This window comes from Balaenoptera borealis, assembly GCF_965194805.1.
Source record: "Balaenoptera borealis genome assembly, chromosome: 14".
Lineage (NCBI taxonomy): Eukaryota > Metazoa > Chordata > Mammalia > Artiodactyla > Balaenopteridae > Balaenoptera > Balaenoptera borealis.
In genome coordinates this window covers 44,875,550-45,105,897 of record NC_138875.1, presented here as the reverse complement: position 1 = coordinate 45,105,897, position 230,348 = coordinate 44,875,550, and the positions used below count along the sequence as shown (strand labels likewise).

Sequence of the window (230,348 nt, the reverse complement as noted above, 5' to 3'; positions counted from 1 at the left end):
CCAGTCTCTTCTATTCATTGTCTACACACAGACAAATTCATTCTCAGGGGTTTAAGTACCATCTTTAAGCTAATGAGGCCCAGATATGCACCTACTTGACCTTTCTACTTGGATATTGAGTAGATAGTTAAAACCAAACATATTTAGAACAACTCTTGGTTTCTGACCATATCCCAAACGTGCTCCTCCCATAATTTTTCCATCCATCCAATTTTTCTGGCCAAAAACCTAGGAATTGTCTGAGTTGTCTCTGCTCCCTTTCATTCCACATCTAGTCCATCAGCATGTTCTATGGTGCTTGTAATTCAAAATATATCCAAAATATGAACTGATAGTCTTCCTTCACGGCCACCATCCTAGACTAAGCTACCTTTATCGCTTACCTAGGCTCTTGCAATAACTCCTAAAATGTTCTCCCTGCTCCCATATGGTCAGTTCTCTTTTTTAAAATGTGAATTAAATCTTACTGTCACTTGGCTAAGTCATTTCTTGCAGAATAAAATCCAAGCTTTGCATTATGGACTGGTCTGGCCCATGCCTACCTGTTTGTCCTATTCCACTCAGTCACCCTGACCTTCTGTGCCTTTCATATGCACATATCTTCCCACCTCAGGGCCTTTGCACTCATTCTTTCCTCTGCTTAGAATGCAATTCCCTCCATTTTTGCAGGATCACTCCCTCAATTTATTTGTGCCTATCTATAATGGCAATTCTACTGAAAAAAATATGCTCTTGAATGTTTTGACCACCTTATTTAGAATATTGCCCTCCCAATACACTCTCTATATTAAGCTACTCTATTCTTTTAAAGTACTTTTTCATACTTAGGTTTACATTATATACTGATTTGTTATTTTATTATTGTCTGTCTCCTTATTGTAATACAAGCTCAACAGGGCAGGAGGTTTTCTGTAACTTACTTGCTGGTCTATCTCTAATGTCTGACACTTAGTAGATACTTAATACATATTGATAATTGAAAAATATAAGGAGAAGAATAAATTGCATATAGCAGAGTTATATTGAAGGAATTGTGCACCTAAATGTCTCTGTATTTGTTTAAAGTAAATGAGCATTTTTTCTATTTATGATGCATCCGTATCATTCCTAACAATTAGTAAATTTCTTTATTAATTTTAAAATGACAAAATATGACATGCTAATTGTAAAAAAAACTAAAGATGAATAAATAGAAATCTCAGTGATCTCCATTCCTGAAAGTTTACATATACTTTGTGCATGCACACACATATGTTTACATGTATATATACACACATACTTACATAAATTCCATACATGCATACATATTGAGGTTGTAGAGCCTATATTCTTCCACAGCTTTCTCCAGGCACATATAAACATATATACAGATCTATAGAGCTTTTGTCACTGTTGTCGGTTTGTACAAAATTAGCACCATACAGTGAACATTCTGCATCTGCTCTTTGTCATAAAATAACACATCTTGGACAAGCATCCAACACAAATATACTTAATATAATATTCCTTAATATGTGTATAACCATTTGCTTTTTGATGAATATTCAGATTGTTGCTAGTTTTTTCTGATTAAAAACAATATTGTGACATATAAATGCACTTACATCCTTATATATTGGCCCTGTTATTTCTATAGAATGGATTCTGAAAGTATCATCATAAGTGCTCTCTTCTCTTCTCCTTCTAGGCACACAGTAGCATTGTCCTTTCTGGGTCTCTTTTGGTTAGGCATGGCCACGTGGCATGCTTTAGCCAATAAAATGTGAGCAAAGGTGATGGGTGTCGCTCTGAGAGCCATTTTAAGGTCCAGGGCAGGATTTGTCACATCCTGTTCCCTCTTCATAGTGATTGGAGATGGGTTCCCTCTTAGCCTGGGTCCTTAAGTGACTACCACCAGTCCAGTCCACCTGTACTGCTATTAGCCCAAATAAACCTCTACTGCCTTAAGCTTCTGACATTTCTGCTTGAATATGCATTATAACCTAACCTGTCCTAACAGATACACTTTCAAGGAGTTAGATTTTTGTGTCAAAGGACAGTGTATTTAAAAAATTTTAATAAGTATTGCCAAGATACTTTCCAAAGAGAAGGTAGCATTCCATAAATTATTCACCTTTAGCTGCCAGGACAGGAAATTATTATTCTTTAAAATTTTTGCCCAGCTGATAGGTGAAAAATGACATCTCATTGTTCTTTAATTTTTGTTTCCTTAACTATCATGGAAGTTGAGATATTTTTCATATATTTATTGGTAATTTGTATTTCTTCTTTGATGAATTGTCCATGCATATCTTTCGCCAATTATATTGAGTTATTTTTCCTTGTAAAAAATTAATTGTGGATGAGCTCTTTTTTATTAATTCTGTTAATACTTTATACCTCAGACACATTGCAAATACTTCATTAGGTCTATTATTTGTCCTTTGATTTTGTTTTATCGTTGTAGAGAAGGAAAGCTTTTCGTTTCTTCCCTTCTAGGTTTTTTGGCTGGTGTAATAATTAAATTGACATAAGACGGATTAACAGGAGAAAAACAAATTTAATTTTGTATGCACAGGAGCTCATTAAAATATAAGACTCAAAGAAGTGACCAAAGCAGGCAGCTTTTATACCTTTTAAACAGAGAAACAATAAATTTGTGAAGGGTTGACAAGACAAATAAGTTTGGGCTTGGGGTAGTAAATTAGTGAAGAAGTGACAAGGTTTGTTTACATAGCCTTCTCGGCTCTGAATTCTCTATCTCTGGTGATAAAGGCTGTCTCTCTACCTCTTGGTACAGGGAGAGTAACTTTCACATGGGAGATTTATTTCCTGCTTTCAGGGGAACAAAGCAGGGTCGGAAGGCCTTTTGGTACCAGCTGTTTCTTAAGTCACTTTAATTATGTGACTTTATGCCAGAGTGACACACTTTGGGGTGACATATTCTGCTCCACTTCATCGTATCTTTTGTCACACTTTAGAATTGTTTATTTATTTATTTATTTATTTATTTACTTATTTATGGCTGCATTGGGTCTTCGTTGCTGCGCGCGGGCTTTCTCTAGTTGCGGCGAGTAGGGGACTACTCTTTGCTGCCGTGCGCGGGCTTCTCATTGCGGTGGCTTCTCTTGTTGCGGAACACGGGCTCTAGGCGCATGGGCTTCAGTAATTGTCACTTGCGGGCTCTAGAGTGCAGGCTCAGTAGTTGTGGTGCACAGGCTTAGTTTCTTGTGGCATGTGGGATCTTCCCGGACCAGGGCTGAAACCCGTGTGCCCTGCATTGGCAGGCGGATTCTCAACCATTGTGCCACCAGGGAAGCCCTATAATTCTGTTTTGATTTTGCTTTAGATGCAGGCTGATTTTTTTTTTTTATATAATCTTTTATATTTATTATGTAGTTACTTTTATTTATTTATTTTAAATTTATTTATTATTTATGGCTGTGTTGGGTCTTCGTTTCTGTGCGAGGGTTTTCTCCAGTTGCGGCAAGCGGGGGCCACTCTTCATCGCGGTGCGCGGTCCTCTCACTATCGTGGCCTCTCTTGTTGCGGAGCACAGGCTCCAGACGCGCAGGCTCAGTAGCTGTGGCTCACGGGCCCAGTTGCTCCGTGGCATGTGGGATCTTCCCAGACCAGGGCTCGAACCCGTGTCCCCTGCATTGGCAGGCAGATTCTCAACCACTGCGCCACCAGGGAAGCCCCAGGCTGATTTTTTTAAGAAAAATTTTTTATGAGAAATAATTGTTTTGTGAGTTTAAAAATCTCATTTATTTTAATTTTTAGCTATTGGATTGTGGTTATATAATGTGGGTGGGAATTTTTTAAAGATTTTATTTGTAGCCAAGTTCATGATTGTTTTTTCTAAATGTTCCAGGGGCATGAGAATTGAATGTACATTCTCTGTTTGTATTGGACTACTGGTCTATTGGACTATTAAATTTGCCTGTTGTTCAACTAGTCAGATATTCTACCCTTCATTATTTCTGTTTATTTGTTGTGATGATTCTGAAGTATATGAAAATTTGATTTAGTGCTAACCCCCTTCCATATTTCTGATTTATCATAATCTTCTAATGTCTGCAAATTTTAACCTCTCTGTTATTTGTTATATATGTCTGCCATATTTTTTTCATGCATTGTATTTTTTCTATTATATTTGATGCTTTGAGTTTTGAATTCTCCTTTGCCTATTATTAATATTGCCATGTTTCCTCTTGTATTGCATTTGCCTGGTATATTTTTGGCTATTTTTTATGTTTCTACACTTTTCCACTTTTTGAATGCATGTTTCTTTTGAAGAAAAAATAGTTGATTTTGTTGTTTAATTCATACCTGACTACTTCTGCTCTTTGCTAGTTGAATCCAGTACTTTCACGTTTAGTGAAGTAACTATTCTACTTGATTTTAGTTGTTCAATAAACATGATTACTTATTACACTTTTTGTTGTTTCCTTTTTGTCCTCTTACCCATTTATATTAGGGTAAAGACTAAGCTGCTAAAAAGATCTGAAAAATACAGTAGCTTAAAGACAGAAATATCTCTCTCAGTATCCCACAACAGTCCTGGGAAAAGTGGTCCAGATTCATGGGGGCACCTTGGCTCTATACGGTTTTTGAGAAAACCGGGTTCCTCCCATCTTGTTTTTCTGCCATCCTCTGGTGCACTGTCATCTCCGACATGTTGAAACTGCAGCACGGGCACATTTGTATTCCATCTCATAGGAACAAGGGAAAAAGGACAGGAAATCAAACAATTACTTATTTTTAAACAAGTGAGACAGAAATTATCCCCAGAAATTTTACTCACATGGCATTGGCAAGAACACAGTCACATTACATCATTATTTGCAAGGACTCTGGAAATGTAACCTCGGCCAGGGAATGCATATGTTCAGTTTACACTGTTATTACTACAGAGAAAGGGAGAGTGGGATTTGGTGGACAGTTTGCTGTCTCTGGCTCTAGCCACCCAACTATTTCGATGTAAACTTCTTTCCATAATTAGAACTTGCTCACCTCCTTTCCAAGGAAAAGAATCAATGTCCGATTCAGTTATTTCATCCAACTCAAAGTTCAGGATCTCTGGTTGAAGTACAATCCTCTTCATCAAGTCAACATGTTATCTCCCTTCCATACGCCCCATCCCCTAAAGAAACAGTAGTGGAGCAGGAACAGTGTAACTGCAATAGAATCTCCAATTTGGAAAAGGAAAGCATGAGAACACACTGGAGAGAATGGTCTAGAGCACTTTTCACTCTGATGGAAAAGGAGCTGTTCATCTATCTGTGCTGGTAGTGGAGTAGGTCCTTGGTTGGTCCATCTGGCTGTCCCTCTCTCAGAGAGCAAATCCTTCATCCAATGTCCTTGCTGTTCTCTGGCCTTACCTTCTGTGATCTGTTTCATGTCTCTGATACTCCATGGCAACTCTTAAGTGAATGCTGGAAAGTATGCATTCCTCGAGGACTGCTTCACATCTTGCAATTTGGGTTTTACAGGCTAGGCTGATGGCTTATTTGGTATCACGATCCTTTAAAAACATAGTAATCTGTACGTTTGTTTGCTTATAGTGTATTGCATGCTCCAATAACCACACCCACAGCTTTTTGTTTTTGTTTTTAGTCTCAAGCATTTCTATTTTCTGACTTCTATGCTGTAACCATCATTCTCACTTTATCTTGCCGGAAATTTCCAACTACTTCACCTAGAGGTACAAGCTCAGTGGGAAATTTGTCTTGCAAATCACCACGTGTAATATTTTTGCCAAATGTTTTCAAAGCAAGGGTAACGATCTTTCCAGCCCACTGTACGTGTGACCTTGCTGTATATTCAAACCAATATCACATCTGTTTTTGTAATGTCCGCACCCCACTTTCAGTACTAATTTCTCTAATGTTATGGCAAAGCTAAGCTATAATAATAAAGAGATTCCCAGTGGTTTTATTAAATAAAGCATTCATTTCTTTCATACATAACATAACAGTCCCAAAATATGCGATTCAGGTTTCCGGGGTGACTCCGCTCTATGTAGCTGTCCAGGTAGCCAGGTTCCTTCCATTCTGTTGTTTTTGTCACATCTCAGACTTTATTCTTAACTTTATGGCCAAAGCTGGCATGTGAACATGTTTTGTATTCAGCTTGCAGGAATAGGAAAATCAAGGCAGGCAATTTTTCTTTAATTTATAGCACAAATTTTACATGTCACTTCTACACAATCTACTGGTGACAACATAGTCACATGACTATAAGCAAGCACTCTCTAACTTTGTGTGTGGTGCCCATCTTAAGCTCCAGAAGAAGTAGAGAATGTTCATTCTTTTTTTCCCTGTTTTTTTAATGGGAAAGTCTATGATACTTTTCTCTTATGCCCTATGGTTAGATTTCTATTTTTAAGAGTTATAAATAAATTAATATTTCTCTATTATTAATTTAAAATTTTAAAATTCTTATACTTTCCCCAACAATTTGTCTAACTCCTACACCAAAAAAGAAATCTTTAGAATGCATTTATTTTCCACACTTTCTTCTCTAACTCATTCTACCCATAACTCTGGTGTTTTCCTAAACTAGTTCTAAAAAATTAGTTCCAAGCTATCACTTAGTTTTCTCCTTACACAATGTTTCTTCTGGTGAAAAAATAAACCTAACATTAGGGCAAAAATTGTGCTGTTCCTAGAACATTTCCTGGCATCCTTTATACATGCAATAAATTTTTGCTGATTAAATAAATAAATATTTCTTTTTCCCACTGATTTATCATGTCACATAAATTATATTATATTTATATCTAGCTGTATTTATTTTATATATATTGATATACCACTATATATATATTTATATGTATAAATTATATCCATATAATTCTAATACTATATATAACTGGGAGTGAGACATAACACAGTGAACATATATAGTATTTTATTAATATCATTTAAGAACTTTTAAAAATAATATATGTTATACTAATATAATCACTAATCACTAATATTTTACTAGTATATGGCCAGGTGTTTTTTCCTTTCATTAATTTTCAGTGATACTTTGTATGCTGTTCAAAAAAAGTCTATAAATTGTTTCCTTCCATTTGTTCATTGATTATTGCTTTATTGTGATTATATTTTACTTATGATTAGAGATCACAATAAAACCACAAGGCAGATCATTTTGCACTTGAGGAACAGAAATAAAGGTATCTTGTATGTCAAATATCTAATCAAGTCAACAGTGAGTAGCCAGTTACCTTGTAACTCTGCTGCATTTTATCAGTTTCTTTGCCTTGTTTACAATAGGATCTACCTATTGGTCTGCTTGGCCAGTCACCAAGTGTGAGAAATTTATGATCATTTTATATGCACAAAGAATCCTCTTTCTAACAGTCTCCTGGAACAAGACAAATACTGAAATATCTCCATAGGGCTAGAGAGAAAAGTGAAACTGGAGATGTATAAAAAATAACAATTAACCAAGAAGTATGGAAAAGATATTCTAACTCAAAGTCTCCTAACTGAAATTTACAGTTTGATTGTGAGACAAAACTTCCGTCAAGAGGTAACTCACTTGCCTAACGTTATAAAACACTGTATTGTTTGTGAGAATTAAAATACTCCTGCTGGGGCTTCCCTGGTGGTGCAGTGGTTAAGAATCCACCTGCCAATGCAGGGGACACAGGTTCGAGCCCTGATCTAAGAGGATCCCATAGACCACAGAGCAACTAAGCCCAACTACTGAGGCTGCGCTCTAGAGCCCGTGAGCCACAACTACTGAAGCTCGTGCGCCTAGAGCCCGTGCTCCACAACAAAAGAAGCCACTGCAATGAGAAGCCTGCGCACCGCAACGAAGAGTAGCCCCCGCTCGCCGCAACTAGAGAAAAGTCCACGCACAGCAACGAAGACCCAACACAGCACCAAAAATAAATAAATAAAATAAATAAATTTAAAAAAATACTCCTACAGTTTAGTTTATGATGAATAATAATGCATTGCCTAAAATATCATACACATTTTTTGATCATAGTGAAATTATTTCCCACTTTATTATTTATTTATTTTTACATTTTTGATTGCATAATGACCCCATGCTGTAACTCCTAGATATGACTCAGAGGTATGAATGCACAGTAAAAAATAGCAGAATAGTCATCCAGGTAGCCACGTATTTCAACTAAAAAGGATTAACAATGCTCTGTTTAAACAAGCCTTGTTTTCAATAATGAAAGATAGTCTTTTTGTTCATGAGTCATACCTAACCAAAGACATGCCACAATGATGCAATGAATGTATGGGAATAATACATGCTTTGTCTGACTTCTCTGAGAAAGGAAAAGGTGACCTGTGTTTGTTAGTTAAGTAAGGTTTGGATTAAGTGAGACATTTAACTGCCAAATGAATGCAAAATGCTTCAAAATAAATTTAGTAGTTTATTTTCTAACCTCATATATGGTCTTATTGTGGTGAGTCCAATTTGATAGAATGGCAAATTGAGAGTGATTCATAGATTTATAGTTCTTATGAAATGTCAGATTATAAGTAAAGTTGTTTTAAAAATCAGGGGAAATAACATACTCTTTTCTACTTCTTTCCCAAAAGATTCAATTTTAAAAGCTTTCCCTATATTTTTATTTAATAATTTTTCTATCAGAATCTTTACTTAACAAGAATTGGCAAGAAGATCAATAAGGAAGTTGTTGACTGGATGGATGTCATAAAATCAATAGACTTAAAAAACATGCGGGCTTCCCTGGTGGCGCAGTGGTTGAGAATCTGCCTGCCAATGCAGGGGACACGGGTTCAAGCCCTGGTCTGGGAAGATCCCACATGCCGCAGAGCAACTGGGCCCGGGAGCCACAATTACTGAGCCTGCGCGTCTGGAGCCTGTGCTCCGTAACAAGAGAGGCCGCGACAGTGAGAGGCCTGCGCACCGTGATGAAGAGTGGCCCCCGCTTGCCACAACTAGAGAAAGCCCTCACATAGAAACGAAGACCCAACACAGCCATAAATAAATAAATTTAAAAAAACCAAAAAAACCCCAAAAACATGCACTCTATGCATTGAAGATTCCTTTGAATATTCCATCAGAAACTGTCTACTTTTACTTTGAACACTTTTAGATAAGCTTTATTAATTTGATTTCAAATCCAGTAATGATTAGAAGCAGCCAAGCAAGAGAGTTAAATACATATAAAGGACAATGATTGTCCATAATGTTGATCCTGAATTATTAACAAAAAAGGAGAAATAATGTTAAAAAGAGAGGGAGAGTGCAATGTACCTTTTCCAAGACTTTCATACATCTTAAATTTGAATTTCTGATTTCTGTACAAAAATTGAACCTGCTTAAAACCTGCTCCTTTCATATACTGTATCTTCTCATATTAAATAATTCTCTCTTGCAAATAAATTGTCAAAATTATATGAATAAAAAACAAAACATAAAATGCTTTCCCAGTATATTCATGCAAAAAACTGAAACCTAGAATGTTAGCCTAAGGACCTAAGGTTGTACAATTAAGATATTATCATATAGAATAGAAATAAATGTACAACTAGTAAAGTGTTTAACAAAGGATGTTAGAAGTATATTTTTAAAACAAAGCATACTTCACTGTTGTTTTCACAAGGTGTTGTTAGTCAATTTATCTCCATTTCTCCTAGGAAAAAAAGCATTGGAGATTAAAGAGAGAACAAAGGTCCTCTGCAAACCACCTGCTTCCCAACCTCCTAATCCCTTAGGCTGAATTATGAGAGCAAAGAATGAGAATGAGAAAAAAGCCACATAAACAAAACAGAGTTTAAGCCAAAAATGGTAGCAAGAGAAAAAGGATAATATATAATGATGAAGGGATTAATTCATAGAGAAGATATAACAGTAGTAAATACATATGCACCCAACACTGGAGCACCTACACATATTAAGCAGTTACTAACAAATCTGAAGGGAAAACTAGACAATGATATGATAATAATAGGGGGCTTTGAAGCTCCCACTTTTAGCAATGGATACATTATCCAGACAGAAAATCAGTGAGGAAATATTGGACTTAAACCATATATTAGACCAAATGGACCTAACAGACATTTATAGAACATACCATCTAACAGAAGCAGAACATATTTTTTCTCAAGTACACACAGATCATTCTCCAGAATAGACTATATGATAAAACACAAAACAAATGTTAACAAATTTAAGAAGATTGAAATCATAACAGGTATCTTTTTCTGACCACAATGATTAGAAATTAGAAATCAACAAGAAGAAACCTGGAAAATCCACAAATATGTGGAAATTAAACAACACACTCCTGGCCAACCCATGGGTTAAAAAAGTAATCAAAAGAAAAATCAAAAAATATTTTGAAAGAAATGAAAATAGGAGGACAACATAACAAAACCTATAGGGTTCTGCAAAAGCAATTCTGATAGGAAAGTTTATAATGATAAGTGTATAATTAAGAAAATAGAAAGATTTCAAATAAACAATCTAACTTTACACCTCAAGAAACTACAAAAATAACTAAGCCTAAAGTTAGCAGAAGGAAGGAAGTAACAAAGATCAGAGCAAAGAAATAAATGAAATAGAGCCAGAAAAAAATCTACTCTAGAAGCTGGGATTTTGGAGAAGAAAACAAAATTGACTAAGAGTGGTGAGAATGGGCACCCTTGTCTTGTTCCTGTTCCTAGAGGAAAAGCTATCAATTTTTCACCATTGAGTATAATGTTAGCTGTGGATTTGTCATTTATGGCCTTTGCTAGGTTGAGTTATGTTCCTTCTATACCCAATTTGTTGAAAGTTTTTATCATGAAATGATGTTGTATTTTGTCAAATACTTTTTCTGCATCTATTAAAATGATCATATGATTTTTATCTTTCATTGCATTAATGTGGTGCATCACATTTATTATTTGCATATGTTTATCATCCTTGTATCCCGGGGATAAATCCCCTTGATCGTGGTGTATAGTCCTTTTAATGTGTTGTTGAATTCAGTTTGCTAGTATTTTCTTTTTAAAACAACATACATATAGAAATCAGTTCCATTTCTGTACAATAACATCACAACATCTGAAAAAGAAATAATGAAAACTATCCCATTCACAACAGCAACAAAAACAACAAATACTTAGGAACAAATTTACCCGAGGAAGTGAAGGAGTGACAACAATGACAACTACATGAGTTTGGTAAAATTATCGCCCCGTGTTGCAGGTGAGGTACTTGAGGCTTGGATACATTTAGCAACTTGTTTGAAGTCATACAACCAGTAAGCATAGAGCCTTAGTTGAACCCAGGAAGGCTCTTCTTCCAGGGTTCTTAACCACTGGTGTTTGTAACATTTGATGGAATGCCTTCAAGTACATCCATTTTCTGGGCACATTAACACTTTGGAGACTCTAATAGAAGAAAGAGACTAGTGAGTGTAGGAAAGGAATCTAATTTTTTAACATTTGGCATATATATTTAGTTCCTATGTTATGATTTGTTCTGAAGAAACAGAACAGAACTTACTGAGTAATGAGTGGCTCTTATTACTTCTTCATAAACAGATGTGCACAAAAGAGATCTCGATGTTATATTATGCCCCATAGGCCTGCTGAATGAGTGAGTGAGCCTGCCTTTCTCATTTCTAAAACACAAGTTACTGAAGTTGAAGAGGTGGAACTACAGCTTGCCCCTGGTTCCATGCAGAGAAAATTCCAGTCCTTTGTTCCAAACCTGACATTTTCTTTCCACTTATATTCTTCTTCTTTTTTTTTGGCTGTGCTGCACAGCATGTGGGTTCTTAGCTCCCCATCAAGGATCAAACCCACACCCCCTGCAGTAGAGGCATGGAGTCTTAACCACTGGACTGCCAGGAAAGTCCCTATATTCTTCTTAATCATCATTTACTTCCTCATGTAATCTCTAACTAAAGAAAGGGCAGATGAAATGAGTTTTAGAGAAGCAAAGATATACTTGTTTAAGATAACCAATATAAATTAGGAATAATTTCCCAAATAAGGATGCCTTTAGCATCACTTCCCTATTTAAAGATGTGCTGTTCTGTTTCCTACTATTAAAACCAAATATGGCAAAATTCTAAAAGAATGTCTTTACCATCCTTTCTCCCCTCAGTGTTTCCTTTCTTACCCACAAGATGCCCTCCTTAACCTCAGTAGAAGCACAAACACATCAAGCACCTTGAAACCTCATGCTCTGTTTACAAAGCATCACCAAGGTACCCTGGATTTCTATAAAATAAAAATTAGATGGCAAAAAAATATGTCACATATGAAGGAGCAAGGTAAAAACCTACAAGACCAAACAAATGAAGAGGAAATAGGCAGTCTACCTGAAAAAGAATTCAGAGTAATGATAGTAAAGATGATCCAAAATCTTGGAAATAGAACGGAGAAAATACAGGAAACGTTTAGCAAGGACCTAGAAGAACTAAAGAGCAAACAAACACTGATGAACAACACAATAAATGAAATTAAAAATTCTCTAGAAAGAATCAATAGCAGAATAACTGAGGCAGAAGAATGGATAGGTGAGCTGAAAGATAAAAGAGTGGACATAACTACTACAGAGCAGAATAAAGAAAGAATGAAAAGAATTGAGGACAGTCTCAGAGACCTCTGGGACAATATTAAATGCACCAACTGTCAAATTATAGGAGTACCAGAAGAAGAAGAGAAGAAAGGGTCTGAGAAAATATTTGAAGAGACTATAGTTGAAACCTTCCTTAACATGGGAAAGGAAATAGTCAGTCAAGTCCAGGAAGCACAAAGAGTCCCATACAGGATAAATCCAAGGAGAAACACGCCAAGACACATATTAACCAAACTATCAAAAATTAAATACAAAGAAAAAATATTAAAAGCAGCAAGGGAAAAGCAACAAATAGTATACAAGGGAATCCCCATAAGGTTAACAGCTGATCTTTCAGCAGAAACTCTGCAAACCAGAAAGGAGTGGCAGGACATATTTGAAGGGATGAAAGGGAAAAACCTACAACCAAGATTACTCTTCCCAGCAAGGATCTCATTCAGATTTGACGGAGAAATTAAAATATTTACAGACAAGCAAAAGTTAAGAGAAATCAGCACCACCAAACCAGCTTTACAACAAATGCTAAAGGAACTTCTCTAGGCAGGAAACACAAGACAAGGAAAAGACCTACAAAAACAAGCCAAAACAATTAAGAAAATAGTAATAGAAAAATACATATTGATAATTACCTTAAATGTAGATGGATTAAATGCTCCAACCAAAAGACATAGACTGGCTGAATAGATACAAAAAGAAGACCCATATATATGTTGTCTACAAGAGACCCACTTCAGACCTGGGGACACATACAAACTGAAAGTGAGGGGATGGAAAAAGATATCCCATGTAAATGGAAATCAAAAGAAAGCTGGAGTAGCAATTCTCATATCAGACAAAACAGACTTTAAAATAAAGACTATTACAAGAGAAAAAGAAGGACACTACATAGTGATCAAGGGACCAATCCAAGAAGAAGCTATAACAATTTTAAATATTTATGCACCCAACATAGGAGCACCTCAATACATAAGGCAAATGCTAACAGCCATAAAAGGGGAAATCGACAGTAACACAATAATAGTAGGGGACTTTAACACCCCACTTTCACCAATGGACAGATCATCCAAAATGAAAATAAATAAGGATGCAGAAGCTTTAAATGACATATTAAACAAGATGGACTTAATTGATATTTATAGGACATTCCATCCCAAAACAACAGAATACACTTTCTTCTCAAGTGCTGATGGAACATTCTCCAGGATAGATCATATCTTGGGTCACAAATCAACCCTTGGTAAAGTTAAGAAAATTGAAATCGTATCAAGTATCCTTTGCAAAAACAACAAAATGAGACTAGATATCAATTACAGGAAAAATACTGTAAAAAATACAAACACATGGAGGCTAAAAAATACACTACTAAATAACAAAGAGATCACTGAAGAAATCAAAGAGAAAATCAAAAAATACCTAGACACAAATAATGAAAACACCACAACCCAAAATCTATGGGATGCAACAAGAGCAGTTCTAAGAGGGAAGTTTATAGCACTACAATCTTACCTTAGGAAACAAGAAACATCTCAAACAAAGAACCTAACCTTACACCTAAAGCAATTAGAGAAAGAAGAACAAAAAAAAACCCAAAGTTAGCAGCAGAAGGAAAGAAATATTAAAGATCAAATTGAAATAAATGAAAAAGAAATGAGGGAAACAATAGCAAAGATCAATAAAACTAAAAGGTAGTTCTTTGAGAAGATTTAAAAAATTGATAAACCACTAGCCAGACTCATCAAGAAAAAAAAGGGAGAAGACTGAAATCAACAGAATTAGAAATGAAAAAGGAGAAGTAAAAACTGACACTGCAGAAATACAAAGGATCATGAGAGATTACTACAAGCAACTATAGGCCAATAAAATGGACAACCTGGAAGGAATGGACAAATTCTTAGAAAACCACAAACCTCTGAGACTGAACCAGGAAGAAATAGAAAATATAAACAGACCAATCACAAGCACTGAAATTGAAACTGTGATTAAAAATCTTTCAAAAGACAGTAGCCCAGGACCAGATGGCTTCACAGGTGAATTCTATCAAACATTTAGAGAAGAACTAACACCTATCCTTCTCAAACTCTTCCAAAATATAGCAGAGGGAGGAACATTCCCAAACTCATTCTACGAGGCCACCATCACCCTGATACCAAACCAGACAAAGATGTCACAAAAAAAGAAAACTACAGGTCAATATCAGTGATGAACATAGATGTAAAAATCCTCAACAAAATACTAGCAAACAGAATCCAACAACACATTAAAAGGATCATACACCATGATCAAGTGGGGTTTATCCCAGGAATGCAAGGATTCTTCAATATACGCAAATCAAACAATGTGATACACCATATTAACAAACTGAAGGATTAAAACCATATGATAATCTCAATAGACGCAGAAAAAGCTTTCAACAAAATTCAACACCCATTTATGGTAAAAATTCTCCAGAAAGTATGCATAGAGGGAACTTACCTCAACATAATTTAGGCCATATCTGACAAACCCACAGCCAACATTGTTCTCAATGGTGAAAAACCTGAAACCATTTCCTCTAAAATCAGGAACAAGACAAGGATGCCCACTCTGACTACTATTATTCAACATAGTTTTGGAAGTTTTAGCCACAGCACTCAGTGAAGAAAAAGAAATAAAAGGAATCCAAATCAGAAAAGAAGAAATAAAGCTGTCACTCTTTGCAGATGACATGATACTACACATAGAGAATCCTAAATATGCTACCAGAAAACTACTAGAGCTAATCAATTAATTTGGTAAAGTAGCAGGATACAAAATTAATGCACAGAAATCTCTTGCATTCCTATACACTAATGATGAAAAATCTGAAAGAGAAATTAAGGAAACACTCCCATTTGCCGTTGGAACAAAAAGAATAAAATACCTAGGAATAAACCAACCTAAGGAGACAAAGACCTGTATGCAGAAAACTATAAGACACTGATGAAAGGAATTAAAAATGATACAAACAGATGAAGAGATATACCATGTTCTTGGATTGGAAGAATCAATATTGTGAAAATGACTATACTACCCAAAGCAATGTACAGATTCAATGTAATCCCTATCAAACTACCACTGGCATTTTTCACAGAACTAGAACAAAAAATTTCACAATGTGTATGGAAACACAAAAGACCCCGAATAGCCAAAGCAATCTTGAGAAAGAAAAATGGAGTTGGAGGAATCAGGCTCCCTGACTTCAGACTATACTACAAAGCTACAGTAATCAAGACAGTACGGTACTGGCACAAAAACAGAAATATGGATCAATGGAACAGGATAGAAAGCCCAGAGATAAACCCACACGCATATGGTTACCTTATCTTTGATAAAGGAGGCAAGAATATACAATGGAAAAAAGACGGCCTCTTCAATAAGTGGTGTTGGGAAAACTGGACAACTACCTGTAAAAGAATGAAATTAGAACACTCCCTAACCCCATATACAAAAATAAACTCAAAATGGATTAAAGACCTAAATGTAAGGCCAGACACCATCAAACTCTTAGAGGAAAACATAGGCAGAACACTGTATGACATTAATCACAGCAAGATCCTTTTTGATCCACCTCCTAGAGAAATGGACATAAAAACAAAAATAAACAAATGGGACATAATGAAACTTAAAAGCTTTTGCACAACAAATGAAACCATAAACAAGAGGAAAGACAACCCTCAGAATGGGAGAAAATATTTGCAATTGAAGCAACTGACAAAGGACTAATCTCCAAAATATACAAGCAGGTCATGCAGGTCAGTATTAAGAAAACAAACAACCCAATCCAAAAATGGGCAGAAGATCTAAATAGATTTTTTTTAAAGAAGATATACAGATTGCCAACAAATACATGAAAGGATGCTCAACATCACTAATCATTAGAGAATGCAAATCAAAACTACAATGAGGTATCACCTTACTCTGGTCAGAATGACCATCATCAGAAAATCTACAAACAGTAAATTCTGGAGAGGGTGTGGAGAAAAGGGAACACTCTTGCACTGTTGGTGGGAATGTAAATTGATACAGCCACTATGGAGAACAGTATGGAGGTTCCTTAAAAAGTAAAAATAGAACTACCATATGATCCAGCAATGCCACTACTGGGCATATACCCTGAGAAAACCATAATTCAAAAAGAGTCATGCACCACAATGTTCATTGCAGCTCTATTTACAATAGCCAGGGTATGGAAGCAACCTAAATGTCCATCAACAGATGAATGGATAAAGAAGATGTGGCATATATATACAATGGAATATTAGTCAGCCATAAAAAGAAAGGAAATTGCGTTATTTGTAGTGAGGTGGATGGACCTAGAGTCGTCATACAGAGTGAAGTAAGTCAGAAAGAGAAAAACAAATACCCCATGTTAACACATATATATGGAATCTAAAAAAAAAAAAATGGTTATGAAGAACCTAGGTGGATGACAGGAATAAAGGCACAGACGTAGAGAATGGACTTCAGGACATGGGGAGTGGCAAGGGTAAGATGGGACGAAGTGAGAGAGTGGCATGGACTTACATATATTACCAAATGTAAAATAGATAGCTAGTGGGAAGCAGCTGCATAGCACAGGGAGATCAGCTGGTGCTTTGTGACCACCTAGAGGGATGGGATAGGGAGGGTGGGAGGGAGGGAGATGCAAGAAGGAAGAGACATGGGGACATATGTATACGTATAACTGATTCACTTTGTTATAAAGCAGAAACTGACACACCACTGTAAAGCAATTATACTCTAATAAAGATGTTAAAAAAAAATAAAAATAAAAATAGGGAAATGAATTAACAACAACAACAAAAAAAGTCTCCACCAAACAACCAGCAAACCAGCTCAGCAACTTTTCTGGGTGGATTCTCCTGTGAGTAATTAGCCCTGAGCAATGACAATGTCCAGCAGCAGCACCTCCTCTTGTAATCTTTGATCTGTGTGAGACTGCAGGGTTCACAACAGAGGTGTTTGGCTCATGGTGCATCTAAATATTGACCAGGAAAAGGAAATTCTTCCTTTGCTTTTATGCACCAGACTTAGGCAGCCTGGTGGTGGTCTGAGCAATTACTCTGTGTGGTGGGGAGGGAATCTCTCACTCAGTCCCACCAGGCCTTACCATCTCACCCACTGCCTATCAGAAAAGCCTTCTTTCTGGTTTCTCAAACCCCACCTTCAAAAGCTCAGATTACATGACATTTATTTTGATACCATCAAAGTTTTGCTGACAACATGGAATTTTTGCCTGCCCTATGTTAACAAGTATATTCTTCAGGTAATTAGACAGACAAATTCAGGCCTTGGTTAAGGGCCTAGAAGAGAAAACTTAAGTCACAGTTCATTCCAGTCCCCCCTCTCACCGCTTCCTCAAGGTGGCCATTAGGAGAGCAATGAATTGTGTGACAAAAGATGGTACAGTGTCAGAACCTACAAGAAGTCCCATCCAATAATTCCATGCAAAGAGCCATAGGCTAACCATGTGTCCATAGGGCCTGAAACAATATCTTGCATGATAGACATGCAGGTAGATGAATTTGGTAAAAAGTATTTATACACTGTGCAATATAATTGACTTTTTACCAAAGTGTGTTGAGCCAAGTTGCTGTGTCACTGATGGATTTGCCAAAGATTCAGTGGTTTTATTCACATTGGAGGAGCAATCCATTGGGGGAAGTAGTTTCAGTAGATATGTTTTACTGTTCTGCAAGATAATAAACTCCTTGAGGCAAGAACAGTGTTATTGCACTTTCTGTATAAGGTGACTGACACAGTGACAACTAATAAATACTCTTCGGCTGAATGTATTTGAATAGGTGACCTTTTGAAAGTAACCAACACACAGAAAAGAGGAGATGTAAGAAGACCCAGGTTTTTATCCAGATTCATTCATTGCTAATTTTGAAAATTCTTAAATCACTTAAATGTACTGGGTCTCAATGTTTTAATACATAAAGAGTAGGGTGGATAAAGGTGTTCTCTGAAGTTGTTTTTTATTCATTCAACAATGTTTATTTAGTGCAAAGTAAAAGAATGTTTCTACTCTTGTGGAATATATATGATGGGTGAATAGGTGGGAATAAACATGTAAAAAAATAGATGACTTCTAGCAGTAATAACTGCTATGTAGACAGGACCACAGGGGAAAGGAATAAAGAGTTAAATCCCCTAAGATGTCCTTTTTGTTGGTTTTGTTTTTATTTTTTATTTTTTTTTCCTTTTTTAAAAAAATTATTTATTTATTTATTTATGGCTGAGTTGGGTCTTCGTTTCTGCGCAAGGGCTCTCTCTAGTTGTGGCGAGCGGGGGCCACTCTTCATCGCGGTGCGCGGGCCTCTCACTGTCGCGGCCTCTCTTGTTGCGGAGCACAGGCTCCAGACATGCAGGCTCAGTAATTGTGGCTCACGGACCTAGCTGCTCTGCGGCATGTGGGATCTTCCCAGACCAGGGCTCGAACCCATGTCCCCTGCATTGGCAGGCAGATTCTCAACCACTGCGCCACCAGGGAAGCCCCTGGTTTTGTTTTTAATTTCTCCTTTTTCTCCAAATAGAAATCAACAGACTTCCTTGAAAGGAGGCCATGACTATCTGAATCAACTCTGGAGTGTTTTACAGATGCAGGTTTTCGGCAAACACGAAGGATATAGAACCGCAGCCCTAAAACCTCTAGGGTCTTCATAAAGTCTCTGTAGACATGCTGGTGTCTGCTGGGGGCAGTGGACAATAATGCACATATATATCATTTATATTTCAGCTGTCTCTAAGTGTGAGGCTCTGTAAGTAATGCATTTTGAAAACCACTCAAAGTTTTCCTCACTGTGATTTTCTCACTGTCCTTAGCCAGTACGACTATGGACTGAGTTGACTTCTAAAATACCTGATTACACTGACTTGAATTCATTTGCTAAACCCAAAGTATTAAAACTCATTGATTCAGCTAACTCATTTCCAGTAGAATCTAGCAAACTGGAAACTAGATTTGGTCTGTGATATCAGAGGGGTATGAATACTACATGCTGGTCATTGTGGTTACCTAGGTAAGACTTCCTTATTAAAACTTGGCACACAAAGCATGGGCATGAACAGCAGATAAGATCATTTGTTATCTTTAAAACTGTACACCTGCCCAAGTATGGCGAGACAGGGGAAATCCCACAAAACAGAACCAGTGCTGCAATCACCCAACCACGGGGTAGATATAGTTGAGATCACACTTTCCCTGAGCGGAGAGCTACAGCAACTTTCCTGGCTTGTTCCTTGAGCTCTCTCCCCAAGACATTGGCCATGCAAAGTGATGTTTTCAGCGTATGAAAAACCCCTCCAAGAATGCTTCTAAAAGGTATGGTGAATGTATTTTCAACTTAAATGTGTTTTCATACTATTAGCACTCTAAATTTGCCACTTATCAGAAAAGCTCTTTTCCTCTCTTTCCTACATTTTTCTTGGCCTTTGAGGAATGTGGTAAGTAAAGATATGCTGGAAAATAAAGAAACAAAACAAAAAAGAATTCCACTTGCACTGGAATGGAATCTGAAGATTAAGGTTTGAGATGGCCATTTGCCAGCCCTGAATCTGGCTAACTCCCAGTAACATAGGGTTGTTATCCAACCCATAGAAGTTTTGTGAGGGTTAAACAAGAAATAATTTGGATATGAAAATGCTCTGTAAGGTTCAAAGAACTGCACACTTAGAAGGCTTGAATAGCTACTGGCCTTTTCTTGCGTATGGCATGTGGGACACTTATCAGAGACTGAACACAAGGCTGGGCTAATAATAGTTTATTTGAAGTCAGCATCCAGGTTTTTGAGATATGAGCTTTAGAAAAGAACTGGAAATGAAGGTAGTCTAACCTCCCTGAGAAGGCCATTCTAGTAAAGAAATGCAGTGATATCCCAAGCCTCATGGTCTTGGCTAGCTTTTGGCTAGTCTTGTGGCTGAAGCAATATGGCACAGCTGAGAGCAACAGGAAGTGGAGAAACAAACAGACCCTGGAACCACATTTCTGAAGGCCAGCACTATAGGCAATTTTCCGAGAAGCAGTATAATCTATAAAGGGCTGGGAGGCAATAATACATGAAGAAAAATGATAACAGGAAAGTGAAACATTTAGAGTAATGGTCTATCTCACAGTAGAGTCTTTAACAAGTGACAAAAATGGAGTCTCTCCATCAGGGTTTCTAATGTACATTTAAGTTCTTACATAAATCTCTCATCTCTTTTGCACTCATGATTTGACTTGTCTTTTAGGACGTGGTTTCTTAAACCGGAAAGGAAACTGCTGAATCTCAAATTGCACTTTGTCAAACAATGATAGCCTTCACTGCCAACATCTACAACACTCCCTTCTTTAATTTATTCTACCTGATCAAGCACAGCATTTTCTACAGCCCTGAGTCTTTAAAAGAATGCTGAAACTGCAAACACAAAAAAGAAATGTTTAGAATGAAATGAACTATAAGCTAATTGGTAAGGGGTTGAATGAAGGTCAAAATAGGAACTCATCTAAAGCAAACTTTCAAAAAGAAATCTATGTTAAGAGAGTAAAAAACAAGCAAACAAAACAAACAAAAACTGGCTTCAGTCTTTTATGTTTATTGATAAAATCTCCTAAAAAGTTGCCAGAAAGCACTTAAAAAAATAAACATTATTTTATTTTACACTGAATGTCTGAAGATCCCTTAGAAACTGGCCTAGTTAGGAAAGAGAAAACAGGAAGTAGGAATTAACAGGGCAACCCCAGAGAAAAGATGGCTCAGATTGGGTATATTTTGCTGACAGCTGTGCCTCAGGGAAACATCAGATTAGTCAATCAACTGCTACAATCTGACTAGAGAGTAGCAAGTAAAGAGATCTTGACCACAGTTGTCAGAGGCAAAGGCAGCAAGCATTACAAGAGAGGTGCTTGTTAGCCCAGGAGGTTGGCTAAGATTTTTCTCCGATGCTCAACAAACACATTCAGGAAAGCTGGAAGAGTGCTCACTGGAATGAGCCTTGCCTGACAGCCCCGGGAAGAAATAAAGGATTATGTGAAAGAAATAAGCTTTGTAGACTATATTCTACAGAAATTATGACTCTTGCAATCATAATTACATATAAAATTGGCAGTTCATTAAGATTTTAATATGCCTTTGTGGCCTCCTGCTTGCCCTGTATGCCTTAAGGAGAGGTGAGGATGAGAATTCAGCCACTTGGAAATATTCCATAAAATTAACTTCCTCTGAAAATGCATAGAATATGGAATAGAACGAGGTGCCATCACAGCACTGACAATACGTGTCATCATTCCTGTCTTGGGAGAGAGAGAGAGCTCTATTCTAAATTAATCATTAATTTAGCCACCTTTAAGATGAATCAGCTGAGGAACACTTCTTGGTTTTTCTCTCTTGCTCACGATAGAAAAAAGGTCTAAGAAATTAGCCTGTGTACCAAAAACTAGTTAAGTTTTGAGGAGCCCAGGCTTTTTCCCAAGGTAGGGTCAAGAGTTAGAGCTGCCAACTACCACTTAAGTATTAAAACCACCTCCCTCCCTCTGTGAATTGTTAATGGACTCCGTCCAGCTCCTGGCAGACATCTGGCTGCATCACACATAAAATAAACTTAAATTGGCAGTGTCAGCAGAGAAAAGGGGATTTCATGGGTGTGGAGACAAACCAACCATGCAGGTGAGAAGTGACCTCAGTCCTAGTTAGAGATAGTCTCCTCATGGTGAGTTCTGATAAGCCAAACATTTTAAACGCCTTTCTCACTGTTTCCTGCCCCATAAAGAGCAGATACCACAAATGATGCCCTCAGACTTCCTGTGATAAGAAACACATTAAATTCTACGAGCATGTGTAGCTATTGTGTAATAGCGGGGATTACACACTTACAGGTTTACTTCTACTTCTGTTTTACTAAGTTAAAACTCACTTATTCTCATAAAGGCATGAGGTAAGTGGGAGTGTGTAGGTGTCAACTACTGTTATTATTTTTCCACTTTTTAAATAGAGATATCTAATACTCATCCTTGTTAAAGAAAACATGCAAAATCAAACTGGTAATCTGGTTAGCACTTTGATATATTCTAAACATTCTCTTGCAATATGACCAAGGCATTACAAATGGGCAGCAGCTCCTTAAAACTGTCGACTGAAACCTCCAATGGCATGTAAGTTCCTACAGATGGTCTAAAAGGCTTTATTTCTCTTTCACATCATGTCATCTAAGATAGAAGCACTATAGCTAATACTGATTGTAATAATAATAATAAATACCAGTGTGTCTTTTGTACATTATCCCATTTCAGCTTTCTCTGAGACATTATCACAGTGGTATAGGCTATGCAAATTACCTTTATGAATGATAGCTAATAATTTTCTTAAACAAAACTAATAGATAATATGGTTTTTCATTTTTCACTCTAAGTATAAAATTAATGCAACTATTTGGGGTGTGTGTGTGCATGTGTGTGTATGCTATGGTGTTAGAAATTTATTCTTGTTTACTCAAAATGTATAACGGAAACTAAACCACTGTACTATCGATATCATTAGGGTGATACCACTTCATCAGTGATGAGCCCAGGAATATGTTAAGATGTGTATCAATAACATTTTAGAAACCATCATTCATCACACTGAATAATCTATTGGAGTAAAAATTATTTCAACTTCCATTGGTTATACTATAGACGGTGTTTGATGAGATAAACCTGCTATTTAGTATAAGAAAGGATTTAGATGATGCCAGGAATTTTCGGTCACACGTGCTCTTTGAGTGACACGTACCATCATAGTGTTGAGTTTTGGAGTTGAAATGTGTGGGGTTGGGGCAGGAAAGTGGTTCTAGGAGGAGAGCAAGCAGAAAGATACCAGACAGGTTGCTTTATCTTGGGAACAGAGCAGAAGCCCCATTTTCCTACTTTAGCATAAGATAAACAGCAAAAATTACTTTAAAGCAATTTCTTCAATCTCTTTCAACTGAGGTCAGATATAGTTCTCGTGATTGAAACAGAAATATTCATAGATGAGATTCCGGATATAAATTCAGGAAATTCAAAAATGATGGAACCAAGGCAGTGCCTAAAAAATGTTTTCAAAATCTTAGGAATCAGCTGATTAAAATTAAAATTCTGTATCAATACATATTCCACAATCTACAAATCTCAACTGAAAATGATTCCCTCGCTATCATCAACTGGAAGAAAATCTAAGAAGCTTGTCTTTGAATTCCTTCAAAAATAGAGGAAAAACCATAGTTATCTCTATTCCTATCTATCTTCTCCACAAGTCACAGAGTTTCTTGAAGCCCAGGATAGCTGCTGTCTGCCCTGATCAGTTGCAGTAAGTGGCATAAGGAAATTTGAGGAACTGCAGTTTTAGGAATGAAGGGACCATATCAGTAAAGTAAAACTAAGGTCACCAAAGTCACCAAACATCATTTTACCTTATCTTTCTTAAAGAGATTAAAATACCATTAAAAAGTGAACCATCAAAGAATCACTGTAGGAAAAAAAATCTTTTTTTATCAATCAAGTTATCAATTCCATTCCTTAGACATTAATTAAAATCTCACATACATTATCAAAGAAATTACTTTTTTCACTAGAATTTTGAGATGGCACTTTTACCAACTTTCCCCAAATCTGTACTTTAATATCTTTATTATTAACTTTTCACTAACTTATTATCTTTTCTGAACTGACTTATGATTATCCATCCTATATGCCACTGGGCTCACTAAATACAGACACTAGCTGCATCTCATTAAGTTCTACACGGAATTTGGCTCTAAAGGTGTTGTTATGCTTATTATTGGTAAGATAAAAAAAAATAGCAAGAAACAAGGAAGAAAATCTTAGTTATAGTTTTGTTTTTCTGTCTATTGTGATGATATGCGGTGTTTTACCATTTATTGGGAAAAAAATCATTTCTGGAATAAAAGTCAAAGAAACTATACCACATTTCAGGGGACTTGTAATAAACCCAACAAATGCTAAAGGAACTTCTCTAAACTTTGACAGTGAGATGTGCTGAGTCCAGTGAGCTGAAGCTTTGAAATTAATTGCAGAGGAGTCTTAAAATACTGAGAGATGTGGCCAAAAATGTAAAACAATTGGGTAGTTTTCCAATATGAATACACTGAAGGAACATCACTAATTTTCTATGTATATTTGTGTATTAATCAAATTAGCCATATCAAGGAGAGGAAGAATATTGAGTAGTGAATATTTCTTCTTTTGAATATTTCCTTTAATTATGTTACACTATTAACATTAATTTTTAAATAAATCTTTTTTTAAAGACCATTCCACTTATTCATTTAAATGCTAAAATCCTTTGACAATCTGTGAGCTAGACCAGTAGAAATGTGATCATCTTTTCACACTCTTTAACTTTGCAGCAGTATTATAGTCATAGAGAGTTAGACAATAATTAAGATGGCAATATAAGTAGACGCTTTGAACACTGCCATCCATCACTGCCATGTTCCTAACACATATAAAGTATACTTTTTAAAAAGGAAAGTAAAAATACATGAATGGAGTGGTTAAGAATCCGCCTGCCGGGAGGAGGAACCAAGATGGCGGAGTAGAAGGACGTGCTCTCACTCCCTCTTGCGAGAACACCAGAATCACAACTAGCTGCTGGACAATCATCGACAGGAAGACACCGGAACTCACCAAAAAAGATACCCCACATCCAAAGACAAAGGAGAAGCCACAATGAGAAGGTAGGAGGGGCGCAATCAGAGTAAAATCAAATCCCATAACTGCCGGGTGGGTGATGCACAGACTGGAGAACACTTATACCACAGAAGTCCACCCACTGGAGTGAAGGTTCTGAGCCCCACGTCAGGCTTCCCAACCTGGGGGTCCGGCAACGGGAGGAGGACTTCATAGAGAATCAGACTTTGAAGCCTAGTGGGAATTGATTGCAGGACTTCAACAGGACTGGGGGAAACAGAGACCCCACTCTTGGAGGGCACACACAAAGTAGTGTGCGCATCAGGACCCAGGGGAAGGAGCAGTGACCCTGGGGGAGACTGAACCAGACCTACCTGCTAGTGTTGGAAGGTCTCCTGCAGAGGCGGGGGGTGGCTCTGTTTCACCGTGGGCACAAGGATACTGGCAGCAGAAGTTCTGGGAAGTAGTCCTCGGCTTGAGCCCTCCCAGAGTCTGTCATTAGCCCCACCAAAGAGACCAGGTAGGCTCCAGTGTTGGGTTGCCTCAGGCCAAACAACCAACAGGGAGGGAACCCAGCCCCACCCATCAGCAGTCAAGTGGATTAAAGTTTTACTGAGCTCTGACCGCCACAGCAACAGTCAGCTCTACCCACCACCAGAGCCTCCCATCAAGCCTCTTAGATAGCCTCAACTACCACAGGGCAGACAGCAGAAGCAAGAAAAACTACAGTTCTGCAGCCTGTGGAACAAAAACCACATTTACAGAAAGATAGAGAAGATGAAAAGGCAGAGGGCTATATACCAGATGAAGGAACAAGATAAAACCCCAGAAAAACAACTAAATGAAGCGGAGATAGGCAACCTTCCAGAAAAAGAATTCAGAATAATGATAGTGAAGATGATCCAGGACCTCAGAATAAGAATGGAGGCAAAGATTGAGAAGATGCAAGAAATGATTAACAAAGACCTAGAAGAATTAAAGAACAAATAAACAGAGATAACCAATACAATAACTGAAATGAAAACTACACTAGAAGGAATCAATAGCAAAATAACTGGGGCAGAAGAACGGGTAAGTGACCTGGAAGACAGAATGGTGGAATTCACTGCTGCGGAACAGACTAAAGAAAAAAGAATGAAAAGAAATGAAGACAGCCTAAGACACCTCTGGGACAACATTAAACGCAACAACATTGCCATTATAGGGGTCCCAGAAGGAGAAGAGAGAGAGAAAGGACCAGAGAAAATATTTGAAGAGATTATAGTCGAAAACTTCCCTAACATGGGAAAGGAAATAGCCACCCAAGTCCAGGAAGCGCAGAGAGTCCCATACAGGATAAACCCAAGGAGAAACACACCGAGACACATATTAATCAAATTGGCAAAATTAAACACAAAGAAAAATTATTGAAAGCAGCAAGGGACAAATGACAAATAACATACAAGGGAACTCCCATAAGGTTAACAGCTGATTTCTCAGCAGAAACTCTACAAGCCAGAAGGCAGTGGCATGATATACTTAAAGTGATGAAAGGGAAGAACCAACAACCAAGATTACTCTACCAAGCAAGGTTCTCATTTAGATTTGATGGAGAATTCAAAAACTTTACAGACAAGCAAAAGCTAAGAGAATTCAGCACCACCAAACCAGCTCTACAACAAATGCTAAAGGAACTTCTCTAAGTGGGAAACACAAGAGAAGAAAAGGATCTACAAAAACAAACCCAAAACAATTAAGAAAATGGTCATAGGAACATACATATCGGTAATTACCTTAAACATGAATGAATTAAATGCTCCAACCAAAAGACACAGGCTTGCTGAATGGATACAAAAACAAGACCCATATATATGCTGTCTACAAGAGACCCACTTTAGACCTAGGGACACATACAGACTGAAAGTGAGGGGATGGAAAAAGATATTCCATGCAAATGGAAATCAAAAGAAAGCTGGAGTAGCTATACTCATATCAGATAAAATAGACTTTAAAATAAAGAATGTTACAAGAGACAAGGAAGGACACTACATAATGATCAAGGGATCAATCCAAGAAGAAGATATAACAATTATCAATATATATGCACCCAACATAGGAGCACCACAATACATAAGACAACCGCTAACAGCTATAAAAGAGGAAATCGACAGTAACACAATAATAGTGGGGGATTTTAACACCTCACTTACACTAATGGAAAGATCAGCCAAAATGAAAATAAATAAGGAAACAGAAGCTTTAAATGACACAATAGACCAGATAGATTTAATTGATATTTATAGGACATTCCATCCAAAAACAGCAGATTACACGTTCTTCTCAAGTGCGCACGGAACATTCTCCAAGATAGACCACATCTTGGGTCACAAATCAAGCCTCAGTAAATTTAAGAAAATTGAAATCATATCAAGCATCTTTTATGACCACAACGCTATGAGATTAGAAATGGATTACAGGGAAAAGAACGTAAAATACACAAACAATTGGAGGCTAAACAATACGTTACTAAATAACCAAGAGATCACTGAAGAAATCAAAGAGGAAATCAAAAAATACCTAGAGACAAATGACAATGAAAACACGACGACCCAAAACCTATGGGATGCAGCAAAAGCAGTTCTAAGAGGGAAGTTTATTGCTATACAAGCCTACCTAAAGAAACAAGAAAAATCTCAAGGTAACAATCTAACCTTACACCTAAAGAAACTAGAGAAGGAAGAACAAACAAAACCCAAAGTTAGCAGAAGGAAAGAAATCATAAAGATCAGAGCAGAAATAAATAAAATAGAAACAAAGAAAACAATAGCAAAGATCAATAAAACTAAAAGCTGGTTCTTTGAGAAGATAAACAAAATTGATAAGCCATTAGCCAGACTCATCAAGAAAAAGAGGGAGAGGACTCAAATCAATAAAATCAGAAATGAAAAAGGAGAAGTTGCAACAGACACCGCAGAAATACAAAGCATCCTAAGAGACTACTACATGCAACTCTATGCCAATAAAATGGACAACCTGGAAGAAATGGACAAATTTTTAGAAAGGTATAACCTTCCAAGACTGAATCAGGAAGAAACAGAAAATATGAACAGACCAATCACAAGTAATGAAATTGAAACTGTGATTAAAAATCTTCCAACAAACAAAAGTCCAGGACCAGATGGCTTCACAGGTGAATTCTATCAAACATTTTGAGAAGAGCTAACACCCATCCTTCTCAAACTCTTCCAAAAAAGTGCAGAGGGAGGAACACTCCCAAATTCATTCTATGAGACCACCATCACCCTGATACGAAAACCAGACAAAGACACTACAAAAAAGAAAATTACAGACCAATATCACTGATGCATATAAATGCAAAAATCCTCAACAAAATACTAGCAAACAGAATCCAAAAACACATTAAAAGGATCATACACCACGATCAAGTGGGATTTATCCCAGGGATGCAAGGATTCTTCAATATACGCAAATCAATCAATGTGATACACCATATTAACAAATTGAAGAATAAAAACCATATGATCATCTCAATAGATGCAGAAAAGGCTTTTGACAAAATTCAACACCCATTTATGATAAAAACTCTCCAGAAAGTGGGCATAGAGGGAAACTACCTCAACATAATAAAGGCCATATATGACAAACCCACGGCAAACATCATTCTCAATGGTGAAAAACTGAAAGCATTTCCTCTAAGATCAGGAACGAGAGAAGGATGTCCACTCTCACCACTATTATTCAACATAGTTCTGGAAGTCCTAGCCACGGCAATCAGAGAAGAATAAGAGATAAAAGGAATCCAAACTGGAAGAGAAGAAGTAAAACTGTCACTGTTTGCAGATGACATGACACTATACATAGAGAATCCTAAAACTGCCACCAGAAAACTACTAGAGCTAATCAGTGAATTTGGTAAAGTTGCAGGATACAAAATCAATGCACAGAAATCTCTTGCATTCCTATACACTAATGATGAAAAATCTGGAAGAGAAATTAAGGAAACACTCCCGTTTACCATTGCAACAAAAAGAATAAAATACCTAGGAATAAACCTACCGAGGGGGACAAAAGACCTGTATGCAGAAAACTATAAGACACTGATGAAAGAAATTAAAGATGATACCAACAGATGGAGAGATATACCATGTTCTTGGATTGGAAGAATCAATATTGTGAAAATGACTATACTACCCAAAGCAATCTACAGATTCAATGCAATCCCTATCAAATTACCAATGGCATTTTTTACGGAACTAGAACAAATCATCTTAAAATTTGTATGGAGACACAAAAGATCCCGAATAGCCAAAGCAGTCTTGAGGGAAAAAAACGGAGCTGGAGGAATCAGACTCCCTGACTTCAGACTATACTACAAAGGTACAGTAATCAAGAAAATATGGTACTGGCACAAAAACAGAAACATAGATCAATGGAACAAGATAGAAAGCCCAGAGATAAACCCATGCACCTATGGTCAACTAATCTATGACAAAGGAGGCAAAGATATACAATGGAGAAAAGACAGTCTCTTCAACAAGTGGTGCTGGGAAAACTGGACAGCTACATGTAAAAGAATGAAATTAGAACACTCCCTAACACCATACACAAAAATAAACTCAAAATGGATTTGAGACCTAAATGTATGACTGGACACTATAAAACTCTTAGAGGAAAACATAGGAAGAACAGTCTTTGACATAAATCACAGCAAGATCTTTTTTGATCCACCTCCTAGAGTAATGGAAATAAAAACAAAAATAAACAAATGGAATCTAATGAAACTTCCAAGCTTTTGCACAGCAAGGGAAACCATAAACAAGACAAAAAGACAACCCTCAGAATGGGAGAAAATATTTGCAAATGAATCAATGGAAAAAGGATTAATCTCCAAAATATATAAACAGCTCATTCAGCTCAATATTAAAGAAACAAACACCCCAATCCAAAAATGGGCAGAAGACCTAAATAGACATTTCTCCAAAGAAGACATACAGATGGCCAAGAAGCACATGAAAAGATGCTCAACATCACTAATTATTAGAGAAATGCAAATCAAAACTACAATGAGGTATCACCTCACACCAGTTAGAATGGGTATCATCAGAAAATCTACAAACAACAAATGCTGGAGAGGTTGTGGTGAAAAGGGAACCCTCTTGCACTGTTGGTGGGAATGTAAATTGATACAGCCACTATGGAGAACAGTATGGAGGTTCCTTTAAAAACTAAAAATAGAATTACCATATGACCCAGCAATCCCACTACTGGGCATATACCCTGAGAAAACCATAATTCAAAAAGAGTCATGTACCAAAATGTTCACTGCAGCTCTATTTTCAATAGCCAGGTCATGGAAGCAACCTAAATGCCCATCGACAGACGAATGGATAAAGAAGTCATGGTACATATATACAATGGAATATTACTCAGCCATAAAAAGGAACGAAATTGAGTCATTTGTTGAGACATGGATGGATCTAGAGACTGTCATACAGAGTGAAGTAAGTCAGAAAGAGAAAAACAAATATCATATATTAATGCATGTATGTGGAACCTAGAAAAATGGTACAGATGAGCCAGTTTGCAGGGCAGAAGTTGAGACACAGATGTAGAGAATGGACATATGGACACCAAGGTGGGAAAACTGCGGTGGGGTGGGGATGGTGGTGTGCTGAATTGGGCGATTGGGATTGACATGTATACAGTGATGTGTATAAAATTGATGACTGATTTAAAAAAAATACATGAATGTGCTAAAAAATTAGATAAATGGAACTGTGGACAGAAATAAGGACATTGTCTAATGGAAAGCTGAGGTGCAGTAGAGTTATTGCCTTATTTTGGAAAAGAATAGAAGTACAAAATAATTCTAGACTTTCTTAGAAAAAAGATTTGTGTGTGTGTGTGTGTGTGTTAAAATTTGAAGATAAATACTAAAACTATATATATGTAACTCTTGCTTCTAGAAACCCCATATGAAGTAGAATACTGGAGTCTGGTTAACTGCCTAAGTTTGGATGCTGTAGTGGAAACACCCACCACCTTTAAAATGAGGCTTAAAAATTTCAAATTACTGCCTAGAATGAAGGCTTATACAAAGTCACTAGGGAAGTTGGGAGAACAGACACACTTTTGCAGTCAGTAATGGGCTGAGACATCTCCTAGCTTAGTAGCTAGATCAGCATGTTGCCAAGAACAGCACAAAAGCCATAAACCATGAATATAAGCCCTGATTTGGCCTGAAGCTCTCCAAGTCATCTCAAAACTGCAAAAAAACAAAAAACAAAAAACAAAAAAAAAAAATAAAGGGTCAATAGAGGGAAAGAGAGAGAAGAAATAAGCATTTTAGTGAGTTCACAAATCAAAATTCCAAAACAAACACATGTTTAAGCAAACGTGGCAGTAAGAAAGACAATGAACAAAATCAACAATCAGAAAGGTAACTATTCTGGATAAAATGAAAATGTAAGAGCAATCTCTAAATAACTTTAAAATAAATATGATTAGGATATTCAAAAAGATGAAAGAAGAAATTCCTGATTGAGTAAGAAATCATGAAGCCAAATATGGCAGAAATGAGACAAGAACAGAAGTATATGCAAGTGTAGATTTGAGAGTCCAAATATAAATAGGTATGACAATAAAATAAATAGAGCTTGTCTTGGAAAACCCTTCTCAATTTGACTGTAGTAGTCCCATTGAATCATAGAAAGTAAGTTTATTTTCCTTGTCTTCTTTTACCAAACCTTAACTTACCCTTAAAAAAGAAAAGTTAGAGTCAACTATGTCAATTGATTATATGATGTTTCTAATTGTATAATATATTTACATCATATACGGAGGAGTAATACTTAGAATTTGTAGAATTATAGCACTGAATTATTCCTTTTCAAGTATTTAAATTTTTATTCAACAAAATCCAATTCATGTTGTACATGGAATAACATGCATTACATTGTGAATATAAATGGTAGTTCCAAATAAAAAGTTTAATTATTGTTGAAAAATTAAGCATTAATATTTGTAAATGAATATAATACTTGCTAAATAATATAGTGTTGATTCCTGACTGATTGATTCCTGTTGATTCCTGATTATATAAAATAATATCTCTGATATTATTTTATATAATAAATGTTATGTAATTATACCATGGTCTTATTGTGGATAGTTGCATAAATCATATTAATTTTTTCTGCCCTTGAAGGAGTTGATTTCTTTTCATAACAATCTTTTAGATTAATTGTTAACAGCACAAGCTTTGGAGACTATTTGAATTTTAGGTTTAAATTTTATATTTGAAATGTGAATCCATCAGGATAAAGCCAGGAAACAGAAGCCACTTTAAGTCTCTCAAATAAAGGAAATTAAATAAGGAAGTTGGTTACTCAAATGATGACAGAGCTGAGAAGTCAATCTACAAGGCTATTTAGAGATTAGCAACAATAGGAAGCAGCTCCCTCCCTGATGGCTGGAGAGACTGTGGAGAGGGGATGGTGCTTCCAAGGATTTAGAAGCCTAGTGGGAGCTAGAATCATGGAAGCGACGCCAGGCAGAACTGAGACCTTGGAGAGAAGCCCATGTGGTGGTAGATAGAACCAAGGAGGAGAAGCAGCTGTTTCTGGAGATGCCCCAGGAAGCAGAAAGGGAAGAGGAGAAATATACTAACTTTTCCCCTTCTCCCACCCTCCCATATTCCACAAGTACCTCCCATTGGCCACCTCTTGCAGAAGTCAGAGGACAGGAAGCCTGGGAAATGTAGTTCTCTGTGATGCAGAGCAAGGAAAGGGCAGGAAATATAGATTTGAAGAAAAACAGTATACTTCACATCTTTGAATATTTTCATCTTTTTCACTTATGAAATGAGCATTGTAATCCAGTGTTGTTGTAAACATTAAAGTATGCATTTAAAGCACTGAGCAAAGTGCTTGCCATATTGCAAGCTCTCAATAAATGTAAAGTATTTTTATGATAGACTAGAGTCCCTGTGATAGACCTAAGTCCCTGTGTTGTTTAAAATCTTAATCTAATCTTTATTGTGCTTTGGTTTCTGTTTATGCTCTTCTAAATTATAGCCTCATACTCCAGAAGTAGTCCTCCATCCTGCCTCTTTATAGCAAATATGACCTCCTTCTCTTCAATTCCAAAATCCTTATCAAAGTAATGTTGATGGTTCCATGGGTCAAATGATATTTAGAATTTCTATTTGGATTTGAGAAATAATTTAAAAATTATTTGAGAATAATTTTCTTGAGTGTCTATGATATGTCATATTTGAGACTTTAAATACTGTATCTTATTTAATCCTTATCATGTCTACTTCATATGATGTAGGTATTATTATCACCATTTAAGAGATGAGAAAGCAAAAGATCAGAGGTAAAATTATTTGCTTGGAATCATAATCTAACCAGAGCTGGTGTTGAAATCCAGGTTTGCTCAACTTCAAGACCCATACTTTGACCACCATGACACCTATTGCCTTCCTACTACATTGGCCCATTTTTTTCAATTTTCATACACTAAATTATCATGGGAATGCAGTTGCCATTTAAAATGTTTCATAATCCAATTATTTTCATTCATTCCTTCAACAAATATTTCTTGAACACTATGTGACGGGCACTCTTCTGAATGCTGGAGTTTGCAGTCTAGCTGGGGAGAGACAAGAAATTGGTGTCTTCATTTTCCCTTGCTGTGTAACAAATTACCACTAACTTAGTGACTCAAGACAACACACATTTATTATCTCATAATTTCTTTGGATCAGAAGTCCCAGCGTGGCTTAACTGAGTTCTCTGATTAAGGTCTCACACAGCTGCAATCAAGGTATAGACCGGGCCCGGCTCAGGGCTTTTCCACTTTCATGTGGCTGTTGGCAGCATTTACTTCCTGCAGGTATGGAACTTCAGGGGTTATTGAGCTGCTAGAAGCTGCCTGAAGTTCCTTGCTACATGGCTCTCTCCATGGGGGCCTCTCAAAACATGACAGCTTGCTTCTTCAAAGCCAGAAAAAATAAAGTCTCTAAAGCAAGTCTGCTAAAGAAATGGAATCTTTTATAATGTACCCTAAACCCAGGGATGACATTCCATCCCCTTTGCAATAAACGGTGACCTCCCATCACTTTTGCCATATTCTATTGGTTGGAAGCAAGTCAGAGGTTCTGCCCATACCCAAGGGGAGGAGATTATGCAAAGGCATAAATACTGGGAGACGGGGATGACGGGGGCTTCCTTAAAGTCTGTCTGCCACACCTGTAAATAAATATATGAGGATAACATCAGATGGAAATGAGTACTCTGCAGAGAATCAAAATATGGTGTTATGATTGCAACTTGGTGTCTCGTGATTGAATGGGCAGAGAAGGCCTCCTTGAGGAAGTGGCATCTGAACTGAGATCTTAGTGCCTAGCGGAAGCCGGCTAGTCTGGCTGTGTTAACAGTGAGACCGGCTGGAGAGCAGTGGATGACAGGGAAAATGGTATGAAATGAAGTCAGACAGGTAAGCAGAGGTTAGGCTATGTAAGGATTTACAAATGGACATATTTCTTCTCTATGCTATTATTAGAAGGTTTGAAGTAGTGTGAAGGTGTGATCTAGTTATATATATTTTTTGAAAGGTCACTTCAATTGCTGTAATGAAAATAGATCCTAGGGATTTAATAGTAGGAGTAAGAAGAGCAGCAGAAAGCCATCATGTAGTCTGGGGGTTAAGCAATGAGAGGTTGGACTGGGGTGATAGTGGTGGAGATGGAGAGAGGTAGACGGGTCTGAGAAATGGACCTACTGATATATGAGATGTGGAATATGAGGAACAGAGAAATCCAAGGAAAACTCCTTGTTCTTTATTCTTACTACCTTGATAATCTTGTGCAATCCCGCTTTACTTCAAGAATAAATTTCAGTTTATGTCCAGATAATCACCTTCTTGTGTTAACAGTTGTTGCATATAGTTCTTTCATCCACTTATTGGGATGTTGTCTTATCAAGGAGCAACCTCAGATCCCACTGGTCCACATCCAGTCTGACTGCTTTAGGCAACTCTCAGATAAGTACAGATGTTACCCTCAGTCACATCTAGCGAAACTTTCTTATATGCTTTGCTTATAAAGTTAGAAAATGTGTGAAATACAAATTTCAAATGACAGTATCCAGTGTGGGAGAGTGAATAACTTTTCTTAAGGATGATTTCTTGTTAAACTAATTATTTTGGGTCATTGCCTTAAGATGAGTCAAGAACCACATACAGAAAATGAAGTAACAGAGTTTTTTTGTTTGTGTTGTGGTTTAATAAAATTACAACTTTAATTTTTGGTCTCCCAGCATCCTTTTAAAATATAATCATTGGCTATAATCTTACCCTGCCTCTAGATGAAATTGGGGCAGTTCCCATGAGCCTTTTGTTTATTCTTAGATGAACAGAAATACAGTCCCAATTTAGAAATCAAAATGTCACAGAAAAAAGTACATATAAAACAAATAAGAGAATCAACTCTTCAATATTCACTCAGAGGTAAGTCTTCTCCCCTTTCCCAGCTGAGGCCTCTATAGTTGGCCACCTCTGTGCACAGGGGGTGCTTTGGCTTCTGCTCTGATATCCCTCATCCATCCCTCATTCTCTAGGGGGTGTTTGAACCCCCATCAGGGATGAAGCAGAGGAAGGAAGGAGAGATGAGAACTCGGACTTGGCTGGGTGGACTCACTCTCTTGTCCTGGCAGCGCTTCTCTTATAAGTGCTTTCAAGAACCATGCAGGGGCTCCCTGCAGGTGCCTGGGTGTTGGCTCAGGACACAGGCAAAGGCCCAACTTCACTGGTGGCCCCTCCAACCCAGGCACACATTGCCGGCGTCCTTCCCTCTCCCAGGAGCTCCAGCCAAGCTCCCTCTCCACATGGGCCACACATTGTCCACAGGAAACACGTGGGTATCTTCTGGCAGGACATGACCTGACCTATTCCAGCTCAGCCAGCCTGGCTATCCCACTGAGCAGTTAGCCTTCCCTGCCCTCCCTGTGTCCTGGGCTAAAGTCAGAACCCAAGCGTGGCCTCGAGTAGCGAAACAAGAATCTGCAGTATAAACAAACAAACAAACAAAACAACAAATACTAAACTTAAAAAGAAAAAAAAGAAAAAAAAAAAAAAAAAGAAGTCTAAATCACTCTTGTTATTTATGTGTACCAAAACTTTGTCAATACTATTAGTAATCCAGAGTGGTAAATATTTTGATGTAAATAGGATCTATGCATCTAAATTAGATTAGTTTAGAATATTCAAATTATCTTTGCCTTTCTCTTTCTCTCTCTCTCTTCATATATACGTGTGTGTGTGTGTGTGTGTGTGTGTGTGTGTGTGTGTATGTAAAACTCTTAAATAAACCCAGATTGGAAATCTTTTTTATTTCTGAGCTCATTCTCTCTCATCCACAGCTTATTTGAATCAGAGAGTTGGACTATATCGTTAAGGTTCCCAGAGACAACAGGTAGGATCTTGCCTTCAGCCTACGGGGCAACTACATTCCTTGTTTTGCCAGCACTGCTGATTGAAAGCAGAGCCCCTGGATTAAAGGCAGAACACACCCTCGGCTCTTAAAAACATCAAAATGAGCAATGGAGCACTCTTGCAGTCAGTGTTTTCTTAAATCTCAATGAATTTGGATTCTCTTTATGATTTCTGAAAAAATATTATATAAATATTTTTATCAAGAAGGTCAATGAAAAAATGTTTAGCCAATAGAACTAGAAAACTAACTTAATATGAGACATGTATAGACAGAGAAGTAAGAATGCCACCACCCCTGGCCTCACGTTCACTATTTCACAACTGTTTGTAGTCCCACAGCTTGTCTGTACTTGCTCGTTACACTTTCAGGGGATGGTCCACGTCTTAAAGTATTTACTCTTGTTCATATTGCCTTAAGAAAAATCAGTAGAATTCTAGTTATAGCATTTATAGATAATGTACAATATTATTTCCTCCCTTTGCCAACTTTGTATAAACCATGAATATCTACATATACAGAGAAGAGAGAGAAGAAGCAGAGTACCGGCCATGGACAGAACTCCAAAGGGACTGCAAACTGACATTGACCCTGGCGTGTACTTATCACCTTTTAACCATGTTAGTAATCATGCTAATTTGGATTTGCTCACTCTCTCAGGAGTGAGTGAACATACCACACACAGATCGTCAGAGCTTGCTGCTCAGATTCTGAGATCCCCCATGGGAGGATCTCAGGAGGAAAGAAGGTATTTAATCAGTCATTCTGAGTTCTACTGCACAGTAAATTTTTTCCAGAGAAGAATCTTCTCCCATTTTCCTACCTTGGAGAAATATTGCTGGCAGTCAACATCTCTGAGTTAATGAAGGAGAAGGGTTAGGATGTAATCATTCAGAATGTAGACATTTACTTAACTGCCATTTTCAGCATGGAGGTGACTGCAAGTCCAAAGTCTCTCTAGTTGAACCTCTCCAGAGAGTAAAGGCTAATATTCTTCTTGGGTAAAGGAGGGTTATCCACCAGCTCTGAAGGATTACGAAGATGCAGTATTAACTACTCCAAATATTGACCCTTACCCTTGTTTTCTCTCCATTTGCATCTTTCTCCAATCCTTGAGGCCTTGGGGTTTTGAGGAATGAATTCATCTACTTCTGGTTTCAACTCTCAAAGATCTGCTGATTCAAATACCACTTGTTCATCTGATGTTTTCATTCTAAAACATAGTTGAAATTGTTTGCTTACTCTCTATTTTATCCTTGTACATTGACAGTTGTTTTAATCCTATTAGGTTGTTTAAATCATTTGAGTTTGATTTGGGGTGTATTTAACCTGCAGTATCTAACTAGAAACTCCCTCGAAATGTTTTCCCGACAATTCAATTCCTTTCCACAAAGAATTTCTTATAAATAGAATTTTATTCATCTCATCTCATTTCATCATTGTGCAAAATTAAGTGAAAGTTATAAAAAGAAAAGGCTAATGTGAGAGATAAGAAGCCTACGTTTTATAAACTTCCTATGTTTGAGACAGAGATGGAAATCGCTAGGTCTACCAGAAGCTACATCTCTTTACTTTCAATCTGATGCTGATTGGATTTAAGCCAGTTGAATATACGAACAGTTATAAGGTACAAGAATAAACTTAAAGGATATGGTTTAAATGCTGAAAAGATATGACTAAAAATGGTGTTTCACAAAGTGTAATTAAGGATTTTACAATGGAACTCTTTCTGTAATATATGTCTATTATTAGTCTTTAAAGAATTCGAGTTTTAGAAAGTTCCTGTAACATAGGAACAAAACTATAGAACTGCCCAAACAATTTTTAGGCCTCCATCTTAAATTTAAGAGCCATAAAGAAATAAATAGCTACTCAATTAGAAAGGTTATAAAGTATTCAGTAACGCCAAAGTTCTTCTGATATTTTCTGAAACTCTCTTGATCTACTTACTTTCTTTTTCAGCTGTATTATAACTCTGCTCTATCAAAACTTGTTTTCATTTTTTAAGTTATTATTCATGTTACACCTTACTGAAAGTACAAATCAATGTTTTACCTCTTGCCCTTAAAAAAAAAAAATCAGGCATGCTTGAACAGTTAGAAAATATTTGAGAGAACAATGTGGTGTAATAAAGAGGATTAAATATTGCTGACTGAACACAAATATGTATTCTCTTTGCCAAAATCCCACTAAATAAAATTTTGAACAGCAATCCTGGAAGCCAGAAGATAATGGAGCAATATATTTGAAATTCTAAGGAAAATTAACTTCTAACTTAGAATTCTATATCTAGTCATACAATCAGTTAAGTGTGAGAGTAAAATAAAGACATTTTCATAATGTCAAGTCTCAAAATGATTATTTCCAATGCACCTTTTCTCAGAAGCTGCTCTCTTCAAGGAAAAAATCAAGAAGCAGAAATCATGAGACCTGGGAAACAAGAGATCCAACAAAGGAGAAAGGAGCAGAAAATGCTAAGAGTAAGAAGGAATTGGAGTCCTAAAACTAATCTGATAAGAACAGCCAGATGAAACTGGAGCTGAGAGAGAATACCCCAGGAGGGAAACTAAAAAGACAAAGTCAAACAAATGAACAAATAAACAAAGAAAAAAACCTGAGCGAATGATTATCTAAGTTTTCAGAGTTCTGTGAAAACACTGGGAATTACTTAATGAAAAGCACATAGAAATCTAAGCAGTGAGACAATTGCTAACGAACTCCAAGGGAAATGGAAAATTACACACAAAAAAGGAAACGTGACCATAGTATGCTATGTGGTTTAGCTGTGAACAATACAAACATAGTCAGAATAATGGAAGCACTGAAATTTCTTCTTACCCCAAATTATGGGATAGCTGCATTGGGAGGTTGCATTGAGAGAAGAATGTATTGAAACAGGGTTGTTGTTGGGTTTTTTTTCCATTTGTTGGTTTTAAAGAGAGCTAAATGATCATGCCATCTTCCATAAAAGGAATTTAATGGATTAGGTCTCAATTTTTTAACTGAAGAGTACATTTAAAATTTGAAAGAAATCCCAGAAGAAGCAGAACTGCAAATGGGTTGCTTCTGGTAGGCAGGTCAGGAATGGGTAGGGATTGGGCGTGAGATTGCTAATATTTCCCATAAACACTTTGTCATTTTATTTGACATGTTAAAGAGTATTGGTGATTTTTTTTAAATGAGTAGGGACCACCTAGATTTAAATCTTTGCCCTGGTCTGGTTATTCAGCAGCCTAAACAAGTTTACTGAGTCCTCTGAACTTCACCGCCATAATTCGAGGGCAGTTTTTAAAACAAAATAAGGAGTCTCCAAATAATTCCTTCCTTGGCACTCAGGCATGTTTTAAGCATATTTTCCAAACCCAGAAGCTCCAAATTCTTGACAAGTCACAGCATGACCATATCTTCTTCCCATACCAAGGGTTCTAAAGATTCGTGCTCAATTAGACTTCCACCTCCCCCCACCCCACCGCCCCCAGCCCCCTGTTCAATGGATTCTGCAGAGGCTGAGGAATAGGAAAGCCCCAAGTGAACCCATAACTCTTAAGAGATTTCCCAGACAAGAAGGGGAATTTCCAGGCATCTTGGATTTCCTAGGATTTTAGAGATTCTCAAGTCTCAAGTTTCAACATGAGTCCTTGCAACAATTCTGAATGAGCAGTAGAAGGGATGGCTGTACATGCCCAAGCCTGGGAGGTTGGCAGATTAGCTCACTTATGGCACCGTGTGTCTATTGGGGAAAGAAGAGTGTGATTTCTTCCTAACTCAAATTTATATCTATGTATCTAACAGATGTTTTTACAAGAATGTTTAAACCTTTTATTTCACATTTTAAAAGATTGAATTTTTTTTCCGATTTAATAATTCTTAAACTAGTACTTTTGGAAATTTGTATATGAATAAAGTAGAAATAGAAGATTGTTTGAAGCGAATGATGTTTTAGCACTCATCGCTGTTTTTCTGTCTCATTTGCTATTTACAAAGCAAACTGCACCTCCTTAACAGTTCTCACTCTGAAAAACAGATCCACATTCTTCTCTTATCAGGGGCTGGTCCCTTACACTCAACTTAATGTTCAACTAAAGTGACTCACACTTGTTTTACTTATTTCACATGCTTTTTCACACGCTCTTTCCAGGAAAGAGAATGCACATTGAGCTGTGCTGAGTATTCATTTTATTCGACTGTGTTTGTTTAGATGTTTTATACTTATAAACACACACAATTATAGACTGTTTCCAACCTATTTAAGTTAACACTTATGAATGGATGTAGCAACTGTCTGCTTACCACCCTATGGTTTTAAAGTAAGTAATCTCCCATTAAAACAAATTACCAAAAGAAGTAATTATATATATATCAATTTATATTTGTGTATAATCAGTCCAAAATTTTAAAAGTATTAATTGACTCTTTTATTCTCATTAGCACCTTGATTTTGGGCAAAATTTCAAATTAAGAGGGCTCAACCCCTATTATTCTACTAGAGATGATCATTTCTCCTTCTACCGCTGGTTACTGGGTTTTTAATTATCTAAAATTTTAATGTAAATCTTGAACTATAGCAGCCTACAGGGAGTGTCACGGCTTAGATTTGGGGTTGCTATTCCCAGGCAGTCAAGAATAGAGTCCTGAGCCAAAATGAACTGTGTGGAAAGCTCTGACTTAATCTTTACTATTCCATTATATTCCCTCACCAAAAACAAACAAACAGAAATGTGGTTTTGTTTTTACTGTGATTTACATAGAGTAGAATGCATAAATCTTAATTGCATAGTTCAGTGAATTTTGACATATGTATGTACCCAAGTAACCAACATCCAGATCAAGACATAGAAAAACATGTTTATCATTCTAGAAAATTTCTCCACGCCACTTTCCAATCAATAGCCCTCCCTTTCTCCAGGAGTAACTGCTTTTCTGATTTCTATCACCAAAAATTAGTTTTGCATATTCTTTGCATGAACTTGATACGAATAAAATTATAAAGTCTATACTCTATGGTGTCTGGCTTGTTTTGATCAATACTTTTTGAGATAAATACAAGGCCTGAAGTTTGAAAAAAGAGAAGTAAAAATGGCTTTTCTTCACAGATGGCGTAATTATGTGTGTAAAAATCTTAAGGCATCAGGAAAAAAAGCCTATAAATACTAAGAAAGTTAGTCAAGAGCTACAAAGTCACCATATAAAAATCACTGTATCTCACTACGCCTTTTGAATATCTTTATGGTTGATTAAGAAATTATTTGCTGGAATAGAAGTATTCTTTAACAAATAGACACCCAGGGACACACACAAACATAACTCCAAAACAAACATGATTAACAAGGTGAAAAAAGACCTAAATTATCCCTAAAACCTAGTAAGCAATCAAGATTTTTAAAAAGAAAGTGCCAGGCAATGCATAGAAGAAAGCATTTAACTCTTGTATCCATCCGTTTGTCCTCCTCTTGAGGAACCTTTCACTTATATATACGTATCCTTATTTCTCTGTGAATACAATTTTTAAAAATCAAGTTGCAAAGTATTTGACAGAGTAAGATCAACTGGAAATGGGACCCTGTGCTTCTTTCCTTTGTTTATAAACCAGAAGATTCTCTTATGAGTAAAGAATTAAATGAAAACATTTAAATTGTCTTAAAAACTAAACTACCTCTGCACACTTGGTGTGTGTGTGCACATTTGCACACGTTCTGTCTTTAGAAGGTATTAAGACTCACAAAGGATAACAAATGAAACAAGTGCAATACTTAAATAGATGTAATACAGTTAAGTAAAGTTTAAAGGTTAGTAGTAGACTATGTACAAAACAAGGCTACCAGATAATTTGCTTTTCTACAGCTTAACTGAATACAATGTAGAAGATGACTATAGACATTTGTTTTGAAATTTCCAGTGCTAGACACTCTGCTAAGGACTTCACATTCCTTATCTCATTTAATCTTCACAAAAACTGAAGCAGGTAATAGTTCCCCCATCTTATAGATGAGAAATCAAGGTTTAGGGAATTTAGGTAACTTCCCCAAGGTTTCACAATAATTAAGTAAAGAAACCAAAACTGAAGTCAAGAGCTTCCTTCCATGCCCTGACCCGCTTTGCTATCTTCCTCTATGTAAGTCGATATTCTCCATTTCCGTTTTGAACATCTCCTAAATGAAGGTAAATTTGTTATGTACAAGTAAATTTCCTAAGTGTCTTAATTGAAATGAAACAAATACTTAACCCACATAAGAGCAATGTGATATAGAGACTAAATTCTAATAAAGGAGATCATAATAACTGGAATAAAAATCTGGCATAGTCTAATTAAATAGTTTTGTTTTTACATGTTGAGCAAATAGTGATTCCCTACATGTGATTTTCATGTAAACATCACAGCAACTGCATGGGAAAGATATTTCTACAGTTTTACAAAGCAGCACACTTGGGCTCAGAGGTGAAATGATTGTCACTCAAAATCACAACAGCTGACTAGAACCGGACGGTTACAGAGCTCATTCAAGTGAGGATATGAACAGAGTTCACAGAAAGAAAAATGCAAATGCCAATAAAACTTTAAACCTCAACTTCATCAAAATCAGAGAGATTAACATTTAAACTACAGATAATATAAACCTTTCAGCCATCAAACTGGCGAACATAAGTAATTCAAACCTTCTAATGATGAAAAGGATGTGCAGGTAATGGAATTCTCCCTCATTCCTGGTAGGTATGTGAATTGCTACAACTTTTTAGAAAGTCATCTAATTAATATCCAGTAAATTTTTAAGTTTCTTACATTTTGATTAGGAAATTTCACTTTAGAACCAATCCATCACAAATACAAACTTTGGATATACGTACCAGGATTTTTATTACAGCCTCCTTTGCAATAATATATGAGTACATACATACTTAAATATGCAAATTAAAACTAGATCCACAACAGTGCAAAAGTCATTCATTGGAAAAAAGGTTAGTCTTTTCAACAAATAGTGCTGGAACAATGCGACAGCTATAGGTAAGAAAATGAACTTCAACCTACATGTTATACATTATGCCAAAATTGACTGACAAAGGATCATAGACTTAGGTTTAAATCATAAAACATTCAGAAAAAAAATTTTTTAAATCTTTGTGACCTGGGGTTAGGTAAAGTGTTCCTACAAAGTGAAACATAAAACACAATCCATTCAAGAAAAAAATGATGAACTGAACTTCATCCAAATTAAAAATGCTTGCTTTGTTCAAGACACTGCTAAGAAATCAAAAGGCAAGCTACAAACTGGGAGAAAATGCAAATCACATATGCAATAAATGACCTGTATCAAGACTGTATGACTAACCCTCAAAATTCAACAGTAAGACCACATAAAAACCTATATAAAGATGTGCAAAAGACTTGAACAGACACTTCACCAAAGAGGATCTAGAGATAGCAAACAAGCACTTGAAAAGATATCCAATATCACTAGCCATTAGGTAAACGCAAATTAAAACCAAGGTAAAATACAACTACAAAACCATTAGAACAACTAAAATGAAAAATACTGACAACATCAAGTGCTGCTGATGCTATAGACGTTCAGGTACAGGTCTTTCAGAGTGAAGATAATTTTTATTTCTCTCCAGTAAATGATTAATTTTGAAGAAATTGCCCAACTTTTCCAGAGTGGCTGTACCATTCTGTATTCCCAGGAGCAATGTATGAGTGTTTCAGTTGCTCCACATTGGGTTGTACTTAAATTCTCCCACACTCCACACTCATACAACTCCTGAAAAGGGAACCGGCATTTTCTCAGTAATAGCAGCCATTAATCCTTTGCCATGTCATTCATCAATGGAGTTCCTCTGGTCTAGGAATTTTTTCATGGAAAATGAGATGTGTTTCTCCATTCATAATAATTGGTTGGTTGATTTCCAGTCATTTGTTTGTTACTCCATGTCTAAATTCTACTGTGCTTGTCAGCAATCTCCTATCTAAATTTTAAGGCCTATTCATCACATATAAAGTAGACTGTCATATAATCAAATGTTTCTTAGAAAAAGAATGAAGTCTTTTGTGCCACGGGTACAAAGACAGGATGCATCTTTGCAGATGGTAACATGCAAGCCAGCTAACCCATATATGACCATGTGGTTTAGCAAAGAAAAAGCCCCTGGAAGGCAGTAAATGCAATCTCAGCAATTTTTTTTTTCCTTTAGATTTTCCCCACCCAGAGCTTTCCTCTCTATCCCTATTGCATTCTCATTTTTTCTTCTTTCCACTTCTTCCTCTACTCTTCTTCATATCATTATTCTTCCTCCCATTTGTTTCATTTTTTCCTCTTCTTTTTTTCACCTCTGTCCCTTTTCTTTGCAGTTTCTGACTCTGTGAGTATAGTGGACTTAGGTATTTTCCCGGGGTATTTTCCAAAGGTTTGGGAAAAGCACCAGGCCTGGGACTTGAGGTCACAGAGGCAATAATAGCACCGACTCTGGGTGGTGATGGACAATGGTTAGAGTGATGACTTATCCAGATATCACTGAGTAGAGGAAAAATAGAAAATGGGGAAAAGGAAAGTTCTATGCAGTTTACCTATAAACTGAAAACCAAAAACTTCCAACATAACTCGTCCAACAAATCTGATTTTTTACATAGTTTGGACTAGCAAGTTAAAAATTCTTACAATATTTGGCCTAAACTCCTCAGCTAATACTATAGAGTATACCCAGCAAGCATATTATAGATACAAATGAAGAAGTGGGCTCCTTTTTCTATACTTTGCTAAACAGAGCTTAATGAAGAAAAGATTTAAGAAAAGAAATGAGAAGCCTATTTTAAACAAAATGAGATCACTTAAGCATGTGTGATATAATAGAAGACGTGGCATGATTTTCATGGCATGAAAATAGGCCTGATTCTAGTATGGGGAACTTTAAAGAGAAAAGAGAGAAATGAAAGTTGAAATACAAGAAACAAAGCATTCATATATGTAATTAACAATTGTCTTGGAGGAAATTAAAGGACACAGGCAAGAAAAAAAAAAGATAATCAATATTATAATGTTTGGGAATGACAGAGAGAGAGAGAGAAAGAAAAAGAGAAGTGATCTACAGGCCAGATAAAAAATTCTTGTTGATTGCAGTAATAAGGAGGAAACAAATTAGGAAGATAACATGGAGAAGAAGCAGTAAGATTTTGCCATGAGTGGAAGGAAAGGCTGGTTATATCATCTGCCAAGTGGAGAAGATATAAACATCGGAGCCAGACAGAACAAATATCAGTGACTGTTGTACAGGAAGTCAGTTTTGCCCTAAACCAAGTAGAGTGAAAACACTGGTTCTGCCAAGAAGCTGATTTTTCCATCAAGCATGGAACAGCAACAAATACATAATTTAATTATCATTGAAAGCAGAGATGACACTAATTGTATTTTAAGCTCTTCATAATCTCATGGAATGGGATAGTAAGTGAATTGTGGACAGCATCAAGCTCATTTCTGGTGCTCAACTAAAGGCACACAATAAAAAACTAAGCTAGCAAGAAGGAATTTGTGTTATTATTCTGTATTAGCTACCTGGAAAACCTTAGGTACTTTGCATTTGAGACACATTTTCTTGTTTCCTGATCCTTCTTGTGAAATGAAGGTGTACAGGCAGTTCTTTGCCAAAGTGAACACAGAAAGGAGAGGCAGGGCAGAGTCACCCTAAGCATATACGTCCCTCCACCTTTGCCCACCAGTAGACCAAGCTAGTTACATCAGAGATGAGGCATCCATAACCTCCACCCATTTTCAAATTTCCCACTGGAATACTGACGCCCCTCTATGGACCTCCAGTAAGGAAATGAGAACACAAGAATAGAATATAAACTCTTAGTTTCCGCAATTGGGAGATAACAGTCGGTATTAATTATTCCTTATGCAGCCCAGGACGCTTGACCTCTTTGGATGTGCCTGTGGTGTCAAAGGAATTCCATTTACAAAAAGGCTCCAAGTCTTTAAATGGGTGGGTAAACACTGGAGCTTATTGCCAGATTTTCCTGTGACTGAGTTAGAACACTAAAGATTAGGGAAAGGGCTATTTTTTTTCTTCAAACTCTAGGAAGGTAGCCTTAGAGTTGCACTTCCAGACAGAGAAGCATAAATGTAGACGCCTCTGGACCATGAAAGCAAGAAGTCCTGGGCTTAGGAAAGGGACTACACAATGTATTTTGCTGCCTGCTTTAAAGGGATTCAAATACTTCTTAACAAAAACAAGTTTATAAAAAGCTCTAACCAGTCAGCTCTACCCACCACCAGAGCCTCCCATCAAGCCTCTTAGATAGCCTCAACCACCAGAGGGCAGACAGCAGAAGCAAGAAAAACTACAATCCTGCAGCCTGTGGACCAAAAACCACAGTTACAGAAAGATAGAGAAGATGAAAAGGCAGAGGGCTATGTACCAGATGAAGGAACAAGAAAAAACCCCAGAAAAACAACTAAATGAAGTGGAGATAGGCAACCTTCCAGAAAAAGAATTCAGAATAATGGTAGTGAAGATGATCCAGGACCTCGGAATAAGAATGGAGGCAAAGATTGAGAAGATGCAAGAAATGATTAACAAAGACCTAGAAGAATTAAAGAACAAACAAACAGAGATGACCAATACAATAACTGAAATGAAAACTACACTAGAAGGAATCAATAGCAGAATAACTGAGGCAGAAGAACGGATAAGTGAGCTGGAAGACAGAATGGTGAAATTCACTGCTGCGGAACAGACTAAAGAAAAAAGAATGAAAAGAAATGAAGACAGCCTAAGAGACCTCTGGGACAACATTAAACGCAACAACATTCGCATTATAGGGGTCCCAGAAGGAGAAGAGAGAGAGAAAGGACCAGAGAAAATATTTGAAGAGATTATAGTCGAAAACTTCCCTAACATGGGAAAGGAAATAGCCACCCAAGTCCAGGAAGCGCAGAGAGTCCCATACAGAATAAACCCAAGGAGAAACACGCCGAGACACATAGTAATCAAAGTGGCAAAAATTAAAGACAAAGAAAAATCACTGAAAGCAGCAAGGGAAAAACGACAAATAACATACAAGGGAACTCCCATAAGGTTAACAGCTGATTTCTCAGCAGAAACTCTGCAAGCCAGAAGGGAGTGGCATGATATACTTAAAGTGATGAAAGGGAAGAACCAACAACCAAGATTACTCTACCCAGCAAGATCTCATTTAGATTTGATGGAGAAATCAAAAGCTTTACAGACAAGCAAAAGCTAAGAGAATTCAACACCACCAAACCAGCTCTAAAACAAATGCTAAAGGAACTTCTCTAAGTGGGAAACACAAGAGAAGAAAAGGACCTACAAAAACAAACCCAAAACAATTAAGAAAATGGTCATAGGAACATACATATCGATAATTACCTTAAACGTGAATGGATTAAATGCCCCAACCAAAAGACATAGACTGGCTGAATGGATACAAAAACAAGACCCATATATATGCTGTCTACAAGAGACCCACTTTAGACCTAGGGACACATACAGACTGAAAGTGAGGGGATGGAAAAAGATATTCCATGCAAATGGAAATCAAAAGAAAGCTGGAATAGCTATACTCATATCAGATAAAATAGACTTTAAAATAAAGAATGTTACAAGAGACAAGGAAGGACACTACATAATGATCCAGGGATCAATCCAAGAAGAAGATATAACAATTATCAATATATATGCACCCAACATAGGAGCACCTCAATACATAAGGCAACTGCTAACAGCTATAAAAGAGGAAATCGACAGTAACACAATAATAGTGGGGGACTTTAACACCTCACTTACACCGATGGACAGATCATCCAAAATGAAAATAAATAAGGAAACAGAAGCTTTAAATGACACAATAGACCAGATAGATTTAATTGATATATATAGGACATTCCATCCAAAAACAGCAGATTACATGTTCTTCTCAAGTGCGCACGGAACATTCTCCAGGATAGATCACATCTAGGGTCACAAATCAAGCCTCAGTAAATTTAAGAAAATTGAAATCATATCAAGCATCTTTTATGACCACAACGCTATGAGATTAGAAATGAATTACAGGGAAAAAAACGTAAAATACACAAACAATTGGAGGCTAAACAATACGTTACTAAATAACCAAGAGATCACTGAAGAAATCAAAGAGGAAATCAAAAAATACCTAGAGACAAATGACAATGAAAACACGACGACCCAAAACCTATGGGATGCAGCAAAAGCAGTTCTAAGAGGGAAGTTTATAGCTATACAAGCCTACCTAAAGAAACAAGAAAAATCTCAAGTAAACAATCTAACCTTACACCTAAAGAAACTAGAGAAAGAAGAACAAGCAAAACCCAAAGTTAGCAGAAGGAAAGAAATCATAAAGATCAGAGCAGAAATAAATGAAATAGAAACAAAGAAAACAATAGCAAAGATCAATAAAACTAAAAGTTGGTTCTTTGAGAAGATAAACAAAATTGATAAGCCATTAGCCAGACTCATCAAGAAAAAGAGGGAGAGGACTCAAATCAATAAAATCAGAAATGAAAAAGGAGAAGTTACAACAGACACGGCAGAAATACAAAGCATCCTAAGAGACTACTACAAGCAACTTTATGCCAATAAAATGGACAACCTGGAAGAAATGGACAAATTCTTAGAAAGGTAGAACCTTCCAAGACTGAACCAGGAAGAAACAGAAAATATGAACAGAGCAATCACAAGTAATGAAATTGAAACTGTGATTAAAAATCTTCCAACAAACAAAAGTCCAGGACCAGATGGCTTCACAGGTGAATTCTATCAAATATTTAGAGAAGAGCTAACACCCATCCTTCTCAAACTCTTCCAAAAAATTGCAGAGGAAGGAACACTCCCAAACTCATTCTATGAGACCACCATCACCCTGATACCAAAACCAGACAAAGACACTACAAAAAAAGAAAATTACAGACCAATATCACTGATGAATATAGATGCAAAAATCCTCAACAAAATACTAGCAAACAGAATCCAAAAACACATTAAAAGGATCATACACCACGATCAAGTGGGATTTATCCCAGGGATGCAAGGATTCTTCAATATACGCAAATCAATCAATGTGATACACCATATTAACAAATTGAAGAATAAAAACCATATGATCATCTCAATAGATGCAGAAAAGGCTTTTGACAAAATTCAACACCCATTTCTGATAAAAACTCTCCAGAAAGTGGGCATAGAGGGAACCTACCTCAACATAATAAAGGCCATATATGACAAACCCACGGCAAACATCATTCTCAATGGTGAAAAACTGAAAGCATTTCCTCTAAGATCAGGAACGAGACAAGGATGTCCACTCTCACCACTATTATTCAACATAGTTCTGGAAGTCCTAGCCACGGCAATCAGAGAAGAAAAAGAAATAAAAGGAATACAAATTGGAAAAGAAGAAGTAAAACTGTCACTGTTTGCGGATGACATGATACTATACATAGAGAATCCTAAAACTTCCACCAGAAAACTGCTAGAGCTAATTAATGGATATGGTAAAGTTGCAGGATACAAAATGAATGCACAGAAATCTCTTGCATTCCTATACACTAGTGATGAAAAATCTGAAAGAGAAATTATGGAAACACTCCCATTTACCATTGCAACAAAAAGAATAAAATACCTAGGAATAAACCTACCTAGGGAGACAAAAGACCTGTATGCAGAAAACTATAAGACACTGATGAAAGAAATTAAAGATGATACCAACAGATGGAGAGATATACCATGTTCTTGGATTGGAAGAATCAACATTGTGAAAATGAGTATACTACCCAAAGCAATCTACAGATTCAATGCAATCCCTATCAAATTACCAATGGCATTTTTTACGGAGCTAGAACAAATCATCTTCAAATTTGTATGGAGACACAAAAGACCCCGAATAGGCAAAGCAGTCTTGAGGCAAAAAAATGGAGCTGGAGGAATCAGACTCCCTGACTTCAGACTATACTACCAAGCTACAGTAATCAAGACAATATGGTACTGGCACAAAAACAGAAACATAGATCAATGGAACAGGATAGAAAGCCCAGAGATTAACCCACGCACCTATGGTCAACTAATCTATGACAAAGGAGGCAAAGATATACAATGGAGAAAAGACAGTCTCTTCAATAAGTGGTGCTGGGAAAACTGGACAGCTACATGTAAAAGAATGAAATTAGAATACTTCCTAACACCATACACAAAAATAAACTCAAAATGGATTCGAGACCTAAATATAAGACTGGACACTATAAAACTCTTAGAGGAAAACATAGGAAGAACACTCTTTGACATAAATCACAGCAAGATCTTTTTTGATCCACCTCCTAGAGTAATGGAAATAAAAACAAAAATAAACAAGTGGGACCTAATGAAACTTCCAAGCTTTTGCACAGCAAAGGAAACCATAAACAAGAGGAAAAGACAACCCTCAGAATGGGAGAAAATATTTGCAAACGAATCAACGGACAAAGGATTAATCTCCAAAATATATAAACAGCTCATTCAGCTCAATATTAAAGAAACAAACACCCCAATCCAAAAATGGGCAGAAGACCTAAATAGACATTTCTCCAAAGAAGACATACAGACGGCCACGAAGCACGTGAAAAGCTGCTCAACATCACTAATTATTAGAGAAATGCAAATCAAAAGTACAATGAGGTATCACCTCACTCCTGTTAGAATGGGCATCATCAGAAAATCTACAAACAACAAATGCTGGAGAGGGTGTGGAGAAAAGGGAAACCTCTTGCACTGTTGGTGGGAATGTAAATTGATACAGCCACTATGGAGAACAATATGGAGGTTCCTTAAAAAACTAAAAATAGAATTACCATATGACCCAGCAATCCCACTACTAGGCATATACCCAGAGAAAACCGTAATTCAAAAAGACACATGCACCCGAATGTTCATTGCAGCACTATTTACAATAGCCAGGTCATGGAAGCAACCTAAATGCCCATCAACAGACGAATGGCTAAAGAAGTCATGGTACATATATACAATGGAATATTACTCAGCCATAAAAAGGAACGAAATTGAGTCATTTGTTGAGACGTGGATGGATCTAGAGACTGTCATACACAGTGAAGTAACTCAGAAAGAGAAAAACAAATATCGTATATTAATGCATGTATGTGGAACCTAGAAAAATGGTACAGATGAGCCAGTTTGCAGGGCAGAAGTTGAGACACAGATGTAGAGAATGGACATATGGACACCAAGGGGGGAAAACTGCGGTGGGGTGGGGATGGTGGTGTGCTGAATTGGGCGATTGGGATTGACATGTATACACTGATGTGTATAAAATTGATGCCTAATAAGAACCTGCACTATAAAAAAACAAACAAAACAACTAATACTAAACTTTCATTGGGTTATTTGTATGGAAATATGTTAATATAAATGTTTCAGACATTACATGAAATTTCTAAAAATCTTATATTTGTATTTGTATGGAAATATGTATGGAAATATGTTAATATAAATGTTTCAGACATTACATGAAATTTCTAAAAATCTTAAAAAAAAATAAATAAATAAAATAAAATATATAAAAAAATTTAAAAAAAATTTAAAAAAAATCTCTATCCAGATTCATAGGGAAGATTTAATTACTTTTTAAATTAACATATAATATAAATATGGTATACCTATGGTGCCTCTGAAAACTGCACCTATCACAAGCATATGGCTCAGTGAATTTTTATCAGATAAGTATTACATCTCATGTAACTAGCTCTCTGATCATGATCTAGAACATTAACAGAACGCTTTCCATCACCAACTTCTAATGTAACTACTAGCCTGAATTCTAACAGCATAGTTTTGCCTGTTTTTTGTTATTAAACTTTTGTTTATTTACCTTGAATAAATGAAATAATGCTGTATGTTCTCTTCTTGTGTCTGGCTTCCAACCAACATTATGTTTGTATGACTCATTCATATATTTGGGGGTAGTTATGGATTGGATTGGTTATTCTCATTGCTGTACAGTATTTCATTATATGAACATACTGTAATATATTATCCATTCTACTATTGATGAACATTTGAGCAGTTTTAGGTTGGGGATGTTATGAATAGTACTGTGATAAACATTCTCATATATGTGTCTTTCAGTGCATATATTCATTCATTTGTGATAGGTATATATCAAGGAAGTGGAATTGCTAAGCCATAGGGTAGGCACTTGTTCATTTGTTTTAACAGATAGTACCAAACAATTTTCCAAAGTGTTTCTACCAATTTATGTTGCAACTATAATGTGTGAGAGTTCCAATTGCTCTATATTTTTGACAATATTTTCCATCTTTTTATTTTAGCCTTTCTGATGGGTGACCAGAGGGATTTAGAGATGTACTCTTAACAGTGGTTGAGGAGTCTTGCAACCAGATCTTGATAATTCCAGCTGTAAATGATGTATTTGGGTCTCAGATTCCACTTTGATATGTAGCACATTTTTGGTAAATGAAAATAAATTGATTTTTCAGAAATCTACCCAGCAAGCCAAATTTACCCATCAACAAAGGCTTTGAAAAACAGTTGAGGGATCTATTCTTCAATTCAGTCACATTGAATGAACCTGCAGTTTCAAGGACATATAGTTTTTCAAGTATTGGGCTGGCCCAAAAGTTCGTTCGGGTTTATCATACCATCTTATGGAAAAACCTAAATGAACTTTTTGGCCAACCCAGTAATTTCATTTTTCTTCCTAATACTTTTACTTTTAATCAATCTGATTATCTGTTCCTTTACAGATTTATCCAGAATGCTTTGGTGCTTTCCAAAGCAGATTAAGGACCCCTTAGAAAACTTGTTCTAGATTAAAATGTTATTTATCTAGTTATTACTGCCTGATTTTTACTGTGATAATTATCAGAGATTCAAAGAGCAATAAAATAGAACCCCCTTTTCTAGCAACTCACAAACTAAGGAGAAAGATAACAGCTAACATTCTTTGAGTCTTTCGTGTATGCGCTTCACACACATTATCTCACTTAATCCTCATTAACAACACAGGAGTATGTTCTATTATTGTCCCCTACTGCAGATGAGGAGACCGAGGCACAGAGACGTGAAGAAACTTGCCCAAGGTAACAGTGATGTAGAAATGGCATTCAAAGCCAGGAAGTCTGATCCCAGACTACGCTTTTAACCATTATACCATCTTATGACTATAACAAAAACCAGAATAGGACATGTGCTTTAAAATAGAGCTGAAAACAAAGTTATCCGAGAGATACAAGAGGAAGAGATGAATTTTGACTGAGGAAGTTGGGAACTTTATGGAAATGGCATAGGATGAGCTGGATCTTTAAAATTAGGTAGTACTTCAAAGGAAAAAAATGAGAAGGAATGGAACCTCATGTAGAGAAAACAATACAGATTCAAAATTCCTTGGGGGAAGGAAGTGTAACCTGAGAGACTAGAAAAAGGTCTGTAAGTTAACAAATGTTGAATGGACACAGAAATTTAGGGCATGTCAAGTATTTTATGCATCATGTAGCCCTGTACTGCAGTTCAAGTGGCTGACGGATGAGAGAGTGAATAAATGGGTAAAGCGCACATTCAGGAAAGCAGTACTTTGGGCCTAAGGTTTAAAATTTCTCATTCTGTATAATTTATTTTGTACTATAATGTTGAGATCTTCAATGAAGTAACTCATTTCAAAATTCTGGGAGTGGCTTTGCTAAAGGATCATTAAATTTAATTGTATAGAAACTAGGCCAAATTTCAAGTCACTTTCAAAAGTGTTATCTTCACATAATCACTTTAAAATTTTACTTTAAAATGATTAAAGAAATCACTGACCCAAAATATTATTTTAGCGTTAAAGAGAAGAAATAGACATAAAATATGCTTCAGATAACAAATGTTGAGGCGATGTTAAGTAAGATGAATAAATAAACAAATAATGGCTAAGTAAAGATATTTTTAAATTAGTACCCCAAAAGTACTTGGAAAATATTTATCCTTGCTTATAATCAAAGAGGCATAAATTGTAACAACCTGGAGATGATATACTACACCTATAAGAACGCCAAAAACATGTTCAATGATACTGATGGCTATGTTGTGGTGAAATTGACCCAAGAAAACACTGTTAGTAGCTTTATAAATTATACAATGCTTTTGGGAATGATGTATTCAAGAATCATGAAAAAAATCCATATCATAATTATTCCATTTCTGGAAGTTCATGTATTTATTCAATAGATGTTTATCAAGCACCTATGGTAGGGGCTTAGAATATAAATATCAGCAACATGTATTCCCTTCCTTCAAGAAACTAATATACTAATTGAGGGCGGACTTGAAAAATAAAATAAAATACTACCTCTCAGTTTAACGGCTCTATAAGGTATGGTATGCATGGGGGGAAGAGAAAACTAAGAATAAGTTATCTTAAGGAAACCATTTGAGACAGCAAAAGAAATTCATGAGGATGTTAATGGGGTATCTGCAACATTAAAAACAAAATCAAGGAGGAAAAAAAAGTCAGAAACCCAAAATATATTGACTTAATGAAACAGTTTAAAGCATTCTGATAAGACAAGATAGTGTGGCAATACCTTTAAAAAAGAAAAACCATATTCAATAAAAATATTATCATGTAAAATTGTTTATACAATATAATTATGGCATGTAGAAATATGCAGACATGAGGTAATGAATAAAAATTGATCAGCTCGACTAAAAGATCATTTTAATCAAAAATGGCATTTAAGGTTATATTTTCTTTCCAATAAAAGGTAAACTTTACTCATTTAATAATTCCTGGAAAATTAAAGGGAAAACATTCAGACTGTAAAATTATAGAGATTACGCCTAAGTATTAAGGTAAAAACTCTGCTATATTAAGTTGCAGAATGTTAACAATCTAATGTTTTTATATTTGCACCGTATCTTTCCAGTTCAAAATCTTTCTCAATTATTATCATTATGAACACAATATTCCTGTTAAAGAAGTGGGTGTTGATTGGTGGCTATCTCCATATTTTTCAAGTGACAAAAAGAGAGCTGAGATTATTTCAGTGACGTGTCATTTGCTTGGTTACAAGAGCAGAAACCTCTCTATCTCAAGTCAACAATGATTTCCAATGGGCTCAGTAGCCTCTAATCAGAACATTTTAAAGTAACTTTTTCTTTATCTGCCAAACTTTGAATATAGAACCCTGTGTTTTTTCCACCAGAGATTATTTTATAGCACTATAAAGTCATTCTGGAAGTCTAACTATGACTATGTTTTTATAAAGTAGAGAGATACAAAATTCTGAAAATACATTTGAGCTGGTAGAATTTTTCTCAAGAAGAAAAAAACCTATGAGATTTTGTTTTCAATATATGTGCACACAACATATTTTCATGATCGAAGCAAGTAATTGTTATTACAAGAAAAGAAGCACTCAGAATTATGCTATAATCAGATCAACTTTTCAGCATTAACGTCTGCTATTATCAGTTGGAATAATACACTAAGACTTTAAAGAATTATGGGTGAAACCCTTGTAACTAATTGCACTTGTGAATTAACTAACAATGCTTGGGTTGTGCCTTTTTTTCCCTCCAAAGCTATTTGTAGTTGTACCAACAAGCTTGATGGGTAGAATTTGACCTCTTACTCATAACATTGAAAACAAGTATCCCATGCACATTTTAGGCAACTATCTATAACAATTTATGTTGATCCCATCTTTCAAGCAAATATTGAATAAAATAAAGTTATTACATACTCTAATATTCCCATTAAAATTCTTTAACTGTACAAGTTGAAAAAGAAAGTTATATTCTCTAATAAGTTATTCTTAATCTCTTGAAGAAAACTACCTCATATGCTTATTAACTTGACTTTGCACAGTATAAATAGAAAAGTGAAATAAGTTTCTTTCCTTAGGAAAAAAAGAATTATCTATTCTAAGTATTGAGAATATCTAACTTTCTAGAATTTTATCTATCTATACTTTAACAAAGCCAAACTTGTGAGACAGAAACTATAATGCTAATATTTTTCTCATTCTTTTAAAATAATGATTAATAAGAGAAGTAATAAAGGCTCTAACTAATTATATTTCTTATGAATGTTCATTTTGATCTATCTATCCTAATGATCTCAAAACACTTAAACATCTAGTTGTCCCTGATTCAGTCTTTTTCCTTGTTCACTTGCTTACCCACTCCCAAGTCTACATTTTAAGTAAATTGGATCAGGGCCGATTTAAAAATCCCAGCTTGTTCATGGGAACCAACTGATTCAGAATGAATCTTTCCTAATTATTTTGTGTTCACATGGGTGTTCACTCTGGCTACTCCCTAAGCTTACAGCCAAGAGGGAAAATTACCTTTCCACACCCAACTAAAAACAAAGTCAAAGAATAATTCCTTTGGTGAGCAGCGTCACTGAATAAGCAGTTTTCACTTGGTGTGTGTATATTTTTTAATGAAGACCTGTTTGTAGATTAAGTCAACAAAGTAGTTTTCACATAGAAGAATATGCAATTCTGTTGTTCCTTTTTCTTTAGAAATTAAATTCTGAAATTTACAACCTTTATTGCCAAGTTTTTAAAATCCCAAATGACATGTGCTGTATCCTGTATGAAACAGTTTTCTTAAAGAGCAAATTAGAATTCTTTTCTTAGTCTTTTTTTAAGTCTTTCATCTCTACCCTTCCAAAATAACATCTTCTTTTGATATTATCAAATTTTATGCTGTTCTAAATGAGCATGTCTTTGAGTTAGCTCCTTTTTAGAAGGTAAATACATTCGTGCCATGGTTTTAAAAACAAAAACATAAAAACCCTGACAGTATTAGGGCACAGAACAGTTTCTTACCCTTCTGAATATAAAAGTCCAGGATTAATTACTGTCTGGTTTGACCTGGAAAAGTATCCAAGCCCTCCAGAGACGCCTGGCCCAAGCTTCCTCTATCGGCGATTGCTTTGCTTTAGGAGAACAGCATAGATTGTGTGCTCATAAAAAAGAAAAGAGAAAAATCCCCACGAGCTGAATTGATATTCCAGAGAAAGATGGAGGGGTTTTCACAGAACAATGAGAGCATACTGGTGAGGTTTTAGAGCCTCCAGTTCCTCTCTAAACCCACCTTCAGAAGGACCCCTCCCCACCCCCCGGCCATCCCCCGCGGCCCACACCTCCACGCCACTCTCCGTTTCGAAGGTGATGAATCAGAAAATCCACTCACCTCGGGAGTGGTTTCTGCCCTGGTAACTGGCAAAGTGCTCCACTTGAGGGTTGATAAACACTTTTTGAAAATGGTGGTGATGACGGACTTGGGTGGGCTCTTGCCATATAGCTGATGAGAGTCGAATTTTAGAGGCAGGATTTGGGATGAAGGCCACTGCAAGTGAAAAGAGCTACACAGAATCAGTAATGTGTGTGGATGTAGGAATAAAAACAGAAGTTTGAAAACATTTCTGTCTTCCACATGGTCATAGCCTTTACTTTTGACCCAGAAAATGAATGACTTCCTTACATGTTAAGGTACTTCTGACAAGATAAAACATATAAACATTGCATCACTATGTCATTTGTATTCTTTCTGAGTTTGGAAGAAGGCACAATCGGGCAACACAGATCCTTGTGGTGTTTATTATTCACTAACTAACCTCTGGTTTGGAAAAATTTGAAAAACTTGTCTGACCCCTTATTTTCTGAAAATTCCCCCCATTTCATAACTTTAGCCAGCTAAGAAAACTAGGTTTCTTTAGTCTCCTTTAAGCTATGCCAAGATCTCAATCAAATGAGGTAGGTTCCCGTTTTATTTTTCACAGAATCCAATAAGTGCAAACTTGCATATTGCCTGGTGTCACAGTCCACATCCTGTCTGTAAATGAATCTCAGGGAGCATTTTACAAACAGTAGAGTAGATCTTTCCATTTTCCTGAACCATATTCCCTTTTCTTCCCTTATTTAATGTCCTTTTATAGTAAATTCTTTATTAAAAAGAGAGATACATTAACATTCTATTCTGATACCCCAAATTCAAGGTTGTATAAATGGTGCTACCTAATTGCATTTTTCAACTCAATAAACTCTGTGCCCAAATATCTTTCTCTTTCTTTCTTTCTTTCCTTTTTTTCTTTTTTTTTCATACTGTTATCCTCTATTCGGGAAACAATCCACAAGAATTTACCAAGCGCTTTCCATGTATTTATTCTCCAACATTAATTTCTTCCTTCTCTGAACACTTACTAAATTATAATATAAAAGGCTCTGTGAGACACAAGTAAGCCCTAACCTTTTACTTCTAAGCTTACATTTGAATGTGTGCGTATGCTTGTGTGTGTGTGTGTGTGTGTGCGTGTAAAAGAGAGGGGTGAGTATAGGAGGGGAAAATATGTAAACAATCAATTGCAATTCAAGTCAGAATGAAAACAGCGGTAGAAGTATTTTAGATGCGTTCCTTCTGATTGTAAGACATATCCAAAATGTCAATGGAAGGAGGCAGCCTCTGTGTCTAGAGGTGGAAGCCGGATGGTGACGTGATGGGCAGAGAATGAAGCGGAGGAATTCTCTGCTGAGGCAGCAGCGTAGGGAGAAGCATGACGTGAGCCCTGCGCGGGGAAGCTGAGCTGCCTCTGTAGGTAATTTAGTGCATTCTCATTTGCCTTTGTCTCTAGGGAACCATAGGTCTCCAAGGGATGACTTTGAGGACCACACATCATGTCAAGTTAATCCACGTTCACATTAGTCCTGAACGGGTTGGATTTCATCTCTATCAGAAAGTAGCCTCTCATTCAAGCACTGTTTTCTTTTGTAGTTGGAAGTTTCCCATTTAGTTTAGACCTTGGGAAGATAATGTTTTGGACTGGGTTTGAGCCTTTAATTTTATGTGCTTTGAAATCTTCATTTTTTTAAAAAAGGAAACTCAAAAGCTAACAATATCCAACAATGAATCTAGAAAACTTAAAGTGATTTCCCAAGATTACTTTTCTGGGGGAGACTTCCTTGAACCTCTTTGTGGATTCTCAATATCACTTTCTCCACATCATTCTCCTTACTCTCTGATCACTTTTTTCTTAAACAATTAAAAATTGTTATTTTACTGATTTACTCGCTTACTCAGCTTGTATGATTATATAGTATTTCAAGTACCATGGGAGAACTTGAGGAATTTAAAGGATTTTTTGTTGCTATTGGTTTTGTCTTGTTTTGTTTTTCAGGGGAAAACTAAAAACTAAATAAAGAGGGATAAATGCTGTGTCAGGGAAGTCCAGAGCACTCTGGGCCTTGTTGTTGGAAGAGTTTTTACTGCCTGTCTAGAGAGTGAGGAAAAATTCCACAGCTCAGCCTAAGCTGACTCTGAAGATAATAAGTAATCATGCAGAGGGAGCAGAAAATACAAGCACATAAAGGTGAGAGAGAACGTTAAAAAGTGAGAGAATCTGAGGCTGTAACCAAAGGACTGAGCAAAAAATGAAGTTGGAGTGGCTGGCGATGCCATGGAAATAAGGGCAGGATGACCAGTTTAGAGTTAAACGTGTTGAGTTCATGGTGCCTGGGGCCATCCCCATCTACCTTTCTTTTCCTCCCTGGAGTAACCCCCCTCTTAGGACTCTGTAATAGCACCCTGTATACAGGGCCAAGTCCAAACTCTGTAGAAGACATTCAAGGTCCTGCAGCTGTGTCTCCGGTGTTAACTTTCCACCCTAATCTTACAACACCCCTGATCTCTCTATTCTCAAATACATCAGGAACTCTCAAATTCTGAGTCTTTGCTTCACAAGTCTGTATTTAGCTTTACTCTACCTGGTAAAGTCTGACTCATTCTGCAAGGTCCATTTAAATGTGCCTTGTAGCTAAAGCATTCTGGGACCCTTCCTGACCTCTAAGTCAAAATGAACATCTGTCTCTTCTATGCCACAATGATACTCTAATCTTACCTCCATTAAATGAGCCCATATAACATTTGACTAATAATAGCGAATTTGACTAATAAATAGCTATACACACCACTTGCTATGTTTAAGGCATTTCTTTAACTATATTTAATTCTCATAACTGACATATAAGGTACATACTATTGTTACTCCATTTTACAAATGTGCAAGCTTAAGCAAAGAGAGTTTAAGTGACCCGTCCAAGTCCACACAGCTAATAAGTGGTAGAGCCAGGATTCAACCCAACCAGCTCCAGTGTCCATACTCTTAGCCACTGTCCTATAATAAATTCCTGAAAACTAGACAGGGGTTTACTCATCCTGTCTCCCCAGGATCTCTAGTGCTGGGAATACTTCATGACCATCTATTACATTATTATTTATGTTAATATTTTTAAGTGTAAGAGGATAAATTTTAATAACTTCCTGTGATACTATGTTCTGATCATGAAGTTCTTCCTAATATTCACCTTAAATCTCCTTTAATATAGTGAAATGCATGCCCTTTGGTTCAGTTCTCAATGGATACAAAAAAGCCCCCTGGCCTTTCATTTTCCTTTTCTACCAGATCATTCCAATCACCATACAAATGTATCTCCACTTCTCCCATCAAAAAAAATTTTTAAACAAACATACAAAAAAATCTCTTGATCCCACTTCTCCTTGAGCTACCTCATTTCCCTTTTCATCCTCTATAGCACAACTCTTGGCAAGAGGTCCATACTCAAATTTGCCATTTCATCTTATCCTATTCTCTCTTAAACCCATTGTAATCAGGCTTCCATTCCCATTATTTCTCAGAAATTGGATCCAACTGATGGTCAGTTTCTCATCGTTCATATACTGTGACCTATCAGCCTCATTCAATACAGTTGACCATCTTCTCTTTGGTACACCTTCCTCACTTGAGTTCCAGGATACCACACTCTCTTTTCTTCTCCTCTTACTATTCACCACTTCACAGATTTCTTTTATTGGCTCTGCTTCTTCTCCTTTAGCTCTCATTGTTGGAATTCCACAAGACTCAGTCCTTGGTTCTTTTCTCCTTTCTTGCTACACTCCATTGATTACATCGTCTTGTCTCATGGCCTTAAAAACCATGCAGATGCCAATGACTACCAAATTTATATCTATAGCCCAAACCTCTTTCCCGAACTCCAAATGTATTTCTCCAAATGCTTATTCAACAGCTCTTCTTAATATCCAGCAGACATCTCAAACTTAACATCTTCAAACTGCTTCCCTCTTTGGCCCCTTCACTCTGCCCCAAACCTACTATAGACATAGTTTTTCCCCATCACAGTAAATTGCAACTCCACACTTCAAGTCATTTGGACCCCAAATTTTGATATCTTTTACTCCTCTCTTTCTTTCATACCCCATATCCAACCTGTGCACAAATCCCTACTCTACTTTCAAAATTTATCCAGGACAACTTCCTTCCACCTTCACTGCTACAATACTAATACTGGCAACCAAGATCTTTTACCTGGGTCACTGTAATAGCCTTCTAGCTGGTATGACTGTTGCTCTTCTCCCTCTCTAAAGTCTATTTTCCACATTACAATGAGAGGAGTCCTTTGAAAATGGAAGTCAGATCATATCAATGCTCTCTTTAAAACCCTGCAGTATACAGTATTATTAACTACAGTCACCAAGCTGTACATTACGTCCCCGGGACTTTTATAACTGGAAGTTTGTACTTTTTGACCCCCTTCACTCATTTCAGAGCTACTATTTTTTACTTTGTATACGTTTTATTGTTTGAATTTTTGTAATAAAAGCTCAAAAAGATATTTACAAAAAAACACACAAAACCCTGCAGTATTTTTTCATATAACAGAGTAAAAGTTAAATTCCTTATGATGCCTTTAAGATGGCCCTACATTATCTGTCCCACTCATTATCTCCTCCCCTTCAACTCTATGTAAGGTATTTCTGCTTTAAGATATTTGCCTTGCATATTTCCTCCACCTGAGATGTTCATCCTCCAGAAATCTGCATGGATAACTCCCTTTCCACCTTGAATGATGTGTTCAAAAATCATGTGCTCAGTAGGCTTATCCTGATCACCTGTGTAACAGTGGCAAATCCCCACTCTTAAATTTCTCTTCCCCTGGTCTAATTTTTCCACAGCACTTAACACTTTCTTATGTGCCACATAATTTACTTAGTATTTTGTTATATTTATCTTCTCCACCCACAAGACTGGAGGCTCCAATAACTCAGGGATTTTTTGGGACTATTTATTTATTTACTCCTGTATCCCAAATGCCTAAAATCGTGCCTAGCAGATGGTAGGAAATGACAACTGTTTGCTGAATGAATAGACATGAAAATAACTACCCTTCCTCAAGCTCTAGCTTTCTAGACTGAATAAATACAGTTCATTACATTAAGCCTACTTTCCAACATGAATAATTTTTTATGATTCTCCTCCAGATTTTCTCCATATTCCTAGAAGCTTACATGTTATATATCCAAATGAAACTCAGCACTTCAATAAAGTCTGTACAGTCTGAGAGTAGAAGAATAATCACAATGAAATTCTCCAAGTACTCTTCCATATTTATCATGGAATTGCTACTTGATTTCTGATATTATTCCAAGAACTAGAAACAAATATTTCCTAGAAGAAGAAACAATAAACTTGAGCTCTTTATTCAATGACAAATATACCTGGCCTCTGATAACCATATGATTTTAATGGTAGATTATTTGTTCACTAGTATAATCTCTCCCTGACCTCCTTATCGATTATTTCTACTGTACTATGAAACCCTATGGTTCTATATACAATAAAACCTAGAGTAGTTATCTACCAGCTTCATATACCATTCCATAGTAGTGCCGTTTGTGCTTCAAAAGGACATGTGACCCTTTCCTGTGGCCTTTTCTTGTCGCCAAAAAGAAACAGCTAGATTATTCTGGAAGATATACAAGGATCTTATTTGCTACTTTAGTGTAACTATGATCCAGTTGTGTCAAAGAACTGAATATGTCCAAATTTCAGAGCTAATAAGAACTAAGAAAATGCAACCTTGAATCTAGCATGATTTTTACCTTGATGCCACATTAATATCATTATCTATCAAAGTGGCAGGGTGGTAGAGTTTTGATATTTTTGGTCTATTCATGTGTTGTAGAGTATGATGCCTTGGCAGCAGGATTTGATGATAAATTTCTGTTTACTTGACTAAAGGTACATACTGGTTTTCCCTGTTAAGATTTTACAAGAGATCTTCTCAGAGACAGCAGCTGGAGCCCAACTTCTTTTGCCCCATAGTCAGTTATCTCTCTTCACGCTAGAGCCTGAGAGTCAATAGGGCATCCTGGAATCAACAAGGGCTTTATAGCCGCTTGGAATTTGGCTTGAATACCAGCTGCGTCACTTCAGGAAATATGTATTGAGTATCCATTTTATGCCAATTCTGGTTTGGATGCTGCGTATAAAATAGTTCAAAAAGAACACAAGTTTCCTGTTCTCATGGAGCTTAAATCCTGCAATTTAAATCTCTTTGGTTAAACCTAGTGGTGTTACTCAGAGTTCAACTGAGATAACTTACCAAAATAACTTATGTCAAGTGCTTGCATGATATATGTCACATTCTCGGGAGAATGGTATCCTCATACCTTACATAGTGATGTCTAATGACTGTTCAAAACATTGCCAGTCTAGTGTTCACTCTTTGGGAATGTTATGAAAGGCCATGTTGATAGAATAAAGTATTGATCTTTATGACATCAGCTTCAAAGCTTAGGGGCTTACAGACAGAGGTGGTTTGCCTGAAAAACAAAAAAACCTCATTATTAAATTGTTATTAATGAATTTGTTTAAGCATTTTTTTAACAAGTTAAGTGTCTAGCCACACGTCATCTCCTGGGGGTAACTTTCTTCTCAATCGTTCTTTTGTATAATGTATAGAGCACTTGAAAGAGAGGAAGCCTGGTATTCTCTCAAATTTTAGGGAGAAAATGAGTCAGTTATTTCACTTCTCTGGGTCTGCTTCTTCTAGAAGATGAGAGAGTAGGACTTGATCTAGTGACATCAAAGGTCCTTACAGTTGCAAGATTTCCTGGCTCTACTTTAATTATCCAAAATTTATGCTTTTTATTTTATTTTTTAAACATCTTTATTGGAGTATATTGCTTTACAATGTTGTGTTAGTTGCTGCTGTATAACAAAGTGAATCAGCTATACGTATACATATATCCCCATATCCCCTCCCTCTTGTGTCTCCCTCCCACCCTCCCTATCCCACCCCTCTAGGTGGTCACAAAGCACTGAGCTGATCTCCCTGTGCTTTGCAGCTGCTTCCCACTAGCTATCTATTTTATATTTGGTTGTCTGCATCTTTATTCCTGTCCTGCCCCTAGGTTCTTCAGAACCTTTTTTTTTTTTAATAGATTCCATATATATGTGTTAGCATACGGTATTTGTTTTTCTCTTTCTGACTGACTTCACTCTGTATGACAGACTCGAGGTCCATCCTAGGTGACCTATTTCTTTAAAGTAAACATGGCATTTTTGGATATTATATTACTTTCCTCCAACTTAGTCAACCCCTTCTCTTCAGACCCTGCTCTTATGAGTTAACAGTCTAGTGTGGAAGCAGACAGATTAACAGGAAATTACATAGCAGAATGTGATAGGTACAGGCGTGCCTCATTTTATTGCACTTCACTATTATACTTCGCAGATACTGCATTTTCTACACAGTTGCAGTTTTTGGCAACCCCGAGTCAAACAAGCATATGGGCGCCATTTTTCCAACAGCATTTTCTCACCATGTCTCTGTGTCACATTTGGTAATTTTCACAATATTTCAAACTTTTTCATTACTATTATGATATTTGTTACAGTGATCTGTGTTGAGTGATCTTTGATGTTACTATTGTAATTGTTTTGGGGCACCATGAACCACGCCCATATAAGATGACGAACTTAATTGATAAAAGTTGTGTGTGGTTTGACTGCTCCACCAACTGCCGTTTTCTGTTTCTGTCCCTCTCCTTAGGCCTCCCTATTCCCTGAGACACAACAATATTGAAATTAGACGAATTAATAACCCTACAATGGCCCCTAACTCTTCAAGTTAAAGGAAGAGTCTCATGTCTCTCACTTTAAATCAAAAGCTAGAAATAAGCTTGGTGAGGAAGGAATGTCAAATCAAAAGCTGAGACAGGCCAAAAGCTAAGGCTTCTTGCACCAAACAGTTAGCCAAGCTGTGAATGCAAAGGAAAAGTTCTTGAAGGAAATTAAAAGTGCCAGTCCAGTGAACACACAAGTGATAAGAAAGTGAAACAGCCTTGTCGCTAATATGAAGAAAATTTAAGTGGTCTGGCTAGAAGATCGAACCAGTCATAACATTCCCTCAAGTCAAAGCCTGATCCAGGGCAAGGCCCTAACTCTCCTCAGTTCTATGAAGGCTGAGAAAGGTGAGGAAGCTGCAGGAGAAGAATATGAAGCTAACAGAAGTTGGTTCTTGAAGTTTAAGGAAAGAAACCTTCTCCATAACATCAAAGTACAAGGTAAAGAAGCAAGTGCTAATGTAGAACCTGCAGCAAGTTATCCAGAAGATCTAGCTAAGATAATGAATGAAGGTGGCTACACTAAACAACAGATTTTTAATGTAGATGAAACAGCCTTATATTGGAAGAAGATGCCATTTAGGACTTTCAAAGCTAGAGAGGAGATGTCAATGCCTGGCTTCCAAGCTTCAAAGGACAGGATGACTGTCTTGCTAGGAGCTAAAGCAGTTGGTGACTTGAAGATGAAGCCAATGCTCATTTACCATTCTGAAAATCTTAGGGCCTTTAAAAATTATGCTAAATTCTCTCTGCCTGTGCTGTATAATGCAACAACAAAGCCTGAATGACAGCACATCTGTTTACAACACTTTACTGAATATGATAAGCCCACTGTTGAGACCTATTGCTCAGAAAAAAGGATTCCTTTCAACATATTACTGCTCATTGACGATGCACCTGATCACTTAAGAGCTCAGACGGAGATGTGACATGAGATTAATGTTGTTCTCATGCCTACTAAAACAACATTCATTCTACAGCCCAAGGATAAAAGAGTAATTTCAACTTTCAAGTCTTATTATTGAAGAAATACATTTCATAAGGCTGCCATAGATAGTGGTTCCTCTAATGGATCTGGACAAAGTCAATGGAAAACATTCTGAAAAGGATTCATTATTCTAGATGTCATTAAGAACATTCATGATTCATGGGAAGAGGTCAAAATATCAGCATTAACAGGAGATTGGAAGAAGTTGATTCCAACTCTCATGAATGGCTTTGAGAGGTTCAAGACTTCACTGCAGGAAGTAACTGCAGATGTGGTGAGAATTAGAAGTGGAGCCTGAAGGTGTGGCTGAATTGCTGTAATCTCATGGCAAAACTTTAATGGATGAAAAGTTGCTTTTTATGGATGAGCAAAGAAATTGGTACCCTGAAATGGAATCTACTCCTTGTGAAGATGCTGTGAAGATTGCTGAAATGCCAACAAAGGATTTAGAATATTCCATAAACTTAGTTGTTAAAGCAGTGTCAGGGTTTGAGAAGATTGACTGCAATTTTGAAAGAAGTTCTACTGTAGGCAAAATGACTTCAAATAACATTGCATGCTACAGAGAAATCGTTCATGAAAGGAAGAGTCAGTCGATGAGGCAAACTTCATTTGTTCTCTTATTTTAAGAAATTGCCACGGCCACCCCAACCTTCAGCAACTACCACCCTGAGCAATCACCCTGAGCATCAACACTGAGGCAAGACCCTCCACCAGAAAAAAAGATTCTGACTCAATGAAGCCTCAGATGACAGTTAGTAAATTTTAGTATTTTTTCATTAAAGTAAGTACATTGCTTTTTCAGACATAATGCTCTTGCACACTTAATAAACTACAGTATCTCTATAGTGATAACTCTTTTATGCACCACGCAACCAAAAAATTCCTTGAATTGCTTTATTGTATTTGCTTTATTGCAGTAGTCTGTAACCGAACGCCGAGATACACCTGTATTATAATAGAAATGATATTAGAACACACTAGTTCTTCCTAGGGAGTCAAGGAAGGTTGCAAAGACGAGAAGCCATTTGAGATGCATTTAAAAAAATAAGAAATAATTTGTCAGACTGAGAAATGAGGCGAGGGCTGGGGGAAAGACATCCCAACAGGATGAAACTACATGAGCACTGCCATAGAGGAATGAAAGGGCTTAGCATTTGGAGAAAGGATATGTAGTTCAGTGGAGAACATGCTGGAAGCTGGAAGTGATGAGGGAAGAGAGGAAGATTTGGGTCAGATATGAAGACTTGAGATGCCAAGTAAAGAATAATACTCTTCTAGCCAGTGACCTGCCCTGCTCACTGGTTTATAGAAATGCAACCTCGTGGAAGCACACGTACAGGGGCTGTCTAGGCAACTCATTGGGTATTATACTAATGGTTAAGATCCCCAGTTGTCACTCTCAATTCATTTTCCTCAGGATGGGACTGCGGACAACCCAGAAGAATTTTGGTGCAGTTTCCAACACTAGCTCTGTTACATCAGGACCCTATGACGGTTTGCATAAAGAGCTGTCTTTCTCAGACAACGTATGTATTCTTCTTTATAGGAGATGTATGTGTTGGTATTTATTGACCTACAGAAGCTATTTGAACCCCATTCAACTAATTTACCCCTTTAAATGACTGATCTAACAGGCTAAAGTACCTGAATACCCGTACAGAATGTACCTTTGCTGCACCTGTTTTGTTGGTTCTTGTTTCCAGCTGTTATGAGAGAACCTCTTTTCCCTACAAAATCTATCCTGCACCCCAGCTATGTCTAGAACACCCAGAATTCCCAAGATGTCTCATGCATGTTCATGAACGTGTCCACCCGAACATTCCATGACATCTACCATTTTCTTCCTCTCCTCGCTGGCCCCTTCCAGTGACATTTGCTCCAGGGGGCTACAGCACTCAGAGATAAGCCACTTTTACATTATTATCATCACCTTCTGTGATACATCATAGTCTCCTCCTGGAATCCTCAAAATGTAGAAGCTACAATGGGTTCTGCAAAGAAGAGTTATTAGACTTTTCTTTCCTATTGGGAGCCATGTTTTAGTGTTGCCAGTAATTAGTGTTTATAGGTTTTACTGAAGATATCATTTCAGTTTTACATTCAAACCCTCCTTTTCCAATGGAATCAGGTACGCACTGAGGTCAAGAGACAGATTGATACATGAACAACATGGTGTATTCATGATTGTTTCTACTTCTCAAACAACCGATGATTTGTTTCCTAGACCAAACTTGTCTTCCTGTCTCTCTTCACAGGTGAGAGTCTCTCCCAGGTAGCTCATCAGTCCCTCATGCATGCCTAAATTTCTGATGAGCCCATCCACACATAATGAACCCAGAGGCACACAACTGGGTGGCAGGAAGGGAGCTTTCCTTGTACTTCAGTTCATGTCTCCCACATGTCAGCAGCCCTTGCCTTTGAGGAAGGGTCACAGAAGGGGAGAACACATTTAATGTAGTTATATATTTATTCATTGAAATTACCAAATTCTAAAGGAGCTTTCTATGAAAAAATACTTTAAAAGCTCTAAAATGAAAAAAACATATCATTTTATTTATCTCCCTTTAGCATCCTTTGAAACGTTTAAAAAATAACCAAGTGGAGTCATTTACAAAAGATACAGTGATAATCAACATGAGGTCAGGAGGAGAGACAGAGACTTCATGTACTGGAAGCAGACAAGCATAGCATGGCCCAGGAGCAAAGCCTTGTCCTGGGAGAGTGAAGCACACTTGAGAACAGGACAGTATGTGTCACTCAGAGTTCTTCCTGCCCTGCCCATGCCTGAGATTTAGGGAGACAGCGGTACAGAAACTTTCACCACTGAAAGATGCTACAACGCATTATTAATTTGATGTCCTTCCATAATAAAAGAGGGCGACATTCTCTTTTCCTCTCCCCAGACCATTGCATCATGGGATCCAATTCTTTTCAGTGGGAGAGGAGGCACTGTCTGGGCAAGGGCAGTGGTGCACTTGGCATCACTAGATATGCTCATGAACACTTTGATGAAATCCTCCAAGAAATCTCGGAAATGCTTGGGGGTTCGGAGGGTGGTCTATTTGCGATCGAAGGGCATGTATTAGCAGATAGGGGCCCTGTCTGACAAAAGATCAATTACAATGAAAAGAACCAGAACTACTTATCCACCCCGTTTCCCCACAGTCTGTTCTTTATTGCCTCTCTACCATTCGTTTATCAGTTTTAGTATAACTATAACCTTTGGCATGTTTCTTGGGTGGTTCACTATCTCCTCAGAAAAGTCCCTGAACAGATTGTACTGTAAAGCACATCATTGCCATTTGTGCTTCTTCAATTCACTACGAATGTTACAACTGGACAAAGTTCCTCATCAGCTACAGAAACCCAATTTTGGACTTTATGAATGCAGCAACAGCTTTTTGTTCTTATATACTGCCTCCGGTCCAAGTTCGTTCAATTAGCTCTTAATTGGCTTACAAGCAGTGCCTAAAACACACCATCTTGAGTCATAAGGATTCTAGCGTGTCAGGATTGTTAACTCGACTGACTCCAACCTTTCTGTATCTCTTCCCTCAACTCCTTTCACCACTTCACCCCTCCCACATCTATCCCTCTGTCATTTCCCAGAAAGTGTGCAAGAGTGCTAGCCCCCTCAGAACCACATCTCACGCCATGCAAGCGTTAGCTTACATAAACGTTTTTTTTCTCCCTTCTCTCAAACTGCCTCCTTTCAAGAACCGAACATGTTTAATCTCAGCAGAGCCTCTCCACCCCTCCTACAGCCCAACCCAGAGTGTGAGCACAGGTTTTTGCATGCTCTGGGCTTCTCCTCCTCCACCCAGCTATACCTCTCCACCCACTGCCTCTGTCCCCCGCCCAGTCTACGCCTGGATGCGATCCCTGCTCTCCCAAGCTACTTACACCAGTATCTTCACCACTCCCCATCCCAAGAGCCAATTTTACTGCTCATTTGTTCACTAGATGGGGAAAAAAACCTTAGCACCCAAGTAAATTTCAGCAGTTGAGGAGGAATTCAGATGCTCTAGACAGCCACTTTCAATCCTTCAAGCATACCCCATCACAAAAAATATTTTATATACTGATCCAGTACATACACATATATACTGAAGAATATATAAATTAATAAAATACACCAGAGGAAATAACAGGGTATACCAAGTCTATCATCATGCACAGAATTAACTTACATCAATTCAATCACACATTTTTAAAAAACTGGAAACTTACATGGCGGGTGTGTACTCTTTATTATATTCTGTACATATCTGTGTTATAATGATGATAACTGACACTTATTCAGTACTTACTCTGTGCTTGGCATGTATATTAAATCATGAAATTCTTCTAACACTATGAGGTAGACACTGGTGTTAGCCCTACTTTACCAATAAGGAAACTGAGACACATGGAAGTGAACTAACTTTCCCAGGGTCACAGGGATTGGAAATGATCAGACTAAGATTTGAAACCAGGATGCCACACCCTGGGACAAGTGCCCTGCCCTCCTACATTAGACATGTGTAACTTTAAGTCACTACGTAGGGTTATGTTCACAAAACAAAGTGTATTGTTGTTGATGGATAATTTAAAGGTTTTTATAGGTTAACATCAATGTGATTCTGGTTCCATCCACTTACTTTACAATAATCTTACTCCCTGCAGGGTGAAGTTCATAATGCAATAAATTGATGTTAATAAATAATATGATGTTTCTAGTTAAAACTAAAGCACTTTTAATAAATTCCATTTCTAGATCTCGGGACTGATTGATATTATGAATAGAATGCAAAAGACTTTAAACAGTAATTTACTAGTGCATCTTTCTATTATTCTTTTAAACAAAAAGGGGAAAACATTTACGTTAATGCCATCATTCTCAATTGAAAAACAAATTTAAAAACCCACCTTTACAAAACCATAACTATGTGCTAGTGTCCAGGCAATCTTAAAATTATAAGCCTTGGAAAACTTAACAAAGACCAACTTCTTTCACTTAACAGAAAAAAACCAATAACAAAGTTTTATTGTTATTTTATCAATAACAATTTTTATCAATTATTAGCTAAAATTTTCATTCTTTTTATAATTGTGAAGATAATATAACTCTTTTGGTTCCTTTAATTCTAGGAATGCCTGAGTAGTATCTTTATCCATCATCCTGATTGTCATGATAGGTTGTAATAATTTCAATCTTATATCTCAGTGGTATTTTTTTCTGTCTTAATAAAAATGGCTAAATTTATGAAAACTTACATTGAGAGTCTACGCCAGTGCAGAAAGAAAAGCACTAAAGGCGTCAAAGACATGAGCTGACCTTGGACAAGTCTGTTTTGCCATCTCAGGCCCTCGCGTGTCTTTTGTGAACTGAAGGGGTAGACCAGGCAATAATCATGGTTGTTCGCAAAAATTTGATTATTCCAAAAATATATTGAGTTCATATTGTATGCTAAGCACTCACGTATAGAAAAGTAATAATTTATAATCACATAAGATAGAAAAGTTTACCACACAAAAAATCATCAGGGAATTATGCATTATGATGAGAATTAACCTTGCAGCTTCACCTAATGCAATTCCAAAGTTCCCTTTCTCTTAAATTTACAACAAAATGTAATTATAAAAATATTTATTTCCTAGAATCACAAACTGTTAGAACTAGAAGGAGCCTCATTTCGTTTAATGTAACATAACATTTCCACTTCGTGGAAAAGAACTCTGCCACCCAGAAATATGTCAACCTTGCTCAAGGTATGACTTACTTAAAAATGAGCGGTAGAGAGCTTCCCTGGTGGCGCAGTGGTTGAAAATCTTCCTGCCAATGCAGGGGACACGGGTTCGAGCCCTGGTCTGGGAAGATCCCACATGCCGCGGAGCAACTGGGCCCGTGAGCCACAATTACTGAGCCTCCGCGTCTGGAGCCTGTGCTCTGCAACAAGAGAGGCCGCGATAGTGAGAGGCCCGTGCACCGCGATGAAGAGTGGCCCCCGCTTGCCGCAACTGGAGAAAGCCCTCGCACAGAAACGAAGACCCAACACAGCCAAAAATAAATAATAAATAAATTAAAAAAAAAAAAAAAGTTGTGCTCTAAGATTAAAAAAAAAAAAAAAAGAGTGGTAGGAGGGCTTAAAAAATAACCACAATTTTCCTCGAATATTGCCAAGGAAAACTCATGTTCAATATCATAAAATTTTAAATAGGACTTTTAAAATTCGGTTTGTCTTCTGTATGTTTCCATGCCTTTGAAGTATTTGAAATACTTTGTCTTCAAAACTAAGTTCTATGTGAGTAATTTAAGTTGGTACCGAGAATAACGAGTATGTCTGTGAAGTGATACTAATTGGTCACACCCACCAGCAAAAAAAGTTTAACAGGTTCTTGCTGAGAACATAAATTTATTAGACTTATTAATTTAGCAAAATAATATTAATACAAAGCACCTGTGGCAGGTGGTAAGCTAAAAGACAGCAGTGGACATGGGATAATGGTCAAATCCACAAGTGTGATTCCAGTTCAACATGTGCATCTACACGGGCTGAGTGTGAGATCACATTTACGGTTATGGTCAGAGCTGGGAGGTATCTCTGAAGGGACAAATATGGAGTTAAGCAGTAAAAGAAAGTCCATTCAGGTTCTAGTAGTGTCTCTAATTTCAAAATTATTTTGAAATCAAAGTACTATTTAAATCAAATATTCACCCCAACCTAGAGAATTCGATGACCTTACATCACCACTTTGTCCCGATACTACTTTCAGGTGGGGGTCTGGGAAACTCTAGTGTGTATCAACCTCACAATTTATCAACTGTCAAAGTTCAGGAAGGTCATTACCTGGCTAGATTCTGCAAATACCATCTTGATGTATTAATAGCCCCTAGTAAGCAACAAGCTCTTAATTCAGTATCTATGCAGTTAAGTTGAAAAGGTGGATAAACTGTCACAATCTACTCATTTGTTCATTGCTATCAAGTATTGGCTGGTTCTAGACATAACCCAGACTACTGAAGCATCCACTTATCTTTCAGCAAGTTTTGATAATCTTTAATTTTAAGTGCCACAACATCCTGAAATTCAAAGACAATTAAATAAACTAAAACAAAAAAAACAAAAAAAATCTTGTATACAGCTATTCATAGAAGCATTATTCATAATAGTCAAAAAAGTTGAAGCAACCCACTGTTCATCAACTGATGAATAGATAAACACAATGTGGTATACCATATAATGGAATATTATTCAGCAATAAAAAAGAATGATGGATGTTAATTAAACTTATTGTGGTGATCACTTCTTGATATATACAAATATTGAATCATGTTGTACACCTGAAACCAACATAATATTATATGTCAATTATATCTCAATAAAAAATAGATAAATAATGAAGCATAAATAAATAAAATAAAATAAAACACAAAGACAGTTAAATAAACTATATATAAGATCCCTAAAAGGAAAGATGTCTTAAAAGATGGTGAACGATTCATTTCATAATGCGTGCAAAAGTAGTGAATGTTTCATTTAAAATACACTTTAAATTTAAGAGTTAAGGAGGTTTTCAAGTACTTTCATTAACTTTGAAAGTCTTTTGGTTTGCTACCTCTATTGCAGTAAAATGCATATGGCAGATAATCACACTACCAGAATTTATTTTATATTCAGTTTTTATTTTCAGTGCTTATATTCTATTACTAATTGTAAATATAAAACAATATATTTATTTTCTCCTGGCTGCATTGGGTCTTCGTTGCTGCACATGGGCTTTCTCTGGTTGTGGTGAGCGGGGCTACTCTTCCTTGCAGTGCACGGCCTTCTCATTGCTGTGGCTTCTCTTGCTGCAGAGCACGGGCTCTAGGCACACGGGCTAAGTAGTTGTGGCTTGCGGGCTCAGTAGTTGTGGTGCGTGGGCTTAGTTGCTCCTCGGCATGTGGGATCTTCCTGGACCAGGGCTTGAACCCATGTCCCCTGCATTGGCAGGAGGATTCTTAACCACTGCACCACCAGGGAAGTCCTAAAACAATATTACTAGTGATTATTTCAATAAATTTATTAATTTTTGAACTTTGGAAAGTTTAAAACTATTTAACATTTTTGCATCAGACATGTGGTTTAAGAGGGTAATTCAAGTATCAGGTCAAAGAGCAACTTTGAGGAAATCTAAGCATCTTTCCAGTTTTGTAATAAAGAAAAAATTTTTGCTGCATCCATTTTTTCCTGCATTCATACTTGAAGACCATATTATTTATCAGGGTCAATAACATTTATTTGAAACATTAACAACTTTATGTAAATTAATGAGAAAAGTAAATTCATTGCAAAAAAGTAATTTATCTATATCTTCCTAAATGGTTAATCTCCCCAATATTTGTCAGGGTTTTATGCAATATACATATATCCCCATATCTCTTCCCTCTTGTGTCTCCCTCCCTCCCACCCTCCCTATCCCACCCCTCTAGGTGGTCACAAAGCACCGAGCTGATCTCCCTGTGCTATGCGGCTGCTTCCCACTAGCTATCTATCTTACATTTGGTAGTGTATATACGTACATGCCACTCTCTCACTTCACTCCAGCTTACCCTTGCCCCTCTCCATGTCCTCAAGTCCATTCTCTACATTTGCATCTTTATTCCTATCCTGCCCCTCGGTTCTTCAGAACTTTTTTTTTTTTTTAGATTCTATATATGTGTGTTAGCATACAGTATTTGTTTTTCTCTTTCTGACTTACTTCACTCTGTGTGACAGACTCTAGGTCCATCCACCTCGCTACAAATAATTCAATTTCGTTTCTTTTTATGGCTGAGTAATACTCCATTGTATATATGTGCCACATCTTCTTTATCCATTCATCTGTCGATGGACACTTAGGTTGCTTCCCTGTCCTGGCGATTGTAAATAGTGCTGCAATGAACATTGTGGTACATGTCTCTTTTTGAATTATGGTTTTCTCAGGGTATATGCCCAGTAGTGGGATTGCTGGGTCATATGGTAGCTCTATTTTTAGTTCCCACAGTTATTTCTGTAGCGGTTTTGTTCAAATCAGGAATCCCATTAAGTATCAGACATTGCATTTGATTGTTATACACGAAGTCTCATTTAATCTAAAGCAGCCTCCATCCTCCAGACTTTTTTATGTGACTCATTGAGGAATAGTCTGACTTTAAACAATGTGAGCAAGACCTAGAATCAAGGGACTTCCCTGGTGGCACAGTGGTTAAGAATCCACCTGCCAATGCAGGGAACACGGGTTCGAGCCCTGGTCCAGGAAGATCCCACATGCTGTGGAGCAACTAAGCCCAGGCATCACAACTACTGATCCTGTGCTCTAGAGCCCGCGAGCCACAACTACTGAGCCCGCATGCCACAACTACTGAAACCCGCAAGCCTACAGCCCGCGCTCAGCAAGAAGAGAAGCCACCGCAATGAAGAGTAGCCCCTGCTCGCCGCAACTAGAGAAAGCCCACGTGCAGCAATGAAGACCCAACACAGCCAAAAATAAAAATAAACAAAATAAATAAATTTATAAAAAAAAAAGACCTGGAATCAATACATCTCATAGGAACATTAATATAGAGGGAAATACAAAAGTTTCTGTTCCTATTATCCTTAACATTTATCTCAATTCTCCACTTTTAAGATTTTTAAAAAATCTTTCACCTATTTTTTAAACAATTTCTAGAGCTGATTAAGGTAGTTTAGATACATATACGACACCAGAGGCTCACATATAACATAAAAACATATTCCAAAGTTTTTCTCTGGAATATATGAGTCCATGCTATGGGTGCTGTGTAAATGAAGGGAGATAGAATAGTCACTTTAATAAGGCTTAAGAAATTCTAGATCAGTAGAATCCATCACCTCTTGTGAAAGATGCTGATTATTTTGTCTTTCAAGAGGGTATTACAGTATCCCAAGCTGTGAAAAAATATAGAAATGTAGACACTTGGGATGACATTCTAGGGTGTGCAGTGCCTTATGAGAGAGCAAAATTATTTCCCAGGAGAATTTTGATCCTTGTGAGAAAATCTGTCAGCTTACCAGAAAACACCAGGAAAAAAAAAAAAAACAACAACAGAAAAATCACCCCGAATTTCATAAAATTCCCATGAAGTGAGAACTGTTGGTATGTAAGTGGAGGTGCACATAATGAACATTGTTCATAGTAGAAATAGGGTACAGTGAGACCAGAGAGAAGGAGCAACCTTATACAGCACTTATGCCACGGTGGGGTGTGAGGTTACAGATAAAGGGCCTGGAAGAAATACCTGAGAAAACATGACCATAGAAATGAGAGAGGTGTGTGCTGTTGCCTACCTATGTTTTAAAGTTTCTCAATTCATTGGCATTAAGAAATAGGATCAGCAAGTAGTCAAAAATAAGGGACTTGGCAACTGAGATGATAGAAATGCATAAAGGAAAAGGAATCAAATGTGCTGACTGGAAAAGCAGAAAGCTAGAGTTCCCTCAACTGAGAAAAAGAATAGGGTAGATTTAATTAGAAGGAGCTGAATTTATAAAGAACAGGAATTAAGGCTTAGAATAAGATAGAAGATAATAAAAGCAATGTTGCTCTAACCTCTCTGCACTGGGCAATATGGTAACCACTGGCCACATGTGGCTATTTAAATTTAACTTAAAGTTAAAAATTCAGTTCCTTAGTCCTATTAGTTACATTTCAAATGCTCAATAGCCACATATGGTTAGTGGCTACCATACTGGATGCACAGATAGAGAACATTTCCACATTTCAGGAAGTTGTCTATTGGACGATACTGTTCTAAGGACATTAAGATGAGTAGGAACGAAAAACGCAGAGAAAGAGATGAAGGAGGAGGGATGGTGATTCATAAACTCCCTTCTCCACTTCTTGCTTAATGTCACTAGTTCTCATGTGACAATTAACATAGCCACTGTTCTGCAGCATCGGAGTTCTGCCACACCTCCTCCCCAGAAAGCTGCTGGAGACCTTGCTGCCTTAGGATGCTTTAGTTGGTTGGTACTGTGGAACAAGGCCTTGAGTTAGGGGTGGAGTCAGAACTGGGTGTGGGGAAGAGTCATTCCATGCATGAAGAGGCCCTGTGTACATCTTAGCAACATGCCCAGAATTCAGGGTGGATAAAACATTCACTGGCCCCTGGAAAGCTTGCAGGAGCAAGTCCTCTCACCTCCAGCGCCCAGTGAGTCTTTAGTCATTCATGGTCAGACAGGCCTACTACTAATACATTGCTCAGACTAAGTCATCGGTCGATACTTACGTTCTATCTTACTTGATGAATAAGAAATTTGGCCTGATCATCTCCTTTTATTTTATTTATTCACGTCAACCAATTCTTATGCACAGCAAGTAAATACAGGGAGCCTATCTCCTTCCCTCTAAACTCCATGATGAATAGCATGAAATTTCAAGTCAGTGTGGAGTAACCTTCTTTGCCACATACCTACAGTGAAATGACAGCATTCTAGAGAACCTCTGACCCTCAGAGATATCCTTCCTTTCTGGGACAATTTTTAACACCTTTTGACCATAATCAACATCTTATCAGATAGATCTCTTTTTCCAGACTGCCATTTCGATCTCCATAGACTTCCTGCCACTCACAATGTTTATACGAGACATTGCCAGGTGAAGAGGAGGTTACCCCAGAACACTTCCGAAGGCTTCCCTGTGAGAGTCATTATTTATTTTCACAGACTTCAGGGCTGCATTCAGTTTCCCGTTTGCATGTGTGGGCAACCTTTTCTCCAGTGTATTCCCTGTGCTCTAATTGGCTCACTATATAGATTCTTGGCTCTGGGCTCGGGAATCCTCATTGACTTTTAACCCACTTCACCTGAAGAACAGATTTCTGTGTTTCCATTAGTATTTCAGGCTCTGATCCTCATTTTTAAAATTATCAACGGGACTTTTTATTTTTGTTAATTAATTAATTAATTTATTTATTTTTGGCTATGTTGGGTCTTCGTTTCTGTGCGAGGGCTTTCTCTAGTTGCGGCGAGCGGGGGCCACTCTTCATCGTGGTGCGCGGGCCTCTCACTGTCGCGGCCTCTCTCGTTGCGGAGCACAGGCTCCAGACGCGCAGGCTCAGTAGTTGTGGCTCACGGGCCCAGTTGCTCCGCGGCATGTGGGATCTTCCCAGACCAGGACCCGAACCCATGTCCCCTGCATTAGCAGGCAGATTCTCAACCACTGCGCCACTAGGGAAGCCTGTCAACAGGACTTTAATTGGTGGTTTTGATTGTTTACTTTTAAGCTGGCTTAGTGATATTTTAAATTTTGTTTTACTGCATTTGAAGAGGACAGAAACTTAAAGAGAGAAAAATAATTGGGGAAAGAAGATATTCATTTAGAGAGAAAACAGAGACTTCCATAGACTTAGGCTGGTCACTTAAAAGGAATTGTGATTTATGCAAGGAACATTATAAGTATCACAGTTTTGCTTGTATGAACTAATGCTTTAAAAAAAAATCCTCACTTTTACATTAGCAAATTTTCTGTCTCTTAAAAAATAGCTTAGAAAATGACTGACTGTTTCCTAACGACCACTGAAATGGAAAGTTTATAATTTTCTACTGTGACCTGAAGATCTGGCAAGGAGCATGGGCCAGATAATCCTCTTTGAATAATATAAACTTCCAGACTCCACTTGCCTTTTTAACATGGGAAGAAGCTAAACAACCTGTAAATAAAGCATAGGGTGAAAAGCCCCTATCAGTTGTACAACTCTCCACATTTCTGATCATTTTAAATGCCTGCGGGCTTCCCTGGTGGCGCAGTGGTTGAGAATCTGCCTGCTAATGCAGGGGACACGGGTTCGAGCCCTGGTCTGGGAAGATCCCACATGCCGCGGAGCAACTGGGCCCGTGAGCCACAATTACTGAGCCTGCGCGTCTGGAGCCCGTGCTCCGCAACAAGAGAGGCCGCGATAGTGAGAGGCCCGCGCACCGCGATGAAGAGTGGCCCCCGCTTGCCACAACTAGAGAAAGCCCTCGCACAGAAAAAAAAAAAAAAAAACGAAGACCCAACACAGCCAAAAAAATAAAATAAATAAATAAATTAATTAATTAAAAGTTAATGGGTTAATAAAAAAAATAAAAAAATAAAAAAAAAAAATAAATGCCTGCCACTGGAAACCTTCAATAAAGGAATGAATCTTCCATGCCTCACAAAGAGCTGCCTTTCGGCTAGAAGAGGGTGTGTCCCCAAGCTTTTACCTGCGAGCGATGATGATCTTGTTAAGCACTGCAATGAGACCAGCCCAAGTTTTTAGGGTGGGGATCTAGACAGGTTATCCGCACCTTCAGACCTGCTCCCAGAGAAGAAAGAAACACCTCAAAGCCTGCACATAAGAACATCTACTGAGAAATTATTTTAAGCAGACACCAGCTGAGTGGGGGGAGGAAAAAGAACAGAGAAGAACAAACAAAACTCCCTTGGTCTTGGTTGTAAGAGAACCCAGCAGCAATGAACTGGCCCTTCTTCAGAACAGCTGCAGTGCTGTTCATTTTCCTGGTAAGTGGATCCTGTTAAAAACTTTCCACCATCATTTCATTGTAAACAAGTGAGGACTTTTAAGACAATGTTTTTTTATGTTACTTCCAACCTAAACCCGTTAAAGGTTTATGTTAATGATAAGGTGATTTTATAAATTAGATTTTTAAATAGTGTTTCTCTCCTTAATTGAAGACTCAAGATCATATTAATGCATCACATTAACTCATCATATCACATCTCTGACATCGAAGTCATTGCTAAGTCATGCCAGGAAAACACTGAATTTGGGAAAGTCATATCACTACTTAATAGCATTTTGTTGTTCAAATTCTCTTTTGCAGGTGGGCTTTGAAAACTAATCTCACAGGTGTAGCTTGATTTTTAACCTAGACATTTTCCCATACTTTTTATATCTTTGCTAGTAGATTCACTCTAATTTTTAAAACATAAAATTAGGATCCATACAAATTAAAATCATAGCTGTTTGTGCCTGGCTTCACCATCCAAACAATCTCAGCAGTTCCATATGTGGTTGGGGGTCCATATCACTAATATCAGAAGCCCCACACTGCTAAACTGTAACTTCATTTAAAACAACATTTTTTAATTTCAAAAAGAACGGCAGTACAGGAGATTTATAAATGACATAGTAGGTGAAGGAATGGCTATAATTAAGGAGTAAGTATAATTATTATGATACTGGTTCTTACTACTGGAAAGTCAGTAATGACTGTGACATAAAAGTTGTACATTTGATGATCAGAGAAATGTAACAGAATGCTTTATCATTGCCCCCCTACATGTTACTCGTCTTCTCTTTAGAGATAATTCTAAGGGCAACACCAGTGTGTTGCCTCAATTTCACTTATGTTGAAAAATTGAAAATCGTAGTCTCTCTCACAATAAGGTTAATATAATCCAAAGAGGCGAGTGTCAGGTAAATTGTCCTCCAGTTTGGCAAGATGTAGTGCTGTGGTGCATATGTGTCTCTACTTGCTTAATTTTTGAACTGGATTGTTGTGTTTCTATAACAAGGTAGATCTTTGATTCAACATATGCTGGTTAGCTTGAATTCACTTTTAATTGAGAGGCCATAACCAGTGAATTTAGTTATAAGTGAGCATCAGTAAGCTGTAGCTGTAGTTCCAAACTGCCCTTCAAACATTAGCCTTATTTCATGGACGTGATCCTGAGGATCAGACGATATCATAATTTGCGACACAGCAGGGATTAATGAGCACCACAGAGTACGTCATTTGAACATAGGAGGGCTTGTTAATTATGCAATAATAAAATACTTTTATTTTTAATTTCATATAAATTTGATCCAATTAAGGCCTATTATAGTGTCAGTTGATTAAAGTTTATTCAGATGCTTATGTACTTTCATTGAATCTATACGATGCCTTCTTTTACTATTTTTATGATTATTTCTAACTGATTACATCCTGTGGAATTCCTTTAAACAGCCAATTGTAACTAGTCGGTCTTCAGTACAACATATCATTTTATCAAAATCATGTATCCTCGTTGAACTTTCTTTGTAGAGAGATTTCTGGGCACTTGTACTTTATTTTCTGAGTCTGGATAGTTTTTGTTTGTTTATATGTAGATTGTTTGTTTGTTGCCATATTTTGCTTTGGAATCAATCATAAGTTTCTCATACACCTTATGAAAATTATTTCTCAAAGAACTTATTTTATAAAGACTTGAGATGTTTCATTTCATGTTATCGTAACATTTTTTGTAAAACATTTCACTTTCTGAGGTTTAGAAAATCACAATTTATTTTTACTACTGATTTTACCAGATGATTTGGATAAATGTCCTTTGGAGTTATCCAATCTATTTTTGCTTTAAAATACTTTTTTCTGAAAATTAACCATCACTACAGCAAACTCTTCTTCTTACTTTTCTGCTAGCCTTATTCTGAATGTTTGCTTTTACCAATTAAAAAAAAAAAAAGAAAGAAATCTATGTAAAGTCTTTATATTCTTCTCTGCTCAAAGTTGGTAAGTGAAAATCTAAATTAGGGAGCATATTTGGACAATTTTGAAGACCTTTAAGACATTTAAGCTGGTAGTATCTTTAATGCAAACCCACTGAGAGCTGGGCAAACATGTATTTACAAGTATGTTGTGTAGTCTGCTCAATGTACCTTTAAGTGTTAGACCTTGTTCAAATTAATGGGTTAGATCAGGGAGAATAAAGCTGAAGAACCTGCTCTTACAGAGACCAAGACTGTCACACAACTATTCCATTATTTAGACAAGTTGGCTGGACAGACGATAGTTTGCAGCTGTTATAACACTGCAAGCCAAATAAATGTTATTGATGCTACATTTATTTTTCTTTCTTTTTTGTTTCCATGAGATTAGTGTGTGTGTGGCTGGCAGGGGGCTGAGTGGTGGTTAGAATGAATTCTAGACCAGAAAACAATGTTACCTTTGCATCAAATATAAGAAATCTCTGTGAATGGTTGTAACCGTGGTATGAGGTATGGCATGGTGACTGTGGGAAAGCAAAGTAGAACCAGTAGAATTTTTATAGTTCTATTGATTTCTAAAACTTACTTGCGACTTTACCAGGTCCAATCAGTCACCTCAAATCAATACAAATCTCAAGGTGTCTTTTTCTATAAAAGCCAACTTCTGCAGCTTACACTCAAAGAACAAATAAACCTATCTTTATCTATTACCAGGATTGATCGGTTTTTCAGTTCATCATACCAGCCTAGCTTCTCTTCTTTCCATGGTTAATACTTCCTTTTAAAAAAAACCCTTCTGACCACTTGATAAACTAACTCCACAATTTGAACTTAGCTGAAATTATTAAGGATAAAGCAGGTGTTTTTAGAGTATTTCTCAGGACCAGTGCTAAAGTACACAGAATGTAATATATACTTTATTACATAGTTCATCAACTTAACGTGAACCAGTCATCTTAAATTTCCATGATTGTGTTCACTGATGCCTAAAGCAAGAGAAGGACTAACAAACTAGTACAGACCAAACAGAAGAGAAGCAAAAGAGAGGATTCTTTATGCTTTCTTGTGCACATATTACAGTGAAACATATTATAGACATTAGAACTTCAGTAACATATTTTATAGAAAATGGAAGCAGCATTTCAGTTCACCTGTTAAGTTTATACATTGTATTTAAGCAAAATGATGATGCTCTTAAAAGCTTTGGAATTTCACAGCAGATTTAAGATCAGCATGTTCTTTCACTTTTATGAAAACAGAGAGTACAAATTTGTCATCATTTAATTGGTTTGAGTTGCCACAGAGTAAAACATTTTGCTGTGTCTGATTTAGGTAATAGAAAAACCTAAAGAACTAGGAAATGCTAACTGGATAAATCTGAAGGCATGGCCCCTAAAGGACAAGATTTACCTACTTAACAAGGCTCATGAATCTAGAAAAATAACACTCTGTCTATAGCCAGAGCACTTAATTTCTGATAACTCTTTTCTCCACTACACATTCTTCAAGGACACTGTTGCTGAGGTTCCCCGTGTCCTAACAGGCATGGCCTAACACAGAAGCAGGATGCATGCTCAGTAATGCGGTTAAACTCACTATGCTTCCCTCAGTGAGGGAACATCCTTACAGAACACTGGGTCATGTCACCCTTGCTGGCTATGCTTGGCATGCCAGGTCCTTTAATGGACTTAGGCAAGTCAAAGTGGTTTGAATGCCACTGGTTGCTGATCCATATTCTCAGTTGGTCCATGAGCACAGGGCACAACCTTGTCTAAGGAAAAACCACATCTTCAGAAATGAATGGCTGCCTGCTGCTCATAAAACGACTTGACTGTAAGTTATTGGAGGGCAAGTTCTCTTCTGATTCACATTTGTATCCTTCACAGTGCCTTGCACCAGTGCAAGGTTGCTCCGTAGATGTCTAATTCACAAAGCAGAGGCATCAAAAGGGAATTTTTGGATAGTTTTGTCTTTTTTTTTTTTTAAATAAATTTATTTATTATTTTTATTTATTTATTTTTGGCTGTGTTGGGTCTTCGTTGTTGCGCGTGGGCTTTCTCTAGTTGCGGTGAGCAGGGGCTACTCTTCGTTGCGGTGCGCGGGCTTCTCATTGCAGTGGCTTCTCTCGTTGTGGAGCACGGGCTCTAGGCACGTGGGCTTCAGTAGTTACAGCACATGGGCTCAGTAGTTGTGGCACACGGGCTTAGTTGCTCCGTGGCATGTGGGATCTTCCCGGACCAGGGATCGAACCCTTGTCCGCTGCATTGGCAGGCGAATTCTCAACCACTGAGCCACCAGGGAAGCCCGGATAGTTTGTCTTTTTCTCCCCCTGCACACGCCAAAAAAATCATCAGGGTATTAAACATGAAAATAATCACACTGAATTTCCCTAACATGTATTTTTATGATGCACTATTACATTTACATTTAATCTAAGGCTTACCGTAATAGTTTTAGGGCTTAAGCCCTTTGAAAGCCTTTTTTATTTTTTATTTATTTATTTATTTATTTAGGCTGTGCTGGGTCTTCGTTTCTGTGCGAGGGCTTTCTCTAGTTGTGGAAAGCGGGGGCCACTCTTCATCGCGGTGCGCGGGCCTCTCACTATCGCGGCCTCTCTTGTTGCGGAGCACAGGCTCCAGACGCGCAGGCTCAGTGGTTGTGGCTCACGGTCCCAGTTACTCCGCGGCATGTGGGATCTTCCCAGACCAGGACCCGAACCCATGTCTCCTGCATTAGCAGGCAGATTCTCAACCACTGCGCCACCAGGGAAGCCCCCTTTGAAAGTCTTAATCCAGCCTTGGGTCCACACCCAAGTATGGATATACATTTGATATGTATTTGTCAAATAAATAAATAAACCAATGAACAAATATGAGGAATGAGCTATCAAGGTGTTGTCAACTCCAGACTGATAGCTATTGTCCAAGTAATACAAAGGAAAGACAAAACAGGAGGTTTTTTAAAAGAAGCAAATTATTATATTTTAGCTTTATCTCAGGTTCATCCTTGTGATGTATAAAACAGCTAAACACAGTAGAATTTGATGCTTAAAAAACTGTCAAGAGACTGTGGAAGACTACCTTACAATTATTAAATGCGAGAGGTTTTCCTTATAAAAATCACTTACTACTTTCAAGACCATTTTTATTACATGCAAAGAAATGTAAACCTCAAAATCAAAAGAAATAACTAAAAATGAGTATAATTAGAGAGACATTGAAATTAGCATGCAATTTTGTGTCTTGTGGCTTTTTAAAAAAATATGTGGATTGGCTCCTAAAATAATGATTCAGGGAAGACCCATTGAGGATGCGCTTTAAGTGAATTATGCACTGCTTTCTTAGAATGTCTTAATTGGAAAGGGCTTTAGTCTCATATACAGATGAGGAAACTGAGGCACAGAATGGCTAAGTGACTCACCGCAACACCCACAGGCAGAGGTCAAGAGAGTTGAGATGTACTCAGCTTGACAACGCTGTCTTCATCTCTAAGTGATTCTCTGTCACAATCTCTACAGACCATATTCCCAACTCATTTCAGAATCCAAACTAGTCCCCTAATTGCCCCCAAATAACCTTATCTTTATTCTAGGGACAAGGTCTAGATCTTGTCTAGAAGGATAGTGTCCTTCAACTTCCCTCTCCAATTAAGTGATTTTCATCTCCATCCTCTCTTCCCTACTCTCTGTCTTCAAAGTCTTTTCTTTCTGCTTATTCCCTCCCATTCTCCCCATCACGACATCTCCATCAAGGACTTTCATTCTGAACCTCTCTACTTTCAAATCAAAATTTCTTACTCTCCTCTTTCTCCTCCTTTAAAAACCCGTCTCCCTCTCCCAAAATATTTCCTTGGACACTACGTCTAATTCTACCATCACATATTTCTGTTTTTTATTTTTTTTTTAATCACCAAACTTCTTAGAAAAGTGACTATCTTTATGCCCTCTTGGGAATTCCCTGACTGTCCAGTGGTTAGGACTCCATGCTTCCACTGCAGGGGGCACGGGTTCGATCCCTAGTCAGGGAACTAAGATCCCACATGCCTCACAGCACGGGCAAAAGAAAATAAAATGGTTTATGTCCTTTTCCCCTCCATCTTATTCCCCAGTTTCTTTCAGTCAGAAAGGGCCTGTTCCATCCAACTGAAAGCATCCTGTTCAAGGTCACAGAAAATCTCAGATTTCCTCAGGAATCACTCCGCTCAACTATTTCATATCTGATACAGTTCACACCCATCTGTCTTTCGCTTTTCCCTTCCTTTGACATCCTTGACATCCAATGATATTTTCTTCCTATTTTTTTCAGCCACTTCTTCTTTTTTCTCTTTTTGTTTCTCGTTTCTTGTCATTGTTCCCAGTTATATAAATGTAGGGATTCCCCTAGTTTCATTCTCACCCACAGGCTGTTTCTTTGCTGTATTCTTGAGGGATTTCAAATTCTCCCATGATTTCAACTAACCTACCTGCAAAGATATTCCTCCATATATCAGTCTTGGACCACCATTGTTCACGGTGTTAAGTCGTATTTCAAACTGCTAAGCATCTTTGCCCAGGCCTTTTTCTAGCATCTCAAACTTGATGTGTTCTAACCAGCTAAATTCTGCTATGGCCTTGCTCCTGATCTGCCCGTTTAAAACTGCTGCCACCTGAGATTCTTCCCTCTCTTGACTCCCACATCCCATTGGTTCTCAAGCCCTGTCAATTTCAACCATGCAGTATCTCTCCCTTGATCTTGTCCCCTTCTGTTCCCATGGCCACTGCTCCTGTTCAGATCCTCACCTCTGGCCTGATTTCATGCAAAACACTCAGCTGCTGGTGGCCTGTAATCACTGACTCTTCCCACCACTCTCACCAACTGTTGGCAGAGTAATCTTTTAAACCCACAATTTTATCATGCCTTTACCGTGATCAAAAAACTTCCATATTTTCCTACTGCACACAGGGACTTGATGTCAGAATTGAAAAGGTAACTGTATAAAATTTAGTCTACCCCCATCATTTCACAAATGAGAAAACTAAAGCTCAGAGAACCGAGGAAGTACACTGAGAGTTTTCTGACTCTACCAAGTCCTCCTTTTATCTCATTGTTTTGCCTTTGAAAGTCCAAGAGTGACTTTGTTTCAGAGTTTTTTCTGGACTCTGAACAAATCACAATAAGGTTATCTCAACAAAACACATTTTAAAGCAGACTCGGCAGTTTTTTAATTACTAATCCAGTTGAGAGCCTGACACTGTGGTGAAACCTGCTTGGTCTTCTGCCTAAGTTGCTACTCATGGGAAAAAGAATGACCCAGCTCCATAAAGTTGCAAGGTTTCTTAGTCATCTGGCATAGTTCTCCAAAACAAACAGCAGGCACTGACACTTCAGTGTGGAAAGGGAAGTACAAGACAGGTAACAGATGCATACACAACTCTGTAGCTATGAAGAAATGGCTTCCAAACGGACAAATTAGATACACCCACACCCCAGTCCCACTCTCACAAACAAGAGGAAAAAGTGTTCATGAGTTCACAGGTAGCAAGAAATACACATTTGCATTAACATCATTTCAATTCTGTGCCCAAGAAGGACTCTACAATAACATTTCAGTTACTTGTCCAAAGTAACTTGGATGATTTGGGCCATTTATTTTTCTACCCCATCCCCTACCCCATAGTATTACTATTATTGTTATTGTTATTATTGTATATAAGCCTCCCTAATTCACAAGGATATTATGAGATTAGATTAAAATCAGAATTATTTTGAATTCTCAAAGTTGTAATAATGTCAATTCTTTGTAGTATATTTTACTTAGTAATTTACTTGGAATAGGCTCTTATACTTTATTGTAAAACCCACACCTCAAGAACAAATTTAGACTGAATTGTGTTGGATTGTATTTAGCCCTAAATTAATATCCAAACCTCAATTTCTTCATGTGTAAAATGGAGAGAATTATACTATTGACCATATGTACTAATGAAGATTGAATGCACGGATTTCTCTAAACACATTGCCTAGTACTTAGTTATCATTCAGTGAACTGTAATGGTGATTAATGATAATGATTAACATTAAATAGACACCAGGAGTGTATAATTCCTATAATAAAAACATTATCTCTTTACACACTCATATTAACCATAAATACATATTTTCCTGAATTATCAATTATGGCAATTTTTAAAAATATGTACTTGGAGACTAAAATTTTGTTTTTCTTTAATGGTGAAATTGAAACTAACTGTAAAAAGTAATTTACTATATTTTGAAATTACTATTACTAGTATTTTTTATTTATTTATTTTTTTAATTTTTTTTTACTAGTATTTTTTAAAATGCAAACTATAATTTTCTTTTATCAACAGTCCAGATAAAGTCTAATTGTGATAACAGTTTTTGTAATTAACAATTCTGAAAAAAAAACAGATAAAGTTCAAAACTTCTTATTTAGGGAAAAATAAAAACTAAGAATTTACACTATCTTTAATTGATTCTAAATTAAATTTAAAATTTAATAAATGTAAACAAACCCTTCAAATCCACACCTAATTTTTATTTTTATTTTTTGTTCACACCTAATTTTTAGATAGATATTTTACAATGTCTTAAGCATATTGATATATTAGACTTAATATGTAAGTGTGTGTGTTTTTAGAAATGCCTTTGTTTTTAGAGAAAAATAATTTAAATTATATGTATGATTTTCACTAGAAATCATATGTAAGGATCAAGGCCAGAGATGAACCTAGGCTGAGCTCTGTTTGACTAGCTCACTTGTTTGACAGGGAAATTGTTTAATGCAGGAGAAAAGACTAATGAAAGTTGCTTACACAGCAATTTCTCCCTACAGTCTTGTAATTTATTTTCATTGCTATGGAAGGATGCATTTATATCATCTGTTTTGTTTAGTGCCAACAATAAAATATCAAATATGAACTCATTTTTACATAAAGAAAATTGTTTTTATTTTAGAACTTTTTATTCTCATATTTCAAAGCAAATTAAAGATTTATCATCTTAAGATTTTCAAGAATACTAGAAAATCTTCCATCTAGAATTGGACAGTGAAAAAGCAAATATTCCAAAGCTTTCCTGATATTTTCTGCTTTATATCCTTTCTTTACTCCAAAATTGTTTTTCTGTTTCCATCTGTGGCTAGTCAGATCCCAAAACTATCATCAAATATTTTAGTATCATAACATGCTGTTGAATCACTAAATAGCATCCGAGTATCTCCAGCTTTTCAGGCACAAGATTTACTAAGAGGTCCTGAGTTCCCAACCCTCATTCTCCCTGGGTTCTAGCTTCAAATGTCCTAGCTCATATGATTACAAGTATCTGCATAGGCTAAGAATGAAAAAGAGGTTAACAATAAAAGTAATGAAAAGAAGAGCAAAATTGAAAGGCAAAAACCAAACATAAAGGAATCCTTAGCATTGTCATCAGAACTGGAGAGATAAACCAAATTCACCTGCTAATAACCCACAAGACTATTGCTTAATTTTTTTTTAAGCAGTGAGATAGCATGAATTACAAAGCATTCAATTAAAAATTAATTATGGTTATCTTATTTTTTATAGGTGGTGCTGGAAGTTAACAGTGAATTTCAAATCCAGGTAACATATAGCAAATTAATTTTTTCCAAATTAAAAATAAGAAAAATGGTTTGGGAGAAGCAACATATTTTCCAAAGAAAATTCATCCTTATAAGTAAAGTTAATGTTATGCTAAAATTAATAGATTACCAAAATTAACAATTTTCCCAATGAAACATCCTCTCTTTCTGACATTATAATTACCCCATCCTCCAAAAGCTCCAGTGGAATGTGAATTATGAATAAAAGTTAATAGATACTATTACTTTATCCTGCCCACCCAAGGTCAGAGATTATAACACTAAAAATGGCACCATCAAGTGGCATTCCGTCAGGAGGCAAAAACGTGAGTGGATCAAGTTCGCTGCAGCCTGCCGTGAAGGTGAGGACAACTCAAAGAGGAACCCAATCGCCAAAGTAAGTATCAACCCCAAAGCATAAAATCAAAAATCAGAATGGATAGAGCTAAATTTTCAAAAGAACCTGTCTTTTAAATATTTTATGAACACATCTCACTGAGAAGTTATTATACAGAACAAAACTATAGCCATTCAGGTTATGAAAATTGAAGCCATTAAAAGTATAAATTAAGAAATTTAGGCACTTGGGTAAACAGTTAAACATTGACTCACCACACCGGTGAAATTAATATACATGATCATATGTCACCCCAAACTCTAGATGAAAACAATATAGTGATTTATACAATGAATTTAATGCTCAGCACATTCACAGGAACTATTTCAATGTGTGCTACTTCTGCCTCCTAATTTCTTAGAATTGAATTCCTACTTTTGGCTTTGTTATGAACATTCACCATGTACCCTGTTTCATACTCTCTTTTCCTTTTATTTTCCCTTTTCTTCCTTTTGCACACATGGGCTCACACACATGTGCGCACGCACACACACGGAAACATATCCCCACACACAGATTCACACATACAAACATATATACACAAATTTACACAGAGATTTCCCCATAAGATTGCTTAACAGTCATACAATTTTTTATTTCAAAGAGAGCCCTGGTTTCTCTAACCTTTCATTTGGGGTGGTCTTCTTACTTTTCTGCTAATACATCCTCCTCATTTTCAAAATTAAAATCTTCTACACAGAGTCAGATAACTCTTGTCACCTACATAAATCTACTTTAAACTTTCTTCTAAAACTTTACATTTAAAAAAATTTTTAATCAAAAGATAAAAGTTATGTAATAATATTGGTAAACTCCTTAAGACTGCAAGGAGTTCTCTACTCTAGCCCCAACGTTAGCACAGAGACTAAAAATAATACAATCCATTGTAAATGTTGAATGAATGAATGCATGGAAGATGACTGCATAGATTTAGATTTATTAGAGTGATATTTTACTTTTTTCTAATTTGGTAGAAACAGAAATTGAATTTCTTTTATTACATTGTCATTTACCATTGAAAATATAGAGCTGTTATTATTCCTCTTATCTAGGAAAATAATTCTCTATTTCCAGCATTTCTCAAAAGATAACAGATACTCACATTCAACAATTCTCAAGAAAGATAGCTGTCTTATATCAAACATAGCACTCTTGATTTGCACCCTGTAATGTTTTCACCTGTGCTCTTTCTGCAGATTCACTCAGATTGTGCTGCAAACCAGCAAGTTACATACCGCATCTCTGGAGTAGGAATTGATCAACCACCTTACGGAATCTTTGTTATTAATCAAAAAACTGGTGAAATTAATATAACATCCATAGTTGATCGAGAGGTCACCCCTTTTTTCATTGTAAGTGGGTGAATATGTATGTTCAGGCCTATATTATTGTTGGACTATCTTAAGCTCAGATCATACTTGATTTGATTTCAAGAGTCTCAATATTAGGCATTTTTGGTTGTCCCTTATTTCATGAGCATCTTATGACCCAAAACAAACAAAAGATTAAGAGAGAAAGGAGTGTTTGCTTAACTGCCTTAGCAAAAATGCTAACCTCTGGTCAGTCCCCAGTGTCAAGCTAAAGTGTTTGTTTGGAAGAGCAAGCACCTAACTTCTTTTACTTTAATTCAGTTGAGAATATCGGTTCCTCTTAACTCCAATGCCAAATGATGATTCTGGAGCTCCTGATGGAGCCTTTCCTGAGTGAACATACTTTATGATAAAATCGCATCGCTCAAGCTCACCTGAGCTCAGAATGTGCCTTGGAGATAATTTAATTCACCCTTAACGAATCTCACTCTATTCTTTACAGTTACTGTGACAAAACTTCAAACCCTCCACCTCATTTCCACTTTATGAAGCTGACCTGTGACCAACTTCATTAAAAAGTCTGAGACCCTTCATCACAAACTCCCACAATTAATTCTCTCTCCTCCAGTTCAGAAATGTTCTGAATTAAATCCAAACACGGGATCGATTTTCTTCTTTTTCTCAACAGCTTATCCCAAGAGCTATCTATTTTCCCATAATTACCTGTCCAAGAACCTTAATCAATCAACTTTGTTTTTTCATCTTTCTTCTGCTTGCTCCATTGGCTGTTAATCCATTTGCATCTATCATTAGGGTCAACACTTGTTAATACTTGAAAAATAAAAATACAGACATTTTTAAAACTTTCTTTGATCTTGTAACCTCTTCTATTCAAACCCCATAATTTTCCAAAATGCCTTCAAATAGTAATCTACGCTTGCAGGCTTTCACTCATACTGCTTTTCCGTCTGCCTCAAACTACTTTAATTCCTTAGACTTCTGTTCCAAGTCTGTATTCCTGCCTTGTCTCCCACAATGTTTCCCTGAAAACTCTAAATCAACATGCCAGCCTATTAGCTTTTCTTGATGCACAATGCACTTTTATATGAAAAATATCACATAGGCAAAATAGTATACATTACACTTACATACACCAAATAATAATATAAACACCCACATAGCCACACCTATCCCATGAATGCTATATTTCTCTGAAGCCCCCGTGTGACTCTCCTTTGTCACATTCTCAAGCCCCATAACCCCTATTCCTAATTCCAAACAACGAGGTTTCACCACTCCATTTCCTTCCTCACGTGAATCCCTTTGCTTGAAACACCCTGCCAATTCCCTGCTCCACCTGTTGAAATTTTCTTTGAAGATCTCTCAATCATTACATCCTCCTATGAAGTCACAGTAATTTTGTTCTTCCTTCGTGTAACTTATCATGTTACCTTTTCTCAAATGGGATTTTGAGTTAGTGTTTGCTTCCCCTTACTGATTATAAGTACTACTTGTGTCTACCTTCAAGTAGGAAATAATATGTCTTACTGTTCTTTTAGTGTCCCACAATGCCTAGTATAGTGTTCAAAGAAAGCAAGAACTTAATAAATATGTGTTGCACCACGTAATTATTCCTCTTTTCTCTCCTAGATCTATTGTCGGGCTGTGAATTCACTGGGCCAAGATTTAGAGAGAATTCTTGAGCTCAGAGTCAGGGTTTTGGATATAAATGACAACCCTCCGGTATTTTCTATGTCTACTTTTCTAGGACAAATAGAAGAAAATTCTAATGCCAGTAAGTCATCTACTTTATTAAGTAAACAAGACTATTTTGGCTTCCAGATCATTCTTAACAGCCAGACAACTAGAGGCTAAACTCTGTCAAGGTACTATATCACGAATGTAAAAGATAAGGTTGGAAAAGCGTGTAGAACAGGAAGGCATGAGGAAATCTCCATAATGGCTTTCCCTTCAACTGTGGAAGCAGCTCCAACTGTCATACACAAGGAGCAACTCTAAAGTAATAGGAAACATTTTCTCACACACCAGCTCTGTAGTAGATTCCTAAGGAAAAAATCCAAAAGTACTTTGCACAGCGGTGACAGAGGCACTGGGAGAATTTAGCCTCCCAACCTGACTACTTTGAAGGGGAATCTCATCCATTTCTATTCATACTGCCTTTTTTTTTTTTTTTTTTAATTTTAACGACCCTAAAGTCACTCATAGAAATCACTCCCAGACAAGCTATTTGGTAGCCATAATCTTCAAGAGCTTTTCTTTGACAACAAATAAATGCAAAACAAATATTGTTTCCCCTTCCTATATATGATTTAGTAAATATGGGTTTTGTTTGTTTTTACTCAAGTCACTGATATTATGTATTTGAAATGGATTACAAACCTAATCCTCTTTGGTCCTCCATGTACAATATATTTAAAGATGACCATCTCAAGGAATGACAGTGGAGGGGCACCAGAAAATCTAGAAACTAGACCCAGTATTTACACAAGGGCTTTAAAAATCTAAATGCGCTATTTCTTCCTTATGGATTACTGTAAAAGGCAATATTTTAACTGCCAAATATTCAGTCACTTGGGCGGGATAGTATATTAACTGCTTAGTGTACCATTGAAGATTGTCCTAGGTATATTTTAAAAAAGCAGAGATAATGTCTTATTTGAATTCAAAACTTCAACTTACCATAGTTACTTTTAACTGTTAAGTGGTGTAATTTCTTGTAAGTTCAAATAATTCTTACATTTTAATTCTATTCGTTAAAATACTATACCTACAGTTTAAACTTTTAAAAATGCTGCTATAAGAATGATAAACCATTAGCCAGACTCATCAAGAAAAAAAGGGGGAAGACTCAAATCATCAGAAGTAGGAATGAAAAGGGAGAAGTAACAACTGACACTGCAGAAATACAAAGGATCATGAGAGATTACTACAAGCAACTATAGGCCAATAAAATGGACAACCTGGAAGAAATGGACAAATTCTTCGAAAAGCACAACCTTCCGACACTGAACCAGGAAGAAATAGAAAATATGAACAGACCAACCACAAGCACTGAAATTGAAACTGTGATTAAAAATCTTCCAACAAACAAAAGCCCAGGACCAGATGGCTTCACAGGCGAATTCTATCAAACATTTAGAGAAGAGTTAAGACCTATCCTTCTCAAACTCTTCCAAAATATAGCAGAGAGAGGAAGACTCCCAAACTCATTCTACAAGTCCACCAGCACCCTGATACCAAAACCAGACAAAGATGTCACAAAGAAAGAAAACTACAGGCCAATATCACTGATGAACATAGATGCAAAAATCCTCTACAAAATACTAGCAAACAGAATCCAACAGCACGTTAGAAGGATCATACACCATAATCAAGTGTGATTTATCCCAGGAATGCAAGGATTCTTCAATATATGCAAATCAGTCAATGTGATACACCATATTAACAAATTGAAGGAGAAAAACCATATGATCATCTCAATAGATGCAGAGAAAGCTTTTGACAAAATTCAACACCCATTTATGATAAAAACTCTCCAGAAAGTAGACATAGAGGGAACTTACCTCAACATAATTAAGGCCATATATGACAAACCCACAGCCAACATCGTTCTCATTGGTGAAAAACTGAAACCATTTCAACTAAGATCAGGAACAAGACAAGGTTGCCCACTCTCACCACTATTATTCAACATGGTTTTGGAAGTTTTAGCCACAGCAACCAGAGAAGAAAAAGAAATAAAAGGAATACAAATCGGAAAAGAAGAAGTAAAACTGTCACTGTTTGCAGATGACACGATGCTCTACCTAGAGAATCCTAAAGATGCTACCAGAAAACTACTAGAGCTAATCAACGAATTTTGTAGAGTAGCAGGATACAAAATTAATACACAGAAATCTCTTGCATTCCTATACACTAACAATGAAAGATCAGAAAGAGAAATTAAGGAAACAATCCCATTTACCATTGCAACAAAAAGAATAAAATACCTAGGAATAAACTTACCTAAGGAGGCAAAAGACCTGTATTCAGAAAACTATAAAACACTGATGAAAGAAATCGAAGATAACATAAACAGATGGGGCGATATACCATGCTTCTGGATTGGAAGAATCACTATTGTGAAAATGACTATACTACCCAAAGCAATCTACAGACTCAATGCAATCCCTATCAAACTACCAATGACATTTTTCACAGAACTAGAACAAAAAATTTCACAATTTGTATGGAAACACAAAAGACCCCGAATAGCCAAAACAATCTTGAGAAAGAAAAATGGAGCTGGAGGAATCAGGCTCCTGGACTTCAGACTATACTACAAAGCTACAGTAATCAAGACAGTATGGTACTGGCACCAAAAACAGAAATATAGATCAATGGAACAGGATAGAAAGCCCAGAGATAAACCCACACACATATGATCACCTTATCTTTGATAAAGGAGGCAAGAATATGCAATGGAGCAAAGACAGCCTCTTCAATAAATGGTGCTGGGAAAACTGGACAGCTATGTGGAAAAGAATGAAATTAGAACACTCCATTACACCATACACAATAATAAACTCAAAATGGATTAAAGACCTAAATGTAAATCCAGACACTATAATACTCTTAGAGGAAAACATAGGCAGAACACTCTATGACATAAATTACCGCAAGATCCTTTTTGACCCACGTCCTAGAGAAATGGAAATTAAAACAAAAATAAACAAATGGGACCTAATGAAACTTAAAAGCTTTTGCACAGCAAAGGAAACCATAAACAAGACAAAAAGACAACCCTCAGAATGGGAGAAAATATTTGCTAACAAAGCAACTGACAAAGGATTAATCTCCAAAATATACAAGTAGGTCATGCAGCTCAGTATCAAAAAAACAAGCAACCCAATCCAAAAATGGGCAGAAGACCTAAATAGACATTTCTCCAAAGAAGATATACAGATTGCCAACAAACACATGAAAAGATATTCAACATCACTAATCTTTAGAAAAATGCAAATCAAAACTACAATGAGGTATCACCTCACACCAGTCAGAATGGCCATAATAAAAAATCTACAAATAATAAATGCTGAGAGGGTGTGGAGAAAAGGGAACCCTCTTGCATTGTTGGTGGGAATGTGAACTGATACAACCACTGTGGAGAACAGTATGGAGGTTCCTTAAAAAACTAAAAATAGAACTACCATATGACCCAGCAATCCCACTACTGGGCTTATACCCTGAGAAAACCATAATTCAAAAAGAGACATGTACCACAATGTTCATTGCAGCACTATTTACAATAGCCAGGACATGGAAGCAACCTAAGTGTTCATCGACAGATTAATGGATAAAGAAGATGTGGCACATGGATACAATGGAATATTACTCAACCATAAAAAGAAACAAAACTGAGTTATTTGTAGTGAGGTGGATGGACCTAGAGTCTGTCATACAGAGTGAAGTAAGAAAGAGAAAATCAAATACTGTATGCTAACACATATATACAGAATCTAAAAAAAAAAATTGTTCTGATGAACCTAGGGGCAGGGCAGGAATAAAGACAGATGTAGAGAATGGACTTGAGGACACGGGCAGGGGAAGGGTATGCTGGGACGAAGTGAGAGAACAGCACTGACATATATACACTACCAAATGTAAAATAGATAGCTAGTAGGAAGCAGCTGCATGGCACAGGGAGATCAGCTCGGTGCTTTGCAACCACCTAGAGGGGTGAGATAAGGAGAATGGGAGAGAGACACAAGAGGGAGGGGATATGGGGATATACATATGCATATAGCTGATTCACTTTGTTATACAGCAGAAACTAACACAACACTGTAAAGCAATTATACCCCAATAAAGATGTTAAAAAAAAAAGAATGTTTGTTGTAAAAATTCACAAAATATGAGTAAAAACAGAATAAAAATGCATACTTTGCTCTCCCTAGCACCGTTTTTCAAGGGCAAGTACCATCACTAGTTACTTAGGTACATACTTTCTATAATCATGTAAATATATATAAACATGTTTCCAAAGAAGAAACAAATGTGACCATATTTTACACACTTATCCACAATGTGAGTTTTTACTGAAATATATTTTGAACACATTTCCATATTAGGAAATACATGTTTCTTCATTCCTTTTAACAATTTCATGAGATTTCGTTGTATGAACGCACCATAATTAATGAATTAATTTCCTCTGAAAACATTTTAAAAATGATGCTGAAATGAATACACACACAAAGATTGAGAGAGAGAGAGATGGGAGCTGGTAGTTGGTGTCTACAGACAGGCCAATTGTGCTTGGAACAGAGTTGATTGTAGAGAAGTCTAGTTTATGAATGCTGGCAGCTTTTCACATTCTCCAGTGTTCTTCATCAAAACTGCTAATAAGATTACTGGAAGAAGTGAGGGATAGGACAAAGTATGTAATTAAACAAGCGTCTTTTTAAACCTAGCATTTTACTAGAAACCACGCAAAATACAACAGTAATATATATTTATTGAATGTGCATTATTCAATAGGAACTTCACATAATTTTCTTCATATAGATGTTTAATTCTTTCATGAACTCAATGAGGACGGTACTATTATCATCCCTGTTTATAGATGTGGAAACTGAGGTCAAGATCACATAGCTAGAAAGTGCTATAGTTGGGAATGAATTGGTCTGGCCTTATATCATTTTGTTTCACTATAGCAGCCTTTTAAAAAATGAATTATACTAGAATAAGAAATGGAAAGGCAGAAGAAAATATTTCTTTGTTTTCTAGCTATCAGTAATGTCTAAGGTCCCTGGTAAAATGTGATCTTTTCATCAAGACAAAGGTATAGAAAGGAGCTAAGATACTGGTATGTCGAAGCAGTAGAAAGGGAAAATGGTAGAGTGCCCATTATATGGACCAACTAACCCTAACACCTTGTTGGAAAAACAATATATATTATACTACAACAAAAATGCAAACTGTCCATTTGCAATCAATTTCTCTTGATTTCTAGATACACTGGTGATGATACTCAATGCTACTGATGCAGATGAACCAAATAATTTGAACTCCAAAATAGCCTTCAAGATCGTAAGACAAGAACCTCCTGATGCACCAATGTTTATTATCAACAGATACACTGCAGAAATTCGAACAATGAATAATTTTCTGGACAGAGAGGTAATTTTTTTTCTTTGAGTGAGTTGTAGTCTCAAAGGAACTGATTCTAAAAGCAAGAGTTCTAAGAAAAGAAAAAGAAAAAGAAAACAATACTTTAAAATTTTAATTACATAACATTTTCACATAATGGTAATGACATAAATATCTGTGAGGTGAAAAAAATAGGAATCCCTCAAATAGATTTTATACTCATTTTTCATTTAATCTTACTTAGCATTTGTCTCAATTTAAGAAAACTACATTCTGAGAGTACATAAAAATACACACAAGGTAGAAGCAAAAGCTCTATTTTTTTTTTTTAAAGTATGTCCTATAATGAAATAAATTTAAGAAACAATTGCTATTATGTCTCCCATCTTGGTGAGTCACAATGCGTGTGAACACGGTAGAAGCTCCGAGAATTTTTACAGGCTAAGAAACTTGTTTATCTTTCTTTTTTGTTTTGTTTATTTGTTTGTTTATCTTTCTTTAATCCAGCATATCCTAAGCGCATTTAAGAGAACTCTTTTTTTTTTTTTCTCTTCCTATATCTCACCTACTGACAGCCCACTGAGTACTTTGGGAAATGAATCACAGAATCAGAATGATGGATAAGGATTAAGTAACATCCAGACCAGTCTTTTCATTTACAAATAAAAAAAAAATTACTGATTGTTACCAAATTAGAACCAGTATTGCATGGTTTCTATAATGCCATGTGGTCCCTTGATTTAATTTTAAAATATCAACTTTTTCCATTATGTTTTTTAATGTGGATAGAATATAACTGATGTGCATATATTTTAGGGTTATAAATGAGGAAGTTTTATTTTCTATTTGATATTTAATTAAATTACATTTTAAGTATTATAGTTATTTTAAAATGACATCTCCCTGCTAATGATTCCTAGATTTAAGATAAATCAGATTATTTTAACACTCTTTATTGATCCAAATGCCATCAGTTTCTAGGTTACCATTATGTCCTTTTTTACTTGTTTGAAAATTACCATAAGAAGAAATTGACTATTTAGATATTTCTCTCTCAAACTTTCCTAAAGAGCCCAGTGGGTTTCCTTTAACATGAAAAGAGTTGTAATGGTGAAGAGCTCTAAAAAGTAAAGGAACTCTGCAATCACTGGCAAGCCACCAGAGCAGATATTTTATTCTTTCTAATTTTTATTTTTTATTGGATTATAGTTGATTAACAATGTTGTGTTAGTTTCAGGTGTGCAGCAAAGTGATTCAGTTATACGTATAAATGTATCTATTCTTTTTCAAATTCTTTTCCCATTTAGGTTATTACAGAATATTGAGCAGTGTTTCCTGTGCTATACAGTATGTTCTTGTTGGTTATCTATTTTATTTTTTATTATTTTTTTAACTATTTATTTTTTATTGGAGTATAGTTATTAACAGTGTTGTGATAGCTTCAGGTATATAGCAAGGTGATTCAGTTATACATATACATGTATCTATTCTTTTCCCATTTAGCTTGTTACATAATATTGAGCAGAGTTCCCTGTGCTATACATTAGGTCCTTGTTGGTTATCTATTTTCAACATAGCAGTGTGTACATGTCAATCCCAAGCTAACAGTCTATCCGTCCCCCCACCCTTCCCCACTGGTAACCATAAATTCATTCTCTAAGTCTGTGAGTCTGTTTCCACTTTGTAAATAAGTCCATTTGTATCATTTTTTTTTAAGATTCTGCATATAAGTGATATTATATGATATTGTCTTTCTCTGTCTGACTTACTTCATTTAGTATAATAATCTCCAGGTCCATCCATGTTGCTGCAACTGGCAGTATTTCATTCTTTTTAATGACTAATATCCATTGTATGTATGTACCACATCTTCTTTATCCATTCATCTGTCGATGGACATTTAGGTTGCTTTCATCTATTGTAAACAGCACTGCAATGAACATTGGGGTGCATGTATGCTTTCGAACCATGTTTTTCTCCAGATATATGCCCAGAAGTGGGATTGATGATCATATGGTAGCTCTATTTTTAGTTTCTGAAGGAAACTCCATACTTTTCTCCATAGTGGCTGTACCAATTTACATTCCCACCAACAGTGTAGGAAGGTTCCCTTTACTCCACACCCACTCCAGCATTTACTGTTTGTAGATTTTTCATGATGGCCATTCTGGCTGGTGTGAGGTGATATCTCACTGTAGTTTTGATTTGCCTTTCTCTAATAATTAGTGATGTTGAGCATCTTTTCATGTGCCTTTTGGCAATCTGTATATCTTCTTTGGAGAAATGTCTATTCAGGTCTTCTGCCCATTTTTGGATTGGATTGTTTGTTTTTTTGATATTGAGCTGCATGAGTTGCTTGTATGTTTTGGAGATTAATCCTTTGTCAGTTGCTTCATTTGCAAATATTTTCTCCCATTCTGCGGGTTGCCTTTTCATCTTGTTTATGGTTTCCTTTGCTGTGCAAAAGCTTTTAAGTTTCATTAGATCCCATTTGTTTATTTTTGTTTTTATTTCCATTTCTCTAGGACGTGGGTCAAAAAGGATTTTGCTGTGATTTATGTCATAGAGTGTTCTGCCTATGTTTTCCTCTAAGAGTTTGATGGTGTCTGGCCTTACATTTAGGTCTTTAATCCATTTTGAGTTTATTTTTCTTTATGATGTTAGGGAGTGTTCTAATTTCATTCTTTTACATGTAGGTGACCAGTTTTCCTGGCACCACTTACTGAAGAGGCTGTCTTTTCTCCACTGTATATTCTTGCCTCCTTTATCAAAGATAAGGTGACCATATGTGCGTGAGTTTATCTCTGGGCTTTCTATACTGTTCCATTGATCTGTATTTCTGTTTTTGTGCCAGTACCATACTGTCTTGATTACTGTAGCTTTGTAGTATAGGCTGAAGTCAGGGAGCCTGATTCCTCCAGCTCCGTTTTTCTTTCTCAAGATTGCTTTGGCTATTCGGGATCTTTTGTGTTTCCATACAAATTGTGAAATTTTTTGTTCTAGTTCTGTGAAAAATGTCATTGGTAGCTTGATAAGGATTGCATTGAATCTGTAGATTGCTTTGGGTAGTATAGTCATTTTCACAATGTTGATTCTTCCAATCCAAGAACATGGTATATCTCTCCATCTGTTTGTATCATCTTTAATTTCTTTCATCAGTGTCTTATAGTTTTCTGCATACAAGTCTTTTGTCTCCCTAGGTAGGTTTATTCCTAGGTATTTTATTCTTTTTGTTGCAATGGTAAATGGGAGTGTTTTCTTAATTTCACTTTCAGACTTTTCATCATTAGTGTATAGGAATACAAGAGATTTCTGTGCATTAATTTTGTATCCTGCTACTTTACCAAATTCATTGATTAGCTCTAGTAGTTTTCTGGTAGCATTTTTAGGATTCTCTATGTATAGTATCATGTCACCTGCAAACAGTGACAGCTTTACTTCTTCTTTTCCGATTTGTATTCCTTTTATTTCTTTTTCTTCTCTGATTGCTGTGGCTAAAACTTCCAAAACTATGTTGAATAATAGTGGTGAGAGTGGGCAACCTTGTCTTGTTCCTGATCTTAGTTGAAATGGTTGCAGTTTTTCACCATTGAGGATGATGTTGGCTGTGGGTTTGTCATATATGGCCTTTATTATGTTGAGGTAGTTTCCCTCTATGCTCACTTTCTGGGGAGTTTTTATCATAAATGGACGTTGAATTTTGCCAAAAGCTTTTTCTGCATCTATTAAGATGATTATATGGTTTTTCTCCTTCAATTTTTGATGTGGTGTATCACACTGATTGATTTCAGATATTGAAAAATCCTTGCATCCCTGGGACAAATCCCACTTGATCACGGTGTATGATCCTTTTAATGTATTGTTGGATTCTGTTTGCTAGTATTTTGTTGAGGATTTTTGCATCTATGTTCATCAGTGATAGTGGCCTGTAGTTTTCTTTTTTTGTGGTATCTTTGTCTGATTTTGGTATCAGGGTGATGGTGGCCTCATAGAATGAATTTGGGAGTATTCCTTCCTCTGCAGTTTTTTGGAATAGTTTCAGAAGAAGAAATCCGTGTTAACTCTTCTCTAAATGTTTGATAGAATTTGCCTGCGAAGCCATCTGGTCCTAGACTTTTGTTTGTTGGGAGTTTTTTAGTCACAGTTTCAATTTTAGTACTTGTGATTGGTCTGTTCATATTTTCTATTTCTTCCTGGTTCAGTCTTGGTAGATTGTACCTTTCTAAGAATTTGTCCATTTCTTCCAGGTTGTCCATTTTATTGGCATACAGTTGCTTGTAGTAGTCTCTAATGATCCTTTGTATTTCTGTGGTGTCCTTTATAGCGTCTCCTTTTCCATTTCCAATCTTATTGATTTGAGCCCTCTCCCTTTTTTTCAGAGCAGATATTCTTAACCTGGCATTTGTGGAGAGCCCTCAGGACGTCTCTAACTATGAATTCTCTAAAATTATATCCACAACTTTGAGTGAGGATGCATATATGCATGTGTCTGGGAAAGACTTCATGGCTTTTACCAGCTTCTAAAAATTTAAGCACCTTTGTGTAGATTCAAGAAAACAGATCATCAATAACTGTACTGCCACCCCCCAAAAATGCAAACCATTTGCTATCTCTTTATTCTTCAGGGGTTGATAATTTGGGGTACAGAATTTTAATTCCATAAATTCTTGGTAAACCTTAATCTCTCCCCTCCTGATCATTTTGTTCTGCTTCACCCTTTACAAACTTTTGCAACATATAATAAGGAATGATGTCTTTTAAAATTTTTGCTTCTTTTACATGATGCTGGATAAGAATTTTTGGGAATTGAAGTGGCAACTTCATATTGATTCATGTGAGATTTGTGAATTTTCAGTATTCTGTGTTACCTCTATCTTCATCATAGATTTATGTAAACGTTGATACAACATTTTAAAAGATCTTTGTATAAGACAAAATAAAAACTGTCTACATCAACTGTGGTATTGTTTGTTGTGCATATTTTTAGCAATATGGCCAGTACTCTCTATTTGTAAGAGGCTCAGACCGAGATGGTAGGGCAGATGGAATGGCAGCAGAGTGTGAATGCAGCATTAAAATCCTCGATGTCAATGATAACATCCCATACATGGAACAGTCATCAGTAAGTATTAGTCCTTGAATTTAACAACAACTTTAGGTTCATTACCTTTTCAAATTTGTTCAAACAATTCTATTTGTATATGTACATGTTATCTTTAGTCACACACAACCCAAATGTACACAAATATTTCATCTCATGTTTGTTTATATAATACATATGAAAAAACCCCTATTTGAACAATGAAAATTGAGACCACATAGATCTCTTTTCTATATCATGAATAACTATAAACATTCTATATAAAACTAATATAGTTCTATTTCTCACATAGTTTGTGCTAAAATTTTTTTACTTCTTGTTTCAGTATTCCATAAGTATTGAAGAAAATGCTCTAAATTCAAATTTGCTCCAGATTAGAATAATTGATTTGGATGAGGAGTTCTCAGCTAACTGGATGGCAGTCATTTTCTTTATCTCTGGAAATGAGGGAAATTGGTTTGATATAGAAATGAATGAAAGAACAAATGTGGGAACTTTAAAGGTTATTAAGGTATGGAATAATTATCCTAAATATTTTGTTTTCTTGGTTTTTTTCAAAGTGTTAATCTTAAAATGATGTCAACATTTCACAAACTTGAGTGGGTGAAAGAATAAAAATTAATGTTTTAGAATTATACATGATATAGAGCTTTTTTATAGAGAGTTTTTCTGCTTATATAATTTCGTAAAGACAGGCATTGAACTTTTTACTTGAAACTCTTTTCTATCAATACAATATTCCCTCACAGATCATACATTTTTAAACACAAATCTTATTTTATGCTTACAACAAAGTACGATTAATCCTTTAGGTTTGTTTTACACATTTGAAGAATATTTTTTGAAGCAGATTAATCATTGCCTAAAAAAAAGGTGTCCCTGTCAACACTGTACATCAATTATTATTCATTAATAACATTCATCACATAAACTAAAAGTTGTTAGTTCATCCAGTGTGTTTCCACAGAATTAAAATTAAATAACTGTAATTGTAGGATTATCACATTCTCATCTCACTTCTGCAGCTGACCCAGGCTTATTACAGACATAAGTATACTAGAGACTTGTTCCAAGTCATAGAGATTTGGTCCAAGTCAACACAGTTCTCCTGTGTCCCCTCTACATTACTGATCCACCACATTTACCTGCAGTAGAATTTTCTCTGAGATTCGAGGGGGAAAAATGTCTGACTCCTAGGGAGCTGATAGTGAAGATTTCACCCTGGGCTACAAGACTTGTCAGTCTATTTTTTAAAATCTGCAATAGCTGTGCATGGATTGTACGTGATGCATGCAATATGTATTCCTCATGGTAAAATGTAATCCCTTTTTAACTGTTTTCTTCCTTCAGAATTGCTCTGGGAAATAAACTCCTAAGGAATTCTGTCCCTATAGGAATGTGTGATCATTTGTCTCATATGTCTTCATAAAGTGTCACCATGCCTACAGCTTCCATTCACTGAGGCAGTGTGCGGATGATTTAGTTTATTCTCTACAGCATCCCTGTAAAATAGATTATATGCCCACATTACAAATAAATACATTGAGGTTCAGAGAGAGTTTGTAACCTGCTCAGTTCTCATCACTAGTAAGTGGGACAGCTGACATTCAAACCTAGGCTTCTCTAGCTATTAAGTTCACATTCTTTCCACTACACTATCTAGGTTTCCCTGCTGGGGAAACTGAGTCCTAATCTATTTCACCCCAAACTATGATATTACTTTAGAAAATTAATTCATCTATCTGGCCTCAACATCTCTGTCTGTAAAATGGGAATTATGTTGATTTTTCTCCCAGACATGACATCATATATTAATTCTTTTGTTAGGATTATATATATATATGTAATACGTGTGTGTGATGTATATGTATACATAATTTTATAGCCATTCTTGGAGTTGCAAATAAAGCTAATATTAGAGCAAAGACTGAAAATTTTAGCTAAGTAGAGAGCTCAGTGTGTGAATCGATGGTCATCTAAACTACTGTTATGTGAAAATTTTAAAAAATATGGTTGGTATTTATAGGCAAAATGCATAGTTGTGGATTTTATGAGTAGTGGATTTTGACACCGTCTTTCATAATGAAAATGACTACTTGATAATTTTATAATATAAAGTGAATTTTTCCAGGATATGTTGAATAAAATATGGATTTCTTTTTATTATTTATATACTACATTCTATTATTTGATTTATTGAAAGAAGTCACATATACATAGTAAAATTTCTTGTAAATAGTTCTTTATGGATAAAATCAGTCAAATGATTGAACCTACGATATACTTGGCCCATTCTTCCTAATAAATAGAGCTATTTTCTGAGAAACCTGAAATGATAGCATCTAACATAAGCTCTCTTTGCACTACAAAATGCATGGATTTGACCACCTGTATTATTTTAAGTTTTTTAATTTGGTGGACAATTGGAACTCATACATTTTCAACTTTTTCAACAAAGGATCGAAGACAATTGGACTTTTTCTTACTGTATTTTCATGTGTTTGTATTGAATTGAATATAAAGTAAGAATAGAGTGTGTATTTATATGTATTTATATTTAATTAAAGAAAAAGATGTAAGAATTTTTTTGCCTATTATCAAAGAATTTCTCTTTCCTCTAGAATGTTTTTTCCCCTTAGAGTAAAACTATTTCACTCTGTATTTTCTAGCCCCTAGATTATGAAGCTATGAAGAATCTGCAACTTAGTCTTGGTGTTAGAAATAAAGCTGAATTTCATCAATCAATTATGTCTCGATATAAACTCACAGCAACTGCAGTCTCTGTGACTGTGTTAAATGTAGTTGAAGGCTCAGTGTTCCGTCCAGGTTCAAAGACATTCATAGTAACTAGTGAGATGGGACAAAACTATCAATTGGGAGACTTTACAGCTACTGATCTGGACACAGGTCTACTTTCAACCACTGTTAGGTAAGACTGACATTTTCCAACTAATTTTCATCACATATTGAACTTAAGTAAATATGTTCTTTTTAGAAATTTGAAGTATCTGAATTAAAATATTTGTCACTATTTTTGAAATTCAATCATAAAACGTACTAATTGGGGAATTGTTACCTAATTTAGACTGTTTAACTTAAGAAAATATATAATTTGTGCAAAATGTAAGATGGAAAAATGTGAAGGTTTAAAATGTGAAAATATTGTATCTGGAAAGTTTGACGCTCCTGTGTTTATATATTTTATTGACCAGTTAGCTGATTACTACATATCATGGTTATTCCCCTTGGAAGATTTGATGGATTGATTTTCCCATTGCAAATTTGCCCAGATTGAAATCAATTAGATTTAGTTAATGCATTTCAGTTACTTTCTCTCTTTAATCAGCACGTAATATTGGTCAACAATCACCTTGATATGAAAAATTGGTTACATTAAGGAAAAATTAAGCTGTGTAGTTTTTTTTTAACTCTACGTATCCGAGTGTTTCTACTTGATCATGAAAAATCTGTGTGTATATGTGCACAGGTATTTTGCAAATGTGCTTGTGATCAGGAATAATGGTGGAGTGGAAAGACCTCACAAATGAGTTTTAAAAGTTCTTTCTCTGTGTTCCTCTCACTCCATGTGAGTATTTCAGTTATAGCTCTTATCACACTGCACCGCCATTACTGATAAGCTCTCTTGTACTCCACAGATGTGAGTTCACTGAGGGAAGACCACACCCCTATCTGACTCCTTATCAAGTTCTATTTCCTGAGTTTAGCACAATGCCTGACACAGAGAGTTATCTAACCAATGTTTGTCTAACGAACATGTAAATGAGAAGGAAAACTTCGAAGTCAAAGATGAGAAGAGAAAGAGAATAGAGAATAGGATAGAGGCACAAGACAAGGACAGAGTTTGGAATCCACAAGAAGTCCTGTATATTCACTGAGTATATGAGATGGGGAGTGGAAATAGGGAAGGGATGAAAGCCAAGCTGCTGAAGAAGTAACTTCTTTGGTAAAAGAATAGTTTAGAATTAGCAGCAGCCCAAGAAGTCCCAGCATCTGGGCTGTCCAGGGCAGTTCTGATGCTACCAAAATCAAATGAAAATGAGACTGCAGGTATCAGAGGTTTATTCGTACATCTAAGTGGGCTAGGTGTAATAGACATTCCATTACAAGTGGCTGCTCAGTAATTCTTTTTTCTTAGATTTAAATCTTCATCCATTTCTGAATGTCCTCAAACAACTGGAACTGCCCCCCCCAAAATAAAGTCTCCAATAATTGAAAATTATATCCAGGAGTTACAACTACTGGCTGGAAACATGGTTTAAAATCAAAATCTCTCCTTCTCTCCCCCCTGCCTTTAGATAGCTAACATTAATTTGTACCATTGTCTTTCAAATACAGATATGTAATGGGAAGTAATCCATCTGGCCTAATCACTATTGACTCAAAAACAGGCGTAATTATTTTGAGAAATAAAGTTACTGTTCAACAATATGAAATACTTAAGGGAAAATACCAAGGAACAATTCTATCTATAGATGGTAAGAAATCAATTTAATTTTTTCCCGTCTACTGGAAGTTATATATACATTCAGAAACTAAAATTTTAATTACTGTCTTTTGAAGTAACCCTTTTTCCAACAAAAGTTATCATACTGGGTATTATACAATCAAATCCTGAATGATACAAGAGACATTATAATTTAGGGTTTAGACCGTGAGCTCTAGAATTAGACTGGATTGGTATCTCGTAACATCACTTACTAGCTCCAAGATTTTAGAGAAGTTATTTAACCCATTTATCCCTCAGTTTTCTCTTCCATAAAATGGGCCAATAACATTATGGATTTAGAAGTACTTAAGGAGTTACTACATGTAAAGCACTAGACGAGTGCTGACATTCAATAAATGTTAGTCCATATTAATGTCAGTAATTGAAAATTTTTAATTGTACTGTAAAATTATTTTCAAACGGACCTAAAGCCAAGCTAACTTAACTTTACGTGATCCTTGGAAAGTTCATGTACAATTTTGTGTAAACAATTCGGAATTAGCATGCTTATATTACTTTTCAAAACCAACAAACTTAAATTAGGCTAATCACTAGGAGGGAAGTTCCTCGAGGCTAATTCTAAGCAATATTTGCTACTTCACTTTCTCTTCCTCCCTTCTTCCTCCTTCTCTCCCTTTCTTCCTCTTTTTCTTTCAATTGTCCTAAAAAGGGATTGACAATTTCCACTTGCTTCACAAGTTTAAAAGAAAGAAAACAGCATTTCTTTAAAGTCATTCAACAACTCAGAATTTTTACCAAATTATGCTGGTCTTTTCCACAATCAGTCAAAATAAATGTAGTTTTAAAAATGTTTATCACAAATCGAAATGTTTATTCCATCTACATATAAAGTTTATTTCAGTGCTGAAATTGTCTTAAGCAGTTGCTAGTTTACTCCTTTTCTTACATCCAACATCAAGCTTAATTGGACACATGAAAGAGAAATTGGAACTTTAATTTACTAAACTGTAGGCTGATGGCAAATAGGGAGCATTCCCTTTGTCATTAAAAAATACCACCTTCTGGGGGTAAACAGTAGATCCGATGATAATAATAAAAATAAAAAAAAACAGTAACAGTACAATAGAATTGTTGTATTCCAACAAAACAGTAACAATAGAATCAGCATAGCTGGGCTGAAAGGGCATGGGCTTTGATATCAGATAGACTGTATGTAAACCTATCTCTGTTATGTACTTCCAGGGATATCTTTATTCATTTATCCAGAAACTAAGTATCGAATTCTAACCAAACGTCAGCCATTGTGCCAGATTCTAGAGTGACATCGATGGACAAAGTCTGACAATGGCGCTTACATCTATATAATAGAAATAATAATAACAATAATAGTAACTTGCTGAAGCCAACAGCAAGTGTGGAACCATTAAGTTGAAACAAATCACAAATGTCTCTCCTCCTGTGTTTAGTCAACAAACACAATAATTTACTGAAACTTTGAAGGATAAGAAAAAAGCAAATTTGGAATATCTGCTTGTGAAACAAAAGTGCTTCATTTTATTGATATGAAGATTCCCCTCCCCCAATAGTGCCAAATTCCCTCTCCTATGAGTTGTTTGAACTGTTGGTTGTGAGTTTGAGGATATGCTACTTTATCAGTAGGAGATTTTTATACAAATGACTGACCAATCTGCCCAAAGTCTGTTGGTTTTGTCAGCCCATAAAAGAAAAAAAGACAAGAACTGAAGATGAAAGACAGTAAAACAGCAAACAAAATCTAGTCTAATGCATGGAGAAGTGTGCAACACATGGTCTAGAAATGTCTCCACAGTGGCTTATGACACACTGCTGACCAATACATAATGTGGTGTTTACTGTGTATGTTTCTCAGCACATAGGACAGTTTTTCTCAAGCACTAATATTTATTCATAATGGTTTGATTTAAAAACTGAGTCACAGACAAGAGACAATATGCAGAGTTACTGAATTGGTGGGAATAAAGACATTGAAATAAGTACTGATGCAAAGAGAAAATAATTTTGTATTGTCCAACAATTATTACGCTAAATGTATAAAATATTTCTTTCATTTTAAACCTTGTTACAGATACTCTTCAAAGAACTTCTACTGGTACAATTATTATTAAACTTGAAGGTAGTCCCTGGAACGGTGATGAACCTTCTAATAACAATACCAGTACTAGCACAAATGGCCTTATTTCCTCAGATGTTACCACTAATGCCTACAAAAACGGTGGCATGGTTAGCACAAATACTTTTGATGTAGATCACTCCACTACTTTTAAGCTAAAAGACAATGATAATGTACATTTTGGTGCTGCTGGCATTGGACTACTCATCATGGGATTCTTGGTCCTAGGATGTAAGTACTTTAACAGTCCCGTTTTTATGTGTCCCCTAAAAAATTGTGGAGAGGAAATAAGTTTTCTGATCATTTGATGAAATATATTTTACAAATTCTTATTTTGTGCAATTATCAAGAAATTTCTATGTTTGGTGTTGGGTTTATGACACGAAAAAAAAAATCAAACAACTTGACCCCTTAGAGTGTAGTGGAGGATAAAAACTTTTTTGCTTTGAATCTCAATGTAATAGGAAAGTACCATAACAGACAGGTTCAAATTGCTATTTGAGTGAAGAAGACAGTCAGAAACAACTGACTGAAACAATCAGAAAAGGCTACATAGAGAAAGTAAACTCTGGGTTGGGTTTTAACAGATGAATAGGAGCTAGCCTAGTGGACAAGAAAAAGGGAACACAATACAAGAAGAAAAAAAAATCCATGTGCAAAATCCCAAAAGAATGAGAGTGCAAGTAACTGAAATAAACGACTCCAGCATAGAAGAAATAAAGGATGTGCTTGATAGCATGGTGAGAGTTGAGACTAGAAAGATAGGCAAGGGCTAGACCTTGAAGGGATTTCATGCTGTGCTAAAGCTGCACAGCCTAAGGAAAGGAGAGCCAAATAGATGAAGAATTAAACTCCAGCTGCTAAATTCAATTGTCTGAGTCCTTCAAAGGTTACCCAAGTTTTCTGAGCCTTGCCTTCGCCATCCGTGAAATAATAAAACTTACTTCACAACAATACTTAGATAATGAAAAGGAAGTACCACGCATGGAAGCATTTAGAGATAGACCATATTGTATGGTCACTAGAGTGGACCTAGTCAAGGATCTAGACATGAGGGTATAATATCCAATGGATTCTTCAGGTGGTCTTTAACATTGCCTTGGATGATGATAGAAATTAGAGTGGCGATGAGCCAGACGCTACAGTCTCTGAGGAATATTTTTCTTTTAATATTTTCCTAAGTAATGACAGGGAAAAGACTCATCTGTTTTAACAGTATATGATCTGTAATTTGAATACTATATAACAAGTAAAAATTGATTGCAGTCTGAGGCTCACATTGATTTTGGTATCTCACTATTATTCAGCTTGTTTTCTGAAACTTTCATAGTAATGTTAGAATCAAATAAAGTTATATTAGGCATTCAAATTTAATCATAAAAGCAGGTTGTTTTGTTTTAATCTGGTCCCACTGCTAATTGCAATATTCCTATCTTTTCACCATCAGTGGTCCCACTTTTGTTGATGTTTTGTGACTGTGGAGGTGTCCCTGGTAGCGGGGCCAGATTTAAGCCTGTTCCCGAATGTATGGATGGAGCAATTCATTCGTGGGCTGTGGAAGGAGCGCAGCCCAAACTTGCGGTAAGTGCTCACTAACAGTCTAGTTTGTTCTTTGTTCTGGGATAGCCGATGGGGAAAACGAAGAGAAAGGTACATCAAAATTAGATGACAGTAACCAGGGAAGCCTTTCTAAATGAGATTCAGATTACTTTCAGTATCCTTTTAGAAAATCTGAGGTAATTTGAGAACAAACCCAGTGTATAATTATTGGAAGAAAAGAATCATTACAAATAGGAAAATGTTTCCTGTCCTCTAGGATTTGACCAATATCTCTGCACCACGAATACCACCCAATAATGCAGATATTATTGAGTGCCTTGACAACTCAGGTAAGAAAATTTATTTTTTAAGTTTTCATAGTTCAAATGACTAACAAGGAACTCTATTCTCTGTCTTTGCATACCTTACCATTTCTCAATTGTCTTATCTTTACAATTGTTTCCATCATTCTTTTTTAAATGACTAATTTGCAAATTAAATGATAAAGAAAAACCTAGAATACTTATTATTCTTTTAGGTTGTATTTTTTTAAATCTTCTTCAATCATCAGAGAGTACACAGGAGATGACCTGATTAGGATTTCTATAAATAGGAGAGAAGTACTGAATTGTAACCGGAAGTCAATTTTGGCTGAGATTTTTTTGTCTAATAGAACAATTGTTATTTATTTAAAACCACTAATTTGAATTAAAGTACAGGCCTATTAAATAGATGTATGCTCATTTATTGAGGCTAGCATCTGCCTCCACAATTCACAAAGGTCAGTCTAAGAAAGAGAGGAATAAATTTTAAAAACTCATATCTTTGGAAATAATTGTACCGTCTTGCCTTGTTTCAAGGTAAATAAATATTATTGATTCTCTTATTTTTCATTCAGTCTTTTTCAAACTTGTGATCATGACTTTTCCACTTTGAACTCTTCAAAATGTAAAAGACATAGGAATGTTTATGACTTATAGAACTGGACCACATTCAGAAGACTGGAGATGCTAGTCTGTAAACTCATTTCTCCCCCTGAGGTGTCCATTTTTGTTAATGACCCCAACACCCTCCACCTTAAAAGCAGAAACTCATTTTTGACTCTCTTATCTCCCTATTCATTGACACTCAGTCAGTTCTCAAGACTTGTCAAATCCTCAGATCCACCAGGATTTATTTATGCATTTATTCTCTCATTAAGTCTACAAACCTTGAACAAAGCACAGTGAGAGGCACCAGAGTAAGAAGTATGAAACACTGTACCTAAACTCAAGATCTTCAAAATATGAAAGCCATAGGACACCTGCTCCATGGTCCACACTTTCTCTGTCCGTGGCGCATCCATAGTCTGGGCCATCCTCTTATCTCACCTGCCTGGAATTTTGTAACAGACTTCTACTCACCCCTCACAATCAAGTGCAAATCCCAGAGTCTCCATGCAAACCTATCCCTCACCATAGCCATGGCCTCTTCTCTGAATGCCCTGGAGGCCCTGTGCTTCTAATAATACATTGAGTATTCTTACATTGTTTTTTTTTTTACGTTTTAGAATTTGGGTATTTTCCCCCAATTTGAAATCAAACTCTCTAAGGCATAGATAGGGATTTTTTTTGTTTTAACTTTTATTTATTTATTTTTATTTTTGGCTGTGTTGGGTCTTCATTTCTGTGTGCGGGATTTAGCTGTGGCGAGCAGGGGCTACTCTTTGTTGCGGTGCCTGGGCTTCTCATTTTGGTGGCTTCTCTTGTTGTGGAGCACAGGCTCTAGGCATGTGGGCTTCAGTAGTTGTGGCATGCGGGCTCAGTAGTTGTGGCGCACCGGCTTAGTTGCTCCTTCCTGGACCAGGGATCGAATCTGTGTCCCCTGCATTGGCAGGCAGATTCCTAACCACTGTGCCACCAGGGAAGTCCCATATTACCTTCATTTTATTTCTTTGCTCACTCACAACTGCGTACTTAAATGGAGAAACTATACATTACAGTAAGTTACTAATTTTTAGTTTACAATACACTAGAGAAAAAACAGTTTACAGGAGAAAGTAAAATTTAATTTGATCAACACTTTTAGGGGTTTACACAAATGAGTATCGTGGCAGAAAAATGCAAGATCTGGGAGGAGGAGAAAAAACGACAGCATTGGAACTAGTGGATGGAGTTAAAACATCAGGAGCACCTAAGATATGTCAAGAATATTCTGGAACATTAAGAAGAAGTTCTATGAGGGAATGTAGAGAAGGAGAGCTGAATATGAACTTCATGGAAAGTTACTTCTGCCAGGTAAGCTCTCTATCCCCATGCCTTCCTTTCCATCCTGCACCCATATCTCTACCCCAGGCTCCTGCTATTTCCCAACAGGGCTTTGGTGGGCATTTCCTAACTAGGTTCCCAGCCTCTGGTCTTTACGCCTGACAATCTATATTCCTGCTGAATAGTATTTCTCAAACTCTGACTTGAGCACTTTACTCCCCCACTTTAAAACAACCAGTGGCTCCCAGCTCTGTTTTGTCTGTGGCGTGAAGTCCAAACTCCTTTACACAGCAATTAACCCACTGACCTCTTCCCTCACACCCTCACACCTCCAATTACTCCTTACCAGCCACCCCACTTGCCAAGCCCCTTTGCCTTATTCACACTGGTCTACTGCCCTCCATGTCTTTGCTTATGCTGTGCTTGTCCTGGAATGCTTTTACTTGATCTTCTCTCTCACAAATCCACACTCATCTTTCTATCCAGTTCAAACACCCCTGCCTTTCTGAAGTTTTTACTGTGACTCCTCTCATCCAAAATAGCGTTGATGTTTCTTTATGTGTATCTCTGTAGTACTTTGTTTGTACATTTTATAGAACATACCATTGCTAAAATCTGTTGGTTACATGTCCACCACTGTTTCTAGTGCCTCGTCTGCATGGGCTCTACATTATGTTGCCAGTACCTGGCTCGGTTCCAAGCACAGAGTAAACACGCAATAAGGGTGGGTCCAAGAGCCATAGTACACTTCCAGGACATTCTAAGAACCAGAGAGAATTAATTTTGCCATCTTCAGGTGGAGACAGAATTGCCCATGGTTATACCCCATATGATACTTAAACCTTCAGATATTTCCTACCTCTGATACTGTCTCTGATAAATTTATGTCCTTCTACACACTGGCCTAAAATACAGTCATTAACTCTCCTAATCAGAGGGTGGCTGATATTTTGAACTGAAATACTAGTAAAAGCCTTCCAAATAGCAGCAAATAATAAGGGGACTGTTGCTGAAATCCATAGGTGTACTTTCTATCCATGTCCCTACAAATGAATATCATTTTCATGAAAAGTTCCATTTCTGCCTCACAACTTTTGCAATTGTATCTCCTTCTGCCCAGAACACTCTCTCTGCTTTACTGTCCCCGTGACTTTAGTCTCTGAACAACCATCACTTTATGAGATTCTGCCCCTGACCGCTCTGTCTGAAAGAGCAACGCTATCCATCTCTATTCCTTTACTCTGCACCTCCTAACAAATATGTTTATGTCTTGTCTGACTCATCCTACTGAAATGTAAGCCCTGTGAGAGAGGGACTTTATCTGGTTTTGTTCATTACTTTATTGCCAACTTCCTAAGAGAGTGTCTGCCAAATAGTAAGGACTCAAAAACTATTTTTGAACTGAAATGGCACAATGAGTTGGTTTGCTAATAAAGGTATTTCTGCTTAACCTGAAAGTTTGCAATCCAATATTACAAACAAAAGAGATGAAATAAAAGTACACATGTCTGTGAGCTTTCACTTTGAATTGGAGGAGATTCTTTTTTTAATAACTGTCTTTGGTCACCTTCAATTCTGAATCCAAAAGTGGCATAGACCCAGAGTCAAATTTTCCTGTTATTTTGCTTAAAAAGCCACACTGAAATAAATCTTCATGGAACCACCATATTCACTTCATCTGGAGGAAGAAAAGCACAATCCTGAATGAACCCAAATCAACTATGAACTACCTAATTTGAACAAATCCAAAAAAATACACAATTTTGGTATACTTTAAGTTCAGTGTTTTTAAGTATACCTCCTTCTAACTTGGTTGCAAAATCATTCATGTGATTCTTTTTGTGCTTTTGTGTCCCAAGTGCACTAAGATGAAGAAGTCCATCTAAATAAATATCAAAATGTATTATCCAAATTACAGGTAAAATAATTCCTAACCAAATTCTTTCAAGTAATTATATAATAATTTCTAAACAGTCTCTAGAAGATGTTAGAATTTTGTTTTATATATTTTTTTTGGTAAAGCTCTGGGAAAAAATAACGATAAAGACCTCTATTACTGTTTAAAATGTATTCATCCTTTCATTTTCTCTTTCTTCTACAAATTCAGAAAGCATATGCTTATGCAGATGAAGACGAAGCACGCCCATCCAATGACTGTTTGCTCATATATGATATTGAAGGTGTAGGTTCCCCTGCGGGCTCTGTGGGTTGTTGTAGCTTCATTGGAGAAGACTTGGATGACAGCTTTTTGGATACACTGGGGCCTAAATTTAAGAAGTTGGCAGATATCAGCCTGGGAAAAGGAGTTGAACCATATCCAGACCCTGATCCCTCTTGGCCACCTGACAGCACTGAACCGATCTGCCCTCTGCAGGGAACAGAGCCCATTGGTAGTGGACACCCACACATCTCCCCACATTTCGGCACCACCACCATCATTTCTGAGAGTACCTACCCCTCGGGACCTGGGGTACAGCATCCTATTCCTGATCCTCTGGGCTATGGTAATGTCACTTTAACTGAGTCTTACACCACCTTGGGCACTCTGAAGCCCTCTGTCCACGTTCACGATAACCAACATGCATCAAACGTGGTGGTGACAGAGAGGGTGGTCGGCCCAATCTCTGGTGCCAATCTGCATGGGATGTTAGAGATGCCTGACTTGAGAGATGGGTCGAATGTTATAGTGACAGAAAGGGTAATAACACCCGGTTCAAGCCTGCCCTCCACTTTGACCATCCCTGATCCTAGAGAGTCTTCAAATGTAGTAGTGACAGAAAGAGTAGTCCGGCCAAATTCCGGCCTAGTGGGCAATCTGAGTGTGCACTCCGATTTCTCAAACACCCACAATGTGATTGTGACAGAGAAGGTAGTTTCAGGCTCCAGCATAACTGGCACTAGTGGCCCAGCTGGGCTAGGTGGAGGCAGTGGCATAGGCAGCAGTGGCCTGGTGGGCAATGGTGGTGGCATTGGGCTGAGCAGCCTGGGAGGGGGCGGGGGCCTGAGTAGCAGCATCGGGGGCACATCCACCATTGGCCACTTGAGGGGCTCCTCTGAACATCACTTTAGCAATACCCTAGGATCTGCCTCCCCTATCACAGCCCAAAGTCGAATCACAAAGTACGGTACAGGACAATATGCCAAGTAGCCAGGACCCCAGCACGCTTTTTTCTCAGTAATTGTGATTTAGGTTTAATTCCCACCACCCAAAAACTAACAATGTGATTTATGATGCACAACCAGGTGCTAAGAAAATTGTGGAACAAGGTGAGACACCTCAGTGAGAAAAATAGATGGAAATAGTGCTGTTGGGCAAGAGCTCTCCTGAGCATTTGTAAACTTTTTTCTTCTAGTCATACTAACAGAATCATGACCGTGAACTAAAACTTGAGACAGGGTCTTCTTTGTGCCTGGATGGCCTGTAGTGTCTTCTTGGCTTTTGTGTGGCCTGTAGTGTATCTCCAGCACATGGAATAAATAAAACCTGGTCATATAAAAACACTGGCCTTAAGATGGCAATTGGCATCATTCTCCTTGCTCTGTTTTGAATTGCCATGTAGCTCAGGCAATATTTAAATAAAACTAAACGTGCAATATGCGCTCAAGTATGTGGGAAGAATTTGAAATATGCCCCAAATGCCTTGTCAGTTTTGCAGATAATATAAATAAAAATCCAATCACATATTTAGACCAGGGTTAACCAGTAAAGAAAAATAAATGGCTACTCAGCCAAGTCCACAAGCCACCAGGCACTCCCACCTTAATAACTGCACTAGATGAAACAAACTTCAAATTAGGAAATGTTTCCTGGGAGGGAAATTCCATAAGAGGGTGAACATAGTGAGATTGATTGGGAGTGAACTGGCATCGTCTGAGTCTAGATCTTGAGATGGGGCTTCAGCTATAATTCCTATGGAGTCAAGGACTTCTCTGATTCTAGTTTGTGTTTAGTGGTAGATGCAATATTGACGTATACTGCATACTGGTGAAGTTGCAGGATATCACACGCATTTTTCCCTTTACCAGTGTGACTCTGACTTAATGAAGGAAAACCTGCCAAATATACTTCTCAGGCTGAAGCAAGTAACACCTGACATGGTGAATTACCTTCCAAAGAAGTAGATGGGAATCGCATTGTATTTTCAGATTGTGTTTTTAGTAAGTGTTATTCATTTATATCCAGCTCTTTATTACACATCTCCTAAGATAAAATAATTGACTTAGACTGAGCTGTGAAAAAAAGCCTGCAGTATAGTTACGCTTTGGGGAAATATTTTAAGGGGATATAAAAAAAAGTTTTTAGCACATGTAAAATATTTAATGGGGGAAGTTAGAATTGTTCAGTAAATAATACCGTACTATTAGTTTTAATTGAGTTTAGTACTTTTTAAAATAACCCTCTGCTGCTATTTTGAAGAGATCAACTAGGAACTTTTAACAGAGTTTATGACATTGTGTTAATGGGAATGAAATTGTACTAGACAATCCAATTTCCTTACTCTCTCCCACCTCCTAACCGAATTTTCTCACTAGCCTAAATTTTACATTCCTGATTTGATTTGTCAGTAAACTCTTGGATTATATATGCTGCAATTTATAGATAGTTTCTAAATTATATAGTATACTTTTCTAACTTCAAAATTTAATAATGTCCTATTTATGATGTCATTTCTGTGAATTTGCTACATACTGTTACCTGGTTAAAATCTCTAAATAGAATCAAAGCATTCTTAGAGGTAAATTTACTATTGTATGGTAGAGGAATTTTTTTCTCTTTTCTAAATTCAATGTTAATATTTGCTCACTAATGTGAAACTGGATATGGCAAAAATATCTTAAGGATTAGTCCCCCCAGTTACTCAAATTTCCCAGAGTGTTACAAGATCAAAGAATAGTTATTGGACTTCCAACACTTGTCAAAGGGGGATGGCGAGTGAATTATTTTACCCAGAGCTATTTCACTCTATGTTATAGCAGATGATGTCAATATTTTCAAAGCCACAATACACATCTTATTTTAACTCTGTAGACTATGTAAAATTTTGATAGTCTGTAGCATGCCAAAATGCAGAGGTGTAAATAGAGTCATTCACAAGGAGTCTTTCTTTTATTTCTTTCTCCCATTTGGAGGTTCCATTAATAATGGGTAATCTTTCCAGAAATAAAGTCAAAAGCTACTTATTGAAATATACTTGAGTATGCCTGGGTCCAGGAGTTTGAAGAAATAAAACTAATTATTAATTAATTTGTTAGTATTTGTCACTTTGATATGACATATCATCAGAAGTGTTTTCTTAAGACTCCTGATATCTTCCAGAAATGTTTTTTAGATTGTCTGACAAATGCCAGAGCAACCATCCTTAATAACTATTGTTATTAAGATCCATTAGTTACATAAAACTATGGGAGATACAAGAAAAAAAAATGGCAGTATTAGTCATCAATCTTTCTAGGAAGATACTTTCAAATCAGACTACTTTTTTCATGTTTACACATTGATGTTCTAACTCATTATCCCTAAATTTTAAAATTACCTTTTTAAGAAATGAAATGGAGGTATTTGTAATGAGGTGGATGGAATTAGAGTCTGTCATACAGAGTGAAGTAAGTCAGAAAGAGAAAAACAAATACAGTATGCTAACACATATATACGGAATCTAAGGGAAAAAAAAAAAAGGCCATGAAGAACCTAGTGGCAAGACGGGAATAAAGACACAGACCTACTAGAGAATGGACTTGAGGATGTGGGGAGGGGGTGGGGTGAGATGTGACAGGGTAAGAGAGTGTCATGGACATATATACACTATCAAACATAAAATAGATAGCTAGTGGGAAGCAGCCGCATAGCACAGGGAGATCAGCTAGGTGCTTTGTGACCACCTAGAGTGGTGGGATGGGGAGGGTGGGAGGGAGGGAGATGCAAGAGGGAAGAGAAATGGGAACATATTGTATATGCATAACTGATTCACTTTGTTATAAAGCAGAAGCTAACACACCATTGTAAGGCAATTATACTTCAATAAAGATGTTTAAAAACAAAAACAAAAACAAAAACAAAAACAAAATTACCTTTTTAAGACAGCAACCATTCTAACAGTCATTTAAAGGCATGTAATTTTTTTTTAATGAACAGCCTTTAGGAAGAATTTAATCCTTCTCTTTAGATGCTTTACTCTAACTCACATACTTTATGTCATTCCATAGATGTAAAGATATGAAAATTATTTTATAAGTGAATAGTTATAATTCAAACCCAGAATGCAAGCTGAGTCTCAGATCAACTTGCTCCTAACAAAAGAGAAGGAAAAAAGAGTGATTTAATTGTTATGTGTATATAGTTTGAAAACAAAGCGTTTAATATTTATAAAACATCTCACTTTCCAAAGAGGTAGTCCTTAGAGGCAAAAATTAGTGTATTATAAATACTTTATTGTTTAATATCAACCAAAATACCATCTTGAGCTAATTTTGACATTGAATTCCAAATACATCTGCTACATATTATTAGCCTCTCTGTATGTTGCCTGATGTAAATGTATTTGCTCTGAAAAATTTACAGAAAAAGTATCTATTTCAGGTTATTTCTAGGGCTTCATCTGGACATCTGTTCTACATTTGTATATAAAGTTTTTAGCCTCATAATGTTCATTCAATGTATAATGTTCTGACAGAATTTTAATTATATAGCTTCAAAAATTACATATTCACTCTAACTGGATGTTTCTAGTTATAGACACAATTCATTTCTGAATTTATACCAACATTTGAATGTCAGCCAGTGTATAACACATATGACAGTCTTTGACTTTAGCAGGAGTTTAAAGGTGTTATAATCTTGGCTAAAATGGCCCTGGCTTTTTCAGAAAGACATTTGAAGCCCAAAACAAACGTTTGAAAGTATTGCCACATTTCCCCATGCCTATTTAATCAATTCCAACCTTTGAGGGGACTTCTGGTGTTTGTAAGACCTATTTCACATTGCACTAGAATACACCGGTCCATATAGATTATTAGTATCCATGAAACAGAATCTGTCTTCCAGTTCCAGATTATTCAATTCATGTTAGGACAAAAGCATAAATGGATCAACCTGTTCTCCATCAAATAATTTTAAAACAATGAATAATCTTTTGTTTAGGTGTCTATATTCCTCCATTTAGTTATATTTGAATTACTAAACACTGTCATCAAGCTGTACTTAGTCTAACCTATTTTTCTTTCGCTATTTTATGAGTATTTTTAGACTTTAATATTCATCTTGGGTGATATTTACAACAAGGTGCTTTCCTTCAAGTTTCAGTATAAAAACTCTTGGATTATTTGGGTGCTAGCTCCTTGCTTGGTCATCTGTTGGCTATTTTAAGTCGGTCTGTAATTTCTAAAGAGTTACGTTTACAGCAATAAAATGCTTAATATGCCTTCATTATCTTTTCTGAATTGCAAGGTGGGGATGGGTCTTAGAATATAAGGAATAATGAGAGATTATCAAATCTAGTTATTATTTTTAGTCCATAGAAGTCGTTATTTTATTTTCACACTGTTAAGATTTTTCATTTTCTGTTTCCTAAATCGTTTTTTCTCATGTTTACCGGGGAAACTGCTCTCCAGAGTGCTGCTTAGTAATGTCAGAATACAGCCTTAAGCAGCCTCATGCAAATAAGTAAATGATCAATAACGTGCATTTTAAGCTTTTATTTGATACTTTTAGCATCTTTATGCTTTCACATTTTTCTCTTTCATATTCTAATTTTTTTGTTTACACCAGCATTTTATTTCTTTTAAATGGCTTTTCTTCTTATTTGCTTTTAAAATCAAACACTTTCCTCTTTATTGGGGTGCATCTCCTGTTTGCTCTCCAATGTCACCTTCAGAACATTATCATCTTCCTCGTGCACAAAACCTTCCCCTTTTCAGACACATGCGATCTGCTTATATCCCCCTCCCACTCTTCTCCTTGTGCCATTTCCTGACCTCTTAATAATGTCCCCACTTTTACTAAAGACTCTTGTATTCTGGCTCACAGTCTTCTGTGGCTTCTCCAACTCCGTGGACGAGGCACTCAGCATCCCATATTCTCAGCTCTTGTGCCTCCATTCCCCCAGCCACCTCAGTCACTTGCTTCTTTTTCATAACCCAGCATGGCAGGACATTGGATGCCTCCGTTTCACTTCCTCCTATCCTTCCATCTCACTTGCTTATGAATGCCGATTGTTGCAATTCCTTCACTTCATCAAAGCTTCCATTCTTTGGACTCGCACCGCTTTCTCAGTATCTGTCAGCTTCACTTCCCTCCTTGTCTAATCAAACTTCATGAGTCCAACTACTGTCACCTCTTGGAGCATACCTTCTACCTCCTTGCCCTGAGCCCCCTTTCATATCCCAAATCTTTTACCCCCGCATTTCTGTCTGCACATCAACAGCTAAACAAATGATTCAAGTGAGTTGACTTTTTTCATTTTAAATAATCGATTTCAGATCTCAGGTTAACATCAAATGCTTCCCTAATCCTAGCTGATTCTGTGAGAGGCTTCTCATCTCATTACACTAGATTACTATTCCATACTGTCTCTGTCCTCAACACTCCCACACCTCCTCTTCCCTCCTTATTCTCAGTTGATGACCTAACCCTATTGTTCACTGAGAAAATAAAAGTCATCAATCTCAAATCCACGCATCTTCTTCTGCCAAACCTGCACAGCCACCCTTGACACCCATATTATCCCCCCACCGTATTGCAATGGAGTGTCCTACTCATATAAAAAGACAATTCCCCATTTAAGCTCAAGGACTTCGCTCCTTCCTTAACACTCTCTTTCCTATTCTCGTTCTCTCTCTCTCTCTCTCCCTCTCCCTCTGCCTATCTCTCTGTATCTCCCTCTCTTGCTCTCTCCCCCACCCCAGAACACTTCCATCAGCACCCTTCCCTGTGGCTACTGTCTCATTTTTTCTTTGTTTATTTCACCAAATTTCTTAAGACTCATGTACACGTGCTTTCCTTTCTTTACCATGTCCCATGAGACTACAACATTCACCCATCAGCCCATTAGAATGGCCCTGGTCAAATTTGTCTAAGACCTATACAACGTCAAATACAAGGTCTACTTTTCTGTTCTGGCCTTTCTTATTTGTTGTAAAGAATCTGAAAAGAGTAACTGTTCTCTCTTCCTTGAAACATTCTTCTTTCGTGGCTTTTATAACACCATCCTCTAGGGATATTGATTATATTTCATTGGTCACTCTCTCTCTTATTATTTCTTGTTTATTCCCCAACTACCCAATCTTTAAATGGTAATATTCCCCTAAAGTTTGTCCCAAGACCTCTCCTGTTAACACTCTACATTATCTCTATGATAACTCATCCAAGCCCCTTTTTAACTGTTCGGGATTAAAGCTTATAATTTATCCTCTAATATCCTTCATCCCAGTAAATATGACTACATTGACCCAGTGCTCAACGCAGAATCTAAGTAGTCCGTTGATTTTTATCCTTTCCCTCACCCCTCACATTTAATCCATTAGTAAGCCCTGTTGATTTTATAACCAGAATATATCTCAAGCTATCAAATAGTTTCCAACCCCATCTGCCACCCTACCAGAACTACCTCTTAAGTAGTCTCTCTACTTCCATACTGGACTCATTTAAACAATTTTCTACAGATGAGCCTATGTGGCCTTCTAAAATATAAGTTAGATTAAGTCAATCCCCTATTTTAAGAATTTCAATGGATTTTCATTGCATGTCTTAGAACAGCCTACAGGGACCTGCCTGATCTGGCATAAAGGATGGTGGTGGGTAGACGATGGTGGCTTGGACTATAATAGCTATAATAGAGAACGTGAGAGGAAATGGATTGAGGAAATACTTTGGCCTTTGCAACTGGTATTCACTCTGCATGGAACATTTCCCTCCTCATTTTCATATGGTTGCATCCTTTCATCATTTATGTAGCAATTTAAGTATCATTTCCTCATAAATTCTTTCCTTGTCCAAATTGTTCATTCATTGATTCATTCATTGATTCATTCCACAGATGGTTATTAAATGCCTAATAGTTTTGCCAAGCAGTGATGATATGGTAGTGAACAAAGCTCCTCATGGAGTTTATGTTCAAGATGGGACGGGCGTTCTGACAATGAACAAGTGTATAGTATGTTAGATGGCAAAAATGGTCAAGAGAAAAAGCAGGGCAACTTAGGCTAGGGAGTGCAGGATGGGAGGGATACTCTTTTATATAAGGTAATTGAGGCAGAGTTAGTTATAAGGCAATATTTGAGCAGACACCTGAAGAACATTCAGGAACAAGCCATGTGGCTATCTGGGTACAGGGCACTTCAGGCAGAGAGGACTACAAAACTGCAAAAATTCTGAGGTAGGCATGTGCTTGGGGTATTCAAGGAAGAAGAAGGAGACCTACATGTGGCAGTGAAAGAAGGAAAGCAATAAGAAATGAAGTCCGAGAAGTAACAAGGGATGAGATGGAGTTCGACCTTGCAAGTCACTGTAAGAATTCTGACATTCTCAGTGAAATGGAGAGCCACTGGAAAGCTTGGACAGAGGAGTGCTCTGCTCAGAATTGTATTTTTAAAAGATCACCGGTTGCTAGCTCTCTTATGAGAGAGACCTATTACCTGGTTTGACCATACAATTTGGTAGCAAAACAAGTGACAAAAATAAACCAAAAGCCCTAGATAGTTTAATAGCAACATGCAAAAAGAAATTGGAAAAAGGGCACTGAGCAATAGATTAAATTAAAATCTTACTATAGGGACTTCCCTGGCGGTCCAGTGGTTAAGACTTTGCCTTCCAATGCAGGGGTCGTGGGTTCGATCCCTGGTCGGGGGAACTAAGATCCCACATGCCACATGCTGGTGGCCAAAAAATAAAACATAAAAGATCTCATTCTTTTTATAATATATAAAAATCTCACTTGAAACAACTCAAGCATAGTAAATACAAATGGAGAATATTAAATTGACGTTAAAAAGTTTGAAACAGATGCCAGTTTCTGGGCAAGTACTTGGTGATTGTGTTCAAATAAGACAAACTGACTGACAAACTCTCCAGCTGACTCTGGGAGACCTACTTTTCCTAATTTTACAAACAAAGCTTAATTATACCAAACTTGGAATATCCCGGTCTGCTCTGTGCCTGTGTGGTCCCAGCCATCCTCCTTAAACCTAGGGAGGAAAGCCCCTGCCTCAAGAACTTTCCCGCAATTGCTCAAAATATCAGACTCCAATTCTTATCAAAGTTCATATCTGGTTGGACCCAGAATGTAACTGGTCACATTTTTCAAAGGAAAATACTTTGCTGCATTCAAATTAATAGATATCTTTTTCAAAATGTATGCTAGTTTCTGCTTGATAAATTACTGACCCAGGCTTCTCAGTTGGTTTTGATCACATGTTCAGTTGGATTCACCCAGAAATAGACCCTGAGACAGGATGTGAGCGCAATCTGGGGGGAAGGGATGGAGGTGAAGAAACCACTGGTAGTAAATGGGGAGATGAAAGAGGGAAGGGGACGCAGCCATTAAAAACCAGTTACCACCATGGACAACTGAAGCTCAGCGCTCCTGGGAAGGGAAAACCCTTCCTAGGAGCTGGTATGGTACTTGCACCATAGAGCTAAATCGTCCCAGAAATGAAGGTGATTCTGTATTCAGACAACGGCTACCATCAATTAGTAATTAAGAACCGCCTCTGGGCACAGAATTCCCTGTGCTTGCTGCACAAGTGGGTAAAGTGACTATGGCACCAACGAAATGAAGAAACACAGGAGCTGGCAGTTAGAAATCGGGCATGTGGACACTGAAGTGATAAGGGCAAAATATGGAGATGGTACCGAAAGGATTTGCTACAACCACTGGTATGCTCTACAGAGCATTCTCTGATGAAATATGTGACATAGAACCTCAGATTTTTCTGACTTGACAGGCCTTTCTTGAACATTCCACTGTAAATAAGAATGGATGGATAGATTGGATAACGAAACCCAATGGTATAAAATAAGAACGTCTTCAGGTTCCCCTTGTCATTAATTTGTACCTTTATGATATTATATCATTTATGTTAATTAGATGCTTCTCTCTGTAAAGTGTTTAGACATATAATCATTCTCCTATAACACATGACTTAGCTTTACTGTTACACATTTAGGAGTGACCTTGATAGATAATTGGGTTTGATGTCTATTTACTGCCAAAAAACAAGGGCTATGAGTCAAAGTCATTATTTTTTGTATACATAGCCCAAACACTTTAATAGCTTATTTCTAACAACAACAATACAGTTCACCCTGTTTCTAAGACATATTATTGCAAAAATTGAAAAAGGTACCTCAAAAATTCTATTGTCATTATTTGAATATGGAAGCAATTAAATAAAAAAGTTTGAATTAGTGTATGATGCAGAGAGGTCAACACAGTGACAAGCAGAAATTGAAAAATTATTTGCTGGATACATGAATAAATGCAATCCATTCACGCCTCGGTTCTAAAATCCATTCTTGCCTTGGCATTCTATGTGAGAACTGAGCCCCTAGATTACATCATAGTGCTTCTCAAATTCCCGCCATTCCCAATAGAACTTCTCTTTCGAAGTTATTCTTTGGCATAATGATGCCTCTTTAAAATGAGGGACAATATAATTTAATTTTCTTAGATTGTAAAATGTATCTTTACCAAATGTCTTAAAAAAGACTAGGTATATAAAAATTTAGACCTTACTAGTATGTAGTTAGAATTAAATGGTTACCTAAAGAAAAATAGTTTATTTCCAAATATAACTAAATATTTTCCAAGTATTTGAAAAATGAGTCCAAAAATATTGGAATGAGAATGTAGCTTTCTTCAAATGACAACGATCATGGTAGCAATAGAAAAGTGCTTCCAGGACCCTATGAGATTAACAAATCGTATCAACTATCACCTGATAGATGAAATCAAATATATGTAAGTTCAGACCTTTTCACATGCTGTTCTCTGGGAGGGTAAATAAAGATATTCCTTCTCACAGGGGAAGAATATTTTGCTAGACACCCCTGCAGCTTAGATGAAGGGCATGTCAAAATATCTATCCATCTTTGCTCTCTATTCATGATCAATAAACAATTTGGGGGTTGGTACCTTGCTGGCTAGGGCAAGTAGAGGGCATCTGGAGAGAAAATATTAACTTTACAGTTATCCCACCATGGAAAAATCCCCCCCACTGCAAACTCATAAATTAATATTCTACTTTATAAATCATCTATAAACATGATTATTGAGCATCAGTCACCAGGAAAACTGATCTGTTTTCAATATAAAGACAAAAATAAATGTGAGCCTAGAAAACTCAGATGTAAACCATGCAATGGGGAGTTCAGGCCAAGTTAAGTAATTAATAGGTCCCATTTGGGTGACTAACTGGCTGGACTTCTCTTTGTAACACTCATCACTAACAACCCAAAAGCTTTCCTTCTAAAACATTCTTATTTGCAAAGTAAGGATAATAAGCCATATTTTTTAAGATATATAATGTATTTTAAAAATTATTAAAACCAAAATGAGGATTAAAAATCAATTAAATAGAATAAAATTTTAAACACAGATACAAAATTGTCAGAAATGAATGTGTTATAAACTAGAGTAGCAAACAATAAGAAAATCATATTTAATGACTAACAGTAAAAACTGAATACTAGTATATAGAAAAAATAACTTATATCTACACCTAATGCCAGAGGTTTTAATAAATGGCAAGTCTGTTAAAAATATATACACTCTATAAATTATGAAAGAAAGAATACTACTCAAAGAGAATGCACTATGTGCTAGTTTTTTCTATTAAAATGTATCTAATTTAATGTCCCAAAATCTTCCAGGGAAGAAAATAGATAAGGAATTTGCTATTTACAGAGATAAATTAACTCACTCATGGAAACAAACCCAGTTAGTGAAATTCCTGGAATCTGAACCATATCTAAATCTTTATCCATTTCAATATGCCACACTGGCATAGCACATTGATCTTAACTGTAAATAGATAATTCTACATGCTTGACAAACAAGATGCTCTAATTAGAGATAAGACACCTTAAATAAATAAAATAAAAATATATTTTAACTTCTATACAATAAAAACTAACAAATGTGTTAAAAATGAAGACAATGAAGACTTCCAATTAATGATAGTTGAGTCAAGATATTTTTACTCTACTCAACTTTATGAAATAAAATAACAATAAATAAAATAATAGTTGAACATAACAACCCACCTTCAAAAAGCAAACACACGCACACACACAATGTCTGCTAAGTACACTGAAATGTGGACCAAAACTAGGAAGTTCTAGAGGTAGTTAATATTCCTCCAGATCTCCTGTGGAGTGCAGATTTCTCTAAAAGTAAATGACACAGTCTTTCAAGATTCAGTGATGTAGGCAAGTTATAGAATTATCAGAGAACATTCTTATAGGAAACCCGTTCCATATCACTGGTCAGTAGGTGAGTCAAAGCTGAAAGACAGACTCCTTAAAGATGTCATCTTTACTTCCTGACCCCATAGACATGAGGAAGGAAGAAAGAGAATACTATAGCACATTCAAGGTAACCCAGGGACCAATCCAACTAAACTTCATGAGTAAAAACCAGCAGAAACAACAGAATGCAGAAAAGCACCTAAAACACTTCATATATTGAAATCATCAGGCATGTACTATCAAATAAAAATCCAATAAAATTCATATACCTAGTATACTATACTAGATCAAAACAAAAGAGAATACACAAATTTAAAATATAAAGAATTCTTTAAAATAGGGCTTAACTATAGATTCCACAGATATTAGGAAAATAGTAAGAGGCTATTATAAACAACACTTTGCCAATCAATTAGAAGATTTAAATGAAATGGAGAAATTCATAGTAAAAAGTACAATTTACTCAAACTGTCTTAAGAACCAAACACTCAAGGAGGAAATAATTTCAATCTAATACAACTCTTCTAGATAAGAGAATAAAACATCACAATCCTCAACTCATTTAAGAAGGCTAGCATAACTTTGACCAAAAAATTCAACAAGATTAGCATAAGACAGGAAAACTATATGCCAATTTCACTCATGAACATAGGTGGAAAATTCCAAAACAGAATCTTCACAAACTGAATCTAGTACTATATCAAAATGATGATGACCAAATCTGGGTTTATAACTGAAAACACAAGGCTGGGTTAACATTAGAAAATTCAATCCATGTAATACACCACAGAAACAAATTAAGTGAGAAAAATTATATAATCTTCCCAATATATAGGACATGTTTAGTAAAACATATGCTCGTAGTAAATTAAGAGTAGAGGAGACTTTCTTAACTTTATGCAGACTATCTATAAAATCCCCAAAATAAATATCATACTTAATGGTACAAACTTTCTCTATGAAATAGAGAAATAAAATAGTGATGTTCACTATCAAAGTTTTGTTTAATATTTTGCTGATGGTACAAAAGTAGGGGGGAAAGGTTATGGGATTGGCAAAAAAGAAACAAAACTATCATTATTGTCAGATTAAATGATTGTGTAGTTAAAAATCCAAAAGACTCTTCAGATATATCATTCAAATTAAAAATAAGGGTTTAGCAAAATTGCTGGATACAAATATCAGAAGGCCAAAATCAATTGTACTTCTATATGTGAGAAAATGTGTTAGAAATTGTAATTAAAGAAAATATATCATTATATTATTATACTACTACCAAGGAATAACCTTTAAAAGGTCTCTGTAAGACTTTAATAATGAAAAAATAAAACTTCATTAAATAAAACCTAAAAATATAAAGAAATCTCCTTGTTTGTATATTCCGATACATGACTCAAAATTGAAATTTTGACAATTCTTTCTAATTTCTGTTAAAATATTATACAATCCTGATCAAAATTGCAGTTTGTTTGTGAAACACTTGGTTCTAAAGTGTACAGGAAATGCTATTGGCCAAGAACAGCCAAAACACTCTTGAATAGAACAAAGCTATGCAATTAAAACAGCTTAGAACTAACATAAGAATAGATGAATAGACAAAAGGAAAAAGAGGGAGAGACAGAGCTTACAAACAGATATACACTTTTATGCACACTATTATTTTTCAATATTTTATTTATTTAAATTTTTATTTGTATATTATATATTTTATGTACACTCTTAGATTTATTATAATTGGTACTACAGAAAGTGCAGAAAGCAGGCTCTTTTTAATGAATGTGCCTGGACATTAAGGTACACATATAAAAAATAAAGATGAAATCGATCCCATATCATTTACAAAAATCATCTCCAGATGATTTAGGAACTTAACTTTGAAAGGCAATATCTTATAAGTGTGTGAAAAGCTTTCTTAAGACGCAAGAGCACTAACCATAAAAGAAAAGACTGATAAACTTGACAATTTCAAAAATAAAAATTTCTATACATTATATCATCTTAAAAAGTAAAAAGCCAAGCCACAGAATGAGTGAAAAATATTTGCAATGCATGTATCCAACACTGACACACAAGATGTGTAATGTAAAGAACAACAAATCAATTTTTTAAGAGGCACAGTCTGATTAAAAATGGAGAAAAAAACCTTCAACATGCCTTTAACAAAAGAAAAAATCCAAATGGACAATAAACATACTCAAAGATATTAAACTCAACAACAATCAGAGAAATGCATAGGAGATACAGGTACCCACCCTGAAAATTGGATAAAGTTTAAAAGTCTGACAATGCTTTTGCTTTCTGTATGGGTGAGCAAAGCAAACTCTCCGAAACTGATGATGGGAACTCAGCCCAGGTCAGTATAGCCACTTGGGAAAACAAGTTAAAGAAAATTAACTTATGACCCAGAAATTCTGCTCCTTGTATACGTCCCAGGGAAACTGGGTACATGTACTGATATAAAGGAGATGTGAGAAAAGAGGCAAAGATGATAGGATTGCTGGAAGGGGGCCATGAACCAAAGAACTGAAGGCATCCACTAGAAGCTGGAAAAGGCAAGGAAACAATTCTTCTCCAGAGCGTCTAGAATTGCAGCCCTGCTGACACCTTTATTTTAGCCCCATGAGACTTATTTTGGACTTCTGACCATCAGAGATGTAAGATTATGAATTGGTGTAGTTTTCAGTCACTGTTTGTGATAACTTATTAGAGCAGCAATAGGGTACTAAGAGATAGCAGGATTGTTTATAACAGCCTATTCTATGTAAAAATATAATCATTCTCAATCGCAAAATTAAAAAAATATCCAAAACAAACTTAAAAGAGAAAAAAATAAATAAAAATAGTTGCAACGCATATGACAGAGGTTAATTTCCCTTACATAAGAAGAGTGTTTATAAATCTATAATTAAGACCTCAGTAACACAATGGGAAAAAGGAAAAAGGAAGCAAGCTTTTCACATAAAAAGAAACACTAATAGCCAGTACCGCTTCCCTCCCATGAAGAGGTGCTAATCTTATCATGTTAGAAAAATGTCCATGTTTACCTGCTGCCGTTTCGGGTTACCCATAGGCCCAGGTTAATTACCATGGCTCAGTAGCTCTTAAACTTCAGCCTGCAACTCCAGAATTACCTAGAAAGCTTGTTAAGAATAAATAATTCTAGTTCCCGCCTCCAGAGATTCTGATTCAATAAATCTGGCGCCGAGAAATCTGCTCTTGTTACGTACTGGACCATACGATTTTGCAAGTGGCCCAAGAAATATATTTCTAAAAACACTGTCTAGCTTTTGACCTTCCTATATCTGGATTTCTTCCAAAACAACCTGAGCCCAGATCCCATTCAGAGTCTGCTAGATGCATAACTACACCAAAAGCAAACTATATATATACTATATATATATATACATTACAGCTTTGCCAGAGCAGGACACTGCCAGTGTCATCAAAGTAGCCAGAGTGACATCTAAGTAATTACCATATTGTGGAACCGCTGCCACTGCTGTCATGATCAAGAGTCAGGGGTGAACTACAGTGACATTTTGGGGAATGAGTATGTAGTAAGTATGCAGTAAGTATGTAAGTAATGCACCTTAATTAATACAGAGCTAGAAGCCACACTACTCATTCTGCCCTTATTTGGAATACATCCCACACCAAGGGCATGAAGTCACAGAGAACCAACAAGGTGCTTCTGTCTGTGGGTAAATATGATTTTAGGGTGTAAACTAATATCATCCTTATGTCATTAGCATAACTCTTCAGGAAACTGATGTTGAATTCCATGATTTCTAACACCCACTAAATAACCTGGTTTGCCAGAACCCTTGTTGCCATACATAAACTGGATTTAATGAGGAGACAGGTTGTTTATCTTCAATGCCATTATCTCAAGGTGAACAGACATGTATTCACAGTAACTACTCCAGGTCAAAACCGAGGCAGCTTTGTTTACGTTTTATCCATCCCTCCAGGCCCATGCTAATGAAAACCCTTTTGCTTGAGTCAACTCTAGAACCTCCTTGCCTGTAGCATTTGACATAGTTTGGGACCATAAATATTTTTTAAATTTTCTTTCCTCTAACACCTGTTTTCAAGAGATTAAGCTGCCCTTAGATACTTAAAGAATATCCACCAGTAACCCTAAACTGTGATAATTTGATGTAAAACTTTGTCCTGACACCATTTTCATAATATCTTTGCCCAAAGCTCACTGGCACCATTGATAGAGGATATATCTCGAAGAGTAAAAATAATTTAATGCTGCTCTGACCTAGCTATAAAAGAAAATTTTTATGGTAGATACAGTTGTCACATTTCAAACCTCTGGACAAAAACTTGTGAAAACAAAGAAGGATGGAAGCTCAGTTGGATATAAACAGTTACAAGGGAATGTTTTAAATGCCTATTTACTCAAGCATAGGTTTCCGTAACTCTTGGTTTAAAGACTAATCTAGCATACAATGAAATAGTGGGTTAATATCCACCCCATGAATGTATGTGTATTAGTTCTAGACAATCTGGAGGACCACCTAAAGATGCATTTTAAAACGTGAACCATATACATGATTTATCAGGTCAGCTTATACATTTTTGAATTAGGCAGATATCCCCAAATATATGGTTTGGCTTAGGCAGATATATCCAAATACTGCCTCATCATAACAATTCATTTTTTCCCCATTGCTTAAGTATAATTTCTTGCTCTCTGTCCCATAAATATCTTTAACATATAATTCATTTCTCTTCATTTTAGAATACTATGCCAGTCCTCCAATTGCCTAGATTCTTTCCTATGCTTGCAAAAATGCTAAACTAAGGTTCTAGAGGAACTAAGTGTTATTTGGAATACATTCCCTGACTAGGGATAGACCTGCCTTGTTTCTGAATTGCAGGGATGGGGTAGTGAAGGCAAGATGTGGTCTCCCTTTAAAATTCTCCAACCAACACCTATTAGCAATTAGAGAACATTTAACTACATTTTCTTTTTTATGTTTGTGAGTGTTGCTGCCAGCCTGAAATTTTTTATTTTTCAGCATGAAATTTTTTCATGAGAAAACTATGCGTATACTAAACCCAGACAAACAAAGGAGAAGAGAAAAATGAAAAAGGGAAAATGATTTTCAGAAATATCCAGATGCTGCTCTGGTCTTTTCCCCTTAAATTCTCAGGTTTCCAATTTCAGCTTCTTCTCAATAAATATATTTATGAAGGTTTAAAGGTGTTCCTCACCCATATTATGTACTTTTTTATCAGTGGAAATGCCATGAGGAGTGAACACACTCTGTATTGTGGTTACCTTAAAACAATTTAGTTAATGTTATACCACACTGGTTTGACTGTATATTGAGGAAAAAAGTTGCTAAAATGTGGAAACAAATATACTAGTGAAATCAGAGTTTCTTTGTCTTAACCTTATTTTTAGAAGATCTTTAAAATTGAAGAATGCAGCTCAACTATAGGACTTCTTAAGGAGGGAAGCAGGAATCACCAGAATTAAGAGATGAGAGTTTCATTATTCTGTCTTTCTCCCTACACCGTACTTAGGCCTGGTGCCTTTTCACAATATCCTCTGCTCAGAGTGTCAAGTCCTTGAAGTTGCTTCTGTAGTGGACATGTGTGTGTGTGTCAGTATATGTAATTTTGCTTTTACAATGTTGGCAGTAAGAAGCCTACTAATTTTATTCAGCATGATGACAGGCCCTAACATTTTAATTATTTTTCATGTCGTGAGTAATTTATTATTCATTGGGTATCTTCCCTGTAAATCTTGTCCTCACTCTGTAAGATTTTTCTTTGGTGTCCAACAAAGGGTTGCATTGCAATAAGAATCAAGGTCTGTCTATGCTCTGACCCAGAGCCCAAGCAATGCCAGCCTTCCAGACCAGCGCAGGAGCTCGAGGTGGGGAAACAGAGCCATTATAGAACATCTTCGTTCCTCTGCCCAGACAGCAGCAGAGTTATCGCCCAGGCCCCCCTAGAAGGGCATCTCGAAGCACATCTTGCTGAAGAGCCAAATTCGGGACCCAGAGGACCAATACTAAAATCAAATCTCACTGGGGTTCCTGTGCAAGAGAGAACTGGAGGAATGGATTGGCTCCTTTTCAGGAATATTTGCCTTTTGATCATTTTAATGGTAAGTAGAATTTAAAGGCCTGGGAAAGAAATACAAACTTGAAGCCTTGCCTCCTATGTCAGTTGTTGGACTTTCTACAGGGGATTCACTCCATTTTTAAACCCCTTCCAGCAAAGGCAGTTCTATGAGTTCAGCCTCTGGTGACTTCAAAGGACTCTCCATGCTTGAGGGAACAAATGCCATAGAGAAGCAGGGTGTAATCTGGTTGAATTAAATGTAAATGACATCAGAGACATAATCTAATTCAGAAAATATGCTGCAATAATTCTAAGATGCATAATCAGAAATAAAATTATTTTTCTATTTTCTTTTACTTATACTTAAATCAGGCAGATTGCTGTCAAAATTCCCAGTGCAAATGGGTTCTACATTTGTAGGGAAGTAAAGCTGATCAAGCCCATTTCTTTTAAACAGTTATTTCCCTGTGAGTTTGTTTCAAGGTGGAGGAATGTTAGCTATGTCAAGATTACACTGCAACTAATTATAAAATATTTAAATCATAAGAATTTTTTCCGGTAAGAAATGGCTAAAGAAAAATGAAGAAAACCAAGCCATTACGACAAACCCTTTCTGGAATTATCAAGACATTCCTACAGTCCAGGAAGGGAACATTTAGGTGACCTATTTTTTTTTTGTTTTTTTTTAACATCTTTATTGGAGTATAATTGTTTACATTGTTGTGTTAGTTGCTGCTGTATAACAAAGTGAATCAGCTATACGTATACACATATCCCCATATCCCCTCCCTCTTGCATCTCCCTCCCACACTCCCTATCCCACCCCTCTAGGTGGTCACAAAGCACCGAGCTGATCTCCCTGTGCTATGCAGCTGCTTCCCACTAGCTATCTATTTTACATTTGGTAGTGTATATATGTCCATGCCACTCTCTCACTTCGTCCCAGCTTACCCTTCCCCCTCCCCGTGTCCTCAAGTCCATTCTCTATGTCTGCGTCTTTATTCCTGTCCTGCCCCTAGGTTCTTCAGAACCATTTTTTTTTTTTAGATTCCATATATATATGTTAGCATATGGTATTTGTTTTTCTCTTTCTGACTTACTTCACTCTGTATGACAGACTCTAGGTCCATCCTAGGTGACCTATTTCTTTAAAGTAAACACGGCATTTTGGATATAATATTACTTTCCTCCAACTCTTCAGTGCCCAGGGCGTGAAGTTCTTTCCAGATAAGCATCATGCATAGCGAGGGTCCCACCCTTGAAAGAGGTAAGGCAGCTCCTAATGCCAGATCCTTAGAGGAATAAAGATCAGGTTAGTCAATTCACCAAACTACTGCCAATTCAATTAGAAAAGTCTATTTAAAGAATAAAGTAAGATAGGTTAGATTAGACTAGACTTAAATCCATCAATTGTCAAGTGACAGAACAATTCAGTCAAAACAGTTACGAAAAAATAAGTGGAAAGATAGAAGAGGATTGTTAGGAAATTGTACGTATTTTTTTCCAAGCAAATAAAGCCAAATACCTATAGTTGGCTGCACCTCAGTCTCCCAGGAATGTCAGCAGTGGTGCTACAACATAAGTTTGGAAAATGATTTCCGCCCTACTCTCAGGCAGCAGCGTTATACAGGACTCACGTGAACATCAGCTCTAAAGTGCAGAGGGCAGCCAAGCTGGGGAGATAAGGGAACACATCGTTGTATAGTTGGCCTGGCAGGCGCCGTTCTTCTGGAGTTCACGTTTCTATGAACTTCAAAAGCAGTGCAGGAGGGAGGGTGGGAGGGAGGGAGATGCAAGAGGGAAGAGAAATGGGAACATATTGTATATGTATAACTGATTCACTTTGTTATAAAGCAGAAGCTAACACACTATTGTAAGGCAATTATACTTCAATAAAGATGTTTAAATAAAAAAAAAAAAAAAAAAAAAAAAAAAAAAAGCAGTGCAGGAGCCTGACACTGCCAAAGGGCACACAGCCCAAGCCTGGAAGGGAACAGTGGTAGAACATTCCATTCTCTGAGCTTGGGAGACAGAGTACAAGATGACAATTTTTGAAAAATATTTGTAACCGAAAAACTCCAAATAAAATTGCAATGCCCTGTTACAATGATCACTGTTTATTCACACTACTAAAGGAAGAGGGAACACTCTGACTCAAGCTTTAATAGAAATCAAGAATCATCGGTGTAGACCTCTTGTTACACTTCTTTGGGCCACCTGCATATTTTCACTCAGATAAGCCTTTTGCTTCTGTAAGGAAGACTGATTGCATGCATCAAGATTTTAGAGGCAACTTCTGAGCGCTAAATTTCACCTGCTATTCCTCTCTGCACAGGCATGCTTTATGACAATATTATTTAACTGAAGAGTTAATTGTTCTCCTTGATCTTGAAAGAGTATTATATTTCAGATTCTCAAGATCTCTGTTTGGTAGTATTGATTTATTATCCTTAGTAATTTTAGTGTTTTTGATACTAAACTTTTCCCTACTCCCCACTGATACTAAAGTATCCGTGTTTTACATTTCTTTGGTAATTGTGATAGACAAGTTCTTTTTGCATTTCTAATAGATCACTTAAGATAGCAGTTAATAACTTTTGGAATTGGGAAGTAGAAACTTATCAACATTGGAACAAATGCAAGAAATGTTTAAGTAGAATCAATAGAATATTATAGATGCTGTGGAAAATAAGCATGCTTGCTTGTCTTTCATTTCCTTAACTTGAACTCTGCCCCTTTTTCATTAACTAAATCAAAAGCTCTCTGCAGCATCATTGCAGCTTACACTAATGGGTGTGCCAGCCTCTCAGAGACGGTACTTTGTGTCATCTATCTCCCAACCACAAAGAGTACTTTAAACAAGATTTTGACTGACTTGACCTATAAAAGATACCCCAAAACTCTAAGCTACAAGAAGGCGTTTCATTATACGACGTGAGTCCTTCGGCATCTTCTTCCTAAGGATGTTCATCAGGTACCTCTGCTATAAAACGAATTAAGGTGGGAAGGTGCAGTCAACACTGAACCGAGACTCAGAAGCCGCAGGGCTGAGTCACAGCTTCCCCTCAAAGGGGCTACGTAACTTTGACGAAGGCACCCAACCTCGCAGGGCCTCACCGTGCCCCACGTCTGGACGCACAGACATGATGCCACCAAGTTTCTTCCAATGCAGAAACTCTGCAATTCTATAATTATCTCAACTGAATAGTTATGTAGTAGAAGTGCAGAACTGGCTCCTGAATATTATTTTCATAACTTTGGCTAGAGAATCTAAAGGTGTAAGTCATGCTATGGATTATGTAAGTTTTACTAGGAAGGAATCACTTAAGGCAGAGCAGTTATTAGCTGTGAGAGGATATATTTCATCAAGCTGATAAGATCATTAAAAACAGCCACATAGCTTTTTATCAGATAAGAATTTTTGTGCACATATGGTGATCATTCATGTTACATATAAGATGTAAACATTACAGTGAAATATTCTGGTTGTTGGAAAGTAAATAAGGTAGGTGGCAAAGCATATAGATATTATCTCACTGTAAGTTGAAAACAGGCATCAAAATTTTAAAATGTATTTAGAACTAACCTATCAATTTAGTTCTCACATAAAACAATGTGATTCTGATACGTGGAACAGAATTTTGTTCTTATTTATTTTATTGTCAGGCCAATGTCTAGAAGTATAGACTAGTGGGAAAAAACCCTTATCTGATTTGGTTTTTTATTTGTATTAAACAGAATACCCTAGACAGCCTTAAATGGTTGGTTTCAGTTCTGCTTGTTATAGAAGCATTAATGTCCTCATCACCCCAAAAGTTACATGGAAGCAAATCTCACCTCTATTATTTTTTTGTTGATATAAATGGCTAAGGAATTATAAATTTTAAACCAGTGGGAAAAATTATATTTTTGCCTTCAAGTTCCTGCAGAGTTCATGGTAAACTAAAAAAATAAATGTTATATTCCAAGATATATCTAGCATTATTACCATAGTCTGACCTACAATTTTAATAGTCTTCTAAATAATATCTCCTTGAAGAGTTGTAGCATAAAAATCCTGCTCTAAAAATGTTTCATGGCTCTTGAGATTCTATGATGCTTTTCAAAGATATTTCTCTTTTTTAGAGAACTTCTTGATGGATCCTGAGTACATAGTCTTATGACTGCTTTCTATCCTTAAGTATCCAGGGAGGAGTACTTGTAAAGCAATGAAACTGTTGTTTGAGCTGCAATGATGTTTCCTTTTCTTTCCCACGTGGGATCGAAGTTGGAATTCACTCACAGAGAGCAGCTCTGTTGACAGGGCTGTTAGAGGAGGGACTGGAGTGAAACTTTCAGATATTATCTGCATGAGAAATGTTTGGCCTTTCCTTCTACACAGAAAATTACATAGCTTCCAAACTAAAATGCCACTACTTAATTAATATACCTTCAATTATAAACCAGAGTGGTATAATTAGGCTTGAACTTGGCATCTCCACCATCTCCCTGTGAGAACAGCAATTGCTTTACTCAATTATTTTTATAAGTATTATTCAGGAGAGAACTGCTTATTATACACTACCAAACGTAAAATAGATAGCTAGTGGGAAGCAGCCGCATAGCACAGGGAGATCAGCTCAGTGCTTTGTGACCACCTAGAGGGGTGGGATAGGGAGGGTGGGAGGGAGGGAGACGCAAGAGGGAAGAGATATGGGAACATATGTATATGGATAACTGACTCACTTTGTTATAAAGCAGAAACTAACACACCATTGTAAAGCAATTATACTCCAATAAAAATGTTAAAAAAAAAAAAAAAGTTGGTCCTAGGTGTACAAATGACTAACTTCAAAAAGGTAAGTTATGGAGGTGAAAAATAGCCTTGTTCTATAGCTATTACTTTAAATACACTCAGTATGTAATAGAAAAATATGTATTTCAACACTGCAATAAGCACAGGTAATGACTTAGACTCCACAAATCTTACATAAAATCATCATATTCCCTCTAGAAGAAAGTACTGAGAAAGAAAACTAGACCCAGAAAAACTTCAGCAATCTGCCAAAAGTTAGATGGCTACAGAATATTGTATATCCTATTACTCTCCGTGGAATGTACACATCATAAAAGGTTGGAACTTGTACACAAAAGACAGTGCCTGTCACAAAATATTTTACCGTTAAAAATTTTTGAATGAATGAATGGATTTGGTTTCTAATTTATCTTTCTTACCAAGGCCCTTTACAGTAGTTCCCACCTATATGCTAATAGGCAACTTCAATGGGGTTGTGAGATTCAAAGTGAGATTGAGGTTAAAAATTGAGACAACCAAGGGGTTGGTTGTCTGGAATTTGGTCTGTCACTGCTGTCCCATTTCACCACCTTCCACTAGCAAAATATTTCACAGTTAACAAAGTTATTTCACACACGTAACAAAAATCCTGAAAGGTAAATAGAGGTATTCTCATTTTACAAATAAAGAAATTTTGGGGGCATAAATGATTCATAAATGTACATAAGTGGTACAGTGGAATTTGAACCAATATCACATGTCCCAAACTCTATCTACTGTTCCAGAATTGACTCGTTTCCCCACTTGGGCCAATGCTGTATCCTATATATATGCTTCTTTTACAATGTGTATAATATTCCATTATCTTTTCTCATCTGTTTTCCTCCCTCTTTTAACCTACGAGCTCTTTCTGGGCAGGTACCCCATCTTAGTCTTTATCGTATTCTTGGAGATTAACACAGAAACATACATTTTAGTTTCTTAGGCACTTTTACATTGCTAGAAAAGGTCCTGTTCAGGTTCCTTCAGTTAGTGCAATTTATTGTAAGGACATCCAAAGAAAAAAGGAGGACAAGAAACTCTCTCATCAACTAGGCCACAGAGACTGGGAGTGACATTGCTGGGTCATATTTTTACTTTTCTGAGAAACCTCCATAGTGTTCTCCACAATGGCTGAAACGATTTACATAACTACCAACAGTGTAGGAGGGGTCCCTTTTCTCCACACCCTCACCAACATTTGTTATTTGCGGTCTTTTTGATGATAGCCATTCTGACAGGTGTGAGGTGATATTTTATCATGGTTTTAATTTTCATTTCTCTCATGATTAATGATATTGAGCATCTTTTCAAGTGCCTTTTGGCCATATGAATGTCCTCTTTGGGTAAGTGTCTATTCAAGTCTTTTGCCTATTTTTTAATCATTTTTTTTTCATGTTCAGTTGTATGAGCTGTTTATATATTTTGGATATTGACTCCTTACCAGTCATAACATTTACAAATATTTTCTTCCATTTACAAATACTTTCTTCCATTCAGTATGTTGTCTTTTCATTTTGTTGATGGTTTCCTTGGCATCAAATGACTACAACCTTTGGATTCTATTGGCTACATTTAAAAAGTAGTGTAACAGTTTATTTTATAATATCAACATTTATAGTATTCTTAAATTCCATTCTTTACAGCTATTTAAACGTATAACAAAAGTTTTTAGATGTCACTATAGAAAATTTTGAAGAAGCACGTCATTTTCCAAAAAAATTTTCGGGCTACATAAACAAAAATTTTTGAAGATTTCTGCAAGACAGTATTAGGAATAGTCAACACAAACACCAATATTTTCCCAAAGTCGGGGACCACAATTATATGACACCAAAATTTAAGCAAAACCAGAGCAATTTGGTAAAATAATATCAGGTGATTCAATAGAAGCTTCAGGAGTTGAGTAAATGAATTGTTAAAAGATAAACTGAAACATATTAAACTTTTAAGAATTTATTTGAACGAAAATCAATTCAAATCAGGCATCGCCAAACCGGAAGTAGTTAGAAATGCTCCACCAACAGAAGCTGGGGACAAACTTTTATAGAGAAAAAGCAAAAGCAAAGTAGGAAATTATTGGTCGGCTACAGCCTAAAGCCTAGATGACCCTTCGTGAACAGCTGTCCTTAAGTTTCAACTTTGTCACTTTGAGGCATTCACAAGCTTAGATTTTGGTCTGCTTGCCTCGGCACCACGGCATCAAAGCCACCCCAGTCTAATAGCCTCCCTGTTTAATTAATGTAACAAAAAGAATCAGTGATTTGGGTCCATCCTCCAGCGGGTGTTTTCACACTGCGCAGATCCAATATTAACCTTGCAGGCTTGTAAACAGGCAGAAACCAGGGTGAGGATACATTGGAAAATACCTGCCACACCACTGATTGAATTATGAGCAGAACCCCAGCTAAGACTCACTCCCACTACCTCTCAGTTAAAATTAGGTTACTGGGTTGATTATAGCTCTGAAAGGAAGCAGCATAATGAGGCTAGCGTGATTCTCCGTCAAGCCTGAGACAATGTCAGGAAGGGCGAGAGCAACAGGTGGAAGAGAATATCAAAGAGGAGGGAGAAAAAAAGAGAAGAGGAGAAGCAGAGGAGAAGGAGAGAAGAGAGACAAGTGGGAAGCGGAAGATGAGGAGGGAGAGCTTCTTATTAACCGCAGGCTCATGTGCTGAGCTCACCAACCTTCTGACATCCACCAAGACAGCCCTTAACCTCCCACTGTAGGACAGTGCCTGGGAATCGCACGTCAGAGTTTAGTCTCCAGCTCTAAACTGCAGAATCTATACGATGCCCTGAATGGAAGACATCTATTAACGTGATACATAAGGCAACCTTCAAAATGTATGATGTCTCTATGCGTTCACTGACAACGAACTTTACCCCAATAATCAAGTGCAAAAACCAAATTACCGAATGGCATGTTATAATATGATTTCTTTTGGGTTAAAAAAACTACAATTTGTGTAAGTATGTGTTTTTGAAAAAAAAAAAAGTCTAAAGGAATTTCTCCAAATATTAACCATGATGATCTCCAAATAGTGGGATTCTGGGTGATTTTTACTTTTTCTGATACCTTCTAGAATCATCTACTTTTCTAACACAAAGAATATCTAACCCCCGAAAAGGCAGTATTTATTATAAAATAAACCATCTTATGCAGCCATCTTCTATTATATATGAAGCTTTCTCCCAGGCCTAGATATTTTACTAATGTCTAATAAACTTACACGTGAGGGAGAAAGTGAGTTAAAAGAAAACCTTGTGTTCTACTGCCCAATTTCTAGTCTGTATCTTACCCCCTTCAGGACTCAGCTGTCATTCCAAATCCCCACCCACACCCTGCACTCCCTCCTACGGCCCCTCACACCTGCAAAATCTGCTCTGCCCCCATTTCACCTGTCCCAGGCTCTCTCTAGCCTCAGTTCACTGGAGCGCCCTGACTCACTGGAATTCACAATAGTGTCTTATCATCTCCCTGAGTCTCCACTCTGCCTTGACAACAATCCCCAGTGCTGGGACAGCCCTCATATTCCTTCTCCTCCCACTCCCAGGTTGTCAAATTCTACTAGAAAAGGCACAAAACGAACGGGCTACACATCATATTCTTGCTTCCTAATCTCAGCTGGTCATCACACTCTTCACCAACTATGGAATAATCATTTATTTTCGGTCTCTAATTTTCTGTGCTCAAGTGTTCCCTAACTCAAGAATGCTAGGTAGGCCTACAGCTCTTCTCTGATTTGTGCTGTTGGGCTGACTTCCTGTCACCTTCCCTGTGGCAGATTCTAGAAGTCTTTGACAGTCTCCTCTAGCCCCTTCCCATGCCTGCTCACTCCAACCCTGCAAAACTACGGAATAGGTGTGTGCGTAATTTTCCTCCAGTTATACCTCCAAATGATTTTCTCTCTTCATTGTGTTCCTCTAATCTTCTGTTTCAAAGGAAGAAATAGTCTTCCTCACTATCAGGTCTCTGTTACCCACAGTTCTGATTCAGCCATCCTATTCTCTCTTAATCACAATTGTAACTACTCCTTGATTTCTTCCTCCTTCTCCCTCTCGATTTTCTCCTTCTCTTTCTATCACTGTTTCTCCACAACCCATTTCCTCTCCCTGTAGACTGTATACTTGGTCATGGTTTCCCAGCCTTAAAAATATGATTTGATCTAATTAAATCCTCAACTGTTATCTCACATTTTTTAAATCTCTTAACTTGAAAATGTAATCTATTGTTGCTATTTCCATTTTCTCAGTAACTTATTCCTTGACTCCTGTAATTTGACTTATGCCCCTGGGAAAAGTTAACAATGACTGCTTACTTTAGATCCCATGATGTCCTCAGTTCCCATTCTCCTTGACCTTGTTATGGCACATAAACTATTAAATATTCCCTCTTTGTCTAACTTCTTATCACTCCACTCTACTCATTCTGCCTGCTTTTTGGCTACTTCTCCTCCACCTACTTATCCAACCTCTTCTCCTTTCTGAACTCAGCTTCCTCTCCAACCCTCCACCACAAGCACCACAAGCCCTGCCCTTTCTTAGCAACCTCACACTAACAGAATCTGCTGTGCACGCACAGTACAGCCTTGGTCCCTTGACCTCTCTCTTCTCTTAGTCTCCGGGTGCCCTCTGGTTTTAGACTTCTTCCTTCTGCCCCCGGCACAAATATAAGCATTTCCCATAAGATTCTGTTCCCTGCCTACCTCTTTATCTTAAACTGATTCAAGTCATAGCCTCATTTCCTTCAACTTTAAATAACACTCCTGTTTGGATAAATTCTACTTCCGTAGCTTTTATATCTATCCCAAATTTTAGAAACACATTGAAAATAGATAAAACAAACTTCAGCCACCATCTCCCTGCAGTGATAATCTCCTGCTGAATTTTCTGTTTCTATTAGTAGTACTTCGATTCTCCCAGAAAGCCAAGCTCACATCACCGGAATCATCTGACTCTTCCTCTCCTCCTACCCCACAGTCCACAAGCCCTATCCGTTCTTTGGTAATGCCTCCATCCTCTCCCCTTCCCAGCGCCACTTCAGCACCGATATTCATGTTCTATGTCTTACTTACCTAAGCAATGGCTAATTCCTAAGGGTCTCAACTTCAAGTGCTTTTCCCTTGTAATCTTCTCTTCGTATCAATGACATGTTTCAAAAATCATGCTTTTGTCACTCCAAGTCTCTTATCCAACAAAGTTCAGACTCCTTAGTCTGGCATATAAAGCACTTCATGATCTGCCTCCAAGCTGACATTCCAAACCTTGTCTCCCATGTCTTCTCACACTATTTCCTCTACCTTCCAGCTAGTTTATTTACCATTTCTGGAACATCCTCTAAAACTTGGTGCCTTTACAACTGTGCTCACGTTTTACTCTGGCTGAAATTTTCTTCCCCATCAATTCCTCTTATCAAAGCAGATTCATCCTGCAGACCTCTTTCAAATCCCTACTCTCCTATGAGGCTTTCCCAGAACTCACCTTGATAACTTGAGCTGTCCACTCTACCCTTCCACTGAAGCATGTATCCTAACCCACCTTGCTGTAGTTACGTGTTTGTCTTCCCTAAAGGTTAAGCCTTTAGAGGGCAAAAGGCCTGTATTATTCACTTTGCATTGCCCATGTTTATTCCATATTATTAACAAAATGTGTATTTTACAAATGAATTAATAAGAGAACATTGTCAATGGTTTTATGATACTGCTTCCTTTAAATTATGCAAATTTATGCTAGTATTTTACCTTCTATAACAGGTGGTGCTGGAAGTAAATAGTGAATTCATTGTTGAGGTAATGTATAATAAAACTATTTTCTCAATTTAAAATCAAAAGAACAACTGAATTTTGTAATGCATCACATATTAAAAATCAGAGCATTTGAAACCATAATTGTTGAGAAAAAAGGTAAGCGAGAGAACCTCTTCCAAATTGAAATAGCAATGGCAAAACCCATATTCCCAAATAGCCATGCATTTAGCCATGGTTGTGACAGCTCAGTGTAGTAACTCCTACTTATCAAACTATCCTATTAGCTTATTTATACATTTCCCAACCCAAATCAAAGAAAAAGAAGCAACGTAACATTTTAGAATGGGAACAGGATTTGTAGACAGTTACATCAGCAAGAAAGACAATTGATGTTAAATTAATGAGAGAAAGATACAAAAATTTTAAAAAAAGTAATCACAACTAAATAAAACAACAGAGAATCTGGTGCCATTTAGAGCAGGACTCAGGAAATAAAGCTACTGTCCTCTATCACCAGCAAGACTTTATTTTATTTCCGTAGTTAAATTTTCATTTTGATGATCTTACACCTTTGAAGAAATAAAATTACTTTTCTAATATCTGTTGACAAACAAGGGAATATGTGGTACATTTCAGGAGGTTGTATCAAAATGAGGAAAAATGTAAATACTTTGGTTCTTGAAAGGATAAGCTCCATTCACAGGGAACGTTTCCTTTCCCCAAAGTGGTAATTAAATGAAGCCTTAGCTTAAATAAATGCAGAACATTCTATGTCTCAATAAGTACATTAGGAGTTATTTTTTAAAATATGTCTATGCATATACATATGTTTACGCATGGAGTAACATTCTTAAACTCTTCAACTATAAAATTCTTAAACATTTTCTAACAGCAGCAGCATAAGACTACAAAGAGAAAAACATATAGCAAGCAGAGATACAAATGGAGAACACTAAGAAGCTATATAGACATCCATGCGATTACTGCAGGTACCATTAATTCAGTTAAAATATTCTTCTAATCCTGCGATAATATATTTGGATGCTTAGCCAGAGTTGTGTCCTTATCAAGAGAAGAGAAAAATCCCTTCCCTCTTTTAGGTGAGCACACTCACCAGCACAAAACTCCTTTTGCAGGGGATGCACACACATGGAACACTGAAATCTTTTACACTCTGGAGACCAGAAAGCCTGGTCAGAGCACAGTGAAGGGTAAGGTGGGCAGGACCTCTCATTTGGTGAGGATAGATTGAAGAAAGAAAAACCACACACATTATTCAATGGAACACACTATGAGCTCCACACACAATTTCTAATGAAATTTGTTTCACTAGAATCCTAGAGTTAGAAAAAGGACAATTCCAAAAGAAGTTGCTAGTCAGGGTGGCCAAGCTGTATCTATCTAGAGTTCAGAACTAGTAAAAAACTTTCTTTGTTCCTCAAACTCAATACTGTTACTTCTTCTGGGTGCACCTTACAGTGTTGAATAAATGTCCTTATTGAGTAAAACTGTTCTAACACTGTACAAAATGGGAACGCTTTTTGCTTAAGGTGAAAGAAGTAGACATGGAAAATGGCACCGCAAAATGGCAAGTGGTCAGAAGACAAAAGCAGGAGTGGATTGCTGCAGTCTGTCGAGAAGGAGAAGATAACTCCAAGAGGAATCCGATTGCCAGAGTAAGTGATGAAATAAACAGGCGTAGGCTGTGCTGATAACAAGGGCTTCTGCAAGGCAGGAAACCCTCAGACATTTCAAGGACTTGCAGCCTTCAGGACACCACAGTGATTTAGGAAGATGGGTGACGTGGAGTAATGTGCTCACGCTGATGAGGCATCGTTTTGAATATCACCTTCTGGGAGCTGATACAGAGCAGAGGGTCCTTGAGTGATACTGAGAGATTTGGATCTCCAGCACAGCTGGGCTTTATCTGTTCGTTTGTGTTCTGGGTATTGTCACATGTATATGTTATAGGAAAGGTATGCATGGCGTAATAGTCTTCAGACTATCCCTCCCCCAAATCAAAGGTTACAGTATTGATTAATTCCCTCCAAAAGAGTAAGGATAGTGTCAAAAGTTCCCACTAGATCCCTACATCCAGAAATTAGGAGAGTCTTAAAGAGTACTCCAAATAATGGCAATCAATAAGGAAGGAGAGTGAAGAAAAGAATGTATAATAAATTGATTCATGAAGGATGGGACTTACATTAACAGCCTCACTAGCTCTTTTTGGGCATCTTGGCCCTGCCCCACTGGTGAAATCAACAGTAGAGTGATCTACCAGAATTCTCTCCTTAAAGTGTTACATGTATACATAGCTTAAATGTATATATAAATCTCCACATATATAGTAAGCATCAGCAGTGATATTATAGCTATAACCTCAGCTCAAGAAAAGAGATTATTCTCTCTCAGAAGTTTTCAAATTTTTGGAAAATTTTGGAAAGCTTCAAATTGTTATTGTTTCCATTCAGCTTACAGTTATAGCTTTATGTTATCCCACTTGTATGGCGTGTTCTTTTCTTTTTATTTGCATTTGGGGGATTTCTTGGATTTTCATCTATATAAATAAGATTTTTAGATTAGAGGGGAGCTAATCCAAGTTGTATTTCCAGCTGTCATTGTTTAACTGTGGATATTTGGGCAACAAACCTTAGTATTTTACTGAGTGTTCTCATCTTTAGTATACAGGTGAGATTTCAAAATTGAAATATCTTTGTTTAAATTTATGAGCAATAGATATAAAACTATAAATTTTCTTAATTTATCTGTAATTTTGATTAAATCTCTAACTAAAATCTAGACAGTGTACATATTAATGTGAAACAACATTTTAAAAACAGTAAGGATGGTGATTTCTTCTGTCAAACTTTCCTTAGATGCAAAGAGAACCAGAGAATTGGACAATGTACTCTTAATAATAACAAGTCTAGCATCAAGCACATATGTGCCATTTGCCAGGAATTGGGGTGAAGTGACTATATGTTACCTCATACAATCCCCACAACAAACCTAGGATATAGGTGGTATTATCCCATTATAGGTTGGTGCTTGGCAAAGCTAGGTGAATTTTCCAAAGTTACACAGGCATAAGTCAAGGTGCCAGGTTTCAATCCAAAGCCCACTAGGCTACAAAGCCTATTCCCTTCTCACTGCACTACACTCTGCAGATCATGATTTGCTCTAAATTAAATCACAATCCTGGCCATTTTCCTCACAGATTCGATCAGACTGTGAAGTGAATCAGAAGATTACATACCGCATCTCTGGGGCAGGAATTGATCGACCACCCTATGGAGTATTCACCATTAACCCTCGGACTGGGGAAATTAGCATCACCTCAGTGGTGGACAGAGAGATAACACCACTTTTCTTGGTAAGTCACGGCAGTATGTTTTGATTTATGCATATTATTTTTCTACCCTTTTTAAAAAAATATATCATCTCAGGACTAATGCTTACTTTTGATAAATCACAGTAGACTGAAATCAAATGAAGGGCTTGAATAGATGAAAAGAGTATGAAAACATAAGTTTATAGTTCAGAATTGCATATGTATGTGATCAAATGTCTAGACAATATTTAAGTTACCAGATTGTAATACAGTCTGAATTCACTGAGAAAATTATCTCTTTGCACATTTCCTGGTGTATTTTCAGGCATGTTACTTAATTTCCTTTGGTAGAGAAAGACATTTTTTTCTCCAACTTTCCACAGATCTATTGCCGAGCTCTGAATTCATGGGGTGAAGATTTAGAAAGGCCTCTTGAGCTTAGAGTCAAAGTTATGGACATAAATGATAACCCCCCAGTCTTTACACAAAATTTGTACACAGCCAGCATCGAAGAAAACAGCGATGCAAGTTAAGTAGTATGACACTCCTTCTCTGCATTACGCCATCTCTACTTCTCTTGGTCAAAAGCTTTAGGAGATTGAAATACAGGTGGTAATTTCAATATCAGAAAAAGTCAAACCTGCATTTTGAACAAACATCACAAATTCTAACTTAAAATTTACCTAGAAGAAAAATCATATCTAAAATGCTAAACATCGTGTTCATGGAGGATTCTTAAATATGTGATTTACCAGAAGCCTAGTGCCTTCCTCAGAGATTGTCACTGGGCTCATGATTAACTTAATCTAAATGAGTAAACTGGGGAAGAAACCATGCATGTGAAAATGGGCTCTGTTCTGGTCTATTTCTCAAATTCTGGGCTGAACCTCACCAGATAGAGAGTGGTGAAGGGTTCATCTGCAATTGCCCCCATCAGATCACTCACAAAGGACTCACTGGCCTTCACAGTCTACACAGCCAAGTTACATTATATTCTCTCATATTTTTTTTTCATTTTCTCATCCTGCTTAATTCATTCTCCAGCTCTAGTACTCTTCTCTCTTTCCCTCTTTCTATCACTTCTCCTGAACTTCCTTCCTTTCTGTGTCTATGCTTTTCCTGTATTGCTACTTCCTTTCTTCTCTCCCTTTTTGCCTTCTGCCTCTTTCTTCCCCCAGTCCTCTAATATTCCTTTTCCTTTCACATCTATGTTTGCTCTTAAACCTCTAAATAAATTTGGGAAAACAAGAATAGAAAACAGAAATTTCATAAGAAAGACAGATAAGAAAGCAAATTATAGGTACTGTTGGAGAGTCAAAGAAAGGATGGAGAAGTCCGGGGGTAGGGGAAGAAAAGAGACAAGAATGCTGGAGGAGAGAATGAAAGATAACAAGGAGCAGGGGTCAAGAGGGGGTGTGAGGAGAACTCCTTTCTTAGATCTCCTAAGAAAAGTATTGTAGAAAATAAGAAAAACAAAATGTTTTATAACATAGGATGGGAGTACGTAAGGAAGTAAAGCAGGGGTTCTGCCTAAAAGAGTCAAAACAGGGGGGGGGGGCCAAAGTCCATCATTGTTTCCTCACTAACACACTTCAGCACAACCTTGGTGAAGGAAGAGAGGGTGAAACCCACACCCAAGTCCACATCCAAGTCCACTCTCTTGCTGATCAGTAGCCTTGTTAATGTCCCTCAGGTGAGGAGAGTTACCCACAGGGCCAGGGCATACTTTCATCAACTAAGAATTCCACAAAACCTGGCTATTTCTCTTCAAGGGGTCCCTGGTTCTCTGCACTAGGCTTCTTCACTATGAATCCTGGCTGGAAAGCAGAAAAACATAAGGGACCAACCAACTCTGGAAAATCATCCTGTGGGCTGATGTCCTTGGGGATTGGCCTAGGATGCCTGTGCTTTGTCCCCATGAATAACTAAGACTTCTTATATTCTTGTGGAAAAATCTTCTTTTCAATCATTCTGTATTTTTGACTGTTTGATAAAGTACTATTATCTTCAAAGGTAAACAATAATAATTCTCTGCTTTCTGGATGAGTGAAAATAATGAATTTAAATAAATTCTCTGTAAATAATTGCAATGTTGAATTTAATTAAGCTATAATCTTTCCTAATTAAGCATTTTAAAATAATTTCACAAAACTGTGGCAAAAGCAAATTGATAAAGTCAATTTTTCAGCTTTCTGATAAAGGCTGTTGAACTTTTTCACACATTAAAGATTAATTACTTTACAAACTATTGAGTATAAGATAGGATCAGAAATGTATTGTACAACATAGGGAATATAGCTGATATTTTGTAATAACTGTAAATGGAAAGTAACCTTTAAAAACAGCATTAAAGAATTGTAAAAGTTTTTTTAAAATACATTTGCAAAAATGTGAGACAATGCCAGCCTTCTCGCTAAATTATGTTTTGATATAGTTCATTTTTATAAAAAGGATGTGACATATGTAAACACGTAATGAGTTTATTACTGTTACTTTAAATAAATTGATAAGTACATACTTTAAATAAAGATTATTGATTTTTAGAAAAGATTACTATATTTTGCTAATTTACCATTTAATCATTTAAGGAGTGCAAGTACTTTATAAACAGTAAAGGATTTTATAGAAGCAAACCACCATTATTTTGTAATTAATGGTGTTGCTGAAAGTTATGGTAATATATTCTCATGGAAAACTAGAACAAGAGAATTCAGGAGAAAGCTGACCACTCTTCCTATGCCTGATCATTTGCTGACTTGATTCTAACAGAGTCCCAAACATTCTTCACCTCCATCTTCATTTCTAGACACTCTGGTAGTAAAGTTAAGCACCACAGATGCAGACGAAGGCAATCATCTGAATTCTAAAATTGCCTATAAGATCCTCTCTCAGGAGCTGGCAGGTGCACCGATGTTCATCCTGAACAGGTACACTGGAGAAGTCTGCACTATGTCCAATTTCCTCGACAGAGAGGTAAAGCCTTCTGTGGATGAATTTTAAGAAATAAGGAATTCAATTTTGAAGAGACAAGGATGAAATGATTCATGTGTGCCTCTCCTCCAATGTAAAGGAGAAAAGTAAAAAGCATCCATCCATTATTTTTAAATGAAAATGATGAAAAGATAAAATTGTATTAAGATTATAGAACATTATAAAAGAAAAATGGAATAATCAGAATGTGTTGGATTTTATTCAAAACAAGATCAAAGTCTTAAAATTCTCTTTCATCTTAAGCAACACAGTATGTATAACCTCCTTGTGAGGGGCTCAGATCGTGATGGAGCTACCGATGGACTCTCTTCGGAGTATGACTGTAGAATCAAGATTTTAGACATCAATGATAATTTCCCCACTTTGGAGAAAACTTCTGTAAGTTGTTACTCTTATAATCCTTTTTCCATAAGTATCACTAATAGATTTACTTTCCCGCTAGTTTGTGAGCCTGGTTCTGTTACATGTATAGATGTACTTAACTTACTTGCTGTATAAACCTTGCAACTTCTTATGTATAATCATATATCTTAATAGTACACGTTTGCCTTTGAGTCACTATTCTGTGCAAATCTCTTCTGCAAAAGCAACAGACCATCTCCTCCATGCTCTCTACTCACGGAAATGTGGAAATTTATTAACATAACTCTGGGAATCATGTAACAACATAGAGGTATCTTTCTAGGCCTGATGATTTGCTGAATTAAATCTATAAGAGTCCCAAACATTCCCAACTTCCATGGTCATCTTTAGGCATAAAGAAGCATACAACTGAAAACAGCAGGGCCAAACTTGGCTCACTGCCTATTTTGGGTAAAAGAAAAAGGTTTTATTGGGCCACAACTGTCCTCATGCTGTCTGTGTCTGCTTTGATCCTACAGCAGCAGTGATGAGTAGTTGCGACACGAACTCTCTGGCCCACGAAGCCTCATATAATTACCATCCAGCCCTTTTACATAAAAGGAGGGAGTAACTTAAAGAAAATTTAAAATAAGCAAGAAAAATGAAACATAGTGACAATTTGATCTTGATTTCACATACAGGACAAGAAAATCAGTTTTATTATCTTATAATCATTTTACTCTTATATTTTTGATTGGACAGATGGCTGATGCAAAAATCATTGGCATAGTCTGTTGTTAGTATTTTAAATGATAATTCCGTATTAGTAAATCTCTTTCCTCTTGAAAATTCATTGATGATAAAATTTATCTATGTCATTTCAGTACTCAGCAAGTATTGAAGAGGATTGTTTAAGTTCAGAACTGATACGATTTCAAGCAATTGATCTTAACGAAGAAGGAACTGACAACTGGTTGACAAAATATTTAATTCTCTCTGGAAATGATGGGAACTGGTTTGATATTCAAACAGACCCACAAACCAATGAAGGCATTTTGAAGGTCGTCAAGGTGCAATATGGGATCTGCAATATTTTCTTCCGAAGAAAGGTTAAAATACTCAGAGAGAATCTCCCTGCAACAAATACTCTACAACCTTGAATACTATCTGTATGGACACGTGCCCTTAGTTAGCTGACTGTGTCAGTCTGAAACTCCCAGCCCAGCAACACAGTATTTATTACCAAGAGAAATAAGAAGGCTGTTTTGTTCTCATAATGCCCAACACCTAGTTGAGAAGATAAGGCAAGTACTCCCAAACTAGATAGCAATATGAGTTAAAAACAAAATAAATAGTAGTATAGATGTTATGGTATTAAATGTAATTAATAGCCAGATGGGTGAAATATGAAATAATGCCTAAAAGGTGAGATCCTTCTGAGCTAGATGTGGCTGAAAAGGTTTCAATCATGGAATCAGGTTTAAGCAAGACCTTATAACTGAGATTGCTAATGTGGGTAATGGAATAAGCAAACACACTGAGGTGAGGAAACATAATGCATGTTCAGGCATAACGAGCAGTTCCGTGGGACTGTTGCAGAGTATTCATGGAGGGAAGAACAGATGTAGGAATAGATATTGAGCTGGAGTCAGTCTGCTGAGAACCTTGAGTACTGGACTACAGGGTTTGACTTTTTCTTATAGATTAATTTTTCTTAAACTACTTTATGGACAACAATAAAATCTAAAAACGCAAATTAGAAACAAATAAAACTACAAACCAATAAGATTCAAATTAGTATTTATGCAATAAGCGAAATTAATTGTTCTCAAACAAAATTACTACTAACAACATAAATAGAACTTATAGCTATGAAAATATATACTAGCAGACCTATGCTTAGTTTACCATGCAGTGTGAACTGCGATTATTCAATTGTTCCTACTTTTCTCTATTCCAGTTACTGTGAAACTTTTTTTCAGACAGTAAATTAGGAAGCGACTTAGCCTTCACCTAATGCAAACATATTATTTATATATTGAGTTTTTCTCTGTCCTTTTTGCAACTGTTTGAAGAAATTAAAGTATTACTACCTTACCACAAAATACAAGCACTACCATTGAAATCATGCAGGGTATTAATTTATGAGGTGGTCATTAAAATTATGGCAAATATATATATATGTGCTTTTTTAAATTGTCATTCAAATGAACACACATTTCAAAATTCCTTGAGAGAACACAAGGACTCCAAGAATATGTGATGAACTTCTTGTTTGAGAAACATGGCTTTGGGCCAGAAGTCAGCAAACTATGACTCACAGACCAAATCTGACCTGCCACCTTCTTACAAATAAAGTTTTATTGTAACACAGCTGCACTCATTCATTTGTGTATTTCCTATGGCTGTTTCCACACTCCACTGGCTGAACGGAATGCTTGAGACGGAAACTGTATCTGACCTCCAAAGCCTAAAATATTTACTATCTGCCCTTAACCAAAAAAATTTACCAAGCCCTGCTTATAGACCAAGGAAAGCTTTGGGGTATATTTTTAACTAGCAGTAACATTATGAGCTTAACTCCAGAAAGATTAAAGAAAATAATTTTTATATTAATCAAGTCTTGAGGTGCTAGGAACCTGACCTAAAGCAATAGCAGTCAAAATGCAAATGAGGGAACAAGAATAAGAGCCACCGCCAAATGTAACATGGATAGAAAGAGACAAGAGGTCACCTATCACCTTATCAAATTCTGAATACTTAGTCAAGTTTCTTTCCAGGGATCAGAATTTGTTCCACCTTGCATCTTGGTTAAAAATCAAGATCTAGACATGTCACGAAATTCTTACGTATCTTCTTACCATGTTTATCACTGACTTTGTATATTATCTTGCAATATGTAACTATTCTTTGCTTTTAATCTGCCTCCAAAACTACTAAACTAAGAGCAAAAAAAATCCTTGAGCATAAATAACTTGACCTAAATATCTTTGTATCCTTAGCACCTGGCCCCCGTCTCCAGAAGATAGTAGTGACTCACAAACCTTTAGGCATAGTGTTGATGGTGACATTTACTGAAACTGCAGCTCTTACCCAAATGGGAGTCACTGAGCAGAATTCATCATTTCTACAAAATTATAAAAATGAAAAAGAAAACACGTTCATAACTCAGGCAATGAACTATCTATGACTTATATAATGTGTCTTCTGTGAAAGCTAAAAGTTTTTTAAAGATATACTTACTTTATTGCCAAAAAAACTATTGGAAATTCAATTTCATGAAAAATTGGTCGAGGTAGGATTAGACATTGTGTAGACAACGTATCTATTTTTTTTTTTTCTGGATGATAACTTCCCAAGTTTTTTAGAGAGAGCAGAAAACAACATGCTTTAAAAACATCAAAATCATCAGCATCTACATCAATAATGTAGAAAGGCTAACAAAATTTAAAACCTTAATATGTGTGCTAGCACATAGCCAAAAGAACTATGTATTTAGAGAACATATGTGTAATTTTCCAGGATTTGGCATGTGGAATGAGGTCACTAATGTCCCCTTGGTCCCTCTCCATTTTCACTCAAGCTACCACTTAACCCTGTGGGAACTGACCTCTAAGCCATGGGCATTTGACTAAGATTTCTATAACCCTTTTCTTAGCCTGAGGACATTACAAATGATTAGTTCAACCCTAATTTGAGAAATGAAAGGTGCCAGGGATATGAATGGTCCCTGTTCTCCAGGAACCATCCCACTTATAAGAGGGAAAAGAAAATCCTAACAGATCCATCCGAGTGATTTTACCTTTGTTCTAGAAGGCTTGCTCCTTTCAGGGTTGTGGTGTCCTTAGGTTAGAAAACCTTTTTCTCCTTTTCCTCACCCACTCCCCAGTATTGCCCATAATTAATTAAACTGTTTCTTGGGTATGGAACCCTGGCAGTTCTACCCTCCTTAGGTTTGGCCCCTGCAGCACAGCTTAACAAGAGAAAAATCTCTAAGAAAGTAAAAAAAAATCCCTTTTTCAATAATAACTTCCTTTTGGTATTTATCAATACATGTGTATGGATTACTAACAAACAATATAAATATATGGGGGGGTATGTACACATTCACTTCAACATCAAGAAGAAAAGCAAATGCTACCCAGTTGGAATTCTAACAAAGAAATATTGGTTCTCTATTTTTATAATAATTCTAACTAAGGTTTATTAAGCACTCTCTGAACACCAGCTATTGGGTTATATTCTGTGTATAGAAGCTTTGTGCATATTATCTCAATCATCACAACTCAAGGAAGAAAATACTGTGATTACTTTTTTAAAGAAAGTGAAACAAAATCAAAGAGGAAAACTAACTTGTCTAAGTTCACCCAGGTGTCAAACGACAAAGACAAATTCCAAAGTCTCTCAGATTCCAAAGTCATACTTAACTGCCACCTCCATGCCTCACCGTGTTATCTGGGGCCAGTAAACCAAGTTTTAGGAAAGAACTAGTGCCTTGAGATTTTTCCCTCTGTTCACCTCTGTAAGCTCCTTCCTGTGTGTGCCCTGCTTGCCTCTTCCAGACATACTTGTACCAGAAAATGCCAATTCCTGTAAATTTCAGCAATTAAAGTCCCAAATCTCAAGGGTTTTAGCTGAAATTTAAGTGAGGCGTGTTGAGCCAGCCCCAAACAAGAAACCAAGTGAATTCCTGTGAATATTTCTGTCTTATTAGCTCTTGTGAAGAATTTCTTTTTAATTAATTTATTTATTTTTGGCTGCGTTGGGTCTTCATTGCTGCACACGGGCTCTCTCTAGTTGCAGCGAGCGGGGGCTACTCTTCACTGCGGTGCACGGGCTTCTCATTGCGGTCGCCTCTCTTGCTGCAGAGCACAGGCTCTAGGCACGTGGGCTTCAGTAGCTGGGGCACGCGGGCTCAGTAGTTGTGGCTAACGGGCTCTAGAGTGCAGGCTCAGTAGTTGTGGCGCATAGGCTTAGCCTCTCCGCAGCATGTGGGATCCTCCCGGACCAGGGCTCGAACCCACGTCCCCTGCATTGGCAGACAGATTCTTAACTCCTGCGCCACCAGGGAAGCCCCAGAAGAATTTAACTATAATCTAAAAGAACATTCATAAGGTCATGGAATATCCCTGAGAAGCAGAGATTTATCTAAGGGTCTTGCTGATGGCACTGATATCTTACGTTCTATTGTTAGTAAATGTGTTGCAAGTGATGTTTTACATTAGCTTCCAGAGCACTTCTAAACAGTGCCCAGTACTCCCTTTTTTACAATTGTTTTTTACTTGTTATAGAAAATGGATCTCTTCCAATTGAAAATCCATTTTTGAGTACACAATTCATATTCAGCTCTGTGCTGAATCGTTGGGGGTGACTTTTCATGTCACCACATCAATCATTCTGTATCAAAAGATTCTATTCATGTTTTATCCAAAGAACCCATCTCAAAGGTGACTTTTCTCTGGGCATCGTATTTACTTATTTGAAGGTGCCCTATGAAGGAGTCTTCTTGTCCCCCAGACTCAGCACAATTAAATTATAGTTTAGGTCTGACTATAATAGTCACAAATTCTCCTTTAGAAGTTGTTTGCATCATTTTTTTAAATTACACATTCAATTGCATCATACATATTGGCTTCTTGATTCTCTGATTATGCTTCCAAGATATTCTCAGATAGGCATTCTACAAAGGAAACCTGGCTACTATTTATTCATTCAATAGTTGTGAACATTTTTATTTCATTCTAAGTTTTACTTTTTATTTTTCATAAGCACCTCATTTGAGAAAGAAGGATCATCTTTCATTTCAGGGTTTTTAACGTAAGAAGTTCAAAACTCCAAAATTGGAGTCCACTTTAAAGTCACAGGCCTAAATGAACCCATGTACCTGATTATGCCAAAAGATAAAGGAAATAACACGTCTGAAATACCTAATGCAGTAATAAATAAAATATTATCAATTCAAGATCAGAATTGCATAGCTCCTGGCCTTTATTCTAGTGTGCTGCTTTTTTATCTTGGCTTCTTATTCTATCAAGAGAGTCCTTTTGCCATTTCAGAGTTTTTTACTTTCTGTCTTTTCAGAGGCTGGATTATGAACAAGTGCCTAATATTCATCTTAGCATCAGAGTTAAAAACCAAGCTGAGTTTCACCACTCAGTTGCCTCTCAATTCCGAATGCACCCAACCCCTGTGAGAATTCAGGTTGTTAATGTGAGAGAAGGACCCGCATTTCATCCAGATTCTATGACTTTCAGTGTGTGAGAAGGAATAAAAGGAAATTCCTTACTGAATTATGTGCTTGGCACATATACAGCTATAGATCTGGATACAGGAAATCCTGCAAAAAAATGTCAGGTACTGCAAATATTTTGCTCGTGTTTAAGAGATAAAGCACGGTTCTGTCCTATGTTAATTCACTAGTATGTGCTAGTGTATATGGGTTGAAATACTTTCGGAGTTTTGCTTTGCTTTTTGTTGTTGTTTGTTTGTTTTAGAAGGCTATTGTGGTATTACCATTTTTTTCAGAATTTTAATAGTGTTTTAGAGGCAGTAAGGGCTCCAACTGGTTAAAGGAGTAATTGTGTCCAGGGAGCAATTGTAAGATCAAAGAACCACCTACAGTTACTCTATGAGTCTCTTTGGTCTTTTATGCCCTGTTGTACTACCCTGGACCCAGGATGATTAAGCTATTTTATAAACAGTAAGACATCATTAAAGATGAGTCACTAATTTTTTCCTTTAAAACTGTGTTATCGGATGACTTTGCGGCTAATTTCAATTTCCTGCTTGACCTAAAACAAACAAAAAAATGATAACGGTAGAAGCTGAAACACAGGTATCTCAGAAATTTGATGAGCCTAAAGAGAGGTCAGAATTGGAACAATAGAAAGGTAGGTATTATGGACACCAGATACACAGATTATACAGGAATTAGACCTATATAAGATATTCTGGGAAATAACGATAGTGAAATATATAAGTATTCTCTCTGTCTTTTCCTTGTCTTTCTTATTTTCTTCCTTCCAATATTTTTGGAGTGAACAAAGTCTACTGACCTGTAAATTACTTTTGAAATTAACAGTTTTGATTACTTAATCAGTTAATAAATTGACAGACAACAAAAATTATGAAGTCTATCAAGGGAAAGGATATGCCAGATAAATGCTTTGGACGTTTGAATTTATGCCTGGTACAGAGACCAGATTTTCTTTCAATAATGTCAAGAACTTTGAATCCATTACATGTAACAAAAATCCATATACACAAGCTGGCTAGATGACACCACAACCCCTAACAGGCCAACAATGAGGTGCTCTGAAACCAACATGCCTTAAAATCTAAGAAAAACAAAGTGTACCACATGTGAAAATGAATAAAGCATATTCCCTCAGGAGACAGTGCTGTGATTTCATGAACAGACCTGAAATAAATTCATACATTTTATTAACAATTATATTAAGAGCCAGAAGAGTAATAATTATAAAATTATAAAATTCTGTTGTGAATCTGTGCACTAATATGTTCAATACTGGAATTTTATTCTATTTACATTTTATAACCCAAGTCAATTATCACCATAAAGAATGCAAACACCATATATAAGTTCAGCACATTGTGTGGCTTAAAATGATTAACTTTCATATAAGCAAATGATGAATGGATGAATGACTTTATTTAAAAACAGGTGTATCATGGGACATGATGCAGGCAACTGGTTAAAAGTAGATTCAAGGACTGGTGAGATACAATTTTCTAGGGAATTTGATAAGAAGTAAAAATATATTACCAATGGGATATACACAGCAGAGATCCTGGCTATAGATGATAAGAAAATTTATTTTCAAATTTTAAAAAAATTATTACTATTACATTCAATACAAATATTATTCTAATGTTGATGTTAGATTGACTCAGATAAAACATACAGTTTATTGGTGTCTGTAAGACTCACAGAGAGCTCTAAATACCTTAGGTCAAGGACTGAATTCAGTATCCTTTTAACCATAATTTACATTTAAGTCATAATTTATTTCACCTATTTCCAAAAAAGAATTGAATGTGACTTAACAGTGTAAAGCATAAAAGTTAAAATATATAAATAAAATTCAGTTTCTGCTTACGACCTCATCTCTTGAGATGGTTGATCAGCTTGTAGAGTATGTTAGAAATATTTACTTAAAGTAAGTGCTACAAGGGTGCACAAAATTCACCTGGGGATGACCTGCAGGAAAGGCAGTGTCCCGAAGTGTATAGGTATTTTAGAGCCACTAAAACTGAGCTACAATAAGAGGCCTGTGTGAGTGTTGTTGTCCAAAGTAAGATGTTAAAGACCAAGAAAGGATGGACCTAGAGTCTGTCATACAGAGTGAAGTAAGTCAGAAAGAGAAAAACAAATACCGTATGCTAACACATATATATGGAATCTTAAAAAAAAAAAAAAAAAAAAGGTCATGAAGAACCTAGGGGCAGGATGGGAATTAAGACGCAGACCTACTAGAGAATGGACTTGAGGACACGGGGAGGGGGAAGGGTAAGCTGGGACGAAGTGAGAGAGTGTCATGGACATATATACACTACCAAATGTAAAACCGATAGCTAGCGGGAAGCAGCCGCATAGCACAGGGAGATCAGTTCGGTGCTTTGTGACCACCTAGAGGGGTGGGATAGGGAGGGTGGGAGGGAGGGAGACGCAAGAGGGAAGAGATATGGGGGTATATGTATATGTATAGCTGATTCACTTTGTTATAAAGCAGAAACTAACACACCATTGTGTTATAAGCAATTAAGCAATTATATCCAATAAAGATGTTAAAAAATAAAAAATTGAATAATGTTTGAGGATGGATCAGAGACAGCAGAAAGTGAAGTAAGTTGAGTCACCTTAAGCTGCTAAAAAAAGGCAAAAACAAATGCAGAAAAAAGAGTGCATAAAAAAAGAAATCTTGGAAGAACATAGGGGTCAGAAGTATCTGTGATAGGGAGGAGTTCATAAGCTTCTCTAAAAAAGGATGATTCAAAAGATTGAGAGTTTCCTGCTATGTAATGTAATTGTAGAAGGAAAGGCCGATGATAGGTCGTGTTTTCCTTAAAACTGAGTGATGGGAAGATTGTATCTATTTTTGTTTCAATTTGCTCCGATTTCCAACAGCTTTAAACATAATGCTCTACTTTATTTGTAGCTCACTTACCAATAATCAGACTTATTCAAGCATAAGGAATACCTTAATATCCCAAATGTACTTATTCCCTTATTACCTGCTAGTAAATTATGCAATAAATATTATTTTCAAATATGGAAAAAATAAATTAATTAATTAATTAATTAATTAATTAATTAATTAAAGACCAAGAAAGCACAAGGTTATTCCAAATATAAGATCCAAATTAAAAGTCGTTAAGTGCAGATGCACTGAATTAACTTGTAATTGAGCTGCTTCTCACGTGGGAAAATCTATTAAACATTCCTCTTGGTGAGTAGCAACAGGAATTTGTTTATTTAGCGATAGTTAATGATTCTCCAGAGCAATGTCTGGGAAACCAGCTACTACATAACAAAACAACAGAAAAAGATCAGTAACCAGGAAAGAAGGGAGAAAATAGATGTCCCAGATACCTACGTAATAGAAGATAGATATTGTAGGTTTGCATTAAGTTTATATCTGAGATTTACAGTAGCCAAACAAAGAGAAAGATAAACGGGCAGTATAAGATTGAAAGAGAAACCATGGTAATGCCCAAACAATTACAGTCCATACATTCTAATCTTCATCCTATGAGTGTCACTTTTAACATCTGGGTGCGTGAGTTATATAAATATTATAGTCTTATTTACTACCAGTATTCTAGAGGGCCTGTTCCTAAAATGAATTCTAGCCAGGTTGACCAGAGCCAGTGCTTGTACATTCAAGTAAATAAAAAGAAAAATACATCAAAATGTATCCACAGAAGCCTAAAAACAAGGGCCATTGTTTATTCATCTAAGCAGAATATCTTCAGGAGATTGAAGCAGGCAGGAACCTATCACTCACCATCTCAGGAATCAGTCATACTATTCCTCTGTCCTGTGGCATCATCATGGGATATGAGAAAGAATTTTCTCCCTGACATCATTTATCCCAACACCCAATATGTTTTACTGTTTCAGATGGCTCTGGGAAAACAGCCACGGAACCATATGTATCGAAGTTCCTGATATCAATGATTACTGCCCAGTCATCGTTGCTGAGAGGGAAACCATCTGCCTTGCCTCTTCCTCCATCCTTATCTCTGCAACAGTCATTAACGATCACTCTTATGGGTCTCCCTTTACCTTCTGTGTTGTTGATGAACCCCCAGGGACAGCGGACAGTTGGGATATCAGATCAATAAGTGGTAAGCAGAATGCAAAGTTGCTCATACTTTAAGACCAAAAGCAAAAATAATTACCAAATAATTAGTCAAGTCACGCAACAATACTTTCTAACTCTATTTCCACCAAGAGTGTAAAGAGCCCATAATAGTATGTGTGTTTGTACCAACTGTTGCTACTTTAAAATGAAGGCCTCACATCGATAAAAATTGAGAATAAATTTCAGGCAACATAACACTATATACCTTGGGTTCTTTTTCCTGAGATGTTAAATGTATAATAGAAAATGAAACATTATGAGAGAACCTCATTTGGGCTACAATAGCTCCCTAATCACATATTCATTTGGGGAAACAGGAAACTTCAGGAGGTAGGGTGGTAAGATGGGGGTCAGACTACAGAGTCCAAGGTAAGTGGAAAAACCCACCTTTCTGAGGCCACCAAGCTTCTCCATTCATCTTGAAATGATGCCAGAAAAAAATGCCACCATTAAGGACTTGGAGGAAATTAAGTCACCTGTTTTCTAGCCCTTTCCCACAAAACAACTTTAATATTTTAAAAAGCTAAGTAATTCCATTAAAATCAAGACAACTCTGAATTCACCTTTCCCTACAAAGCCCAATATGCTATTCTAAATAATTGCTAACCACTTTTCCCTCATTCAGATCCTAGATACTATGAGTAAAAACATAAGAAAAAATGTGCAGCACGAAGGTTTGTAAAGGTATTTAAATGATATTATGCATTTGCCTGTAAAAAATATAGTCACATTGGAAAGAATATTCTCAGGTCCTATTTACATGTTGGTGTTGAAGAACAGAATAAAATCCCACCTTGAACTGGGAGATTGGGATTGACATATATACACTAATATGTATAAAATGGATAACTAATAAGAACCTGCTGTATAAAAAAATAAATAAAATAAAATTCAAAAAAAAAAGAATAAAATCCCGCCTAACAGGTTGTGGCCATGCCTTATTTGACTCTTATTTTGACCACAGGTCACATTTTGGTAGACCTAGCCAGCTTATCACATAACTAACTGAAAGTAATAACCCATAATAATAATAATAATAATTGACTGTTAAGGATTAATCAATTACTATTCATGATTTAGGAGTAAATCACCTCTAAACCCTCCTCGGGTTGATAAGCAAATTTCAACCTATGTTTTAAGCAATAGTTTCTATAAAAATCAATAGGTAATCATAGCACAAAGAATTAGGAAAATAATAGTTATTGGAATAATTTTAAATAATAGGACAGCAGTTTTGAATAAGAGGTAACAACAGTCTTCAGAAGGGTATTTGTAAACTACAATCCCAAATAGAAGACTTCCAATATTTCCTTTCAGCTCAATATTCTTCATTCACTGGACAAATATTCATTGAGTGCATATTATATGCTAAAGTATAATAGGATATAATATTATACTCTGGAAATAAGCATCATAAGCATTAATTTTAAAAAATACAATGTACTCTATGATTGAAGGAGCATGAAAAAAAATCAGGCCCTAAGTTAGTCTTGGGTATTAGGAAGGGTTACCCCCAAGAAATTTTTATTTTCTCTCCCTTCTCTTCCTTCTCAGCTACCTCTGCAATCCTGACAGCTGAGCAGCCTTTATATCCCTTATATTACGAGATCCCAATCCTACTAAAGGACAGTTTTAACAGAGCATGCGAATTGCCGCAGATCGTGGAGTTAATGGCTTGCGACTGTGACAGCGACAACATGTGCTTGTACCCGAGTACCACCGGCATCAGCACTGGGGACGGCAGCTCCGTTACCAGTGTGTCTGTCACTGATGACCAAACTGGGGGTTCAAATGTTGGTCTCGGACCAACAGGGATTGGCATGATTGCACTGGGCCTCTTACTACTGCTTCGTAAGTACTGGATTAAATCACTGTTTTCAGCAGTTCTTCAAAATAAGAATGTAACCAGGTTCACTGGAATGGCTATGTTCAGTTTGGCCATTTCTTTATTTTTTTTAACATCTTTATTGGAGTATAATTGCTTTACAATGGTGTGTTAGTTTCTGCTTTGTAACAAAGTGAATCAGTTATACATATACGTATGTTCCCGTATCTCTTCCCTCTTGCCTCTCCCTCCCTCCCACCCTCCCTATCCCACCCCTCTAGGTGGTCACAGAGCACTGAGCTGATCTCCCTGTGCTATGCGGCTGCTTCCCACTAGCTATCTATTTTATGTTTGATAGTGTATATATGTCCATGCCACTCTCTCACTTTGTCACAGCTTACCCCTCCCCCTCCCCATGTCCTCAATTCCATTCTCTACATCTGCGTCTTTATTCCTGTCCTGTGCCTGAGTTCTTCAGAACCATTTTTTTCTTTTTTAGATTCCATATATATGTGTTAGCATATGGTATTTGTTTTTCTCTATCTGACTTCACTCTGTATGACAGACTCTAGGTACATTAGCATGCTTTTCTTTTTTTTTTTTTTTTTTTAGCACCTTTATTGGACTATAATTCCTTTACAATGGTGTGTTAGTTTCTGCTTTATAACAAAGTGAATCAGTTATACATATACATATGTTCCCATATCTCTTCCCTCTTGTGTCTCCCTCCCTCCCACCCTCCCTATCCCACCCCTCTAGGTGGTCACAAAGCACCGAACTGATCTCCCTGTGCTATGCGGTTGCTTCCCGCTAGCTATCTATTTTACGTTTGGTAGTGTGTATATGTCCATGTCACTCTCTCACTTTGTCCCAGCTTACCCTTCCCCCTCCCCATATCCTCAAGTCCATTCTCTAGTAGGTCTGTGTCTTTATACCCGTCTTGCCCCTAGGTCCTTCATGACATTTTATTTTTTATTTTTTTTAGATTGCATATATATGTGTTAGCATACGGTATTTGTTTTTCTCTTTCTGACTTACTTCACTCTGTATGACAGACTTTAGGTCCACCCACCTCACTACACATAACTCAATTTCATTTCTTTTTATGGCTGAGTAATATTCAATTGTATATACGTGCCACCTCTTCTTTATCCATTCATCTGTCGATGGACACTTAGGTTGCTTCCATGTCCTGGCTATTGTAAATAGAGCTGCAATGAACATTGTGGTACATGACTCTTTTAGAATTATGGTTTTCTCAGGGTATATGCCCAGTAGTGGGATTGCTGAGTCGTATGGTAGTTCTATTTTTAGTTTTTTAAGGAACCTCCATACTGTTCTCCATAGTGGCTGTATCAATTTACATTCCCACCAACAGTGCAAGAGGGTCCCCTATTCTCCACACCCTCTCCAGCATTTATTGTTTGTAGATTTTTTGATGATGGCCATTCTGACCGGTGCGAGATGATATCTCATTGTAGTTTTGATTTACATTTCTCTAATGATTAATGATGTTGAGCATGCTTTCATGTGTTTGTTGGCAATCTGTATATCTTCTTTGGAGAAATGTCTATTTAGGCCTTCTGCCACTTTTTGGATTGGGTTGTTTGTTTTTTTTTGATATTGACCTGCATGAGCTGCCTGTAAATTTTGGAGATTAATCCTTTGTCAGTTGCTTCATTTCCAAATACTTTCACCCATTCTGAGGGTTGTCTTTTTGTCTTGTTTATGGTTTCCTTTGCTGTGCAAAAGCTTTAAAGTTTCATTAGGTCCCATTTGTTTTTTCGTTTTTATTTCCATTTCTCTAGGAGGTGGGCCAAAAAGGATCTTGCTGTGATTTATGTCATACAGTGTTCTGCCTATGTTTTCCTCAAAGAGTTTGATAGTGTCTGGCCTTACATTTAGGTCTTTATACCATTTTGAGCTTACTTTTGTGTATGGTGTTAGAGAATGTTCTAATTTCATTCTTTTACATGTAGGTGACCAGTTTTCCCGGCACCATTTATTGAAGAGGCTGTCTTTTCTCCACTGTATATTCTTGCTCCCTTTATCAAAGATAAGGTGACCATATATGCGTGGGTTTAACTCTGGGCTGTCTATCCTGTTTCATTGATCTATATTTCTGTTTTTGTGCCAGTAGCGTACTGTCGTGATTACTGTTCCTTTGTAGTATAGTCTGAAGTCAGGGAGCCTGATTCCTCCAGCTCCATTTTTCTTTCTCAAGATTGCTTTGGCTATTCGGGGTCTTTTGTGTTTCCATACAAATTGTGAAATTTTTTGTTCTAGTTCTGTGAAAAATATCATTGGTAGTTTGATAGGGATTGCACTGAGTCTGTAGGTTGCTTTGGGTAGTATAGTCATTTTCACAATGTTGATTCTTCCAATCCAAGAACATGGTATATCACTCCATCTGTTCGTATCATCTTTAATTTATTTCATCAGTGTCTTATAATTTTCTGCATACAGGTCTTTTGTCTCCTTAGGTAGGTTTATTCCTAGATATTTTATTCTTTTTGTTGCAATGGTAAATGGGAGTGTTTTCTTAATTTCACTTTCAGATTTTTCACCATTAGTGTATAGGAAAGGAAGAGATTTCTGTGCATTAATTTTGTATCCTGCTACTTTACCAAATTCATTGATTAGCTCTAGTAGTTATCTGGTAGCATCTTTAGGATTCTCTAGGTAGAGTATCGTGTCATCTGCAAACAGTGACAGCTTTACTTCTTCTTTTCCGACTTGGATTCCTTTTATTTCTTTTTCTTCTCTGATTGCTGTGGCTAAATCTTCCAAAACTGTGCTGAATAATAGTGGTGAGAGTGGGCAACCTTGTCTTGTTCCTGATCTTAGGGGAAACGGTTTCAGTTTTTCACCATTGAGAATGATGTTTGCTGTGGGTTTGTCATATATGACCTTTATTATGTTGAGGTAAGTTCCCCCTATGCTTACTTTCTGGAGAGTTTTTATCATAAATCGGTGTTGAATTTTGTCCAAAGCTTTCTCTGCATCTACTGAGATGATCATATGGTTTTTCTCCTTCAATTTGTTAATATGGTGTATCACATTGACTGATTTGCGTATGTTGGAGAATCCTTGCATTCCTGTGATAAACCCCACTTGATCATGGTGTATGATCCTTTTAATGTGCTGTTGGATTCTGTTTGCTAGTATTTTGTTAAGGATTTTTGCATCTATGTTCATCAGTGATATTGGTCTGTAGTTTTCTTTCTTTGTGACATCTTCGTCTGGTATTGGTATCAGGGTGATGGTGGCCTCGTGGAATGAGTTTGGGAGTGTTCCTCTCTCTGCTGTATTTTGGAAGAGTTTGAGAAGGATGGTGTTAGCTCTTCTCTAAATGTTTGCTAGAATTCGCCTGTGAAGCCAGCTGGTCCTGGACTTTTGTTTGTTGGAAGATTTTTAATCACAGTTTCAATTTCAGTGCTTGTGATTGGTCTGTTCATATTTTCTATTTCTTCCTGGTTCAGTCTTGGAAGGTTATAGCTTTCTAAGAATTTGTCCATTTCTTCCAGGTTGTCTATTTTATTGGCATAGAGTTGCTTGTAGTAGCCTCTTAGGATGCTTTGTATTTCTGCGGTGTCTGTTGTAACTTCTCCTTTTTCATATCTAATTTTATTGATTTGAGTCCGCTCCCTCTTTTTCTTGATGAGTCTGGCTAATGGTTTATCAATTTTGTTTATCTTCTCAAAGAACCAGCTTTTAGTTTTTTTGATCTTTGCTATTGTTTTCTTTGTTTCTATTTCATTTATTTCTGCTCTGATCTTTATGATTTCTTTCCTTCTGCTAACTTTGGGTTTTGTTTGTTCTTTTTCTTGTAGTTCCTTTAGGTGTAAGGTTAGATTGTTTATTTGAGATTTTTCTTTTTTCATAAGGTAGGCTTGTATAGCTATAAACTTCCCTCTTAGAATTGCTTTTGCTTCACCCCATAGGTTTTGGATCGTCCTGTTTTCATTGTCATTTGTCTCTAGGTATTTTTTGATTTCCTCTTTGATTTCTTCAGTGATCTCTTGGTTTTTTAGTAACGTATTGTTTAGTCTTCATGTGTTTGTGTTTTTTACGTTTTTTTCGCTGTAATTGATTTCTAATCTCGTAGCATTGTGGTCAGAAAAGACGCTTGATCTGATTTCAGTTTTCTTACTTTTACTGAGGCTTGATTTGTGACCCAAGATGTGATCTACCCTGGAGAATGTTCCGTGCGCACTTGAGAAAAAAGTGTAATCTGCTCTTTTTGGATGGAATGTCCTTTAAATATCAATTAAATCTCTCTCGTCTATTGTGTCATTTAAAGCGTGTGTTTCTTTATTAATTTTCTGTTTGGAAGATCTCTCCATTGGTGTAAGTGAGGTGTTAAGGTCCCCCACTATTACTGTGTTACTGTCGATTTCCTCTTTTATAGCTGTTAGCATTTGCCTTATGTATTGAGGTGCTCCTATGTTGGGTGCATATATATCTATAATTGTTATATCTTCTTCTTGGATTTTTCCCTTGATCATTATGTAGTGTCCTTCCTTGTCTCTTGTAACATTCTTTATTTTAAGTCCATTTTATCTGATATCAGTATTACTACTCCAGCTTTCTTTTGACTTCCATTTGCATGGAGTATCTTTTTCCATCCCCTCACTTTCAGTCTGTATGTGTCCCTAGGTCTGAAGTGGGTCTCTTGTTGACAGCATATATATGGGTCTTCTTTTTGTGTGCATTCAGCAAACATGTGTCTTTTGGTTGGACCATTTAATCCATTCACGTTTAAGGTAATTATCGATATGTATGTTCCTATGACCATTTTCTTAATTGTTTTGGGTTTGTTTTTGTAGGTCCTTTTCCTCTCTTTTGTTTCCCACTTAGGGAAGTTCCTTAAGCATTTGTTGTAGAGCTAGTTTGGTGGTGCTGAATTCTCTTAGCTTTTGCTTGTCTGTAAAGCTTTTGATTTCTGCTTCGAATCTGAATGAGATCCTTGCTGGGTAGAGTAATCTTGGTTGTAGGTTCTTCCCTTTCATCACTTTAAGTATATCATGCCACTGCCTTCTGGCTTGTAGAGTTTCTGCTGAGAAATCAGCTGTTAACCTTATGGGAATTCCCTTGTATGTTACTCGTTGTTTTTCCCTTGCTGCTTTCAATAATTTTTCTTTGTCTTTAATTTTTGGCAATTTGATTACTATGTGTCTCGGCATGTTTCTCCTTGGGTTTATCCTGTATGGGACTTGCTGCGCTTCCTGGACTTGGGTGGCTATTTCCTTTCACATGTTAGGGAAGTTTTCGACTATAATCTCTTCAAATATTTTCTCAGGTCCTTTCCCTCTCTCTTTTCCTTCTGCGACCCCTATAATGCGAATGTTGTTGCGTTTAATGTTGTCCCAGAGGTCTCTTAGGCTGGCTTCATTTCTTTTCATTCTTTTTTCTTTATTCTGTTCCGCAGCAGTGAATTCCACCATTCTGTCTTCCAGGTCACTTATCCGTTCTTCTCCCTCAGTTATTCTGCTATTGATTCCTTCTAGTGTACTTTTCATTTCAGTTATTGTATTATTCATCTCTGTTTGTTTATTCTTTAATTCTTCTAGGTCTTTGTTAAACATTTCTTGCATCTTCTCGAGCTTTGCGTCCATTGTTTTTCCGAGGTCCTGGATCATCTTCACTATCATTATTCTGAATTCTTTTTCTGGAAGGTTGCCTATCTCCACTTCATTTAGTTGTTTTTCTGGGGTTTTATCTTGTTCCTTCATCTGGTACATAGCCCTCTGCCATTTCATCTTGTCTGTCTTTCTGTGAATGTGGTTTTTGTTCCACAGGCTGCAGGATTGTAGTTCTTCTTGCTTCTGCTGTCTGCCCTCTGGTGGACGAGGCTATCTAAGAGGCTTGTGGAAGTTTCCTGATGGGAGGGACTGGTGGTGGGTAGAGCTGACTGTTGCTCTGGTGGACAGAGCTCAGTAAACTTTAATCCACTTGACTGCTGATGGTTGGGGCTGGGTTCCCTCCCTGTTGGCTGTTTGGTCTCAGGCAACCCAACACTGGAGCCAACCTAGGCTCTTTGTTGGGGCTAATGACAGACTCTGGGAGGGCTCATGCCAAGGACTACTTCCCAGAACTTCTGCTGCCAGTGTCCTTGTCCCCACGGTGAGCCACAGCCACCTCCCGCCTCTGCAGGGGACCCTCCAACACTAGCAGGTAGGTCTGGTTCAGTCTCCACTGGGGTCACTGCTCCTTCCCCCTGGGTTCCGATGCACACACTAATTTGTGTGTGCCCTCCAAGAGTGGAGTCTCTGTTTCCCCCAGTCCTGTTGAAGTCCTGCAATCAACTCACACTAGGCTTCAAAGTCTGATTCTCTAGGAATTCCTCCTCCCGTTGCCAGACCCCCAGGTTGGGAAGCCTGACGTGGGGCTCAGAACCTTCACTCCAGTGGGTGGACTTTTGTGTTATATGTTTTCTCCAGTCTCTGAGTCACCCACCCAACAGTTATGGGATTTGATTTTATTGTGATTGTGCCCCTCCTACTGTCTTATTGTGGCTTCTCCTTTGTCTTTGGTTGTGGGGTATCTTTTTTGGTGAGTTCCAGTGTCTTCCTGTCAATGATTGTCCAGCAGCTAGTTGTGATTCTGGTGCTCTCACAAGAGGGAGTGAGAGCACGTCCTTCTACTCCACCATCTTGGTTCAGGGCCACAAATTTTGCTTTTTCCTCAGTTTTCTCCCACCAAAATTATCAGCTCTGTGAAGGCACCGTCAGTGGCTGCTTGTTTGTTGTATTTCCAGTGCCTTGCTCTGTGCAGTTCTGGAGAGGAGAGGGCCCCACACCATGCAGGGCTGCACAGGGAAATGGTGAGGGTGGTCTCCAGGCACAGAGAAAGAGGCAACTTATGGCTGAAGCCTTTATCGTGCTTTCTTTGGAAAGAAACAGGTGAGGCAGATTCCGTCCAGAAGTTTTGATTGGCAAAATGAATGAATTGAGTGCTCAACTGAGCAATCAATGAATGGACCAACTAGGTCTCACATTGGTAGCACAGATGCTGGTACTCACAAATGGCTCTTCATCTGGGACAAAGGGATGGACACTTCCTCAACAGCTAACAGCGAAGGGAAGCATCGCAAAAATCAGACTCCACCGTGACCTAACCCGACAGCCGTGCCAGCCGCCGAGCCTCGGTTGAGCCCTTGTCTTTGCCTAGGGCTGTGGGCTCAGCGGTCGGGACCCGGAGGCCGCCTGTGGAGCTGGGAGCTACCTAGGCGGCCCCACGCAGGCTTAGCCAGGTGAGTGCCTGCCACCAACAGTTCTTGATAGGACTTGCTTAAACACAAACTTAATAATAATTGATTTAAACAATTCTTAAATTTTTAATAATCTAGTAAGAATTATGATTACCTGATGTATACCCATCATTTATGCAGATTCTGACAATCAATAAATGTAAGTTGATTGAATAAAAGAATGAACCATTAAATGATTATTATAAATTACCATATATGCTTAGATACATTTCTAGTCTCTCCTTTATTACACTAACATATTATTAAGTATGCTGATAATTCTGACTATTGTTACAGATGTACTACATTGTTTTTAGTATGTTTTGATATCTGCTAAGTGCAGTCGCCACCCATTACCTTTTATTTTTTTTAATTATCTTGGCACTTCTGATACACTCAAGTTTAGAAAAAATAGCAAACTTGATGGAATTTTGATTAAAAATAAAATTAAATTGAATGTATAAATGAATAACTTTGAGCCCTTCAAAAATAGCATTAATCTAATGCTTTGCCTTTTCTAGTGTGATATTTTACACAGGATAAATACTTCAGAAAAAAGTTAAAACTTCTGGAAATTTGAGACTGCTGGTAAATACTTTTCATTATAACCATTGACTGATTGATAGTTTTTATTTTCTTTCAAAACTATTTCCTCTATTTCTTATATATAAGCTCAGTAACCAAAAAAAAAAAAAAAGAACCAGGAGAACAGTGACTTCAAAATCACTTGTGAAGTTTGCTCTGGAGTAGATAGGAGGAGGATGAGGCTGTTGGTGAGGCGATCAGAGGAAGTTCTTTCAATGAAACAAAGCAGTGAGGGACTGCTTTGAGTTTCATCTACACGTCCTGATCCCTGGGCTAACTGAATAATTTACTGTCCACGTCACAAAATCATATTTTAATTGTGCATTTCACATCATCAGCAAATGGTGGCAACCAGTTATGCCAGGTATGTCCCAAAGATGGCACTCTAACCTAAAAACACCAAGCCAGTAAATGCCCTTAAAACTGGATGAACCTCCCTGGAAGACCATCTGCTGAAGGAGCAGAACATGAACACTAAGACCCAGGCTTTCACCTCAAGAATAATATGCTTTCTACTTTTACAAGGAATAGAAATGAAATCAATAGAAAAGTCAGTGTTAGGATTTTAAGACTTTTTTTGCTATTGGTGCACCACTGATTATATTCCTAGAATAAAATTAATGTGTGCTTACTGTAGAAAATTTAGAAAATATAAAAACATAAAAAGAGACAAGCCTCTTAGATAGCCTCATTCACCAGAGGACAGACAGCAGAAGCAAGAAGAACTACAATCCTGCAGCCTGTGGAACAAAAACCACATTCACAGAAAGACAGACAAGATGAAATGGCAGAGGGCTATGTACCAGATGAAGGAACAAGATAAAACCCCAGAAAAACAATGAAATGAAGTGGAGATAGGCAACCTTCCAGAAAAAGAATTCAGAATAATGATAGTGAAGATGATCCAGAACCTCGGAAAAACAATGGACACAAAGCTCAAGAAGATGCAAGAAATGTTTAACAAAGACCTAGAAGAATTAAAGAACAAACAAACAGAGATAAACAATACAATAACTGAAATGAAAACTACACTAGAGGGAATCAATAGCAGAATAACTGTGGCAGAAGAATGGATAAGTGACCTGGAAGATAGAATGGTGGAATTCACTTCTGCGGAACAGAATAAAGAAAAAACAATGAAAAGAAATGAAGACAGCCTAAGAGACCTCTGGGACAGCATTAAACGCAACAACATTCGCATTATAGGGGTCTCAGAAGGAGAAGAGAGAGAGAAAGGACCCGAGAAAATATTTGAAGAGATTGTAGTCAAAAACTTCCCTAACGTGAAAGGAAATAGCCACCCAAGTGCAGGAAGCGCAGAGAGTCCTGTACAAGATAAACCCAAGGAGAAACACACTGAGACACATAGTAATCAAACTGCCAAAAAATAAAGACAAAGAAAAATTATTGAAAGCAGCAAGGGAAAAACGACAAATAACATACAAGGGAAAAACGACAAATAACAAATAACATAAAGATTTTTCAGTACTTAAGGTTGACCCTTTATGCCAGGTTAACAGCTGATTTCTCAGCAAAAACTCTACAAGCCAGAGGGAGTGGCATGACATAATTAATGTGATGAAAGGGAAGAACCTACAACCAAGAGTACTCTATCTGGCAAGGATCTCTTTCAGATTCTATGGGGAAATCAAAAGCTTTACAGAGAAGCAGAAGCTAAGAGAATTCAGCACCACAAAACCAGCTCTACAACAAATGCTAAAGGAACTTCTCTAGGCAAGAAACACGAGAAGGAAAGACCTACAAAAGCAAACCGAAAACAATTAAGAAAATGGTAATAGGAACATCCAGATTGATAATTACCTTAAACGTGAATGGATTAAATGCTCCAACCAAAAGAAACAGCCTCACTAAATGGATACTAAAACAAGACCCATATATATGCTGTCTACAAGAGACCCACTTCAGACCTAGGGACACATACAGACTGAAAGTGAGGGGATGGAAAAAAATAATCCATGCAAATGGAAATCAAAAGAAAGCTGGAGTAGCAATACTCATATCAGATAAAATAGACTTTAAAATAAAGAATGTTACAAGAGACAAGGAAGGACACTACATAATGATCAAGGGGTCAATCCAAGATGCACCCAACATAGAAACACCTCAATACCTAAGGCAACTGCTAACAGCTATAAAAGAGGAAATCGACAGTAACACAATAATAGTGGGGGACATTAAAACCGCACTTACACCAATTGACAGATCATCCAAACAGAAAATTGATAAGGAACACAAGCTTTAAATGACACAATAGACCAGACAGATTTAACTGATATTTATAGGACATTCCATCCAAAAACCGCAGATTACAATTTCTTCTCAAGTGCGCACAGAACATTCTCCAGGATAGATCACATCTTGGGTCACAAATCAAGCCTCAGTAAATTTAAGAAAATTGAAATCAGATCAAGCATCTTTTCTGACCACAACGCTATGAGATTAGAAACGAATTACAGGGGGAAAAACGTAAAAAACACAAACACATGGAGGCTAAACAATACGTTACTAAATAACCAAGAGATCACTGAAGAAATCAAAGAGGAAATCCAAAAATACCTAGAGACAAGTGACAATGAAAACACGATGATCCAAAACCTATGGGATGCAGTAAAAGCAGTTCTAAGAGGGAAGTTTATAGCTATACAAGCCTACCTCAAGAAACAAGAAAAATCTCAAATAAACAATCTAACCTTACACCTAAAAGAACTACAGGAAGAAGAACAAACAAAACCCAAAGTTAGCAGAAGGAAAGAAATCATAAAGATCAGAGCAGAAATAAATGAAATAGAAACAAAGAAAACAATAGCAAAGATCAAAAAAAATAAAAGCTGGTTCTTTGAAAAGATAAATAAAATTGATAAACCATTAGCCAGACTCATCAAGAAAAAGAGGGAGCGGACTCAAATCAATAAAATTAGATATGAAAAAGGAGAAGTTACAACAGACACCGCAGAAATACAAAGCATCCTAAGAGGCTACTACAAGCAACTCTATGCCAATAAAATGGACAACCTGGAAGAAATGGACAAATTCTTAGAAAGCTATAACCTTCCAAGACTGAACCAGGAAGAAACAGAAAATATGAACAGACCAATAAAATTGAAACTGTGATTAAAAATCTTCCAACAAACAAAAGTCCAGGACCAGATGGCTTCACAGGTGAATTCTATCAAACATTTAGAGAAGAGTTAACATCCATCCTTCTCAAACTCTTCCAAAAAATTTCAGAGGAAAGAACACTCCCAAACTCATTCTATGAGGCCACCATCACCCTCATACCAAAACCAGACAAAGACACTACAAAAAAAGAAAATTACAGACCAATATCACTGATGAATATAGATGCAAAAATCCTCAACAAAATACTAGCAAACAGAATCCAACAACACATTAAAAGGATCATACACCATGATGAAGTGGGGTTTATCCCAACGATGCAAGGATTCTTTAATATACACAGATCAGTCAATGTGATACACCACATTAACAAATTGAAGAATAAAAACCATCTGAATAGATGCAGAAAAACATTTTGACAAAATTCAACACCCATTTATGATAAAAACTCTCCAGAGAGTGGACATAGAGGGAACCTACCTCAACATAATAAAGGCCATATATGACAAACCCACAGCAAACATCATTCTCAATGGTGAAAAACTGAAAGCATTTCCTCTAAGATCAGGAACAAGACAAGGATGTCCACTCTCACCACCATTATTCAACATAATTTTGGGAGGCCTAGCCATGGCAATCAGAGAAGAAAAAGAAATAAAAGGAATCCAAATTGGAAAAGAAGAAGTAAAACTGTCACTGTTTGCAGATGACATGATGCTATACATAGAGAATCCAAAAGATGCCACCAGAAAACTACTAGAGCTAATCAATGAATTTGGTAAAGTAGCAGGATACAAAATTAATGCACAGAAATCCTTTGCATTCCTATACACTAATGATGAAAAATCTGAAACAGAAATTAAGGAAACACTCCCATTTACCATTGCAACAAAAAGAATAAAATACCTAGAAATAAAGCCACCTAGGGAGACAAAAGACCTGTATGCAGAAAACTATAAGACACTGATGAAAGTAATTAAAGATGATACCAACAGTTGGAGAGATATACCATATTCTTGGATTGGAAGAATCAATATTGTGAAAATGACTATACTACCCAAAGCAACCTACAGATTCAATGCAATCCCTACCAAATTACCAATGGCATTTTTTACAGAACTAGAACAAAAAACCTTAAAATTTGTATGGAGACACAAAAGACCCCAAATAGCCAAAGCAGTCTTGAGGGAAAAAAATGGAGCTGGAGGAATCAGACTTCCTGACTTCAGACTATACTACAAAGCTACAGTAATCAGGACAATATGGTACTGGCACAAAAACAGAAATATAGATCAATGGAACAGGATAGAAACCCAGAGATAAACCCACACACCTATGGTCAACTAATCTATGATAAAGGAGGCAAGAATATACAATACAGAAAAGACAGCCTCTTCAATAAGTGGTGCTGGGAAAACTGGACAGCTACATGTAAAAGAATGAAATTAGAACACTCCCTAACACTATACATAATAATAAACTCAAAATGGATTTGAGACTTAAATGTAAGACCAGATACTATAAAACTCCTAGAGGAAACCATAGAAAGAACACTCTTTGACATAAATCACAGCAAGATATTTTTTGATCCACCTCCTAGAGTAATGGAAATAAAAACAAAAATAAACAAATGGGACTTAATGAAACTTAAAAGCTTTTGCACAGCATAGGAAACTACAAACAAGACTAAAAGACAACCCTCAGAATGGGAGAAAATATTTACAAACGAATCAACAGACAAAGAATTAATCTCCCAAATATATAAACAACTCATGCAGCTCAATATTAAGAAAACAAACAACCCAATCCAAAATGGACTGAAGACCTAAGTAGACATTTCTCCAAATGTCCAAAGAAGGCATACAGATGGCTAAGAAGCACGTGAAAAGCTGCTCAACATCACTAATTATTAGAGAAATGCAAATCAAAACTACAGTGAGGTATCACCTCACACCAGCTAAAATGGGCATCATCAGAAAATCTACAAACAACAAATGCTGGAGAGGGTGTGGAGAAAAGGGAACCCTCTTGCACTGTTGATGGGAATGTAAATTGATACAACCATTATGGAGAACAGTATGGAAGTTCCTTAAAAAACTAAAACTAGAATTACCATATGATCCAGCAATCCCACTACTGGGCATATACCCAGAGAAAACCATAATTCATAAAGACATGCACCCCAATGTTCCTTGCAGCACTATTTACAGTAGCCAGGTCATGGAAGCAACCTAAATGCCCATCGACAGACGAATGGATGAAGAGGATGTGGTACATATATACAATGGAATATTACTCAGCCATAAAAAGGAACGAAATTGGGTCATTTGTAGAGACATGGATGGATCTAGAGACTGTCATACAGAGTGAAGTAAGTCAGAAAGAGAAAAACAAATATTGTATATTAACGCATATATGTGGAACCTAGAAAAATGGTACAGATGACTGGTTTGCAGGGTAGAAATTGAGACACAGATGTAGAGAACAAACGTATGGACACCAAGGGTGGAAAATGGCGGGGGTGGTGGGGGTGGTGGTGTGATGAACTGGGCGATTGGGATTGACATGTGTACACTGATGTGTATAAAATTGATGACTAATGAGAACCTGCTGTTTAAAAAAATAAATTAAATAAAATTGAAAAATAAATAAATAAAAAGAAAATGGAAATCATGTTCCATTACCCAGAGACATCTACTGCTCACACCATGATAGTTTTCCTTTCAATTAATGCTATCATAGCTCTACCCTTTGGCTGACAGGTAATGCCTAAGAAAACCCAATCTGTAGTTAGTACTTAGTCTCTACACCCTTTCTCTACAACCTTATTCATTGCATATAATTTTAAAGTTGAGATTATTATATACAAAAGTTTGCGCCTACTTTTTATATTTAAAATTCTTTAAAAGTATTTTAGGGGATCTTTCATTCCATGAATGAACATTGAGGTTTCTTCCACTCCTTTTATATTGTAAATAATGACGTGATTAATATGTTTGTGTGTATAGCTTTGCATGCACTTTGCATTATTTCCTTTTGAATTGAAATTTCTGGGTCAAAGACTATGCACATATTTAAGAATCTGTATATTACAACACATTATTAACAAGGTAGTCCAGGATGTTAGTGAAAACACCTTATACACTACAGTGTAATAATCATAGCTATATTTTTTACATTTCTGGAGTTCCAGTTTCCCTTCCAGTTCTGAGATTGAGTCCGAGTGTCCAATAGATGTTTCCTATTACTCTGAAGCTTATATTCATTTGTAAGGATGCCAGCACTCTAGAGGATATTTAGATAGATATCCCATGCTATCAAGGCTTAAGTTGTCACAGGTTACTTTTGATGGCCTTAAAACTTACTCAGTTTTTAGACTGAAGACGATACAGGCTCTGCTGTCTTTGTATAATGTGTTCAGCCCTGATCTATGTAGGTATAATACTAGAACCAAAGTATTGAGCTATAATTTTCTTTTAAAATACCAAATTATCATCTAACAATTTAAGCCCTGAAAAGCATCTCTCCCCCCAAAAAGTCATGAGAAAGTCTGAACCACAATGCCACACTGGCACACCCAGGTGCCACCTGTGGGCTCACTGATAGAACTAGGTTAACCATCCAACAGAAAGAATCCTTAGATTTAAATATGTGCTTTAGAGGGAAGAAAGATTCCCAGCAAAAATAGGACATGGTCTGACATGATGATGGTAAATCCCATCCTGGGATGGCACTTATTACTTACCTGTGGTCTTAATTTCAAAAACTTTGAGATTTTTACAGTGTCCAGAATACATTAAACCCTGACTAATCTTTCACAATTGGTGGATTTCAATCAAGTTCTAGCCTGTTCCTTGTTATTTTACATTTCCACAGTTTGAAACTAATGTTTCCACCCCTCACCCAGCCTCCCTTAATTTAGAGAATTTACATCTTCTGCTTCACCTGCACTGAGATACCGGGAGGAGAGAAGATATTGTGACAAATGACACTGAAAAATTAAGATTAAATTTTCAACTCTTGAATGGAGAGGACGGAAGACCTGGACCCGTGAGGGAAATTTGGCTTATACACTCATCCTTTTCACAACAATTACAAGCTGGAGTGCAAACCCCAAACAAATATCACAAGCTAACAAGATTCATTAACTGCTGCTGATGGCTGTTATCTATTCATACAGAGTATAATCTTCACAGAATGGTTAGAATCAAGATGCTTCCAACTAACTACCGACATCGACGAGTACTTTTGGACCAAATCACACAGCAAGCACTAAAACAGTTAACTGGAACCTTAACACTTTTCCACCCATTCCAATTTCATAAAATTTATCAGTGAAGAACAACAGATTGCCTAAAGAAATGAAAAAAGAAAAAGTTAAATCCTTTACCATATTCTGGTAATCAACTATTTTAGGGAGTTAATGCCTTCCTCTCTCAATCTTCAGACTTTCTGATGGGAGGCTCAGGGGAGCCTCATTTTCTGCTGAGAGGAAGCAAGGATGAGAATCTGAAAGAGGAGCTATTCTCTACCAGAACAAGAGGGAACAGGACACCTACCCTCCATTAACTCTGGCCTCTCCCAGTCTCTCTCCAAGTCAACAGTTCCTTTCTGCCCTGCACCACAGGCTACCTCAGAAAGGAGTCCCCAGCAGCAGGTAAGGAGGACACCAGACTCCTCCCTCTACACTTTTCCCTCCCCTAGAGAGAGAAAAAGGAAGGGGAGAAAAGACCACAGAAAATTCCACTGGCTTAGCAATTATGGTTTCCCTGGAATCGAAAGGGATGTCCTTTTTCTGAAGGTAAGGGTGTGTGCAGCTCACTGCATGTTTTGGCAAAGTACTTGTGAAGCATCCTCAGCTAAGACAGAAAAACATGTAGCTTAGCAGGAAAAAAGGGCTGAGAAATGATACCTGAAATTAAAACCACTAAGCTCCATGATAGACAGTGATTACTTAGAAAACATCCATCACGTTGTCAACTGGAAAATCTGTGCAGAATGAAAATTGCTTTATAAGGAGTTTCGAAATCTGGAACAACTGTTGATTTTAAGTGTCGGGTACAATAATTAGTAGTAACCATACCTCCTGATTTTCTAGGATGGGTTCACACTGATCACCAGCTCTTTCAGTCTTAACTTAAAATCATCTATCTGTTATCCCCTTATGTACTCATTCTTGTTAGACTAAGTTGAGTTTTAGAAAATACAGTCACCCTTATAGGCATCCATTAAATATCTGTCAATCTCATATGACCAGTTAGTCATCTAAAATCTTTCATAGCATGAATTGAATTAGTTCATTTCTTTCCATGCCTATGGATACACCTTGATCCAAGACTCTACCACTGTCTCATTCATCTTCGTGTCTCAAGATCGCCAAAAGGCACATGAAAAGCTGCTCAACATCACTAATTATTAGAGAAATGCAAATCAAAACTACAATGAGGTATCACCTCACACCAGTTAGAACGGGCATCATCAGAAAATCTACCAACCATAAGTGCCGGAGAGGGTGTGGAGAAAAGGGAACCCTCTTGCACTGTTGGTGGGAATGTAAATTGATACAGCCACTATGGAGAACAGTATGGAGGTTCCGTAACAAACTAAAAATAGAATTACCATATGACCCAGCAATCCCACTCCTAGGCATATATCCGGAGAAAACCAGAATTTGAAATGCACCCCGATGTTCATTGCAGCACTATTTACAATAGCCAGGACATGGAAGCAACCTAAATGTCCGTTGACAGAGGAATAGATAAAGAAGATGTGGTACATATATACAAGGCTGAATATTACTCAGCCATAAAAAGGAACGAAATTGTGCCATTTGCAGAGACGCGGATGGACCTAGAGATTGTCATACGGAGTGAAGTAAGTCAGAAAGAGAAAAACAAGTATTGCATATTAATGCATATATGTGGAATCTGGAAAAATGGTACAGATGAACCAGTTTGCAAGGCAGAAATAGAGATACAGATGTAGAGAACAAACTAATGGACACCAAGGGGTGAAAGTGGGGTGGGGGGGATGAACTGGGAGATTGGGATTGACATATATACACTAATATGTATTAAATAAATAACTAATAAGAACCTGCTGCATAAAAATAAATAAATTAAATTAAATTTTAAAAAATTACCTTTTATAATCTGAAAAATAAATAAATAAATAAATAAATATATTCCATATACATGGAAAATATACTTGATTGAATTACCCTTATTCATTCAATTCTTAACATTGTTATCAAAATTGTCTCTTCTAGTAGCTGTAGATTATGGGAGGATCTATGCTTCTAAAAGAAAAATCATGAAGAGATATTATTAAATGTCTACATTCCAAGGCTTGCAGCTCTGCATATCTAGACTGAGAATTCTATTCATATTTGGGTTCAATTCTTGGACAAGTCACTTAAGTTTCTTCACCGTACTTTGCTTATTTGTGAAATTAGAGAATTGGATTAAATCAATGTTTTTATACTGTGGGTCACACCCCCCAATAATGAGTCATGAAGTCAATTTAGCAAGCCTATATAGGGAAATATTTTTAATGGAATTAGATAGAACATAAAAGAAAAGGAAATAGCAGAGTATATCACAAATAGTAAGAGTATGTGTTTGTATATGTGTGTATTGGTTGTTGACATAACTATATTTTTCACCATGGTTAAAGAAAGTTTGAACACCACTAGACTAGATCATCTTAAGTTTCCTCAGAGTCTCAAATGCTTGAATTTTAGGAATAAGTTGAAAGAGGAATAGGAAGGCCTTCAGTGGTAGGATTGGGAAGTTAGAGTAACAGAGGACAGTGTCTCTTGGAGCAGAGCAAAAGCTGTGCAGGTAAGAGATAATTCAGTGCCTTTAATATTATCCACATCATATGAAGATAAGCAATAGGTAAATCTTTTATACAGAATACCTCTTCCTGGAGAGCATTGGGAAAATAAGAAAGTTATCAAATCCCTGGAGGACTACAGAAGAGTTTGTAAAAATTAGTACGCAGTGATCCTCATTTACCAAAGGCCTATTATGATTGTTACTAAGGGAAGACCGTTTATGTATGTGGAGGAAAGGGAGGCTCCATGTAGGTTGTAGGTATATCCTATCTTCATTCATTTAAATTGAACGTAGCAAACCCCACTTCTGACTCTCTTTGCTTTGATCTTCAACTTCTGGAGTGCGAAATAGCTTTCACTTTGTAGATGACGAGACACGTGCCCATAATTCCTGCCCAGTAGTGACTTGTCATCCTAACCTGGACACTGGGGATGGGACTGGTGCCCAGTCTCCGCCATAGACGAACCATGCAGTGATAGGCAAGTCCCATCCCTCTCTGGGCTTCACAAGCATCCCCTTCAAAATGTGAGTTTCTTGGACAACATATGTCTCTGTGTATGAAATTGCCCAGATCTCATCTGCTCTTACTATATCAAGTCTTTCCTAAAATGAGAATGACCTGAGGCATTCCAGGCATTTTGTTCAAGAAGAAACCAGTTTCGGAGGATCCCCTTTGGGAGTAAAACCCCAGGTATGCAATTTCCAGGATATTTTATGGTCAACTGAGAAAATTAGGAATGAAGCTTCATGGAGAGAAATGAACTGTTGTTCCCTGAGGGATAAGTTTTCTGAAAGAAATTTCAGAATTACTTGAGATTTTGTGTTACCCCGCCCCTTTCTGTGTGCTGCCCTTCTTAAGGGACTCGAGAGGGGGCATCAGACTTAGTGCGTCCACTCCCACACGCTCAATCCCCTCCCCCCCCCCCAATACACACAGTAGCTTGCTTTTCTTCAAGCTCTAGCAGAATGGGTTTTAATTAAGTCTAAGTGAATACCAAGCAATTTTATTAGTTGGATCTTCTTTAAGAGTGAAAAAAGCTTTGGAAGAGGGAGCATTTACATTTTCTAGTGAAAATACAGAACGTAAAATTTCCTCTGATAAATAGAGTAATACAAATTTCAGATCTACATTCTGCCCAGAGGTAGCATGGAAAAGGGAAAACGAATAGAAAGAAAAGACAGAATGGATGGAGGTGGTGAGGGCGGCTTTCCTCCTGAAGCAGCAGGAAGAAAAGTGTTGAGAGGGAGGGAGAGGGAGTAGGAATCAGGAATGGAGAGAGCAAGCTGCATCCAGACAGCAGACTGGAAGAGGGGTGCACCCTGAAAGGCGAACAGGAGCCAGTGCTGTGCTCACTAGCCCCAAGGAGGCTGCCACACTATGGAACCAGTCACACTGGCCCAATCTGATCTCTGACCTCACCAGGAAGCCTGCACAAGACAGAGCAGAGATAATCCTTGTTCTAGGATAGACAGTCATTCGCTGGTTTGGAGCTTGTTAAACTGACTAGTTGCCTGTTGTGATTCTTGTTCCTAATTTGTACTCCATTCCCATTTTTGTCGTTGTTGTTTTTCTCATACGAGTCCTAAATGCCAGACTCTTGACTTTTATTCTGACTGCTTCTCCCTTAGACCTGAGTTGGATTTCTGAGTGCTAGCACAACAAGAACTTTTCCAGATACTGAAAGATGCCCACATCCTACAGTCTCACCTGGTAGTTCTGACCCTGATCTTAGACTTTCTCCCAGCATTCCCAGATCCATTCTTTCAGTGGACCACTCAGCGGCATGATTCCTAACCCACATTTTGTTCACACTTTCAATCCACTGACTTCATTTCATTTCAAAAATATTTATTGGGTATCTGGCATGAACAGGCGAGGCACTGGGACTACAAAGAGGAACCAGACACAGTCCCACCCTTGGGGATGCTACAGACTAGTAAGAGGGATCAACTCTTAAGCAAACATTCCAGGATAATCTTTAAGAAATCTCTACCTATGTGCTACGTTTGGACATGCAGACCCAGAGCACAGGCTAGTTCGGGAGATCAGAGATGGTATCTGCAGAAGATGAATCCTCAGCTCATTGTTAGGGAAGCATGTAGCAAGGTGGTGAGGAGAAGGTGGTGGAATTGGGGTTAGGCAACCACCAGCAGTGTGCAGCCTGGTGTGACACAGGCATAAAGAGCATCACGTACATGTGGGAAATGGTGGCCATGAGACCTAGATGTCCATTGGAACAAATCATGGAAAACCTTGTGTCCACGGTAAAGGGCTGGCAGTTTATCTTACAGGAGTTGATGAGACACTGAAGGATTTAAGCAAGGAAAGCAAACGCTCAGATTTGTATTTCACATGTGTCTTTTCAGTGCCTCTGTGGTGCTAAATTTGTGGAGAGTAAACCTTGATGAAGGGAAGGAATTGGGCTGATTCTGCTTTCGGTTCTGCACCTCCCAGCCCACCTCCTCCTGTGACAGTCTGTGACCAACTGAGCACAGCTGGAGGCAGCTTCACAAGCCAACTGCTTTGTCTTTTGACATTGAAGGGTATTGCTATTTAGCCAGTTTAATATCTAATATATATATATATTTTTTTTTAAATGAAGTATAGTTGATGTACAATATTATATGTTACCAATGTACAGTAGTAATTCACAATTTTTAAAGGTTATACTCCATTTATAGTTATTACAAAACATTGGCTCTATTCCCTGTGTTGTACAATATATCCTTGTAGCTTATTTTATACCTAGTAGTTTGTACCTCTCAATCCCCTACCCCTATGTTGCCCCTCTCCCCTTCCCTCTCCCCACTGGTAACCACAAGTGTGAGTCTGTTTCATTATATTCACTAGTTTGTTGTAGTGTTTAGATTCCACATATAGGTGATATCATACAGTATTTGTCTTCTCTGTCTGACTTATTTCATTTCGCATGATACCCCAAGCCCGGGCTTCCCTGCTGGTGCAGTGGTTAAGAATCCGCCCACCAATGCAGGGGACACGGGTTGGAACCCTGGTCCAGGAAGACCCCACATGCTATGGAGCAACTAAGCCCGTGCACCACAACTACTGAGCCTGCACGCCTAGCGCCCACGCTCTGCAATAAGAGAAGCCACCGCAATGAGAAGCCTGGACACCGCAAGGAAGAGTAGCCCCCACTCGCTGCAACTAGAGAAAGCCCGCACGCAGCAACAGAGACCCAATACAGCCAAAAAAATAAAAAATAAATAAAATAAATAAATTTATTTTAAAAAAATACCCCCAAGTCCATCCATGTTGTTGCAAATGGCAAATTTTCATTCTTTTTTATGGCTCAGTAGTATTCTATTTTATATATATATATATAATATATATATATATAATATATATATAATATATAATATATATATTACATATATATATATATACCACTCTTCTTTGTCCATTCATCTGTTAATGGACACTTGGGTTGCTTCCATATGTTGGTAATTGTAAATAATGCTGCTATGACCATCAGGGTGCATGTATCTTTTTGAAGTAGTGTTTTTGGGTTTTTTCAGACAAATACCCAGGAGTAGAATTTCTGGGTCATATAGTAGTTCTATTTTTAGTTTTTTGAGAAACCTCCACACTGTTTTCCACAGTGACTGTACCAATTTACATTCCCATCAACAGTGTATGCAGGTCCCCTTTTCTCCAAATCCTCGCCAACATTTGTTATTTGTGTTCTTTTTGATGACAGCCATTCTGAAAGCTGTGAGGTAATATCTCGTTATAGTTTTGATTTGCATTTCCATGATTATTAGTGATGTTGAGCATCTTTTCATGTGCCTGTTGGCCATCTGCCTGTTCTCTTTGTAAAAATGTCTGTTCAGGTCTTCTGCCCATTTTTCAATTGAGTTGTTTGCTTTTTTGATGTTGAGTTGTATGAGCTGTTATATTTTTTAGATATTAACCCCTTATCAGTCATATCATTAGCAAATATTTTCTCCCATTCAGTAGGTTGTGTTTTTGTTTTATTAATGGTTTTCTTTGCTGTGCAAAAGCTTTTAAGTCTAATTAGGTCCCATTTGTGTATTTTTTTATTTTATTTCCTTTGCTTTAGGAGACAGATCCAAAAAAATATTGCTACGATTTATGTCCAAGAGTGTTCTGTCTATGTTTTCTTCTAGGAGCTTTACAGTTTCTGGTCTTACATTTAGGTCTTTAATCCATTTTGAGTTTTTTGGGGGGTTTTTTGTATATGGTATGAGGAAATGTTCTGATTTCATTCTTTTACATGTAGCTGTCCAGTTTTCCCACAATATTCTTCTTAATCATTTTTAATTACAGTAAGCCCCATACATGTGAACCTTCAAGTTGCGAACTTTCAAAGATGTGAACGTGCATTCCATCCACGTCAGGTATGAGTCAAATTGCAGCTTGCCCTCCATCTCCTATTGCTGTTGACCCTTCAGCTCTACCATCTCCCACCTCCTCTCCCTCCTCCAGTCAGTAACTCTTCTTGCTTGTTCACTTGATGCCAGCCCCTGTATGCCAGCTGTTGTCCTGTACTATTGTACTTTTCAAGGTACCATACTGTAAAATTAAAAATGTTTATTTTTTGTGGATTTTTAATGTATTATTTATGTGAAAAGTATTATAAACCTATTACAGTACAGTACTACATAGCTGATTCTGTTAGTTGGGTACCTAGGCCAACTTTGTTGGACTTATGAACGTGCTCTTGGAACGGAACTCATTCGTATGCAGGTGACTTACTATAGCTGCTGGGGGCATATTTTTCTTCCAAACAGACTTTAAAATATTTTTATCCTCCACCTGCGTCCTTCACATAGGCTATGGGTCAAGTCTGAGACTGCATTGAGAATTTGTCTTTGAGGAACTGACATAGTAATTCATTTCATCCAGGGACACATTAATATCTTTCTATTTTCTTAGATCTTATTTCACGTCCTTCATTAATAGTCTTCTAACCATTCTTAAGAAAATTACTTCCAAATATTTTACTGTTTTTACCTGAGACTATGAATGAATTCTTTTTCTCATTTCACTTTCTAGACTCTTATTACTAGGGAAAAACGTTACTGATTTATTATATAAAAATCCACCTTAAAATTTCTAAGAAAAGTGCTACATGCAAATGTGTGATAATAAATTTGAAAACTCTAGAAGATATGGATAATTTCCTTGCAAAATATAAATTATCAAAATGTAGCCCCCAAAATGGAAAGCCTCAACAGACCAACTGACCATTGAGGAGCTCCATATAGTGAAACTTGGAGTAACTGGAGATAAATTTCATAAGCTCAGAACACTTCCTTAAAATGCAGGCTGACTTACCCAAATTAGTATAAACTGCATCACTTCAAAGTCTAAAGGAATAAAAAGGTGTTTTGAGAATTTGTCAATCCTGACTTCACATGGAGAATTGAAGATTAACATTAAGTCAGCATGTTGAACAAGTTAATCAACATGCGCAAACATCCATAAAATTAGCCGTGTGTCTAAGGCATCAAAAATGAAGCCCAAACTGACTCATGAACCTGCTGTGCGAAAAAGGGAGACTAGAGGTAGAGTTTTCTCTACCTTTAATCTCTCTTTAGGTGTATCCTTCCAGAAAAAGACCAAATATGTTGCAGCTGTGCCGGTACTGGATCAAAAAAATAAAATCATACTGTAAAGATGTGCTTTGAGAAACGTTCAGCCTAAATGAATCCATAGGAATCTTCAGAAGTTTCAATAAAGAAAAGTAAATTGAAATGATGTTCAAAAAAGTTAATGTGAAATAGTATAGAACAAAATTCTGTAAGCTAAACAACATTTTGCTGTAAGACATGGATTTATTCCCTATTCAGGTAGGTAATGGATTCTGATCGTCTTCTTAATGTCAGCAAATAGAATAAGGGTGTTTATTCAAAGGAAGGCCAACTAGACATGTCCAAAACTGTAGAAGAAACACGTTCATATGTTTGAACGGGAAGTTCAGTGCCTTCTTAAGTACTGTGTGAATACAAAACAGATCCACATGATACAGGAGTTACTGTGCCCTTGAAAAACCAAAGCAACAAAATACACTTGAAATTTGTTTCCTCTCATTAATCTTTTCAGGAGGCTTTGTAGCTCCTAGTCAGGACCCCAATGGTAAAATGCCCAGGACAATAAGTTGTGCAAGTTTTACAGGTTTGAGACTTACTTGCAACTTACTAATCATAAAAGTATCAGCGTATGATGCCTCACGTAAAAAGCCAGTAACACATGAGTCTTTGGTAGAAAAGATTAAACACATCAGTCTTTGACCCAGCAGAATAAAGAATGACAGACGGCTCATTTTTCAGAAGCATCCTTCCTTTCCATGCTAGAGCTAGGAGTTCTTAACCACAAATACTCCTGTAATCCTTGGAGATCATTTTTTAAAATGTTCCATGCTGTTTTCAGATCCCATCTACAGATTGGCGTCTAAGGCAGACCAGGGAGCATAGATCCTGTTGTGTACGATGCAGTGTATCCATTCCACTGGCAGCCACGCCTCATGGTATGTGGTTTTCTTCCCATGGGTGGAGTGGTGGGTTGAGATTTAAATTTTTTAAATTATAAAAAAGTTTTGTTTTCTTTCCTTAAGAATTACCTATAATAATACTGGTACGATTTGAAAACATAAGTCATGGCTCCCATAATACTTAAAAATATTCAAGGACTTCTGTGAAATGTGCTCTTTATCATCAAAAGGAATATATATATATACAAATAAAGGGATGTAAAAAGAACTAGAGAGTATAGGAAATTAATATTTGACTTTGCATATTTGATTGTCTTATCTTTTCAAATCTTTTTTTTTTTCACTGTTTTCAAGTTTGACATGTCATTTACTAACCAATGTAATGAGTCTGTTTTCTTTAACATTTTTTTTTTATTCAAACAGAAAGTCACAAAAATTATAATCATCCTCATCAATTCACTTAGTCCCATGTAATTATTTTTTCGCCTTGATCTTTTGTTAGCACTTTTATGAATTCATCAGTTTTCCATTAGAGTTCTGAAAATGCTTATTCATTCAGTTCAGCAGTACAGTCAGTTACCAAAACCTGCACTTGTCAGAGTCTTTTCCATGAATTCCTTGAAGATGAAACCCTTTTATAGGAACATTTTTGCAAAAGCATCAGAGTACACCCAGAACTGTCTGTAAATGACAAAAGACTTAAAAATGACCACGGTTAAAGATTTGATGAAAGTTCATAATAATGCAGTTGACAAGGAAATTTAGTTATTTCTGAGATATACATTTTAAAGTAATAACTAGAATTATGACTTATAACATTATACCAGAACATATAAGATTTTTAGGAATTTCATGTAATGTCTGAAACATTTATATTAACATATTTCCAGGCAAATAGCCCAAAGAAAGTTTAGTATTAGGTTTTTTTGTTTTGTATTGTTTTGTTTTGTTTTATACAGCAGGTTCTTATTAGTCATAAATTTTATACACATCAGTGTATACATGTCAATCCCAATCGCCCAATTCAGCACACCACCATCCCCAACCACCCCCCCCCCCGCGGTTTTCCCCCCTTGGTGTCCATACGTTTGTTCTCTACATCTGTGTCTCAACTTCTGCCTTGCAAACCGGCTCATCTGTACCATTTTTCTAGGTTGCACATACATGCATTAATATACAATATTTGTTTTTCTCTTTCTGACTTACTTCACTCTGTATGACAGTCTCTAGATCCATCAACGTCTCAACAAATGACTCAATTTCGTTCCTTTTTATGGCTGAGTAATATTCCATTGTATTATATGTACCATGACTTCTTTATCCATTCGTCTGTTGATGGGCATTTAGGTTGCTTCCATGACCTGGCTATTGTAAATAGTGCTGCAATGAACATTGGGGTGCATGTGTCTTTTGGAATTATGGTTTTCTCTGAGTATATGCCCAGTACTGGGATTGCTCAGTCATATGGTAATTCTATTTTTAGTTTTTTAAGGAACCTCCATATTGTTCTCCATAGTGACTGTATCAGTTTACATTACCACCAACAGTGCAAGAGGGTTCCCTTTTCACCACACCCTCTCCAGCATTTGTTGTTTGTAGATTTTCTGATGATGCCCATTCTAACTGGTGTGAGGTGATACCTCATTGTACTCTTGATTTGCATTTCTCTAATAATTAGTGATGTTGAGCAGCTTTTCATGTGCTTCTTGGCCATCTGTATCTCTTCTTTGGAGAAATGTCTATTTAGGTCTTCTGCCCATTTTTGGATTAGGCTGTTTGTTTTTTTAGTATTGAGCTGCATGAGCTGTTTATATATTTTGGAAATTAATCCTTTGTCCATTGATTCATTTGCAAATATTTTCTCCCATTCTGAGGGTTGTCTTTTCGTCTTGTTTGAAGATTCCTTGGCTGTGCAAAAACTTATAAGTTTCATTAGGTCTCATTTCATTATTTTTGTTTTTATTTCCCTTACTCTAGGAGGTGGATCAAAAAAGATCTTACTGTGATTTATGTCAAAGAGTGTTCTTTCTATGGTTTCCTCTAAGAGTTTTATAGTGTCCAGTCTTACATTTAGGTCTCGAATCCATTTTGAGTTTATTTTTGTGTATGGTGTTAGGGAGTGTTCTAATTTCATTCTTTTACATGTAGCTGTCCAGTTTTCCCAGCACCACTTATTGAAGAGACTGTCTTTTCTCCATTGTATATCCTTGCCTCCTTTGTCATAGATTAGTTGACCATAGGTGCGTGGGTTTACCTCTGGGTTTTCTATCTTTTTCCACTGATCTATGTTTCTGTTTTTGTGCCAGTACTATATTGTCTTGATTACTGTAGCTTTGTAGTATAGTCTGAAGTCAGGGAGTCTGATTCCTCCAGCTCCATTTTTTTCCCTCAAGACTGCTTTGGCTCTTCGGGGTCTTTTGTGTCTCCATACAAATTTTAGGATTTTTTGCTCTAGTTCCGTAAACAATGCCATTGGCAATTTCATAGGGATTGCATTGAATCTGTAGATTGCTTTGGGTAGTATAGTCATTTTCACAATATTGATTCTTCCAATCCAAGAACATGGTATATCTCTCCATCTGTTGGTATCATCTTTAATTTCTTTCATTACTGTCTTATAGTTTTCTGCATAAAGGTCTTTGGTCTCCCTAGGTAGGTTTATACCTAGGTATTTTATTCTTTTTGTTGCAGTGGTAAATGGGAGTGTTTCCTTAATTTCTGTTTCAGATTTTGCATCATTAGTGTATAGGAATGCAAGAGCTTTCTGTGCATTAATTTTGTATCCTGCAACTTTACCAAATTCATTGATTAGCTCTAGTAGTTTTCTGGTGGCATCTTTTGGATTCTCTATGTATAGTATCATGTCATCTGCAAACAGTGACAATTTTACTTCTTCTTTTCCAATTTGGATTCCTTTTATTTCTTTTTCTTCTCTGACTGCCGTGGCTAGGACTTCCAAAACTACGTTGAATAATAGTGGTGAGAGTGGACATCTTTGTCTTGTTCCTGATCTTAGAGGAAATGCTTTCTGTTTTTCACCATTGAGATTGATGTTTGCTGTGGGTTTGTCATATATGGCCTTTATTATGTTGAGGTAAGTTCCCTCTATGCCCACACTCTGGGGAGTTTTTATCATAAATGGGTGTTGAATTTTGTCAAAAGCTTTTTCTGCATCTATTCAGATGATCATATGGTTTTTCTTTTTCTTTTCTTTTTTTTTTTATAAATCTATTTATTTATTTCTTTTTGGCTGCGGGTTTTCTCTGGTTGCGTCGAGCAGGGGCTACTCTTCTGTTGCGGTGCGCGGTCTTCTCATTGCTGTGACTTCTCTTGTTGCAGAGCACGGGCTCTAGGCACGCGGGCTTCAGTAGTTGTGGCTCGTGGGCTCTAGAGAACAGGCTCAATCGTTGTGGCGCATGGGCTTATTTGCTAAGCGGCATGTGGGATCTTCCCGGACCAGGGCTCGAGCCCGTGTCCCCCGCATTGGCAGGCGGATTCTTAACCACTGCGCCAACAGGGAAGTCCGATCATATGGTTTTTCTTCTTCAATTTGTTAATATGGTGTATCACAATGACTGATTTGCGTATATTGAAGAATCCTTGCATCCCTGGGGTAAATCCCACTTGATCATGGTGTATGATCCTTTTAATGTGTTGTTGGATTCTGTTTGCTAGTATTTTGTTGAGGATTTTTGCATCTATATTCATCAGTGATATTGGTCTGTAATTTTCTTTTTTGGTAGTGTCTTTGTCTGGTTTTGGTATGAGGGTGATGGTGGCCTCATAGAATGAGTTTGGGAGTGTTCCTTCCTCTGCAAATTTTTAGAAGAGTTTGAGAAGGATGGGTGTTAACTCTTTTCTAAATGTTTGATAGAATTCACCTGTGAAGCCATCTGGTCCTGGACTTTTGTTTGTTGGAAGATTTTTAATCACAGTTTCAATTTCATTACTTGTGATTGGTCTGTTCCTATTTTCTGTTTCTTCCTGGTTCAGTCTTGGAAGGTTATAGCTTTCTAAGAATTTGCCCGTTTCTTCTAGGTTGTCCATTTTATTGGCATAGAGTTGCTTGTAGTAGTCTCTTAGGATGCTTTATATTTCTGCAGTGTTTGTTGAAACTTCTCCTTTTTCATTTCTCATTTTATTGATTTGAGTCCTCTCCCTATTTTTCTTGATGAGTCTGACTAATGGTTTATCAATTTTGTTTATCTTCTCAAAGAACCAGCTTTTAGTTTTATTGATTTTTGCTATTGTTTTCTTTGTTTCTATATCATTTACTTCTGCTCTGATCTTTATGATTTCTTTCTTTCTGCTAACTTTGGGTTTTGTTCGTTCTTCTTTCTCTCGTTCCTTTAGGTGTAAGGTTAGATTGTTTATTTGAGATTTTTCTTGTTACTTGAGGTAGGCTGCTATAGCTATAAACTTCCCTCTTAGAACTGCTTTTACTGCATCCCATAGGTTTTGGATCATCGTATTTTCATTGTCATTTGTCTCTAGGTATTTTTGGATTTCCTCTTTGATTTCTTCAGTGATCTCTTGGTTATTTAGTAACGTATTGTTTAGCCTCCATGTGTTGTGTTTCTTACTTTCTTTCCCTGTAATTCATTTCTAATCTCATAGCGTTGTGGTCAGAAAAGATGCTTGATCTGATTTCAATTTTCTTAAATTTACTGAGGCTTGACTTGTGACCCAAGATGCGATCTATCCTGGAGAATTTTCTGTGCGCACTTGAGAAGAAAGTGTAATCTGCTGTTTTTGGATGGAATGTCCTATAAATTTCAATTAAATCTATCTGGTCTATTGTGTCATTTAAAGCTTCTCTTTCCTTATTTATTTTCATTTTGGATGATGTGTCCATTGGTGTAAGTGAGGTGTTAAAGTCCCCCACTATTATTGTGTTACTGTCGATTTCCTATTTTACAGCTGTTAGCAGTGGCCTTATGTGTTGAGGTACTCCTATGTTGGGTGCATATATATATATAATTGTCATATCTTCTTCTTGGATTGATCCCTTGATCATTATGCAGTGTCCTTCCTTGTCTCTTGTAACATTCTTTATTTTAAAGTCTATTTTATCTGATATGAGTATAGCTACTCCAGCTATCTTTTGATTTCCATTTGCATGGAATATCTTTTTCCATCCCCTCACTTTCAGTCTGTATGTGTCCCTAGGTCTGAAGTAGGTCTCCTGTAGACAGCATATATATGGGTTTTTTTTTTTGTATCCATTCAGCGAGCCTGTGTCTTTTGGTTGGACCATTTAATCCATTCACGTTTAAGCTAATTATCGACATGTATGTTCCTATAACCATTTTCTTAATTGTTTTGGGTTTGTTTGTTTTTTTTTAATTAATTAATTAATTTTTTTTTTTTTTTTTTTTTTGGCTGTGTTGGGTCTCCGTTTCTGTGCGAGGGCTTTCTCTAGTTGTGGCAAGCGGGGGCCACTCTTCATCGCGGTGCGCGGGCCTCTCACTGTCGCGGCCTCTCTTGTTGCGGAGCACAGGCTCCAGACGCGCAGGCTCAGTAATTGTGGCTCACGGGCCCAGTTGCTCCGTGGCATGTGGGATCTTCCCAGACCAGGGCTCGAACCCGTGTCCCCTGCATTAGCAGACAGATTCTCAACCACGGCGCCACCGGAGAAGCCCTTGGGTTTGTTTTTGTAGGCCCTTTTCCTCTCTTGTGTTTCCTGCCTAGAGAAGTTCCTTTAGCATTTGTGGTAGAGCTGGTTTGGTGGTGCTGAATTCTCTTAGCCTTTGCTTGTCTGTAAAGCTTTTGATTTCTCCATCAAATCTGAATGAGATCCTTGCCAGATAGAGTACTCTTTGTTGTAGGTTCTTCCCTTTCATCACTTTAAGTATATCATGCCACTCCCTTCTGGCTTGTAGAGTTTCTGCTGAGAAATCAGCTGTTAACCTTATGGGAGTTCCCTTGTATGTTATTTGTTGTTTTTCCCTTGCTGCTTTCAATAATTTTTCTTTGTCTTTAATTTTTGGCAATTTGATTACTATGTGTCTCGGCATGTTTCTCCTTGGGTTTATCCTGTATGGGACTCACTGCACTTCCTGGACTTGGGTGGCTATTTCCTTTCCCATGTTTGGGAAGTTTTCAACTATAATCTCTTAAATATTTTCTCTGGTCCTTTCTCTCTCTCTTCTTCTGGGACCCCTATAATGCGAATGTTGTTGCATTTAATGGTGTCCCAGAGGTCTCTTAGGCTGTCTTCATTTCTTTTCATTCTTTTTCTTTATTCTGTTCTACAGCAGTGAATTCCACCATTCTGTCTTCCAGGTCACTTATCCATTCTTCTGCTTCACTTATTCTGCTATTGATTCCTTCTAGTGTTTTTCATTTCAGTTATTGTATTGTTCATCTCTGTTTGTTTGTTCTTTAATTCTTCTAGGTCTTTGTTAAACATTTCTTACATCTTCTCAATCTTTCCCTCCATTCTTTTTCCAAGATCCTGGATCATCTTCACTATCATTATTCTGAATTTTTTTTTAGAAGGTTGCCTATCTCCGCTTCATTTAGTTGTTTTTCTGGGGTTTTATCTTGTTCCTTCATCTGGTACATAGCCCTCTGCCATTTCATCTTGTCTATCTTTCTGTGAATGTGGTTTTTGTTCCACAGGCTTCAGGATTGTAGTTCTTCTTGCTTCTGCTGTCTGCCCTCTGGTGCATGAGGCTATCTAAGAGGCTTGTGGAAGTTTCCTGATGGGAGGGACTGGTGGTGGGTAGAGCTGACTGTTGCTCTAGTGGACAGAGCTCAGTAAAACTTTAATCTGCTTGACTGTTGATGGTTGGGGCTGGGTTCCCTCCCTGTTGTTTGTTTGGCCTGAGGCAACCCAACACTGGAACCTACCTGGGCTCTTTGGTGGGGATAATGACAGACTCTAGGAGGGCTCATGCCAAGGACTACTTCCCAGAACTTCTGCTGCCAGTGTCCTTATCCCCACGATGAGCCACAGCCACCCCCAACCTCTGCAGGAGACCCTCCAACACTAGCAGGCATGTCTGGTTCAGTCTCCCCTGGGGTCACTGCTCCTTCCCCTGGGTCCTGATGTGCACACTATTTTGTGTGTGCCCTCCAAGAGTGGAGTCTGTTTCCCCCCAGTCCTGTCGAAGTCCTGCAATCAACTCACACTAGGCTTCAAAGTCTGATTCTCTAGGAATTCCTCCTCCCGTTGCCAGACCCCCAGATTGGGAAGCCTGATGTGGGGCTCAGAACCTTCACTCCAGTGGGTAGACTTCTGTGGTATAAGTGTTCTCCAGTCTGTGTGTCACCCACCCAGCAGTTATGGGATTTGATTTTACTGTTATTGTGCCCCTCCTACCATCTCATTGTGGCTTCTCCTTTGTCTTTGGATGTGGGGTATCTTTTTTGGTGAGTTCCAGTGTCTTCCTGTCGATGATTGTCCAGCAGCTAGTTGTGATTCTGGTGTGCTCGCAAGAGGGAGTGAGAGCACCTCCTTCTACTCAGCCATCTTGGTTCCTCTGTCTCAAATCTTATTATTATATCACCTGAGATGGTGAAAAGGCCAGGATGAGGTTAGATCCAGGAGGGATGCCAGGTCTTTTGGATCTAACCACGATCCAGAAGTTACTTAGTCTGGGTCCAGTTTCTTAGATTGCTATACTCAGAATCTTAACTTTATTTCCATTTATTATAATCTGATAAATTATTAGCATTTAAATGAACATTTAAATCTCTTGGTAGAGCTAAAATATATTTTTTATACAAGTACTATTTTATCATAAAAGAAGCAGAAAAGAATTACCTATAATAAACATTATGCCTGGGGGAGGGGAGGGAGGAAGGACAATTTCTTACACTATCAGTGGGAATGTAAACTGGTATAGCCTTCTGGGATGACGACCTATTAAAAACTGTACTACATGTGCCCTTTGATCCAGCAGATATACTTGCACAAAATTTTTAAAGATATGTTCGTTTAATCACCCTGCAAATTGCTGGGAATAAGGTACTAAATGAAATAGACATGATACCTCCCGGATAGAGTGCACAGTCAAGTGGAGAAAGGCAATATAAGCACTCCAATTAAGAAATAACAATGGACACATGATACTAAGCCCTATACAGACAACAAATTGGGATGACAGATAAAATAATGGGGATGAGAGTGCCCACGTTAGGGAGTAGGAAGAAAGGATCCCTCTGAGAAGGTCTCATAAGCTACCAATTGATGAATGAGAAGCAGCCAACCAGGCAGGAGAGAAACTGAGTGAAGACCTGAGGCAGGAAAGAGCTGGTGGTTTTTGAAGAACAACAGAAGGTGCATGTGAGAAGGAAGGAGTGTGTGAAGTGGCTGGAGAGGAACACAGGTAATGGACCAGGCAGTTCCCTGGAAGCCACAACAGGCAGTTTTGATTCTGTTCCAAGTACATTGGAAGCCACGCTCCTTTCAAAAATAGCAGTCAGGTTGCTGAGTGAGAGGAGGATTGGGTGAGAGGCGAGAAGGGAACAGGAGCTCAGTCCTAGGCCCATTGCCTAGGCTGCCTGAGAGATGCCAGGAATCTGGTGAGTGTGGATGCCCAGAGAAGGAGGGAACTAGATGGATTCAAAATAGATTTTGTAAGTAGATTCCACCTGGTCAAGTTTATCTCCAACCAACCACAAGAACCAAAGAAAAGTTTCCTAAAGAGGCACGTTGTTGAAGTGAACATGAGGCTCATTTGGAAAATTCCTCCATTCGTACTCTTTATTACCTTATAAAAATATTCCCACAAATAAGCAATTGCCTAATCAGACTAAACAAAGCCAAAAGATGTTGACCCTAATCCACGGCATAAGTAAAAAATTTTTAAATGTGCATTCACCCATATTTACCCTTCCGAAATTTGGGCTTGAATCAATATATGATAAAAAAAATTGCACAAATCTTTTGAAAGAAAGAATTCCAGGAATTACAGAACCATGGTGACCATGTTGCATACTATCTAATAGAAAATTAGATCGATAGCTCTATTTTCACTGATTTTTAAAGTTGCAGACTGTTCTCTGCAAATGCACAATTATTACATTCTCTGACATTTCTGGATGCCTTCAAGTGATGATCCTAATGAAAGAAGTGTATGATTTCCATCATCTTGAATAACAAAAAGTGATGGATCACTACGTTGGCAGGCCATTTCAGGATGTATGTATCATTTTGTTAGTGCATGATTTGTGGAACTCATACCTTAATTAATGAATCTGTGGACATTCAAGAACAATTAAATATCAAGAAGTAGTGATGTCTGACATATAAGATATATTATATACATGTTTCCAGTCAGAACAAACAAAAACAAGTGAAGGCTTGCCAGTGAAAACAGTCTTATTAACATCCTCTACTTGGTGAATAATAGAACTGCTGTAGACAATGAGCATTAGAAACATCATGGAAACCTCTGAAGCCACTGCCTCTTAAATAAACACTCATTTTTATTGCTTCACTTCTTATGCCATGGTTCAGTTTCCAGCAGATTGAAGAATGGTCTCTTCTTAAACCTACGATGTATTGTATCTATTGTCCAATTCTTATATTTTTAATATGATGCATCAAATGAAGCACAATACACACATACAATGAAGCTCCTTTTTAATGATTATGATTATTATTGTTATGATCCTCATTTTTATTTCAGCTTCTTGAGTAAAAGCCAGTTTCAAGTTGGGCTTATGTTTCCAAAGCCATTATCTGGAGAGTAATAACATAACCACTCAACAAAAACTATTGGAAAATCCTCCCTTCTTTCCTTTTCACAAACATAAACATCAACAAAAATAGCAAGTGAAAACACTGCTTAGTCCAGAAGGCACAATGCAAATGCACTCCCCAGCAGGAGTAACCTCCAGGCCACCTTCCTATCACCATGTGAATGTGGCCCCAACACAAGGATGCTTTATTACCTTTATTACCTTTATTACTGAGGTTCCCAATCCTGCAAAGAAAAAGAAGTGTTGGCTTAAAACACTGTCAAGAGCACATAGAAAGAAGATTAGGGGAGTCCTGTCTGCCTACAGAATGGACAATGGGATCCGTCCTTGCTTTCTACAACCTTCCTTAACAGGGACAAGTAAATGGAGCCAGCCTGAATCAGGCCAAGTCTGGTACATACTCTCCTATAATGGTGCCCATACTCTATTTACACCACCCAACCAAGAATCCTTAGATGGTATTTCAAAATACAAAAATGAAATACCAGTTAAGTCCTTAACCTGTGTTCAGGTGAGGAAAGAGTGAAGTGATAATCAACATTTTTAAGGCTAATTAATTAAAATTGTCAAAGAAGGGATTTCCCCGGTGGTCCAGTGGTTAATACTCCCCGCTCCCAATGCAGGGTGCTCAAGTTTGATCCCTGGTCAGGGAACTAGATTCTTCATGCCGCAACTAAGAGCCCACATGCAACAACAAAAATCCCACGTGCCACAACTAAGACCCAGTGCAGCCAAATAAATAAATAAATAAATATTTATATAATTGTCAAAGAACTGGAGTTTTAGGAAAGGTAAATCAGAAAAAAAAAAGTTGAGTCATATCTAGAATTTAGTCCACAATACAACTTATGGGTATTCCTAGGAATATCATAATTCACTGCTATCATTTTTTTAAAATTTCTTTTGTCTTTAGCACAATAATGCTTTGAAGAAATTGCAAGATATTAAATTATGGAGAAGGAAGGCATTGAAAGCTCATTATGTTTTTCTCTTTTTGCCTGCCCCAAAGTTTAGAATGTTATTCATAAAAGCTTTCTGTACTCACATTATTTTTAAAGAAGTTACTTTTTTAATGATAAAACTAATATATTCTCATTACCAGAAATAAGAAAATATATACAACCATAATGAAGAAATAAAATACATCCATAATCACTTCATTCAAAAAATAAGTTCTAGTATATTAAGGTGGTTCATTCTAGTCTTTGCCCATATGTATGTATTTTTCATTATGCTATAAGAAAAAAGCCCCAGTATACATACATATAAACCCAAAACTCTCACCAATGTTAAAAAAATTCAGATACTAAATTGAGAAGCAACCAACACTTCAATTGCTGAATTCTGCACTATGCAAATCACTAATAAGTTCAATAAAGCTCATCCCAGCTTCTATCCCTACATTGTTAACTAGTCCAGTCACAGACTAGTTAACATACTTAATGCCACTCATCTGAAACTTAAAAATAGTTAAAAGAGTAAATTTTGTTATGTATATTTTACCACAATTAAAAAAAAAAAATCCCACAAGATTTTTACCTATAAGGTGTTTTTTTCCAACTCCTAGACTATAAAATCCTTTCTGTCTAAAATACTCTGATTAAATGGTTTCCCTGGTACTAAAAATCTTCCAAAACCTGATGCACAAATACTTATAATATTGTTTTTCTACCAAACATTTTAAAAAATATTCTGGAATGTTAAGAGTGCTCTTAACTCTAGTGTTATAAGCAAACTAAAAAGGTGCTTTAGTAGCTTTTTCCCATCCCATAACTTGAGTTGGAGTCCAGGAGTTTAGAAGTGCACAAGTAAACAGCAGTGAGCAAGGTATCTGCTCTAGAGGAAATGTAATTAAAAGTGCACAGAGTTAACCTACTTCACTAGGCAAATTACTTTTTTAGAAAACTTATAAATGAAAAGAAATAAAATAGAAAGATGTCATCTGAGTATTATCAGGGATCTGATTTTGCAATGCACAGCTTATATATTTCAAATATCCAAGGCACCATATGTGTTTAGTCCAATTTTATTTCCAGTTGTTTTCATTCAAAACCTGTATTAATAACTGCTTGATGTGATGGTTTTCTTCTTCAGATTTGTAGTTTCTTTCAATAAAATATATTATTGCTTAACACCTAAAATATATTTTGCTTAACTTTAAATCTACTCACATACACTCAGGCTAAAAATAAATGCTCTTCCACAAGTTAGATTTGGGGGAATTTTGTAGGTTTTGTTTTATTTTTCAGTTTTAATTGGCACCATGAGAAGCAGCCAATTAGATCCTTTTTCAGTGTAGTCAAGGTTAACTTTTTCACTTCCACACCATGATTAATTTATCAGCTGGTACCATCCTATGAAAACTGGTTTTTAGCCTGCGAACTTTTCTTTCAGCTTCCAACAGAGGATTTCATTGCTTCAGGAATTGAGGTGTGTCTAAGTTTTTACCTGGGAGCAAAAGTGATGCAAGCGTTTCGGGTTTAGGGTGGGGAGGAGCTGCAGAACAGGCCATCTGCAGACTCCTGAAGACTCCTGCTGTCCTGAAGACAGCAGAGACGCTGAGAGGGCTTTCCTCAGACATCGCATGCAGGCGGTTGGAAGGACTAAAGCAGCAGCTCCCTTGGATTCGTTCACCAAGGAAATCAGAGACAATGGCTTGGTTCCTTTTCAGAACCACAGGGGCTCTGACCATTTTAATGGTAAGTCCTATTTTTTTCTAATAATTGCAAACTTTCCCTGTTTCCTTCCTTGTTAGAGAATGCTATATTTGACTGCTGAATCCCTATTATAAATTCTAAAAAGAGTTCAGTGGAAATAAACATTTTAAAATGAAATTGTAAAGATTACCGGTTTCCCCATTTTGTTGTTTTTTTTAAGGTTGTATTTTCACATAAGAAAATAAGCCAGATAGAAATGAATTTGAAAGTTGCTATTTAGCATTTCTTCAGGTAAATAATTAACTAAAGAATTAAATAATCCTGGTCTGAAGTCTATTTTCCACAACACCTTGACTTTCTTCAAAGTAATGCTTTTATTCATCTTTTTATTCATGCTTTTATTCTAATACACAAACTAAAACACATAAAAGAGAACGAGGTCTATTTTCCAAGGTTTTATATCTCTTAAGCATATGGCTAAGAATTGTACATGCCTGGTCTTGATTCCTGACATGTTTTTAAGTAGTCAAAGACCATGGAATTAAAATCAAAGCAATGTTTGACTCTAGAGAAGTTGGGAGGGTTATTAAGAAAACAGTGTTTTATGTTTAGCCTTTATGTGCAAAAGACATCCAACCTTTGGGTACAAAAGAAGACAGAATATTTTATAAGCCAGTTTTTCAGAAGAGTAATACTTTTTTGGATTGGGAAAGATTTATATAATATTACATAAAAGAGAAGTGGAATCTGGAGAGCAAAGCACTAGCCTGGATATTACAGACTAGTTTTTTCCTTAAATGTGTTATTTTAGTAAAGAAGAAAACTTGTCACAATATTATCAGTTACACAAAGATATCAAAATAGTGAAATACGCCATAATGAATATTTTTTAGATTCTTAATACTGATTCCTCATTTTATCAATAATAAGTTGGGTTGGCCTACACGTCAGTTTACCTCATTGCCTCATCTAAAAAAACTGAGATAATTGAACTTCAAGAAGTTATAGGGAGATAGTTCTCAAGGAAGAACGTTCTAAAAATTAAATACGTTTAAAATTAGAATAGATTGCCTGTGAGCCAGTTTCCCAGCCTTCCTTCTCATGGCAATGGTCAAGCAGAAAAATTGGTATCACACCCTTCTGTTTGAGTCTGTTTCTATTATGACAGTTTTATTCATCTTTGTATCCCCAATGACCACCATAATATCTGTCTTACAGTGAATGCACAATTGTTTGAAGAATGGATAAATGAATGATTGAATGCGGCCTCTCTCAACTATAACTTCCCCTCATGGTGCTTCTATAATGTTAGTCATGGAAGAAGCTATGAGAGGTTAGAACATTTTGCTCCCCTCAGGAAAATTTTACAGGCACACATACACAAACACACAAGCTATTTAAACAACAATATAACTTCATACATAATTGTTAAACTGAGAGGTCTGGACCTGCTCTTTCCAATATGGTAGCCAGTAGCCACATGTAGCTATCAACCACTTGAAATGTGGTTGATCTGTATTGAAATGTGCTGTTAAGTATAAAGCATACACCATGTTTTGAAGATTCAGTATGAAAAAAAAAAAGTAAAATTTATCATTAATAATTTTTATGTTGATTACATATTGAAATGGCAGTATTTTGGATATATTAGTTTAAAATATATTAATAAAATTAATTTCACCTTTTTAACCTTTTTAATATGAATAATAGAAAATTTAAAATTATATATGCAGCTCACATTTGTGGTTATTATATTTCAACTGGAGAGTGCTGGTCTACTCTTAATGCTATTAGTGGAAGGCGGTGTCAGTCAGAGGTGGGGTAGGCAAACAAGTCTCCACGGACCAGGTGAGATTTGAGCCGCTTTTTGGTAAGTATAGATGGGCCACAGGGAGATATCTGCGGTTGTCAGCCCAGCACATGCAAAGGCAGGCGCCATTACGGCACTTGCCTAGAGGCAATGGACACACTGATTTGGCTGGAATGATAGTCTGCATTGGAGAATCTGGACATGAAGTTAAAAAGGCAGATGAGGGTCAGACTGAAACGTGCGTTCTGTGAAGGGTAATGAAACCCTTTTAGAAGTGGGGAGCCACCCAGAGTTTCGAAATAGCTTGGTGATGGGAAAAAACAATGCTTTTAAAAGCACTGCGGAGTGGGAACGCGCATCTTTTGTTATTAAAGGGTGGGGTCTGAAAGTTGGAAGACCTGTTTGGAGGTTTTGAGTTAATGCCACCAACCTATGACCATACAAGTGTTGCCTAGAGAGGTAATATATGAAAGCTAAGTCACAGACTTCAATCTATGCCTATACCACTGACTCACTCCAGGCCTTGCTTCCTCAGCTGTCAAATAAGAATAATCATATCCGCCTGACTAACGAGAGTGACCACAGTAAGAATAAAGGAGCTATGTGCATAGGAAAGTGCTCTGGAAAACATAAAGTGCTTTGTAAGACTCTAATTCCTATTATTTGTAATATTTTAGTAATAAAGATGAATCTTGATTGATGAAGCAATCCAATTTCCAGTACTAATAAATATATGAAAATAAGTTTCCTCCTGATCCTCTCCAAAAGTTAAGATTCTAAAATCAGAATAACCTTGCCAAGAAATTCCATCCAGCCCTGCCTGACTTGAGCAAAACTTAGGAAAGATGTCATTACTTCCACCTATTACCACTCCCACTTACTTAATACCCGAAACCGGTTTTCACTTAGAACACTCAGTGTCCATGACGTTTCTCATAAACCTCTTAGCCTTTGTCTCTACCTTTCCTGTTAAGAGTCATTCTGATAGCCTAAGGTGAGGGCTTGCTTTGGGAAGTTCATCACAAGAATTACATAGGCAATTGGCTACTATCCATAATTATACTATGAATAATGGAATTTGTATAATATGCACATTTTTCTTGCATGGCCACTGCACAGTTGGCCAGGCTGTACACTGCACAATGCCAGGAAGTGCATTCACATAAACTACAATGTGAACAGTGCCCCCTGGAGTTGTGCAAGGAGCAACCTACACAATTGTACGGTGGAGCGCTGGTTCTTGTCTTTTTCTGATGCTCAAGAAAGAGAAAGTCCTTATGTGCCTTGACATGAATAATAATAATAAAAGGTCACTTAATATCACAGTGGCTCTTTTACACCATTTTTTAAAAGTCTGGACAGAAGTAATTAACACCTATTAAGCAGTTACTGTAGGCTAGGGATCATCTCTATGCTTTAGAGGTGTTAATTCATTTAATCCTCACAACAAACCTATAAAGTAAGTAGAATTATTATTTCTACTTTACAGATGAGGAAACTGAAAAATTAAGTAATGTTCCTAAGTTATTCAGCTGGTACATGGTGAGACTGGGATTTTAATTCAGGGATTCAGGATCCAGTGTCCAATTTTCTATTGCTACATTTGACTGCATCCTACACAGTCTTTAAAATGAGCTCTTGAAAACAGCCATGGGTATTTGTTTTTCTTATCACCTCTATCATGATACAAGGCTTAACTTTCTAAATTGAGCTTACTCTAAACATCAGTTATTAAAAATTGAACCGTCCTAAATTACTTTTTAAGTAATTAAACATATATCATTTTACTTCAATTAAAGAATTTGCCTTGATTAATACAAAGCTTATTAAAATACTTTCAGGTTTTTAAATTTTAATTTTAAAAAGTCTATATATATATACAAAGCTATGAGGTATCATAAAATATAAATCACTCATTTCTTCTGAATTGTACATATGAAATTTATTCAAACATGTATTGAATGACCTCTATGATCTGGCACATAAATAATCATTGTTCTTAACCAATTATAAAAATATCACCAACCTATGTATATATATTTCATGAATTTTTCCAAAAATAATTAATAATTTTAAAAAATCAAGTTTAAAATTTGTAATGATTCCTTTGAATTACCCAATTCATTCTACAAATTTCCCAGAGGGGAGTGGGTGTGATCCACTCTCATCCCATTCTGAGAAGAGTGGCCATGCCCTAGCCTGGCTAGGACTAGCTCTGTGGATCCAATCCACAGTCTAACAGTCTGTCCTTCCCCACACTAAAGTAACAGATTACTCTAAACAAAACCTTGGCCAGCTCAGTAAAAAGCAATTGTTATTATATATGATATTTAAAAATCCAGTCACCCATATCCTCAAAATATATTTATTGTTGACCTACCATACTCAATAGGAATCTTAATGATATAACTACATACATTTTAATTAGCAAATAGGGCATGTGAATATCAAATCACTTTATGTCATACGCTTTTTAACCTAATAATCTCATTTGCTTTTAATAAAATATTTCTAATTCTTACGTATGCCAAGGTATTTAGACCATATCAATGCTTTAAAAATCATGTAGTCAAAATTATAAAAATAACCAGGAAACAAAGGGAAGAAAGAAAAGTAAAGAAATTCTCAAGATATGGAGTGTTTTCTCCACATTGGTATTTCCTAGACTCTAGGCCACAAAAAAAGAAAACTTAGTTGATTTACATTGTCAAGAAACTATTGAAATATTTATTACATATTCAAAATACATATATGAACAAAGTAACTAAAACATCTAAGTAGCCACATATAAGTATTAATTAACTAAAATAGGAAAGTTTTTTAAAAACACTATTCAAAATAATGTAAGCCTATGATTACATGTCTCAATACATATATAAAGAACACTGCATTACTCAGAAGTGCCCCCGTATTCCTAGAAATACAAAAATAATCCCATTTTCACAATATTCCCTAAAATTGGAGAACATTCTTGTTGGTCTGACTTTAAAAGAGAGGATGGGAAACAGTAAAGGTTTGGCTGAGTAACTTCTCTAGGGGCTCTGATTCAATGAAATGATTGAACAAATAAGAAACACCTGGCTGCAATGCTCATTTTCCATAGTTTAGGGTTTGTCCTTCCTTTGCTTCCCAGGAAAACAGAAATCATGTCTTAATGTCTACTAGAAGAATCATTCTCCATGGGGCTAGTACAAACATGATTCATATTTTCTGGATGACTCTTTCTGGTTTTCCTGTAAAAGAGATTGTGCCTGGTCCATCCCTCCTCTCACATGTGGCTGAGTTGTTCTTAAGAACTGAGAAAGTAGTACAGTGACTACATTGCTCTGGTCTTTTCTCCCAAGTAACTCATGATATTGTTTAATAAAGAGCAGCAAAGCTGTAAAATCATTTTGAGACCTGTTAGAACCACAGTAATGGTTCTTTTTCATGACAATTTTAACAAACACCCTTTGAAATAAAGATTTTACTGAAATTTTTAGAATGGAAGGGCCCTGGTGTTCTATGTCTGGTATGATTATTCCTTTGGTTCAGACTGGGGCCTGCCTCTTTATTATAACCTTCCAAAATAAACAATGTAATAAATCTACATTGTTTCAGGAATAACTGCAGCCTTTGCCAGGAAGAAATCTAAACTGACTATCATATAACTGTCTTTCTATGACTAGTTTTTTTCTATTTATCTATGTTGACTTTGGTTAGAATCTAGTGTAGTGGTGATGTGCACGCTTTAGAGTCAGGCTGCAGGGGTGCAAATCCTGGCTCTCCTGGGGCTGTTGGTTGGGGCAAAGTACTCATTCTCTCATGTCTCCATTTCTTCATCCATGAAATAGGGATTACAATAAAAGAATCTCCTTCAGATGACTGCCATACTAAGTGAGATAGTAAACATAAAGCTCTATGAATAGCAACTGACACAAAAAAATAATCATTTTTTTCTTCTGATTTATTTTTCACAATCTTTTCCCTACCAGATTCTCTTCAGATTAGGTAATCAGTGAGTCACAAAATAGTGGTTAAACATCTGCTGAGGGACAGGTATTGTACGAATTGCAAGAAGAAAAATAATACAGAAGCAATGATTTGGGAAGTTTGCAATTCTCTTGGCTCGATATCACAATGCACATAAAACCATAAGAAATAATAAATCATGGTAAACCATTACGAGCAAAACTGCATGTTATAGAATATGTGTTGTACAAACTCAGAAAAGGAGACATCAGTAAGGACAGTTTCATGGAGACTGTTGGAACTTGAAATGATCTTAAAGGATGAGTAATATTTAAGTGTGTGAAGGGAAAGAAGAATGCATTCCAGGGGGAAAATGACACAGATGAAGGTCCTGTATGCTCTTGAGAAAGTGAAGACCCTGGCCCACCTGGCTTCATTTTATCTTTATTTTTTTCAGATCAGTATGAATATTAAGCTCAAATTTAAATTGAAGTAGTAAGGCAGAGATGCGCAGATCCATGTCCCACAGAAAACAACACTAGTGACTGGAATAGCATATCCCGATCTTTTACGTTTCATTCTCTAAATTAGACTAGTTCCTTTCCACTCTCTCCACTCTTATATGACTAAGAAAATGCCTTACCCTGCAATTGCAACTAACTAATACAGGATTGCCTTTGTACAAGTCAGTAGCGTAGGTCGTGGCTTTTAATAATCTCCTATGGCACTTTCTGAAGTTTATCACAATGATGCTCACCATTGTTTCCCAAAGCAATAGCTTCCATAGCTCCCGGGAAGTGTTTATAGAGCAGCCAGGTAAGAAAAGTCTGGTTGCTGCAACAACTGTTAGAATTTTGAAAAGTCCAATAGATTCTCCTGTGTATCATTGAAATGCTGTAGTCAGATTAAAGAACTGAAAGAACTTGTTTATACGAAGAGTATTTTCTTTTTTTTGGAAGGATTTTGCCCTTTGAATACTGTGTCTCCAAATCTACTTCTTTTGAAATAGAAACAAACTACAATATGAACAGCAGAATGTAAAAACCAGGATTATCGTCTTATATAATTGCTTATTTGAAAAATTCACATTTAATTTGACTTTATTTAAATGTCTACAGGTGGTCCTTTTGGTTCATGGAGAATGGAGAATAGAGGTAAAGTATGAAAACGTTTTTTGTAATTAAAATAATAGTTTAGTTAAAAAATTAAAATTGTACTCAGGAAAAATAAATATTTAATGTTTTAAATTATTTAATAATTTAATTGTGAAAATATAATTAAAATTCTAATGGCTAACCTAATAATATTTAAATACTAGCAAGAAGAAGTGTCATTATTGTAACTTATCGCATACATTCTTCTTATCTTAAATAAATCAACAGGTTTTCATTAAACCTGTCTTTTATGCACAGAATAGTTAGATGTTGTGGAATATATATAGAAAATATAAAATACGATTAAATGCTAATATTAAAAATCATATAGCTCTGTAGCTATTGTAGTTATTTAATGTTTCTTCTTAGCTTGACAGTGTGAGGGAGAGAAAATTAGATATTTAACAGTCTTAGAGATCTTGAAACATAGGAGGCTCCTCAACCTAGGTGTCTATAATTAATACTCAAAGCAAAAATTTCCAACAATGTGCATAATAAAATGGAATCCCTTTTTACATAAGACAAAAGGGCAACATGGAGAATATGAGACAGCGGTACAACAAGGCAAAAGGAGATACAAACGTGAATGGGTGAAATTTGCAAGACCCTGCAGAGAAGAAGAAGACAACTCGAAAAGAAATCCAATTGCCACAGTAAGTATTATGAGCAGAAGTAATGTTTTCAGAATAAATGTACTAGATGTAAATTAAAATAATATGGCAATTCCAATTAGCAAAATGCAGACTGAGGAGTCCACAGAACAAATAACCTGGTATCTTCAACAAAACAAAAAACACAGTAATAATAGTAATAACAATTTAAAAGAGAGACAGATGAAGGAGCTATAGCTTCTAGAGTAATAAAACATAATTAAGAGACATTTCAATCAATTTCAATGGATACACCTTTTTGGATTCAGATTCTAGCAAACAAATAGAAAAATTATATGGAAAGTGCTTTGTTTGGGGCAGCAAATTATGCTCCGAGAATAAGATTTTTACCAGTAATTTATTTAGCACGGGTTCACTGCAGGAGTTATAATAATTTCACAAGCCAATAACATATAAGATAATGTCTCCCAATGAACCAGTAAATACCGTACTCCTAACCACAAGTAGATTAATCACACTATTATTGTTCCAGGCAAGGGAGAGGTGAAAGGAATAGAGTACAAATGTAGTTGAGTTGTAATTTTCTACGAGTTGGTTCTTGGGAGAGTCAGTTTAGTCAACCACAAGCTGATGTCCAGTGCAAAAGCACAAGTCCCTTATCACTAGAGCACGTTACTAGGGAACAGAGGCGGTGGTACTGGCAAGCAAGATCGTGGTTTTCACCACTGCCAGGCAAAGAGCTGCCTTGCCCAGGCAGGAGCTAATAATGCCTCAAGGTCTTCAAGAGAGCTATTTAGATCAGCAAAGAGTTGCCTTGCCCAGACTGAACGCTCTCAAGAGGTCCTCATAATCTCCTGATATTTAAAGCTTAAATGTCCCTCAACCATAATGGCTGCTCCACATGTTCGTATCAATAAGCTCCCAACATTGCTCCCCAATAGCTGAGCTACTGAATGTTTATTGACAGCCACGGATGTCCATGATGACATCCTGACACAGCTTCCTCAACGTAAGCAACTTCACTCTTAGAACAAAACAACTTTATTCTTAGATTTTTTTTTTTTTAAAGTGGATTTGAAATCATACCATACCAATACACAGCAATAAGATAATTAAAGATGGTTGAGAGTCAACATGGGATTGGCCATGTATTCAGAATTGTTGAAGCTGGGTGATGAGATATATCAGGTTCATTATACTCTTCTAACTTGATAATATATTTGAAGTTTTCCCTATTAAAAAGTTTTAAAAATAATAATAAAAGCAATGCATTCTAATATTAACACTTACTATATAATCCCTTTCCCTTTTTTTCTCCAGCTCCTCCTTTTTAAACTAAAATAAATGTCTTTTTTGTTTTTTTAATGTTACCTGCGAAGGAAAGGAGCATTCAGAAGTAGGCTTGTCAGTATGAAGTGTCCTTGACTTTCTCTCAACCTTTTAACATCACCATGGTGACCACAATCAGGGCAAATATTCTAAAGCCAGAATGATTAACGACACATTGGTCCCTAGTGGTCAACAGAAGCAAAAATTTGAATTTATTTCACATTCCTACTATCTATCAAGGCAAAAAAGTAAACAGCACAGTGTCAAGAAAGTGTGAATAAAATGAATAGATTGACTTGAGAGTATGGAGGAGAGGAGGGGAAGGAATAGGCCTGAGTGATGATCACCTTAACATTTTGGGTATTTTGGGCTACAGATTACTTCAGATTTCCAAGTAAGCCAGGAGATTACCTACCACATTACTGGAATAGGAATTGATGAGCCCCCTCTTGGAATCTTCACTGTTGACAGAAACACTGGAGAAATTAACATAACAGCCATAGTTGATCGTGAGGAAACCCCAAGCTTCCAAGTAAGTTTGTGTTCTCGATATTGGCCACCCTTCCCCTCGTGCACAGTGGCTTTAGAAGGTTAATTTAGAAGAGAGATCAGTGCATGAATCCATCCACCAACAAATAACAATATTAGTCCCTCTACAGAGAGCCTCCCCTGGACTTCCCTGGCAGTCCAGCGGTTAAGACTCTGCGCTTCCTCTGCAGGGGGCGCAGGTTCGATCCCTGGTTGGGGAACTAAAATCCTGCATGCCTCGCGGCAGGGCCAAAAAATTAAAAAATAAAATAAAACAAAGAGCCTCCTCTTATGGTTGTGCCCCTGAAGGAATACCCCAGGAGGGTGCATGAGCGCTCAACTCCAGCACGCTGCTTGCCAAGAGCTTCATGCTGCCAGGAGACACGTACCAGCCTGCAGGAAGGGGCAATTTGCCCAACTGGTACGCCCAGAGTCGGCACTTTTTCCTGCTTTGTCTCCTCTCTGGGGAAATACTTTTCCTCTTTGCACAAAAGCACTGTACATGCCAGGAGAGGCCTTATCTCTACAAGTTTTAATAGTAGGCAAACTAAAGTTTGTAGAATGTTAATTAACATTTCCCCTCCTTTTCTAGATTACCTGTCGTGCTCTCAGTGCCCTGGGACAAGATGTAGAGAAACCGCTTATACTAACAGTCAAAATTTTAGATATAAATGACAATGCTCCAGTGTTCTCAACAAGTATGTTCATGGGTGAAATTGAAGAAAGGAGTGCTTCGAGTAAGTCTTTTGCAGTAACTACCATTTAAAATTTTTTTTTTTTCAGATACAAGTGTCACTATAGTACATCATTTTTACAAGCTAGTTTATTCTCTTAGTTTCATCAGTAGTTTTGAAGAAAAATTCGTCAAGATAACCTGAGTCTTCCTTTCTAATATTTGTGGTTGAGCTACTTGTTCACTGCCAGTGTACTATATTTCCAAATTGTGATTGTGTTATCAAGTCAAAGCTTATCCTAGTCACAAAGATAAGGAGGTGGCTTTAGGCAACCTGGATGCATCAGCTGGGCTTTTTTAGGTTATAAGGGACAGAGATATACTCATTACTTGGATAATGGGGGGGAAGGGAGAATTATAAGGCCATCCAGCAAGGGAAAAAATAAAGAGAAAATAGTCCCAACCTCAACACAACCAACCAAGGCTTAGTGAGAAGTGGAGGATTTTTACCAGAAGGCACCGCAGCTCACCTGATTGAGAGAGACAGTAAGAGATATTGCAAGTGGCATGTAATATTTTTTTAGCACACAGATAGTTTTAAGATTTTTTTAAAAATTTTTTAAATAGATTTATTTTATTTATTTATTTATTTAATTTTGGCCGCGTTGGGTCTTTGTTGCTGCGCACGGGCTTTCTCTAGTGCGGAGAGCAGCTTGCAGTGCGTGGGCTTCTCCTTGTGGTGCCTTCTCTCTTGCGGAGCACGGGTTCTAGGCGCGCGGGCTTCAGTAGTTGTGGCGTGTGGGCTCTAGAGCACAGGCTCAGTAGTTGTGGCGCACAGGCTTCGTTGCACCGCGGCAGGTGGGATCTTCCCGGACCAGGGCTCGAACCCGTGTCCCCTGCATTGGCAGGCATATTCCCAACCACTGTGCCACCAGGGAAGCCCTCTAGTTTTAAGATCTTAAAAGACAAAAATCAGTTTGAAATTGTGCTGAACATTTCATGTGAACATAGTGTCAGTCTTTACATATTCCTTAATAAACTTCTTCCGTATTCCTAGACTCACTGGTGATGATCCTGAATGCCACAGATGCAGATGAACCGAACAACTTGAACTCTAAAATTGCCTTCAAAATTATCTCTCAGGAACCTGCAGGCACACCCATGTTCCTCCTAAGCAGACACACCGGGGAAGTCCACACTTTGACCAATTCACTTGATCGAGAGGTAAAGCAAGGCACTGGGGAGCGTTCAATAACTCAGGATTCGGTTGTAAGAATGTTAAGAGAGGTGACTCCTTTCTACCTGAGAATGAAAGGAGAAAGGAATAGAGGTTCCCAGGACTCACTTGGCCCAATCTAGGGAAACTCCTTGCATCCTAGTGTGATTCTGCTGGAGTAGGATGTGTACTTGAGACCTGCGCAATCAATTGTACCTAAGGAAACAAGTGTCAGCATACCCTTGGGAGTTAAAGCAGGGGAGTGAGGGAAGGCATTGCATGCACGACAGAGACTGAACTGGGGTTAATCCCTCATATGATGGAGGAGAAGGAAATTTCTTAGATGGAGGGAGAAATTTCTATCTGGAGTAAAGCCTTCTCTGGTGTCATGCTTTTTCTCCTGACTTCTCTCAAATTTACCCCTACTTCCGGAATACTAAAGAATCCCCTTCCTCTCTCTGCTCCATTGTCCTACCACCACATCTCCATCAATGCACGCTACCCCATCAGACTCTGTATAACTTTTATACAAGTGATTTTCCAAACAGACCAGCAGGGAAGCTCTGTAAGTGAGTTTCCCTCTGATAAACATCCCACCACCCTCATTGTCTATTTTTGCTCTAAGTGTACTATCCTGCCCTAAGAAGCTCAGAGAAAACCTGTACTAGCCTCATAAAGACTTCCACCCAACCATCCAGAGCCCCACATACCTCCTCTATGATGGACGATGAACGGTGCGTGTGGTCCTTCTAGAGAATGAACCATGAACTTGAATATTTTCACCTCCTTCCCATAGGAAGCAAGGAGTTGTCATTCGTACCTCTGGCACTAGAAATTAATCATTTTTCTTTATTTTTTCTCCAAATTTAGCAAGTTAGCAGGTATAATCTGGTTGTGCATGGTGCAGACAGAGATGGAGAAGGACTAGCAACACAATGTGTATGTAACATTACAGTGAAAGATGTCAACGATAATATCCCAACGTTCAGAAAACTGCAGGTGTGCCTTTCATTCCTTGAAAAATAATTATATATTTTTTTATGTTATACCTTGCCATCCTAATCCAGGATTTGCCTGCTTGCTGGCTTTTATTTGAGCTCTCTGCACTTTTCTTTTAAAATAAGCTATTGTAAAATATAAGAATTCAGTAAACAGCAAAGAGGCAATACATAATTAGAGAATTAATGACTAATGCCATTCAGAATGAATACAATTCATTTAGATAAAGCCTGACAGTGAGTCTTAAATTTCGCTTTTTTTTTTTTTTTTTTTTTAGTATTCAGCAAGTATCAAGGAAAACACTTTAAGTTCTGACTTGCTTCGATTTCAAGTAATAGATTTGGACGAAGAGTTCACAGATAATTGGTTTGCAGTGTATTCCTTTACCTCTGGAAATGATGGGAACTGGTTTGAAACACAAACTGATCCCATAACTAACGAAGGCATCTTGAAGGTGGTTAAGGTAAGGTCTGATTTCCCTTCAGTGGGAAAAATGTTCTGTATTAACCAAAACTATTACGATATTTTAACCAAAACTGTCATAAATAAACTTTATTCACTTATGAATAATAATACCACTTCTTTATAGAAAACGTAAAAAACACATAAAAGTAGATAGAATTTTGAAGACACACATAGCCCCATTACCTAAGGAAATTCTCTTAACATGTTGATTTGTTTCCTTCCAAGCTATCACACTTTCTATAGAAACACAAACACACTAATATACATATATTTATCGGTGTGCCTGTTTTATGCACAAGAAAGTAAAACGCACTTCCCGACTTAAACTCGGGAACAGACAAGAATACATGGAATAGTTGCTTGTGAATTTGTCAACTTACTTTAAATAGATTAGCTACGGTCCTCAGAGGGAAAAAAAAAAATGCGACTTTTTCTAGAAAACGGAAATGTAAAAACTAAATCTGCAAAATAAAAAATAAATAATTGAGTAACACTTCCATTTAACAGGCTTGGCTACAATAGACCCTTCATCTGAAATAACATAAGGCTATTTAATGCCTGGATATTGTATAGACTAGAAGAATATTACCACTATTCTGTGACATTCCTTGTCACAGAACATTGGACTATATGGGAGCTTCTCTCTTTAATTCTGTGACTCCAGTAGAATGACAGATCCATAATATTCCTTAACAGGGAGATCCCTGGAATTCTAGATTGTTGGAAGCCACATAAGCGGTTGCTATTACTCTGCTTTTCAGAGTGGGTTACAGCCATCCTCAGTTGCAAGGGTTTTGTTATAAACTCCCGACAATGCCTAGGAATGAGATATTCCCAGTCTTCTATGTTGGTGTCATCCAGTCTCCCAAACTAGAAACCTGGGCCTTATCCTTCAATCGTGGCATTTTCTCACCACCCAGAGCCAGACATCAAATTCTGCCCTAGAAACTGTCCTTAAAGTCTAGCCCTGGTCTTCCTTCTCACAGCCTGTGCTCTTCTCAGCCTTGCCCCCTCCCCTCCTGATTGACGTACCTACCTCCTGTGTATACTTCCCTTCATTCTCCTTCGATCACATTTTTCTTAAAGCCAATTGGGACCAGTTACTCTCCTCTTTAAAAACTTTCCTTGTTCTCCATTGGCTGTGAAAATGGCCCTCAATCAAGATTGTCCATGTGAATCACCTGCAGCTTCTCCCAGCCTGTGGCAAGTTAGGAACTACTGGTTCAGTTGGTCTGCAGGGAAGGCCAGGCAGCAAGCGGCTCTTAAAGGCTCCTCAGGGGACTCTTAATATGCAGCCAGGGTGATGACCACCTGCTGGCCTTTGAGAATGACCTTCAACCCCCTCAGAATTGCATCCAAGGCCTCTCGGCAGCCATCTCCCTATCACCTTCTGTAACCCTGGTATTTGCAAGTGCTTTCACTCTGCCTGAATAACTCCTCCTCACCCCGAATCACTCTGCTCACATGAAAACCTCTCGGAAGCCTTTCCTGACTTTCTCCAGGACAAGTCTTCACTCGCTTTCACACATAGACTCTGTAATCTCTTTTGTCAATTACCCCTTATATTATAATGACCTATTTAAGCATCGTTCTCTTCTTCTCCACTAGGAAACACTTGAGCCCACAAAACCAGTCATTGCAAAGTTAAAACTCAAATCTGGATCTCATACCTTAATTATTTTCAGTTATACACAAATGTAACCAAAATGAACATTTCCTTATCCCATCACCCTTAAAAAATTTACTAGTGAATGGAAAAAACTATCCTGGGATACCTCAGGCCTTGATTTGGGCCACCTCAATAACAGGGTCAAACAAATAGGTAACACACAGGACTATCTGAAAATGGTTCTATGAAGAGTCGGTGGGCCACCCACTCACTGCTTTGCAGAGGCCTATTTGCCAACCAAGTTTATTAAGATAATTTATCGTTGCCAACAGGGAATTTTTAAAGCCAGAAAGGATATTATTGCACAGGAATCCAATAACTATTCTCTGAATGGACGTAGCTGCCATTTACAGGAATGTATTATGGGCCTTAATTAGTTCAGTCCTTACAACAATCTGATGAGGTAACAGTGTTTTACCAGAAGCAAAAAGTTGAGGATCAGAGATAGTAAATGTGCCCTGAGTCACATAGCTGTTAAGTAGCAGAATCAGGGTTCAAACCACGTTACCATAGAAAATTTGTGATTCTTCCCACTGTACCACACAGCCTGAAGAAACTATAAAGGTGTTTTGTTAGTCTATAAAGAAGTACTCTGCTTCATAAGTATCTGTTACCAAACTGAGGTTTCATGAGTTACAAATTCTAAAGGATTCTCATCACAGCATTGCAATGATCTGTGAAACCGTTTCGCTGTATAGAAATAAAGGATTCATTCATAGCACGTAGCATAGAGCTCTCTTGTCCTCTTTCCAGATATTTTTGTGACGCCTCTTTCCTTCTAATTTTATTTTTACTCTAGTCTCTAGATTATGAACAACAACAAACTTTCAAACTTAATGTCACCGTCAAAAACAAAGCTGAATTTCACAAATCAATAATCTCTCAACATGGAGCCCAGCCAGTCCAACTCATAATCCAAGTAATAAATATGAGGGAAGGAATTATATTCCGTCCTCCTTTCATGATATTTGTTGTCCCAGAAGGCATAAGCGGTATATACCTGATCAGTTATATCGTGGGAACATATGAAGCCATTGATGAAGACACTGGCCAAGCTGCCTTAAATGTCAAGTGAGATTTTATTTTAATATTTTATTATTCCTTGAATTTTTTTTTATTTTATTGAAGTTTAGTTGATTTACAATGTTGTGTTAATTTCTGCTGTACAGCAAAGCAATTCAGTTATACATATATAATCTTTTTCATATTCTTTTCCATTATGGTTTATCACAGGATATTGAACATAATTCCCTGTGCTATACAGTAGGAACTTGTTGTTTACCTTGACTAGTTTTAATTTATAAACTATTACAAAATAACATCTAAACTATTCTGAGCCAAGGATACAAAGGGATACAAAGGCAGCCAACTCAAGGAACCATATAACTCAAGAAGAGGCATGCTATGAGCAAAGGTAGCATAAGCATAAGTTAAAGTGGAAACTAAGAAAACAATGACTTAGCCTGTCTAGAGAGATCAGGAAAAAGTTTCATGGAGACTTTCAGTTGAGCCTTAAAAAAGAGTAGAATTTCACCAGAAGACCGTGGTGCAGTCAGATAGAACAGCACATACAAGACACATATGCCTAAAATAGTAGAGCACCATGCAAAGTAGCTGCTGCAGTATAAAGAACAAGGACACAGGGACTTCCGTGGTGGTGCAGTGGTTAAGAATCTGCCTGCCAGTGCAGAGGACATGGGTTCGATCCCTGGTCTGGGAAGATCCCACATGCCACGGAGCAACAAAGCCCATGCGCCACAACTACTGAGCCCACGTGCTGCAACTACTGAAGCCCACGCACCTAGAGTCTGTGCTCCACAAGAGAAGCCACCGCAATGAGAAGCCCGTGCACCACAACAAAGAGTAGCCCCCGCTCGCCGCAACTAGAGAAAGCCCATGCAGCAACAAAGACACAACGCAGCCAAAAAGAAATTTAATAATAAAACAATAATAATAATCTTCATTAAAAAAAAGAACAAGGACACAGTTATTTTACTGAGCAGAGCAGAAAATTGAAAAACCAGGCTAACATATACTTAAGGATTATGAAATACTGCTTGTCTGTGCTAATATGTTAAGCTTCTGCTGCTTTTATAAAAGTATGTTTCATAGTCTTATATTAAGTATAAATATATTAAATACTAATGAGTCATTTTCATTAAATAGGTAACATTCCATGTTTGAAAAAAAAAAACCTATTCTTGTCTTCTATTACAAAACAGATACATCTTGGGACGTAATGATGGTGGTTTGCTAATTATTGGTTCAAACACTGCTCAAATCAAATTTGCCAAAACCATTCATTGGGATGCTACTTTCATGGTTAACAAGACAATCACAGCTGAGGTCCTGGCCATTGATGGTAAGAAAAAATATTTCATTTTTAGAGAACTGTTACTCCAACTGGCATTTCTTGATGAATAGATGACTGTGATTATTAACATATTACCTTTATCATTAGATGAAGTTAATTATCTTAGAGGCTCTGGGTCTCAAGTCTGAGGTGGCTAAATCCAGGAGAAGACTGAGAATCCCAGCCTCTCACTTGAGTTTGTTGGGCCAGTGAATTCTGTGTTTGGTCCTGTTGTTTGCTGTTGGGGCAGGAGTTTCTCGGTTTGAGAAGGTGGATAAAGATTGAGACAGAAAGCCTGTCAGGGAAGCTCAGCTCAAATGTGAGGAGCCTTTGTGACTTACTTACACACAGAGTGAGTTACTTACAGAGACCTCAAGCACTTATATCATTGAACAATAAAAATCTTTTGAAATGTTTTAAAAATAATATTCACTGACTATGTGTGTTTCCCTAAGTGTAAAATTAATTTATGCTCAAGGCGATCAGCAAACATAAAAATAAAACAAAAGAATAAACACCCAAAATCATATTATCTGGGAAAACAGAAAAAAGCACTAAGGGAAACAACAGAAATAATTCATAATCCCACCACTGAGAGATTTTTATTTTATTGTTTTTGATAGTCAACATTAAAAAATTTTTCTTCAATAAACTTTATATTTTGGGTAATAAAAATAAATCATAGTTTATTCCAAATACTTTGGCTCAAGCTTTAGAAGCAAAAATATTTCATACAGTCTGGGCTCGTGCAGTAGGATACATTTAAGAAAACTATTATTTTTATGTTGATTTCATTCATAATCAGTGAATTTATCATCTTATAGGTCTTGGTTCCAAGCATATTAAATTAATAGCCATGCTTCTAATCAAGACATCTGCCAAGTTGATAAATTTAAATTTGCTCTCAACAAGGTGTGGAAATTGGGTGACATCATTTTACTTGTGGGAATAACGAATACAATTTCTCACGAGTAGATACACTAATCTGGCTGCATGTGAGAGAAATTTTAAAGGTTTATTTATTTAGTTATTTTTTGTACAACTTGTTCTGTATATTTCTCTAACTCTAAAATGTTATTCTTATAGAAATAACAGGTAAAACTTCTACAGGCACCATATATGTCCAACTACCTTATTTTAACGAAAATTGTCCAATAATTGTCCCGGAAAAGGAAATAATCTGTAGTTCATCACCTTCCGTGGTTGTCAAAGCTATATTACGGGGCAAGGGTGAATATACTGGCCCCTACACATTTTCGCAGAAGGAGAATACTACAGAACCGCCAGTGTGGGAGATCACAACACTTGATGGTGAGTACTTGTAAAGCTGCTTCCACAAATGAAAGTTGCTGCTTCTTTATATTTCCAGAAGGTTAAGAGAGAGTTCATTTGGGAGCAGTTCCTTTCCAAGAGTAGTTTTTAAAATTCTTTGTAATGAAGATGAGGTCCTAGCCTCATGAATTTCTTCTCTCTTCAGGAAAGAAAAGGGATGATATAATATAATATTAGCACTATTTAATATTTTCTGCTTGTCATGTGGACTCCAATTTTTGGATAGCTTTATATTTTTAATTTTTTATCTGTACCTTCACAGCACCCCCAAAAAATAAAAATAAGATTATAGTCAGGCACCTATTTTATTGCAGAGCTGTTTAGGTTTCTAAATACAGCCTTCATGTCTGCAGGCTGTCAACAGACATAAAGCATTGACGGTGTCAGCCTGCTCAAAGCTGTCACTAGTCGGTCACTAGTCAGGAATCTTGAGAGCATGGTGGACTGAAATTTGTAAACCTATTAGCCAATGGGCAAGAGCTAATCCATCCTTCCTTTTCTCCTAACCTTTATCATGCTAATTTCACGTTTCCTCTGTTTTCCAGGAGTCTCACGGAAAAAGCCATTAGACAATAAGAATCTTCTCCCTTTTAGGATTTTATAATGACCAGCAGGCCACTTCAAATCCTTTGTAAATGAACTCACTTATCTCTAGCTCTTTTCTGAACTAATCTTGCTTCCTTTCATGAATGTGCTTACTCTGTGGTACCCTAGTCATAGGGATCTGCCATTGCCAGAGTCACCAAAGGCATCTTGTTCTCCGTGGCCTTCTTTCCTGGGGTCTTACTGATCCTGGTGTAGGGATCTAGCTCCAAATTGTGCATGTAGCCAAATGGGTTTACCAGACACATGTCCAGCGAAAAGCCTACAAAAGAAACATCATAGAGAGACAGGACCTGGCACTAGACACGCCTGTGTGGGTGAGGGTGGGCAAGGTAGCAGTGGTTGGACGAGGTGGATCGGGCACAATGTCAAGGGGCATGATGGGGTCAAGAATGATTCAAGGGATACAACCCTACAGCTTATGAGAGCTGCTGCTGGAGCCCACTTAAGAAGGGAGAGCATAGCAATGAAGAATGGAGAACGATCATTGCTCTTGAGTCAGAGAAGCAACAGGCCTTCACCACAGGGAGTCCCATACAACTGGCATTAGGCTCATGGGTTGAGGACCGACAAGAGCAGCTGACGTAGCAGCAGCCAAAGCAGAAACTCAGTCTTGATAAGTCAGGCACAAAAGCCTGGACTGAGGCGGAAGGGATACATTCAGAGGTCTACACCAGGGTCCAGGGGTTGGTGCAGACGTACAGAAGAGTGGTTAAGTCCCAGAAGAAGGAGGCCTGGGATTTAAATGATGCCCATCTCCCCTCCTCTTTTGGGGGAAAATCAAGATAGGACTGAGTTTTCATGGGGGAGAATAATGGGCCCATCTGGGGCAGACAGGAGGACAAGGAGGCAGTACAACCCCATACACCCACTGATCTCCGATAGCCCTCATATCTGCTCAAGCCTCACCCTACTATTTGTGACAGTGATGTCTATGGCAACTCTGGTTCTGTTCACCAAAAAGAAAAAAAAAACCCATAGTTTTCAGAGCAAGGAGCAAGATACGCCTTGTCCTACTGCTGATTTGTTTGGTTGTTTCCCTTCAGCCACCTCTGCAATGCTACGAGGCACACAGCAGGTATCTCCCAGTGTGTACAGAATCTCCCTGGTCATCGTGGACAGCAAGGGCATGTGGTGCGAGACCCCGGAGAGCTTGGCTCTGGAAGTCTGTCAGTGTGACAACAGTGGCACCTGTAGATCTTTGACCCCGACCGAAACCCCTAATCTGCCTACTGAAGAGAGGCCTGTTAGGCTGGGGCCTGCTGCCATCGGCCTGCTACTCCTCGGTCTTTTGCTGCTGTTGTGTGAGTATGCCGCATCATCGTTCCGCTTGCACCGGGTGTCAGCACATGCAGAGGCCTTCCCGCTGCATGCACAATGCATCTCCGCAGTTGTTTTACAGGCAAAGCTGGGGGAAAATGGCATTTTTCAGGAAAAATCAGAAATGTTTAAAACTAACACGTCACCTGCCAGCAATCTGTATTTATAATACAGAAAAGCAAGTCGTATATGTTAGACATATAGAAAACAACATGAGAGATTCAAGAAGGAAAAAAATGAAGCATGAATAGTCTACACACTGGCCATGATGTTCATGGTCAAAATAATGACTTTATCCATGAGTGTGGCACTTTCTAAAATGTCTTTTCCGTATACAAATCTCATGAAATTCTAAAATAAAATAGAACCCTGACCAAATAAATTTAGGGAAAATATATATCATAAGCCTTGAGCTTTACAATGCACATAAATATATCACAGACTCTGAGAAGTTATTGCTTAATCTAGAATTTCCTCAGAATAGCTTTCTACCTGAAAATATACTCCTGTAAGGCTCTCATACTTAATATATTAAGTTTATTGAACACGTTGAGGGAAATTACATACATGTATTATTTTTCAATAAAACTAAAATTTATTTTTTTTTAATAGGTAGGTTTCAAAAAGTTACACTTAAAATCGTGTGAATCAATTAGTATTTTGAATGTAACAAGTCTCTATTTAAAAGAACTTCATGGCAAATTCTTATAGTATAAGTAAAAGAAATCCTTGATAAATTCACAGTCACTTCCCTAATTTATTATAGAACTATAGACTTTTAGAGTTAAAAAGATTATTCAACCTCTTAATTTAATTTTTTTTAATTTATGAGATATTTTTAAGCCACAAAGAAGAACAGAAAATTGCCATGACAAGCACAAATATAACCACAACTCAGACTTAACAGATATTAATATTTGCACACATATAATCATATAACATATAACCATCACTCAGACTTAACAGACATTAATATTTGCCATATTTATTCAGATCTCTTTAAAAAAAAGAAATAAATTGCTATCCATACATTTAGTGGCCTCCTACACATGCCATATATTCTCCTTCCTCTTTCCCCTTAAGTGTTTACTATTCTAAAGTTATCATGCATCATTTCATTTAATAGCTGAAACTGACACTCAGAGTTTCAGTTTTCCAATGTCATGATTAGTCAATTTCAAAACCAAAAATTTTTCAAGTACCTGTATATGAGTCTTTATGGTACCTTCCAAGAAAGGGAACTTGATTCTGGTTTTCATGTAGTAGTAGATTTATGCATGTCTAACTCTATGGAAAACATATACCATGATAGAGCTGTAATATATTTAATAATATAATATAAAATAAAAGCGAACACTAAGGAATATTGCAGAGGTTTCACAGACTCAGGGGAATCGTCCATTTGAGCCTTGGAAAATGAGTAGGATATAGCAAGTACAAAAAGAGGGAAAGGTGTTTCCAAAGGGTAACAGCATGAGCCAAAGCCAGAAAATGCTTGGCAGGTTTTAGGAAGCACACAGCCTTGGGAGGCTAAAGCAAGGGGAAATTGTGGAGAGTGAAGGAGTTGAAACTGGAGAATGCTTTGGGACTAGTTTGAAAGAGCTTACACACACATGGAAAGGAGAGTTGCTGAGAGTATTTGAATAAAAGACTAACACGATCATATTTGTATTTTAGAAAGATAACATTGGCACAGTGTGTACTGTAACTTAAAAAGGAAAGAACAGTTAGGAGGTTATTGTAATAGTTCACAAGGGATGATGGAGGCCAGGTTTTGAGCCATGGCATAAGACTGGAAAGGAAAGAATTGATGTGCAAGGCACGATGCGGGTACATGGAGAGGATCTGGAGACAAATGGATGGGAAGAGTGGAACAGAAGTCCAGATGCACCACTGAATTTGGCTGCTACTGAAACCATTAAATGAAATTGAAAATATCAGAGGAAGCACAGATAAGTAGGGTGGCAATGATAAGTCTGATTTTGAAATGTTGAATTTTGAGGTATGCATATATCCTCTAGGCTACTGTACAGGATGGCTGTATAGTAGCTGTGGCTCAGGATGACAGTCAGAGGTAATATACTCCATTATTCCCACAATCACATTTGCTTCATGTGAAATATCACCATTTGCAAAATGTCGTATCTTGAATTTTGGGCAGGACAGAACTTTCTCTGGATGCATATGTAAAAACATAATACATATTGCACACACAATGATAAACAAGATTTCTAAAAGACTATTATGGCCACCTAAAAATACTGACCATACAGATATATATTCATCACTTTTCAAAACTAATTTGTCCATTTATAATATTCAACCCTTCCCACACATTTAACAAAGTCATAGAATTAAGAATGGCAATAAGTAAAGAAAACCTTTAGAAGTATCACTTATATGAACATTATGTTAAATTTTGAGAAAATGTATTATGTCCAACTTTTTATTTTATATACTTGGCCTAATTTTTTTCATTTATGTATATATAAAATATATAAAACTGACCTAATTTGTACAACTGATGTAGCCCATCCAAACAATACTGGCAAGTCCTCATGGCACTCAGTACCATCCTTTATCTATATTATCTCATTTAATCCTCACAGCAATCTATGAGGTAGATACTATATATTCTCCCATTCTTTGGATCAGTTAATGGAGGCAAGAAAAGATGACATAATTTGTCCAGCTGGTGTATGGTGGAACCAAAACTCAAACCCTAGAGGTCTGACTCCAGAGGTTATATACTCTTAAATCTCTCACTAAGCTGCCAGTAAGTGAACAGAATTCAAACATTAGGATTCAGGCGGCCTCAGCAGGCCAAAGGTGGAGGTGTGGTCACTGACTACCTAGACTGAGAAGTGCCTCCTTTCTCTCTTGGCCCATTAGCCTGAGAATGATGTTAATCTTTATTGCTAAGATGTGACTGATAAGCACAGAAAGAATGGTTGTTACCCAGGCAGGAAGGCCCCTCCAAGCTAAGAATTCCTAAGTCACAATTAAGAGTGCAATGATATTAGATCATCACTCTAGTTGCTGAGGGAGTTTGCAAGTTAATGGCTATTCTCTAAGAGATCATTAGAGACCAGATTACCAAATCACTATAATGCCCACCTAAAATCTTGACTCTTCAGGTGTGTATTCACTTGACACCATACACATAGCCTCAACATGTACAAATAAATGCAATAATAAAAAAATATATATGACGGAAAATGATTGAGGAGCTGAATGGCCACCTTTATCATTCATCAAACAGTGCCTATTTTAAGAAAACAATATACTTGTCTCAAGAATAATCTGATCTGTCTCCTTCAGTTTCATAATCATGCGAAATTTTAGTATGCTTAATTTACCAAATTTTATTTTGTAGAAACTAATTTTGCTTTCTATTAGATTATCCATAAGCGTTAAAAAATACTGTATTTTCTTTGTAATGTTTCTGACAATTGCCATGTCAAATTGTTTCCAAGTGATTCAAATGTGCTGATATTTTGTTTTCCTATATACTAGTGGCCCTCCTTCTGCTGCTGACCTGTTACTGTGGGACCGGTCCTTTCAGGGGAGTGACCGGTGGATTCAACCCAGTGCCTGATGGTTCAGAAGGAACAATTCGTCCGTGGGGAATTGAAGGAGCCCAACCTGAAGACAAGGTGAGGATACACTTCGTAAAACATTTATTTCAATCATACAGAACAAAATTCGATTTATATTCATATAGAAAAAGAGGTAATGGGGTATAAAAATGATACTCCTGACCCTCAAGGACTCATGAGAGTCAGTACTAAAATGAATGGAGCCTTTTAGGATCTTAGCTCTTCAGATGTCAAATCATAAAAATGGTTACTCCTGGAAGAATTTGGAATTCTTGTAATGTCTCCATTTGCATATCTTACTTATACTGGTGAAATCTGGATAATTTTTAAATGTATTTATTTTTTGCATATGGTTTGTAGGAAATCACAAATATCTATGTGCCACCTATAACTGCCAATGGAGTTGATGTCACAGAAAATTCTGGTAAGTGAACATAAAATTTATTTTTGAAAGCAATAATGGGTTAAATAAGAAATATTGAAAAATAAGAAATGTTCTAAATTCTTTTCTTAATAATTTGCATATTTGTGCACATACTGAGAGATGTTACCCCTGAAATAGGGTTTCAATGAAATGGTTTACTGTTAGTATATCAGTCAATTCTGTGACCTAGCTCTGGCTTCAATAAGTTCATTTGTCCACTGATGTCACCATTTTTTACTAGCTGAAGATTTGTTATACTTTTCCAAACTTTAATAAACTGAAGTAGAGCTCTCAGGGGGTTAAATTATTAATTTTTTAATAAGCAAAGATTTCACACATATAGAAAAATGTAAAGGAAAATATAACAAACACTATGTACTCACCACCCAACTTTGCCTATCAACATTAGTAATATTTGCAGTTAAAGCCTCATGTGTGCACATCCTAGGTCTTGTTGCCCTTCTTCCTTCCCCAGAACTAACAGGATCCTGATTTGAGTTCAATTACCAATTCTTATATTTAATCATTATGGGACAAGGATCGCTTATTTGTCATATAGGTGAAATTATTTATTTCTTTGGTTTACCAGATGACTATTTTATTCATCTTATCTCAATGCTACAACTAAGGTGTAAACTAGAACCATAAGACCTAATGCCTAATATTCAATTTTTTCTTAATTCCATGCTTAGCAATAGATTGTTTTTAAATGTCCAGCCTGAAAAATCCGCATAAGATCTCCCCCAAAAATGTAACTGTCTTTATCAGCTACCTTAATCCTTAATCCTTACCTGCTTCTCCCATTATAATTACATAGCAAAAACTATATTCAGAATTTTCTAGAAAAAATAGCTTTCCATGAAAATGTAAAAGTAACAGGCAAAATAGTCACAGCTTATGAAATTTTCGTTAAGCACCGAGACACCAAATTAACACCTGCTAATTTGCATGATTACATTATGTATGTTTCCTCTTTGGTTTCCATATTGAGCCAATATGACAGCTTAATTACAATTTCTTTTTTCCTGAAAACAAACAAGCATTGCATTAGAAGCTTTCCATTGCTGTGTGCTGAATATTCTGTTTTTACTTTTCCATTTCTGGCCGTTGTCACTGAAAATCTATTTCCTTTGTATATTTTTTCAATTAGCATGTTTTCAGAGCTATTTCATCTGCTAATATCCTCTGTTACGTCCTCACCTCCTCTGTTACTCTCACATAACAGACTGCGGGATGTTCTTATCACCTCGAGTCATAAAATTGTATTTTCTCCCACACACTTGCTTTACTTGGCAACTGCTCACGGATATCAAAGACCAGGAAACAAAACAAAACAAAACAAAACAAATCACAGCATGAGATGTTATCGAATTTTCTCCTGTTTTTAGAAGTTCGTACAAATACATACGCTGGAGGGACGGTGGTGGAAGGAGCTTTGAGAATGGAAGTGGCCACCAACCCTAGAGCAGCTTCAGCATCTGGAGCCGCTGCAGAATTCGGAGCAGCCGCTGGACTTAGCAACGATTCCACAGGACGGTCCGGAACGATGAGAACAAGGCATTCCATGGAAGACACCAACAGGGACTATGGTGAAGGGGCAATAAACATGAACTTCCTAGACTCCTACTTTTCTCAGGTAATTTGGTGGAAAACTTTGTGGCTTTGTTATCTTGTTTACATTAGAGATCTTTCTACTTGACTCTACTTCAGTTTTACAGTTCGTTTGTTTGCAGCTTGGTGAAATACAAGAAAAAAAAAGTAGAGGCTCCTTGTAGAATAATACAGATAACCTAAGATGGCTGCCAAAATCAGGCTACTGGTCAAAAGGAAGAAGGGGCCGGTAGACATAAGATGAGAGAATATGGCACCTCATTCCTCCAACTGGAATAACAACAGAAAGCAAAACCTTTTGCATTTCAGATCAGCAGCATCCTCTTTAGGAATACAAAGCAGCTTATTTTCTATTTCCAATACCATGAAGTATGTCAGAATACATCTGCAAACATTTTTCTGAGAGGGTTATAGATAGTATTCTTCACATTGTCAAGGAGTCCATGTCCAAAAATGTTGAAGAACCATTGAATTAATGACCCAAACATAAAAGGGGGAACAAGGGCTGTGGTCCAAGATTAGGTGAAGTGTCAGGAAGCATAGAATCAAAATGGGACAAGGGTGCAAGAACAGAGAGGACTTTGGGAGGCAGGTTGCTTGCCTCTTGGTTGGTGCATCTTTAGAACGGATCTCACCTACAGTTTCGGTATCAGAACTGGCAAGTGCTGGCATCTAGCCTGGTAGAGCAGATGAAGGCTGACACTGCGTGTGAGGAGAGACTGGCAGGAAGGGCTTGTTTAGGATGAGGATTCTAGGAATATTCCGGGGTGTGGCATGGGCCCTATTTACGGGTCAGGCTCTCACAAGATTGCTGATATAGAGGGTGCCCTTACTTCTATGGATTACCTAAGTCACGCATTCTTGATCAAACCTTGAGTTCTAAGAATGGTATAATATTACATTCTTCCACTGGGTGTCTCTTATGATTCATTTTTTCCCACTTTTCTCCACCTTTAGAAAGCATTTGCCTGTGCCGAGGAAGACGATGGCCAGGAAGCAAACGATTGCTTGCTGATCTATGATAACGAAGGAATGGGTGCCCCTGGTTCTCCCATCGGCTCCCTGGGTTGTTGCAGTTTTATTGCTGATGAGTTTGATGACAGCTGCTTGGACTCACTCAGTCCCAAATTTAAAAAACTTGCAGAGATAAGCCTTGGGATGGATGAAGAAGCCAAAAACTCTCAGCCACCCACCAAAGAGAGCGGTTCTGGGATTGAATCCCGTGGCCAATCCGTACAAGTCCAGCAGTCAGAATCTGTTAGGTACCAGACTTTGTCAGGCAGCCAGGGAGCGTCTGTTTTGTCTGCTTCTGGCTCTGTCCTCCAGCCAGCCATTTCCATCCGTGACCCTTTGCAGCATGGTGGCTATTTGGTAACGGAGACTTGCTCAGCTTCTGGTTCCCAAGTGCAGTCTTCCACTGCAGTCTTTGATCCACTTCTCACACAAAATGTAATAGTGAGGGAAAGAGTGATTTGTCCCAGTTCCAGTGTTCCTGGCAACCTACATGGTCTGGCAGAGCTATAAGGGTCAGGTAGTAAAATCTGTACAGAAGATCCTTGTTCCCTTCTGATGTGACCAGAATGAACTGGAATTATATACTGGCCACATATGGATATGTGAACCAAATTATTCAAAATAGCATAGCAAATCTCACAGTATTGGTCTGATTTGGCACTTATTTGCTACTCTCATAAACTGATCATGATTACAGTCTAAATCGTCTAGTTTATATCCCCAAACTGGATGTGTTGTCACTCTTACTTCTCAAATACTATTCAAGGCCTAGTAAATCTTAATGTTTTACAAAAAATCTTGAGATCATATTCAGTGGGAAATTTTCCTAATAATTTTTAAACTGCAAATGCCATGTGTTTTAGTGGATTAAGTGCTTGGAGTCAAGAGCCCCAGTTGTTGAATCTTTCACCTTTTCTTATATCATTAATAATGATATGTCATAAGGTCTTTGCTAAAGCATTTTGAGCTGCTTGGAAAAAAAGGAAGTAGTTGCAATTGAATTTTTGCTATCTTCTTGGTGCTGGGAGACCCTGGGTACATCTTTTGCTCAAGCTAATGGTATTGGTTTATGCATTAAACTCGCTGCATCTATATTCCTTATATTCTCACAATAAGACAATTTTGAAATAGAAGTATCATAGAAAACTTAGGAAAGTTTAGTATGGTATAAATATTTTGTGTTTTTTTAAATCACCTTGAAAGGATCTACCTAAAGAAAATATTTTACATTAAGCTCCTCCCTACACACTTCTCAGTAACAGTAATCCTGTGTTAATAGTCTTTGAAAATTACTCTTTATTTTTTAAATGTCAGTAGTTAGCTGTAACTTACATATCACTTACAGTGTTGTTTATCATGTTAACCGTGTCTACAGACTTCACGGGAATACAAAACATGGCTTTTCTCATAAGCAAAAGAGGCCTCTGACTAGAATAACACATAGTGAAATTTGTGAATGTGTATTATACACAGTGTTTCTGGTCAAAAAAGGATACAGAAAGGAATTATCAGTAACTCTGTTTTATTAAGCCCAACTCCTTTTAAATTAAGCTGCTACCGCAATTTAATTCTTGAGCATAACAATGTTAGGTAAGCGACGGCTTAGAATATGTCATTTCAGGGGTATTATCCTGATGGCAACGCAGTTCTTCAAATCATTTCTGATCATTCAAGGTCTTCAGCCTTTAGCCCATAGAGAGCACCCTACCTCTTATCAACATTTTTGTCCTTAACTGAGTCTTTACAAGGTCATTGTCTGGCTCTATGCTCTGTTATCTCTAATTGTATATAAAATACTCCTTTCTGGTTTTTGCCATATTCAAAACCTATATTTGTTTTTTAGACGGAATGCAAAGTAATGAAGTGTTTGTTTTTTAACCCAGAAGGGTACAGTCCTGAGGGTTCCTGGGGGTGGGGGGGAAGAAACCCCCTAGATATCCTTACATCTAGCATTCTTCCCTCTCCCTGGTGCCATGACCACCAGGAAGGCACGTGCTAAGACAGCCCGAGAAGCACAGACAATCTGTTCTTCCAAGACTAGGCAGCTGTGGCAACAAGGCTTGCAGGGTGCCCATCTTGAAGTGAGGGGAGCTAGACCCTTTGGAGCAGCCTGCCAGGTCCTGAGGAAGTCACCTTGCTATTACCACTAGGGCCTCTTCTCAACAGAGGGGTCTTGCTCTGGGATCTAGAACACACAGAGTTGACTTGTGACTCTTGTTTATGCATGAGAATTAAATTATAATCAGAATAACCCTTGTTCCAAGTTCAAATGTGTTTTCAGGATCCTCAAAGTATTTTAACATTGCCTCTTAAAATCCAACTTATGAAATGGGAATTTTGCTTCGTTGTCAAACTGCAGAGGAAGCTATGCCATAGTAGTAAAGACTAATAAGGGAAAAATTGAAATTAAAGGAGTTTTAAAATAAAAATAGATCAATCTTGTCTAGAAGGACCTAAAATTGATTTGCCATGTAAACGAAATTCAAAGCAAAAATGTATCTGTATTTTTTCACTAAAAATAAAAATTGTTTTCAACAGAAAAACTTTTTAAAAACTGTCTTTTGACTTAATGTATTATAATTTTTAAACAGTATATACTAAAACTTTAACAGTCAAACGTTGTTATAATAAACCTGCTTTGCAACAAATTTATGAATACTTCCTTAACCATTTAGCAAAAGCTGAACTACTCTCTGCAGTTAATAACTGTTAAGAAATATGATGTAAAAAAGAGATTGCACATGCATTTTTATCAGTATTCTACATTGTTTTTCTAGCTGATACTTTTTCTGCATCCTCCCAGGCAGGAAGGAAGTACTGGGGGACTCAGGATCTCTTCTTCGGGTAGAAATAGTGCTGGATAAGGTGCTGGACGA

At 37.0% G+C, this 230,348-nt stretch overlaps 4 protein-coding genes and 1 long non-coding RNA gene across 17 annotated transcripts; 4 read left to right on the top strand and 1 right to left on the bottom strand.

Moving 5' to 3' along the window:
- The first annotated feature begins 19,747 nt into the window (after positions 1-19,747).
- DSG1 (desmoglein 1) lies at positions 19,748-145,310 on the top strand. 13 transcript variants are annotated; one of them, XM_082354195.1, is made up of 20 exons: positions 19,790-19,909; positions 30,578-30,735; positions 31,201-31,673; positions 59,923-60,114; positions 68,138-68,246; positions 68,849-68,975; positions 89,763-89,798; positions 90,063-90,194; positions 91,391-91,546; positions 93,155-93,299; positions 98,520-98,686; positions 103,644-103,778; positions 104,083-104,268; positions 106,427-106,686; positions 108,114-108,253; positions 110,330-110,605; positions 111,822-111,955; positions 112,191-112,263; positions 113,981-114,189; positions 116,267-119,404. In XM_082354195.1, the coding sequence occupies exons 4-20, from the start codon at positions 60,081-60,083 to the stop codon at positions 117,305-117,307; spliced, it is 3,360 nt and encodes a 1,119-aa protein (XP_082210321.1). In that variant the 5' UTR covers positions 19,790-19,909; positions 30,578-30,735; positions 31,201-31,673; positions 59,923-60,080; the 3' UTR covers positions 117,308-119,404. The 13 variants fall into 13 exon arrangements, with proteins under 13 accessions (XP_082210326.1, XP_082210323.1, XP_082210325.1 ...); XM_082354194.1 differs by lacking the exons at positions 31,201-31,673; positions 59,923-60,114 and adding exons at positions 25,072-25,281; positions 53,069-53,839 and having other exon boundaries at positions 19,794-19,909; XM_082354191.1 differs by lacking the exons at positions 30,578-30,735; positions 31,201-31,673; positions 59,923-60,114 and adding exons at positions 53,069-53,839; positions 145,280-145,310 and having other exon boundaries at positions 19,784-19,909; positions 116,267-116,663.
- On the bottom strand, positions 119,491-136,474 carry LOC309610880. Its single transcript, XR_014234197.1, has 2 exons — positions 120,229-136,474; positions 119,491-119,693 (listed from the first exon to the last, which is right to left on the bottom strand). It is a non-coding gene; the product is annotated as an uncharacterized lncRNA (long non-coding RNA).
- An 829-nt stretch (positions 145,311-146,139) lies between the features above and the next one.
- LOC309610867 (desmoglein-4-like) lies at positions 146,140-151,850 on the top strand. The gene is made up of 5 exons (XM_082354409.1): positions 146,140-146,262; positions 146,824-146,949; positions 148,491-148,646; positions 148,988-149,132; positions 151,411-151,850. Exons 1-5 carry the CDS (start codon positions 146,248-146,250, stop codon positions 151,602-151,604), a joined length of 636 nt encoding a protein of 211 aa, XP_082210535.1. The 5' UTR covers positions 146,140-146,247; the 3' UTR covers positions 151,605-151,850.
- Positions 151,851-153,096: 1,246 nt separating this feature from the next.
- Positions 153,097-166,718, top strand: LOC309610866 (desmoglein-4-like). The gene is made up of 3 exons (XM_082354408.1): positions 153,097-162,308; positions 163,880-164,722; positions 165,213-166,718. The coding sequence occupies exons 1-2, from the start codon at positions 162,065-162,067 to the stop codon at positions 164,323-164,325; spliced, it is 690 nt and encodes a 229-aa protein (XP_082210534.1). The 5' UTR covers positions 153,097-162,064; the 3' UTR covers positions 164,326-164,722; positions 165,213-166,718.
- A 33,892-nt stretch (positions 166,719-200,610) lies between these two features.
- On the top strand, positions 200,611-230,031 carry DSG3 (desmoglein 3). Its single transcript, XM_082354204.1, has 16 exons — positions 200,611-200,853; positions 207,691-207,726; positions 208,248-208,379; positions 210,043-210,198; positions 210,787-210,931; positions 211,925-212,091; positions 212,954-213,082; positions 213,360-213,545; positions 216,016-216,287; positions 217,439-217,578; positions 218,656-218,880; positions 220,551-220,808; positions 224,341-224,480; positions 224,784-224,847; positions 226,236-226,483; positions 227,416-230,031. The coding sequence occupies exons 1-16, from the start codon at positions 200,806-200,808 to the stop codon at positions 227,980-227,982; spliced, it is 2,913 nt and encodes a 970-aa protein (XP_082210330.1). The 5' UTR covers positions 200,611-200,805; the 3' UTR covers positions 227,983-230,031.
- Positions 230,032-230,348: the final 317 nt, after the last annotated feature.

Coding starts and splice junctions, on each gene's coding strand:
- LOC309610866 (XM_082354408.1), top strand. CDS start 162,065: ATGTTTTACTGTTTCAGATGGCTCTGGGAAAACAGCCACGGAACCATA. Junction 162,309..163,879: donor GGATATCAGATCAATAAGTG/GTAAGCAGAATG, acceptor CTTCCTTCTCAG/CTACCTCTGCAATCCTGACA.
- LOC309610867 (XM_082354409.1), top strand. Junction 146,950..148,490: donor AGAGGAATCCGATTGCCAGA/GTAAGTGATGAA, acceptor TTTTCCTCACAG/ATTCGATCAGACTGTGAAGT. Junction 149,133..151,410: donor CGAAGAAAACAGCGATGCAA/GTTAAGTAGTAT, acceptor CTTCATTTCTAG/ACACTCTGGTAGTAAAGTTA.
- DSG1 (XM_082354188.1), top strand. CDS start 53,770: ATGTTCTATTATTGTCCCCTACTGCAGATGAGGAGACCGAGGCACAGA. Junction 68,976..89,762: donor CTTCCTGTCTCTCTTCACAG/GTGAGAGTCTCT, acceptor TATTTTTTATAG/GTGGTGCTGGAAGTTAACAG. Junction 108,254..110,329: donor AACAATTCTATCTATAGATG/GTAAGAAATCAA, acceptor ACCTTGTTACAG/ATACTCTTCAAAGAACTTCT.
- DSG3 (XM_082354204.1), top strand. CDS start 200,806: ATGGCTTGGTTCCTTTTCAGAACCACAGGGGCTCTGACCATTTTAATG. Junction 210,932..211,924: donor TGAAGAAAGGAGTGCTTCGA/GTAAGTCTTTTG, acceptor CCGTATTCCTAG/ACTCACTGGTGATGATCCTG. Junction 212,092..212,953: donor CCAATTCACTTGATCGAGAG/GTAAAGCAAGGC, acceptor CTCCAAATTTAG/CAAGTTAGCAGGTATAATCT.